Source organism: Schistocerca cancellata, unplaced genomic scaffold, assembly GCF_023864275.1.
Source record: "Schistocerca cancellata isolate TAMUIC-IGC-003103 unplaced genomic scaffold, iqSchCanc2.1 HiC_scaffold_823, whole genome shotgun sequence".
Lineage (NCBI taxonomy): Eukaryota > Metazoa > Arthropoda > Insecta > Orthoptera > Acrididae > Schistocerca > Schistocerca cancellata.
Window position 1 is genome coordinate 63 of NW_026046834.1, and position 288,358 is coordinate 288,420.

General features: G+C 39.8%; 1 protein-coding gene across 1 annotated transcript; it reads right to left on the reverse strand.

Annotated features, from left to right (window-relative positions):
• Window positions 1-4,985: 4,985 nt before the first annotated feature.
• Window positions 4,986-240,079, reverse strand: LOC126143531 (CLIP-associating protein 1-A-like; the record flags this gene model as incomplete). The annotated part of the gene is given in 28 exon segments (XM_049915437.1): window positions 4,986-5,163; window positions 8,270-8,435; window positions 17,096-17,147; window positions 28,067-28,253; window positions 35,750-35,907; window positions 41,147-41,459; window positions 41,975-42,138; window positions 47,845-48,012; window positions 54,155-54,304; window positions 61,810-61,927; window positions 92,646-92,850; window positions 102,977-103,075; window positions 115,261-115,341; window positions 129,192-129,385; window positions 153,229-153,482; window positions 155,622-155,748; window positions 159,788-159,897; window positions 159,978-160,135; window positions 180,316-180,384; window positions 181,854-181,923; window positions 189,641-189,687; window positions 209,614-209,690; window positions 209,973-210,149; window positions 221,865-222,036; window positions 228,068-228,173; window positions 230,301-230,511; window positions 235,839-235,901; window positions 239,713-240,079. Coding segments are annotated over 26 exon segments (3,786 nt in total), but the record flags the coding sequence as incomplete, so codon positions are not given.
• Between the last annotated feature and the right edge of the window lie 48,279 nt (window positions 240,080-288,358).

The window sequence follows — 288,358 nt, forward strand, 5'->3', positions numbered from 1 at the left end:
AGACACTGTAAGACAAACTCATAAAAAGTGACCTAAAATTTTTAACATAGCACACAAGACAAAACACCCCAGTGATTTTCTTCTTCAATTTTTTACTTTGCCACTAAATGTCTATGAAATGACTTTAAATTGATCACATTAATTACGAGTTGCCCCTGAGAGTTGTAATGAGGATTATTTTGGGTACCCTTCCATTACCTTTGTGTGTTATACAATGTGTTCTTCAGAGTACTTAATCAGCAAATTTCCCATAAACTGGATGGTAAATCAAAAAAGAAAACTTTAATTTATTTTCAAAATATTATGAAGTATAATTCTGCACTATCGTGGTATTAAAAATGTAATAAATTTCAAATAAAATGAAAGAGCTAATATATATTGGGTGGGTAGCGGGAGAAACAGGTGGAAAGTGGGTGGGGTTGGGCATGCGTATAGAGCTGCTTGGAGGAAGGCAGTAGATGTGCTGGATATGAATACAGATGATTGGCAGCTGCATGGGCTAGGCATGTGACACATGGGCGCCGGAGCTGGTTGGGCATTTTTTTCTTTTTTTATTTTTCCTCTTTTGTTGAACTCACATGAAAAGACCTCATAAAGCCAAATATCGAAAGACTATTATCTGACAATGAAACCTTTTAGAGGTGACAAAAATTAAATAGTAATTATAGGTTAAGTTTGTTCTTAATTACTGAAATAATTCACTCACTTTGATGAGACTTTCCATTATTTCCTTCAGATGTGGTTCTAAAATATCTTGCGTAGTGTGTTCAATGACACGAGTTAAAATTTTTATAGCTCCCAAATTCATTGGAAGATCTCCTGTTTTTATCAATGGACAAACTACATTAATGAGTTGTTCAGGAGGCAGTGATTTTCCAATAGCTGAAATGCAGTGCTCAGCTGCTTTCGGTGAAAAATATTCCACATAAATGCCTTTCCTTGTTAAAGAGAACATTTGCTAAATAAAATAAGCTGAAGTTGCCGAGCATGGTATGCAACGTGCAGAATAAATAGTTTTATAATAAAAAAGAAGACACACCCTGTATTTCCAGTCAAAACTGAAAATTATAGCTCCGCAATATACTGCTAATTCCAAAGAAAAACATTGATGCATTACGTTGATTTGATCAAAATCAGTCACACATTTTTGCTCTAGCACACACTCATGCCTATACTTTTAGTAATCAATTAGAACTGTGAAAACTAATGTTTCATGGTGAAATTGCACAGGATAAAATGTGGTGGAACAATATAGAAAGGCCAGACCTACATGGAATGCCAGTGTAAGACTTTTTGGTCCTACAACAGGCCTTGCATGCAGATCTTGGGTATAGTGGACCTGCCACACAGTACTCGAGGTCTAAGGAAGCAGGACAGCATTTTTATCAGACTTCTGACTGGTTTGATGCAGCCCACCATAAATTCCTCTCCTGAACTAACCTCTTCATCTCTGAGTAGCACTTGCAACCTACTTCCTCAATTATCTGCTGGATGTATTCCAATCTCTGTCTTCCTCTGCAGTTTTTGCCCTCTACAGCTCCCTCTAGTACCATGGAAGTGATTCCCTCATGTCTTAACAGATGTCCTATCATCGTGTCCCTTCTCCTGATAAGTGTTTTCCACATATTCCTTTCCTCTCCAATTCTGCGCAAAACCTCCTCATTCCTTAACTTATCAGTCCATCTAATTTTCAACATTTGTCTGTAGCACCACATCTAAAATGCTTTGATTCTCTTCTGTTCCCGTTTTTTCCCACAGTCCATGTTTCACTACCATACAATGTTGTACTCCAGACGTACAGTCTTAGAAATTTCCTCCTCAAATTAAGGCTGATATTTGATATTAGTAGACGTCTCTTGGCCAAGAATGCCTTTTATGCCATAGCTAATATGCTTTTGATGTCCTCCTTGCTCCATCCGTCATTGGTTATTTTACTGCCTAGGTAGTAGAATTCCTTAAAATCATCTACTTCATGATCATTAATCATGATGTTAAGTTTCTCACTGTTCTGATTTCTGCTACTTCTCATTACCTTCGCCTCTCTTTGATTCACTCTCAATCCATACTATGTACTCATTAGACTGTTCATTCCATTCAGCAGATCATGCAATTCTTCTTCACTTTGACTCAGGATAGCAATGTCATCAGTGAACTGCATCACTGATATCCTTTCACATTGGATTTTAATTCCACTCCTGGACCTTTCTTTTATTCCCATCATTGCTTTCTCGATGTACAGATTGAACAGTAGGGGTGAAAAGCTAATCCTTGTCTTACACCCTTTTTAATAAGAGCACTCTGTTCTTGGTCGTAAACTCTTATTATTCCCTCTTGGCTGTTGTACATATTGTATCTGACACGTCTCTCCCTATAGCTTACCCCAACTTTTCCAGAATTTCGAACATCTTGCACCATTTTACATTGTTGAACGCTTCTTCCAGGTCAACAAATCCTATGAATGTGTCTTGATTTTTCTTTAATCTTGCTTCCATTATTAACCGCAAAGTCAGAATTGCCTCTCTTGTGCCTTTACTTTTCCTAAAGCCAAACTGATCATTATCTAGCATATCCTCAATTTTCTTTCCAATTCTTATGTATATTATTCTTGTAAGCAACCTGGATGCATGAGCTGTTAAGCCAATTGTGAGATAATTCTCGCACTTGTCAGCTCTTGCTGTCTTCGGAATTGTGTGAATGACGCTTTTCCAAAAGTCAGATCGTATGTCGCCCGACTCATACATTCTACACACCAACGTGAACAGTTGTTTTGTTGCCACTTCTTCCAATGATTTTAGAAATTCTGACGGAATGTTATCTATCCCTTCTGCCTTATTTGACCTCAAATCCTTGGAAGCTCTTTTAAATTCTGATTCTAATACTGGATCCCCTATCTCTTCTAAATCGACTCCTGTTTCTGCTTCCATCACGTCAGACAAATCTTCCCCCTCGTAGAGGCTTTCAAGTGTATTCTTTCTACCTATCCGCTCTCTCCTCTGCATTTAATAGTGGAAGTCCTGTTGCACTCTTAACGTTACCACCCTTGCTTTTAATGTCACCGAAGGCTGTTTTGACTTTCCTGCATGCTGAGCCTGTCCTTCCGACAATCGTGCCTTTTTTGATGTCTTCACATTTTTCCAGCAGCCATTTCGTCTCAGGTTCCCTGCACTTCCTATTTCTGTATTCCTGAGTTTTCCAGAACATTTTTGTACTTCCTCCTTTCCTCAACCAACTGAAGTATTTCTTCTGTTACCCATGGTTTCTTCACAGTTACCTTCTTTGTACCTATGTTTTCCTCCCCAACTTCTGTGATGGCCCTTTTTAGAGATGTCCATTCCTCTTCAACTGCACTGCTACTGAGCTATTCCTTACTGCTGCATCTATAGCCTTAGAGAACTTCGAAACGTACCTCGTCATTCCTTAATACTTCCGTGTCCCACTTCTTTGTGTATTGATTCTTACTGACTAATGTCTTAAACTTCAGCCTACTCTTCATCACTACTATATTGTGATCTGAGTCTATATCTGCTCCTGGGTACGCCTTACAATCCAATATCTGGTTTCGGAATCTCTGTCTGTCTAAATGAAATCTTCCCGTATCACCTGGCCTTTTCCAAGTAAACCTCCTCCTATTTTGATTCTTGAACAAGGTATTCGCTATTACTAGCTGAAACTTGTTACAGAACTCAATTAGTCTTTCTCCTCTTTTGTTCCTTGCCCAAAGCCCATATTCTCCTGTAACCTTTTCTTCTACTCCTTCCCTTATAACTGCATTCCAGTCCCCCATGAGTATTAGATAGCACGGCAAACAATTTTATGGCAAAGTATTGCAACCACATGGTAGCTTCTACAGCACACATTTCCCATCAGACTGAGCATTGTTGGTTTATAGAGGCTGCAATGTATGCTTTACAGCTCATCAGAGGAATTAGTCTCACAAAAAATGGGTGCTGTTCACAGATGAGTTGAAGTATAGTCTAGAGAAGGATTCTCACCATTTGTTCATCTAGTAAGTCCCGCTGAAATGTTACAATATTGCGAGTAATTAGGAAAATAATTAATACACTGCCAGCTTTGTCAATTGGGTCGATATCACGTTAAGAGCATGTACACCACCACAATGAGTTTCTAGGGATATTGTGATACCTGCTGTCTATACAAACAACAACATGCAAAATTATGCACGCATTTTTAATTAAGTTTACAAAGCTGGGATACATCAGATCAATGAGTATGCCCCATTACACTGGACTGGCCTGGTGGTCATACGCCATCACCAGGTGAACATCATTCTTTTAGTGTGGCCACTTTGTCCAAGAAATTAAATTTGGTTGTATACACACGGTGTAGTATGCTATAGGCCACTGCTGACTTGTGTAAGGCACCTGTCCAGTAATGAGAGATGTTACCACCAGTCACACTGCATGCCCTGTTCTGCTGTAATGGAGTACTTGTGCATCCTGTGCTGTCACGTGAAGACACCACATGCAATATGGGAATTTAAAGTGATATGCACATCAAATTTGTTAATTTACAAATACCTGAGAAAGTGTGTTATGCATATAACTCTGTGTAAACATATACACTATTTAAAATGAAAACAAATGTGTGTCAAGTGCAGTTGTGAAGCTTCAATGGTATTTTAAAAAGTATGTTTTAATGTTTCCATTATTATGAATTATCTTATAAAGAAAGACTTAGCCACCATTTAAGTGACTGTATTATGGGCAACAACCATTGCAATTGGAGACTTTTTGCAGAGATTCTCATATTCTTTAAAAGAGGAACAATATACTTAATCCCATTATGAAACATCAGAGAACAATGAAAGTAGAAATTGGTTTGAAAGAAATCCTGTTTATCACTACCTTATTTTATACTTGATCTATAGTATTTTATCGCATGCCACAGAGACAGTAGCTACAATATAAATCGTGTACAAAAGAATGCACATATTTCAAATGCCAGTAAATAAATATTACACAAACCTCTTTGCACGGGTCACTGTAAGCTGTTAGCGTTCGCAGCACGATTAACTCTACGTACATATTAAAACAATGTCTCACAGTCGGGTCTTTGATCATATCGTGTAGCACATTTAAAATGTACGTCTTCACTGGAGAGTGAGGTAGTGCCAATTGTGACACCAGAATCCTTAATAGAACCCTATAAAAATAAAGTAATGGCATACATAAGTCAAAATCATACGTGCACTGTATCAGTAATATTAGGAATTTAGCTTTTGCCCTAGATGAGTACAATGTTCAGTGTCAATATTTAAAATGCCACCCACAGTCAAAGCATGTTTTTACATTATGTGAATCTGAATTAAATGCATGGAAGATTATTAATAACAAAAATAATTATGATAACAACAATGCTACTGCATAAGATGTTAATTACAATTTATTAGCAACAAGTATGGAATTAGAAAGGTGATGGCTATAGTCTATCATGACATGTGCACTGACATGGCAATCACTCTATGTGCATGTGCTAAAGGGAAAAATGAACTTCTATCTGATAGTTTCCAAACAATTAAAACTGTGAAATATTCATGCCACGAATATGGCCCATACATACGATAAGCACATTAAAACTATCTGTTCATGTTGATATCTCCCCCCTCCCTCCCCCAACCCTCTTCTCTCTCTCTATCTCTCTCTCTCTCTCTCTCTCACACACACACACACACACACACACACACACACACACACAAACGGTATGATAATCATCAAAACATGTTTAATTAAGAGATGTTATGTTACTCTGATACTGTGAATGACTAAAGGTTTTTGTCAAATAATTCGATTAACTCTGATCACTTAAGGGTTACTTTCAGTCACTATGCCAACAATAAAATTTGCAACTCACATGGGCAATCAGTAGAAAATACACACAAAATTTTTGAGTCACTTTCAACATCAACTTTCTGATTATATATGTTCCACATGGCCATCAGTCAGCCAATTTCATTTCCTGGATTAATAAACCATCTTACAGGGGGCACGTCTGTAACCTTTCGGGGATGTGAGCTTTCTCTAGCATTGGCAGAAGTCATTTTTAACAGAAGAAGCTGATCTGCTCTTTTGGCATTATGGTGACCTTGATCATACAGGAAGGATCGAAAGAAGGACAACTGGAGTTGAACACCCCATCAATCAGAAGGTAATTAGAAATGAGCCAAAACTCGAATCAGACAAGGATAACAAAGAAAATGGACCATGTCCATTTCCAAGGAAGCATCCCACCAGTGGCCATAAGTGATTTACATAAACCATGGAAAACATAGAGGCTGGGTAGGGATTTGAGCCCCAATCCTACTGAATTCAAGCCCAGTGCTGTATCTATTGTGCTAATTTGCATGCTCTACCTACTCAGCTAGGCCTGAAGTGACCCCTCTTCTAAATGCAACATTTTTCAAATGATTTCAACTGACATCATGATCTACTGATAGCTTTCATTAGAATTTTGTGTGTGCGGTTGGATGAAAAACAAAATCTAAATAATAAATGTAAGAGGCAACACGAATACCTCCATTATGAAGCTCACTATCTCCATGAAAGAACACTAACACTATCTCAACAGCTGCAGGTAATGTTGGAAAGACAGCTGCTTAGTGTCAATAGTATAGTGGTGGAAGTTTAAAATCACTGCCCAAATTGTTGCAGATTGTTTTATATGTAATTAATAATTTACAGAATTCAGACATGACCAACAGAAGAAAAGGTGACAGATATGGACCAAAACTCCTCACAACACAAATAGGATGATGCAAAAGAGTCAAAAAGTTGTACACTGGTGGACTAAGCAGGGGAACGGGTTAGAGAAAGCAACATTTGAATATTGCATCTTAAAAACTGACAGTGTGTACGGGTTCGGGGGGGGAGACAATACTACAATAAAAAGTCCATCTCTTAAAACACCAAAATAAAGCACTATACAATCATGGTCAACACTGAATGTCTTTTTGCCATCTGAATGACTTTATAGGAGAAGCTAGAGGTTTTGGATAATAGAATATTAAAAAACATTTACAGAGAGAATTTCAGAGGCTGTGAGGAGATGGAAGTCGCTGTTTCTGACAACTGCACAGAATGAATGGTAACAGATTAACCCCAAAAGCAAAGAACTATTAGCACATACTCATAGCACTTGAGCCTCCACACTGTTGGTGATCCAATAATGTATTCGACAGCTGCTATCTCATTGACAAAAGGCAACACTACTTCATCAGCTATGTACACAGATTTTAGTGTTGACACACCTTTATGATCTTTATTGGGAAGTGAGCAAGTTGAAAGAAATGAGGAACTAAAAACTGTACTCACTGAAAGAAAAAAAATGTGTAAAATGGTACCCATATATTAATATATTTAAAAGGTTGCTAATATTTCAGTAGATAACACATTTGTTGTTTATCAAGCTATTGAAAAGATAAAAGAAGCCAGAGACATAAATGTCAGGTTATTTAAGTGATCATATATGTTTCAAAGTAATAAAGGTGTGTTATTAAAATTTTCCAGATCTTTCATTAATTTTCAACAAACAATTTCTGTGCTACGGCCATTTAAATAAAATCCTGCAGTCCTGTAGCAGCCTTCCACACAAGTTTACTAAAGAGCACCAAACACACTAAAAGTCATCTTAATCACTTATTAAAATACTCTCACCCTTTTCTGTGTTTGTTCATATCATTATCAGTTACACTACTTTCTCTTGCTGACTATCTTATGATGCTAAGTGATTTTTTTAAACTGTCTATATGTCTCATTTTATCATTTGGCTTCTTAAAACTGTGTATTTCTTCTGTAGCATTTACCACATTCTCTCATTCCAGTTTTCCCACTTTACGTTACAGACAGACAAATTTGAATGTCTTGAGACCAGGCTCATTTTTACTTTGGCTTTTTCATGACTGTATCACAAGCTGCTTTATAACACATCACTGCCTATGGTTATAGACCTGTGCCTTACAATAAAAAGGCAAGTCAACAAACAATACAGAATAATACAATCTGTGTGTAGTGTGCCACGGTAATCATCTGAACACCTAAGACAGTTTTAGTTAAACAGGAAATGTGGAACCACTACCTATATTACATACAATACTGATCAGTTAAATAAATGAAAAGAAAATCAAGCTACTCAGTTACACATGAGTGATGTAGAAATAACAAAATTATATTTGGACAACACAAACAATGATGGTACTATACTGTCTTCTGAAACTATGCAACAGAAATTGCAGAACAAATTTTCTGAAACTTACTTGAAATTATAGACTATGATACCAATGGCTCCAGATTTTATTAGGTGTTTTAACTGAGAAAGTGCTTTCTTACAGTCTTGCTCAGATACTTTTGCATTTCCTTCATCATCAACTTTTAAAGTGTCAATCACATTCTGCACAATTTGACAGTTTTCTTCTACTAGAGCTGCAATTAAAATAAACAAACAAATAAAATAATTAATGCATTTTATAAATACACACTATCTGTAGGAAGATTGTACACTGAATTTGCAAGTTACAGGTTTCAATATGTTATTTACATATATTCATTTATGAGTGGCCAGGTGCTATGGTGGGGTAAACAGGTTGTTAGCTTTAGATGCAATCAAAGAGAAATATTTGTGACTGTAAACTACAATTGGGAACAAACAGACCTTCTGACTATAGGTACCACCAACCTTCCCAGGAAGTGAAGAGACTGGTAGGCAGCTGCTCGAAGCTGAATGATAAACTGTTGGCTGTTTATGATGCCAATGTTCACAACCTAATGTGACGAGTAGATACGTGAACACCTACTGCACAGCAATTCAGAGATCTTGAATAGGGATAAGGAATCTAGTCTCAGGAGTAGAAAAAGGGAAAAAGTAACTGACATACTTTTGGGTCCATCTAAAGACAGATGCCATGTGGGCACCATCCTTATCTGATCACATGTATAATAAGTTTGGGGTTCAAATGGGTCTTAAACAGACTATGGCCTATAGGAATCCTAGGAAAACAGACATAGGAGAGACTTAAACTAAAACTTATCTCAAGTCAAAACTTCGATAAGAAATCCAGTAGATCTGAACTCAAAACTTCGATAAGAAATCCGGTAGATCTTGAGGAAATGGCAGATGAAGTGATGTCTGCTATTATGACCTCATACTTAGAAAATTGTCCAGTCACCAAGACATGCACAAACAGGAACGTACCTGGATGGAATGATCATTTGGAACTGCAATGGAAGCAGGTAAGAAGAACGTTCAACTTTGCGAGAAGGAAAATACAACGGGCAAAATATTGGGATGCCCTTGCCAAATACAATCCTGCCATTAAGCAAGTGGAACTATCACCCTGGGAGATATTCTGTGAGGTGAAAGGTACAGCTACTAGAGCCAGACTTCATAAAATACCTACAAGAATACCAACCAACCCAGGAGACACTCTAAGGAAGGAGGATGGCGGGTATACAAGGATAGCACAAAAGATCCTGGATTTGCTCCCAAAACTCATTTCCCTCAATGCACTCTAGCTGGTAACACAGACCAGGTTTCAGTTCCTGGAAGGTAATGATTTGCAAGTAACCAAAAGGAGAACTGGGTATCTGTCAGACAATGTGTTGATTTCAAAAACATCGCATGGGTGGTCCGAATGTTTCAACCATTCAAGTCACCAAGCCGAGACAGAATCTTTCTGGCTCTACTGCAACAAACAACAGAGGGCTTAACCAGACTCGTGTGCAGACTACTAAGAGTCAGCCTGGTAGCAGGAGCCTAATGCTTGGAGGACAGTGAAGGTTGTTTTCATTCCAAACCAGGGAACACTGAACGTTCCAAGGCTGAGGAATTGAGACCAATCAGTCTATCCTCCTTTCTCCTAATGATATTATAAAATATGGTTAATGTGAATGTTGGGGAAAGGAAGTTAACTTAGGTTCCTCTACATGAAAACAAACATGCACATTAACTCAGCAAATCATGCAAAACAGCACATCATGAACTTGTTGGGAAGGTGGAAAAATTCTTTATACGTTCAGGAAACAGCTCCCTGCATCTTCCTAGATATTGAGGGAGCTTTTAGCAATACAATTTATGATTATAGAGTTTCAAGAAGAGCATAGCATTAAGATTACGATATGCCAGGTGGATTGAAGACCATGCTGAGTTGACAATAGGTAGAAGAACCATGAGGAATGAGAAAATGTTGATCCCTTTTGTCCCCACAGCTGTGGAACCTAGATGTGAATGAACTTGTCAAAGAGTTAAATACTGGAGGATACTTTGCCAAGAATACACAGAGGAATTAATCATGTCACATCAATGGCACAATTCACTCTGAACATTGTGCAACAATGCAGCAGGAAATAGAATCTAAGGTTCTGTCCCAGGAAAACATTGTAGGAGGAGGATGACGAGGAAGAGATTAATGTTTAATGTCCTGTCAACATGAAGGTCATTAGAGACAGAGCACAAGCTTGAATAAGGGATTGATGGGGAAGGAAACGGGCCACACCCTTTCAAAGGAAGCACGGCGACATTTGCTTGGACTGATTAAGGGAAATCATGGAAAAATGTGGATGGCCGGATGTGGGTTTGAACTGCTGTCATCCCGAATGCGAATCCAGTGTGCTAAACACAGCGAAAACTGTACTTTTAACGTTCATGAGGAAGCATATACAGCACACGTACCGAAATCATATGCTCTTCAAGGACATTCTACCATCCGAGTTGATAATGAAGTATCTATACATAACCCTTGATGGGAAACTATCTTTGACCTCTCACATTAAGAATATTTGTCCCAAAACAAAAGGTGCTATTATGGGTACTAAAAGGGCCTGTGGTAAAAACTGGTGTGTAAGTCCCAGGAGCATGTACTGGATAGACACTTCTGTAATAAAACCTATGATAATCTATGGGGCTACTGTACAGTAGAATAAAGTAGAACAGAAGGTGCTTGACACGGTGCAGAGACTGGTCTCCTTAGCTATAACAGGCGGAATTAGCAGCACACCAACTGCTGGGATGGAGAGTATACTGGACAATCCCCCATTACATCCCTGGGTTACAACAAAGGCAGCAGAAGGGCATACAGGTTAAAACTTGGAAACCTATAGGATATCCAGAATCCCACACCAATTTAGTAAATGTAGTAAGTATAGGAATGGTCAGGGAAATGCCAGCTAACTAGACAATAGCCTCCAGCTGCTTCAATAAACATTTCAAGACAACAAATGGCAGTCAGGGGCAGTGGAAGAATGAAGCACAATACCATTCATGAGAGACAGTCTGGCTTACTGGTGGATTGAAAACAGACAAAAGTGCTGGGGACAGGTTACAGCCTAGACATGAGAAAGCAATCTCTGTAGGGAAGCTGGCAACAATATTACTGAAGGAAGTCTTTGCTATTAGAGAGTGTGTGTGGAGGAGAATCTGCCTAGGTGCTACAAGGATTGTGGTAGTTGCATTCACTCAGACAACCGAGCAGCTCTGAAATCTTTACCAGCCCCTGAAACGAGATAAAAGATCATCACAGAATGCCATAAAGACCTTGTGAGGCTCAGGGATTGTCACAGGGTGAACCTGCTGTGGTCCCTGGCCACCCAGGAATTAACAGCAATGAACAACGCTGAACTGGCCATGACAGGAGTGACTACTTTATTTATTGATCTGAAAACTGTCATAATCATCACCAAGGTGATGGAAAAATCACAACCACATAGCTGCATTAGTAAGCAGAATGCAGAATATTGGACTAAGATCCAAAAATAAAAAAATTGCAAGCTAATGATGTCAAAGCCATTATTTAACATATGTCCTATAATTTGAATGATAGATGAAACTCATTTTAGGAACAATAAATGGCCATGGGAACTTCAACCAACACTTGCACAGAAAGGATATGGAGGGCAATTAAACTGCACCACATTCAATTTTCCAATGCAAATTGTTTGAGGCCAAAAGACGCAGTTTACTCAGGTCATTAATTCCTAAACAAATTGTGTATCATTGCAATTCACTCACCTCATAGCTTTGTTACCACATGTAAAGTCTTAAAAATTTTGTAGGTGAGCTCTGGCTGAATGTTCAGTGTTTCCATGCGATATTGTGTGTTCACTTGTGGTTTCAGTCTCCCATGGAACAGTGCACTGACCTGTGTTTGGTAGTGAGCAAAATGCAAGAGCAAAGGCCTGCACATAGTGCTACTCAGGTCGATGCGCATAAAGGGTGAAAAGACATTCGAAAACAATCTAAGATCATTATGTCAAATGTACTGAAATTTTTACTGATCAGGTCAACAATGAAAAAGCCATAAATTTTGTGTAACCTCATAAACTGACAGGAAAAGAGTGTGGTATTCCCAAATCTTCTATAGGCCGTCTTAGCTCAGCAGAATCTCTAGATGTGAAAAATTGTATCGATTCTCCTAGAAAGGGATAGCAATGAGAACAGAAATCTACAGAATTTGATGATTTCAACAAGGGGGTTGCATGTGGAACTGTTCTCGGTTATAACAACAGAGGAGGGTATCCAACAGTAAAACAATACAGAGTGATCCCCATGAAAAAATCAATTATTCTGGCTCACAGACCTCCTTCCTTTGTCTTCACTGCTCCCTTGGTTTCTGATTCAGAAAACGAAATGATAGGCAAACATTTTTGATAGGCTGCAAAGAAAATGAAACAGCAAGAGCGAAGTTTTTATGTACAAAGCATTTACTGCATGCTAAGGACAATAGACCTGTAGTGTACTTAGATAAAACTTGCGTTTGATAGAACTACACCAATAAGTGTATATGGCACGACTCCCAAGTTAACGGTGGTTTGAAAGTGCCTACTGGTAGAGGTGTCAGATTAATCATCACACATCGCAGTTCACTGATTGGAGGCTTCATGCCAGAAGCCAAATAATGAGGGAAGTCCCAAAAGTAAGGTCTCCTATTTTTTATAAGTACATAGACTTGTTTATTTCTACAATGGTTTACATCAGTTTACAGGTTGAACATTTAGCTAATTTTCAACATAATCACCATTTCTCTCAATGCATTTTTGTAGACACTGTGGCAGTTTTTGTATGCCCATGTCATACCAGCTTGCCGCCATGCTGTTCAGAAAGTTATGAACCTCTTCTTTCACCTTGTCTTCGGAGCTGAATTGCTTTCTGGCCAAATGTTCTTTTAACTTAGGGAACAGGTGATAGTCACTGTGTGCCAAGTCAGGACTATAGGGTGAGTGGGTGATTATGTTCCACTGAAACTGATGCAGGAGAGCAACGGTTTGCCGAGTGATGTGTGGGTTAGCGTTGTCATGGAGAATGTGTACACCCTTGCTTAACATTCATCTTCTCCGGTTCTGAATTGCCCATTTGAGTTTTTTCAGAGTCTCGCAGTACCTGTCAGCATTAACTGTGGTCCCAGTGGGCATAAAGTTGACAAACAATACCCCTTTCCAATCCCAAAAAAATGTTGTCATGACCAGCACACTGTGTTTGTTTGATTTTCCGCAGCTTTGGCAAAGAAGGATGCCGCCACTGGCACGATTGTTGCTTGGTCTCAGGTGTAAAGTGGTATGCCCAGGTTTCATAACCCGTGACAATTGAGTCCAGAATGTTGTCCTGTTCAGCTGCAAGGTGGTGAAGAAATGCACGAGAAGCTTCAACTCGTTGCCGCATGTGGTGCTCAGTCAGTATGCATGGTACCGTACCCATCTTGCGCACACATTCCGGTGTTCAATGTTTCCATTAGAATTCTGTGAGTGTTGCTTCAAGAAACCTCAGGGACCAACGTGCAGAGATCATCCAGGGTGATCCGCCGATCTTCACGCATGCTTTGCTCAACCTTCAACACTGTCTCCTCAGAAACTGACAGTTTCCCGCTTCTTTGTTCATCGTGAATTTCAGTCTGACCAGTTGCAAACTCTCTACACCACTTACAAACATTTTTTGACATCCATGCACTACTCACCATATACTTCTGTCAATTGGCATAGGATTTCAATCAGCGCAGTGCCCTTTGCGTTCAAAAACCGAATACCTGCGCACAATTCGCACTTGGTGGTAACATCGAACTTCCACTGGAAGAAGACTCAGATACAGTGATGGATAATGCCAGTTATCATTCTATTCAAACAGAAAAGCTGCCACATCCAAATAGGCGCAAGGCAGACATTATGGAGTGGTCGAAGAGAAAGAATGTTTCATTTCAATCAATGAAATGAAGGATGAACTCCTGGCTGTAAAAGAAATCCTAGGTCCAAAAAGACATCTGAATTTGATCAACTGGCAAATGGAATGGGACACCAAATGGTATGCTTGCCACTATCACGGCCAATATAACCCTATTGACCTGATATACTTCCAGGTTAAACAAGAACTGGTTGGACACACACACACACACACACACACACACACACACACACACACACACACACACACACACACACTACTGTCATACTTGCTGCTGTCAACCATCTAACACATGACGCTCTCTACAAAGTTACTCAGCATGACTGGGTGAGGTACAGAAAACATCCAGAAGCAGTGCAAGAAGCTGATTTTGTGAGCCATGGTTTAACAGTCAGCATAGGGGAACCTATGAAGATAAACACCTGGCAGAAACAAGTGACAGTGAATTTGAAGATACAGAATCAAAAGATGCTCCAATTTAGGTAACTGTAGGCTACATAAAGAGCTTACTTGATTTAAATTTTTTCCCCTATTAATTTTCGTTATAGCAGGTGATTGTGAATGAAATTTTCTCTTAGATATGCGATAAATCTGTAACAAGTGGTCACAATTAGCTTACTCGCCATTAAATGCCATTTAAAATAAGATTCTCAGTATTGCATTCATTAACAATGACAGTTTTTCACAAAACATGAATCGAATTTGTTCACATTGGTATTTCATCTTATTGCATTGTTCTCTCTCTTACACTTCAGAAATTTTCTTCCACTTTTTTGGTGTAGTCACTCATGTTTTATTGCTGAGTGTAATGCAGTAGCAAGGGGCTACACAGGTCAATGTGCGTGAAGGACAAGGTTGTCATATCAAACGTACTGAAGGTTTTTCATTGGGCTGGCCAATAGTGAAGTAGCCAGGAATAAAATAAATTTTGTGCAAGTTCATAAAATGGCAACAAAACCTTGTGATAATTCCAAATTGACAGTATCCCATATTAACAGTGTAGTGAAGATGGCAGAATCTCTAGATATGAGCATGTAAATGAAAATGGAAACTACACAATTTCACAATTTTGACAAAATGTTAAGTGCGTAGAACTGTACTTTAATACTACAACAGAGGAGAGAATCTGACAGCTAGAAAAATACAGAGTGATCTCCTTGAAAAAATTAAATCATTCTGTCTCAGAGACATCTGCTCTTTGTCACCTCCACTCACTCTGTTTTTGGCTCAGAAAGTACAATGATGGCCAAAAATTTTTAATTGAATGTAGAGACATTGCAGCAGCAAAAGCAAAATTTTGTGTAAAATACACTTACTGTCTGCTGAGGGTAATAGTCTTGTAGTATACTGCAGTAAAATTTGGGTCTCACAAAATCATACGCAAAAATATATTTTGCTCGTTTTAAATGGAAATATTGGCCTGAAAGTATCTACAATTATTTTTGTACAGCATATATCGGCAATTTAAGTGATGGGTGCAGTAAAGAAGAATTACAATCTGCAAATACAAATTTTTTGGGAGGTAGGGAATGTTCTCGGTTGTATTAAGATGACCTGTCGGAACTAAAATCCTGTTGACGGTGTACATGCACTTGCGTGCTGTCGCATATGGAGTGTCTCATAATAAAATGCATTCTTATGTGACACGATACAATAATAATGTCACAGATGTTACCAAAATTAATTTCACAGTTTTCTTAACAACTTTCTGACTGGAAGTTTCTACTAGGTCCAACAGAACACAAATTTATCACTGACGACATTTTTCGTTACATTGGCTGAACAGTTTCACACCTGTTACAGTTTTCTATTTTAATCTCTGAATACTTTCACGATAAAATATGTGCCACGTGCATCTGTAAAGTTTGAGAATGTTCAAACATTATTTTCTGTTCACACACGTCAGTGATTCTGTTTTCTTCCGCAGCTTGAAGGAAAGAAATACTTTTGTTCAAAACTTATTTTAACATCAGTTTTTATTTATTTTCTTTCGTAGCTGCTGGGAAGAATTTTATTTTGTGAAGAACTCCATTATATTCTAGACTAAAAACAGAGATGTCTAACTCTAAAAAAAAAAATTACTAAGGTTTTGAAATTATCACTAACTGGCAATGCTGTAGGATGGTGAGATGACCTTGAGATGTCTATTTTAGTGACAGCCGCTATAGTAACTGGTCTCCTACTGCATTTCGAGGGAATGGCAGGGAGAGAAACTGCACAATAAACTCATTTCTGGTGCAAAATGTAGTGAGCTGTTTTTCTGGTTCACTGTGCAAATCAAATCAATATAATCTCCAGTCTAAATGACAATTGTTTTGCAAATTATTTTGTGGCTAATTCTGGTTCCTTTCCATTGCAATGCATTTCTGAATTCCCTTACTTTCTTATACACATTTATAAAGCACACAAGAAACCTCACCTCCATTTGGGGTCAAAATGAAGACTGACTGATCTTCAAATCAAAGCATCTATGATGAAACTGTCAATCTTATCTCTAAATGCCTTAGAAACTTTACCTGGACACTTGTGCCACTTACAATTAGATCATTGCAGAGCATGAATAATAATACTTTTGTATGAAGTTCTAAAATGCCCAGTCTACATACCTGAGTGGGTTCCTTCTAAGATTCATGAATTTGTGATGTAAGCAGACTTTATAGGATCAGAGAATACAGTAACAGATGGGGATGAATTATCAGCATTACACCCAAGTAAACTCTCTCCAAACTGATTAAAAAAGTAAAAATATTGAAGTTGTGAATGAAGCCACATACACTGTTTTTAGCTTTACTCAGAATTCCCACGTAAAACAAATGCAATATCATTTGTTACAATAGAAATTCAAGATTTTACTATGTCTGTAAAATTACATTTTACTTAGCATGTAGTTTTATATGGAAATTATTTTAAAGTGACAAACCTGACGATGGCATATTCTTGTAATCTTGATCTGAATCTTGGCCATCCAAATTCTGCAACAGAAAATGGAAACAGCAATAATAAGTTAATGTTCAACTACTGTAAATGTGTTCTTTTACCAAAAAATTTGAAAAAGGTGTTGTAGATCGATATTAATAAATTACTCCTTATATGCAGCTACTCAAAACGGTTAAAAACTGCAGTACAGTCAATCGAATTTTCATCTACCTCTTGATAACATAATTTATGCTCAAATGAGTCTAATATTCCTATCTGATGTATCATTTTTGGTTAAGATACAATGTCCATTTTAAATTAAATGGGAATCACACAATTAATGAAAAATGATATCATCTGTTGCTTGGCTTATTTGAAATAGCATGTGTATGACACACATACAATTGATGAATATAATGAAAATCTCAAATGACAACAAAAGTAACCCCCAAAAATATCAGCAAACACAATTATGCATGACCGTATCGTTAACCACAACAGCAATCAGTTACTATGCTGCTCCAAGCATTGGCTAATTAAGAAATTTTTTGGTGTCTACCTGTCTACAGACATCATTAATTTGGAAAATGCGTCTTTCATGTCATTCTTGTGGAAACTGTTGAATACAATGATCTACACCACCACTTCTGAGCAGTCATTTTTCTGCACAAGAGTGAGCAGGATTCAAGGGGGGTACCACCATAAACCAAAAATCCTGCATCTCCATACTGATACTTTTCAGACTTGAATTAATAAGAAAGTGTTTTTGGCTCCCTCCACACAGTAGCATGTTGAGAATCACTGTGTAAATGCAAATCACACTCAAATGTGAAGTTACAACTTATTGGTTCAATTTCTATGTTCTATGGACCGCTGTAAACATTATTTTTAATAAAACAATGAATAAGGAATTTGAAAGTTAAGTATTATGGCCAACTCTTAAAAAAATCACTGAGAAACCAGTTAAATAAAGATGTAGTTTAATCAGTGACAATTCCAAACAGTTTGAAATTACAATTTCGTCACAAAAGAAAACTCAGTAGCTGGTAATACTTTACAGAAAGCTGGTCAAAGTTTTAACGACTTTATTAACATGAAAGAGAGAGAGAGAGAGAGAGAGAGAGAGAGAGAGAGAGAGAGAGAGAGAGAGAGAGAGAGACTGACTTTTTAAGTTTGTGCCAATTTTCCACATGTGTTAAGTCAGGGCATCAAAAATTTATTTTGGGCTATTTGCAAAGTTTTAGAGTTATTCAAAGACTCTGCACCCCACACAGTTAATTTTATAGCAAATTTAGCTCATCAAATACTGAAGTGAATCAGTCACTGATACATCAAATTAGGCTCGGTAGTACAGGAAACATATGGGCTTTTGGGGGCAGGTGGGGGAGAGGGGGGTGTATCTCATTTCTTTATAAAAGTTTTGTCCTATTTCATAATTTAACACAGCATACAGAAAAGCTTCAATAGAATGAAAGTTGTAAAGCATCAAATTTTATATTCAAGGACAATGGAAAGAGCTGCATTATTGTGTTAATTGCATGAATTATAGTGTATGAATTAAAAATCACATTGTTTAACAGAAAAGTTCCTGGCAGAAATACAGTAATGCAACACAACCAAAGAAAATAAACACCTACATTGCAGTTTCATATGAAGTGGGCACATTCTTTACTTCAGCATTATTTAGGTCTTTTTCATTCAGAAATTGTAAGCAGAAATACAGAACTAATAAGTAATAAGTTTGGACAAGCAATGGCATTATTACACACAGAGAGAGAAAATGGGAGCTATATTGTAATATAGACAGTCACAGCCCAGTTACAGAACACTATTACAGGCAAAACTGTAAATTACTTAAGAATATAATTGAACATGCTAAAATAATGTATTATATGAAGAGAACAGACAGGTCTCAGAATGAAATTAAAACTGTAAGACCCGTAGTTACAGAAGTAGCAGGGCAGAATGTAGTGTTGTGTAACCTATTTACTAATTATTTCCTGTCAATAGTTGGCAAGTTGAATCAAAATTTTATTGGAACAGACAAGTGCACAGGACTTTAGAAAGCAGGCATTCTCTGATGTTTATGTCACATATAATCAATTAGCAAGGAGTAAGTTGAATCAATTAATGAATTACTGAAGAGTAAAAACTCACAAATGTGTAACAAAATATCAGAGGATAAGACATTCACTCATTTTGAGTATGAGCACTTGTACCTGCTTATGCTCTTAATCATGAACAGACCAGTTCTGGTGTGGTGGGCATTGAGGGAAATGTGCACACATCATGTGGTAGTGACAACACAGGAGAAGCATGCGTGGTGAAATGGGGGAGGATGATTTCTGACAGCAGTACGTTCACAGCAGTATTGACAACGGTCATCATAGGCCATTGACAGAGATCGACCAATAACGTTGGCCGACTGCTTGGTTACAGTGCATCCAATCTTCTTCGTCAGTTTTTGACAGGATCAAGAAGGTTAGGTTAGATTAGAATCTATTCCATTTATGAAGTAGGTTATACTTTAACCTCTTAGGTTGGGATGGATACACCCCCACCTGTGTGCTTGGAGATAAGTGCTACCATGTGGCTTTAGCTATTAAAAGGATGCCAAAGGCATGTGAATGAGCTATACATGTATTAAAAAGAAAGTGGTGAGTACTTTACACTTCGTCCTCAGTTACTGGAATTACCAGTCAAGTTTTACGAATATTTGAGATGAAGGGAGAAACATTCTGGTACATATTCAACACGATCTGTGATGACTCTGAAAAGTGAGGTTACAAACACTGTTGGAAGTTGTGCAGACATACGTCAATTAACCTTCAATGACTATCATTAAGCACACATGTGAAAGACAAACAAAGTTTAGAATAAGATACTCTGAATACATAAATCAATGATGAATTTATAATCCCTTTGCAACATATGAATAAAGAAGCCTATAATTAGTGGATATTAGTGACAGTGAGGAGGAGTACATATCAAGTGGTAGGGAAACAGCTTTGCCTGAAAATACAATACAGTATCAATGTGGATTCAAAATGATGAAGATGTGTAAAATTCAGGCAGATTTGTAATAGAAGAGAAACATTTCAAAAAAAGGAACACAAACTGAAAGAATTATTAGTGTTGTTATGTCACAATGTGAATAAAGAAGCCAACTATTAGTGATAGCAAACTAGATACTAGGGAAAAAAGAGGAGGAATGTGTATTCAGTGCAGACGGAACATCTTTACATTAAGATATGTTTGCAAAGGTTACAGTAGCTCACGAAAAAAATTAGTAACACAAGTCAGTGTTGTAGAAGATTAAATTAAAAAGACTGCATGTGTTCAGCAGAGATAAAAAGCTGTTAAAGACGTAGAGGTTAGTAGGAGGAAGAAACCTTCTGATAAAGAACAAGCTGAAAAAGCAAGTCGGAATTTCCGGAATAATGTTACAGTACAGAAGCGCATGCTATGAGAAAATAATGGGAAGAGACATGTTGAGTACGTATTTTTTGTAAATGTGGGGAAACCTAAAAGCTTACTGTTTGATAATTGCTCCCAGCTCTCCTCAAAACTATACAGAAAAGAAATGGCTGAAATCCAAGTCAACAGTTACTACTTTAAATGCATGTATAACAACTGTACTGAAGGTAATGTAACTATGAAAAATTAAAATTTTTTGATGAAACTGTGTATAGAAAAATATCGATATTGTCATGACGGAAAAAACATTACTTTCTTTAGACCTACTTAAAAAAATGTTATTAATAAATATTAAATAGAAATTAGAATATGATACTATGTAAAAATGTAAATGACTGTAACACTCACACAGAACAGTATTTCGTTCATAGTCAATTTTCAAATATTCATCCTTGACCTTGAAGCAAGAAGTGGCGAGTGCAGTGTTGAAAGGGAAGCAGAAGGAAGGAAGCCAAGAGTGTGGAAGGGCTTTTCGATGGCCAGAAATAAAAAATTAAAAACACGCCTAACTGTGTGTCAAATCATTTATATAAAGTGATGTGTCTATTGGATAAACATTTCTGGACATATAGTATCCAAGTTTTGAGCCACTGCAGCAGTTGGAATAAAGTATCTGGGAAGGTGTCATGGTGAACCATACTAAATCGCATTGCCAGATTCACAAAGAAAATCTGCAGAATTGGTTGACACCGCTAATTACAATGGAACATTAACAACAAAGCAATAAGTCTATTGTACTTTTTAATTAGGCATGGAGTATGGGTCAGCTTAGTGCAAATGCTGAACATTGTTTTCTTGGAATAGTATAAATTTTGTATTCACAGTTGTACTAAATTTCCTTGTTTCCTACACCTGCACGACTCGTGCCTTCCTATGGAAATTGACATCAGGATGAAGAGACAGGGATTTCTGCTATGAAAAGTCCCTTCCAGACAGTGTGTGTGTGTGTGTGTGGGTGTGTGGGTGTGTGTGTGTGTGTGTGTGTGTGTGTGTGTGTGTGTGTGTGTGTGTGTGTGGTGGGGGGGGGGGGGGTGAGAGGAGGTTGCACTTCGTAACTTTCATTATATTGATTTTCTATTCAATGTCTATGTAATTAATAAAATAGCGTATATTCACTAATAGATTTTTTATGAACGAATGTAAGAAAATTAATTTTTTGCACTTATGTTGTTTGTGTTTTAATCATCAGTATGTAGACTAGTTCCGTGCAGCTCACCTCTCCTTCATGTTACCTTGAACATGAACCAGGATGTTTACTTCAATACTCTCGGTGGCCAAGTGTTACCCTGTCTTTGTGATGTCATGCTGTGAACACTTCCATCTTCCAAAATGACAACAACTGTGTTCCCAGGGTTGCTTGCAAACATTCCTGGTTCGATGAACACTCATGCATACTACTGCACCCCAACTAGTCTAATTGCAATCCAATAGAAATGTTGGGACTATTCTGAACAACAGGCAAAATGTAGCAATCAACATCTACACAATTCTGTATCTCCATGGCACCTCATCGTCAATGAGTTTGCTTTAGCAGACACATCTGAAGAAGTTCGTAGATCCTCTTCCTTGACAAACTAGTGCTTTGTCTTCCTTGATAAACTAAGGTTATTACGAGGTGCTATCCAAAATTTTGGGTCTGGTGCTGCCATCTGTTGAAAACCTTACCTTTGGAATAATGGTCACCACCACCCTCGAAGTAGTTTCCATCAGCACGTACACACCAGTCCCAGTGATTCTGCCACTGGTCAAACGTTTTCTGGAAGTTCTGTTCTTTGAGGGTGTTTATCACTGCCAGCGATGCTTCTTGAATCCTCTCTAGAGTGTCGAACCGACGGCCTTTCAACTTGAGTTTCAGTTTTGGGAATAGCGTGCAAAGTCATGCCAAATCAGGCAAGTACGGTGGATAGGGTAGTGCCGCCATGTTGTTTTTTGCCAAAAAGGTCCTGTTGAGCAAGGATGCATGACAGGGTGTGTTGTCATGATGCAGGAGTCAGTTCCCTTGACACCAACGTTCGGGCCACTATCGCCGCACATTTTCATGGAGCAATCGCAAAACGTCACAGTAGTACACGGAAATCACTGTTTGGTTGGGTTGGACGAATTCTTTGTGTTCAGTTCCCTTCGTATCAAAGAAAATGATGATCATGTTCTTCACTTTGCTCTTCATATGTCTTGCTTTTTTGGGTCTTGGAGAGCCCAGGCTCTTCCACTGGGGCAATTGTTGCTTTGTCTCTGGGTCGTAAATCCAGCTGTTGTCACTAGTGATAACCCGTGACAAAAAGGTTGGTTCAGCAGATGCGGTCTGACAAAGGTCTGTGCACACTTCAGCACACTGTGCCTTCTGATCAGCAGTCATAATCTTTGACACAAATTTTGTGGTGACACGATGTATGCCCAATTCATCAGTCAACATTCGTTTACATGTCCCATAACCAATACCCACTTCATTTACAAAGTCTTGAATGGTTCGACATCGATTCGCACGAACCAGTTGTTGAAGTTTGGCAACAATGTCTGGCATTGTGCGACTAATGGGCCTTCCAGTGTGAGCATCATCTTCGACGTCTGTACAGCTGGCCCTGAACTGAGCATGCCACTCAAACACATGTGTACGGCTCATGCTCTGTCCCCCAAACACTTGTTGAATCATTCTAAGGGTCTCCGAAGCACTTTTCCTGAGATTCGCATAGAATTTGATGCACGTGCGCTGTTCTGCTTGCGGATCCATTGTAAAATCATCACACACCCAACACAGACTATTACGGAAATCACTTGGACATGCAACACATCCTCCCAGCTGAATGCCACCCTGCACACTGACTCATCAGATATGCAGCTCTCACTACCTAGTGGGGCCAAGATCTACTCTTCTACTTTCCAGATGGTGACAATAGTCCCGAAAATTTTAGATTCCACCTCGTATGATTGTTAGAGACAGTGTTACATGGCATTAGTGTGATGTCTCCTGAGGATTACAAATTTTTTGACTGGTACTCCAAAAACTTGAAACACAAGGGTAGCTTGAAAAGTTCTTGGAATGGGATTGAAAGAAATGACTTGTCTCACTTTTTTATTTTTCAATAGAGTCTCTGTTTACACTACTGCACTAGACCCAGGAACAGTCAGTGCCTTGATCTCAGCTCTGCAAAATATCCATCAACTTCAACTGTCAGTCCTTTGTTTGAAGAAAATGTCTGTCCACTGAGGAAAGTTTTGAGCTTGAGGAAGAGAAGAAAGACTGATGGAGCCAAATCCAGCAAATAAGGTGGGTTTAGCAGCAATTTGTATTTTAGTATTTTAGTTTGTGTATTTTTGCCATTTCAATGGTGCTTGTGTTGATGAAAGATGATGTTCTTCCTTGCCAAACCTGGACTTCTGTCATGGATATTTTGCTGTAGTTGGTCCAGGTCAGCATAATACTGTTCCATAATTGTTTGACCAATTGGAAAATAAACTATCAGCAGAATCCCTTTTGGATCCTAGAAAACTGACAACATGACCGTACCACCCAACTGTATTGCTTTTGCTTTCTTCGGTGGTGGTGAATCAACAAGTCTCTACTGCTCTGATGGTTGTCTCGTGTCTGGGGTTTAGTAGTGCTATGAACAGGGTCAAACAATATTTAGACATTTTCATTCTAAGACATTTCTGAACCTGCATTACGAGCCAAGGCACTCGTCCAGCAGATCATTTTCATATATCCCAATTCCACTGTTAAAATGTGATGTGCCCATTCAGATAACATCCTTAAAGCTTCAGCAATTTCTTGCACTTTCAATCGATGATCCTCCATGAGCATTCTACGCACTATTGCTGTAATTTCTGAAATGGTGGCACATCTGAAACAGTGGATCATCATCTAAGCTGTCTTGACCAAACTTAAACTCATTTCTTCACTTGGCAATAGTTGAAAATTAAGATGCACAGTCTCCCTGTGTGTTCTGAAAATTGGCATGAATTTCCTTTGCTTTCATACCTCCCTTTATGAAGTACTTAATAACAAATCAAAATTTTTTTTTCTATCCTCACATTTTACTACATGGGAACAACAACAAAGAGACGCCACATCACAGATTTCTACCCAGAGTACAGACATCTCGTTGTGATTGTGTGAACTAACTACCCTTGTAAGGAAAAAATTAATGTTATTATGATACTCTAGCATAGGCAAATGTGGAAAATTGGTGTCAACTTCAAAACCTTCTACTTATAAGTAAACAAAGCAATCATTTGTAAATACAACAATTATTTCCAAACAAAGCGTTACTTTAGCCTAACTTTTGTTTCATGTGTCCCCATAACTGTCTATTTAATACCAATTACCATTTTCAAAGACTCAAGTAACTGAGGAGAATTTCCCTTAAGACCTCTTCCATATCATATAATGAATTTGTTTTTCTTAAATATTACGAAAAATATGAATGTTTTTACAGAACAGAAAAAGTATTTTTTAATATTCATATGTATCTAAGTACTGCATCTGATGTTGTAAATGATGGATATTTCAGAAGGAACTATAAATATTTGGGACAGTGTTAAAAGAAATAATTTAAAGTATAAAAGAACAATTATCTTGCACAAAAATGGTTTTGTGGCTATACGAAAATCTAAGTGGAGTACATCCACGATGGAAGTGTACCTAGTTGGTTATAACCTGACGTGTGTAGCCTCCTACCTATAACAATCCTTTGAGTATTGCAATGGAATTGGGGAAATATTTTGAGACTGATGTTTCTTGAAGATTAACATTTCATGTAATGATACAGATCAACTTTCATGTGACAACAAACATATTTGTTCAAAGATGCCAGTCAACTGTTGAAAGTCAGGAAAAAGGGTAATGTCAAGGAAGGTCATGCTGATAATTGGCAGCCAACAGTGATATAGAAGCTCATTTTCAAGGGATTAAGTTTAACTTATTACACTCACTGAAGCACAGCAGTAGATATCTTGTAGTCACTTGTTTAGGCAGTTACACCCATATCTACTGAAGGCACTGCATGACTGAGTAGACGCAACACACTGGATGCAGATAATTGGCAGTGATGGTGTTGGCAGATAGTAATGGTCCTTTCCATGTTGTTTGTGACAATGGAAAATTTGGGACATACATGAAAATATAAATGAGGAGGGGTATTGACTGGCATCTTAAAACACTGACATTAGTTGTCCATAAAACACCTGAATTGGATCACTGCATATAAAGGAACTTGCCTTTAGGAACCTGCACTCTCAGCAATCAATAGCACGCCACTGCAAGTGTACTCTTGATTTATGTAGTTGTATTTCATAGTGTTACATTAGGTCTACAAGCATTTTAGATTGATCTCTTTGAAAGGTGATTATTAATGACATTTTTATTCACATCAGTGGTCACACTGTCAAACCACAAAACATTGCTTTACCTATACACATGTTTAATGAAATAATTTCCTTCACTTAGCAGCATTAGAGAGCCAGAATCAGAGAAATGTTGCAAATACCACAGCTCATTTGTGGGCAGGAAAGAGGGAAAAATTCGTTAAAGCTCTTACTTTTTCTTCTGCATGTTAGAAATTGCTACATATTCTTTGCCTGCAGTCTGAAAACAAGTGTCAATGAAATTGATATGGACATTAATATGGTATTTCTAACCTGGCACTGTAAACAATATTCTTTGCCAAATATACAATGGTCCTACTCCCAATGAACTTACCAATAGAAAAACACCTTTTTTCCATAAAATGTGTGTCAAAACATTGTTTTTGAATACCATCAGGCCAGCAAAGGACGCGGCCACCATAACTGAGAGGTCGTTAGCATTCAATAATAATTCAGGCCTATTTCTCATGATATGTGGTATCAAACAGAAGGCATGGAAGTATCATACACATACATGCAAGTTTTTCTTATAAAAGTGGTTTGTGTGTGTGTGTGTGTGTGTGTGTGTGTGTGTGTGTGTGTGTGTAAGCAGCCGTGTACACACGCGCCTGATCATATACAAAAATGAACTATGACAACTGCATATTTCAAGCAGCTGTTCACCTGGACGGTGGCATGCTAGAATACAACCTTTGACCTGGTGTAACAAGAAATGTGATTCATTTAATCAGTTGACACACTTGCAATGATCTATGGTCCAAACTTGATGATCTCGTTGAGTCAACATGGGGTCATCAAAGGTGTGCTCCAAAACACACATATCTACAGAAGCATTGTACTCTGTAGTCAGATTTGCATGTATCACTGTCTACCCTGGTTTACAAAGTGGGCAAGCCTCCAACCTCTATGTTCGGAGATTCATTGTAGGATATGTTCCAAGTAGGAACCACAAAAAACTCTAATAAAGATGCACCACGAAGGAATTCAGTGAAATGATCTGTACTGACATATTCTCAACTACAACAACACCAACCACTACTCATGGTTTCACTATCCTTCAACCACCTTCCATACATACTCATGGTAGCAGCACATGAACAGCCAACGAACTTCACTGTGAAAGTTGTTAATGTTAGTGGATTTCCCAATTTGCAGATAATATTGTCACTAAAACGCTTCCCCTTTCACCTCTGCTCTCCACTGATATACTTTCCTTACTGTATCACATGCCTACACCACAAGCAGGTGTCATTCAGTCTCATGGTGGGCAGTGATCCTAATGTTTTGTGTCGTCAGTGTATACTGAGTATGTCTTAAGAGACATCAGATGCCTTTCCTCCATAGTTTTTAAAGATATTTTCAGTTCTGCCATTAAGATATGTAGGCTTCAGTAGTGTTTTTTAGTGCAGATCAAAATCCATATTAGGACTGGTTATACTAATCTAGTTTGACTGTTAATAGCTCATCACCCAGGGATTTAGGTTTTCAGATTCATTGTAGGATATGTTCCAAGTAGGAACCACAAAAAACTCTAATAAAGATGCACCACGAAGGAATTCAGTGAAATGATCTGTACTGACATATTCTCAACTACAACAACACCAACCACTACTGCTATGTTTGTATTCATAGTGTTTGGAGATAAACAAGCTTTGATGTTCTCATGCTAATTCGATGGGTTGTGAATCATTCATTTTGAGCTGCCACAGACTAAGACAAGCTGCAATGACAGTACTTCCAACTGCACACAGCTGTTACAAATGAACTGCTTTGCAGAGCAGGAAAATTGCACAGCTATAGCTGCCTCCCTGGGAGTTGCCACTGCTGTGCGCCTGCACTACCAGAAAGGATTCCACTGAGTTACTAACAGAAGTCCCATTTGATAGTAAAGTGACTACAACTGTGCAACTTAAGTCATTTCACACACTAAACTGGAACTGTATCTTAAAGTTTCCTGATAAGGTATGCTATTCCACACAATATGCTTCACAGACTGGGATATTTCTTGTTTCCATTGTGTATTGTGTGTCACTGGTTCTACTAATCTGGCTGAAGCAAATTTTCTATTTATCCATCCAGTCATCGAACAATATCTCTAATAAAGCTCAGAACTTTGAGTTAGTTATTAAATACTTACTGTAGGTTCTCTACTAATTGACAGAAGATGTTCCATTTGTTCTTCTAATTTCACCATACCGCACGACATCTGACTGATGCCAGAATCATGTGATGTAGTTTCTCGTTCCTTATCCAGCATTTTCACAGAACTGAGGCCACCATCAAAACTATAATTCTGTATTTCTGTGGTTGTTCTGTGGAGTGACCTGCAAAACAAAGATTCCTAATTAACAGAAAGTTAGAAAATAAATTTGAAAGGTAGAAACCCCGCAGTATATTGATTTAAAAAAAAATTAAATACCGACCTGCTATTTATGTAAATCGTTACTTGCAGACCACTCATGTAGGAGGGTTGGAGTTCAAGAGGGATACTAAACCAGCTAGAAGAGGATTAAAAGGAAAGTAACCATGGACTGTTTAAGGAACCATTCTGGCATTTATCTGCAATTATTTAAAAAAAAAAAAAACAATGAAAAATGCAAATCATCAAGTTTGTGGGATAGGAACACAAAGCCCACTCCTGAAGGTGAGGTGAACACCTCAACCACGGCATCACTTTCCTTTGTTTCTTACAGAGACCTAATACATGGCATACAGACCACCTTAGTCATTATTCTACACATTTTACTTGCCTTCTACATCTACCTCTACATATGCACTCAGCAAGCCACCAAACAGTGCTTGACAGAGGATGCCCTGTACCACTAATAGTCACTTCCTTTTCTGTTCCACTAGCAAACAGAGTGCTACAACAAGTATTTGTATGACTCTGCACGAGCCTTAATTTCTTGCATCTTCCCTACATGGTCCTTGCATGCAGTGTATGTTGGCGGCAGTTAACTCATTCTACAGTCTGCTTCCAACACCAGTTCTCCAGATTTTCTCAATGGTGTTCCTTGAAAAGAATGTTGTCTTCCCTGCATGTACCCACATTTGAGTTTCCAAAGTGTCTCCGTAACACTTGCGTGTTGTTCGAACCTACCGGTAACTAGCAGCTTGCCTTTGAATTGCATCAAAGTTTTCTTTTAATGCAACCTGATGCGGACCTCAAATACTCAAAGCAGTTCCATTTGTTCTTCTAATTTCTCCATACTGCATGACATCTGACTGATGCCAGAATCATGTGATGTAGTTTCTCGTTCTTTATCCAGCATTTTCACAGAACTGAGGCCATCAACAAAACTATAATTCTGTATTTCTGTGGTTGTTCTGTGGAGTCACACTTGTGTCCTATATGTGGTCTCTTCTACAGGTGAACCACACTTTCCTAAAATTCTCCCAATAAATTCAAGTCACTCACTCGCCTTTCCTACTACTGCCCTTTGCGCTCGTTACATTTTACATCACTTTGCACCGTTGCGCCTACACATTTAATCGATGTGACTGTGTCAAGTAGCACACTACTAATGCTACATTAGAACATTAAGGGTTTGTTTCTCCTACTCATCTGCTATAACTTAAATTTTTCTACATTTAGAGCAAACTGCTATTATCACACCAACTAGAAATTTTGTCTAAGCCAACTTGTATCCTTCCCATACGTCACAGTGTCATTAGCAAACAGCCCTAAATTTCCACTGACCATGTCCACAGATCATTTGTGTATATAGAAAATAAAAGCGGTCCAGCACAATTCCCTGGGGCACTCCTGGCAATAACTTTTTCTCTGATGAATACTCGCCATCGAGGACAACACACTGGCTTCTGTTATTTAAGAAGTGTTTGTGCCACCCACATATTTGGAAACCTATTCAGTATGCTCATACCTTCGTTAATAGTCTGTAGTGGTGCACTGCATCAAATGCTTTTCAGAAATCTGGGACTATGGAATCTGCTAGTTGCCCTTCATCCATAGTTTGCAGGATATCACATGAGAAAAGGGCAAGCTGAGCTCTCATGAGGGATGCTTCCTAAAACCATGCTAATTTGTGGACAAAATCTCTTCAGTCTGGAGGAAATTTATTATATTTGAAATAAGAATATGTTCAAGATTTCTGCAGCACACTGATGTTAAGGATATTGGTCTGTAAGTTTTTCAGTACGTTCTTTTACCCTTGTCATATACAGGAGTCACTTGCACAAATTCCAGCCACTTGGGACTTCGTGCAAACAAGAGATTCACTATAAATACACCAGACTTATCAATGAGTGCCTAGATAGAAGCCTTAGATATGCTACATGATTTTATGTAGGACCAGAATTGTTGGCGTTCTCGTCAAGATCTTTTGCTAAGGTATGGAGGTGGTAGACTTTGTATGCCACGCACATCAAACTTTTTATAGCTGCACAAATTTCTACTAACTTTTTCCTGTCATCATTTGCACAGTCTCTTTTGAATCAAGAGTGCAATAGCCTTTGCTCTCTCAGACTTTTCTGAATTTCGTTGCTAAATGAAGGTGGGTCTTTTGCTTGCTTAATCCATTTACTCGGCACACATTTCTCCACAGTGTAATTTACAATCCGTTTAAACTTTGCCCATAAATCCTCTACGTTCATCATACTGGAACTAAATGATGTCACCTCTGTCTAAAAAGGATGATATCGACTGCTTATCTGTTCTTCCTGGTTCTAATAACTGCCAGTATTAGTGTCCACCCTATAGCCATGAAAACTGCTTTCAGTCATGGTAGGAACACAACACATAGTACTTTACAAACCATTGTATTCCCAGTGTGTGCTGTTTCCAACTGATGCAAATGTGTGGAAACTAACCTACAGGGTCAATTAGGTAATACTATTGCCATCACCCACATCAGTGGTTTGTGAGTCAATGAAGAACACACAAATTTACACATGGACATGTACACTCCGGAACAGTGACACCTGTGCCAAACTGGTTCTCGTTTTAGTTAATCTATACAAAATGGTCAACACTTGCGAAACACTGCTAGTTTTAGCTCTTATCTTCCTGCATGTATGTAAGTACTACCTTCCAATTTCTATGGAAAATGTTCTATAGACATTGCATAACCATCTAGGGATTTCAAAAGCTACACTTAAAAGATTCTCTGGAAGAGCGGAAAAACACCCCAATGCATGTCAGTAAATAACTGTAACAAACATCCCACACAAAAGGTAAAGCATGTCTGCTTCGTAAGAAGACTGAAGACACAACAGAGGAAATGAAATTTCAATATATGGTTGTCAATATTCATACTAATGATTACACACGGTAAAAAATTGGATCTTTTGAATAGTGACAAAAAGAGAGGAGGAGGATATTAGTGTTTAACGTCCCGTCGACAACGAGGTCATTAGAGACGGAGCGCAAGCTCGGGTGAGGGAAGGATAGGGAAGGAAATTGGCCGTGCCCTGTCAAAGGAACCATCCCGGCATTTGCCTGTAGCGATTTAGGGAAATCACGGAAAACCTAAATCAGGATGGCCGGAGACGGGATTGAACCGTCGTCCTCCCGAACAAAAAGAGAGTAATAAACTTGTTTTCACTGATATGATCACAACAATCAGTTTGTGCAACACACATTAGTTAGTAGATATCACACATATAAATGTATCTGGGCAAAATACAGCTATTTCCAGCACTTATTTGACAAGCTCACCCAGTTGAAAACTCTGGAACTTGATATTAAATTGAGGTGACAAAAGTAGTGGGATACTTTCTAATATCGTATTGGGCCTTTTTTTTTTTTTTTATTTTATTTTTTTTTTTTTTTTGCCTGTTGTAGTGCAGCAACTCGACCTGCAGGTTGTTGGAAATCCCCTGCAGAAATACTGAGCCATGCTGCCTCTATAGCCATTTATAATTGCGAAAGTGTCGCCACTGCAGGATTCTGTGCATGAACTGATTTGCTGATTATGTTCCATAAATGCTCAATGGGATTCGTGTCAGGCTATCTGGTTGGCCGAATCATTCGCTCAAATTTTCCAGACTGTTCTTCAAACCAAGAACAAACAACTGTGGCCTGGCGTCATGGCGCACTGTCAACCATGAAAATTTCATTGTTGTTTCGGAACATCAAGCCCATGGGCGACTGCAAATAGTCTCGTAACACAACCATTCCCTGTCAATTATTGGTTCAGTTGGACTGGAGGACCCAGTCCATTCCATGTACGCATAGCCCACCTCATTACAAAGCAACCTTGTAGGGCCTTGTTGACAATACAGGTCCATAGCTTTGCTGGGTCTCTGTCACACTCAAACCCTACAATCGGCTTTCATCAGCTGAAATTGAGACTCATCTAATCAGGTCACTGTTTTCCAATAATCTAGGGCCCAACTGGAATGGTCACGAGTCCAGAAGACACGATGATTGTGATGACGTGCTGCTAGCAAAGGCACTCTAATCAGTTGTCTGCTGCCTTAGCCCATTAATGCCAAATTTTGTTGTGCTGTCTTAATGGACACGTTCATCGTATGTCCCACATTGATTTCTGTGGTTATTTCTTGCAGTGTTGCTTGCCTGTCAGCACTGACAACTCTACACAAACACTGCTGCTCAGCACCCTCTTGACACTGTGGATCTTTGAATAGTGAATTTGCTAATGATTTCCAAAATGGAATGCCCCAGGACATCTAACTCCAACTACCATTTGGCGCTCACAGTCTGTCAATTCCCATCATGAGGCCACAGTCACATTCAGAAACATTTCCACATAAATCATCTGGATGCAAAAGACACCTCTGTCAATACACAGCCCTTTCCTACCCAGTGGACCCGATACTACCGCCATACCTCCGTACCTCGTGGACCCAACACTACTGCCATGTGCATATATATATGTGCATATCGCTATCCCATGACTTCTGTCACCTCAGAGTACACCATTATAGTTTGATTTTCACTTTGGGCTGAAACATAGCTGCTGAATGCTTCATTTTTAAAATAATATTTTTCCTCTGCTCACAAAAATTTGCAAAATGTGCCTAATTCATCAACAGAACTGCTGAATGACAGTTCTGCTTCCCAATATCTTTTGGATGGATTGTATCAGTTCTATGTCTCAGGGACATTCATGCAATGCAGAATTACAATTCTTCTTTGGGTTGTCACAAAATGTATTTAAAAGATACTGTAATACTTTAAACAGAACTTTCATAATGACTAACTATTATATTTACCAACATTGGGATGACTGTAAGGGGATGGGGGGGTGGGGGGAGTCTGTTCTGAAAACAGACATGATCATCTGTAAGTTTGAATTTAGCTTCACAATAATTTGAAATTGTTCACACCAATTCATTCTGGTTACCTGTAAGAACCAATGTCAAAGTGAAAAGCTTGTAACACTGTTTATACTTGATCTCTGAACTCTAAAAATATTTGTATGTAACTCCAAGGACAAGTAACAGAGAAAGCCAAAAGGCAATAAATTTATTTTGAAATGTTCATAAACTGTGATTTTCAGCTCTGAAGACATTCAGATACAGATTCCTAGAAAAATAGGAAATGAAAAATTTGATTTTGTGAATCGTTTTGAATCTGTAGTCTTAAATGTATTTTACACTGACATGTGATACTGCACTGCATTTTAAATAGGGTTACAAAATTTCAAACCCCTCCAGGTGTGGGTGGGAAAGAGCAGGACCAATTAGGTTAAAATCCTCTGCCGCAAGAGATTTACAAGAAATCCAAATCAGAATAACCAAAAAGGAGTTTGAACTACATTCCACTCAAATGTTTTAAACTTGTGCTACATGTAACGGAAATTCCTTGGTGCAATATAAATACTGAAATGGGTAAAGCTAACATCTCACCGTATAGTTCTGGTGTCGAGTGATTGAAGGCACAAAAACAAGACTAACAATGTTGCTGAGCTTGGACGATGTCTGTCTACAAAGCTAACTAGTGCAGAATACACATATACATACACCTGCAGGTGTATACTGTACCGCCCAACTACATGTACTGGCACTGCAGCTCGACTTGGGCAAGGGGTTGTATCAGGTCTAGTAAGGAAAGGGAAAAAGAAGGTGGAGAGGGGGAAGGGTTGGTGGGGAAGAGGAGGAAGGGTTGGTGGTGAGGGTGGCTGACAGCTGGGAGGGAGGTGCAGTAACATGACAGGATAAGCCAAGAGGACTGAAGGATAGAAGGATGTATAAGGACATTGTCTGTCTATGCAGTACAGAGAAGCTGACATTGGGGGAGGAGGGACATGGATTGTTCAGCAGCCACTGACATCGAGCATGTTGTGCTCAGCAGTGTGTTCCACAACTGGGTGGTTAACTCTGCTCTTGGACACATTTTCACAGTGGCCATTCATTCGGGTAGATAACTGGTAGGTAATCATATCCACATAAAAGTTACAATGGAGCAGTAAATAACATGACTGCTTTCACAGGTGATAGGTCTTGAATATGATGTGCTGTGGTGCACTGGACATATTTAGAAATTTTGTCTTCCACAAGAGTATGACACATGTGGCCAGGGTTAAGAGTAGCTGTGTCATAAGAATGGGCCAGAGTATTTTGTACATTGGGTGAGTGGTGAATTATCACTTTGGGAATTACGAGAAGTACATGTTTTGCCTGCAACGATCTTACTGTTGCATGTACTTCAACTTTGGAGGACGTCTCCAGTTACCGTGCTATTTCACTCACACAGTATGTTACATCTGTTATTCGTAACGTAGCGCAACCGCGTCTGCAGGAAAACTGGGACCTGAATTCTGTTCTGACAATGTGCCACTCTTGTTTCGCAATGGTCTTAGTGTGGGATGACATGTTGAACAAACTTTACGAAGTTCTTACATAACAATGCAACATCTTGTGTAGTAGTGCTACATTATGTGAAATGTGGAAATGTATTTCTAGCCCAGAAAACAGTTTTAATTTACACAATGCTTCATCTCAATGGACACTCGCCACAGAGATTTGTTATTACTAGTATCATAAAAATACATTCTGAAGACTACAGGTAAAATTGAAAAATTTGCTTATTTCTGTTAAGCACTATGAATATCACAGAAGAAACAAAACCAGTGGTTATTATTCACACATTAAAAATGAAACTCAATGAAGAGGAGTAAAGACGAAGAGGGAGTACTGAAATGAATGAGAAAATAAAGGAATAAATCAAAAGCAAGTATTGTTGAAAGTTCTTGCCAAAAGTTTAGGGGTTTTTCAGTCATTTACTTTTCTGTAGATCTCTCATAGCACTTCTCAAAATCTTGTTCATTTCTAATTCAAAGCACACAAGCTGTTTACATGGTACTGGTCAATCAACACACAATGTTTTCAATCAAATTGCTCTGAGCACTATGCGACTTAACTTCTGAGGTCATCAGTCGCCTAGAACTTCAAACTAATTAAACCTAACTAACCTAAGGACAGCACACACATCCATGCCCGAGGCAGGATTCGAACCTGCGACCGTAGCGGTCGCTCGGTTCCAGACTGTAGCGCCTAGAACTGTAAGGTCACTCTGGCCAGCAATGTTTTCAATCAAAATTAGGCATTTATAGCTACGAATGGTGGGCTAGCCATGCACCATCTTTTTCCTTTTCTACCTTTTGCAATTACCACAGAACTTGGAGCATCTACTGGATTACCAACTGTGGCCTGCACCTTGCATGGAAGAAGATCTGTTTGAGAGTCTGAGTGAAACTAAAGAGCAGTTATTCTTTCATTTGTTTTTAATGGTAATAACCATGTATGGTTTTGTTTCTGATTTGAATAAATAAATAATAATTAAGGCTTCATAGACTCAGAACAAAGAAATGTCAACAAAAGAGGTTCTAGTTACCTGTACACTTCTTCTGGATTGAGACTTCCCTCATCCATCTCCAGAGAAGGCCTAGACTGTGGAGTTGCTGGAGACTGAACATGTGGTGATGGTGATGGGGGCGAACTTCCCGTGCTACTGCGCCTTACATGGCTATTTACAAGGCTTGCTGCTGTTTCCTGTACAATTAAATGCATTTGATTTTGCTATTGTCAAAGTGTACTTACATTAACATTTCTCACATGATTCAAATTTAATCTCTCTAGTTCTACAACTCTCTTTATCCTCCTCCAACTACAACCAGAACCACCACCACCACTACAACTAAAAGTTATACTACTACTACTGATAACAACAGTGATGATACTGTTAGTGACTGAGTTTTACTTCTATTACACATTTCATGTGATGGACTTGAATGAACTGTCTACTACTTCATAGCTCACTCACATGACAATTGATACACTAGCAAACCATTTAATTGCACACTGTATTCTAATCCAAACAAAGTTCAAAGACCACATTAAGGTGTGAGGCCAGAAACATGAGGATACAAAACTGACCAATTGTTGAAGCACATATTGGCCACTGTTTAATTTATATGTATTATATTTTCAAGCAGGAGTGTAGAACATAGGATTCAACGACAGTTAAGGACAGTTGATTACAAATTAGATTGAACATTTCAGCAATATTTCACTATTTAATGGGAAAAAATACAATTATTTGGTGGAGGGAGGGGGAAATGAAAAGAAACAAAAAAATGAGAGATGAGCAAAAAATGTTAAAGTTTTGCATAAAACACAACACTGTTCTTCTCAGGTATAAATTGTGTACATGTGTAATATCATTATGTAATAAATGGCATAATTTTGGTTTGATTTCTTAGGACTGCGTTTGATCAATAGTAATGAACTTAGAGATTACTGCCTTTAGTAAAGAACTTGTCTCCATCTTTCTGAACCTCTTTAACTATGGAACAAAATAATTTTGTGTAATGTGTTTTTCTAGAAAATTCTCGTAACATACTACTATAAACTGTGTTGATCATATTGCCCTGGTGTCTATCTCGATAGCTCTGGCTGCTATGTGGACAACTTGGGTTCAATTTCTGGTACTGCTGGGATTTTTCCTTAGTATGAGGACTGAAATGGGGAGCACTCAGCTTCATGATACCAACTGAGGAGCTACTGGAGTGAGAAGTAGTGGCTCCAAGGTCAGGAGAGCTGACAAAAAAGGCCGGGAGAGCAGAACACTGAGCTTTGACTTCGACATTGTCACTGGAGTCAGCAACAAACAATTACTGGAGGTAACAGACAAGTGGTGGGGGTCTCATTCTTCTCCCACATCATATTAAACTTGATTGTGAACAAGGTGGGGCAGGTGGAAGTGATACTAGTGATACTAGTGATAAGTAAAACCTGCCATGCATGATTTGTGGCTTGCCAAATATAAATGTAATGGTAAAAAAGATTTCTACATTGTTGCTTGAATCACTGCAGGAATCAAGATGTTTCATACAACACAAAATTACAGAAAGTACAATAACTGGCAATGTCCGCCCCCGGTAGCTGAGTGGTCAGTGCGACAGAATGTCAATCCAAAGGGTCCGGGTTCGATTCCCGGCTGGGTCGGAGGTTTTCTCCGCTCAGGGACCGGGTGTTGTGTTGTCCTAATCATCATCATTATTTCATCCACATCGACACGCAAGTCGCTGAAGTGGCATCAACTCGAAAGACTTGCACCAGGTGAACAGTCTACCCGACGGGAGGCCCTCGTCACATGACATTATTATACTGGCAATGTATTAACACAATGTTCACTGATGGTTTTCACAAAAATAGTCATCTCAGTCCCCCCCATGAACCATGGACCTTGCCGTTGGTGGGGAGGCTTGCGTGCCTCAGCGATACAGATAGCCGTACTGTAGGAACAACCACAACGGAGGGGTATCTGTTGAGAGGCCAGACAAACGTGTGGTTCCTGAAGAGGGGCAGCAGCCTTTTCAGTAGTTGCAAGGGCAACAGTCTGGATGATTGACTGATCTGGCCTTGTAACAATAACCAAAACGGCCTTGCTGTGCTGGTACTGCGAACGGCTGAAAGCAAGGGGAAACTACCGCCGTAAGTTTTCCCGAGGGCATGCAGCTTTACTGTATGATTAAATGATGATAGCGTCCTCTTGGGTAAAATATTCCGGAGGTAAAATAGTCCCCCATTCGGATCTCCGGGCGGGGACTACTCAGGAGGATGTCGTTATCAGGAGAAAGAAAACTGGCGTTCTACGGATCGGAGCGTGGAATGTCAGATCCCTTAATCGGGCAGGTAGGTTAGAAAATTTAAAAAGAGAAATGGATAGGTTGAAGTTAGATATAGTGGGAATTAGTGAAGTTCGGTGGCAGGAGGAACAAGACTTCTGGTCAGGTGACTACAAGGTTATAAACACAAAGTCAAATAGGGGTAATGCAGGAGTAGGTTTAATAATGAATAGGAAAATAGGAATGCGGGTACGCTACTACAAACAGCATAGTGAGCGCATTATTGTGGCCAAGAAAGATACGAAGCCCTCACCTACTACAGTAGTACAAGTTTATATGCCAACTAGCTCTGCAGATGACGAAGAAATTGAAGAAATGTATGATGAAATAAAAGAAATTATTCAGATAGTGAAGGGAGACGAAAATTTAATAGTCATGGGTGACTGGAATTCGAGTGTAGGAAAAGGGAGAGACGGAAACGTAGTAGGTGAATATGGATTGGGGCTAAGAAATGAAAGAGGAAGCCGCCTGGTAGAATTTTGCACAGAGCACAACTTAATCATAGCTAACACTTGGTTTAAGAATCATGATAGAAGGTTGTACACATGGAAGAACCCTGGAGATACTAAAAGGTATCAGATAGATTATATAATGGTAAGACAGAGATTTAGGAACCAGGTTTTAAATTGTAAGACATTTCCAGGGGTAGATGTGGACTCTGACCACAATCTATTGGTTATGACCTGTAGATTAAAACTGAAGAAACTGCAAAAAGGTGGGAATTTAAGGAGATGGGACCTGGATAAACTGAAAGAACCAGAGGTTGTACAGAGTTTCAGGGAGAGCATAAGGGAACAATTGACAGGGATGGGGGAAAGAAATACAGTAGAAGAGGAATGGGTAGCTTTGAGGGATGAAGTAGTGAAGGCAGCAGAGGATCAAGTAGGTAAAAAGACGAGGGCTAGTAGAAATCCTTGGGTAACAGAAGAAATATTGAATTTAATTGATGAAAGGAGAAAATATAAAAATGCAGTAAATGAAGGAGGCAAAAAGGAATACAAACGTCTCAAAAATGAGATCGACAGGAAGTGCAAAATGGCTAAGCAGGGATGGCTAGAGGACAAATGTAAGGATGTAGAGGCTTATCTCACTAGGGGTAAGATAGATACTGCCTACAGGAAAATTAAAGAGACCTTTGGAGATAAGAGAACCACTTGTATGAACATCAAGAGCTCAGATGGAAACCCAGTTCTAAGCAAAGAAGGGAAAGCAGAAAGGTGGAAGGAGTATATAGAGGGTCTATACAAGGGCGATGTACTTGAGGACAATATTATGGAAATGGAAGAGGATGTAGATGAAGATGAAATGGGAGATACGATACTGCGTGAAGAGTTTGACAGAGCACTGAAAGACCTGAGTCGAAACAAGGCCCCCAGAGTAGACAACATTCCATTGGAACTACTGACGGCCTTGGGAGAGCCAGTCCTGACAAAACTCTACCATCTGGTGAGCAAGATGTATGAAACAGGTGAAATACCCTCAGACTTCAAGAAGAATATAATAATTCCAATCCCAAAGAAAGCAGGTGTTGACAGATGTGAAAATTACCGAACAATCAGTTTAATAAGCGACAGCTGCAAAATACTAACACGAATTATTTACAGACGAATGGAAAAACTAGTAGAAGCCGACCTCGGGGAAGATCAGTTTGGATTCCGTAGAAATACTGGAACACGTGAGGCAATACTGACCTTACGACTTGTCTTAGAAGAAAGATTAAGGAAAGGCAAACCTACGTTTCTAGCATTTATAGACTTAGAGAAAGCTTTTGACAATGTTGACTGGAATACTCTCTTTCAAATTCTAAAGGTGACAGGGGTAAAATACAGGGAGTGAAAGGCTATTTACAATTTGTACAGAAACCAGATGGCAGTTATAAGAGTCGAGGGACATGAAAGGGAAGCAGTGGTTGGGAAGGGAGTAAGACAGGGTTGTAGCCTCTCCCCGATGTTATTCAATCTGTATATTGAGCAAGCAGTAAAGGAAACAAAAGAAAAATTCGGAGTAGGTATTAAAATCCATGGAGAAGAAATAAAAACTTTGAGGTTCGCCGATGACATTGTAATTCTGTCAGAGACAGCAAAGGACTTAGAAGAGCAGTTGAACGGAATGGATGGTATCTTGAAGGGAGGATATAAGATGAACATCAACAAAAGCAAAACGAGGATAATGGAATGTAGTCGAATTAAGTCGGGTGATGCTGAGGGAATTAGATTAGGAAATGAGACACTTAAAGTAGTAAAGGAGTTTTGCTATTTGGGGAGCAAAATAACTGATGATGGTCAAAGTAGAGAGGATATTAAATGTAGACTGGCAATGGCAAGGAAAGCGTTTCTGAAGAAGAGAAATTTGTTAACATCGAGTATAGATTTAAGTGTCAGGAAGTCATTTCTGAAAGTATTTGTATGGAGTGTAGCCATGTATGGAAGTGAAACATGGATGGTAAATAGTTTGGACAAGAAGAGAATAGAAGCTTTCGAAATGTGGTGCTACAGAAGAATGCTGAAGATTAGATGGGTAGATCACATAACTAATGAGGAAGTATTGAATAGGATTGGGGAGAAGAGAAGTTTGTGGCACAACTTGACCAGAAGAAGGGATCGGTTGGTAGGACATGTTCTGAGGCATCAAGGGATCACCAATTTAGTATTGGAGGGCAGCGTGGAGGGTAAAAATCGTAGGGGGAGACCAAGAGATGAATACACTAAGCAGATTCAGAAGGATGTAGGTTGCAGTAGGTACTGGGAGATGAAGAAGCTTGCACAGGATAGAGTAGCATGGAGAGCTGCATCAAACCAGTCTCAGGACTGAAGACAACAACAACAACAACAACAACAGTCATCTCAGTGGGAAAAAAAAGTCAAACAATGCTCACAGCATAGCAGAAATAGTGTGCATCAAGTATAAATGTTTGTCATAATGCTATACATACACAGGCAGAATTTGAACAGAATTGCAGTAATAATCAGCTCAACATCGAGTGTCCTAAATCTTAACATTATCACTATTAATTACCACACAAGCTAATCTACGTGAAGTTTCAAGCTACACATAATTAAACAATGTATAAGTGAAAGTGTTTCCTGATAATGTATGCTTACCTGGTAATCTGGAGACAGTGATGACAAAATCATTGTCACCTGAGGTGTATTCAGGTTGAATAATGCAATTAGAGCGTTCTGAGCGGCTTTTCTGATTTCAGCTGATTTCTGATCATTTGTCCAACTGATTACTTTTGCTAAAGCTGCAGCTGCTTCTCGGGCACCTGGGTTAAAGGATGAGGCATCCATATAGGATGCAAGCTGGGCCAAGTATTGAAGAACAGCTACTTTAAATTTAGAATTGGGTGTTTGAGTCTGATCAACCAGGAACCTTATAATTGCATTCATTTGGAGTTCCAGTGGAAATGATTCCCTACAGGATAAAGCAAGAAAATATAAAAACAATATTATTAGAAATATTAAGCAAACTTAGAAAACAGCAGCACACGCAGCCAAATGAGATTTAAAACTTTGACACCACTTTGGCAATTTGCATGTGCATCTTAAAAATATTATAATGGAAAATTTTCAAACTAAATATAGTTGTAGATGATTATGGAGGGAGGGAGGGAGAGAACGCGTGACTAAAAACACAGATAAAACATTTAATAAAACTGTGTACTGCTACAGTTGGGGGGGGGGGGGGGGGGCATCAATATAAAGCTCCCCTTCATAGTTCAAATGAGTAGTTGCACCTCTTTCTTGTTTTCTGCTGCTAAGATTCCCCAGCTGGCTCTGAATATGAAAGTGCAAAAATATGAAAGCTACTATTGTCTTACATCAACAGAATTTGTTAAGTTGTGTAGTAATGTAAAACTCAAATCCGAATACCTACTTCAACACAGAACAGATAACACATTTTGCAAATTTAAAATATATAACACTTACCTTACAATAGATAATGACTTGTGTATTTTATTTTGGATTGAACCCAGCAAATCTCCACCAAGTTTATTCATGAGACGTGTAAGCAGAATGTATATCCAATCATGTAAATCATCTTTATGTGCTAGAATTAGTTCATTTAGAGTATCCAGAAACATACTGAAGACCTGCAAAATTCAAAGCACAGTTTGAGAATATCAGTACAAAAGATTATACACAGAACAGAAACAAATAATTGATAAAATGAAAACTGTCAACAGAGTGATAAGAAATAGTCAATAAGCTAGTAAATAAATGACAAAGGAATGTGTGTGGTGATCATTTTGTGGTTGAATCTCTTTCTTTGTCTGCACTTGCTTCCTAATATATAATTAGAGAAATTTGGTTCTGCCTTCAGCAAACACAATTTTTCTTGTTTTACTACCACGTTTCAGTGAAGTTTGTCCATCTTCAGTTAGACATCCTGCAGAAGCACGAAAACACAAGATCTACAAAAAATGACATAATGGAAGCCAATAATTATAGCTGTACTACAAATACCAAAGAGACTTGTGAGTACAAATATGTAATAATAAGATAATAAATAAAACCAACTGAAGATAGGAAAACAACTCCGAAACACGCTTGGCTAGTAAGACAAGAGAAACTGTGTTTGTCCATGGTGGAACCACGTTTTCCTTATTGCATATTTGTTGTGGTAGGTAGTTGTGGGTACAAAAGAGGTGTGGAGCAGTGAGGGGGAGGGATAGCACGTTACGTATTGAGGAAGGTGTTAGTGCTGCCTGTGGCAGCATGTAGGGACAGGATAGTGGGCTACTAGGTGCCGCATCAGGAAATTGTGCTTGAGGAGGGAGAAAGGGGGAGGGGGGGGGGGGAGAAAAGTAGAGAAGGGGAAAGGTCTATACAGACGTTCTGCGAGGATGTAAGGTGTGTGCAGGGCTGGAGTGGGAGCTGGGAAAAGGACAGACAGATGCAGGGAAAGGGATTAGTGAAGGTCAACGGCACGACGGAGGATATGTTGCACGGAGAGTTCTCATGTGTGCAATTCATAAAAGCTGGTGTCGGTGGGAAGAATCCACAAGTCAGAGACTGCAAAGCAGTCGCTGAGATCAAGCACAATGTGTTGGACAGCATGCTCAGCAACTAGGTGGTCCAGCTGTCTCTAGACCACAGTTTGGCAGTGGCCATTCAATTAGACAGACAGCTAGTTGGTGATCATACCCACACAGAATGTGACACAGTGGTTCCAGCTAAGTTCATAGATTGTACAGCTGCTTCCAAAAGTGGCCATGCTGCTGATGGGGTAGGAGATGCCTGTGACAGGACTGGAATAGGTGGTGGGAGGAGGATGTAAGGAATAGGTTTTGGATGCAAGTTTATTGAAAGGATATGAGCCTGATAGAGAGGGATTGGGAGCAAGAGTGGAGTTGGGAAGAAAAGGATGTTGTGTCCATTGTGTGCATGTTGGAATATCAGACAGTGGGAGGGGTTATCACTTCAGAGTGTGACAAGAAGTATGCAAAATCTTGGTGGAGAACAGATTCATTAGCTCCAGTTCTGGGTGGAACCCAGTAGTAGGGAAGGGTGAGAGTGTTCATTTGTTTGTTTCTCTGTAATGATGAGCAGTCCCCCTCCATATACATCTACATCTACATCCATACTCCGCAAGCCACCTGACGGTGTGTGGCGGAGGGTACCTTCAGTACCTCTATCGGTTCTCCCTTCTATTCCAGTCTCGTATTGTTCGTGGAAAGAAGGATTGTCGGTATGCCTCTGTGTGGGCTCTAATCTCTCTGATTTTATCCTCATGGTCTCTTCGCGAGATATACGTAGGAGGGAGCAATATACTGCTTGACTCTTCGGTGAAGGTATGTTCTCGAAACTTTGACAAAAGCCCGTACCGAGCTACTGAGCGTCTCTCCTGCAGAGTCTTCCACTGGAGTTTATCTATCATCTCCGTAACGCTTTCGCGATTACTAAATGATCCTGTAACGAAGCGCGCTGCTCTCCGTTGGATCTTCTCTATGTCTTGTATCAACCCTATCTGGTACGGATCCCACACTGCTGAGCAGTATTCAAGCAGTGGGCGAACAAGCGTACTGTAACCTTGCATTTCCTTAGGATTCTTCCAATGAATCTCAGTCTGGCATCTGCTTTACCGACAATCAACATTATATGATCATTCCATTTTAAATCACTCCTAATGCGTACTCCCAGATAATTTATGGTATTAACTGCTTCCAGTTGCTGACCTGCTATTTTGTAGCTAAATGATAAAGGATCTATCTTTCTGTGTATTCGCAGCACATTACACTTGTCTACATTGAGATTCAGTTGCCATTCCCTGCACCATGCGTCAATTCGCTGCAGATCCTCCTGCATTTCGGTACAATTTTCCATTGTTACAACCTCTCGATACACCACAGCATCATCTGCAAAAAGCCTCAGTGAACTTCCGATGTCATCCACCAGGTCATTTATGTATATTGTGAATAGCAACGGTCCTATGACACTCCCCTGCGGCACACCTGAAATTACTCTTACTTCGGAAGACTTCTCTCCATTGAGAATAACATGCTGCGTCCTGTTATCTAGGAACTCCTCAATCCAATCACACAATTGGTCTGATAGTCCATATGCTCTTACTTTGTTCAATAAACGACTGTGGGGAACTGTATCGAACGCCTTGCGGAAGTCAAGAAACACGGCATCTACCTGTGAACCCGTGTCTATGGCCCTCTGAGTCTCGTGGACGAATAGCGCGAGCTGGGTTTCACATGACCGTCTTTTTCGAAACCCATGCTGATTCCTACAGAGTAGATTTCTAGTCTCCAGAAAAGTCATTATACTCGAACACAATACGTGTTCCAAAATTCTACAACTGATCGACGTTAGAGATATAGGTCTATAGTTCTGCACATCTGTTCGATGTCCCTTCTTGAAAACGGGGATGACCTGTGCCCTTTTCCAATCCTTTGGAACGCTACGCTCTTCTAGAGACCTACGGTACACCGCTGCAAGAAGGGGGGCAAGTTCCTTCGCGTACTCTGTGTAAAATTGAACTGGTATCCCATCAGGTCCAGAGGCCTTTCCTCTTTTGAGCGATTTTAATTGTTTCTCTATCCCTCTGTCGTCTATTTCGATATCTACCATTTTGTCATCTGTGCGACAACACTAATTCCTTCGTTCCCTGGACTCGGCCTTCATTAGTCCTTGTTGTCCACCTGACTAGCCCCTTCCTTATTCCCAATGAAGCCTTCTATCCACCAGTTCACCTACATAATCCTTTCTCCTTTTCTGCCCCCCCCCCCCCCCCTTCCCCCAGCGCAAACTTGCAACAGTGCAAATAGCAGCTCACTATTCTACACCACCATGTCCTCACATGCTCCCACACTGGCAGCAGCACTAGCATCTTCCCCACCACTAGACACTACCCTGCTCTCTCTCGCCTCCCTGCCTCATATCGCTTCTGTATCCTAACAACCAACCTCGCCAAAGATCGATGCTCATATCAGACCCAATTGCAATCATGCCTTAGAGCCTAGAGATGACAATGGTTGTGTGTGTATGAGTTTGAAAAGTAAGAATGTGTGTGTCATTTCTTTTCTTTTCTTCTCTCTCTCTCTCTCTCTCTCTCTCTCTCTCTCTCTCTCTCTCTCTCACACACACACACACACACACACACACACACACACACACCGCAAAATGACTGTGCCAGGAATGGCGGAGAAATGCAAACTCATACAGAGGCTTACCAATAATCATCCATTTGTGCATAATTTGCAAATGGAACATGAAAGTATGCAAATTATAGTGATACCAAAGTACTCTCCACCATAAATTGAGGTAAGACTGCTTGGGAACTGTAGAGGTATAATTGGGTCACTGAAAGAAAATCTGTGACAGCCAACGGCAATGTTGCCAATGCTACTATGCGGCTGTTTGTTGTTACACCATGTCAGTCGTCTGACTGAATATCACACCAGATAATTATAGGTTTGTTTCAATACCATACTAGTGAAGTGTGAAAGAAAAAATGCTAATAACCTCAGAGGATCAAAACATACTCTCTTTGTAGTTATAAAGAGAAAGTTTGGAAATATATGATGTGGAAAAGTAAAGATTACAATGTTTCAGTATTTGAATGCATATTTTAATGCATAGATTCATCTCTTACCTGCAGCTATGTAAAAGGGCACTCTCCACAGTCTTCAAAGAGTGTCATCATTATCCACATCTCCTATGTCATTGTCACCATCTTCACTGCTGCTGCTATCATCCCCTAATCTTATTATAACCTCTTCCACTATTTGTTACAGAGCACCTTCTTGTTGTCATGCCTCTTCCCAGATGTACCACGTATGTTAGACAGTATTGTTTCACTTTATGATCGTCATACTGCCCAATACTTCACACACAGAAAATCCAACATCTATTAATTTTAAGAGTTTTATTTCAGTCTGCAACATATGATTTCAACTGAGGTGACACGAGTTCTATTTGCATTGAAACGCCATTACTAAGGTGGAAGTTGGAACATATGACCATTGTATTCAGTAATTTTGTCAATTTCATAAACGGTATTATGTGATTTATGCTCTTTCAAGAATGGCAGCAGTTCTGACTTCTTCATTTCCCTATCAAATGAATCTTTGCAGTTCTTCCTAGCCCATCCATAATGTCACTCTTCCTGATGCTGCAGCATGTAGGGGCTCTACTTATCTGCACGAAGTGGTATGGTGCATTATATTACAGGGAGTTCTTATTTTTGGAAGAACCACTCTCTAAATTTTTTTTTACCGACATTTATATGCGATAGTCCCCCGATTTCTTTAATGTAAACAACTGTGGAGCATAAAAAAAGCATTTGGAACAAACCCACCAATTGCTCCAGCATGTAAAAGATTGAGCTGACTGCCTTTTCCAACTGGAGCTTTCATCGTTCCTCATGTGATGTCATAATTCCACAGTCAGTAGGGAACGACCAGCACTTACCAACATTTTGTCCAATCAAATGATTTTTTAATGTCTGCACTAGGCTATTTTCCTCAAAAATGGCCTCTCCACACAATGATATCCTTCGGTTCATGCAGAAAATGTTTCACGAAAAACTTAACTTTTTTAGTATCACTAAAAGGCTGAGTTTTTTCTCTGGAAAACAACTCAACTCTCTGCCTTGTAGTGAGAGAAGCAGCTTCTTCTGGGTGGGATATTCTTTCTGCATGTAATACTCTCACAGGTCCCTGAAGTGCACCCTCCTTAACATTATCCAGTTCTACTGTTTTAGCAGCATGCTCTACCATGGAGTCAAAATAGCAGCAGTTGGTTCCTCCAGATCTCCAGTACTCTCTCCCTCATTTTTATCCTTACAGAGGTCGCTTCAGTTTTCAGAGCAGCTGCTACTCATTCTATGACTTCCGAAGACAGTGTGAGTGGTCCATCATTATCCCTTTCTTCCTCGAAATAGCATTGTACATTAATGAGATTGGCTCCTCATTGTAGATGAGATTGGATCTTTATGGCAGTGCCCTATGGCAATATTTACAAACTCCTAGGCTCTGACTAGTGCTGAGTGTCCCCCCCCCCCCCCCCCCCCCCACACACACACACATAATGCACTCCAAGTGTGGGTAGTGTCAAGGGACATTATTCCTGTCACCTGACAATACACACAAGATGCAATCTAACTCAGTTCATAAATACAACTTAAATGAAAGCAGTTCGTATAAACAAAGTGTTTTGAATTGAACATGGATACAAAAAAAATACATTTGTTCAAAACATCAAATCTAAGTCTAAATAAAATAAAATTTAAATCAACCTTTATTGTTGAAAAGAAAGACAAAGTTAAATATTAATATGTCTAAACTTACTTTTGTATGGGAGTCCATGAACATTTTGGTAAAAATTTCAGTTACTCATTCGAGTTCAACGCGTCTCAGTCTGTTTTCATTTTGGAAATATGCTTGTAATGAGACCAGCCCATCCTTACACTCATTCCTGTGTGTGCTGGCACAGTTGTTAATGATGTCCGATATGTTCTACAGGGAAAAGAAACAAAAAAGCATACCAACTGTAACATGTTAAAACACATTATAATATTTTGTCTCCATGTCCCAGTGAGAAACACATTAAGTTCATGTTTATTTTGAGACAATTAATTACACAAGTATACTCAAAATGGGTCTTTTTTATTATTTTTGTCAAATTTTAAAATTGTGCCACTTAAAGTTGTGGCATCATCAATGGATTTAAAAAAACTGTGCGCCATGGAAGATGGTTCTACAAACATGTTCTCAGCATGTTACTTGTAAAACAATACATATGGTAATAATGTAAAAATATTAATGATGATGAGAGTTAAGGGAGACAAATTCTTGGACACTATTTATTGAGCTGCATGAAAATGGACCTGCAGGGTGAAATTCTCTACAGATACAAGTGAAATATGTGTATAAATACATGTAAATTACATTAAATATATGTTAAACATATTTAATATGTGCATATGTGGGCAATGCTACAGGTAAAAGGCTCATTCTAAACCCCTGGAACAATTTCAACCAAATTTGGTACACAAATTAATTACAATCTAGAAAGAGATACTGTGGGAGTAAAATCCACCAGCCTCCTATTAACAAGAGGGTGATACCATGGAGAGATATGAGGAGTGGAGGAGATGGACAGAGATAAGGGAATGTAAAAAATGGAAGGCAGGGCAAGGGGGGGGGGGGGGGGATGGACAGAGAAAGGAAAGACGAGGAGAGGGACAGAAACTGAGGGAGGAAGATATAGGTATAGAGAGAGGGGGGAAGAAGAAATGAACAGAAAGATGGCAGACAAGGAGATGAACAGGGAAAGGAAAGCGGAGGTGGTGGACAGATATTGAGTAGGAGATACGGGGGAGGGGAGGGGGGGACGCAGACAGACAAACACAGGGAGAAGAAGAAATGGAATGAAATGGGAGAGAAGCAGACAGGGGGGGGGGGGGGGCAGACCGACAGAGGGCGGGAGGAGCACACAGACAGAGGGGGGGGGAGCACACAGACAGAGGGGGGGAGGAGCACACAGACAGAGGGGGGGAGTGGCACACAGACAGAAGAAGGGGGGAGGAGATGGACAGAAGAGGGGGGGAGGAGACAGACAGAAGAGTGGGGGAGGAGACGGACAGAAGAGCGGGGGAGGAGACGGACAGAAGAGGGGGGAGGAGACGGACAGAAGAGGGGGGGAGGAGACGGACAGAAGAGGGGGGAGGAGACGGACAGAAGAGGGGGGAGGAGACGGACAGAAGAGGGGGGAGGAGACGGACAGAAGAGGGGGGAGGAGGCAGACAGAAGAGGGGGGGAGGAGGCGAACAGAAGTGGGGGGAGGAGGCGGAAAGAAGAGGGGGGAGGAGGCGGACAGAAGAGGGGGGAGGAGGCGGACAGAAGAGGGGGGAGGAGGCGGACAGAATAGGGAGGGAGGAGGCGGACAGAAGAGGGGGGAGGAAACGGACAGAAGAGGGGGGAGGAGACGGACAGAAGAGGGGGGAGGAGACGGACAGAAGAGGGGGGAGGAGACGGACAGAAGAGGGGGGAGGAGACGGACAGAAGAGGGGGGGAGGAGACGGATTGAAGAGGGGGGGAGGAGACAGACAGAAGAGGGGGGAGGAGACGGACAGAAGAGGGGTGAGGAGACGGACAGTAGAGGGGGGGAGGAGACGGACAGAAGAGGGGGGAGGAGACGGACAGAAGAGGGGGAGGAGACGGACACAAGAGGGGGGGAGATGGACACAAGAGGGGGGAGGAGACGGACACAAGAGGGGGGAGGAGATGGACACAAGAGGGGGGAGGAGACGGACACAAGAGGGGGGAGGAGACGGATGAAGAGAGGGGGAGGAGACGAACAGAAGGGGGGGAGGAGACGGACAGAAGAGGGGGGGAGATGGACAGAAGAGGGGGGCTGGCAGATGGACAGAGATAGGAGGAAGGAGTAGATGGGCAGAGAGGGGGGTAGGATTAGGTGGATAGAGAGATGGGGTATGCAGGCAATGCCAAGTACTCAGCTAGTTGAATTATAAAGACTGGTAAGGCAAGCATAGAAACATTAAAGGCAGAGGTGGCTTAGACACGAATTACTGATGAAATATAGGCAGTCATCAATGAAATAAGGAAATATATGAAATCAAAGGATGTGATTGCTAAACAACAGTACTAGATGCTTAATACGAAATCAAAATGAGAAATAAGCAAAATCAAAGTTAATGAGAAAGAACTTGTAGGGCAACAGAAAACACTTGTTCACAAGAAAAGAGTCACCATATATAAAAATTTCAAACATAATATTTGGGAAACCACTTACAAAGTACATTTGTGGGGACATGATTATGTGCAAATAATGAGCAAATATATGGCAGGAGAATATAAAAAGTCTTTATTACCTAGAAGAGCAGTTACACAGTGAGAAGAGGAGGGGACTGATGTGTAAGAAGAGAGATTTTACAGGCATAAACACCCATCAAAGGGAATGTCAGCTACTCACATGACAGCACATCAAATGTTTGGGACAACAGTTCCACAAGTACTATTCAAAAGTGTGATGATCAACAAATTTAAATTAATTCAATTGTGTTCAATGTTATAAATCTGATCATTACAAATACCTTCAAAACAGTAATGATTAATGGCAGTGACACTGCTGGTGGTGTAGTGGTAGTGTATTATGATGAAAGATACAACCCTGTTAAGTGTCTCGTGACACTGAGTACGAAAAGGTGATACTATAAACAAAAAATAATAAAAAAAAGTAGTGTCAAAATGATGATGAAACTACAATGTTAACAAACTGTTTATGGTGGTAAAAACTGGATCTATATCACACCTCGAAGCTCACCTCGACCCAATTACTCCAAAAACAAAAACAAATTAGATTTCTGTAGAGAGCACAATTAAACCCTACTGTCTACAGTTTTCTACTCATATATATACCTTGTATCATAAAAAGAACAGAAAAAAGTAAAAAAATCAATTTAATTATTGTAACCCTTACTTGACACACTTTTATGGAGCAACATGCTTGACACATTGGGGCATGGAGGTAGTGGGTGGGAGGATCGCACTCCAGTGACAAAAACTGTTATAACAAATAATCTACTGAACAACTTCACTTGAAAACTTTTATAGCTGCTCAAAAACTCACTTTCTGAAGTTATACGGGTTATATAATCAAAAAATAAGAAAAAAAATATTCAAAAAACATAAAATTGAAAACATTAAAGGTTCTTTTAAAAAAATCATATAAATGGCCAAAAATTTAACTGAATTTCCTGAAGTTAGAGATATACAGGGTGGTCCATTGACCATGACCGGGGCCAAATATATCACGAAATAAGTGTCAAATGAAAAAACTACAAAGAACAAAACTGAATGGGGAAACCAGATGGTTGGCCTGCTAGATGGCGCTGCCATAGGTCAAATGGATATCAAACTGCATTTTTTAAATAGGAAACCCCATTTCTTATTACATATTTGTGTAGTACGTAAGGAAATATGAATGTTTTAGTTGGACCACTTTTTTCGCTTTGTGATAGATGGTGCTGTAAGAGTCACAAACATATGGCTCACAATTTTAGACGAACAGTTGGTAACAGGTAGGTTTTTTAAATTAAAATACAGAACATAGGTACAATTGAACATTTTATTTCGGTTGTTCCAATGTGATACATGTACCTTTGTGAACTTATCATTTCTGAGAACGCATGCTGTTACAGCGTGATTACCTGTACATACCACATTAATGCAATAAATGTTCAAAATGATGTCCGTCAACCTCAATGCATTTGGCAATACGTGTAAAGACATTCCTCTCTACAGCGAGTAGTATGCCTTCCGTAATGTTCGCACATGCATTGACAATGTGCTGATGCATGTTGTCAGGCATTGTCGGTGGATCACGATAGCAAATATCCTTCAACTTCCCCCACAGAAAGAAATCTGGGGACATCAGATCTGGTGAACATGCGGGCCATGGTATGGTGCTTCGACGACCAATCCACCTGTCATGAAATATGCTATTCAGTACCACTTCAACCGCACATGAGCTATGTGCTGGACATCCATCATGTTGGAAGTACATAGCCAATCTGTCATGCAGTGAAACATCTTGTAGAAACATCGGTAGAACATTACGTAGGAAATAAGCATACATTGCACTATTTAGATTGCCATCGATAAAATGGGGGCCAATTATCCTTCCTCCAATAATACCGCACCATACACAAACCCGCCAAGATCGCTGATGTTCCACTTGTCATAGCCATCGTGGATTTTCTGTTGCTCAGTAGTGCATATTATGCCAGTTTACATTACCGCTGTTGGTGAATGACGCTTTGTCGCTAAATAGAACGCATGCAAAAAATCTGTCATCGTCCTGTAATTTCTCTTGTGGCCAGTGGAAGAACTGTACACGACGTTCAAAGTCATCACCATGCAATTCCTGGTGTATAGAAATATGGTATGGGTGCAATCAATGTTGATGTAGCATTCTCAACACCAATGTTTTTGAGATTCCCGATTCTCACACAATTTGTCTGCTACTGATGTATGGATTAGCCATGACAGCAGCTAAAACACCTATTTGGGCATCATCATTTGTTGCAGGTCGTGGTTGATGTTTCACATGTGGCTAAACACTTCCTGTTTCCTTAAATAACGTAACTATCCAGCGAACGGTCAGGACATTTCGATGATGTCGTCCAGGATACCGAGCAGCATACATAGCACACGCCCGTTGGGCATTTTGATCACAATAACCATACATCAACACAATATCGACGTTTTCCGCAATTGGTAAACAGTCCATTTTAACACGGGTAATGTATCATGAAGCAAATACCGTCCGCATTGGCGGAATGTTACATGGTACCAAGTACTTTTACGTTTGTGACTATTACAGCACCATCTATCACAAAGCTAAAAAAAGTGGTCCAACTAAAACATTCATATTTCTTTACGTTTACACGAATATGTAATAAAAAATGGGGGCTCCTATTTAAAAAAATGCAGTTGATATCCGTTTTACCTATGGCAGCACCATGCAGCGGGCCAACCATAGCGCCATCTGGTTTCCCCCTTCAAGCTAGACAAGTTTCGTTCTTTGTAGTTTTTTTCGTTTGATGCTTATTTCGTGAGATGTTTGGCCCAGTCACTATCAACTACCTAAAGAAGCATATTTATTCTGAAAAATGAAAGGTAGGCCTATAGTGAAAAGTGAAAAATCTGTTACCATCAAAATAAGCAAAATTTTTATTGTTTAAGAACAATATTCAAGTGATTTTGATTAGAAAATAGAAGAAACCTGTTCATTATAATGAAATGAAAGAATTTCAGTCAAATTTGCATAGCTTTAACATGCACACTCATCACAGATTAATGTAAGTCCCATAGTGCTTAGAGCCGTCACAGATTAATGATTTTTGTACACTTCAAGTAACCTATCACATATATGTTGAGTTTGCAAATTACACACCATTTCATTATTAGAACAGAACATCTATTGTAAAGAAAAAAAGGGGGGAAGACATGATAAAACAAAGTGTACATACTTGAAATAAAATACATTTAAATTTCACAGACTCAATCTAACTTGACACCCTTGGGTGTAGGCAACCCCAGTCAACTTAGGATGGTTGCCATAGACAAATGGCCACTTTCAGAGTGAAGCAACTGACTCTAGGGTAGTGGTACTATAAAAATGATAATAGATAGTGATATAAGCCCAAGTTTCTACGTTTTACATAGTTAAAGTACAGTCTCCTGCAGATGGGTGGTATACTTGCTTCTGCAATTCCTTCTAATTGGTCCCCAGAACCATTAAATTTTCAGCAAACAATTTTGTTATTATTCTCTCTCCTATCCCTATTGTCACTTGTGACATTACATATATTATCCAACATCACAATGAAAAGCAATGGAGATACTCCACTTCCTAGCTTTAGATCATTTTTCTGTGTTAGTCATCCTGTTCTCCCTTTTCCCACTCTCACTGAACTCTCATACAATAATTAAGTACAGAATATTTTGAATATATTTTATAAATACTGGTACTACTAAAAGGTTACTCTTCATAATTCTTTAAAGCTGACAATTGAAACAGACATTTTCCTTCAAATGCTACGAAAGACGAGCAGAAAAATATAAAACTTACATCACCAGACCTCCTGTAGCAATCAAGAGATCGCTCTGAACACACACTGGATGTCTCACTGTCATCTGAATGATTGTCAAATGATCTATATGCCTTGCGGCTGAGTGGTACTCGGCTGCCAACTTCATTTCCATCAACTGAGTCGAATGTCTGTTTGGAAGTAAGAAAGTTGCTGATGTAAGAATAGCCATATAAAGTATTTTAACACTTAAATGTACAACAATTAAAACAACAATTACAATGAATGTTCTGAGAAAGTAATGCAAATTACTGGTTCTCCAAAACCTTAACAGCAAACCATAAAGTCCTCTCCTTCACATACTGGTCCTTACTGGTCCTCTCAAAATCACAATATACCTTCCTAAGATATTAACCTAGACATTTTTATCCAAGCAAACACCATCACTTTTGAGAGGGTCAAAACCATGTCGGCTGAACATTTTGTTTACTTTTGTAAAGAGAAAGGAATCGCACAAGACTAGACAAGGGCTGTAAGATGACAACAGCTCATTTTAGGAGTGTCACAAAATATTTAGGTTTGGTTTCCCTGATGACAGACACACACGTTGTCTGACGTAGGTCTCTCTCTTTCCTCATTATGTGGATTCTTTCCAAAACCTCATTAGGTTGTTGCAGTAAATAAATTTACAGTCACCACTTTATCTTCTTCAATATATTTAAACCCACTTCTAGTTTTTCTTTGTGATGAGATCACGTGTGGCAGATAAGTTTGCTTCGAATATCAAGAGCCTAACATTTTAGGTACAAACCGAACGTGGTGTTAATGCCTTAACCACACTAACTATAACTGTTTATATCAGAATATGTAATTCATTGGTTGTAAACTACACTTTAAGCATTCTATAAACTTTGGTAGTAGCATCCTAACTTGAACACTCATAATTTCAGTTTACATCTATTTTAATTAAAGAACCTGTTTTGAGGAATTTTAGAAGTTTGAGTGAGGTGTACAACATATTTCATAGTATATCAATAGCTGCAAGCTACAGTTGTGCATTCTACAGATTTTATCGGAAGCATTTAGTTTCTTACTTGGAGTGTAGGTACTTATGTAATTTGAATATGTTTATACTTTTTTCTGCTACTATAAATATCAAATTGCATTCCATTCAGTTTTCCTCTCAATAACAGTACATACTGCCTGTAGCAGTCATAAAGGTCGGCTTTTTTCAAACCTTGTTATATGGGTTGATTAGTGAGCATAATTTTGACAAAACAGAAGTTTGAGACAGAAAGTTCCAACAGCTTGAAAGAATCAGAAAATTTGATTACAATTTCTTTATCATCATAAAACAAATCAAATACTGGCTGAAAACACTTCAGTTCTTAAACAGAACTTCTAATTTTTGAAGTGCAACAGATCCAAAAGTTAAAAGTGAAGCTGCACCCCTAATTTTAAGTAATTTATTTGCTAAACAGAAAAAAAATATTGCAAGAGAGACACTGCAGCCCCATAGTAAATGCTATTAACAGGCCCAGGCTCAGCCAGTTAATATTTCTAAACATATGGAAATTGTTCTAACTGCTGTCAATTGACTGGAAGCTGTTTTAAGGGGTTTTCTGGGTTGGCTTCTGACAGAGAGAGAGAAACATACAAGATTCACCAAAGTGCCTTATGCACTATCCTCTCCTAGGGACACTGTCTCCTTTCCAGGGAATACTGAATCTATCATTACTTGTCAATTCCAAGGTTGTACTTTGATTATTCTAGCGACCAGCAGATACAAGTGAGAAGACACATCCTGTTCATGGAACTGCAATGACTTTCACAATATGCAGTGCTGCCCTCAGAACTGATTGCTGCCATCTGATTCTTAGCTGAGTGCTAGGGTTGAACCAGAGATTTCAATGGTTATGCAACAAGTTAGGCTGAGACTTCCAACACTTGGGCCAGCAGATTGAGAACTGTAGAGTTTTACTAAATTGATAAGGGGTGTGCTACACATCAGAGGCTGCTACACAAGCTGCTGATTGGGTGCAGGGTGCACACAAGCTATTGTTTACTACTACTACAACAACTACTACTACTACTACTATTATTATTATTATTATTATTATTATTATTATTATTATTATTATTATTTCAATTTGATTACTGATCCAGTTTAAGATAATGATAGTTATAGGAGGCCTTGAAGTTTTAGTCTAAGATCTGAAGAAATGTCCCCCTCAGAAAAAGACAATTACAATCTTAGTGATCAGGTATTAATGCACAGCAGTACGAGTTTCAGGGTAAATCAAAGTGTATATCGAAAGGATAGGTTAGTGGTAAAATGAGGTGGTGTATTCATCACAGTAGACAAGAAATTTCACTGAGATAAAAACTGACGCTGCATTCAAGATGGTGTGGGCAAGAGTCAGATTCAAGGGTGAGTGTAAGCTTAGGAGTTGCTCTGTTGCCCATCAGAACCATCCCCTCACCTCTGTATTACATATATTTCCCAGTCACACAGTAATCATAGCAGGAGACTTTAATCATCCAGCAATCAGTTGGGAAAATTACAATTTTGTAAGGGGTTGACATGACAGAGAAACTTTGAAACAATACTAATTGCTTTCTCTGAAAATTATTTGGAACAAGTACTACAGAAGCCCGCTCAATGAGGGAAGTATATTACATCTCATGGCAACAAATAGTACAACAGCATGTGATGGAGGAGATCCTTCATGGTATACAATTTATGTAAACCTACAGAAACATATGCTACTTGGCACATAGATAGTCGTTTTTCCCTTGCTCTATTTGCGAGTGGAATGGAAAGTACATCATACAGTATCATGCAGATTATGTTCATAGATGTAGATCTATATTTGTTGAATAGCAGATGTAAAACAGAATGTTAGGCTACAGACAGACGGATGCTGAATAAAGCACATTTCCTTGTTTTCCTATGAGGGAAAACTTCCATGACTATCGCTACAGAATCTTGAAAAATCCAATGCAATTCTGATCATATGTAAAGGTTATAAGCAGCACCATAGTTAGTGTCCAGGAACTCATGGATGATACAGGAACTGAAATAGAGGGTAGTACACCAAAAGCAGAAATGTGGAACTCTTGTTTCCAAATGTTTCTTAACTATTGAATGAAGTTCCAGGACCCAATAGATTCCTTATAAAATTCTATGAAGAATTCTGTGGCTGAGTCAGTCCCTCTTTTAAGCATAATGTATCATGAATCTGCAGGAGGGGGGATGACGACTGTGCCCAGTGGCTGGAAGAAAACACACATCATGCACATCAACAAGATGAGCGGCAGAAGTGATGCACAAAACTACTGTTCAGTTTCATTGACATCCATCTGCTGTAGGACAGTCTGAGCTTAAACATAATGAGGTACTTCAAAGAGAATGACTTCATCTGCCAACCAGCGTACATTCTGAAAACCATTGGTCATGTAAAACTAACAAACATATTTTGCACATGACATACTGAAAGCGATGGACCAGAGTAGTTTGGTACACACAGTATTTATTGACTTTAACTGTATTGAGAATTTCTTAGAAGTATTGGTTAGGATGACAATGAGGCAGTCTTTGTGTTCTTGCAGCAGGTCAGACGAGCACATTCCATGTGTCCCTCGACTGGTCCACTACTGTTGATTGCTGTGTTATTGCCCACACTGAGGTTGACGCCTCACCAGTGGCTGAAGGGAGGTCATCCCAAGGTGTGACAGGCCATGAAACACTTTCTGAGATGGGAGGGGAGACTGATCAAAATACCTCTCTGCTTTGTCTGGCGAACAGGATCACGGCACTATCTACGGCTGATACACATCCTGAGCCACACTTAGTTGCTTCCCCTGTTCTAGAGGAAGCCTCTCAACCTGCAAGGTTGCAGAGGGTAGGATCAACAGCCACTGGAAGCTCTAATGTTAGGCATGTAATGGCACCCATTAGGGACATGGCTACCAAGGATGGGAAGAAATCCAGTGTGCACTCTGTGTGCATACTTGGCGGAGTCACCCAAGAGATGGCATGGGTCCTTCTGAATGCCACAAAAAGTACAGGATGTAGGTGGTGGCTCATGTACGTACCAACAATGTATGTTGCTTTGGATCAGAAGAGATTCTCTCTGGTTTCAGGTGGCTAGAAGAACTGGTACAGACTGCCGGTCTTGCTTGCAAGATGATGGCAGAGATCACCATTTGTAGTATCTACAGGGTTGACTGTGGACCTTCAATTATAGACCTTTGATACAGAGCTGAGTGAAGGGTCTGAATCAGAGGCTCCAACAGTTCTGTAACCGTGTAGACTGGAGGATCCTCGAGTTGCGCCACAGGGTGGTGGGCAGGTCAGAGATCCACTGAACACAGAAAGTGTTGAGTGGGGAGGAGGGGGGGTGCACGCATGTGGATGGGACTGGGTGATTTTTTAGGTTAGAGGGCCTCAGGGAAAGACAAAATAAGTTTCAATTTTGAAGAGTGATGGCCAGGCACAGAACAAGGGTTGACATAGGAACCGTAGGTATTATATTAGTAAATTGTCGTAGTTGTGTTGGGAAAGAACAAAAGAACCAGGGGCTAGAAAGCACTGAAGCACAATTCGTTCTAGGTAAACAACAGAAAAATTTAGCCAAAATTATTACAAAGGACCTGACGTTGTTCAGAGAGGATACATTTAAATACAGTTGGTGGTGGCATGTCGTTACTGTTAGAAGTAGTCTAACAAAGTTTGGACAAGAAGAGAATAGAAGCTTTCAAAATGTGGTGCTACAGAAGAATGCTGAAGATTAGATGGGTAGATCACATAACTAATGAGGAGGTACTGAATAGAATTGGGGAGAAGAGGAGTTTGTGGCACAACTTGACCAGAAGAAGGGATCGGCTGGTAGGACATGTTCTGAGGCATCAAGGGATCACCAATTTAGTAATGGGAGGGCAGCGTGGAGGGTAAAAATCGTAGAGGGAGACCAAGAGATGAATACACTAAGCAGATTCAGAAGGATGTAGGCTGCAGTAGGTACTGGGAGATGAAGAAGCTTGCACAGGATAAAGTAGCATGGAGAGCTGCATCAAACCAGGACTGAAGACCACAACAACAACAACGAAGTAGATAGTTCCTGTGAGTTAGTATATGTAGAGGTTATACTCAACAACTAGAATAAATTAATAATTGGTTCCTTTACTGACCTCCAAAGTCAGATGATACAGCTGCTGAACAGTTCAAAGCAGTCTTCTTTCGAACAGGTACCCCACTCATACAATTATACTTGTTGGTGACTTCTGTCTAGCCTCAATATGTTGGCAAAATAACATATTTGAAGTCAGTGGCAGATATAAAACATCGGCCGAAACTGTACTAAATTGTTTGTTCGAAAATTATTTTGAACAATTAGTTCAGGAGCCCACTAAAAGTGAGAATGGAGGTGAAAACACACTCGACATCTTAGCAACAAATAACCCTGATCAAACTGGGAGCATTGTGATGAATTCAGGGTACAGTGAATGCAAGGTCGTTGTAGCGAGACTGAATACCGCAACACCCAAACCTAACAAGAATAAACACAAAATATACCTATTTAAAAAAGCAGATAAAATTCGCCCCAACGCTTTCCTAAGGGACAGCCTCCATTCCCGATGAACTAACTATGAAAGTGTAGACCACATGTAGCTTATATTCGAAGGAATAGTATCAAAGCAACAGAGAGATTTACACCATACAAATTAATAGCAGATGGAAATAAATTCCAATAATACACAAAACAGGTCACAACACTGTTGCACAAGCAACAAAAAAGCATCCCAAATTTAAAAGAATGCAAAATCTCCAAGGTTGGTGATGTTTTACAGAAGCTTTAAATTTAGGGTGAGCTTCAATGCAAGGTGATTTTAATAGTTTTCACAACAAAACTCTGTTTTGACATGTGGTAGAAAATCCAGAGAGACTCTGGTCATACTGGAGGTACACCAGCGGCGAGACACTATTAACACCTTCAATGCATGATAGTGAAGGTCATGTTGTCAATGACAGTGCCAGTAAGATGGAGTTAAAATACAGTTTTCTGAAATTCCTTTACCAAAGAAGATAACATAAGTTTTCCAGAATTCGAATCAAGAGCTCCTGCCAACATGAGTAACTTAGATGTCGATATCATCAGTGTAGCAAAAAAAGCTAAATCACTTAATAAAGTCCTCCAGTCCAGACTATATACCAATTAGAGTATGCTGATATAATAGCCCCATGCTTAACAATCATATACAACCACTCACTTGCCAAAATATCCTAACCTACAGACTGGAAAGTTGCAAATATCACACCAATACTGGAGTAAGAGTATGAGTAATCCAGTGAATTACAGACCCATATCACTAATGTTGATTTGCAGTAGGATTTTGGAACACATACTACGTTTGAACCTTAAGATTCTTAAACCAAGTGTTAAGAATGATTAAATTATGCTCTGTCCAAAATTTTACCAGGTGCCTTACTCTTTCATTCCTTTTCCCAGTACATATTCATCTTTTTTTTTTCCCCCTTCTCTACTCTTTACTACTGTCAAATTCCAGTCCCCTTCAAAATTAGGTTTTCCTTTACCCTTAACTATCTGAACAACATTATATTTGTTATTTCCCATTTCAACTGCACAGCTCTCACCACATTTCTCTGACCTCCATTTTCCTGGACCCTGTCAAATCATTTAGTTTAGTCATCAACATGACATTCTCACTACATCGCTCTGGCCTCTATTCTTCTGGACCCTGTCAAATTATTTATATAATTTTAGTCTCATCAACATTACATTCTCAGAGTGTTTTCCAGTCACATTTATTTTAGAACTCCACACACACAAAAAAAATTCTCTCTTTTCTCCAGTTTAGTAATGTTCTCTAACTTCTCAGGTTCACCACTATGTTCACTGCTTTAGAGGACTAACTGTCAAACTTTGTATCTGCCAGCACCTCCTATATACATTTTTCCGTACTACTGCATGTCTCAATCTTTCACTTTTGACCTTCCTTCTCCCTGAAGATATGCAACATGACATATAACTGTCATAGTGTGTGATGAGTTAAGATATATGAGGGTTCTACTGTAACACTCTTAGAATGCATGAAAGACAATTAACGCTTCTACTATTTGGCGAGTTGTTACCTCTACATTTTCATTAGTTATTCTAGAAATTTGGTAAAACAATAATACTAAGTTACCTTACCTGCAAAATGTCAATTTCAAAAATAATTTTTTTGTAAATTTGTGACTTACAAGAATACGAACAGTAAGAGTGAAACCGAAGAGAATGAATTGCTTTTATTTCTGTGTATTTCATGCCAGTTTTCATAATGCTGAAAACTGTATGTTCAGTTTCCTTGTAGTTACATGTGTTGCCAAAAAAATATATGTAGCCTTAAGGCTTATAAAAAAATATTCATGCAAAATTATGCTTTGATTTTTACTCAGCATGTTTCAAAAAGGAAATTTTTATACCGACAAGTAAACATAGTATTCAGATCACAAGTAGTCATCTGAATGTTCTGGCCCTTCTCCATTTCTATAAATGTAATCTAAAGAAAGAGTTACATGTCTATGAACTACTGTCAGACTTAGCACATATATTTATGTTACACAGGTGTACACACAAAAAAAGAAAAAAATAGTGACACAATACACTCAAAATAACAATGGGACACTTACCAAGGCATCAGCTAGTGCAGACTCAGCTTCCCGACTCTGTTGTAATATTTTTTGGGCCATCACTGGTCAGGACTGTCCTTGGCGATCGCTCACATTGCCAATATGTCCAGACCTCCCTCTGTAGAAAATACAAATTCCAAGTTCAGAACAAATTCTATTACGAGTATAGTTTAAATAAATACTGAAAAATGCAACATCACAGATAAATCACATCACATATTTCAAGAATATTACGGTTAAATTTGTTTTTCCCATTCAAACATTCCCTTTTTTAAAGCTCTGTACTTCTTATTCCCGAAAACAATACTAAGTCTGGTTTGTTGTTACCAAAATTCAACTGTACTTTTCATATCACCAAGTACTGTTCGTAGAAAATGTAATAGGGAGACAATCTCTAATGAATCATAATGGATAGCAAAGCGCTGTAATATTCATTGGTTGGTTGTTTTGGGGAAGGAGACCAGACAGCGTGGTCATCGGTCTCACCAAATTAGGGAAGGATGGGGAAGGAAGTCGGCCGTGCCCTTTCAGAGAAACTATCCCGGCATTGGCCTGGAGTGATTTAGCGAAATCACGGAAAACCTAAATCAGGATGGCCGGACGCGGGATTGATCCGTCATCCTCCCGAATAGTAATATTCATACCAACCTTTGGGTTACCATTAGTTTTACTTTCAAAAAAACAGAACGAGTTACGGTAGACACAGGATATATTACACAAATTAAATAATAATGTCTGTAATAAAGAAAGAAAGTTAAACATACATTCACATGCTCAAATAATGTCTTAACTGGTACATCAATATGCTTTAACTATGGACCTGAAAAATTCACATTTGTGATAAATGCTAATATCTGTGCAAATTCCAGCTTAAAATGCAAACTACCTAATAAATGCTACTTTGTAAAAAAATGTATCTAAGTGAACAGGATGGGAGTAACTGAAAACTGATAAAAATTGTAACATGTTGACCAGTATGGCCTATCAATTTGCAGTTGCTACTGTTCAGCCATAAGACAACACAATTAAACGTATCAAATACATCATCAAATAAGTTGATTTCAAACTCAATTACACTCAACATTTCAGCTATCATTAATTCACCCTTTTGCCTTTGGTTTTGTAGAGATAGTGGCCTTAAACATAATGTTACTGGCGTTAAACATAATGTTATTTTTAGCGAGGCCTTAAACATAATGTTATTGTTAGCGACTAGCAAGCAATCACTACATGTCAACATCATTCGATTTCTATCGATTCACCTATTCCAGTCAGCTACCCAACCAGAAGTCTTCCTGGAATGCATGCATATAGTTCAGTTCTGCTTCTACTATCTTGTTGGTTCTATCTGCATTGTGTAGTGGTACCAAATATGCAAATATGGATGTACATCTACATACCTACTCCATATGGTGAGTAGCTACTGGTCATTTCCTTAGCTGTTCCACTATTAAATGTGATGAGGGAAAAACGACTATCTATAAGCCTCTGAACGAGCCCTAATTTCTCTTACCTGATCTTTATGGTCCTTATACAAAATGTGCGTCAGCGGCAGTAGAATCAATCTGCAGTCAGTTCCAAATGCTGATTCTCTACATTTTCTTGATAGTATTCTGTGAAAAGAAAATAGTCTTCCCACCAGGGACTCTCTGTGATATTCACATGCTGATCGAACCTACCAGTAACAAATCTAGCATCCTGGTCTGAATTGCTTTGATGCCTTCCTTTAATCTGACCTAATGGGCATCCCAAAGATTCAAGTAGTACCCAAGTATGGGTCATACTTCTGTTCTATATGCAGTCTTCTTTACAGATGAACCACACTTTCCTAAAATTCTTCTAATAAATCATAATCGACCATTGCCTTCTACTGCAGTCCTTATGTCCGCATTCCATCTCATATCACTTTGCAACATTACAGATAAATATTTAATTGAAGTGACCATGTTAGCAGCACAGTGCTAATGCTGTATCTGAACAATACGGGAGTGTTTCTCTTACTCATCTACATTAACTTACATTTTCCTACATTTGGAACTAGCTGCCATTCATCACACCAACTATAAATTTTCTCATCTTATATCCTCCTACAATTACTCAACAATGACACCTTCCCATACTCCACAGTGTCATCAGCAAACAGCAGACTGATGCTCACCTCGTCTGCCAAATCATTTATGCATATAGAAAATAAGAGCGGTCCTATCACACTTCCCTGTGGCACTACTGTCCCACCCCCAAACTAACCAACCAGTATGCCCAGCCTACGAAGTCTGACATCTGTAATGATGGGTGGCCGCCAAACCCTATGACGCCTGGACGTGTTTTCACCTTGGTTTTGCCACGTGTTTAAGAAACTTACCACAGCAGTCCTCGAACATTCAACAAGTCGTGCAGTTTTCAAAATGCTTGTACCAAGCCTCCAGGCCATCACAATCTGCCCTGGATATAACTTGGATAGATCGCGTGCATTCCCATTCTACACATAGACAGTACGATCACTGACAATATTTGTACCGTGCAAGTGTCTGACTAGCAGTCATTCTGCGCCAGGTGATGCTGCTATCGCCTGGATGAGTTTATATCAACAGTAGGTCGGCGGTCATAATGTTCTGGCTGATCAGTGTACATAGGTAAGATGATGCATACTGCTGAACATGGTTGATGAGAACACTAATAGAACACCACATTGCAGCAGCATAACAAGTCAGCAGTTGCAGAACATTGCCTATCGGAATCGTATGGAATGTATTATGATCATCATACTACACAGACTTCTAACTTATGGAACTGTGTCATTAAAGGATTATTGAGATTGGGTATGGGAACTGCTGACCAGTCTTTAGTAAGAGCTGAGAACCCACTGATTAAGAAGACGAAGGAGATATCTCACAATGAACTGATTTTGGTGGAAAGTGGAGCAACAGCAGAGATTCCACCAGGATGCATCCTTGGTCACGAACTGTGGCTAGAGCAATGTGTCAACACGATGTGGAAGAGCACCGCACCAGTCCCTAAGCAGTCAGTTCACTATCAGCACACCCAACGATGGCAATTAGGCTGATTGTCAAAATACTGTGCCCATTGCACATTCACATCTGGCTGTTCACCGGTGAACTATTTCACCATGAATTATGCTTGAAGAATCAGTTACCCATTGTTGAAAGCTTACATTGTGCTTAATGACAGAAACAATACAAACACAGTTTCAGGAAAAGTAATGTTCAAGTTTTTGCAAAAGCCAATATTTCATTAGATATGCTGCAAAATCACAAAATACCAATTCTCGAAAGAAGATGTACCATGCATGAGGACTTTATGTGAGAAATATTTACCAGGTAAGTTATTTATATTTCAGATTTGAGACTTTTGTCAATTTTGAAAATAAAAGGCAAAGCAGACCTCAGATTTAGTGCACTAATTTAGAGAATATGCGTTTTTTGTGCGCACACACAAAAGACTATGAGCTTATCTGCACTCATTTAGTGGTGAATAGAAGTGCTGTCTCAAGTCTGCTGTTCACTGTTGCTACTAAACCTTAAATGTCACATTGGAATTACCAAAGTCACACATGGACACATAGAAAATCCATTTTTTGTTATAAGGGTACCTTTTTTTTTTTTTTTTTTTTTTTTTTGTATTAAATAGCAGTAATTGATTTTCTGTGCATTGCCATGCCACATAATGAAAAATTTAGAAACCAACTGCATACAATCATAGTATATTGCATAAACAGGTAGTGTTTTCTATGTTGCTTTTCATATTTTTTATCCAGTACTTGTCACACACTGCAGCGCTATTCACCAGATTTATTTCATTTGTCATATGCACAATGTGTTTCGGTAAACAAATCCCATTGTAAAGTGGGTTATATTACATTTTAAGTGTGAAACTTGATGCATTGCATGTGAGTTGCTACGTTGCAGCGGTGACTTAACTGTAACATAAACACATTAAAACTGTTATGTATTTGTCTTTTATATGCTAGCAAACGGCAAAGTGATGCAGTTACAAAATTCTAAATGTTCTCTTATGAAGAAAATCATCTGCTACTCATCACTTACAAGTTCACTTCAAAGTTTCGTAAATATAATTACTTTCACACTTGGCACCAGGTAATATACGGGGTGTACATAAAGTCCGGGAACAATTTCAATTATTTACTGCATAAGAACCAAACATTGTACAGATGTCATACACGTCATTTTGAAGAGAAACTTTTATTTTTCTTTTCCTTCACGTATACCGCCACAGTGTAGTTTGGTAATTTGCTGATAGTCAGTGCTAGTCGCAAACATGGTGAGTTCAGGTGCAGAGCGAGCTTTCTGTGTACGCCTCCCCGATCACCAGATCTCACTTCGTGCGACCTTTTTTTTTCTGTGGGGACACATTAAAGATCTGTATGTACCGCCTCTACCACATGATGTAGCACAGCTCTGGGAGAGAATATGGGAAGCGACTGCCATTCGACAATGTCATGCTGAGATGGATATGGCAAGAATTCAATTACCAAATTGACATCTGCCGGGTCACTCATGGTTTGCATATCGAATGTTTCTAAAAAAACTTTCAGAGTTTCAGTTCAAAATGCAATATGTATGGCATCTGTACAATGTTTAGTACTTGTGCAATAAATAATTGAAAGTGTTCCCAGACTTTCTGGACACCCTGTACAATGGTAAAATGTGTGTGTGTGTGTGTGTGTGTGTGTGTGTGTGTGTGTGTGTGTGTGTGTGTGTGTGTGTGACCTGGGGGGGGGGGGGGGAGGCGGCACCATCCTACTATGGCTAAGAGCAAAGTGGAAGTGGACAACCCAGTGGCATGACATGCAGCTGAACAAAACATGTTTGATTTCAATGGCTGCTTCAAAACCGGGACCAAGTAGATTGTCTCCTCCACCACAAGCTTTTCTATCCCTCCCCCTTCCCCGCCCCACTCCAAATTATTGCTTTCATTCACTGTGACACGTGCATTCTGTCTGCAGCAGATGGAGATAGAGGTTATGTGTGCATGAGGTTTGTCTGCTTGTTTGAATGTGTGTGTGTGTGTGTGTGTGTGTGTGTGTTTATGTTTATGTTTTCTTTTCTGAAGAAGGCTTTGAGCAGAAGCTGAATGTGTAAAAGTCTTTTTGTTGTGCCTATCAGTACATCATCTGTATGGCCAACAGCAATCTATCGTTTTCATAATACTGTCGATATTCCAACCTGGACTCTCCATTAAGAAAATTTAATTCATCTATGAAAGAAATGGTTTATAAAACACTTGCAAGGACAATTCCTGAGCATTGCTCATCAACCTAGCGTCCTTACCAGGTTGGATTAGAAGAAGAGAGAGTGAAGAGCCAATGAAGTGTGCCACATTACATCACAAGATCACTTAGAAATCAGAAGATCATTACAGAGATGCTCAACAAGCTCCAGTGCCAGACAGTACAAGAGAGGCAATAACAGAGAGGTTTACAAATGAAATTAAAGGGCGTACATTTCAAGAAGGGTAGGGCAACATATCACTTCCTCTAACAGACGTCTCCTGAAATATTAGTGATGAGAAAACTGCAGAAGCAGAGCTCATACTGAGATTTATTATCAGTCGTTCTTCACATCATGACTCACAAATGGAACAAGGGCGGGAGAAAAATGATAGTGGAACCAGAAATATCCTCTGCCACACATAATAAGGCAGCTTGTGGAGTAGAGATGCCGAGGGAGGTCTATTGGTGTGTATGGCTACATGTTCATCATTCACAAATTACTAAATAGTACAATGCCTTGAATATTAAAAAATCAGCATATTAGCCTTCGGTACTACTCATGTTACTAATGATACACACTCATTATACTAACTGATAACATTTTAATACTTGTTTACAGTTCTTCACAACATCTGACAACCATAACCCTACTGGAGTCGCCGTTTAACATTTCAAATTCTGAAGGATTAAACACACATTAGAATTATTCTGTATCCAAATGTATCAACTGAGAAATCATACATTGAATGTTAATCATTTGTCCTGTCAAAAATCAATAATTCCTCACATTCAAAACAAAACCACCACCATGATTCACAGAATTTGCATGAAAACATACGTCTACTTACAGAAATTCTTATGTTACAAAAATTACCTCTATTTACCTCTAACACATCATCCTGACCTTTGAAAATAATGTAGGTGGGAGACTTGATTAACTCTGCAAGACTGCACGTCCACTTCTTACAAACAAGTTTAGGATAATTTGTTGCACGAGGTGCCATGGCCAGTAAACCAGGTTTATGAAAGAACAGAGCAGTGTTGAGGAAATGGTGGAGCAATGCTTCAGTGGTGTCAAAGTGTCTAGCCTTGCAATTCTTGGCATGTGCTGCACCACACACAGCTTTATGTGAGATAGGAAACAAACTAAGCTACACTTAACTTGTTGATTCAGAAGTTTGTTAGTCAAATGGCAACAACAGTGTGTATTATGCTGGGTAGTAAACTAGTTCGATATATAGCTAGAAAGAAGCAGACCAATCCAACAGGTCAGAAATGTAGATTATGAGAAATTTTGTTTTCGAAGAATAGAGTCAGTTAAGCAACAAGTTTGGCACCTTGGAAAATAATGTTATACAGTCATGGACAAAAGGGGGCAATGATTTAGCAAAGACATTTAAGCAATCAGTAACAGATGTCACACATACGGAGAACAGAAATGAAAAGAAAATTTCAATTAGAACAAAGCAGCTACTAACAAGAAACCAAGAATTTTAAGCAAATAATGAAAGAAGCATGATAAAACATACCGAATTAATGGTGTGGTGGTGTTTGAAGTTTACGGGCGCTAAACAGCGTGGTCATCAGCGCCCAAACGCATAAAAGCAGGAACACATGCAGTGAAGGGACTAAGACAAACAGCGAACAAGGAGAACGGCTAAAACACACAGACCTGACGCAGTTCCAAATCCTCACACACAGAGGCAAAACGAGAGGAGAAGGGACACACTCAAAAGGAAGGGAAACACAAGGAAAAGAGAACAGAAACAGAAGGGAAACAAGGAGGTAATCGTGACTGGCTGACCTCTTACCTAAAACCTGGGTGAGCCAGTCACCCAGCAGTACATTAAAACCCTCTCCCTAAAATCCGAGGCAACAAATTGGACAGGACACAAAACCGTAAGACCTTAACTACAGTCGTTGCGTCATCTTGTAAAATAGAGGGCAAATCCGGTGGCAAGGAAACCACTGCCCTCTGGTCAGAGAATAAAAGACAGTCAAGTAAAATGTGGCGGACAGTAATCTGGACGCCACAAGAACTGCAGATTGGGGGGTCCTCCCGCCGGAGTAAAAAACCATGCGTTAAGGGACTGTGCCCGATGCGGAGGCAAGTGAGGAGAACCTCATCCCACCTGCATGACTGGTAGGACGTACGCCATGGCCGCGTGGTAGCCTTGACCAGACGCAGCTTATTGTCACCGACTGCCAGCCACTCCTCTTCCCACTGACGCATAACACGAAAACGCAGGACGGAGGTAACAGCATGGAGGGGGACGGCACATTCAACAACGTGAGGGAGGGAACATGCATCTTTGGCAGCCACATCCGCTAGTTCGTTTCCCCTAATACCCACGTGCCCCGGCACCCAGCAGAAGGACACCTCCTTCCCCTGCCGTTGCAGGTGGAGGAGGGCATCATGGATGTTCTGGACGACCGTATCCGCTGGGTACAAGTGTTGCATGGTCTGAAGGGCACTCAGGGAGTCAGAACAGATGAGGAACTTAAGACTGGGAACACACCTCATCTGCTCCAATGCCCACAAGATCGCAAACAATTTGGCATCAAAGATGGTAAACGCCGCAGGAAGCCGTAACTTGACGACTCGATCAGGGAAAACAACAGCACAACCAACAGAGTCCCCCTGTGTAGAGCCATCCGTAAATACTGGTACATGGTCGGGATGCTGGTTTAAAATATCAGAAAATAAGGAGATAAAAACAAACGCAGGAGTGCAACTCCTCCGGTACTCCGACAAGTCTAAAAGGACGCTGGGCCTCTGGAGCAACCAGGGAGGCAGGCGAGTAAAACCTTGTCGTTGGGGGGCCACATGCTCCACACCAAGGGACTCAAGCAAATGCTTGGCACGAATCCCAAATGGTCTCATTGCCCTGGGACGACTGGAAAAGTGACGTTCCATAGGCGGTCGGGCAACTGTACAGTACGCAGGGGAGGTAGGACAGGCAAGGAATTGACACACCCGTCGCACCATGAGGAGTTGCCGCTGGATGGTGAGCGGCGGTTCCCCTGCCTCAGCACACAGGCTGGGGATGGGACTGGTACGGAAGGCACCAGTGGCCAGCCTCATGGTGTACTGCATCAAGAATCTTCAGATACGAAGGCCTTGCTGACCCATACACGGTGCAACCATAGTCAAGACGCGACCGGACGAAAGCCCTATAGAACTGCAGCAGACGCGCCCGGTCTGCTCCCCAGGACCGATGGCTCAGACACTTCAAAATATTCAGTGCCTTCAGGGCCCGCACCTTGAGGTCTTTAAGGTGAGGCAACCACGACAACTTGGAATCAAAAGTGAGGCCAGGAACTGCACAGTGTCCCTCAGACGCAATTCAGGGGAGGTAAAAAGATGTCGAGAACGATTAAAATGAACACACACACATTTTTTTTCTGCAGAAAAGGTAAAACCCGTCTTCGCAGTCCATGCCTCCAATCACTGTATCGTAAGCTGCAACTGCCGACTAACAGTGACAAGAGTGGAGGAAGAACAGAAAACAGCAAAATCGTCCACAAACAAGGAGCATTGGACAGGACTCCGGATAGTGGACGTGATACTGTTAATGGCGACGGCAAAGAGGGTGACACTTAAAACGCTTCCCTGAGGAACACCATTCTCCTGCACAAACAAATCAGATAGCACATTACCAACCCTATAACGAAAGAGGCGGTGGGAAAGAACCGAATGAAGATGGGGAGACGGCCACGAAAGCCCCACTCATGGAGTTGATTGAGGATATGGCGGCACCAAGTAGTGTCATACGCCTTATGAATGTCAAAGAAGACACCAAGACAATGCTGGTTACGTAGGAAGGCCTGCTGGATGGCCGCCTCAAGCAGGGTCAAGTTGTCGATAGTGGAATGACAACACCGAAAGCCACACTGAGAGGGGCTAAGGAGATGCCTGGTCTCGAGCAGCCAAACCAGGCGACAGTTGACCATGCGTTCCAACGTCTTCCCGACACAGCTCGTCAAAGCAATACTTCGATAACTGCTGGGATGCGTTCGGTCCTTCCCCGGTTTGAGGAGAGGAATCAAAACCGCCTCCCTCCACGAGTCAGGGTATGTGCCACTAACCATATCATATTAAAACAACTCAGGAGAACTTCCTTGGATGACAGCAACAAGTGCTGCAGCATGCTGTACCGGATTTGATCATGACCAGGCGCAGTATCATGAGCCACAGACAGCGCCGAATCCAGTTCCCACATTGTGAAGGGGCAGTTGTAAGGTTCAGAATTTGGAGACCGGAAGTCCAAGTGCCCCCTCTCGATGGCAGTTCGGTAGCGGCAGAATTCTGGATCACAGTTAATAGTGGCGGTAGATTCCGCAAAATGCATGGCCAGTGTCTGGGCAATGTCTCTCGGTGCCGTGAGGAGACATCCCTGATGCAGCAATGCCGTGACAGGTAGTTGGGTGCGTTTCCCGGAAATCCTCCTGATGGCTTCCCATACTTTCGTAGAATTAGTGGAGCGGGAGATGGAGTTCAAGAACAATTGCCATGACTGTCGTTTGCTCTCTTTAATCACGTGCCGTGCTTTGGTCCTTGCCACCTGAAAGGCCACAAGATTGTCAGCTGAGGGACGGCACTTGAAGCAGCGCAGAGCTGCACGGCGGGCTCGGATGGCGGAGCGGCACTCAGTGGTCCACCAAGGGACAGGGCGCCTCTTGGGATTACCGGATGACCGTGGAATGGACAATTCAGCAGCATGGGAGATCACGGCTGTAACATGGTCTACCCATTCGTGGACGCTGGCACGGTGTTCCAAAACAGCCAGTTGGCTGAAAAGTGTCCAGTCAGCTCTGCAGAGGTGCCACCGAGATGGCACTGATAATGCCACAGCCTCATCCAGGAGGCGAATCCAAAGGGGGAAGTGGTCACTAGAATGGAGGGCAGCAACAACCTCCCACAGAGCAGAATCCGTGTGTGCTGGAGAGCAAAAGGAAAGGTCAATAGCCGATGACGACCCGGAAGCAGTACAGAAATGAGTGGGAGCACCAGAGTTGAGGAGGCACAGTTCTTCAGACATCATGAGGCTTTCCAGAATGCGACCCCTGGGGCAAGTAGTCGGAGAGCCCCATAAGACATTATGAGCATTGAAGTCCCCCAGCAGAAGAAATGGGCGGGGGAGTTGGCTAATAAGGTGTGTGAGAGCCTCAGAGTCTATCACATCCTGAGGTGGTAAGTAGACTGAACAGACTGTGAGCCTCCGACCCACGAGAAGGTCAACTGCAACTGCTTGCAAGTCTGTAACGAGAGGGAGCTCAGATGAGGGGTGCATGTCACGGACAAAAACCGCAACACCACCCTTTGCCCTTTGCCCCGTCAGATAATCTTTCCGATATACGGTATAGCCCCATAAAGAAGGAGCATCAGTGGCCCGAAAATGTGTCTCTTGGAGACATAAGCACAAAGGGCACTCTCGTACAAGGAGTTGTAATTCGGCCACATGCGTCCTGAACCCATTCAGGTTCCACTGTAATATGGGAGCTAGTGATTAGGGTGGCTGAACTTTCACCCTTCCTCTGTGCTTTGGAGGAGAGCCTGTACCCGCCGGAGATTTATTCCTGGGGCGAGAAGATCGCCCCCGGTCGACATCAATGTCCATCAGCTCCGATGACGACCCACGGGAGATGTCAGACAGTACGATGGCCTCGTCATCGGACCGACCCTGACTAGTCTCCTCAGGTGGCAAAACCTTCACCTTCGGCGTCTTTGTCTTAGAATGCACAGCCTTGTCAACAGGTGGAGCTTTACTCGCCTGGGCAGAAGGCGCCATAGGGGGAGAGGCAGGAAGTACCCCAATGTCAGCAACCACAGCCTTGTCCGACGTTGCAGGGAGAGCCGCGGGTTGCAAAACAACCGCAGCAGCACAAGTGCATTGGCAAACGCAGGTATTAGTGCTAACACTAGCAACCTCCGTTTGCGTAGCAACAGTGGCCATTTGCACCGGTTTCTTCAGAGCAGAAGCGAAAGATGTTGTAAACACAGGAGGTTGCATGGCCTTAAAGAGCTTCTTGGCCTCACCATAGGGGATGCGCTTAGATGTTTTAATCTCCTGTACCTTCCGTCCTTCGAGATAGATGGGGCAGACCCGGCTCCAGACAGGGTGACTCCCAGAGCAATTCACGCACTTCACAGGCGATGAACAATCGGCTCCTTCATGGGCAGGCTGACCACATTTACCACAAGTGGCTATCCCATTGCAACCCAACGTAGTATGCCCAAAGCGCTGACATTTAAAACAGCGCATTGGGTTGGGGAAATATGGCCTTACTGGCAAACGTAAGAACCCCGCTTTAACATGCTCTGGGAGTCTCGGGCAACTGAATGTGAGAATAAACGAGTCGGATTTGACTAGGTTCCCATCGACTTGTTTCATAATATGCTGCACGTCAACAACACCGTCATCAGCCCATTAAAATTTTAACTCATCTGTGGGGATATCCACCAAGTCCCTACATGTCACAACACCCTTACTATAGTTCAGAGTGGAGTGGAGCTCGGTCTCGATAGCGTACTCTCCGAGACAGGTTGCCTTCCGAAGAGAAGCGACTTGACGGGAACTGGAAGTCTCAACTAACAGAGTCCCATTGCGAAGTCGCTTCACAGATTTAAGTGTTCCTGCAATCCCCTCAAGACCCTTGTGGATGTAAAAGGGAGAAACCCTCTCAAAGCTACCCTCCTTCTGTTTAATAATCAAAAAAAACATTCTGATTATCAGCATGTGCTCTGTTACGACAGTCTGACAAATTTCGATCAACACCAGGCGCTGGAGGACTCCCAGCACGAAGCCGCTTTTTCGATTGGGTGTGTTTTCCTACCAGTGGCCCACCCAATCCACTGGTAGGGGGAAACGTAGAGGTCGAAGGGTCCATTGTGGTCCCACGAGCAGCTAGGGAACTAAAGGTCCGCTCAGACAGAGCCCCACGTGCCTGAGTAAGCCTGAAACAATTGGGGTGCGGCAGGTGCCCCAGAGGTTGCCCGCTTGCGACTGTTCCACCCCAACAGCCATGCATCTCATAGGCGCGGAGCACACCGGAAGATTGAGGGGTTTTTATAGAGGTTGTCCTTCCTTGCAATCCAGGCGGTCAAGCCAAGATTACCATTCCCCGCAGCACACAACATTCCACCGCCGCGCCATACGGTGGTCGCTGAAGCATGTCCGGGGGTTACGGTGACAGGAGTCTGGCGGCGCTGACCACTCCCCAGCTCAGGACCCCGGGGTCGCCAAGCCCGTACTCAGCAAATGAAAGCTGAGCCCCTGGGGGCATACCGAATTTAACAAGAGGTAAAATATTTATATTCAAGAGTATGTGAGGTCACACAATGTATAATTTGTGTTGAACAATTGCAAACAATATAGGAATTTAGAAAACAAAGTAGGAATTATTATTTGGTAAGACACATTTCATCAGTTAAAGATGACAGATCATAAGTAAGTAACAGTGAAGATAAAAAGTACTCAAAGACTTTTAAAATTTTTGTATAGAGAGAGATCACACATGGTCTTCAGAGCCTGATCACACAGTGCACGTTTTTAATTTTTATTATGATTTTAGATTAATCAGAAACAAACAGTTGATAATGAAAATGTACAAAAAGACATTTAAACTATGATGAAAGCAAAGGTGTCTGGTGATTATGGTGCTTCAAAAGAAATTATTGAAGCTGGATAAAAACTAATATAAAATAAAAATTGCAGAGTGTTTGCAAAAGAAGACAATTCCTTCTAGCTGGAACAATGCTGCAACTGTTCTGCATTCACAAGCAAGAGGACAACCAAGACAAAAGAAAAAGATAACTGTAGACCTATCAGCCCATTTCTTTAATGTACAAGGTATTCATCAAAATTATCACCAATCACATAGGATAGAGGATAAAATTATAGATTTTAACCAAGTGAAGGAGCAAGATGCCTGGATATGGCGATGTAGACCATTTGTGAGTCGTAAACAAAATTACAGCGCAGGCAATGATTTTGAACTGCACAAATTTGTTTTAGATTCATGTATTATTAAAGTACCACTGCACACACTTCACAGATTTTGATGAAGTTTTAGACTCAGTTTCAGTCAAATCTGCACAAACAGCCTTTGAAAATCAGTGAACTGAATTATGGAAAGGGTTGTTGCTATTCACCATATAGCAGAGATAATGTGTCACAGACAGGAAAGAGAGAGAGAGAGAGAAAAAGAGGAAACTCAGATCTCATACACAACCACCATGGTCTTTGTCTGCTGATGCCAGGCTCAGTGAAAGGTGAAAATCAACTGAAATTGGCTCAAAGATTTAATGAGATTAAAGAGAGACTGTAGTGTGGCTTGCAGATCTGTGGGTGGATAAGTGTAAAGGAGGGATACGGAAGATGCCACTAGATTAGGTGAAGTTGGTACTGGAACAGAGAGGAGAAGGCAATGGGGGTGGGGAGGGGTTGGTAGGATAAGATACAAGTTCATGTGGCACAGGACGGTACAGGAAATAACATTCGAAAATGTGCAAAAGTGATGCAGAAAGAGAGATCAATTTGAAGGTATAGGATTAATGATATCAGTGGGAGTAATGTGGGACATGAGATGCTGCATCAACAATTGATGCAGTCTTGTAGCTGTCTGTTGTGCGCGGTGGAGATAGTTGACACAGTAGAGAGTCAGTGTGGTTGGTAAGGTGACAAGAGAAACACAAGAAAAGAAGAGAAAGGAGGACTGGCCTCAGCAGCCAGTGACTGTGGTCTTGTGTGTGTGTGTGTGTGTGTGTGTGTGTGTGTGTGTGTGCGCGCGCGCGCGTGTGGGTTTTTACATAACTGAGGAGGCCCAGTACCTGATAACCTCAGACAGATGAATACAGTGCAAGAGATGCAAGACAACACATATCCAAACATCACCCAAACTACTTCTGTAAATATTTGCGCTCAACAAAAGTAAAAATTTCTCTAAATGCATTGAGCTAAGCATGAAAAAATACGTAACTGGACCAGCGATTCATTATTTAAATAATAAATAACAGCTGTAGGCTTTCCAAAAATATTGATTATGACGTATGAAATTGAATCAAATGTTTCACCTTCCCAGACAGTTATTGGTTCAGGTTACATCAGCATTTTTATCGGATAGTAAATTTTTATTAGATAATAAAAAGTCCCTGAAAAGCATTTTGATGACTATTATATAGATATATATAAAGCGTGAAGATTCAAGAGGGGGTATCCTATATGTAACTTTTACAGCTTAAAAATTATTTCCCACATTTTACACTTTCCCGTATTTTACATAATTTTTTTGAAGTCCCTTGAAAAGTGGAAAAAGTGGGATTTCATTGTACTTCATACTAGGCCATTCTCTTCCTTGTCCCAGCCCCTTCCCTTCAAGAATATTAATTATGAAGATTTTGTGTCTGATGGCACATCCAATAAATTTTCTTTTTCTTTTCTACATTTTCTTTAGTAATCTTCCCTCTTCATTTGCTTCCTTTAAGACTTCCTGGTTGGTTTTCCTTTCTGTCCAATTGTTGTAGCCTTTTCTGCTATACCCTTAACATAGACAAATGTAATGTATTGCGAATACATAGAAAGAAGGATCCTTTATTGTATGATTATATGATAGCGGAACAAACACTGGTAGCAGTTACTTCTGTAAAATATCTGGGAGTATGCGTGTGGAACGATTTGAAGTGGAATGATCATATAAAATTAATTGTTGGTAAGGCGGGTACCAGGTTGAGATTCATTGGGAGAGTCCTTAGAAAATGTAGTCCATCAACAAAGGAGGTGGCTTACAAAACACTCGTTCGACCTATACTTGAGTATTGCTCATCAGTGTGGGATCCGTACCAGATCGGGTTGACGGAGGAGATAGAGAAGATCCAAAGAAGAGCGGCGCGTTTCGTCACAGGGTTATTTGGTAACCGTGATAGCGTTACGGAGATGTTTAACAAACTCAAGTGGCAGACTCTGCAAGAGAGGCGCTCTGCATCGCGGTGTAGCTTGCTCGCCAGGTTTCGAGAGGGTGCGTTTCTGGATGAGGTATCGAATATATTGCTTCCCCCTACTTATACCTCCCGAGGAGATCACGAATGTAAAATTAGAGAGATTAGAGCGCGCACAGAGGCTTTCAGACAGTCGTTCTTCCCGCGAACCATACGTGACTGGAACAGGAAAGGGAGATAATGACAGTGGCACGTAAAGTGCCCTCCGCCACACACCGTTGGGTGGCTTGCGGAGTATAAATGTAGATGTAGATGTAGATTTCAGCAGCTTCCTTTCCAGTTCATCCAGAGTCCAACTTTCACTTCCATAAAGCCGAGTACTCCCTAAAATAATTTTGCAATGGATTTTCTGCCATTTACATTCATATTTTTTTCTGGTTCAAATGTTTTTCTTAGTCATAAATGGCTGTTTTGCCAATGCAATCCTTCTCTTCACTGCCGTTAAACATCTATTGTCCTCTGCGATCATACTATGAAGACGACAAAATTGTTTCACCTAATCAATTTTGACGTCACCAATATTTACATCGGTTCTAGTTCCTCCTGTACTGTTTCTGCACTAGAATTACTTTTGTTTTAAATTGGTTCACTTTTAATTTCCACAGTTTAAGAGGGCCTGAGTGGACTTGCAGCATTCTATTCAAATTTTTTTTTCCAGAGTCTGCAGCTGTCATGATGTATTCAACAAATCTGATCCAATGTATCCTTTCACCTTTGTCTTCTCCTTCTTGATATGAATAACTTTTTCAACAAACATAATAAATAAATATGGGGATACGGGACATACTCGTCTAATTCTTTTTCTAATCCTGAACTCTTCTTCTACCTTCCTGATGTTTACTTTTTGTGCTTTGGTTCTGATGCAGTGATTATTCTTCTAGCATTCCAGTCAAGTTCTATTTTTGTCATAACTGTAAAGAGTGGCTTCTAGTTCACATTGTCAAAAGCATTTTCTAAGTAAATAAAAGTAAGGTAGTCTGGCCAGAATTGCCAAATGTGTGCATGAGGTGTACCTGGCTTGTGTGTAAATGTGTGTGTTTTCCTTTCTTTTCTAAAGAAGGCTTTGGCCAACCGCTAAGTGTGTAACAGTCTTTTTGTTGTGCCTGTTTGCAATTCAACATGTCACCTTCACAGTGAGTAGCAATCTATACTTTTCATAACACCATTGACATTCCAACCAGGACTTACCATTGTAAGGAATGTTATTCTATTCATACCCATCCTTCTCTCTAATAGCATGCACATGGCCAAAATTGCTTCCCTTGTACCTCTGCCTTCTCTAAATCCAAATTAGCCTTCTCCAAATACTGATCTCCTTTTCCTTTTATCGTGCTCTAACTACATTAATGAGTAATTTGGATGCATGATATCACACACATATTGTTCTATAATTGTTATATGCCAATGCTACAACTCCATTAAACTTTACCAGGATAATCAGAAATTCAAAATGAAAGGGAAGCTGGAAAAGCAGATTCCATGACACTAACATTATTCTCAGTAGCCCCATGCGAAAACAAAGATGTGAATACATGTTAATGGAATGTTATCTGGAAAACCTCCATTTAACTGATAACAACATACTGATTGATTTTTTAAAAATCTGCTTTAGTTGCACTGCTATAGCTGCACTTTTATTTTGTCAAATGAACATGTTTCAGTACCATCATTAGGCCATTCCCTAGTGCACAGTCATCAAAGTCACTTACCCCTATCAAAAATATGTCTGGAATTTGTAATGTACTGTTTACCTCTAGTGTGGATAAACTTCCACAGCAAGTAGGAAAATGTAATATAGTAATTTTGAAAGTAGGACTTAAAATCATCTATAACACTATTTCACAAGGGTTCTATTTTTGATATTAAAGTGTGTGCTTCTAAACCAGTTTACCATGGGAAATTCAAATATGTAAACAAAATATTGTTGTCAAAATATTGTTTTGCATCCAGTAGTAATGGAACGTGACAATTTCTTGTTCAACAGCAGGTGGGAAGAATAAGAAGTCAATGGGTTATCCCCCGCCACACCTATGCAATTAAGACCACCTGCAATAGCTCATTAATTTGAACGATGACAGACAGTTGCTGCCTCGGCAGTAAACTTTCACGCTTCCCAGAGGGAGTTGCATTGAGTTTACAACAATGGTGTGAGCCGTAATTTGTGTCAATCTTAATGAGTGAGTGTTTTGGGTGCCAAGTAACCATCTCTGTCATATTTCTGAGCGAAGTTGAACTTCCTGTGTTTAAATTGATGTAGCCTGGTGCTGAAGGTAGACTGACTGACTGTTTTTACATATCAGCATTTCTCTAGTTCTCTAGTATTAATGTATTACAGGTGTACTGCTGAAGAGGTATTTTTAAATTTTCAGAAATATGGATGTCGATATAAGCCAGATAACTTCTGCTATATCTGAGGGAAGTTCACTTTTGTCAGAAATAGGAAGAAATTTCAACAGTCATAAAGAAAGCATATACACATTACTTTAATAGAGGTAGGAGACCAAGATAAAGAATGGGCACCACATTTCAGTTGTGCTACATGTTATTGCAAACTAATTCAGTGGTGGAAGGGTAAAGAGAATTTGGCATTGTTCGCTGTGCCCACGGTGTGGAGAGAGCCAAGGACAGCGTTACTGATTGTTATTTCTGTCCAACAAAAATTCGGGGTTTTACAAAATAAAAATTGAAGGGGCACATTGTTTACCCAGATCTGCCTTCAGCAAGAATGCCAGTGTAGCACACTGACAGCCTTCCAGTACCTTCAAGAGCTTCAGGTCAAATTCGGAGTGACAGTGAAGTTAGTAGTACTGAAGAAATCACAGATGATCCTTTATATCACTGCACAAGTGAGTCATCACCACATTTTTTAACATAAGCAGATTTAAATGATTTAGTACGTGATCTAGGACTAAGTAAACAAAAGGCACAGCTGCTTGGGTCAAGATTAAAAGATTACAATCTACTCCTCCAAAGTACTAAAATCAGTGTGTTCAGGCACAGAGAACATGCCTTTATTTCCTATTTTGCAACTAACGGAGCACTGACATTTTGCAATGACATTGCTCGCCTAATGAAAGTGCTGAATTTCACCTATATTTCACAAGAGTGGAGACTTTTCACAGATGTGTTGAAACAAGTCTCGAAGGTGTTTTGCTCCATTACGGAAATAAAATACCTTCTCCACAAGTAGCTTACGCCAGCTTGACCAAAGAGAATTACGAATTCGTACAAAGGATGCTAAATTCATTACAATGCAATGAATACAAATGGCAAATATATGCAGATTTCAAAGTAATTGCTATGGTACTGGGAATGCAACAATGCTACACAAAGTATGCCTGTTTTCTTTGCGAGTGGGATAGTCGAGGCAGAAATTCTCACTATGTAAAAAAGAAATGGCCTAGGCGAAGATGGAAAGTGGGCGAATAGAATGTACAACATTAAAGTCTGGTAGCTCCTGAAGGGGGTAGTGGGTCTGCATATCTAGCTACCAGCATTTTTCAGCTGCAAAGGTGTATTTGCGGCCCCATAAATCAAGGAGCTGCAGAAAGATGCAAATTCTGAAGCACATTTAACTGACAGAGAATAGACAGCATGGGACTGTTTTGAGATGGTGTCAGAAAAATTCCTTGGAAGAAGAGCTACTAACTACAAAGCAATGGTAAACGACATGATCAAAACATATTAAGATCTGTGGTGCAATATGTCTATGAAGGTAGATATGATGGTCTCTCATCTGAACTGCTTCACAGAAAGTTGTTATCCAGAATGAGATTTTCGCTCTGCAGCGGAGTGTGCGCTGATATGAAAAGGCAAAGGTCCCAAGTTCGAGTCTCGGTTCTGCAAGGTTCGCAGGAGAGCTTCTGTGACGTTTGGAAGGTAGGAGACGACATATTGGCAGAAGTAAAGGTGTGAGGACGGGGCGTGAGTCGTGCTTGGGTAGCTCAGATGGTAGAGCACTTGCCCGCAAAAGGCAAGGGTCCTGAGTTCGAGTCTCGGTCCGGCACACAGTTTTAATCTGCCAGGAAGTTTCACATCAGCGCACACTCCACTGCAGAGTGAAAATCTCATTCTGGAAACATCCCCCAGGCTGTGGCTAAGAAATGTCACCGCAATATCCTTTCTTTCAGGAGTGCTAGTTCTGTAAGGTTTGCAGGAGAGCTTCTGTTAAGTTTGGAAGGTAGGAGATGAGGTACTGGCAGAAGTAAAGCCGTGAAAATGGGACGCGAGTCATGCTTGGGTCGCTCAGATGATAGAGCACTTGCTCACGAAAGGCAAAGGTCCAGAGTTCGAGTCTCGGTCCGGCACACTATTTAATCTGCCAGGAAGTTTCAGTTGTAGTTATGTATCAGATGAACATGGCAAAAGATTCCATGAAGACTTTTGTACTATAGAAAGGTGTTATGAAGGGAAGTGGGTACCATCTATGATAGGAGATTATTGCTAGAATATCATTCGAGAGAAGAAAGAATCACAATAAAAGAGAAAAAATTGATGTGCATTACAATACAATGGATTTTTTTTTTTTTGGTCAATTTTCTGTAATTTCTCACGTCAAATAAATGCTACAAAGCTTATACACAAAGATTACAGTGTTATATGTTAGATCTCACCCTCCATTAATGTGATGAGCTTATACCATCATAAAACATGAATTTGTTTATCAAATTTCTCCTCATGTTTGCTGCACTATATCAGAAACAGAAAAGAGAAATTGAAATTGTGAAACTATTCCTGACAGAAAAAACTAAAAAAAGTTTTGAATTCAACACTCAAAGTACAACTAGGATCACAATGTATTTTTTCAGAAATAGAAAAATAGTATTTTTTGTAGAACAGTGTAATGAGACTAAAATAATATACAAAGAACACACCAAAAAAGGAACTGTACAAATGAAGTTGAAAAATAGTTGGTAAGTTTTTAAGTTGAGGGCAGTTCAAGACAAGGACTGCATGAGCAGAAAACATCTGAGCAGAAGAGCAAAGACCATCTGGAGTGTTTTGTCTAACTATAACTTTCAAAGCAAAATATCTGGTGTCCAATGAAACAAAAATTAACTATTTGTCTGTATTAGTAGCTTCAACTTATACCAGCAAAACCGGATTTTTTTTTATTGACTAAACAACCCTAAAACTGAAGGGTGGACAGCAAGCAATTGGGAGGTGCTAGTTACAAATTATTAAACAAGAAAAGGTCTGAAAAATTATTAAACAAGCAAAGGTCTGTGTTCCCACCCACACAGGCCAATTGGGACTGACTGACTGACTGCCATACCATCCTCTGCCAATGGCATCATTCAGATGCGTGATGGAGGTGCATAGCATCAGCACTGCTCTCTGGCTGTTGTTAGTGTTCTTAAGTTGTGTGTTCACTGTCAAGTTAACTTAAATGCTAGTCTCTTGCAGAAGCTACTTTTGTCAACTTGCAGAGCTTCCACAAGTTAGTGGAAACACTTTATAGCAGATACTTGTCGAACTTGCCGGCTGCTGGAAGTTTTTCTCAAATGCTGGAAGTTTTTCACAACCTTGCAGAAGTTTTGTGTGTTGAATCCAGGTACAAAAATCATGGTGTCCAAAACAAGAATGGTGCAACCCCTAAACATAAATAACTGGCCACAGTCAGCCAAGGAAATGTGAAATGAATATACAAATTAATTTGTTTCACCGAAAGGGGAAGTAGAATGACAGTAGTGTCATCTTTAAATTCTACAGTAAACAAAAATGTTTGTAATAAATACTGCTTGCAAAAATCGAAGAGCAATTAATAGTGATCTCTCTGCAGTATTTTTGTATCTTGTTTTAGAATTTATTATTTTTGTAATAAAAGTAATAAATATTGTTTATAAAATTTGAAGATTAAGTAAAAGGTGATCTCTTGGTGATACAAGTTGTAGCATTCTTGTGTCCTGTTTTCGAATATGTTATTGTACAATAGACGAGATATTTTTTAAGCTTGCATACAAAATTCTCAAATAGTTTTTAATCTGAGTGAAGTTCTTTGATTCTTGTTTATTCAATAGTGTTTCTTGATAATTTAAATATGTACCCATCTGTATCCAAACTTTCTTCCCTTTTCTCTGCTTTTCGTTTTTCTTGATGGTTTTTCTGCAATAGCAATAATAATAATAATAATAATAATAATAATAATAATTCCCGTGGAGGCCCAGGAAAAGAACAGGCCTCTGGTATGTTCTGCCAGTCGTAAAAGGCGACGAAAAGAACAAACCACTAATAGGGCTAACCCCCCTTTTAGTGTGATTACTTGGTTCAGGACAGAACTAAAGAAGCCTCGGACAAGCACCGTCATGGGCGGGGACGACGCTTGAACCCTATGCCCGCCCACAATGGTAACGACACTGCTAGCCAACTGGAAAATGATTTAAATCCAAATAGAGGTGTTTTGCAGGATATGCTTCCTGCAACCACCCTAGAAGGAAAACAAAGACAGAGGATGAGATGGTCAGATGAAGTTAATCGACACCTCATGTTCTGTTATTACCAAGCAACAAACCTAGGAACCAACACAACTGGATACAGATCACAAGTATACACAACATTTATTACCAGATACCCGGAATTAAAATTTTTAACAGAACAGCGAGAGCACCACCAGCAGCGAGTAGTGTTTGTATAAAGCGTTTTTGTACTTATTTGCTGCGCTTAGCTTTTAAATAGTTTTTCTGGGAAAACCTAGCGTAGTTTTCGCGTCTCGTATTTCAGTGAGTGTTTCTTGATTATCAGAGTAGCTCATCAGAAGATTATCTTGGGAATTTGTCACCGTATAGGGTAGGGTAAACATAGTCATGTGTAGGGACTGTGGTTGTGAGCGGACGCAAGGAGAATTGGCCACTCTTCGGGGGCAGGTGGAGGCTTTGTCTGTTAGGCTCATCGAGCTCGAGGCGCAGGCGTCGGCTCGTAGTGGCGTTGGGGCAACTGTGGTGAGACCTATGCCTACTTCGGTGGCCTTGGAATCACATGGAACCCCTGATGTCGCTGCGTCTTCCGGCAGTGAGCATCTTACCGGTCAGCCATCACTCCAGGGTGAATGGCGGACAGTGGTGGGCTCGCGCGTGCCTGGCCGAAAGGCGAAGGTGGGATCTGGCCGCGTGGCAGCTGCCTTACCCCTTTCCAACAGGTACGGGGTGCTTCCTAGTGGTGATGACATTGTTTCCGAGCCACCACAGGATGCCTCGCCTATTGGGCCAGTGGCCGATTCTCCGGCAAGGTCCCGACAGTCACAGAGGGTGGGCCTATTAGTTATAGGGAGCTCCAACGTTAGGCGGGTTATGGAGCCCCTCAGGAAAATAGCGGGTAGGTCGGGGAAGAATGCCAGTGTGCACTCGGTGTGCTTGCCGGGGGGTCTCGTCCGTAATGTGGAGGAGGCCCTTCCGGCAGCTATTGAACGCACTGGGTGTGACCGGCTGCAGATAGTAGCACATGTCGGAACGAATGACGCCTGCCGCTTGGGTTCTGAGGCCATCCTTGGTTCCTTCCGGCGGCTGGCTGATTTGGTGAAGACAACCAGCATCGCACGCGGAGTGCAAGCTGAGCTTAATATCTGCAGCATAGTGCCCAGAGTCGATCGCGGTCCTCTGGTTTGGAGCCGTGTGGAGGGTCTAAACCAGAGGCTCAGACGACTCTGCGACTATAATGGTTGCAAATTCATCGACCTCCGTTATTGGGTGGAGAACTGTAAGGCCCCCCTAGACAGGTCAGGCGTGCACTACACACCGGAAGCAGCTACTAAGGTAGCAGAGTACGTGTGGCGTGCACACGGGGGTTTTTTAGGTTAGAGGGACCCCCCCTTGGGCGAAACGATAAAATACCTGACGGCTTACCAGAGAGGACATTATCATCGTTGATAAAGAACGTCCGTCCTCAGAGACCAAAAACAGGAAAAGTTAACGTAATATTGGTAAACTGCAGGAGTATCCAGGGCAAGGTTCCTGAATTAGTATCTCTTATTGAAGGAATTAGTGCGCATATAGTATTAGGAACGGAAAGTTGGTTAAAACCGGAAGTGAACAGTAACGAAATCCTAGACACAGAATGGAATATATACCACAAGGATAGGATAAATGCCAATGGTGGAGGAGTATTTATAGCAGTAAAGAATTCAATAATATCCAGTGAAGTTATTAGCGAATGCGAATGTGAAATAATCTGGGTTAAGCTAAGTATCAAAGGTGGGTCAGATATGATAGTCGGATGCTTCTATAGACCACCTGCATCAGCAACCGTAGTAGTTGAGCGCCTCAGAGAGAACCTGCAGAACGTCGTGAAGAAGTTTCGTGATCATACTATTGTAATAGGGGGAGACTTCAATCTACCAGGTATAGAATGGGATAGTCACACAATCAGAACTGGAGCCAGGGACAGAGACTCTTGTGACATTATCCTGACTGCCTTGTCCGAGAATTACTTCGAGCAGATAGTTAGAGAACCAACTCGTGAAGCTAACGTTTTAGACCTCATAGCAACAAATAGACCGGAACTTTTCGACTCCGTGAATGTAGAAGAGGGTATCAGTGATCATAAGTCAGTGGTTGCATCAATGACTACAAGTGTAATAAGAAATGCCAAGAAAGGAAGGAAAATATATTTGCTTAACAAGAGTGATAGGGCACAAATCGCAGAATATCTGAGTGACCACCATCAAACGTTCATTTCTGAGGAAGAGGATGTGGAACAAAAATGGAAAAAATTCAGAAACATCATCCAGTACGCCTTAGATAAGTTCGTACCGACTAAGGTCCAAAGCGAGGGGAAAGATCCACCGTGGTATAACAATCATGTATGAAAGGTACCACGGAAACAAAGAAAACTTCATCATAGGTTTAAGAGTAGTCGAATCACAGCTGATAAGGAAAAGCTGAACGAAGCGAAAAAGAGCGTAAAGAGAGCAATGAGAGAAGCATTCAACGAATTCGAACATAAAACATTGGCAAACAATCTAAACAAGAACCCTAAAAAGTTTTGGTCATATGTAAAATCGGTAAGCGGATCTAAATCCCCTATTCAGTCACTCGTTGACCACGATGGCACCGAAACAGAGGACGACCGAAGAAAGGCAGAAATACTGAATTCAGTGTTCCGAAACTGTTTCACTGCGGAAAATCGTAACACGGTCCCTGACTTCAGCCGTCGCACGGACGCCAAAATGGAAAATATTGAAATAAACGATATCGGAATTGAAAAACAACTGCTATCACTTAGTAGCGGAAAAGCATCCGGACCAGACGAGATACCCTTAAGATTCTACAGTGATTATGCTAAAGAACTTGCCCCCTTTCTATCAGCAATTTATCGTAGATCGCTGGAAGAACGTAAAGTACCTAGCGACTGGAAGAAAGTGCAGGTCGTTCCCATTTTCAAGAAGGGTCATAAATCAGATGCGAATAATTATAGGCCTATTTCGCTTACGTCAATCTGTTGTAGAATAATGGAACATGTTTTGTGTTCTCGTATTATGACGTTCTTAGATAATACAAATCTCCTTCATCATAACCAACATGGATTCCGCAAACAGAGATCATGTGAAACTCAGCTCGCCCTATTTGCCCAAGAAATTCACAGTGCCGTAGACACTGGCGAGCAGATTGATGCCGTATTCCTGGACTTCAGGAAGGCATTTGATACGGTTCCGCATTTACGTTTAGTGAAAAAAATACGAGCTTACGGAATATCGGACCAGGTTTGTGATTGGATTCAGGATTTCCTAGAAGAAAGAACACAACATGTCATTCTTAACGGTTCAAAATCTGCAGATGTAGAGGTAATTTCGGGAGTACCGCAAGGACCTTTATTGTTTACAATATACATAAATGACTTAGTTGACAACATCGGTAGCTCCGTGAGGCTATTTGCAGATGACACGGTTGTCTACAAGAAAGTAGCAACATCAGAAGACTCGTACGTACTCCAGGAAGACCTGCAGAGGATTAATGCATGGTGCGACAGCTGGCAGCTTTCCCTAAACGTAGATAAATGTAATATAATGCGCATACATAGGGGCAGAAATCCATTCCAGTACAATTATGCCATAGGTGGTAAATCATTGGAAGCGGTAGCGACCGTAAAATACTTAGGAGTTACTATCCGGAGCGATCTGAAGTGGAATGATCACATAAAACAAATAGTGGGAAAAGCAGGCGCCAGGTTGAGATTCATAGGAAGAATTCTAAGAAAATGTGACTCATCGACGAAAGAAGTAGCTTACAAAACGCTTGTTCGTCCGATTCTTGAGTATTGCTCATCAGTATGGGACCCTTACCAGGTTGGATTAATAGAAGAGATAGACATGATCCAGCAAAAAGCAGCGCGATTCGTCATGGGGACATTTAGTCAGCGCGAGAGCGTTACGGAGATGCTGAACAAGCTCCAGTGGCGGACACTTCAAGAAAGGCGTTACGCAATACGGAGAGGTTTATTATCGAAATTACGAGAGAGCACATTCCGGGAAGAGATGGGCAACATATTACTACCGCCCACATATATCTCGCGTAATGATCACAACGAAAAGATCCGAGAAATTAGAGCAAATACGGAGACTTACAAGCAGTCGTTCTTCCCACGCACAATTCGTGAATGGAACAGGGAAGGGGGGATCAGATAGTGGTACAATAAGTACCCTCCACCACACACCGTAAGGTGGCTCACGGAGTATAGATGTAGATGTAGATGTAGAACAACGACTAGCTGATCAGATCCATGTAATAATAAAAAATAACAGGATACACCAGTCAGAATTAGAAAACATCAAACAACAAGTACAACAAATACTAGAACAAAATAATGTGCAATCAGAAGAAGAAGAAAATACAGTAATGGACTCAAACATCCCAGAGCAAACAAACAAGGAACAACAAGCATCAATTAAACAATCAGAGGAAAACGAAATCTTAAGACAGCCAACAGAACAAGCACAAATAGAACACGAAGTGACACACATGTTAGATATAGAAGAAAAATTTCAGCTGACATATATAGAATACAAAGACATTAGACAGACATTAGACCATTCTTGCATAGACCACCAAATAACCCACAAGTTGAAACAACAATAACAACTATCAACACAATCATACACAACAAAATAAATGAAAATACAACTATGGAAGAGTTACAACTACTGGTTTACGTAGGAGCACTCACTACACTAAATATACACACTAGGCAGAGATCAGAACCAACCAACACACAGAAGAAACCCACAAAACCAGCATGGCAACACAGGCTACAGATCAGAATAGAAAAACTGAGAAAAGACATCGGACAGCTAACACAATTTATAAGAAATGAAATATCAGACAAAAAACGAAAAAGGTTAGGTAAAATCTCACAACAAGAAGCGATAGAGCAATTAGATGAAAAGAAGCAGAAATTACAAGCATTGGCCAAATGACTTAGAAGATATAAAAAAAGTGAAAATAGAAGGAAACAAAACCAAACATTCAACACAAACCAAAAGAGATTTTACCAAACAATAGATAACACACACATTAAAATAGACAATCCACCAAACATAACAGACATGGAACACTTCTGGAGCAACATATGGTCAAACCCGGTACAACATAACAGGCATGCACGGTGGATACAAGCAGAAACAGACTCATACAAGATGATACCACAAATGCCTGAAGTGATAATTTGGCAACATGAAGTCACCCGAGCAATTAATTCTATGCACAACTGGAACGCCCCTGGAAATGATAAAATAGCAAATTTCTGGCTAAAGAAGTTCACCTCAACACATTCACATCTAACTTAATTATTTAACATTGCAGACCCGTACACATTCCCTGATACACTTACACATGGAATAACCTATCTGAAACCTAAAGATCAAGCAGACACAGCAAACCCAGCTAAATATCGCCCCATAACATGCCTACCAACAATCTACAAAATATTAACTTCAGTCATTACACAGAAATTAATGACACATACAACACAGAACAAAATTATAAATGAAGGACAAAAAGGCTGCTGCAAAGGAGCACGAGGATGTAAAGAGCAACTGATAATAGATACAGAGGTGACATATCAAGCTAAAACTAAACAAAGGTCACTACACTATGCATACATTGATTACCAAAAAGCTTTTGATAGTGTACCCCACTCATGGTTACTACAGATATTGGAAATATACAAAGTAGATTCTAAATTGATACAGTTCCTAAACATAGTTATGAAAAACTGGAAAACCACACTTAATATCCAAACAAACTCTAATAATATCACATCACAGCCAATACAGATTAAGCGTGGAATATACCAAGGAGACTCATACGTCCTTTCTGGTTCTGTCTTGCTCTGAACCCACTATCCAACATGCTAAATAATACAAATTATGGATATAATATTACTGGAACATACCCACACAAAATCACACATTTGCTATACATGGATGATCTAAAACTACTGGCAGCAGCCAATCAAAAACTCAACCAATTACTAAAGATAACAGAAGTATTCAGCAATGATATAAATATGGCTTTTGGAACAGACAAATGTAAGAAAAATAGCATAGTCAAGGGAAAACACACTAAACAAGAAGATTACATATTGAATAACCACAGTGACTCCATAGAAGCGATGGAAAAAACAGATGCCTATAAATATCTAGGATACAGACAAAAAATAGGAATAGATAATACAAATATTAAAGAAGAACTAAAAGAAAAATATAGACAAAGACTAACAAAAATACTGAAAACAGAATTGACAGCAAGAAACAAGACAAAAGCTATAAATACTTATGCTATACCAATATTGACCTACTCATTTGGAGTAGTGAAATGGAGTAACACAGACCTAGAAGCACTCAATACACTTACACGTTCACAATGCCACAAATACAGAATACATCACATATATTCAGCAACAGAAAGATTCACATTAAGCAGAAAGGAAGGAGGAAGGGGATTCATTGACATAAAAAACCTACATTATGGACAGGTAGACAATTTAAGAAAATTCTTTCTAGAACGAGCAGAAACTAGCAAAATACACAAAGCAATCACTCATATAAATACATCGGCTACACCACTGCAATTTCATAACCACTTCTACAACCCTTTAGACCACATAACATCAACAGATACAAAGAAAGTAAATTGGAAAAAGAAAACACTACATGGCAAGCACGCGTATCATCTAACACAGCCACACAACGATCAAGACGCATCCAACACATGGCTAAGAAAAGGCAATATATACAGTGAGATGGAAGGATTCATGATTGCAATACAGGATCAAACAATAAACACCAAATATTACAGCAAGCATATTATTAAAGATCCCAATACATCAACAGATAAATGCAGACTTTGCAAACAACAAATAGAAACAGTAGATCACATCACAAGTGGATGTACAATACTAGCAAATACAGAATACCCCAGAAGACATGACAATGTAGCAAAATAATACATCAACAGCTTGCCTTACAACATAAACTTATAAAACAACATGTTTCCACATACAAGTATGCACCACAAAATGTACTGGAGAATGATGAATACAAATTATACTGGAACAGAACCATTATAACAGATAAAACAACACCACATAACAAACCTGACATCATACTCACCAATAAAAAGAAGAAATTAACACAACTAATCGAAATATCCATACCCAATACAACAAATATACAAAAGAAAACAGGAGAAAAAATTGAAAAATACATCCAACTGGCTGAGGAAGTCAAGGACATGTGGCATCAGGATAAAGTTGACATTATACCAATTATACTATCAACTACAGGAGTCATACCACACAATATCCACCAGTACATCAACGCAATACAGCTACATCCAAACTTATATATACAATTACAGAAATCTGTAATTATTGATACATGTTCAATTACCCGAAAGTTCCTAAATGCAATATAACATATACCGTACAGTTAAAAGGAAGTGACGCTTGATCAAGGTCCGCGTCACTTTCCATTTTTAACCAGACTTAACGTCTGAGAAAGTAAATAAATAATAATAATAACATTAATGCAACAATGACGGTGGCTGCGCTGGTTTTTAAACATGACACTGTAAATTCCCACTTGGCTATCTCATGATGAAACTCATGTGGAAACACTTCCGCAAGTACTTGCAGGAAGTTCCTGAAATAAACTTGCCCAAGTGACTTGCGAAAGCAAACTTGTGCCTGTTTTTGTTGTAATGTAAACACCTCAGCAAGTATTTGTGTAAGTTACTTGCTAATAGACACCCGCCTTTAACCTTGGAGCCACTGCTTCCCACTCAAGTAGCTCCTCAACTGGCATCATGAGGCTGAGTGCATTATGTTCTAGTTCCACAAATAAGGAAAAATCCCTGCGGTACTGGGAATTGACCACAGGTACTTCATATAGCAGCTGGAAGTGCTTATCATTGAGCTATGCAGGCAGACAGAATTATTAAAAGGGAGACAGGAAAACTAACAAAGGCATCAGGATATACACTGGAGTTCAATATGTAATTATGGCGATAATGTGGGAATGATATGGAAGTGGGTGTGACACTTAGTCAGGTGACTGAATAGTGGATGGTACAAGAAACTTCTTTGTAGCATTCAAAGAGAAATGAGGAGGAGGAGATTAGTGTTTTAACATGCCATCAACAATCAGTTCACTAGAGATGGGGCAAAGCTCCAATTAGGAAAAGATGAGAAAGGAAATCGGCCGTGCCCTTTGTCAGAGGAACCGGCATTTGCCTGAAGCGATTTAGTGAAATCACAGAAAACCTAATTCAGGATGGCCAGACTTTGGCATGACCGTCTAAGAGAGAAAAGAGCAAGACGATCACTGGAAGACAACATTAGAAACGTGGATGTATCGCTGAAGAACAATTTTCTTGGGAAAGGCTAGAACAGGCTTCCATACAAAAGTATAAGGTATTTCAACAAGTGTACTCAGTGATTTGTCATTACGAAACTGACACAACAATAACAATCACAGGCAAGAGAATAAAAGAAATGAACCTGCTGTACAGATTTAAATGAACTCACAGATTTTATTTTATTTTATTTTATTATGTTTCATTTGTCTCATGCAGTCAGCAGTATTTTCTTTCTCTGAAAACAATTAAGTTTCCCCCCACAACTGTCTCAAGCACAAAAAACTATGCCTTACTGTTGAAAATTAAGCAGACAGAGCATCACCGATTCACTGGCAGGAACATAAAATTTTCAGATTTAGGATATAGCTCAAATTAGATTGCTGAATTAAATCAGAGCTAGCCTGAGCTTCACATGAACCAATTTAGAGAAATCACAGAAAACTAAAATCTAGATGGCTGGACAAAGACAGTACAGTGTACTAACCATTGCATTATCTGACTTGGTTTTCGCAATATGGAGCTGTTTTTCTGTTCATATTGCTTGAAAGCCTGTCTCTATTAAGTGATGAGCAGCCGAGGTCACACAAATGCACAAAACATGTTGGTAACACAAATCAAGAGTTACTAAAAATCTATTTTGAGTAACGGCAAGTATGCTAATTATATAACTGCTTAACTTATAAACACACTGATAAGTACAGAAAAACAATATACATTTTTTATAACAGAAATTCAATGATACCTCAATTTTGAGCCAAATGAGCGATCAAGTAGATTTAAAGAGTAACGACTTGGCGATGTCTCTCTGCTAGCTTCACGACTAGGTCCTGTCGAGAGGGGGATGCTGGATGGTCAACGGTGTCTGCCATCATGTCCTGTTTCTCTGTTTGTATTTGAAAAGGTAGCATAACTTAGTCTGGAAGACGGAGACCCTGAGCGGCTTGTAGCTATGAACAAAATAACAACAATAATAAAGAAAAAGATCATCTTTCAATCATGTTACAAGTAATTTACAGAATAAAAGACATAAACTATATCAGTACATGGGGAAAAATATAAGCATCATCACAGAACTAAATAAAATGTGAAAGGTACATATGCACCAGAGTTTTATTTAACAAAACATCATTTTCATTTAAACAAATACATCCATTTGGCACTCACAACTGTGGTTTTTAATTATTTAAATGAAAAGCGTCATAAATTTCTAAAACCTTGCAATGTCTTGCATTCTAACAGCCTGATATCTCAATCACTAAATATCTAGGTTTCTTATGATTGTTACTGTAGAGTCTCATAAGAAAGAAGTCTACATGCAAGTGCACCAGACACTGCAACTCTTGATGCCTTGTAGTGTCCAACATACCATTCTGTAATGTTTACTTGTAAAATGTTATCCTCAACATCAACTAAATGACAATGTTTTGTACGGAAAATAAACTATATTTATCGATCAACGAATGTTGATGAAAGTCTATTTCACTTGGTTTAGGAAATATTAGATCAAATATATGTTTTCATGTTTGTAAAAATGATTTCACAATTATTCCCTAAATGAGAACTCACTCTGAAGGTGCTTTCTTGTATCTAACACGGCACGAAAATCGGTAATGTTATTGAGTAGACCATTTATCTTGGAAAACTGCACAACCACCTCATAACTTCATATACTGTTGCCTGCTTGTCATCCAATCAGAGATACGTCTTGTAAAGTGTGGGCTACAGTGATGACTACATAACAAGAACAATTTTACATTATCCTTTATCAGCTAGAGAAATGTGCCTGAACTAAAGTCTCAATGAATGTAAAACTTGCAAGAATCATTCACAGGCACACACTCAGCTGCCCCACCATCAAATATGCTGATGAAATGACTGCTGACAGACTAACCATAGCTTTTATATCCATGGCCCCTTCCACTTGTCTCCCATGGTTTTTATCATGCTGGTTACTGCACCATCCAAGGTTTACAGCCAGGAAAATTATCAATACATAATGTATTTCATTGAAACCCTGGCATCATAAGTCATTTTGTTGTTGTTGAACAGTAGCTCTTTACAGCATAGTGAGAGTTCCCAGACCTTGTTACAGTTGAAACCACAGTCACAATTAATTAATTTTTAGATTTTTGGGTTGAAAATGTCAAAAAGTTGACTTACTTTTCCTATTTTCATTCACTGATGTCTTACAGCAACAAACTTTGGCATGACTTATCATTGACTTACTTGTCACTTCTTCTTCCGTGTGTATTTGCTTTTAGGAAGCTTTAATTTTCGAGTGCTCTTAATAGTGTTCCATAGATTTCGTGTTTGTTTTGAATACAGTCAGAGAGAGTCCCTTTAGTCAGCCATAGTCAGTGTCAGTGTCGTCGTAACTGCCGCCTGCTTCACGTCTGCTGTGCAGCGAGCTACCTTAATTTAAGTATTAACTGTATTTTTCTTACTTGTCACTTCTTCTTCCGTGTGTATTTGCTTTTAGGAAGCTTTAATTTTCGAGTGCTCTTAATAGTGTTCCATAGATTTCGTGTTTGTTTTGAATACAGTAAGAGAGAGTCCCTGTAGTCAACCATAGTGCCAGTAGTGCTAGAGTTTGTTTTCAATACAGTCCAGAGACAGGTAGTGCTATTTTCATTGTTTTCTACAAGAAGTGGCTAGCAACCACAGTTTAGTGAATAAGCAGCCGCCTTTAGTGAATTAGCAGTCTAGTTAAAGGTTGATTAACTCTCTTCAGTAAATTGTTTCCTTAGGATGGATAGGATGTGTGACTGCTGTGTACGGACGCAGGAGGGGCTGGCCACTGTTCGCGAACAGCTGAGCGTGTTGATGGCCGCGGTCAGCCGTCTTCAGGCTGCTGCCTCAGAGTGTAGCGGCAGTGAGGAGTCTGGTGCGTCGCAAGGTACACCCCAGGTGTTACATGCTTCACCCACTGTCCCTGCTGTCGAGACATCTTCGCGGGTACCGGGCGCGGTTGGGCCACCCTCTCCCCAAGGGGAGTGGCGGGTTCAGCGGCGTTCGCGGCGAACGAGGCGGAAGGTCAATGTGGAGGCTGGCCGTGTGGCATCGCCCGCTCTGCCTGTGAGGGGACATGTGGCTGCTCCTTCAGCAAGGTCCGAGCAGGCACACGGGGGGAGGGGTTTATTAGTTATTGGGAGCTCCAACGTTAGGCGGGTGATGGAGCCCCTTAGGGAAATAGCGAGAAGGTCGGGGAAGAAGGCCAGTGTTCACTCTGTCTGCTTGCCGGGGGGTCTCATCCGAGAGGAGGCCCTACCGGCGGCGATAGAGAGCACTGGGTGCACCCGACTGCAAATTGTTGCTCATGTCGGCACCAATGACTCCTGCCGTCTGGGTTCAGAGGTCATCCTCAGTTCGTACAGGCGGTTGGCGGAATTGGTGAAGGAGGAAAGCCTCGCTCGCGGGGTGGAATCAGAGCTAACTATTTGTAGTATCGTTCCCAGAACCGATCGCGGTCCTCTGGTTTGGAGCCGAGTGGAAGGCTTAAACCAGAGGCTCAGACGATTCTGCGGAGATCTGGGGTGCAAATTTCTCGACCTCCGCTATCGGGTGGAGAAATGTAGGGTCCCCCTGAATAGGTCAGGCGTGCACTACACGCCGGAAGCGGCTACAAGGGTAGCGGAGTACATGTGGAGTGCACATGGGAGTTTTTTAGGTTAGAGAATCCCCTCCCTAGGCCCGACAAGATGCCTCCTGAGACGCGGCAAGATAGGAGTAGGCAAAATGCAACAGGGAATAACAATATTAATGTGCTAATAGTAAACTGCAGGAGCGTCTATAGAAAGGTCCCAGCACTGCTCTCATTAATAAACGATCACAATGCCCATATAGTACTAGGGACAGAAAGTTGGCTGAAACCAGACGTAAACAGTAATGAAATCCTAAACTCAGATTGGAATGTATACTGCAGAGACAGGCTGAACAGTGAAGGGGGAGGCGTGTTTATAGCGGTAAGAAGTGCAATAGTATCGAAGGAAATTGACGGAGATCCGAAATGTGAAATGATTTGGGTGAAGGTCGCGGTTAAAGCAGGCTCAGACATGGTAATTGGATGTCTCTATAGGCCCCCTGGCTCAGCAGCTGTTGTGGCTGAGCACCTGAAAGATAATTTGGAAAATATTTCGAGTAGATTTCCCCTCCATGTTATAGTTCTGGGTGGAGATTTTAATTTGCCGGATATAGACTGGGAGACTCAGACGTTCATAACGGGTGGCAGGGACAAAGAATCCAGTGAAATTTTTTTAAGTGCTTTATCTGAAAACTACCTTGAGCAGTTAAACAGAGAACCGACTCGTGGCGATAACATATTAGACCTTCTGGTGACAAACAGACCCAAACTATTTGAAAAAGTTAACGCAGAACAGGGAATCAGTGATCATAAAGCGGTTACGGCATCGATGATTTCAGCCGTAAATAGGAATATTAAAAAGGGTAGGAAGATTTTTCTGTTTAGAAAAAGTGACAAAAAGTAGATTTCAGAGTACCTGTTGGCTCAACACAAAAGTTTTGTCTCAAGTACTGATAGTGTTGAGGATCAGTGGACAAAGTTCAAAACCATCGTACAATATGCGTTAGATGAGTATGTGCCAAGCAAGATCGTAAGAGATGGAAAAGAGCCACTGTGGTTCAACAACCAAGTTAGAAAACTGCTGCGGAAGCAAAGGGAACTTCACAGCAAACATAAACATAGCCAAAACCTTGCAGACAAACAAAAATTACGCGAAGCGAAATGTAGTGTGAAGAGAGCTATGCGAGAGGCGTTCAATGAATTCGAAAGTAAAGTTCTATGTACTGACTTGGCAGAAAATCCTAAGAAATTTTGGTCTTATGTCAAAGCGGTAGGTGGATCAAAACAAAATGTTCAGACACTCTGTGACCAAAATGGTACTGAAACAGAGGATGACAGACTAAAGGCCGAAATACTAAATGTCTTTTTCCAAAGTTGTTTCACAGAGGAAGATTGCACTGTAGTTCCTTCTCTAGATTGTCGCACAGATGACAAAATGGTAGATATCGAAATAGACGACAGATGGATAGAGAAACAATTAAAATCGCTCAAAAGAGGAAAGGCCTCTGGACCTGATGGGATACCAGTTCAATTTTACACAGAGTACGCGAAGGAACTTGCCCCCCTTCTTGCAGCGGTGTACCGTAGGTCTCTAGAAGAGCGTAGCGTTCCAAAGGATTGGAAAAGGGCACAGGTCATCCCCGTTTTCAAGAAGGGACGTTGAACAGATGTGCAGAACTATAGACCTATATCTCTAACGTCGATCAGTTGTAGAATTTTGGAACACGTATTGTGTTCGAGTATAATGACTTTTCTGGAGACTAGAAATCTACTCTGTAGGAATCAGCATGGGTTTCGAAAAAGACGGTCATGTGAAACCCAGCTCGCGCTATTCGTCCACGAGACTCAGAGGGCCATAGACACGGGTTCACAGGTAGATGCCGTGTTTCTTGACTTCCGCAAGGCGTTCGATACAGTTCCCCACAGTCGCTTATTGAACAAAGTAAGAGCATATGGACTATCAGACCAATTGTGTGATTGGATTGAGGAGTTCCTAGATAACAGGACGCAGCATGTTATTCTCAATGGAGAGAAGTCTTCCGAAGTAAGAGTAATTTCAGGTGTGCCGCAGGGGAGTGTCATAGGACCGTTGCTATTCACAATATACATAAATGACCATGTGGATGACATTGGAAGTTCACTGAGGCTTTTTGCAGGTGATGCTGTGGTGTATTGAGAGGTTGTAACAACGGAAAATTGTACTGAAATGCAGGAGGATCTGCAGCGAATTGACGCATGGTGCAGGGAATGGCAACTGAATCTCAATGTAGACAAGTGTAATGTGCTGCGAATACACAGAAAGATAGATCCTTTATCATTTAGCTACAAAATAGCAGGTCAGCAACTGGAAGCAGTTAATTCCATAAATTATCTGGGAGTACGCATTAGGAGTGATTTAAAATGGAATGATCATATAATGTTGATTGTCGGTAAAGCAGATGCCAGACTGAGATTCATTGGAAGAATCCTAAGGAAACGCAATCTGAAAACAAAGGAAGTAGGTTACAGTACGCTTGTTCGCCCACTGCTGGAATACTGCTCAGCAGTGTGGGATCCGTACCAGATAGGGTTGATACAAGACATAGAGAAGATCCAACGGAGAGCAGCGCGCTTCATTACAGGATCATTTAGTAATCGCGAAAGCGTTACGGAGATGATAGATAAACTCCAGTGGAAGACTCTGCAGGAGAGACTCTCAGTAGCTCGGTACGGGCTTTCGTCAAAGTTTCGAGAACATACCTTCACCGAAGAGTCAAGCAGTATATTGCTCCCTCCTATGTATATCTCGCGAAGAGACCATGAGGATAAAATCAGAGAGATTAGAGCCCACACAGAGGCATACCGACAATCCTTCTTTCCACGAACAATACGAGACTGGAATAGAAGGGAGAACCGATAGAGGTACTGAAGGTACCCTCCGCCACACACCGTCAGGTGGCTTGCGGAGTATGGATGTAGATGTAGATGAAATAAGTATTTGTCGCTCGGAAGTGTGTAATTAGGGTCACACATAACTGTCGTGTCTTTATAGTCTGTAGAAAATGCTTAATTCGGTGTTTCTGCAAGACTCATTTGCTTTTTTCCAGATAATACACTATCATGTGGAAGACACACATTAGCTGTGGTCTTCTCAGGTTCTTCTAGTTCTACGGCATTATAAGTTGTAGGACAGAAGAATATGTATCTGTGTAACCACTCACAGAGTACACAGTCTTCAGCTGCTCAAAAATTTCTTTGTGAGACATTCCATGCCATAGAGGATGCAAGCACTACTAACAGGAATGAACTCTAAAGGGTAAGGTGGAAGAGTAATGAGATATGGGAAGTAGGGAAGGAAGATTAGGGTTGACAATTAGATACAAAGCACATGCTCAAATGGAGTATGGAGGGAAATGAAACTGGCCATGTCCTTTCGAAGGGACCATCCCAGCATTTGTCTTATGTGGTTTAGGACAATTGAAGAATGGAACTCAGCTCATTCTGCACACAGAAATGTATGTAAATGGGGGTAGGTCAATTTACATTACTTTTTTAGTCAATACCCATGTTTATATCTGAACTATTGTGACCACATATAAGAAATTATTCCATCCAGCATGGGCTGTAACTAATAAAAGTGTTTCTTCTGAGATATAGTCAAGTGTAACACTTATGCTTAACATAGAGTAATAAAAGTTTGTCACCACATCATTTATTTTACAATAAGTAAGTAATTAAAAATAAAAGGAGGAACTAATAATCCAAACAACACTTTACATTTCTTTTCCATTGTGTATTAAATTGTAATGGTTAATCAATATGTTCCACAAACTGTCAATAAATTATATTATTCAGTATTTAGCTATCATTCTCCTGAATGTAACAGTCTAGTTAATTTTATTAATAAAAGTTTATTTAACGAAATATGACCAAGTTACGATACATACAAAATATGTACTACCTAAAATTTCTGCACAGGTGAAAGTTATTCGTATTAGCCTTGACATACCTCAACTGAAAACACCTTTTCTCAATTTTTTTCCAAAAATAATGTCTTTGAATAGTTGCTGATAATAAAGACTTTCACGTTCCAGAATATTCTTTTGTAAAATTGAATAAGATTTTAATTGCCAATACTATATATTTGTAACCCTAATTCTAAGGTCTCACTTTGTCAAAATTAATATTGAAATTAAAAAATTTTCATTTCAAGAAAATTCTTGTGGGAAAGGTGGTGGTGGTAGTGGTGGTGGCGGTTGTCATCGTGGTGATCGTTTTGCAGGGCACTCAACTGTGCGGTCATCAGCCCCCATAAAAAATCAGAATTTTTACACAGTCCACTCTAGCCTGTCATGAATGATGAAGTGATGAGGACAACACAACCAACCAGCTCCCTGGCAGAGAAATGTGGGAAAGGTGAGACTACAAATACAGCTACTGCGCACCAATTCAGTGAGTAAGTGTGTTTCATGGGCCAGTTCAGCGAATCTTTGTTTCACTTTCAATCTGTAAAGGAACTTGGGTTCTTAACCATCCTACAACAAATAACATTTGTCAAAGTCACAGTTCAGATTTCTAACGCGTTCTGATATTGAGAAGCCTATCTACGCACACAGCAAGAATGTACTTAATTCATTAGACAATAAATTACAGGCTACTGGCATATTTTGTGATCAGTCAAAGGCATTTGACTCTGTAAATCACAACATTCTTTTCAGTAAATTAGAATATTATGGTCAAAAGGAAATGTTGCAAAATGGTTCAAATTCTACCAGGACAGGACAAAAAGGATGTCAGTAGGAAAGAGATTGTATTAAGCTATTAGGTATCATTCAACTGGGAACTAATTACACGTGCTGTTGCACCAAATTCCATCTTAGATCCCTTACTTTTCCTTGTGGATATCAATGACCTTTCATCAGTAACATTTCGAAATGGCAAGTCAGTATGCAGATGATAGTTAAAAGTTTAATTATGAAGAAAGTTCAGTTTAAGATGAGCCTCAAGGATCTATTGGCAGCCAACTTCTTCTACTCCACTGATGAATTTTTCAGTAGAACTCACTGACATGTATATGTTACTTAATAATCTCAAATAATGTTAAGTATTACATACAACCTGACTCCTGTATAAATTTAGTGACAAGTTTGTTATTGCATTTTAAATGAAAATATGTTCATGATTTTTTTGCTTATACCACATCCATGAGGACCATTTCACTTGGGATCTGTGAAAGGTACATTAGCATACCTGTTGTTATTTGTAATTATTTACTGCGTATTTTTGTTTTCTGACATGTTCTACATCCTTATGGATCTCCTCACTACAGCTCTATTGGAATGAAAAGTAAATCTAATCTAATTTAACCATACCAAACCCAAACTCAGAAAACAGGCACAAGCAAAAGAGAAAGATACACAAAACACAGTTTGTTTGTAATGTTTTCTCCCAATGATAATTAAGTAGTGCACGAATGGTGAACACTTACACCTACAATGCACTTACTTTGATCAATGATCAACGCTGCTGCATACTGACTTGGCTGGAATATTACAACATGAACACTGAGGTGGCTATAAAGTCATCACTGCACGATATCATAGATACTTAATACACTAATTTGAGTTGTAATTGCTGAGATCCACCTTCCCATTTTCTTAATGGGATCTGTGTGAATCTTACAATTGATATGAAATTTTATCAGCTGTTCTGATAACACTGAACAATGTTGATGCAAAAATGTTGCTTACAATGACTGCCCTAAAAATCTGCCACTTAAGGTACACAGAGAACTGTGCTACGTAGCCAGAACAGAAATCCCAGTTACAAGCCTTTGCTTTATTGGAAGGAAGTGACCCCTGCTCATATTACTCATATACTGGAGCAATATTTACATTATTTATTAACTACACTTTTACAGGGTATGTACTAAGAACAGGAATGGCAACATTACAGTTTCATATTTTCTCATACGAACTTGTAATTATCTAAGTTACCTTAAAATTCATTTGACCAACTGTCTACCATTTACAAGGCTATCTTTTCTCTGTTGTTTCATTTACTATACTTACAAACTTGAGCACAATCCTTATATACATTCTTGTTTCAGCTGAAGCTAAGTATTGGCAAATAATAAATTCTATAAATTACTTCCATCCCGGCTCCTCCATAAAAAATTGATCTATGATAAGCAACAACTTCAGAAAATAAAACCTTACTTGTTACAGAAATATATACCCACTACTTTACAGTTAACATCTATTAAAATTTATTTTATTATATGCCTTGACTTTTAATGAGATTTTGGGTCTCTTTCATACCAAGAATTGCATGATCATCATCATCATCATCATCATCATCAACAACAACAACAACAACAACAACAACACCACCACACACACACACACACACACACACACACACACACACACACACACACACACACACACACACAAAAATAAATGACAAATATATTAATAGTAATAAAATGAGAGAAACTGAAGGAAATTAATAGAAAGAACGAACTGAAGATACTTACGTTGGGACTGTGATACATTTGACATCCGACTCCTTGTTCTGCCCAATCTTTCTGGAGATGTTATGACACTTGTGGACATGCCAGATGAGTCTGCAGCTTGCTTTCCTGGCCGAGCTGCGAACAACAATTATTTTCCAGAATCTTCCTATCAGTGTTCATCTTAATAACAGTAAAAATGGAACTATTCAAAGCACACAGCAACTTGATACAGCAACTTGGGTAAATGAGCAAATTTTTCCATTCCGTACAAGATACCAGAGAGAACAGCAAAGGAGAAAGGCAAGGTGAGGACAACTCAAACAAGAACCATGTTGCTGAGAGTTGTTTTTATAAGTCTATGTTTAATGAGTTCCAAAAGCAGACACAATGATGCTAGACTGGGCAGTACACTTTTTCATATTTGGTGAGTATGTCCAAATATTTATTGCAGTATAAACAAAATTAGTGAATTTAAGTTATAAAATTCTCTTCTAATTAAAACTAGGGAAAATAATATAATAATATACTAAATTTCTGATACACAACCTTGGGCATCTTAGCTAAGATGAAATATTAATGATGCATGCAACAGTGTAATGTACATTGCCATGATCAGCTGGCCATTGATATATTTCATTATGGATTCATATGCCTAGTTGCAACAATGTCAGTGAACTAGCATAAAATTATATGAACGGATCAAATCATGAGGAAGGTAGTGAGAACAAATGGACCACAGCAGCAGACTCAGATTGTTCTACTGTATGTTTCTTACTGTGTGTGTGCATGTATGTGAAGAGGGCACTTGTATAACATTGCACGCCTTGGAAAATTTTTAATTAGCCAGGATTTTTATTAAACAGAAATATTCCCAAACATTTGTGTAGGCTTCATTTACACATCAGCATATGATATCGCATTATGACTGTAGTAACACAGATCTGTCACGAGTCTACTACTTTGCTAAAACAGAATTTACAATAAATATAAAACATACAAAACTTTTCAGCAAGAAGATGCCTCTGATTATGCAAATGTGGTTTAAAATCAAACATGAAGTCAAATAGTTTCTCAAAACCTTCCATCATAGCAAAAACTAAAAAAGAATTGAATTCAGCTAAAGTAACCAGCTTACTTACATTGCCTATGGTCATCTTATATCCAAGCAGCAAAAAAACAAACAGAAACACAGATTGATTATAATGACTAGTAGGCACATACGTAAGCAAGCGTTAATGATACCAGAGGAAAACAGAATCTCTCCTTTATTCAAACCCCACTTTCACCTTGATTCCAATTAAGAATAGTGGGGGCGAGGACAGAGAGGAAGAAAGAAAGAAACACACACACACACACACACACACACACACACATACACACACACACACACACACACACACACACACACACACACACACAGTGGCAGGGGGCTGAGATGGGTGTAGGGAAGAGGACAGAAGGGTGCGACAAACTAAAGGTGAGGTGAGGGTGGAGATATCATGTAGTGTATATGAGAGAGAGAGAGACAAATGTAACAGCAGAGCCCTTTTCTGTCCCCTCTAATGTCATAGAAGTACATGTAGAAAACTACTGGAAAAATTTCATGAACCCATTACTGATACTGATTTACTACAATCACAGAGTACGATAATGGCAAAGGTCATAGACAGCTTCAACTTTATAAAATCATTGCATATAGTACAAATCTAAAAACAACTACCAGATCATTTCAAAAATTGCAAAAATAATAGATACAAAAAATAATGGTAATGTGTAACAGTCACCCTCCCCAAAAACAGAGGGAGGGAGACAATTTGTACTACCAGTTCCTCAGTTTATTCCATTGTCAAAGAGGCTTTGTAAGCAGGTGCCTTGTCCTAAAGAATGTTGTTTTTATTTTTTTCATTTGGATCCATTTTCATTTATTCAGACACCTTTTCTTCCAAATTTTTCCAACAATTGTGAGATTTCTGTGGTATCCACCAGATTTTGTTTCACCCCTGGTAAGGTACTCAATAAGAAGAATGAATTTTGCAACCTAAACAACACTGGTCATAACTTCTGCTACAAGTTAAGTTAGATTTATCTTTTCTGTGCTGTCGCATATGAGGACAATGCACTGACTAAAAAGCAATGGCAGCAGCCAGACTGAACAATTTATGCTTGCAGAATACATAGCAAATTCCACCACAAGGGTGCCAGCTGGTTGGGGCCGAATTTAACATGTGACATCCCGTGAGACCATGCTGCTCTGTCCGGCTGGGCATGTGGACGTGGCCACAGCCACAAGGGCTAAAGGAGGCCACACATCATCCAGGAGAGTTTGTCAGTTGCGTACAATCATAACATATGGATCCCATGTTAAGTCAGGCCTCAGGTCTGGACTTAGAATACGCTCTGGTGCCGCTCCTCCATACTTAGCGTGTTGCTTCTTCTTGGGAAATGTACAAATTGTACAAAGGTCAGTACAGTAAACATTGTTCTCAAGTATTGCCTCCGTATGTTCATATTTCCTCGACAGAGTGCCATAATTTTCAAAATATTTGATTAGCCGAAGCTATAGACTGCTAATTGAACAGATCTACCTCCGCATAATGTCAATCAGCATAGAGACCATTCGCTGGACACAACATATATAGATTACTTTAAGGTGCAGGGTTTGGCACTGATTAGGAAGGATTGTTTGCTGTTTTCTTATTCGGCAACAGCATGCTAAATATTAATGGAATGGGTCGCCCTCCCTTTTGTAATTGAACCCACTCAGCCAAATGTCAAGCAAAAATATGAAACAGTTCTGAGGGGTCCCTTTCTTTACTTAAACAATCAGTATGCTGGCTAGTGGTATGGGCGGAAGAGCAACAGAGAAGAAAAAGAAGAAGAAGAAGAAGAAGAAGAAGAAGAAGAAGCTGGAACGAGACCACCAGACAGATGATGCCAAGAGGAGACAGAAGAAACTGGAACAAGCCGCTGCATACAGACGATGCCTGAAGTTAAAGCAGCCATCCCAGAAGGCAACCAGGAGCGGTGCAGCAGCAGCAGACGCTGGCGTGAGTACACACATAACACACAGTGTTGGTCTAGTAGAAGCAACAACAGCGAATAGTGGTACAAGGATTCAGACAACACTTCATAGTGGAATGTGCACAGCAGCAACACTTCACTCAGTGAGGGACACAGCTTAGTAACTATGTCACGTAACAACGATGTACATGCAATGATACTGACACGCAAGAGCCATCATATTCTAATTAGGTTTTTCGACAACTGCGATATAGCATTTAAGGGAGTTCGAACGTCCTATCCCGACAATGTTTAATTTACTGACTTGGCTTCCCCTGTATTTTAGAAACTACTGTAGCCATTGACATGAAACTTTTACAGGACATTAAACTGTATTTTCTGAGTCTACTAAACTACAATAATTGCATTTCAGCCACTGCTTTCAGAAATACAATTTTTTAATCATGCAGTTAAAATTTTGTATACTTTTTTGTACTTTATCCTAAATAATTTTAATTATGTTCTTCTATTAGTTCAGTAGACACAGGATGTGTATGTTATTACTTGTTGAAAATTTGAATGCTTACTCAAAGTGGTTTCCAAGATTTAGGAAAAAGGAAACAGAAAATGTGAATGTAAAGTTCCAAAAGACTGTAACTCATTTAATATATGCTTAATATTTTTATTTTTAGTCACTCAGAAACACCATGAACCACACTGTATATCATCATCTTGATCTTATTCCAAGTTTTTTCTTCTTTTCTTCCTTCTCGACTCCTTCGTGGCCAACTGTGCTGCATACTCTGCTTTATCAATGAGAATCTTGTCCATTCATTCAAGTTCTCTGATGCAGTTTGCTCCAGGATTAATTCTCATATGATGTAGCACTTTCACCCTACCAATGTTGCCATCATTAAAAACAATAACAGCATCACTGAACCCCCACTTTAGCGTCTTCATACAAAGAAAAACATTTTTTGGTAAGCGAGTCCATATAAGATTACTGAATGAATCATTGGGATTTTGAGTCTGACCCTCCAGACACTTCTCCAGTAATTCATGTTTGTCAGGTCTCTGTAAATAGATCTTATGATATCCATGACTGCTGCTGGGATGGAACGTTTATGGCTGCATGAACTATTTGAGTATTGCGCATTGCGGTAACTGCACCATGAATCAGGTCCAGGAGGGCAAAGACGGTGTACTGGTTTTTCATCAGTTGACAGTCTGTGGAAGAAGGTAGCCCATAGTGCCTACTTCATTTTCAACAAAGCCTCAGAATTATTTCTAATGGCCATCCCATAATACTGCTGTAGTTCATCAATCATTTTGTCTGTTAGCCTGCCTCTTATGGTTTTACCATAAGAAAATTTCTTGTCTGCAAACTTTGTTTCAACTTCCTCAACCTGGTCCTCTTCTACCACCACTTGTGCCTTCATAATTTCTGTCACAGACATGCCCTTCTTCATTCCCTGATTTACACTTATAACAATGTTTGGTTAAAATCTGGAAATCTATTACCTTTCTTTCCAGTATCCACACTGGTCACCGTAGCAACAGAATTCATAAAACTGTAGCCGCACTACTGCCAAGTGCCATCAAAAGCTACTGGTATGTCAGTCACACTATCATTTATTTCAACAGCTTTGTTTGCAGCACCCTTCATTGACTCACATGCAACAGATTCCACAGCAGCTCCAATAAATCCTGCATACTTGTTGATTTTATGAGGTGGGTTTGGCATATTCATCCCAAGGTATCATGAGAGTTCCCTCTCTGGGGACACCACCTCGTAGTTGAAATACTGATCATGCAGATAGAAAGGCTTCTGTGTATGCATGAAGCTGAGGGCTATGACAGCTGTAGTGTAGCTAATGGCAGAATCTCCTATGCTGGATGAACCAGATGAGCAGAGTGCCTCACAAAGCTCCACTACAATTCATGCTGAGGGGTGTGTGGCATGTAGCAAAATTCTCAGGGCTACTGGTCAACTGACCCAAGTAACCAGCCTTGCACCATGCTGAGCACCATGGTATCAACCTAATAAATGGCTAAATCTCATGGTACCAAAATGAAGAAACAAAAACTGTGGGATTTGATGAGACTTAAAATACCCAAGCATTGAGGTTCGAACTAATGGAAGCTGTTTCTGGAATTGGATCAGTTGATAGACCAATCCAAGAAGAGGAAATCATCACTGAGAAGTTGGACTGTATCGAGGTCAAATCATTGTCTGGGGCTGAGAGGAGAAAACTTCACAAACAACAAAATGAAAAGGAAGACAAGAGGTCCCAAACTTAAGACCTCTACAAAGGTGGTCTCAGAGTGAAGGGGAAAAACAGATCCCTTCTACTTCCAAGACAGGAACAAGAGACAAGTCAAGACAAGGAACAGGAGAGGAGTCTAATATTCCCTTTTATCACAATAACTGGATCCAGAAATAGCCGAGGTAAGAAATAAGCCCCTGTGATGGAAGTCAGTGAGGAATCCTTGAGGGCAATGGGAAGAAAGGGTTCTTGCAGGCTATCGTCAGAATAATCTCACACACTGGAAATGACCATGGTGTGGAGTTAGTGGCTGCAAGAGTTGCAGATAAATCTGCAACACAGTAAGGGGGCAACTGCCACCCTGAGTCGTCTTCTGGGAAGACAAGAGGTGGACGTTGTCCTGATCCGGGAACCCTATGTATATAAATTAGGCGTTTCAGGTCTTGGGAAAACTGGAGGATGATGCTGGAGGCAAAATGCCAGAGGTAACATACTAGAAATTTAAAGAACACCAGAATATGCATTTATGTTGAGTGCGGAATGTCATTCCTGCCCACGGCGGACTTTCATTTCAGGGACTTAGTGAATGAAGTTGAAAATTAATGTAGCATGTAGACAGGTGTTCATAGCTGAATGAACAGCTGTTGGTTGGTTGTGATGCCAATGCCCACAACCTGTTGAGGGGAAGCAGCAACACCAACAGCAGAAGAAAATTTAATTGAGAGTAGCCTGGAGATCCTGAATAGGGCATCAAATCGACCTTCAGGAACATAAGAAAGGAAGAAATAATGGACATAACTTTTGGGTTCACCTTCACGGGTAGCTACATCAAACAATGGCATGCGGTGTTGGAGCCATCCTTATCAGAACACACATATAACAAGTTTGAGGCTGAAATGAATGCTAAACAGACCATGACCTATAGGAATCCTAGAAACACAACATAAGAGTCTTATAGGAAAGACCTAAACTCATCCATATCTGAATTTGTAATTTTAGTAAGGACTCCAGTAGTACTCGAGGAAATGGCAGATGAAGTGACATCTGCCATTATGACCTGGTACTTAGAAAATAACAACAACCTTGAATTGCAAAGAAAGCCAGTAAGAAAACTGTTAAACAATGCAAGAAGTAAAGGAAAATGGGCAAAACAGCTGAAGGCATTTGCCAAACACTGCCTTGTCATTAAGCAAGCAAAACTATCTGAAGCCAGAGAGAGATGTACATCTACATTGATACCCTGCAAGCCACCGTAAGGTGCGTGGCAGAGAGCACCCTGTACCACTACTTGTCATTTCCCCTCATGTTCCACTCGCAAATAGAGTGAGGAAAAAACTACTGTCTAATCACCTTCGTATGAGCCCTAATTTCTCATGTCTTATCTTCGTAGTCCTTATGCACGATATGTTTGTGGCACACCCGATGTATGTTGGCGGCAGTAGAATCGTTCAGCAGTCAGTTTCAAATGCCAGTTTTCTAAATTTTATCAAAAGTGATTCCTGAAAAGAATGCCGCCTTCCCTCCAAGGTTTCCCCTTTGAGTTCCTGAAGCATCTCTGTAACACTTATGTGTTGTTTGAATCTACCAGTAACAAATCTAGCAGCCCTCCTCTGAATTGTTTTGATACCATCCTTCAATCTGACCTGGTACAGATCCCAAACAGTCAAGCAGTACTCAAGAATAAATCGTACCAGATCCTACATGCAGTTTCCTTTACAGGTGAACCACTCTTTTCTAAAATTCTCACAATAAACCAAAGTCAACCATTTGCCTTACTTACCACAGTTTTCACATGCCCATTCCACCTCATATCACTTTGCAGTGTTATGCCCAGATATTTAAATGACTTGATTGTGTCAAGCTGGACACTAGTGATACTGTATCTGAACATTACAAGTTTGTTCTTCCTACTGATCCACATTAACTTACATTTTTCCTCATTTTGGGCTAGCTGCCATTCATCACACCAACTGAAAATTTGGTCAAGTCGTCTTGTATCTTCCTAGTCACTCAACTTCGACACTTTACCATACACCACAGCATCATCAGCAAACAACCATAGACTGCTGCCCAACCTCCCCACCAAATCATTTATGTATATAGAGAACAACAGCAGTCCTGTCACATTTCCCTGGGGCACTCCTGGTGGTACCCTTGCCTCTGATAAATACCGCTTCTCTATGCCAGGTATGAGAATTTCTATGTCTTCCATACAGGAGTCTGTCCGATGGTCAAATGATGGAATGTTTGTATGTTTCTCCTGCATAAACAATTTCTTGAACATGAAATTTAAAACTTCGGTTTTTGTTTCACTATCTTCAACTGCGACATCAGACTGGTCAACAAGGGACTGAATTGAAGCATTAGAACCACTTAGCAATTTTACATATGACCGTAATTTTCACAGGTTCTCTGTCAGATCTTTTGCTAAGGTGTGATGGTAGTAGCTGTTGTATGCTTCACGCATCGATCTTTTCACAGACACACGAATCTCTACTAACCTTCACTTGCCATTGTTTCTGTGTCCCTTTTTGACCTAGAGTGCAACAGCCTCTGTTTCCTCAGCACCTTGCGAATTTCGTTATTAAACCTTGGTGGGTCTTGAGCATCCTTTATCCATTTACTAGGCACATAACTCTCTAGACCATGAATTACAATCTGCTTAAACTTTGCCCGTAATTCCTGTGTGTCCATCTTACTGGTACCAAGTGATGCCAATTCACTGTATAAGTGAACTCCTTATCTGATCTGTCTAGCAGGAACACACTCCTAGCCTTCTTGACTGATTTATTAACTCTCATAATCATGATTGCTATAATGATATCATGATCGCTAATCCCCACTTCTATACTGACATGTCGATAAGGTCTGAGTCACCTCCAACTACTATTGCATGATCTGAGTATTTAAGTGCTATTGACCATAGACTTCCTTTGAATGACTCTAGAACTGTCACAGCGCAATCGGATGGCCACATCCAACAATTAACATAGTTTCACCTACACCTGTTATACGTGACCAGACGACTTCACTGTCACACTCAATTTCAACATCAATAGAGACAATATTTTTGTCAACTGCAATGAACACTTCCCCTCCTATGGCCTGTAATCTGTCTTTCCAATACACATTCCATGACTCACTAAATATCTCAGAGATTTCCACTTTGGGTTTCAGCCAGCTTCTGGTCCCAAGAATAATTTGAGTGCAATAACTTTCCGGGAGGGCAGTAAATTCGGGAACTTTACTACAAATACTTACACAGTTTACTGATAAAATTGTGACAGTCAAAGTGTCTTGATTCTGAATGCTGTTTGCCTTTCTTTGCTGTGAATCGACTGGCGAATGTCCATTAGAGAACCTCAAACTACAGCCTAGCCTAAAAAACCCTCATGTGCACTCCACAAGTACTCTGCTACGCACCCCTGACCTATCGAGGGAAGTCGCCACCGGAAATGTAGCCTCCACATCTCAGATGAGGCTTCCTGACAGACATACCAGGTGCACATTGGCTTTCTTTCCAGCCCAGAATGCTATCTGCCTAGGGGCTCCATAATGTGCTAAACATTGGAGCTGCCAATAACAAGTAAACCCTTGCCCCCCACGTCGCTGCTTGGACCCTGGTGAAGCAGCAGCCACCTGTCCACTCATAGGGCGAATGGACGAGGCCACGCAGCCAGTTTCCACATTGGCCGTCCGCCTTGAGCAACGCGAACATGTTACCATCCAACAGTCAGCCTGCTGTGAGGGCAGATCCATCGTGTCATATGCGCTAAAAGGTGCCTCGGAAGCAGAGCCCGTGGGCAAAACAACTGACTCCCGAGGTGTCCCACGCAACGCGCCAGATTCTCCGGCACTGGTGTACCCTGAGGCTGCAACCTGAAGGTGACTGACCATAGCCAACAGCACATATAGCTGTTTGTGAACTCTGGTCAGCCCCTCCTGTTTCCACACACAGCATGCACACATCATACCCATCCTAGCAAGACTAACTGAAGAAGTAAATATAAAAGCACACAATTCTAGATATGCGACTTCTTACCCGCCTGATGTGTCACCAATGGACACTAATGCGTTAAAAGAGCTACGTAGGTGGCTGTTCAGTGACTCAACTACTATTAGCCTGTCCTACTTTTTCCTAAAGACATTAGTATAATTGGTTAATGTGTATGCTAAGGAAGGGAGGTTAACTAAAGTTACTCTACATGTGAACTAACAAGTATATCAACTATGCAAACCATGTGAAGCAGCACTTCACCAGTTTGTTGAGAAGTTGGAAAAAGCACTATGCTTTCAGGAAATTGCTACCTGCACCCTCCTGGACATTAAAGGGGGTTTTAGCAATACAACCATGGCATTAAGAGCACCATATACAAGTAGTTTAAGACTATAATGAGTAAATGAAAGGTAGAAGCCACAAAGTTGAATGAGAAAATGGTGAACACCACCACCGAGGGGTGTCTGCGAGGAGGGTTTCTGTCATCTACATGAGTAAGTATATATAAACCGTGTACTGGAATCTTAAGCTCATGGACAAAACTCTACTAGTAGAGGAGGCAATAAAGTAACTTTGGGTAATACTGAATGCAAAACTATATTTGACCCCACAGATAAACAATGTGCGTTCCAAGATGGAAGGTGCTCTTATGTGCATTAGAAGGGCCTGTGGTAAAAACTGGGGTCACGACCCGGAAGTATGTACTAGATATACACCAATATAATAAGGTCTATGATCAAGTTATAGGGCTACAGTATGGTGGAAGAAAGTACAACAGCAGATGGCTTCAAACGAGATTTGCAAGGTACAGAAATTGGCCTGCTTAGCAATAACACGTGGAATCAGCAGCATACTCACCACTGGGATGGAGACCATTCTGGACATGCCACCTTCACACCTTTGTGTTACAATGGAGGTAGCAGCAACAATAACATACAAGAAGTAAATGGAAATCCTTAAGAAATCCAGACTCCCATACCAACATAGTGAATATGGTAAATACAGGAAATGCTGGCTAACTATACAACTCTCAGGTACTTCAATAACCCTTTCAAGGTGACTTTGGGAACCACGGCTGACAATAACGTTAATGAATAATGAAAACTACCTCAGCTGTACTACTACACATTTATTGTGTTACAAGCAGTTTTGTTTGTAAAACATCTTCAGATTGCCTGCAGTTAAACAAAACAGGAAATGAGGCTAAAACAATGAATAAAATTACCAACTAACTCTGATGACAGCCTTACACTAAATTCTCACCGGGTTGTGCTAAAGTTATGACACAGACAACAACAATACCAACTGAGTCATGACTTCTGCACAACTTGGTGAGGATCTAGTGTAAGGCTGTTATCAATGTGAGTTGCCTATTTTATACGTTAAAATGCTGTAGCTTTAGCCTAATTTCCTGTTCTGTTTAACTGCTGGCAACCAGACAATATTCTACAAACGAAACCAGTCGTAGAACAATCAATGTGTAATAGTAGAGCTTAGGGGGTTTACATTAATCTTTAGCATCTGAAAGTAACAGTCAGAAGTAGGAAGCAATGGAAGAACAAACCTATCAGGAGATGCAGTGTGGTTTACTGAGAGATTGTAAACACATGAAGGTGCTGGGGCCGGGATATACAGGGTACAGCCCCAACTAAAGAAAGCAATCTCTCTAGGACAGCTAGCTACAGTATTCCAGGCAGAGATATGTGCTATGGAGAATCTGCATAGGTGCCACAAGGATTACAGCCTGTATATTCATCCAGACAGTCAAACAGCTCTGAAATTTTTACCAGCTCCTGCATAGAGACAAAAGATTGTTACAGAATGCCATGAAGTCCTTGTGACAATAAGGGAAAGTGACAGAGTAAACCTGCTGTGGGTCCCTGGTCACACAAGGGTCAGTGGCACTGAACAAGCTGACAGGCTGGCTACGGCAGGTGCAATGACTCCACTAGTTGGACCAGTACATCTTTTAACCATCTCTGAGGTGATACGAACAAAACAACAAGCTAGATTAGAAGACAGCTTGCAGAATACAAGATGTGTTCAAAAAGTAACAGGAATGCTAATTTTCTGGGAATAATTTTATTTATTCATCTATGTTAATGTTATCTCCTTCAAACAAGTCCCCATTAGATATTACACATTTATGAGATCACTTCTTCCAACCTCTGCAACACTTCTAGAATTCAATCTTTGGGAAAGCACTTAGTTCTCTCAGCGGTGCACTTTTAATCTCATCTATGCCTGTAAAACTCTTTAACATTATCTTTATTTCTGGAAACAGAGAAAAGGTACACAGGGCCATATCTGGTGAATATGGAGGCTAGGGTATCATCACAGTGTTGTTTTTTACCAAAAATACATGAAAAAGCAATGTAGTGTGAGCAGGTGCATTTGGCACAAATTTTGCTGTCACACAATTCATACCCAAAACACCCAAAAAGCTTTCACAGCATGAGTCAACTGATATGCCAAACAATCAGCAACTCCTCTGACTGTGATCTTGTGATCCTTCACAATAATTTATTTCACTTTTTCCACAGTTTCATCGGTTGTTGGTGTGGTGGGATGTCCAGAATGCTTGTTAGCTTCAACATCTTCACAGCCATCTTGGAAATACTTATACCCCTCGTAACCCCTTGTTTTACTCATAGCAGTCTCATCAAAAGCAATATTCAACATTTCTAAAACCTTGTTACATTTTATTCTGTTTTTATAGCAAAATTCTTTGAGGCCTTTTTAAACCAAACCTATAATAGCCACTCTTAAGGAAACACATGTAACCTCCTTGACAACTATACTTCTGACACTGCTACCAGTGTACAGATATGTTTCACACATGTTCACCAGCACAACAATGAAAAATCACACGAAATGGACTAATACAATATGCAAAATTACAAAATACCTGTTTTTTGAACACATCTTCTATTGGACTAATATCCAAAAACAGCACATGGCAAGCTAATGATACAAAACCCATATTTCAAGAGAAGTTCTGTAACCCTCGGCTCCAAGAGACAGATTTAACTCATGGTAGGACTGGTGACAAGTCATGGGAAATTTAAGAAAAACCAAAGCATGATGAATACAGAGAGATAAGTGCAGAATAAATGGTGAGAGGCATGAAACAGTGACACATTTAATCTTCCAATGTGAAGTGGTGGAGGCCAAAAGACATAGAATACTTCAGTCTTAACTCTTGAAGAAACTATTTACAATTGCTTGTCGTGTGATTCACAAAAAATCTTTTGTTTCAATGTATACAGCCCTTCTCAGTTACTTGTGGGATTACAGTGGAAAACATACTGCTGATACTGATTTGATTCATTTGACCACACAACTAAATCCACTGGACGACATCAGGGTGCATCTTTTTTCTTTCTATCATCCTGTCCTCCGCAACAGGAGTGTGACAGTACCATTTATGTGAATTCATCGATGCAGTGAATATAAGGTACTTAGTAATTTTACAAAGCATCAATGAGAGAGAAGAGGGGTGGAGGAAGAGTAAATGAAGGACAACAGAAGAGGAGGGGAGGAATATTCAGATTATATAACCTGTCGATGATGAGGGCATCAGAGATCGAACACACGAAGGGACCAATGAAGGAATGAGAATGTATTTGGCAGCATTCTTTTCAAATTTAGTGAGCTAGGAAACCCAAAATCGGAATGGTGAGATGAGAATTTTAATCCAAAATACAGTAGGACTAGGATGGTAAAAAGGAGGAGGAATATATCTCTGTGTGTGTGTGTGTGTGTGTGTGTGTGTGTGTGTGTGTGTGTGTGTGTGTGTGTGAGAGAGAGAGTGAGAGTGAGAGAGAGAGAGAGAGAGAGAGAGAGAGAGAGAGAGAGAGAGAGAGAGAGCATGCGTGCATAGCTCAAATAATTTAATTAAATCTATACAAACAATGTATACACTAAAATAAAACCAGCAACTATACTTACGAAGAGACGCCCCAGATCCTACTTTATGTCAAGCTAAAGTAGCATACTGTGCTCGTGCCTTAGCACGTTGGGCTGCCTGCAGATCAATAGCACTATTAGATCGGAGTGCTGAAGGGCCAGGAGCTGAACCTCGACGTGGTGATCCATCTGCATAAACCAAGATAAATTTGTAACATTTAATACGTTACGGATGAGAGACATTGTTTTGAATGCCATGCTGACTGCTACTCAACAGTGACTACGTCAAAAAGACATTCTTTCAATAGTGACATTTCCTAGAGTACATGTATCTTGAAACTTAAAGCTTTTCGAGATAAATGGAATGTTTCCTGGTTACCATCTGCAAGTATCACATTTAGTGAATCACTGCCAGTGATATACATGCAAGTTAATCATCAGAGAGAACAATCAAATACTTAAAAAATGTAGCTTCATCAGACTGTGTATACTGTTTGGTTAGGGCATTTATTTGTATGTAATACGTTGGTTTTAGCAACTTAAATGTATTTGATTTGTGCTGTGATGTCTCAAAGATTTTCAGTAATTTCTTTCCACAGCATATCTCTCCTTACACTATAGTTGATAGTTGTGTCTTTGCTGTGTGAACAAAACAAATACCTGTGCCTATAATGCTCAGCAATAAAGATTTGCAAAACATACTATATATAGAATATATGTAATTGCCAATGACACCCCCCCCCCCACACACACACACACACAGAGCAGAGAGAGAGAGAGAGAGAGAGAGAGAGAGAGAGAGAGAGAGAGAGAGAGAGAGAGAGAGAGAGAGAGAGATAGAGAGAGACAGCTAGGAAAGAATGGCAGCAATGGAACAAGATAGGAATGTGCCACCAGCGAATTCACCCTGAAGCAGAAAGGGGAAGTCCATATGGTACACATGATGAAATAGGAGGAGTTGGTTAAGGGGTAATGGGTGAGAGCCTAGAACAGAGAAAGATGGAAACAACAGAGAGTAATAAGTGGGAGCAGATTATGAGATAGAAGACTCTGACTAAATTCAAGTGTTGGAGAGAGACTGAGGAGGGTTTTGGGAGGGAAACCCAAGAGACAGAGTTGACGTGGTTATGAGGAATGTGTTATCTGATATAGAGACCTGAACTTTTTTGTGATCAAATATTACGTTCATCTACATATACATCTACATGGATACTCTGCAAATCACATTTAAGTGCCTGGCAGAGGGTTCATCGAACCACCTTCACAATTCTCTATTATTCCAATCTCATATAGCGTGCAGAAAGAATCTTTCATACAAGTTCTGATTTCCCTAATTTTATCGTGGTGATCGTGCCTCCTTATGTAGGTCGGTGTCAACAAAATATTTTCGCATTCGGAGGAGAAAGTTGGTGATTGGAATTTCGTGAGAAGATTCCGTCGCAAAGAAAAACGCCTTTCTTTTAATGACTTCCAGGCCAAATCCTGTATCATTTCTGTGACACTCTCTCCCATATTTTGTGATAATACAAAACATGTACTCCATCAGTCCTATCTGGTAAGGATCCCACACCGTGCAGCAGTATTCTAAAAGAGGATGGACAAGCGTAGTGTAGGCAGTCTCCTTAGTAGGTCTGTTACATTTTCTAAGTGTCCTGCCAATAAAATGCAGTCTTTGGGTAGCCTTCCCCACAACATTTTCTGTGTGTTCCTTCCAATTTAAGTTGTTTGTAATTGTAATATCTACGTATTTAGTTGAATTTATGGCTTTTAGATTAGCCTGATTTATCATGTAACCGAAGTTTAACGAGTTTCATTTAGCACTCTAGGGACACTTCCCACCCACATAATTCAGAGAAGCTGGTAGTGGGCTGAGTGGAGTGACACAGATGGTGCAGGATATGAAGCAGCCATGAAGCCAAATGTGTTTTGCTCATTATCATGCTGGCCACAATTTTGCAGTGTCATCCATTCAGGTGGGCAGCTGATGGGTTGTCAGTCCATCATAAAAGACTCTGCAGGCATGTGATGCAGTCCAGAAATAAAGCAGAGAAGACTGGTGTATCATTCTAGTGATAAAACAGGTTGTAAATGGGGAAATCCACTGGCATAGGCAACTTTGACAAAGGGCTGAATGTTATGGCATGGCACTGGGACCAAGCACCTCGAAAACAGTGAAGCTGATTAGCGGTTTGTGTGCTACTGTTATGACCATCACTGGAAACTGGTTGGAGGATGGGGAACCTATGAGAAGACAACAAAGTATTAGGGCTGGCTGGGCATACCTCATCACAAAATGTGGAGATCGGAGGCTTGGCCAGTCTGTAAGGCATAATAGTTCGTGTTCTGTGGCAGATCTGATTGCAGACAATAATACTGGTGCTGGTACAACTGTTTTGGAGCACACTGTTCAACACACACTTCTGAACATGGAACTTCACAGCAGAAAACCCCTACTCCTTCCCATGTTGCCCCAACAACAGAGTCAACAATAATTACATTGGACACAAAATCATTGAGATAGGACTCAGAATCAATGGAAGCACGTCACCTGACTGCCTTAATCATGTTTCTTGTTCCACAACGACTATATTAAGAGTCCACATACATCATCATCCTGTCCAATACCTGATCAACAGACGCACTGTGTTCAGGACCCAGGCCCATGGGGCAGTACAGTGATATGGGGGACATTCACCTGGGCTTCTATGGGACCTGTGGTAGTAATCGAAGGGACTATGAACACTGTGGACTACATGAACACTTGCATCTCTCCATGCTTGATGGATCCCCTGATGGTGTCTGAAGTTCCATGCCGCTTTTCACGGATGATGCTGTAGTATACAGAGAAGTTGCAGCATTAGAAAATTGCAGCGAAATGCAGGAAGATCTGCAGCCGATAGGCACTTGGTGCAGGGAGTGGCAACTGACCCTTAACATAGACAAATGTAATGTATTGCGAATACATAGAAAGAAGGATCCTTTATTGTATGATTATACGATAGCGAAACAAACACTGGTAGCAGTTACTTCTGTAAAATATCTGGGAGTATGCGTACGGAACGATTTAAAGTGGAATGATCATATAAAATTAATTGTTGGTAAGGGGGGTGCCAGGTTGAGATTCATTGGGAGAGTCCTTAGAAAATGCAGTCCATCAACAAAGCAGGTGGCTTACAAAACACTCGTTCGACCTATACTCGACTATTGCTCATCAGTGTGGGATCCGTATCAAGTCGGATTGACAGAGGAGATAGAGAAGATCCAAAGAAGAGCGGTGCGTTTCGTCACAGGGTTATTTGGCAAGTGTGATAGCATTATGGAGATGTTTAGCAAACTCCAGTGGCAGACTCTGCAAGAGAGGCGCTCTGCACCGCGGTGTAGCTTGCTGTCCAGGTTTCGAGAGGGTGCGTTTCTGGATGAGGTATCGAATATATTGCTTCCCCCTACTTATACCTCCTGAGGAGATCACGAATGTAAAATTAGAGAGATTAGAGCGCGCACGGAGGCTTTCAGACAGTCGTTCTTCCCGCAAACCATACGCGACTGGAACAGGAAAGGTAGGTAATGACAGTGGCACGTAAAGTGCCCTTTGCCACACACCGTTGGGTGGCTTGCAGAGTATAAATGTAGATGTAGATGTAGATGGTGCTGGCATCAGCAGGATAATGGTCCATGTCATAATGCCAAAAACGTGATACAGTGGTTTGAGGAGCATAATAGGGCTCCCATGTAGATGTCATGGCTACTAAATTGCTTGATCTAAATCCGACGGAACACATCTGTGATGTTATCAGGAATCAGCACTACACTCCCAAATAGCCAGCCTGTAATTATGGATATTGTGTGTGTTATTTGGTGCCCCACACCTCTGGAAACCTACTGATGACATCTCACATTCATGCCATGAGGAATTGCTGCTATGTTGTGTTTTACATGTGGACCAAGATGCTATTAAGCAAGTGGTCCTACAGCCTTGGTTCATTTGCGTAAATGGCATAACTGCTTTGAGCAGTTGCCCTGTCTCTGATGGGGTAAGTTATGCTCATGATAGGCCTGGGATAAGATATACTGAATGGGTGTATGGAACATATTCTGAACCTGAGCCTTTCACAGGTATATAACCCAAGTAGTGCATGTGCATGTGCATGTTACAGTCCACTGAGACAAAAGGTCAGCTCGTTTTGTATTATCACATAATATGGGAGAGAGTGTGGCAGATATGATACGTGAGTTGGGATGGAAGTCATTAAAGCAAAGACGTTTTTCGTTGCGGCGAGATCTATTTGCGAAATTTCAGTCACCAACTTTCTCTTCCGAATGCGAAAATATTTTGTTGAGCCCAACCTACATAGGTAGGAATGATCATCAAAATAAAATAAGAGAAATCAGAGCTCAAACAGAAAGGTTTAGGTGTTCGTTTCTCCCTCGCGCTGTTCGGGAGTGGAATAGTAGAGAGATAGTATGATTGTGGTTCGATGAACCCTCTGCCAAGCACTTAAATGTGAATTGCAGAGTAATCACGTAGATGTAGATGAAGTAGGAAACACATTGAAGCACTGCTACAAGGCAACTCTCTCACTCGGTTGATATCCTAAGAGGATTTCATCAATCAATTTCACCAAGAAAAGTTCCAATATTCCATACTGAATGTGGCCTCTGTCATTAAAACAAAAACTGAGTGAAGTACATTCTATCCCAGCTTTGTGTGCAGATTTGCCACATTAGCTAGCAGTTGAATGATGTTACATGGCAACATGGGTACCCGAAATGTAGACATTTGTAACAATAGGCTGCTACCTAATGGATATTTGTTTTGCCTCGAGTCACCCATGACATTAACATGTAGCACATGTTGAGTAACTGTTATTTTAAAATATATTTTAAACATATAAAAATATTTTAAAATAGAGTTCGATGATCTCAGTAGTTAAACTCACATTCTGTGAGAAATGACATTTTACTATCATGACACATGATGGCTCCTTATGACGTCTACAGCTTATAGTTTAAGAGGGCTGGCAGTGTTCAGTCCCAGTCTGGAAGATCCCAGATTCACCAAATCAGCACTCGGTAAAGACTGGCTGAGTTCCCTTAGGCACTTATCATTTGGCACAGCAATGAGGACTTGTAGATTATTGAATATTGTGGACACAGTGAGCCTTCACCTCATAAATGACACGATACCTGCTATAACCACGTACATGATATTTGGATACACAATGCAGCACCAGCTGCTGGTGCACTACACTTTGAATATTCCACCAACAGAACAGCATCTGCGTGGACCAGCCACCAGAGGCCGCTGCAGTGGCCATATGACTTGTGCACATGACACGACATCTGTCACGCCATCTACTGGAGCCCTCCTCTTTATATGCATGGTGCAGCAGACACTTGCTCTCCCACTGTGTTCTTACTTATTATTTGCAAGTGATTATATCAGTACTTGGATTGTTTCTATGTTTGTATTTATATTCTAACTGTTGTTCACTTGTATGCGGAAGAAGAATTAACTATGGTTCATTTTGGCCGTACTGTTGTTTGTTTCAACAATACAATACCTGTTATATTAGTTAAAGGAAAACTATTCACTAATTAAAGTCACTGTTTTGAAATTAAGTATCTGTTGTACTCCCCCCCCCTTTCCCCCCCCCCCCCACCACAACAAAAACAAAAAAATCCCACTTGAGAGAGCTAAAACAACACAAAATAATGATGATATAAGAGAATGAATGAAGCACTAAAAACATATGCTCACAGAACAATAATTCATGAGTGTACAGATTTTCAGTTACGCACAACAGAAATAAAGCAGCAGTCATATTAGGTACATTTTGAAAGGGAGAAAGATGGAAGATATGGGTTAAGCCCATAGGTGATGAAACTGCTGGAGACTGCCCTTGAGCTATGCATGGGAAAGAGTATGTCATGAAATTGGCTATGGTGTCTTCAAAGGTACCATCATGGTTTTCACTTGCATGATTTAGGAAAGCCACTGAAAATCTTATTATCTTATTTCTAACCAACAAGACAAGAGATTTGAAGCCCACTCCTCCTAAACGGAGTACAATGCCTTGACCACTCTGCAACCTCGGTGATGATTTTGGAACAAAAGAAATTTACAGTCAGACCTTTACCACAACAATGAGACTCCAACAAGGAAAAATACAATACCAGAGTGCACAGTACTGGAAACATACAGCTATCATTGTATGTTCAACTACAATAAACATTGTAAAACTTAAGGGTCACAAAGGTACACCAGTAAATACTAAAGAATTAAGAGAATGAAGTAAGCCACTGAGATCTCAAAAGACCTTATGTAACTAAGTGAGGTGAAAATTGAAAGGTGGCTCACGCTTTAGAACACTAAGAACTATCCCGAAAAGTCTTGATGATCCTGTGCATATTTGTTGTCTACTTTCCTCAAGGGGTTTGCATTTCAGCTTTATTCACTCACTGTTTACAAACTTTACTGGAGATTAGTTTTTTTTATTTTTTTAAAGGACCTTATGGTGTGCAAGGATTATTATAGTGTTACACATTGGAGAGCCAAAGAAACTGGTATACCTGCCTAATACCAGGTACTGCCCCCATGAGCATGCAGAAGTGCTCCAAGATGACGTGCCATGGACTCAACTAATGTCTGAAGTAGTGCTGGAGGGAACTGACACCATGAACCCTGCAGAGCAGTCAATAATTCCATTAAGAGTACGAAGGGGTGGAGAACAGCATGTTGCAACGCATCCCAGATATGCTCAATAATGTTCATGTCTGCAGAGTTTGTTGGCCAGCACAAGTGTTACAACTCAGAAGAATGATCCTGGAGCCACTCTGTAGCAGTTCTGGACGTGTTGGGTATTGCACTGTCCTGCTAGAATTGCCTATGTCAAACAGAATGCACAATGGACATGAATGGATGCAGACAAGATGCTTACGTACATGTCACCTGTCAGAGTCATATCTAGACATATCAGGGCCCCATATCACTCCAACTGCACATGCCCCACATCATTACAGAGCCTCCACCAGCTTGAACAGTCCCCTTGCTGACATGCAGGGACCATGGATTCATGATTATGTCTCCATACCTGCACATGTCCATCAGCTCAATACAACCTGAAACGAGACTCGTCAAACCAGGCAACATGTTTCCAATCATCAACAGTCCAATGTCAGTGTTGATGGGCCCATGTGAGGCGTAAGCCTTTGTGTCATGCAGTCATCAAGGGTACACAAGAGGGCCTTCGGTTCCGATGATGTCTTATTGAATGGTTTGCATGATGACACTTGTTGATGGCCCAGTATTGAAACCTGAAATTTGCAGAAGGGTTGCACTTCTGTCACTTTGAATGATTGTCTTCAGTAGTCATTGGTCCCGTTCTTGTGGGATCTTTTTCTGGTCACAGCGATGTTGCAGATTTGATGTTTTACCGGATTCCAGCTATTAATGGTACACTAGTGAAATGGTTGTACAAGAAAATCCCCACTTCATAACCACCTCTGAGATGATGTGTCCCATCACTCGTGTGCTAACTATAACATGAAAGTAACTAAATAACTCACTTAAATCTTGATAACCTGCCATTGTAGCAGCAGTAACCGATCTAGCAACTGTGCCAGACATTTGTTGTCTTATATAGTCAGTGTCGTATTCTGCCTGTTTATATATCTCTGTATTTGAATGAGTATGCCTATACCAGTTTCTTTAGCACTTCATTGTATATCACTGGATATTGTACAGAGTGATAAAGAAGGCCACTAACTTTTGAAATTGCACTATTCATGAAATAATGTAGTTAGAGAGAGGGCAAACTGAAATGATATGCGGTTTTACTGAAACAAAACACTAGTGCTGAAACTGGCCAAAAGATGGCGCTGGACAGCAATACATCAGTAACATCGCATGACAATCATGTATAAAATGAGCTGTAGTGAGAGAGAAAGCCAGATGCACCAGCAATCACGGTATGTTGGTTTTATCAGGAATGACACTATTCACAAAGCTTTGCTATCAGAATGGAGAATCCGCTACTGCATCTTTACGATCCTATCAGCATAAGAAGGGTGTTCGAAACAGTTAAAGGTCGTCTGACAAGTGTAGCTGTGAAGAAAATGATCACAAAGTTCATAACCAAATGCTATTTAGATGATCGGTCCGGTAGTGAATGATCAGACTCCAATTGCTACTTCTGCTCAGGTAGTTCAGGAAGAAATGGAGGTATCAGCAGGTTCATCTCTGCATGGTGAAGTCAGCGCTCATGAAGTCGCATGGCGCACTGGCATTCCACGCACTATTGATTAGAGAGTACAAAGGTGTAGCCTCCAATGCTATCCGTACAAAATCCCCAATTGTCAAGAAATATTAGCCACCGATTTTGTCACACGGAGAGCATTTGTGGTGTGGGCACTTCAAAGAATGGGGGACGATGACAACTGGTTGTCTAATGTGTTGTGGAGTGACAAGTCCACTTTACACTTTAAGGGTGTGTCAACACCAACAACAGCAAAATTTGGTTTACCAAAAATCCTGGAACTGTCATGGAAATCCAACTGCATGTCGAGAAAGTCATGGTGTGGCTTGGATGTGCCACATTAATTGTGACTGGACCCTTTTACTTTGAGGAAATGTGAGCTGCTGTTTTCAAACTGTCAGCATGACGGATTCAAGGTACGCCAATATGTTACAGAATCGCATCATCCTTAGCCTGGCTAATAAACACCTGCTGGAAGGTATGACTTTTATGCAGGTTGGCACTTCACCCCATATAAAAGATTTCTTGTTCACATTGTTTGGTGAGGATCGCGTGCTGAGCTGCCACTTCAGTCATGCTTGGCCTCCCAGGACACCAGACCTCAATCCATCTGATTATTGGTTGTGGGGTTACCTGAAGTTGCAAGTCTACCGCAATCATCTAATCTCATTAGTTGTGCCAAAAGACAACATCTGACGGCAATTTCTCACCAAACATACTGAGATATACAGCACTGTTCACGAGATTGACCCTGGACTGCAGGTATTGTTGATGAATGATAGCCGAGATGTCAAGCATTTATTAACATTGTCTTTGCTGAAAATAAATTGTTACGCTACTTATTGCTTTGTATCATATGAAGTGCCATCTGTTGGTCATTTTGTGCACCTTTTTTTGCTTTCAGTAGAACTCCATGTCATTTCAAGCATATATGTCAATTTTTACCTCACTACTCACATTAGTCCATGGAATGATGAATTATCGAATGTTAATGGATTTCTGGGTCATCCTGTATAAAGGCATTTAATAAGTGAACATGTGCTGAGTTTTTACAAATATGTCATGCATACAATTTAAAAAAAAATACTACTTCATTTTAATTATAATTTTATTGCATAAACCTAATCGGGTTTTCATTTGAACTGTTTTGAAAATTGGCATGTCTCACTGAAGTTCCTTATAACTTTTGGATGTTCACTGTCAATTTTTTGATTCTGAATTACATCCGGCTGTAGTTTTTGTATTCTGTAGCTTTCTAGCGTCTCCAGGATATTTAGTGTTATACCTTTTGGCTGTGTATGAAAAATGGTCAGCACTTTATTCATGTCTGGTATTTGGCAACATACCACACAGATGGGTTGTGACAACTGGCTTAACTAATTCTTTAGTTGAAGGGCTGCCATGTGTTCACAAAATCTAATGTCAAAGGCTTTCCCTGTCTTTTTCATATAGAAGTTTCTACAACTACATTATATTTTATACTCTCCATGTTTCCAAAATTTATCTTGTCTGTTTACTATATGTGGAAATGCTATTCCTTGCTTTTCTTGGTGTTGATTTTATGTTTCTCCAGGATTTCTGATTTCCAGTATAAGACAGTACCAATGAATGGTGTGTTATGGGGTAAGTGTTTTTTATGTTCTTTAGCTTTGTCACACACTTTGTTACTGGCTATGTTCTAATCATTCTGTTATGGTTTCAACTTTGTAACCATTTTTCAGCACTAAATTGCCAACTACTTTGCAATACAGATTTTGTTACAACTGCATCTTCTGACAGGCAGTGTTAGTCCCTATGGAACATACTCTTAAAATGAAAGCAAAGCTGCCGTAAAGAGTCATAAATAAAAACTTGAAGTTAAGTGATTGGTTACATTGTATTTTTACTGCAATTATACTCTTACACAATGATGCAGCATATCAGAGCCCAACATCATCTGGTAAACAGTAGAGCAACATTAATTAGCATTCAAGTATTCATCACTCTTAATGTCATCATTGTATGAAAACCTCTATTTGTGTGTGTGAAAGGAAGGAAAAATAATTACTTAAGCTGTTACACAATTTAACTCCCTCAAATGACACTCATATTTGCAGTACACACCAAGTATGGAAGATTTCGGAAGACTACTTGATTCTGAGAATTATCATTCAGATCAACTGCTAAATTTACAGCTTGTCTCTCATACATATCTGGTAATAAATATCATAATATTAATGACCAACAGAAAATGAAATGATTAAAATGCTGGAAAGTGGATCATCACTCATTTGATAGATGAAGTTGCAATAGGAGTGCAAAGTGGAATTATCCATACTTCAATTTCTTTAAACGGGAGTAGGCTATTTACTCAATGAATGAACTACACAGGACTAATTCAGTATCAATGTTATGTATGTGACAGCCAGTGTGAACAGTCTCATTAGGAAAGCATAATCATGTGGATCTTGAATACTCAATGATATTTCAAGAATGCAGCTGACTGATGTTTTCTACAACATACCATATCACATCTGAGTACTTATCAGACACTGTCAGATGAAATGCTGCTAGTTCACACAAAGATGTCTGAAAGGAGTCCACACGAAATACGTGTATCATGTGTGATAGAAAACAACTGGCTGCACTTATAAAACATAACTGGGAGCTGTAATGATTATATAGGCATGAGACAGCAACTAGAGATAGTCCACTAGAGATAGTCCAGAGACAGGATTTAATGGGGTTTGGGAATACCAGTGCTTATAAAATGAACAGTAGTTAACAATAATCAAACCTAAAATACACAAAATAAAGAAATACACACCAAAAATAAGGTTCGATAATGAAACTGAGATAAGGTGGAATAATTGTTTTAATCCAACAACAAAGAAATGAACACAATATACAGATAAATACTTAAAATCAAAGGGTGACAAACAACAACAAAGGTCTCTAAATTGATAGGAAATAGCACATGCCATTATCTTCAAAGGTAACAAAGATTACAGGTATGATACAAGTGCCAAGAGATTATTCATATCTCATATGCACATGAAGTGGCGCAAAAATTCTACAGCTTGGTTACATGCCATGAATGAGATACCTATTATCATTCTGTATAACACAGTATTGGCATACAACAACAAGGAGATAGAAAGGGTGGCCACTGTCTCTCCTCATCCTCACAATAGATGGGTTCATCACATTCTGATGATCTTTCTAAACTATGATTGCCCTCCACCCCCAATCCCTTGAGGTAGGTAGGTAGGTAGGTGGTGTGTGTGTGTGTATAGAGGGGAGGGGGGGGGGGATAGAGAGATTAAATGGTGCTGTCATATACGGTCCCACATAAAGTAATAATTGGATACAAAATTTTCCAATTCTTATGCAGAATTTGAAACCTGCAAGAAGATATGGATAGCAAATTTCTAACAAGACTCATGCACCTGACATCCATCATCAAGCAGACGACATGATGAAGTTCAGAAATCTTCCATTCACAACATACATAATACTTTCTCATTTGGTAACAAAAGAGTAAAAGTCAACTGGGGTACAGCCTAATACAGGATTACCATGATTGAAGTTCCAGTTTCAAAATGCTGTAGAAAGAAAACCACTGCTCAGAATGACATCAAATTTGAACAGCATATTAAAACGCCATTAGAAAACAAAAGAAGTTTGTTCATCAGTCTGTGTCTGAGACGCCCATCACTGTCTCCACAAAGGATTGCTCACTCCTGGAAAAGCTCCATCACAAGAATGGTGACTGCACCAGTAGCCCTGCAGAGAATCCAGACACTTGAGGGTATGAAAAACTGAGATCTGATGGAAAAACTGAAAAATTGTTGGAAACCAACAAAGAGTTCAATACAGTTTAGAGATAAATATTCAAAACCAAAGGGTGACAACTGACAAGAAAGGTCTCTAATTGAAAAGGAAATGGCACATGCCTTTACCTTCACAGGTAGCAGTGCATGAGTTCTGCTCAGGTTCTGGAGAAAATGGTTACACAATTCAAAAAGACAGATTCTTTTGAAGTTCAATGTGGCAGAGGGAGGAAAGAAGTTGATCCAATGTCTGTCAAAGACATAATTGCAACACAGCACAACAGATCAAGCAGTATTGTGCAAAAATGCTGCACGTGGGGGAACCTCCCCAAACATTGGACATGCTTTGAGCAGTGTGTAAAATTCTACAAAACACCCTGCATTGCTCTCCATACATCATCACCCATGTTAAAGAGTTGCTTCCTGCTAACCTGCCAGCAAGACAAACCTTCAACAGCATGGATGTGTTGGTAGGATCATTTTTATGCAAGATGGTACTCCTCTGCACATTGTAGTCAGTTAAGCAGCTGCTACAGAGGAATTTCAGAAATGCTAGAATTATCAGCCATCATTTCCCTACAGTCTGGCCATCCCAATCTTCTGATCTTAAACCGTGCAGTTTCTCTTTGTGGGATTATCTGAGAGGTGTTGTGTTCAGTGCTTGAATTCTGAATGTAGTTGAAATGAAGGCATGCACTGTGCAACATATTCTAAATGTCACCGAGACACTCCAATCTGTTGTGGAACATGCTGTTTCTCAATTTCAACTTGGGGCAGAAAACAGTAGACAGCATATTGAACATGGCTTGTTTTGGTCTCATAACAATTAGAAACCAACATCATTTTACTTTTGATACAGTTTTTGGCCGCATGACAGTTAAAAACTGATTTCTTCCATCCAATGTCGTATGACTTTCATACGGTGTTTTTTGTTGAGCGTCAAACTTATGCAGTCATGCACTTTGAACAGTATGGATGGTGTAACATGCAGCTCAAACCACAGCTGTCACACTGCAATTCCATCTGTCATTTGTAGAATTTTCATGAACTGTGTGTGTGTGTGTGTGTGTGTGTGTGTGTGTGTGTGTGTGTGTGTGTGTAATACACAGTTCAAACTTGATATCATTCTGACCAGGGGTTCTCTTCCTAGAGCATTTTGAAACTGAAACTTAAATTATGGACACACTGTAGATTACACTAAAAGTAACTCAACGAAGCTTTTTTCTGCAAATAAATACAGTGTGTTTCACAGTTATTATTACAGGCTTTTATAGGTTGCAAAAAGAGCTTAGCAGATAAAGTTCTGATAAGAAGTCAATGATCGGACTGTACCATTTGAATGTCAAATAAGATTAAAGATTGAATCACTTCCAAATCTCCCAATTAGTGTTATGCACACTGCAGAGACAATGAGTTCTGACCTATGTGCTCTATTAGAGCCCACTGCACCGGCAATGTTTCCAGTACTCATCATAATGTTCTTGTTTACGCGATGAAGGACGTGCTCTTCAAAGTCGAGAGTGCGACACGTCCACAGAGAACCATAATTGACCCTCCTAGCAGTGACATAATAGTTTCTCACAGCCATTGTTGTAGTCAGATGAAATGGTATGCGATGTCATAACTACAACAGGGACTGTCTTCTCAGTTTGTGTATGTGCGCGCCATGAAGAAGAAAATTTGAAAGCGATGTGATATTCAAACTTATTTTATATCCAAATATTACATTTCAGGACATGGGTTCCCAATCAAAATTTTATCCACCAACCACTAGAAGTTAGTAACAGAAACTGTGAAACATAGTGAATATGAAAATTATAAAATAAACATTGATCTATGTAACTATTCCATTCTGTGGACACCTGGTCCCATCAAGATTACAGCTAAACTCAGCCGATAAACACACAACCATAAATAAATATCTTCTGCATGCTATAAAAATATTAATGATAGTGTAGGTAGTTGATGGTACCTGCAACAGTTCGACCTCTTGGAAAGTCACTTCCAGCTGCCAGCCTACCTCCTCTTTCTGTTTCCTGGTCTACGAAGTTGTTTGAATTTAACATTCCCATTTCAAGATTAAGAGCTTTCTTATGTGTACTATCCAGTGAGTTTAATATCTGCTCAGCATTTTCATGAAAATGGCCCCGGAAATGCCAGAAAGCCCTACATACAAACAACAAAAGCAAACAATTATATACAAAGTACACAACACATGAAAAACATAAAAAGAAGACACAGAACATAGATGTGCACGTAACTTACATGTACAGATACAACACTCATTTCACAGTCTGCATCACAATCTTTATTATGCACTAATAAATGAAGTTTACGTTACTCTTTACAAAGGGAGAAAAGAAAGGAAAACAACAAAGAAAAACAGAAAATGCAGAAAGAAAGAATTAAAGCTGCCCAAAAAATAACAACAGAAACTGGGAATAATATTCTCTAATAATGAAAAACTGAAGCTGCAATTCGAGTGATATTCAGTAGAAAGTACTGAAAATCCTACAGATAAAGACAAAAGATATGTAACACTATGTGCAAATCAGCTGAACATATTTGGAGTGGCTCATAATTCATGTTACACACTTCTAAAGATTGTAGAGGAAGCTTAGTAGATCAAGTTTACATAGCAATCCACATCTGGAATCATCATCCAACGAAGCAACAGAGTATTTAAGTTATATGTGCCAGGGTCTTTAAATGTATGTATGTACACGGTGATTCCATGATGATGTTACAGGAGATGGATAAACACATCAATCTGAGGTAATGGTCCCTGTACCAAAAATGAATTAGTCGAAAGTTACAAATGAAAATTATTCTGATGCCTCTGACTGTGGTATACATGTACCAGTACTGTTGTTGCTAAGATTGTAGGGTAGCAACTTTCAGAGGTGGTAGTATAGACCAAGACAAGAAAAATTGTCTAGTCAACATGGACTCTAATATGCATAGCTGAGGATCTATGAGCACTTGTTCATCTTTGCTGTTGTGAAACACATCTCCTTCCCCAACATTGCAAAGGTAAAACAAATATGACAATTTGTTTCTCTCTTTCTTTATTTTTCCATCTATTTTATGTTTCCTGTGACAAAAATTTTATTGGAGAAAAACAGCCTTTTAAGAATGATGCAGAATGAAACCAGACTCAATCAAATGACTTACAAAGTAGGTGAGAGCATTATCCTCATTTATGTATTACCTCTTTTAGAAAAATATTCGAACCAATCTAGTATATTTAAAATAGTATACAATGAGTTACATGATGTTAGATGCATGCCAAATACAATCTGAGATTAATCATTAATACTCATCTTACTGTTATGACATATCTTAAGCATGATAACTTCGCCTAGTGTGTCATGAAATAACTAAATTACTGTTGTTGTGCACAGTTGCAGGATGAATAAATTAAGACAGTACAAATATAGTTCATCAGGAGAGTTTAACTATCATAGTAACTTCTGCAGTGGTTTGTTGCAGTTTAGCATTGACTAACCTTTTTCTGGATTGGTTTTGGCTGTGACATGCCATCCAAAGTGAGATATTGTTGAGTCAAGAGGCACACTAGTCAGTGCATAGCTACGGTTTCAACTGAACTGCCTAATGGCAAAATTATATTACACAATGTAATATCACAGTGATTTTAGTCAAAGGAATATTTCCCATTTTAGGCCTCACAACAAAACATTAACGGAAAGAGCATAAAAATCAGAAGAGAAATGTTAGTTCAGACATCCAGTGTAACTAGGAGGTTGCCCACTCTACACACAGTAGTAAGTATCTAGCAACTTTTCTGGGTGTCTTATAAACACATATCTGTTGGGTGGAACTAACTTACTAACAAGGGTGTGCTGGAAAGTAATGCCTCTAAATTTTTTATTCTGCTCTCAATACTAGATGAGGTATTACATGTCATGTATATTACTCAGTCGTTCCCGCTTCACTGACAAAAACTGCAACCGTATGTCGCTAGAGGGCTCTGAATTGTAGTGCATAAAAAAAGATTGTGTAATGTAACTGTGTATGTCAATACATGTGAAACGACGTGCTGTAATCAAGTTTCGAACTCGAAGAGTTTGTCCATACATGGAGCACCATCTCCTTCAGGATGACAATGCCAGACCACAGATGAGTGCTGAGACATCTGCAACAATTCGATACCTAGGGTTCACTATGATAAATCATCCTCCATGCACTCCTGACTTGCCTCATTCCATTTTCATGTGGTTCCAAAACATATTCGATAACTTCACTTTGATAGTGATGAAGCAGAGCAAGCAGAGGTGAGGTAGTGGCTCTGTCAACAAAGTCAAACATTCTCATGGTGATGTCAACAAGCTTGTCTTTCGTTGGGAGAAATGTGTTCATCACCAGGGTGGCTACGTTAAGACATAAATATATAGACATGAAGAATAAAGGTGTAGAATGTTAATCAAATTTGTTTTATTTAAAAACCTTTAAGAGTTAACACACAAAAAAAACAGAGACATTACTTTTCAGCACACCCTTGTAGTGATAATAATCAGAATACCACATAGATGTAGGCAACAATACATAGTATCTAAATGCTTAAATCAGTTATGTCCAAAATTATGCATTAACTTCAATTGTCATGAGGACTTTTTATAAGGAAATTGAACACAAAGATTTCTTAAGGGTTTCATTAATGCTTAGATGTTGCAATACGAGAGGAAAAATTTACAGCAAACAGCTTTACAGACTGACGGACTTATTTTTGAATACATAAATTATGTGTATAAAAATACAAGTTTCATTAGAGATGTATATCAAAAACTTCTCAATAATAGCATGCTGACTATCACAGAATACAACTCCAATGAAGCATTACTTGTATAATTCACTTTCACCTAAGGGAAATATAACAATAAACAAAGGATAAGGATAAGGACAAGTAACTATGAGATTTCACACTAAGAGATTGAGGGGGGGGGGGGGGGGATTGCACAACTGACATCACCCTTTATTAACACAATGCAGACAGAAAACTTTATGTTTAAATATATGGGGATAATAATGTCAATGTGAACATTTTTGTTGACAAAGTATATGAGGATAGGCTATTCTCACAAGATCAGGTTTCAGGTAAACTTAATCTTGATAGTATTTGACATGTTGACACTGTGTTCCTGACTGGGACTTATGTCCGCATCTCTGCCATTCACGGGCAGCATGTTTCCAATTGCGCTACCTGAGCACACATCACACACTGGCATAAAGCATTAATCTGCTACCATCTTCTCGGCATTCTCTTCCAAACTATGCATAGGTTCTCTCATGATCTCATAGGATTAACACATCCAGGAGGTATGCTCAGATAGCACAAATGACAGTTCACAAAACACAGGCACCTGTGTTTGAGCCCCATTACAGCACACTATTTAAATTTAGCACATTCAATTAGAAAATTCAGTCCCAGATACATAACTCCAGAGGTTAACAGGAAACAAAAATCAAAACAGTTAAACGAGTTGAAGCCTACTACCCATAAATATCAGTACTGTATCTTAATCACTGTATTACTTTGGTTTCATATTCATGGTTTGAGGGTTGTGATTTCTCTTCAGCTGCTCAATAAATACATGGCTGTGATGCAAAAATTTGATGAAAGTCTTTACAATCCTCACACCAACATGGGACATGGTGCATATGAGGCCTGAGAGTGAAGCATCAGCAGCATGTGGCAGCTGATCGAACCCGTTAAGGAAACTGTCTCAGTTTTCAGAAACAGTGAAAAGGTTCAACAGCACCCAGTTATTCCACTGACAAACCACATTGGCAACTTTCTGTTAGGCACTGTTTTCTTTGAAAGGTAGAGCCACATGGAAAAGCACTATATGGGAAAGAAGGAGCTCTGAACAATTCAATGTTTGGTGTAGATGAATACAGAAAATCTTAACATGTAACATTTATTTAAGTCTGTTAAACTTGGAAATGGCTGGAGAGTTATAACGTATGATCAGTGAGAGCATCTCCGTGAAGGGGCTCTTCAATCACATGATACTAACACTACATCTCCTCTTAAATAGAATGTACACTGCCACAGCAACCAAATGTGGAGAGTGCCTGTGTCATTAGCCATGTTTCCATAACAGACCTCTTTTAAGTGATTACAGTCTTGGCATGCATTGTAACAATGCACATTATCATGTATTCACTGCTAGTAAAGCCGCAGTTCAAAGTTGTGAAATACACCCCCCCACCCCACCCCCCCAAATCTCTCTGCCTCCAGGAGATTCAAATGGTTCAAATGGCTCTGAGCACTATGGGACTTAACATCTGTGGTCATCAGTCCCCTAGAACTTAGAACTACTTAAACCTAACTAACCTAAGGACATCACACACATCCATGCCCGAGGCAGGATTCGAACCTGCGACCGTAGCAGTCGCGCGGTTCCGGACTGAGCGCCTAGAACCGCTAGACCACCGCAGCTGGCAGGAGGTTTATAGTCTGCTGTAAAGTACAGTTTCCTGTTATGGACCTGGTAGTGTATCTGTGCACGGAGCAACTTGTCACACAGAGACCACAGCTACTGAGCGGCATTGCATGCCGGACCTTGGTGTGTACTTGGCCTGCAGGGACAGCAATAATGTATGACAGACAATCCTGAGTGCGAGGAAGTTTATAACTCAACAGGACATGGGGTTAGCAAATATTGGCAAACTAAGCATTACTCTACAAATTCTTTTAGAAGAAACTGTGTGTGTGTGTGTGTGTGTGTGTGTGTGTGTGTGTGTGTGTGTGTGTGTGTGTGTGTGTTGTTGTTGGGAAATAGGGGGGGGGAGGGGTGGGGGTATATAAGAGAAATATTAAATTGGTGAGTTAAACAACAGCTGGTAAGTCAAATGTAAGGCTATATTCAGGGTAAATTTTGCAGAATGCCATGACAGTGTTATATTTCTACTGGGGATACTGTGCTCCAATGCATGATTTGACTTTGCTGGAAGGTCACTCAAGACTACAGTTAAGTGTGTAAGCAGTGTCTATGAGTCAGAGCTATTGCCACTAATGTCTGGCCCAGTCGAACTATTGACTTCAAGTAATGTAACTCCCCTCCATCACAAATATTGGCATTTCATCTCATATATGTGTGAGTCTCCTGATGCCAACGCATCATCCATGCACTGTCTGGTGATGGAAAGTACAACAGTGCTACTGCAAAATCTGCCTTCCCATGTTCAGTTTGTTTCAAATTAATATAAAATTACTGTTTAATGAAGTATGAAAACAACAAATATTAAATGTGTGTACCACATCTCCAGGATGGTTGTTCCTGAAAAGGCCCACAATCAGATCTTCGGGTGGTCACTTACCCAAGAGAACTACACAATCAATCAAATCAAGATAGGACGATGAAAATGGGAAGCATTTTTATTGAGGATTGCTGCAGGTAATGTGAAAACAATGAATAAGAAAGTTGGACAACATGAAGAGAGAAATAGAGAGACATTTTGTAAGTCTTGTAGAGCTTAGTGAGGTTCAATGGGAAGGAGAATCTGAATGCAAAGAAGACAATTTATGAAGGATCGGAAAGGAAGGCAAATGGAGTTGGAGTTACATCAAAGAAACAGTTAAACATGAGCATAGTTAGGGGTATTCAAATTAGTGACAGAGTGTTAACAGAGAAACTAAACAGTAACTTTGTGAATACATTGATTATTAAAGTCTACATGCCAACAAGAAATGCAAACAAAGAGGAAGTGGAAAAAGTATGTGAGCAGACTGGGGAAGTCTGTGAAGAAAATTGGAAAGGACAATTAACAACTGTAATGATGGGAGATTGGAACAGTATAGTGGAAAGAGAAGGAGTAATATAGTTGGAGACAATGGACTGGAAAAGACCAATGAAAGGAGTGGAAACCTAATAGGTTTAAGTAACATCAACAGGTAGCACCTGAAGAAGGCAACGAGTTACGTGGCCGAAATATTGTGCCATAGCGACACAAACATCCGGCAGTAGACCCGATGATTCCACATGTCAAGATCTCGCCGGGAAAGCCTGAAGAGTTACATCAGAAGACTCTACGGGGAGGAGATGTACCTTAATATCAAGAAGCTGGATAAGCTTCGACAGAGGAAGGGGAGGATGCCGAGTTCTCTGTTTACTTCTGCGATGCCGAGAGGGGGATGTAGTTCCTGTCTTCGCCAGGTTGAAGCATCATGTCAACACCAGAACGGCGAACAGAATGGAACACCGTGCTAGCCTCGCACTGGTAAGAGAAAGAGTGCGTGACATGCACCACCGCCTAGATGTAATGTCCAGGGAGTTGCTGTATCTCCACCTTTCCATAGCAGCTACCCTGACCCGAGAAGACTGGGACCAGGTTGATGGTGCCTCTTGGTCCTTGGCTGAATGCACCATGAGGAAATCACCAGCATGTCAACAGGCCAAGTTTGAACGCCTTAACAAGAAGGAACAACATGATGGGTACGCACAGACAGTGGTCAACCTGAGCGACAAACAGCTCGATGAGGCCACCTCAAAAGGACTCAGCAAGGGCCTCAACTTTGCAGTGACTCCCAGAAGCATACCTGTTGCAGCCTTCATCAGTGCGGTTGAGCAGGTCGTCCACACACTACCTTCCAACGTGTTTGAAGAGATCCGCAGGGAGACCTGCAGGGCACTCACCAGGACGAAGCCCTCCAAATCCAACATCTCGAGCGAGGAGAGGGTGGCCCTCAGGCAGCTATGGAAGGATGATAGAGTTGTAGTTCTGCCAGCTGATAAGGGTAACTCCACGGTCATCTTAAACAAGTTGGCGTATGATAGGAAGGTGCAACAACTTCTGGAAGACACTGCTTACAAACCACTAGATGGCGACCCCACTGACAAGATGGACAAGACGACCCGGAAGTTGCTGAAGGAGACAGGTCTACCTGAACAGGTCATCAAGAAGCTTCATCCCAAAGCACCTGTACCACCCAGACTCTACGGACTTCCCAACGTCCACAAGGAGGGGGTCCCTCTTCGACCTATTGTCAGTAACATCGGTGCAGTGACATACCCCACTGCACAATACCTGCAGAAGATATTGGCACCATATGTGGGCAAATGTGCACACCACATTCGGAACTCAGAGGACTTCCTACAACCGCTAAGGCAGCTACACACCACGGACTCTGACATCATGGTCAGTTTCGATGTGGTGTCGCTCTTCACACGAGTGCCACTCACCGATTCACTCAAGATCATTGGAGAGAAGTTCGATGGTGCCCTGCTCTACCTGTTCAAGCATGTACTGACCTCAACATATTTTCTTTACGGGGGTCAATTTTATGAGCAAACGGAAGGAGTGGCAATGGGCAGCCCTTTATCACCAGTGGTAGTCAACCTTTTCATGGAAAGGTACGAAGAGGAGGCACTTGCATCAGCCACTTACCAACCCAAGTGCTTTCTTAGGTATGTCGATGACACTTTTGTCATTTGGCCCCATGGCAGGGAGAAGCTAGATGACTATTTGGAACATCTAAATTCATTCCACCCAAGTATAAAATTTACTATGTATCTAGAGAAGGATGGACAGCTCCCATTCTTGGATGTCCTGGTTAAGAGGAAGGCAGATGGCACTCTGGGGCACAGTGTGTATCGTAAGCCCACCGACACTGACTTATACCTTCAAGCCAATAGCTGCAACCACCCCGCACAGAAAAACGGAGTCTTGAAAACATTAGTTCACAGGGCTCGGGCTCTGTCAGATACGGAAAGTCTGGCCACAGAGATAGAACATCTACAGCTGGTGTTCAGCAGAAATGGATACTCCTCCACAGACATCCAAAGGGCACTTCGTGCTACCAGCCAACCACAGAGTACAGAAGAGGAGCCAGAGAAGGCGAAGAAGGTGGCATACCTGCCATATGCTGGACCTATTTCTGCGAATATCAGCAGAATTCTCTCAAAATACGATATAAAGAGTATCTTCTGTCCACCCTCCAAAATTGGGACAATGCTAGGGAGTGTGAAGGACGACCTGGGGCTACGTAAACCAGGCATTTACAACATCCCGTGCCAGTGTGGAAAATCATTCATTGGACAGACAACCAGGACAGTGGACGTCAGGTGCAAAGAACACCAGAGGCACACCAGACACGGGCAGGCAACCAAATCTGCCATAGCAGAGCACTGTCTGGAGCTCGGTCACTCGATGGACTATAACAACACCAAAATTGTGACACAGACTCCAAGATTTTGGGACAGTGTCATAAAGGAGGTCATCGAGATGAAGGTCACAGACAACCTAATAAACCGAGACAGCGGATACCAGCTCAGCTCGGCATGGAGTCCGGCTCTGGAGCTTATCAAGGACCAACAAAAGGAACCAAGAAACTCCTCAAGAAGTAGTAACACCACAGCAGGAGCAGCTCCAGGCACGTGCGGACCGCGAACGGAGCACCCGACAGGAGATGGGCCTCAGACAGCTACCACAACTGCAGATGGTGGATGAGGCAGGCCCGGACGTCTGTGGGAGCACCAGGGAAGTGCCAGCACCTCAGGAGCTGTGCCTAGCAGGCGCAGACCACGAACGGAACGCCAAACGTGGGTCTGGCCCCAGACAGCTGCCACGACCACAGATGGCGGACAAGCCGGGCGCAGACATCCGTGGGAGCACCAGGGAAGGGCCAAAACCTCAGGAGGAGCACCAGGCGGGCGCGGCCCGCAAACAGAACACCCGACACAGGACGGAACTCAGACAGCTGCCACAGATGGCGACCAAGTCGGGCGCGGACGTCCAAGGGAGCACCGGGGAAGAGACAACACATTACAGGCAGCACCAGGCGGGCGCGGATGGCAGAGAGAGCACCCAGCGCCCTCTGGGCATAAACACTGGACAAGATCCTCCAATACGGCAGTCTCAGGTAGCACCTGAAGAAGGCAACGAGTTACGTGGCCGAAATATTGTGCCAGAGCGACACAAACATCCAGCAGTAGACCGAATTATTCCACATGTCAACATCAACAAAGATTATACACATGAAACGCTCCAGGTGATACTGCTAAATATAAAATAAACTTTGTCATTATCACAGATTCAAAGACAAACACGGCAAAAACCTTTCCAGGTGCTGATGCTGATATGGAACATAATTTACTTGTAGCAGATATTATGACAAGATTAAAGCATATTAAAAAAGACTACAGATAAAGAAATGGGATGTTGAGAAACAAAAATGTTAACTTTTAAGAAAGAGTATACTGTACGTCAAAAATAAATAGGAACATGTAAGGAAACCTGCAGAAGTCACTGAAGAGTGAAACATCATTAGAAATACATATTGGAAGGAACAGAGATAGATACTGGAGAGGAGAAAAGAGCAAGAATTAAGAAAGAGTGGATAACAGTAAGTATGCTGCATATAATGGGTAAGTGCAAGAACTGTTAAGATGACAATTTAGAAAGGCAGCAGGCAGTACAGAAAACTGAACAATGAAGTAAGAAAGTGAACTGAGCAGGCTACAGAAGACTGGATGAGGAAACACTAGAGGAAATAGAAGAATAAGAAAGGAAAGGAAACTGGAAGGAATGTAGAAAACAGTAAAATTCTTATCAAGAAGATAAGTAAGGAAAAAAGGCAAACAAGGAATGTTAAATAAACATAGGAAGAAGACAGTATGCACAGAAGGGGATAAGGAAGTTTGGGTTAATTATGTGGCGGAGTTACATGGTGTGCAGGCTGATTACACAATACTGGTTTTGGAAGATGAATGGAAACAAAATGAAGGAGACCGTGGTCCTAAGATATTGAAACTGGAATTGGAGACAGAAATTCAGAACGTCTGAGAAAACGAAGAATTGGGCTGTGAATATTACCACCTGAGGAAATGAAGTCTTTGGTCCAACTTCAATAACCAGATAGACTGAGGTAGTAAACAGAATTTAGGAATTTGGCATCAAGACGTACTTATGATCGTTCTAGTACATTTATCTAAAAATGTGTAATGCAAAACAATGCAAGTAAGGACTATAGGACAACTAATTTTATCAGTCACGTTACAAAGCCTATAAAAAGAGTTATACTGAGGAGCACTGAAAACAAAATTGAGAAAAATATTGTGGAAGACCAGACTGGGTTCAGAAAGGATAAACAAAGAAGAGATGTTATAGGCTGTCTGAGAATGATTGGAGAACGAATAATGGAAATCAACCAGGAGGTGTGTATTTGGCTTGTCGAGTGGGAAGAGGCTTTAAATAGAGTAATTGGAGAATTATGCTGAGAGTTTTAAAAGATGTCCCTGGTAAGATAGAAAGTTAATAAAGGAGATGTATAGAAAGCAAAAAGTAACAGAGACAGAAGAGACAAGCACTGCAAGGATCCTCACTAACACCAATGCTATTCAACATACATATATGGAGAAAATTGATAGTTAAGTCCACAGAGGAGGCAAAAAGCATTGTAGTTGGAGGAGAAATGATAAATATTATAAAATACGTGTCTAATCAAGCAGTACTGGCAGAATCAGAAAAGAAGCTACAGAAGAAGTTGAAGAGTATTCCTAGAAGTGGCAAGGAAGATGAAATGAGGATAAATAAAGGAAAGACAAAGTGATGTCAATAAGCAAGAAGGGAGCTCCAGTTAACATATTCCTAGACAGAAAGAAGATAGAACAAGTAAAATCCTGGGAAGTTTAATGACATGCAATGGAAGCCGTACAGAAGAAATGAGGAGGAGGATACCTATGGGAAAGAGAACATCTAAAACATGAAACACTATCATCATCTAAAAGAATTCCAGTGTAGCTGAGGAAAAGATTTGCTAGATGTTATGTCTGTATTGCAGTGATATACAGCAGTGAATCACGTACAGTTAAAAAGAAACAGGAAAGATACTGAAAAAGTTTTGAAATGTTGCCACGGAGAAGAATGCTGAAAGTGAAGTGGACTGACGGACTTAAGAATGAAGAAGTAATGAAGAAAACATGGAAAGGAAGAAGATTATCAGAAGTGATCAAAAAAGAGAGAAAAGTCTTGGCTGGAGCATGTACTACTTAGGAATTGGGTGCAACAAAGACTTACAGAGGGAAAAAATGGAAGAATTGAGAGGAAGAGGTTGGAAGAGAATCAGCCTAATGTTTGACATCAGAAGAGGATGAACACACAAACAGTTGAAGGAAGATGCTCAGAACAGGACACGATGAAGAGTCTCCAGTTGATTGGTTGGTTTGTTAGGGGAAGCAGACCAGACAGCGAGGTCATTGGTCTCATCAGATTAGGGAAGGACGGGGAAGGAAGTCGGCCGTGCCCTTTCAAAGGAACCATCCCGGCATTTGCCTGGAGCGATTTAGGGAAATCACGGAAAACCTAAATCAGGATGGCCGGACGCGGGATTGAACCATCGTCCTCCCGAATGCGAGTCCAGTGTCTAACCACTGCACCACCTCCCTCGGTGTTTCTAGTTGAGAACTGCTGTGAGATTGATACAAAGAAGAAGAAGAAGACCATGTCCAAGCGCAGCTGAGCCGTATTAAGGGTGTTCTAGGTTAAGGTGGAATAGCCATGGGTGGAGAGTAGAAGTGGATGAAGATCATGCACTTTCCTCCATGAGTGGTCTGCAAACTGAAGAGTGAAAAGGTGTTTCCCCACTCCTCTACCCCACATCATCACAAGAAGCAATTGCAGGGTGTTTCAAAAAGTTATACCAATCCTCCACAGCACGCCTTATGAATCACTGGTGGTGCATTGTGCCAACAAGTCTGGTGATGCTCATGCCTAATTTGTCATAGCAAGGAGAAGAAGTGCAGCTTCAAGTCTCTTTGTACTAGGAGAATCTCCTATTTTCCAAAAAAGGGTAAGATGATGACATTGTTGAATGTGTGCATTTCAAAGAGGAAGTAGATGAAGGTGAAGCACCGAAACCCAATGCAACTAAATCAGATGTAGACACAGTGGACAAATTAGGCAGGACCTACATTACAACCTTTATGACAAGAAAATGAGCTATTGTAATTTTTTTTACACTATTTTGGACATTAGTGTCCTCAACAGTTTCATAATTTGGTTGTACTTAAATCACGATTGGGAGAAAGGAACGAACTACGAAAGAAGAATTTCTTCTCGGTCAGGGAACATCTCTAGTACAGAAAACAGAAGTTAGTGCAGTCTTCCTCCTTTTCCTTCAGTACAAGTGCAAACAGGGACAAAACATGGACAGTGCCCTCTATATGAATGTTCTGTCAACAGAGAACAGCCAGAAAAGGTCAGAAGATAGTTTTCCATTGCCTGTAAACAGGATACAGTGTTGCACTGTTTTAAAGGTAAGGATGTTTGAGATAAATGCCAAAGACAACATCTGAAGTGCTTACACACAGTTTTCCTTTTTTCAATTCAGTGATGCTTCTTTCATGCCTGTTCATTAAAATACATGAAATACTACCAATATACCCCATGTAAATTACTTGGGGTCAATATGACCAAGTGGTACTCAATGAAAAGTGAACAGTGCTTGTCGTGGGGATGTTGCCTTTCCCAGAAGAATGCTGCAGCTGCTGTACAAGATGACTAAGGATCAATGTCCCCTATACAAGTGCAAAACAGTGTGCACAGGATTATGTAGAGTCTGTACGTATGTTTTTCTTGCATTAGTATTGTTAGTAACTCTTATCTGCACTCCATGTAGTGATAACACTTCATAAACACCCCTGGACACTGCATCACCAGTGATTCACATACAGCGCACTGCCAAGGGTTGGTACAACTTGTTAAACACCCTGTAGTTGCTTCTTGGAAGGTAGTGGGGTAGATAAGACTGGGGAAACACCTGCTCACTCTTCAGTTTTCAGCCCTAGGACAGAGGAAAGTGCATGACCACAGTCCGCTGACTTAAGAGGAGTTAGAACAGAAAAACAAATTTTTTCCACATTTTTTGTTTTTTATCTCATTATAAAATTTGCAACTTTCCAAATAAAATGATGTATATATATGTATCAATTATAAACTCACATGGCAAGGTGTATTTTTTTTTTAAATATAATTTTCGCCGGTTGAAAATGTTAAAATTTTTATGTGCATTACCTCAAGATCTAACAAAATCAGTAATTTTTTATATACAAGGCTGTGGATTGCTGTGTTATAAAGGTTAAATTATGTGTTTGTATTGTTAGCACTGTCAAAAACAGTATCATATTATTTCATAATATAAACATGCATTGTATGTTGAAGTGCTAATGTTTTTCTGAGGAAAAGTGATGAATAGGTTAGTAAATCCCTCAAAAAAGTAAAGTATGATGCCAAAACGAAGTGTTTTTAAGAAATGTGGGTTTCAAGGTAATACATTTTCGAATAAAGGGAAACCACTGTGTTCAACATATGGCGTGTGAAGTTACAGACAATGAAATATGGGCAAACTCGTCAGTATCTAGACAAACACCCATTACTGCTTCGAAGATTAAAATAAAACTTTGTGATACGCAGTTTTCTCAAAACAAAAGTGATGTAAATGGTAGATTAGGTTATATTCTGACAGATTTACACAACCTAACAAGGGTGTTAGGTGAATGAGTGTGTTGTAAAATATGTTGAGGAGCAGTTAGTTTACATGAAGACAGTGAGGTAACAAATGGACTAGCCAGGAAACTTATCATTAATTGTGCCACTTGTAAATACACTCATTCATTTTGGAATTCTGATAAGCATAAAGATAATTATTTTGAAGTAAATGTTAGGTGGTTTTATGGACTGAGAGCTATTGGCAAAGGACACACTGCAGCAGAAACAATGTGTTCCGTAATGAATATGCCATGCCCACCTTGTAAAATCAACACGTATGTAGGATTTATTGGAGCTGCTGTGGAATATGTTGCATGTGAGTCAATGAAGGGTGCTGCAAACAAAGCTGTTGAAATAAATGATAGTATGACTGCCATATCAGTAGCTTTTTATGGCACTTGGCAGAAGCGCAGCTACGGTTCTACGAATTCTGTTGCTTACGATGACCACTGTGGATACTGGAAAGGTAATAGATTTCCAGATTTTAACCAAACATTGTTATAAGTGTAAATCAGGGAATACAGAAGGGCATATCTGTGACAGACATTATGAAGCACAAGTGGTGGTATGGAGGGCTCTACAGCTATTGAAATTTTTAGTTGATCTGTGAATGAAAGGGGATTGTGTTACACTAAGTTCTTAGGTGATGGAGACTCAAAAGCATATAACAGTGTAGTAGCCGCTCAGCCTTATGGTGAAAAGATTATCACAAAACTGAAATGTGTTGGTCATGTCCAGAAGAGAATGGGCACCAGGTTGAGGAAGTTGAAGCAAAGTTTGACAGACAAGAAACTTTCTGATGGTGAAACCATAAGACACAGGCTGACAGACCAAATGACTGATGAACTACAGCAGTATTATGGGATGCCCATTACAAATAATACTGAGGATTTGTTGAAAATGAAGTAGGCAGTATGGGCTACCTTCTTCCACAGACTGTCAACTGATGAAAAACCAGTACACCACCTTTGCCCTCTTGGATCTGATTCATGCTGCAATTACTACAATGCCCAATACTCAAACAGTTCATACAGCCACAAGCATTCCATCCCAGCGGCAGTCATGGATATCATAAGACCTATTTACAGACACCTGGCAAATCCTGACTAACTGAAGAAGTGTCTGGATGGTCAGATTCAAAATCCCAATGAGTCGTTCAATAATCTTATGTGGACTTGCTTACCAAAAAATGTTTTTCTTGGAATGAAGACACTAAAGTGGGGGGGGGGGGGGGTCAGTGATGCTGTTATTGCTTTTAACGATGGCAACATTGGTAGGGTGAAAGTGCTACAGCATATGAGAATTAATCCTGGAGCAAACTGCGTGAGAGAACTTGAACGAATGGACAAGATTCACATTGATAAAGCAGAATATGCAAGCACAGCTGGCCACTAAGGACTCCAGAAAGAGGAAAAGAAGAAGAAAACTTGGAATAAGATCAAGATGATGATATACAGTGTGGTGCATGGTGTTTCTGAGTGACTAAAAATAAAAAAAATTAAGCATATATTAAATGAGTTACAGTCTTTTGAAACTTCAGAAGCCATTCCTGAAAATTTACATTTTCTGTTGCATTTTCCCCTAAATCTCAGAAACCACTACGAGTAGAGTATTCAAATTTTCAGGGAGTAATAACATACATATGCTAAGTCTACCAAACTAAAAGAAGAACATAATGTTATGTATAAATAAAATTATTTAGGATAACGTAAAAAAACACACACAAAATTTTAACCGTATAATTAAAAAATTGTGTTTCCGAAAGCAGTGGCTGAATTGCAATTATTGTAGTTCAGTAGAATATACAGTTTAATGTCCTGTAAGAGTTTCATGTCAATGGTTACAGTGGTTCCTGAAATACAGGGAAGCCAAGTCACTAAATTTAACATTGTCAGGATAGGGTGTTCCAACTCCCTTTAAATACCTCCACCCTCAGCCCCTAAGCCTTCTTACACCCCCAGAACGCAATTTATCTCTTAATATGGTTCTAATGCACTTAGAAATGGTTCACATTTTAACATTTGTTCTTAATCCATTTCGTTTAACAGTAAACAGTATTTTTTTTTATATAACATTAATACACTATTTTTAGTAATCTGCAGTTTTTCCATCCCAGCCAAAGTAGTAACCATTAGCCCTAGAGACACAACTGTATAGGATCTTTTTTTTAATTTTGAACTGGAACACGTTTTTACTAGAAGCACCAGTTCTCAAGAAAAACGAAAACAAGTAACCTTTATTCCCCCCCCCCCACCCACCCGCCCAATCATACTCAACCAGTGAAGATTTTCAGTGCGCCCAATCATACTCCACCAGTGAAGATTTTCAGTGTGTGTTCATGTCACTCCCTCCAATCACTGTAAAAATATTTGCAACTATATCATTTTTGCCACTATTTGGTCTTCATTACTTGGGCTATAGTATAGGGAAGTGGGAAAGGAAACTGGCTGTATCTCTTTCAAACAGACCGCAATCCATAATTGATTTATGGAAACTATGGAAAATATGCACCTGTGATGCAAATTCCATGCCATAACCATTGTGCTCCAAATATTGACAGTTAATTTGTATGTCTTTTCCTTACTAGATTACACATACTCCATAAAAAGTAAATGAAACCTGTTACTGCAAAACCTGTTCAGATCACGGGGGAAAGATTCTAGTAACCATGTATGAAAAGAAAGAGTAGATGATGATTATGATGATGATGTAAGGCATTCAGGGTCTGCCTTTTTGTACCACTGTTTACTTTTTGGCCTTTATTTTCATGATCTGAGACCAAATACCACTAATTCAGCTGAACTACAAAGAAACTCTTTATAATGCTCACCATTGTTTCTTGTAAGAAGGTAGTCAATAATGTATGTTACACCTAATAAAAATAAATACATCTTCCCGAAACACATTTATTTTTCTCTTTGAAATGTTGGGGAAAAAAGAAAGAAGAGGAAGAAGAAGAATGAGGAGGAAAGGGGGGGGAGAGACCATACTCCATCCTTTCATTTTATAATTTTGTTTCATAACAATTCCATATTATGCCAGTCTCAGACCTATGTATCATGTGGAAACAGGAACACTGCTGAACGTTTTAATGTATTCAATACATTCCTTATTTTGGGGAGCTGTTGACTAAAAGACAAACAGATGCATGTCCTATTTTAGTCTAAGCTTTGGCTTTATTTCCTGATGACTGATTCGCCTGTTGACTTCAGATGGTTTCAAAGGCATTAAAATGAATGAATATAGTTCCATTTTTACTTTGTAATATGCCTCCCCCATCAAGAGTGGGAGAATTGTTAACACAACACAGGTGAAATATTTTCAAATATGAAAAGCACAATAGCTTTTAATTGCTTTTTATGTGTCCAAGTCCTCAGTAATCTTAATTTGTGGTACTTGACAACACTGATCAATTAATTTAAAAATAATGTTGCAGCTCATTAGCTATGTGTTTTCCAAAGTTAGTGTCTGGGCTCTTTGAGTACACAATTGTTGATCTGGCATGACTGGTATTATAGTAATGGGCATACGGCAATGCATCGGAGAACCTTTTGGAACACAGCATATAAAATGCATTAATGAAAAATTTTTAACACTGCTGTACAATTGGTATATGAGGCACAAATGAAAGTTTTACTATGAGAAGAATAGTCTGACATCTAACCTCTGACTGAGAAGTACTAAATGATATTTACCAGTGACTGAACATAATGCATGAACACTGCTCCTACATCACGGAGTTGTAGAAAGCAAAATGCTCTCCTTCCTGGTAAGTCTAACCAACCAATATCACAATAAAATTACCCCAGAGTATGTGTATCTATAATTAAATACAGTATTCACAATACTATAGAAATCCTAAATAGTTTTCCTTTGTAACATATTGTTTCTAATCCCAAATGGAAAAGGTTTCTATAGTTTTATTTAGCACATATTGTTATTGTTATCATCATCATCATCATCATCATCATAACAACAATATATTAACATTGTGACAATATCTTTGTGAGTAGGCTCCACCCGAAGGTCAGAAAGGGGAACTACAGAGTAATTATAATTAAAGTTAAACTTTCAAATGGCTGTAGAAATAACACCACTGGTCAGAATGATGTCAAATTGCAAACAGAATGTTATCAGAGTAGGGGGGAAACGTATGGCCGAAGAAAAATAAATAGTTACAAAATTTAGCAATAGATGGTGCTGTAAGTATCATAATTTAATAATGATCGACTAAAAACGACAAATGAATCATACAACAACGCCTAAGGCGTACGTTTGACATTGAACAAAGTGAACTGTTCAATGTGCACGGGTGCACAGGTGTGATACTGTTAGTTATGTAAGCCCATCCAACACAGCAAGGTCATATCACATTGGATGAGAAAAATCAGTTTTTAATTGTCCTGAGGCCAAAAACCACATAAAGCATTAATCAAAATCAAATTCGATTATTAATTTCCATGTGACTGGTGCAAAACATGTTCAGTATGTCCACTATTTTCTGCAACAAGTTGAAATTGAGAAACAGCATGTTCCACAACTGATCGAAGTGTTTCCGGGGTCACGTTCAGAATGTGTTGCGGAATGTGTGACTTCAATGCAGCTAAGACTTCAATGCAGCAATCAGAACACTAAACACAACATGTTTCAGATAGCCTCACAGCCAGGAGTCACATGGATTAAGATCAGGTGATCAGGACGACCGGGCTGTAGGGAAATGGTAGCTCATAATTCTAGCATTTCTGAAATGGTGCTTCAGCAACTGCTTAACTGGATTTGCAATGTGTGGAGGTGCGCCATCTTGCATAAAAATGATCCCATCCACACATCCACGCTGTTGGAGAGCTGGAATTATGTAGTTGCACAAAAGACACTCATAGAACTTACCAGTGATGGTACAGGTAACAGGACCGGAAGCACCTGTCTCTTCGAAAAAATATGGCCCTATGATAAATGATGCCGTAAACCTGCACCACACAGTGACCTTTCAGGATGAAGTGGTACTGGTTGATTTGCGTGTGTCTTTTCCGTTGCCCATATTCGACAGTTCTGTGTATTGACATGTCCTGTCAGATGGAAGTGGGCTTCGTCTGTCCACAAAATCTTCCACGACCAATCATTGTCCACTTCAATGCGAGCAAGAAATTCTAAAGCAAAGGTGTGCATGGGTGATTTTGAAAGGATAGCAAAGAAGGATTTTACACACAGTCCTCACAGGTATTTCCAATGTACGGGCAGTTCTCCGTGCATTACACGTTTGCACACCACCACTCGTCTCCTCCTGCATTGCTGTGGCCACTGCTTTCACTCATGTTGAACCAATTCGTTTCCTCCCTCTACCAGGGTGCACACCAAAAGAACCCAAATTTTGAATTCATTTTCTCCAGACCCACGGCAGTCATCGGACCAACGACTTTTTTCAAACCCTTCTGTGTCATTAACTTCTGCAGAGCAACGTGTGCACAGTCATCATTCTTGTAATACAGCTTTACAAGCAGAGCGTGATCCTGCATTGAGACAGTCATGGCGCATGTCGCAGATGCGCAAGGAGGAAAAGCCGTGTACCCTGCGTGTTTAGACCAACTTTAATGGGTCATGCGCATGACAGGTGTTTTCATTTATGTATTATGACACATACAGTGCCATCTATTGATCAATTTTCACACTCTTTTTTTTTTTTTTTTTTCCTTCTTCTGCCATTCGTTTTCCTCCTCCTCCGATAACATTCCGTTGCAATTTGATATGATTCTGACCAGAGGGTGTTATTTCTACAGTGTTTGGAAGTTTAATTTTAATTATAATTACCCTGTATTTTCCCTACAAGGATGTCATTTTCATTACACCAAACAGCGGAGCTGCATGCCCACAGGAAAAAGAGTTGCTGTAGTTTCCCCCTGCTTCCAGGCATTCACAGATCAACAGGAAAACTTCTGTGAAGTTTGGAAGGTAGGAGACACGAGATACTGGCTGAAGTATAGCTGTAAGGATGGGTTGTGAGTTGTGCTTGGATAGCTCAGTTAGAAGAGCACTTGCCCACAAAAGGCATAGGTCCCAAATTCGAGTCTTGGTCCAGCACACAGTTTTAATCCGCCAGAAAGTTTCGTATCAGTGCACACTTCTGCCAATATTTATGTCCCAACTATTCTTGTGGTTAGATCAGAACCTCTGTCTACTTTAAATGCAGCAATTAACACCTGTACTTCATCACATTTTCCAAACTAGCAAGCTGCCGTCTCCCCCCCCCCCCCTCCACCCCCATCCCAAATTATGCCTGCAGTTCTTGTCCGATATGGTGATTCTTGTCCAATATGGCGAAAGCCTTCCCAAATGTTACACTCGTAAAATGGATTTGCCCTATCTGCTATACAAACAATTCTCCTGTACCATGAACTGCCATTTCCCAGCTGTTTTCTACATCACTGTCAACAACCAAGAAAGATTTCTCCTCATTCTGTGCCATCTCATTGACTTTAATAGCTCAATCAATACTTCACTGGGATTTAGACTAATTCTTTGTCCTCTAAAGGGATCGGTATTCTGATACAAATCTTTCCTACAGGTTACAAAGTGTTATTCAGTCATCTACCCAATCTCAAATATTCATTCATCCTAAACTATACCTGATATGAGTATCATGCTCCATAAGTCATACCTCTCTGCCAATAAAACATGCAACCAATGCATACTTCTGTATCCATCTTGTGAATGTCAAGTATTACCTCACGATTAGTACAGGAACTTGCAAAACAGTCACCTGTCAGCACTGTGGTGAATACCCAGTTGCAAAGCACAGTGGTGTTGAGGTAACAGTTGTTTGCAGTAACTACTATATAACTCATACCATACAGTTGTAACAGCCCCATTGCTAAGCTGCCATGCATTTTTTTTGTCATTTTATATATGCAGTAATGTAAATGCAGTTCTGGAACACTGAGCACTACCCATCACTCAATTACCAACATGGCCAAAGACTTTTAGTTCTTCAAGTTTAACCTGGGAGATTTTCTGTACCATTTTGTATTGAACTTAAGTTAAATTGCATCAATCGTTATCCAAAACTGCAAGAGATGTTCTTGTTCTGCTATTATTTTGTGAACTTATGAACAATTAACTCTGTCACCTATGGTGTCAACTGCACAGTAAATACACCTGCTGCATGATTTTGCAAACTGTTTTCTGGCCCAGTGGCAGTATATAAAGCAGACAACAATCACTAGAGCTTTATACAAGATCACAGTTGACAGCTGTTGTCTCACTACTTCTAAAAGCCACCTGTGTACTACCTAAATATCAGGGCAAGTGAAATTTGGCAGCTCGACATGAGACAACATGTAGCTGAATCGGCCACAAATGGCAGCTCACTGCAGCTGTTGCCAAATAAAAAGGGAAACAGAGAGGGGGGGGGGGGGGGTGAAGATGGAGTACAAAGTAAGAATTTTCAGACAACTATTTATAACTACTAACATCCGCGTCATGCTAAGTATAGTCATGGTACCACCATACTACTGAAAGTCATAACTGCTCAAACTTTAATCAAAAGAACAACAACTACCTCATGGGAACTAGTTTTTAGGGAAAGAAGTAAACTTAATAGTACATTTTTGTGTTCAAGCTCCCTCCCCCCGCGAGTTTCTTATTTATATTGCAAATTTCCCAAAGATGTCCTCTACAGATTCCATGGGGAAAATTATAATTTCAGGGGAGACAAGGAGATTTGAGAAATCAAAGATAACCTAAATCTGGATATACACACAGGTATTTGGAACACTTTGCCGTGGAGAAGGAAATCAATAATAGAACTGTCTACACCAACCATTTCCTAAATACAAATACGTGGCTTGTGAAAGTAGACAAAGCCCAGAACAAGTCAGACTGTTAATAAACAGCAGCTTTGCTATTAAGATTGATTTTCTTCAGTATTTAGGAACTGCAATATGTGACATATCAAAAATATTCATACTTTATCAAGTGCAATGCCTTATTCAGTACACGAGATTACTTAATTTCTGAAAACAAGTGATTCCATTTCAATGAGACAACTGTTATGCTGTATCAACATAGACAGCATGTGTAACTCTCAAGAGTTTCACCTTCTTCCAGAATATCAAGAGATGTTAACACACAGATGTAGGGACTCATTGTTTAAGACAAATTTATTTTCTGGTTTCATTCAGACAACTAAAATTGAGAATTAACACGAAATGTTTATAAATAATGGACATGTTAGTATGCAACAGGTATAAATCAGTGCGGCTTGTTCTCAGATGCTGGGAAATCTATGATAGTCACTGATGGAATAATGTAAGATGAACGGAATGTGCCTTCAACTGAGGGATGTTCTTAATTCTGATTGCACACACAAACCTCTCATTAATTGCAGACGCTTGTCTGATACTGTACACCATATTTACTCAATTATGAGGGTTTCTCCCCCCCCCCCCCCCCCCCCACACCAAATTGTCAATTGAAAAATATGTGGCTGTCTTATATTCGCTGATTAAAATATTGCTGCAGTGTTCAATGTTTTTACATTGTTTAACAGATTAATATAGGGGCTGTCTTACATTTACAGATGAAGCTTTGGCTATTAATGTTTTGTACAAATTTATTTTGAAGAATTCCAACGGATGGGGCTTAGCACACAATGATTTCACTTGAATAGTCTCAAGATTTCCCAATACACCGAAACACTCCCCACACAGTATCGACATTGCTCGAACAATCACGTGACATTTGATGCGTGGCACTAGTGCAAGGGATATGAAAGAAACTATGAACTAGCCACTCCAACAATCTAATGTTCTGCTTAGAAAGTGACAATTTTGTGACACACAGGAGGAAATATCATTAAATTCTGTCAACTTGGAAACTTTTGGGATATCTGAACAGATCTGCAATAAAAGTTCTTGTACATATAGGGATACCATACACAAACATTTATGGTGCTTTTTAAGTAAAGGTTACATTCAAAGGCAAAAAGCTTGTCCTTCAAAACCCATTACTTGATTCTGAACCCAAATATAAATTCTGTTTGGTTATGGGAAACTGTTATGATTCACCAAGTGGGTTACAAATGAGAAATTTAGTTGCTGTTCACTTATTACAAAACTAGGTGAAAAATATCACCAATTTTTAATCAGCTTCAGAACACGATTGTGACATTAATATCAAAAGAGAATGAAAATTAAATGAGAATTAAAGGTCTAACAAATAAAATATATCACATTAAACTGACTGCAACTGTTATCATAAGAATAAATTACAGGGAAAAATAATCATTGTGGAGATGGCACCAACAGATGTCACTAGATAGCAGGAAGAGTAGAAGATCGAGAACTGGACTGAACCATGACTGCAATCTTTTATTCATATATATTAGTTGCTGTTGTTACATATGACCTGCACCCTGGAAGATATTGCTGTCCGTGTTTCACTTCTGCTCAAGTACAGCATTACAGAATGGTTGGAGGGGGAACAGTGACATCAGCTTGGCTGAGAACTACACTGAGTGCAAGGAGGAGTGGTGAGTGGGCAGCAAATTTTGTTCTGCTGCTAATCATGGTTATATGTTTCTGCAGAAGATCACAAAAGTCTAAATTGGGGCCAGTTGCACAGTAATGTATGCTCAACAGCAATGCTGTCAATGCCTACCGTGAGGTATGACGCGAACAACGGGGTGTGTCAGCTGCCAGTTCTACATAGCCAATGAGAGAGCAGTGGGCAGACGATATATTTGGAAGCAAGAGACATTGTAACATTCTCATATCAGTATAGAAGAGAAATCCGCTGTGTGTTCAGAGAAAAATAACTGTTTTCTCAAGTTCCGCCATAACGATGACCTCAGAAATTGCAACATATTCTTGGAGATATACCCAAATATTTGGGCCAACAAATATATAAGTTTCACAGATGTCTTGTTATGATTATAATGATGATGATTAAATATACAGATACCACACAACTGTCTTAAGTATTGTAAAAAAGGTAGTGAAAATATAAATTAATGTAAACAATTTCTTTTTGTTTATTTTATTTCTCCCTGTGTTATCAAAATGTTGACAATGAATAAATGGCGCAAGTGTAGAACAGATGAAATGTTACCTTTTTAGGTAGATACCTTATATCAATGAAAGTTTGGAATTTTGACCAACAGAATATGTTAAGAAATAAATTTTTCCTCAAAGAGCCACATAAAACAAAAAAAGTGGGAGGAAACTGGAGGGGGGGGGGGGGGGGGAGGGGGGTGTCATGTTCAGGTAAATACAGTACTGTATGTTCTAAACACCGTTTTGAAGACGACATGTTACTTCCATACATTAAGTAGTGCACAAGCTGGACGCAATGGACCAAAGTGTTGTATCTGTAGCCTATGTAATACGTATATACCCAGAACATACAACATGTAAAATGCCTCCATTACATACAAAAAAAATTTCTATTTTTAGTTAAGTTTAGTGAAACTGAATTATGTTTCACATAATGACCATAATTCCACTTACCTACGGGAACACTGCCGAGCTTCACTGTCTGCATCATACATTCCTTTCCTCAGAGCTTGTTGCAGGTTTGCAACCTGTTTTTCAAGTTTATGAGCAGGCCAAAGACGAAGAATTAATTCAAGAAACTCACAACATGCTCGTCGGATTTCCCTAGATTTTGATTGCATAATTGATATTATCACTGGTATCAGTCTGTGCGAGTGAGTGTACCTTATGAGAAAGCGTACTGTTACTAGGCCAGCAGTTGCTATTACCTGTGAATGAATAAATGAAATATAATTGTTAGGTGCTCGGAAAATAATAAAATGGATGCTTAGGAACACTCTAGTGAGAAGAAGACTTCTTTGTAAGTTCTACTGATGAGTACATGCTGTCTCCCCTTGCAATTTCATACTATCAGCACAGATTTAATTTTTAATACAGTATCCAGTCCCGCCATATTAATGTTATCCAACAGTATAGGCTGTTAATATCTTCTATCAAAATCTCAACCCTTACTAATGTGTACTTTTAATGCTATGATTTGTAGTAACTGTGCTAAAAAGATGAGTTACAAATGTCTTTTTTGGAAATAGCTCTTCCATAGTTACATTGTTTATTTTGACAGCAATAGTTTCAAGCCCACTAGCCATTATTTAGCACTCACACACATTGCCGCCAGACTAGCAGCCATCGTACTGTTCAGCGCATGCCCACGCGCCCGTGCATCCCCGCCCCACACACACACCCAACCACACCCACCCACACACACACAGCGAGAGAGAGAGAGGGAGGGGGGGGGGGGGGAGGAGGACTGATGAGTCTCCTAAGTAATATGATTAAAGCTTGTCTGGCTTCAATGAGCACGAACAATTAACAACAGGGTTGCAGCCTTCAAACTAGTAGTTACGAAATAACATCAATTCCAATAAGGCAGTAGCTTTGATAAACATTAAGATGAGTTTGGGAAAGATAGGTAACAAGGATGGGTCACAAAGAATCCAGTTTAAGAGAGACTATAAGGACCGTGCACTAACCAACTGCATCATTGGGACATGGACTGGCCAGTTTTTATCACCCCCCCCCCCCTTCCATATTTCTGTAAATCATTTGACTATTACTTCAACTCTCATCCTAAAAGAATGCTAAAACATAGTCTTTCCACAAAAGTATTGTGTGTATTTCTATTAATACGACTAGGTGCAGCATCTCTTGAAGATTACAACTGGTCGTAATTATTTCTGTAATTTATTTTTTAATATACTGGATTAAAAACGAAGCAACTTCTCTAAACCGCATATTCCAAAAACACACAACTGGAAACAACAACAACATCCATAATGTTATAAATTCTTACACAACACTACATTACTGCTACAAATATAGATGATACACACTAAACAAAGTTTCATTTACCGTCATTTAACATTGCCTCCAAATAAAAAAGGTGACAATACAACAAATATATTATGAAATCATAGTGATGTGACTGACAGCCTTCTCTTACTGATTTCTCCATTCGTAGTGAGAAATCTACTACTATATGGACAGAAGGCGAGCATGGTAAATCATTCTCCTTATGTGAATCACATGGAATGATTCATGTGATATCACATACTGATACCACCCAAGGGTGTCGCGAAGTTGGCAACACAATTGCAAATTTCCGTTAGACACCGACAGTGGTCACGCAAAATCTGGTGGACCCAATGGTGTGCACCCACTGAGATCATGCCGCCAGCAACTCTGCACCACTTGTGACCTCTGTTGCCACAAAATATGACAGGTGGCAGCAGCCACTGAACCCACTTGCTGTTGGAGCCTCATTGTTATGACACCATCAATCATTTTGAGTACAGTGAGCCTCATCCTAGTTGTTATTGTATGAGATGGACCTCTTAATTCTTGCTGCCTTATTTGTAATGAGTCTATGTACACTTGGAGAAATACAAGTTAAGTAAATCTTCTGATTACTGTGTTAACTTGTTTGCTAATCATTTATGTGTCTGTCCAGCTTTCCTATGATGACAGTTGCCGTAACGCACTGTAGTCCACATCTCCTTACTATTATGTATGAACTCGTGCACAACAATACAAAATCAGAAAAGGTATGGGGCATGGGTACTAATTGTCATCACTGATATTTAATTTGTAAACTGAAGCTGCTAGTAAGGAAACAAAGGACCATCTCGTCGTGGGGGAAAAATCAGCTCCTTTGGGTTTTCGGGACAGCTATAATATCCACACAAACAAAATCAAAACTACTTGGACATACTAGGTAGCTAAATGTTAAACACAGGAAATTCCAAAGAAGAAGTTGGTTTATGAAATTTCTACTTATATTACATCCTTTTCTTGTTATACTTGTCAAGAATCTTAATATTTAAATAGTTATCCACATGAGGTCAACATACCTTAGCTGAATTTGGAATCAGATTAATTAGATTGCCAAGAATAATTTCTGCAAAGTGGTCAAACTTTGAGCCTAGCTGTCGAGACATAAAAGCTATTGTGCAGCACGCTTCTCTCACAACCTGTGACCTGTAACATTCATAATGATGTTATAGTAAGATATCATTTCTAACACATAATTAAAGCATAGCTTGCACAGGATAGAGTAGCATGGAGAGCTGCATCAAACCAGTCTCAGAACTGAAGACCACAACAACAACAACAACAACAATTAAAGCATTTGCAGGATCTCAAACCTGTAGTAGCAATGTTTAAATATTGAAATGTGTGATATATTTCTACCGACATGTAATAACAGACTGTGTATTGTAGCAAAAACATATTGGTACAACAAACTAGGACTGCACAGTCTGTGACATAATTCCTAAATACATGTGAAGGATTGAGTTCCTCTTGACACAAATGGCGTCTTGTACACCAAAAAAATTTCTGAATCTATGCTGAACACAGACTGTACAGATACTTAACAGTTCCTATCTTGTTAATAAAAATTCATGAAATTTAGAAAACTGTAACTGCCGTTTTTTACTATGACCTCTTTCTCTGAGATTCCCTGAAGCAGGCCAAATACAATGTACAGGTTTCAAATAATACCAGTCCATATTATCATGCCAGTAATGCTACTGCACATTCGCACAAGTAGGAAAGCCATGTAATTAACACATTTACCTTAGCACTTATATTTCAAAATATTGAAGGAAGAGAATACTTAAATAAATCAATTATGTGCAATTTTTAATAATAATAATAATAATAATAACTGTCTTCATGTAACTCATTGAAGTCATTTCTATTTAAAATTAAATTACTAGAAAGAATGTGCTGAACACATGTTGATTAACTATAAATCGGTCATTTCTCACCTATCACCACCTGGATATAATCATGACATACAGGATATACAATTTGTCAATTTTACCGGGTATGCTATTTGTTAATTTTACCGGATCTAATTTGTCAATTTTGCATGCATAATACATCTACAATCCATTTCAGTGCATAAGGAACTATACATCTTAGATCCATTCTTCTAATTTCTAATAGTGTTCTTATTTCATCTCACTTGGTTTTCATGCAGTGCATAAACCAAGAGAGTGCACTCTAATTTGTCAACTACCAAGGCCTAGCTCTAATTTCTTCATTTTCTTGAAACAAATAGATGCTGACGTTCTTCAGAGATTTTAGTATGCTTTAACCAAAACACTTCCCTAGTACTTATTAGGAACATTGTCTCCAAAATGCCAATTTTTTTGACATTATTATTATTATTATTTTTTTTTTTTTTTTTTTTTTCATTCAGGCCCACACGGAGACATGTTGGATGGCACCTAAGAGCCGGCGCTCAGCAGATGCTACCAAGTGGCAGCTGCACCAGATGCAAAAATCGTCAACGTACAATGCCAAGCAGAGGCCCAACAGAGATTACAAGTGCATTGATGGCTATGAGGAAGAGTGTGACACTTAGCACAGAACCTTGTGGAATACCATTCTCCAGACTGTGAGGGGCACTGTGTAAAGTGCCAACTCGAACTCTGAAGAGCTGGTGCGAGAAAAATTCACAGATAAAAATCAGAAGGGGCCCACGGAAGCCACAGTCATGGAGGGTAACTAAAATGTGATGGCACCAAGCCATGCTGTATGCCTTATATAGGTCAAAGTAACCGCGACAAGGTGCTGGTGGTTAGTAAAAGCCTGTCGGATGGTTGTTTCCAATCTGAGTAAATGGTCAGTTGGAGATCGTCCTGCACGAAAGCCACACTGATATGGGAACAAAAGGCCCTGAGATTCGAGTACCCAATATAATCTGAAGCTAACTATCTTCTCAAGCCATTTACATTTGTCAGACGTTGGCTTCTTCCTGGGCTTAAGGACAGGGATAACAGTACAGTCTCATCATTGTGACAGAAAAACACCCGTGAGCCAAATGCAGTTGAAGATCTTCAGGAGATGTTGCCTCTGGGGAGCGTCCAAGTGTTGGATGATCTGGTTGTGGATGGAATCCGGCCCTGGGGCCATGTCTTGTGAAGAGGTAAGAGCCTGCAAGAATACCCATTCAGTGAAGGGTTCATTATAGGGCTCAGCGTAGTGCAGGATGGAACATAGGTGGGTCTGTTAAAACTCTAAATTTCTGCCGGAGAGAGGTAGCAGGATGGGAAGAGGACACCGGTGCCATCGCAAAGTGTGTCGCGAGCTGTTCTGCAAGGAACAATGGATCAGTGCACAGAACACCTTGGAGGTTAAGACCTTGGACAGCTGACAGTCGCTAGCCGCCCTGAAGGCTACGGAGCTTTGACCAAACCTGTGATGAAGAGGCATACATCCCCAAGGAGGAAACACAGCGCTCCCAGCATTCCTTTTCACTCTGCTTAATAAGGTAACGAGCCTTAGCATGGAGACACTTAAAAGTGAGAAGGTCGGTCTGTGAAAGGTGTCGTTTTAATTGCTGCAGCGCCTGTCGGTGGTCCTGGACAGCGACTGCGACACTTTTAGTCCACCACGGTACCGGTCGACAACGAGGGGGACCTGTGGATAGGGTGTCAGCAGTGCCAGTAGCACAAAGATAATGGCAGAGATGCCTTGCACGACTGCACCAATGGAATTCAAGAGGGAGGTGTCGAAGTGCACAGCAGACATATATAAAAGCCAATTGGCCCTGTAGAATGCCCAACATGGGGGCCTGTCTGCCTGACGGCAGCAGGGGAACAATAGAATCACCAGAAAAAGTGCCCGCAAAAGGCAAGGGTCCTGAGTTCGAGTCTCGGTCCGGCACACAGTTTTAACCTGCCAGGAAGTTTCATATCAGTGCACACTCCGCTGCAGAGTGAAAATCTCATTCTGGAAACATCACCCAAGCTGTGGCTAAGCCATGTCTCCACAATATTCTTTCTTCCAGGAGTGCTAGTTCTGCAAGGTTTGCAGGAGAGCTTCTGTGAAGTTTGGAAAGTAGGAGACGAGGTACTGGCAGAAGTAAAGCCGTGAGGATGGGGCGTGAGTCGTGCTTGGGTAACTCAGTTGGCAGAGCACTTGCCAGCGAAAGGCAAAGGACCCAAGTTCGAGTCTCGGTCCGGCACACAGTTTTAACCTGCCAGGAAGTTTCATATCAGCGCACACACTGCTGTAGAGTGAAAATCTCATTCTGGCATTCTTTATAGTCATTTTTTTTTTCTTTCTCACTGGACCACACAACATCCATGAAGACTCTTTCAGTGCCAAAGGCACACTTTATTTTTCTGCTTTCTTAACTGTTAATATTGAATGTATGTCTAGTTACTGCAATATTTACACTAGCAGTATTATCACTGTTACTGCGTATCATCACAAGCTTTTCTACGTTTTTATTTCATCATATACACTTTGTCTACTTTGTTTCCCAAAGATGATTAGGGTTCAACATCCCATCAGTGGCAAGGTTAGTAAAAATGGTGCACAACTTTGGATAGGGTTTAGACAGCAAAAGAAATCAGAAGTGTCCATTTCAAAATACCCAGTTCGGCATGTGCCTCCAGAAATTAGTAGTGCCCATATCAAAAGACCCATTCTGGCATTTGCATTAAGTGATTTTGGGAAATTTGCCATGGCTGTTTCAATAAAATTATTCCAGTACTCAAATGATTCAGGAACCAAGAACAACCTAAATCTGAATGGTTGGTTGGGGATTTGAATCCTGCTCTTTCCACATGCAAGTTCTATGCCTTAAGGACCGAGTCCCATGGCTCAGTGTGTTTCAATGTTTGTGCTTTACATTCCCCTATCTACTCTCCCTATTCAATAAACTCCAACATTTCATTAACAATCCAATACCTCTCAATAATTCATTCACATGTTCAGTAATATGGCCGAAAGGCCCAAATACACTAACAAAATTATCACAGCAATAAGGTAGCCATGAACAGCTTCATTCATGAAATGTGTGTGTCACACGATTTCTGATACACAATTTTGTTGAAGCACTGATTAACTGAGCAACCAAAAACTATTAATATCACTCTCACAATTCCACGCAGAATCATTAACAGTTCTCTTGTTTATCAAAAAAAGACATCTCAGAGCTTGAGAGAAACCTGCACTACAGAGAGAAATTTAAAAAGAACAAAGTTTAAGTACTAACCTCAGATCTTTCAAAACTCCTAAAAATGGTGTCTCCATTAAACGTAAGTGTTTGAAAAATTCCTCATGCTTAGCAGCTCGAGCCATTACAACAGATCGTAGTTTTTTCAACTGAAATACACAAAAGTTTTTACTTATTTTAAGAAATCAATTTTATTAACACTTATAATCCTAATCATCACATTACTAACCGCCTCAACACGTTTTGACCAATCATTATTTGGATCATTAATGATGTCAGTTATTTTGGTCAGCGCTTTTTCCAATTCTCGCACAGTGAAAATTTTGGCTGGTTGAACTTCCTCAAAAACTTTCACAAAATGCTCCTCGTCAAGGGCTCCTGCTGATGCTGTAATTGTGTAAAAAAGATTTAGTTAGTATCTCTAATCCATTTAAATTTTGAATAGGGCCTGTGCCACAGGTATACCCTCTGATAAATATCACTGCTGATTTCAAACACTGGAAAATCCAGGGTCGAATATTAACAATATAAGGAACAGATAGATTGCTACTCACTATAAACATGACATGTTGAGTAGTTACACACAGGCACGACAAACAGACCCTTACACTTTAGCTTTTGGCTAAAGCCTTCTTCAGATAAGGAACACACACATACACACTCAATAACCAGTACAGGCTGGTCTCTGCATGCCATAGATGGTGGCCATGTATGCATGAGGTGTGCTTGCTTGTGTGAATGAATGTGTGTGTATGTGTGTGTGTGTGTGTGTGTGTGTGTGTGTGTGTGTGTGTGTGTGTGTGTGTGTGTGTGTGTGTGTTTTTCCTATTCTGATGAAGGCTTTGGCCGAAAGCTAATGCGTAAGTGTCCTTTCATTGTGCCTGTCTATAACTCAATGCATCATCTTTACGGTCAGTAGCAATCTATCTTTTCCTTATACCACTGCTCATTTTTCTCTTTAACATAATTATTGTGAGCCATATCATTACAAAACATCATGAATATCTTCTCATTTGCTCTCTCTTCAGTAATGTATATAACTTCCATCATCAAACTACATGACTAAATTGGACTAAAAGCTTAAGTTTAATGCTATGTGATATGTGAACTCTGTGGAAGTAGCTTTCTTTTATAAGCTGCCAATTTTGTTATATCATGGATCCCTAAGCATGAAGAGTTAATTTGTCTTCAACTATGGCTGAACACTCCAGCCTCAGTACAACATGACAGCATTAACCCTCCATGCATTTCCATCTGCATGACTAAACATTATTTAGAGATGATATATTTTTGGCATTGTGTTTTATATATAAAAAGAAAGATGATGAGACTTACCAAACAAAAGCGCTGGCAGGTTGATAGACACACAAACAAACACAAACATACACACAAAATTCTAGCTTTCGCAACCAACGATTGCCTTGTCAGGAAAGAGGGAAGGAGAAGGAAAGACAAAAGGATATGGGTTTTAAGGGAGAGGGTAAGGAGCCATTCCAATCCCGGGAGCGGAAAGACTTACCTTAGGGGGAAAAAAGGACAGGTATACACTCGCACACACACACATATCCATCCACACATACACAGACACAAGCAGACAAATATATATATATATATATATATGTGTGTGTGTGTGTGTGTGTGTGTGTGTGTGTGTGTGTGTGTATGCTACTCTTGATGTTCACAAAAATCTGTGCTGGATAACTGTCTCTAATCAAAACTGGTCGCACCATCAAAAAATTGAAAATCAACTTGAAGTGTTACATGATGTCATTTTTACCACTGCTGTGGAACACAGTCAACATAAAATACCACAAATAACTGTTGTATTGTCCAATATTGACAGATACAGTATTCCCAAACTCTTGTGTTGTCATTGCTCAAGGTATGACCCAAGCCATGAGGGAGTCTCATAAAAAGTATTATAATAAATAAAGAGATACCTGTAAGACATATTACTGTAAAATATGAGCTAAATCACATACCTTTTTTACTGCCTTGAGTTCCTGATGAAGAAAATCGGGACATATCTCTTGAAGCATTTGTTAACATGCATTGCAGAACAAAAACTGTGTTAAGAATGTGAGTAATGGACACAACATACATGCAAAATTGTGAAAGGGATTAATTACGGTGCAGTCATTTTACAAATATTGAAGATACGTACAAAGCATTCATGAGACAAGCACACAAGCAAGTACACAGACATAGGAAGTGGATAATATATGCTCTATTATTTGGCAGGTCTATCCATATGTGGCAGTCAAATGAAAATGAGACAGATGGAAAGTAGTAAGTAATTTCTTTATTATTTCAAAAGTAATCACTGTAACATTTAATACTTTTATCCCACTGTCTGACAAGATGGTCAATGCTTTTGTGGAAAAATGTCTGCAGTTTCCCACAGAACAATTTTTGTACCCAGGCATTGCACTGTTACGTCTGAAGCAACTTGATAGCCACGAATGTCTTCTTCATGGTTTCAAAAGTATGGAAATTGGTTGGGGAGACGTTGGGACTGTATGGAGGATGTGTATGAACTTCCCAGTGAAATTTCTGCAGTATAGTCAAAACAAACTTGGCAAAACATTGGTGGACATTACCCTGCAACACATCCATGCCCTCCATCAACATTATTAGACATTTGGACTCGATAGCCTGATTCACGTTTTTGCAAAGTGTCCATTTACCACGGTAGGAGGGCATTCACATGTTTCCACTTTTGGTTCTGACACTCTCTAGCTCAAAATAATGACATGTTTCACCACCTCTGACAGTATGGGACAGGACACAATATTCTTCACTGTGATACTGTTCCAAGTGCTGCAGTGATATAGGCATTCTGTTCAACTTCTGCTACTCTGTTAGGCTGTGGGGAACCAGCTGCACACAGATTTTCCAGAACTTCAGATGCTCTGTCATGATGGTGTGAGCAGTACTGTGACTGATGCCCAAGACGAGGCAAATATCTAACACCCTCTGGCATTGGTTATTTGTGACGGAACACCCACTGCAGTAATGATATGATGAGCCAGTCCTGGAAGACTGCTATTTTTCAATGACACCCAACCTCCGCCAAAGTGTTTATTCAATGCAATCACACGTGCACATGACGTGCTGTGTTTGTCATATACAGCACTCATTCAGGCATGAACTTCCCTTCCTGACAATCCTTCTGCAGTAAAAAACTGCACCTTGCTGTTCCTCTCGCCCAGAATCCATAGTAAAGTCAAACACACATTCAATTCATTGGCCTCACGTCAACCATGTTTAACAGACAAATGGCACAGAGGTGAGAATCACCCTGTTCTTTCCTGACTGCCAATGGAGGGCACTTCCACGCACACAGCTACCTGCACTACCAATGTGCACACTATGTTCATTTTGATTTGACTTCCCCTTATATATGAAGCAATAATGAGTAATCAGCAATGTGAAACAGATGGATTGTTGGGTAGTCTTCAAGGGTATAATGTCTGTAGACTTAAAGGCAGGAAAGAATGGTTGATTGCATTAGAAGTAATAGCCCTTTAAATTGTTACTAGCCATTATTAATGTGTTCAAGATTTTTGCAGGGATCTATGGTTAAGCAAAGGATCTTCATACTTGTCAGCACCACCCACATTCCAATGCATAAGAGTGATTTCAGTAAAACCATACCATGATACTCAAAGAAATTAATAATTTTTGCCTACACGTCACGTTCTGCATGAATGCAGAAAAAATAATATGAACTGATGATTTATTTAACTAATATTTTATATTTTCAAGGGTAAGATTGCTTTTATAACTATAATATGCACAGGAATGCATTACAAACAAATACAGAAGCAGGCCACATTTAAATATGAGCATTAGTCTTCAGAAAGATGACAATGTTTGCAGGCTGTTTTTAATAAGCTAATTAATCACCCACTGAAGACTTAAAAAAAAAAACAACATCAGGGATCAAACTAAATAGCAAACATAAAATAGTTAAAGCAATATTCAGTATCTTGCATTCTGCAGTATAAACTGCCCTCAAGTACTTATTTTATCTGTATTGCCACAAAACAATATTTTTCCTCATCTGTTATTGGAACAGACACATACTCAAAACTAAAGGTATAAACATACCTTTTAAAAGGGCTAACAAACCAACATTTTTCAGTTAAGTTTACCAGAGCATGAGCAGAGTACACTTTTGGCTGCTGTTAATCAGTGGTAACAGATTACACTGATATTTATTGAACCTGTGACTGTTTCTAGAATAAATAACATAGTAAAGACAGCAACCAGTCAGTAGATAATGATCATTTCACTTTGAAAAACCAGTTTCAAATGCTTCACTTATCTTCAGTGGATTATACGGTTTATCTCACATTTGTAGCAACTTTGGAAAGCACTGAAATGGTCTGGGGAGACATGCCTCCAAGGTAAAGTACATAAAATTGAAGCACATGTTTAAGGCAAAATCTTGGCTCCACTAAATCTACATCTGTACTCTGCAAGCCATCATATGGTGCAGGGTGCATGGTGAAGCATACCTTATATCACTGCTAGGCATTTCCCTTTCTGTTCCACTCACAACAGAGCAAAAGAAAAACGGCTGTCTACATGCCTCCATATGAGCCCTATTTTCTCTATCTTCTATTTGTGGTCCCTATGTGAAATGTATGCTGTCAGCAGTACACTCATTCTGCTGTCAGCCACAAATGCCAGTTACCTGAATTTTGTCAACAGTGTCTCACAAAAAGAGTGTTGTTCTCCCTTTAATGTCTTTCTTTAATCCTACCTGGTAGCAGCTCCCTAACACCTGACTACTATTCCAGAAAGAACTGCACAAGTGTTCTGCATGCTCTCTCTTCCACAGATAAGCTACACTTTCCTAAATTCTCCAAATAAACTAAGCCATTCACCTTCTCTACAACTGACCTTACATGATACGTCCATTTCAAGACGCTTTGCAACATTACATCTACATATTTAAACAACATGACTGTGTCAAGCAACACACCATTAATACTGTATTCTAACATTACAGGATGTTTTTCTTACTCATCTGCACTCATTTACAGTCTTCCATGTGTCAAGCAAGCTACCACACATTACACTACACAGAAATTCTGTCTCTCGCTACAGCCACTCAATAATGATCCTTTCCCATATGCTACAATGTCATTAGCAGTCACAGATTGTTGCTCACCCTATCAATTGTAGTGTGTGTGTGTGTGTGTGTGTGTGTGTGTGTGTGTGTGTGTCCTTGGAGATCTTGAGGGAGAAGGGTTGAGAGCATTCTCACTGTCCCTGGCAGCATGATGTCAAAATGGACATAAAAATGACGCTGAAACTAATATAAAATATGATGAAACTGACATAAAACATGATGATGAAACTGCTGACACAAAAAGATTTCATATCATCAACATCTTGTACCCCACAACTTATTCAATTCTAAAAGGAAGAATAACACACAACATCGTTATGCACACCTTTGGACAGCGTATTATGGACAGATGAACAGTGAAGCACTGAGACATCTACTAGGCAGACCTCAAAACCCAACTTTTCAAGAGACATAAATTTTATAAATATGTTGCAATAGTTCATGTACTGTAATGTGTTAATATTAACAGGGGAATGATAAGGACGAAAGTTCAAGACAGGCAGCAGTTTAAGCAAGCTACGAGGGTGGTTTGAAATGTTCTCGGAACAGAATAGAAAAAAAGTACTTTTATCACTGAAACTTTTATTTTTATTTTTCAATGTAGTCTCCTTGTACATTAATGCACTTGGTCCAATGATGTTCCAGAGCCCTAATCCCATAACGAAAATTAGTTTCCTCCAGGCCTGTGAAATAGTTGTCAACTCCGGCTATCAATTCTTCGTTTGAAGTTAATCTACCAAAAAAAAATTTCAGTTTTGGGAAGAGATGGAAGTCTGATGGAGTGATATCAGGTGAATAAGGTAAGTGTGGCTCATATTCATACCTTAGTTCGTGTAATTCTGCCATGGTGACAACACGTGTACAGGCGCACATTGTCTTGATGGAAGATAACTCTCTTCCTTACTAAACCAGGTATTTTTTTGCATATATTTTGTTGCAATTTGTGCAGGAGGTTAACATAATATTCTCCAGTAATTGTTTGCCCAGTAAGGAGATAACCTACAAACAGAATCCCCTTAGCATCCCAGAACACTGACACTATGTTCTTTCCTGCTGAAGGAATTGTCCTTGCTTTCTTTGGTGGCGGAGGATCGGCATGTTTCCACTGCTTTGACTGTTGTTTTGTGTCTGGGGTATAGTAGTGCACCCAAGCTTCATCTGTGATCACAAACTGGCACAAAAATTCTTGTTTGTTTCTCCTAAAATGGGCCAAACATTGTTCCGATATGTCCATTCTCATGATTTTTTGATCCAGCGTCAAGAGTCATGACACCAATCTTCCAGATAATTTTTTTTTTCATTTCTAATTCTTCAGTTAAAATGTGATATACCCCTTCAGATGACATCTGGAAAGCATGAACAATATCATGTACTTTTAATCGACAATCCTCCATGACCATTTTATGCACTTTTGCAATAACTTGTGGAGTAGTGACACATCTCGCTGACCACTGCACAGATCATCATCTAAGCTCTCCCGACCAAATTTAAATTCATTTGTTCACATGGTAACAGTTGAATATGAAGGATCCGAGTCCCCCAATGTATTCTGGAAATCAGCATGAATGTCCTTTGCTTTCATGCCTTTCTTTACGAAGTACTTAATCACTGCTCGAATCTCGATCTTTTCCATCTTCGCAAATCACTACGCGGGAACAACAACAGAGCCACGTCACCACCACAGCGCTCTTCCAAGAGCACTGACGTGGCCTGTGTTTACAGGCAACAGACCAATGAATATCATGTGAACAACTCGTTGCGCTAACGCTGACCTCTCGTGGTGATTCTGAAAACTTTTCAAACCACCCTCGTGTATTATAACAACAAGTGACAATATTATAGCAACAAGTGACAAGGGTACTTCATCAAGCAAAGATATATCTGATTTGGTTAAGCTTACCATATTAATGTGTGATGTCAGTATAAAGCTAGTGTCTTAGTGACTGCTGGGTAAGAAGAATTTTTTTTTTTTTTTTTTTTTATATGTATAGCTGCATGCAGTTAAAAATAGTAAGAACTGTGGCTGTTGCACATGGAAGCTGATGGAACTGGACAGCACCTGGAAATGGTTGGAAACTGCATTGGTCACAGTCTGAAGACTTTTGGCTGCTGCCCTGAACTGCAGTAGCATTGAAGCATCAGCAGAGAAAGATGTGTTGCCTTTGGCGTCTCTAGCAACACCTGGGATCTTTGATGTTGTAATGCCTTCCAATACACCTGACCTGATTGGTTCACACTCACCTAAGTGTGAATGGCAAATAGTGGCAAGGCTGCGTATTCCTGGACAGAAGGCAAAAGTGGGTAGTAGCAATACGGTTGTCTCCTTATGCCTTTAAAAACAGATGTGAAGCCTCGCTCACTAGTGAGAGAACAATTGGGACTGAGTCTGATCTCTCTGAAGATTCTAGACAGGTACAGAGGATGAATTTGCCAGGTATTGGGGACTCAAACATTAAGCATGTGATGGAACCCCTCAAGCAAAAAGGAGGCAGGTTGAGAAGGGAGACCAGTGTTGATTGGGGGGGGGGGGGGGGGTTTCTTGTCCAAGATGTGAAGGAGGCCCAGCCAGCAGCTACTGAGAGAGGAACTCATTCACGTTACCAAAATGCACACAAGTATAGGCCTGTATCACAGATTTTAACCTGTTGTAGAATTTTGAAACAGGTTTTATTCTTGTATATTATGATCTTGCCAGAGACCAAAATATCCTTCAAGCCATGATTTCAAGAAACCCAGCTCACATCATTCATCTACAAGACTCAGAAACCTGTAAACTACTGGCACCCACATTGACAAAGTGTTTCTCGAGCTCCAGAAGGCATACATTACAGTTCTGTACTGTCAGTCAATAAACAGCATATGGAACAAGGATCATCTTTGTTATTGAACTGAAGAGTTCCTAGCAAATAAAACACAGCACAGTCACGCTACAGCAATATGAGAACACAAAAAGAAATCTGTAATATAACACATACAGAACATTCAATGAAAGAATGTCTACTATCAAGATAATACTAAGAAAGAATAATCAAAAACAATATGTTTCATGAAATATGTAACATGATGTACATAAGAACAATAAGTACAGATTACTCTTCAATTATGTTACATGCATGGTTTATCAGCCAAACAACTCTGCAGACATTATAGGGCGCCAGAAAGCCATAGGTTAAGTCATCTATTTCTGAATCTCCACTTCTACTTTATTTACTGCCTACTCATTTGACCACTATATGCTCATGCAGATTTCAGAGAGATCTGGTACCAATCCACCCACCCATTCGCCAAATGTATTTATTTCCTTACCCCCATTTTTCTTCTGGTTCTGCCTGGAAGTGACAGATTACTGAAGGACTGTAGCCCTCTTTTTTATGTGGTGAGCAATACCAATCATGTACCCTAAGGATACAGTTATAGGAGTTTGAACCCACTAATGTCATTAAATGGGCAGACACAAGCACTTCAATTGAATTTCACACATTGTAAAACCAAGCAACAAAATAAAATGCGAAAATACTCACCACCCTTGCATAATGGAATTGCACAGAAACTGTAATAATTTAAATCCATAGTTTACATTCTTTCATGCAGTCTGAATTTCATAAACTTAATGAGAATTAACATAATTACATAATACTGTACTGCGTTATGCAGCTGTAAGCAGCTTATATTCCTGACCTGCCAGGAAAATCTACAATAAGTTCTTCCTGGAGCAGTCAACACACGTCAAAACATGCAACACAACATTCTTATTGTTTAAGTATCAAATTTATGCTGCATAATTTTTAAGCTACTTTTTTTTTAAAGCCAAACTCATGTATTTCTTTTTAATCCAATAACTTGTCCCACTTCTGTAGCATTAATTTATTTTGACTGCTGTTTTCTTTGATACTCATGCACCAAACATTTTCCCTTCCCTCACTAACCTGGCTTGTGTATTTGTTGCAGTATAAAGTCTTAAGTCATAAACCTAACATCAGTATGAGCCATGTGACAACTACTTGGTGGACAATGATGTCTACTGGACTTTTGCATACACTACAGTCTTACGTAATATTCATGCTCATGCATGTTTTCTAACGATATTTGCACACCTTCCATTTGGTCATTGCCTCAGTCATTTTCTTACCACTTGTAAATCTTCAAATAGTTTTCTCGCTAAATATGTTTGCCTGAATACATGTCCCATCCAATCCCATTTCAATTTCATTACTGTCATTATCACATCTTTCACTTCCGTCTGCCCTCTGATAAATTTTGTTTTTCTCTCTCTTCCAGTAGTCCCCGAAAAGCATATCTCCATTATTTGTCAAGCAACCCTCAATTTTTGAATTTTTTTCATTTAAAGTGCTTGTCTCTCTACTGAAGTCACAACTGGTAATATTATATTATGAACTTTCAATATTGAATAAACCAGAAACTTTATTTTGAAAACTGTTTATTTACCAAAAACACTCACGGCCAGTTCTACTCTTCTGCTTTATTTCTACTGCTGTCCATCTTTAAGTGCTCTAATTACAACCATTCATCAACTGGTTCTGTGACTCCTCTGTTTGTGTGCACATTTTTCTTCTTGATTTGATGACTATACTTCATTATAGCCTTATAAAAACAGACCAAGTAGACTGACTTTTGGACTTGTTCTATTCACTGATGAATCTTATATGCACTAGAGGCAAATAGCATAAAGTCATCAGTGGAAAAAAAAGGAGGAGGAGGAGGAGGAGGAGGAGGAGGAGAAGGAGGAGGAGGAGGAGGAGGAGGTGGTGGTGGTGGTGGTGGTGGTTCATGGACCTTCCATTCACATGCAGTCCTTAACCTCAACTATATATATAACTAAAATAGTTAATATAGATAGTAGTTATTATCATAGAGGGAGGTGGAAGCAACTGCTGACAAATGAAAGTTGAGACAACAATGTGCAAATTACAGAAGAAGGGACATGATGCTGAATCAGGCAGGATTCAAGTATCTACCGCAAAGCAGAACAAATTAAATGCACCCAACAAATATTTAACTGGTGATATAGACCAGCACCAGCACCACCAAGAATTAGGCCTTTCAGCCTATTTTGTCTCAGAATTGTTCATGCCACCATTTGGGGACATTTAACGCTCCTCTTGCCAGTTGGGTTATACTGCATTGCAGCTTCAGTTAGCCTATCATTAAACATATGTTGGACATGGTCATTCCGTCTTCTTTCTTTCTTTTTTTCCCATGTGTTCAATGTTTAGTTCTTGTCTAATATCGGTATTTATTTTATGGTCCAACAATGAATATACCACTACAAAGTGAAGGACCTTCCTGTCTGATGATTCGTTTCGATGTAATTGATCAGATGTTAGGATCCAACATTCACTACCATACAGCAGCAAAGGCAACACTATTACTTTGTATGGTTTAATTAGTGTTTCTTTCTGTATGTTATGTTGTAATGTAGATTGTATAGTTCCAAAGAATTGTCTCAATCTGGCCAATTTTAGCTCTGCATCATATGGATACAACAACATGGTACAGATAAACATCAAGTGGTAATAAGTACAGCAATCAGTCACAAATAATGTTTATTGCAAATCCAGATTTTGATCACCGTGTGGCCATCTTCAGTGTTTAAACACATACAAAAAACCCATTACAATAAGGTGACATGCATCCTTTAGTATATGTTCAGTTGTATAAGTTTTACTTGTGAGTTAATAATAAAATACATAACAGCAGATATCACTTAAAACATTACAACCATTTATACATAAACACAGTCCCAACTGGACTATCAATGTCAAAGACTGAGTTCACACTGAGGCTGCTGGCTACCATGTATGTCATATCAGTTTACAGTGTCCTCTACATATGTGATGGATTGCCAAAATATATTAACTAAAAAAAGTCTCTGATGTTTTAAAGTTACACATACATGATAGTGACTGTGTGAGGTGACAGGTGGCATCAGTTAGTGCTGTACATTTTTAGTTACATATAGTTTAAAAATACAGTAAGTCCTATCCAAAATATCTATATTAATAAATTTATTTAAACAGTGTTAAATCCAAAGTGTTGATAACTTACCCATATAATTACATCAACAACATTTATAACAACATAGTGAACAAATGGCAAAAAAAAAATAGTTTCAATGTAGTGGACAACAGTAATAATAAGTGTATTTGTTTACCATACTATGATAAAATTAGCGACAGGATAACCTCGTTTTTAGAAAAAGAAAAGTAAATGTGGAATTTTGTACCACAAGTAAACTGGGTAGTATTTTAAAAACAGTATGGAAAAAAGAAATGTTTTCCATAGATCAGACACCTACAGAAGGGGATGTCCCAACTGCGATGTTTGCTATGTGGGACAAAATGATAAACGGCTTGAAGCCAGCTTTGGCAAACATGTCACATTTTTTTCAAAAGAGGTGGCAGAAAAAATCTAATCTCTCCGCAAGTTTGAAATTTTTAATATCAGGCACTATCTTGTGGGACACTGCTTAACCCTTTAACTGCTCTAGATGTGTTAACGCGCACGCCTTTGTACCTGTCCCTGTGTGCTCTGAACGTGTTTACACGCGCCACCAGTCCTTCTACCTGGCACACGTCCAGAGCACACAGGGACAGGTACAAAGGCGCGCACGTTAGAAGGACCAGTGCAGTTAAATGGTTAATTAGCAGGGGGCCACAAAACGTTTCCATTTTTTGAAATTATTTAAAAATCATTAGATTCAAATACTATGAGACTTCCAACAGACACATTGATCTGGCAGTAACGAACTATTTACGATTAAACTAATCCTAGATTGCACATGAGTACATAGTTTTGGTGGCAAATATATTACCCACAATTATACATGGTGTATCTGGAAGTTTATTAGTTTTAACACCAAACTGCATAAATAATAATGTATTTTTATGTGAAAACTGTGTGAAAGGACATTATAAAACAGAAAAATGTTGGGTCCGTTCGAAATAAAGCTGCTAGTCCAATAGCTTATAACACCATTTTTGTCTAATCTAATTCCTGTAGCTGCACTTAAAATTTGACAAATAAATTTATTAGTGTGTGTCTTCTGGATAAGATTTGCTGTAATTTTAAACTATAAGTAATTGTAAAAATGTACAATGATAACTGATGCCACTGGTTAGTACACACTGTCACCACCATATATGTATAACTGCAAAACATTATACACTGTCAGTACAAAAAAAACCACACAGTTGCAAATTTCACTTTTTTTATTCACTCAATGACTAGTTTAAGGCCGGGATCCATTTTCAAATCATCATAACATAGTCAAAAATGGTGTTTCCAAAAATGCAAAAACTATGTAAAAAATGTGCAAACACACTGCTCATTTGCATATTTTTGACATAGTTTTTGCATTTTCGGAAGTACTATTTTTGACTATGTTACGATGATTTGAAAGTGAGTTCTGGCCAGAAACTAGTTATCGAGTTATTAAAAAAATTGAGATTTGCAACTTTGGCTGGTTTTTTGTTGCACCAATTAACAGAAGTTCCTGGCCTACAATTATTACAGCATGCTGAAAGTTCGTAAATTGGACACTATTGTTAGTTACAACTGCCAGTTTGTTTTATGTATGTGCATGAGTTTTTAAAAAAGTATAAAATAAGAAATAAAATAACAAAACATGTGATTGTAAAATAAAGTCCATATAGTTTAGCAATGCCATGTAGTGGGCGCTGTAAACTGGTACGAAATAACAAGAAGCCAATGGCCTGTGTGAATTCAACCTTTGACATGGATGGACCAGTTGGGACTAATGTAAAATTTTAACTTGCATCTGCTAATACAAACTTTATTACTGACTCACACTTAACACTTACATAACTGTACACATAATAAGGTACGCATATTACCTTATTTTAACTGGTTCCTTATATGTTCTTTAGCATTGAAGATGGCCACACACTGAATAAAATCTGAATTTGCAATAAACATTATTTGTAACTGATTGCTGTACTTTTTACCAGCACTGCAGTCAGCAATCCATACAACAGCACTAGGTGTCCTCTGGCTACCCACAACAGCATAATGGAAACATAGACCATGCATGTATTTGTTTGTACTTATTTAAAATGGTTCAGTTAGCTGAAAAACCTGTCAGGTGGGAAATATATGCCATGATTCCTTTCCTGCCTTTGAAAGACAGGTAAGTTGCCAAAATGAATTAGTTTATTAATAATGTTTATGGAGGAAACTTACAGTGTGATTGGCTTGTAAGAAAAGAGGATAAATCATTCAAAGATGGCCATACTAATGGTCATGTTGAGGTGAAAAGTGGGTAACTACCTGTTGCTGCTGCTGTTATTAATTAAGGTAATATACTAATTTATGTAGGTTAGCAACTAACAGTAAGATTGGTAGGGGAAAGTTTGGTAAAGTGGACAGAACAGGAAAAGTGGCCATTGGATATTTACGCTCTGAACAGCACTGCTGCCTGCCAAGAACTGGTCACATTAGTTCAAAAATACACTGCCCTTGTTGTCAGTGAGATTGGCAGAGGAAGTGTGTTCCATTATTTCTGAGTAAAAACTTTTTCGTTTATGAGTTGCCTGAGGTAACATATTCATTTTATCATTCTTACTACCTCACTTGTATGGAGAGTAATAATTTTTAACACTATCAATGTTTAAACAACACCTTTTTGCCTGCAAACATAGTTCCTTGTTATTTATTTCAGTTTGATAAGTTTTCTACCCCAATAGGAGTTGGTTACTCCCAATAAAACACGCATAATACAAATGATAAAACCTGAATCCTTTTATATACAAAGCTCTCAGCCAACATGTCTGTTCTGTTGTATTTGGCCTAACACAAAAGTGCGACTGAAGACAGTCTGCTGCACCCAACTGGTTTTCTTTCGTACACTAGGGCATGAAGATGCCTACAATACGCACCAAGAAATCAGAAAAACAGACCTCGGACTCTGTTGCGATGGCACTGTCCACGATACCCGTTTAGGTATGGAAAACTGGCCATGTGTAATACATGTAGTTCCAACATATTATTTTCTTTTTCACTTGAAAATATTTGGTGCGATACCTTATAATACATAGAGTCAAAATGGGTAGATGGTTAGCTATTAATAAGTATGGTTTGGTGAAAATTGAAATTGTCTTTACATGGCCATTTTACCCCCTCCCCCATGCAGCCCAAGGTGTAGTCCTACGATGTCAATAATGGCTCTTAAGCAAAGCTATTTGATGCCTACTGATAGAGAGGATCTGATACTTTACCTGATAAGACATTTACAGGATAGGCAATTCTGCAAAAATACATCAACCAATGTTTCATATGTAGTGTTACTTCTGACACTATAAATGCTGAGTAACATCAAGACAAATGGCAACTATGGGAGCACTGTAGACTAAATCCACTCCACAGCTGGTTTGGCCAATGAGAGTGAGGGTAAAATGTCAGTACTTGAGTCAAATGTATAGTGTGATGCGAGGCCAAGTAACACACTCTAAAACAAAAACTACGCAGCGTGAAGCAATTATCCAAATTGGACAGAAATCGTTAGGTGTGATGCACATGTACAGACACAAACAATTACAATTTCAGAATAATTGGGCGAGTTATTCAAGATAAAGAGCTACACAAACTGAGAAAGTTGATAGCTTGTTGGTCCACTTCTGGCCCTTATGCAAGCTGTTATTCAGCTTGGCACTGATTGATAGAGTTGTTGGATGTCCTCCTGAGGAATATTGTGCCTAATTCTCTCCAATTGGCACATTAGATTGTCAAAACTGCAAGATGGTTGAAGAGCCATGTCCATAATGCTCCCAATGTTCTGAACTGAGAAGAGATCCAGTGACCTTGCTAGCCAAGGTAGGGTTAGCTAAGCATGAAGACAAGCAGTATAGAAACTCTCTTCAAGTGTGAGTGGGCATTATCTTGCTAAAATGTAAACCTGTCTTACCATGAAAGGCAAATAAACAGGGCATAGAATATAGCCAATGTACCACTGTGCTGTATGGGTGCCATGGATGACAACCGAAGGGGACCTGCTATGAAGAGAAATTGTACTCCAGGCCATCACTCCTGGTTGTCAGACTGCATTGTGGGTGACAGGTTAGTTTCCTACCACTTTCAGAGGTGTCTCCAAGACATGTCTTTGATGATCATCGGGGCTAATTCGAGGTAGGACTCATCACTGAAGACAATTCTACTCCAGTCACTGAAATTCCAGGTTGAAGATGTGTCTGGAGATGTCCCAGACAGCAGTGGGATACCTATCCAACTGCACATGGCCTGTCAACCACATTTTGTTGTCCTTCATACAAGCCATTCTGGGGTTACATTTCGGAGAGATAATGCCTGCCTGCAAACAGTGAGAGTTTCTATAGCTCATCTTCATGCTTAACACACCCTTCCTTGGCCAGCAAGCCCGCCGGATCTCTCCCAACTGAGAATCCTTGGAGCATTGTAGGCAGGACCCTCCAACCAGCTCAAGACTTTAGCACTCTAACGTGTCAATTGCAATGTATACAGTCCAGTCACATTAATGTGAGCACCGACTGAGTTCTACATCACAATGCCATAAACACTAACACACAACTGGTGACAGCACTGGAAGTGGACGGTACATAAAGTGTGTCTGGGGATGCAAAAAACAGCGCACTTTTTCTTGTAATGTGAAAACTGAGTGCTTTATTTGATGTGTGAAAGGGCATGATCATTGGCTTTCATGCCAGGGATGGAAGCATTTCCGAAATGGCTAATACTGTAAACTCTCTGTGTTCCACTGTCGTTAAAGTATACCATACGTGGTAAAATGGCACTATCCAAAACTGGAGTTGAGGCAACCAAAGGATATAGTTGACGGGCGTGAATGACACCTGCATAGATGTGTATGGGTGAACAGATGTGCAACTGATCACCCACCATCTGAAAGCAAACAACCTGCAACAAGGAGGAAGCATTACGGTCTGAGGAATGTTTTCGTGGTATTCCCTGGGTGATCTTGTCATACTGGGAGGCACAATGGGTCAACACAAGTATGCATCTATCTCTGGAAACCATGTCCACCCCTACATTCAGTTTGTTTTTTCTTGGCACGATAGCATTTACCAACAGGACAATGCAATGTGTGACACAGCTCTCAGAGACCATGCACGGTTCCAAGACCACCAGGATGAGGTTACCATCCCCACTCATGCTGTTCATGCCACAGATCCTCAGCCAAGAAACCTACCGCAACTGACCACAGCGCTGTAGAGTTCTCCGTATTCCTGTTGGTAGCTTCCACAATCTCATTGACTCTCTTCGTTCACATCTCGCAGCGGTATGCGCTACAAAAGGTGGTTATTCAGGCTTTTGACAGGTGGTCACATTAATGTGACTTGACAACACAGATCTCATATCAACACTTGTACGACTGTACTGCCTCACTGCACTTGGTTTGCACATTTGGCTATGCACTGGATGGACCAAAGGAGTCATTATTGGTTATAAGGGTACATGCTTACTGTGGGTCATTTGCTTGTGCTCCGTGATGGAACTAGAAATTCTGTATTATACTTTTGCTGGCCTAGTATATCTCAATAAAACTCAATAGTAAGTACACAAAATCCTTCCCCCTTAAACTGGTGCACAGTGGCAGAACTGGTACAAGTAGCAAAGGATTGTGAGTACCCTTAATATTGCCTCAAGGTGACAGTAGGGAAGTCCAGTACTCAGGAACAACGGGCATTGGGGCCAAACGTTTGGTGGCAATGGGTGGCAAGAGCTGATGCAACAACTGTTTGGGGAAATGATTGACCTCCACTGGTTCATCACTTATCGCTGCTGGTTGTGACCTCAACTAGGTGGATCTACAGCACAGGCACTGAGATAGTACGTATGACGAGCTAACGGATTAGTTGAGATACCTTGGCCAGGTTGGTATTGCATGTAACTATACTGTGGTAGTATAGACTTAGGCCAGCTGTAGTGCTGGTCTACTGTAGCTACTCGGTTGGGCCTGACATGGTTGTATCAGGGGTATGTAATCCCTTACTTGTCATAGCCCCAACTGATTTTAGTGTCGCACTAGTCGCTCCTGTCAGGCCACCACCTTGAACATAGGAAACCATTATAGCCAATAATGACTCCTTTGGTCCATCCAGTGTATAGCCAAATGTGCAAACCAAGTGCAGTGAGGTAGTACAATCATATAAGTGTGGATATGAGCTCTGTGTTTGCTGAGTAAGGTGTCTGACAGCTGTGCCAGGGTAAAATCTCAGCTGTGTGGTGAGGTGTAATGATGAGAAGCAGGTAAGCGTGTCATAGCTTCCTTGGAGGCTACTGTCATTGTCATCAATTTATTAGTGTGGGCTGTAAATATTCAGACCAGTCACTCCACCCTAGAGATAGACACTGATTGAAAAGTGATGATCTGAGGTGTATTGCTGTTACTTTAACAAAAGGGCATAATTTACCAGATGAACTGCAGGTCATTATCTGATACTACGCTGTGCGTCATCCTCTCAACAGTGAACATGGTTGGCAATGCCCCAATTGTAACTACGGCTTCCTTTGATTACATTCCAGGCAATGTATGGAAAATTAAAGAGCATGTCCCCAACAAATAATCACAAAACCAATTTGTACCTGCTCTCATGAATGATTTGGAGTAGAACTGGTGGGAGGAAATTGCCTTGCTGGTGCTGACCAGTTTTTTGTGCATAGTTTGCAGGGCCAGACTGCATGTTCAATATCAACATAAATGTCTGGTCAACATCAATCATGCTTTTCCATTGACTTCATCCTATATATCCCATGGTGCGCCTCATCTAGTATTAGGAGCTTGGTTTGAACCACAACCCAGAATGAGGGTTGTTTGTAATCCAGTGAGGGAAACAAAGTAGTCTGTTGTACAAGATTTGTAACTTTACAAAGGTGCTTCACCCAACTACGGTACACATCATTAGCTACTTCTCTTAGAAGTAGGTCCTGATCTGTCAAATTTGGCACTTGCTGGGCTATTGCCAGAAATTTTTCTAGTGGGTCTCAGATGTTTTCGATAAACTGAAAACAAAGTCATAATCGGGACTAGTGGAAAATGTAATAAGTTGTCAGTATTGGCATATAGAAAAGTACGCCTGTAGTGGACCTCACCGTAGTAACTGCTTAAACCAAGGCCTCCAACTAAGTTATTGTGCTGGTATGTCTGCATCTGGTCCTTACAGCAAAATTAATGTAATAAGGAGTAATTTGGTCCAGAAAAAAAGAAGCGTTAAGTTTTTTTTACATGAGAGCAGACTTCAAACACTTCTGTAATTTTGAAAAAGCTGCCAGGCTATTAGTATACTACATAAATTTAAGCCAATAGGAAGAGTACAAAATATGTGTGGCCCATGGAATGAATTTGCCGTAATCGTTTATTTTACCCAATACCAACCGGAGTTCTTCAAAATTTGGAGTAGAGAGATCATTAACTTAATCAACAAGGGCTGATATAGGTCAGAGACCGTCTCTGCTTAGTATGTAGCCATAATGGACACACCAGAAAAAAGTTACACTCTCTCTTTTTGCATCTGAATTTAATCTCTGTAAGTTCACAAAATAGGTGTAAATTTTTGAGATGTTACTTGCAAATAGCCCCTGTGTGGATGATGTAGTCAACATAATTCGCAGCTTGTGGCACCAACATATCATATCATAGCTGCTGCAAGTATCTCTGGAATATCACGGTAGCATTTGCAGATGCAAATGGAAACCTATTTAAGTGTATATTCAACATGGTCAAATCAATCCGAACACTTAATGATTCCACATAACTGTTTTTAGTAGATGTTTTGCAGGAAAAAGGTTAGTTAGAGAGCTCAAACCAAGAACTGCTGATAAATCAACAAATGAAACAGCTTGTTCCTTCGGAAATTCCACATTCAATTGTACAGTTAGGTACAAACTGTGACTTGGTCAACTTTGAATTTTGTCTAGCTGTAGAGAAAATATTAAATGAAGTGCCTTGTGAACATTAAAATGTCACATATCAGCATGTGAGATTTAACGTGACAGAATGAAAAGTTCCTAGGAGAGGATTTTGTGATGTCATTTTGGCCTGTACAGGAAAATTTGTCCTACGGCACTCGTAGGTGTGTGGAATCAGTGCATATAAGAAGGTGATCCTTTGTGTACTTGCATACAAATTGCACAGAAAAAGATTCCAGCAGGAACACATTCAGACACTTCTTCATTCCATGCCACAACATGCAGTGCACGCAGTTTCTGCAGCAAACTAGAATCTAAAACTCAAGAGATCATGAACAGTTACTTAATCCCAATCATTTTTCTATTTTCATAGCCATAATTTTTGGTAAACTAATTTCAGTATAATCATCCTTCACAGTGTTGGAATTTTCAGAAACATTATTATATATGTTAATAATGGTTAGTTTGATTTGTCTTTGTAGGTGGTTCAGTACTGTTCTGTCTAAAATTCATTTGTACTACAATGTTTGCAACATTTCACTAAAATGAAGACTGACACAACATACCAATGCTGAAATGGTTCACAGCTACAAAAAATGGCTGGGTCCATTCCTTTCCAGCTCAATCAAAATACATAATTCAGAAAACAAATAGTAAAGAAGTATATATACTTTCTCTGATAAAGTTGTCAACGGATGTAATAAGCCACAAAGTTTTAAGTCCACAACACTAATTTAGCTATAAGAATAATTTTCATAGATATTTCAGACCATAATTTAAAGTATGCCTATTTGTTGACTACAAATACAGATAACTCTGACCATTGACTTTTTAAATATTTATTTATTTCCTCAAACTACTTTTTGAGACTAATGAGGAATGCACAAGTTGTGTATTTATTTTCGTAGCATGATGCTGGATACTGGCTTGCGGCAGTATGGGCAGTGATGTACTTAATATCGACCTGGAAGTTTCCATTTTAATTACATACTGACCACACAATTAACTTTATACTGCAAACAGTGACTGCCATATAAATCTACCAGTATCGGTTGTACAACTACTATACGGAAATGAACATATATATATTAAAAGTGACTGGTCACAGTTACCTGTATTTATTTTAAAATAACACAGTAATATCTTCTAAAATGTCCATAAATGACAAACGTAATCTTAATATGCCTCATAAATGTTTCTACACTTGCAACTGGGTAAAATCACTGTCGTTTTAATATGAAATAACTTGTATGATTTCAAAACAATGGAAATGATGCACACTACTTTACATTTAATATCTTGTACAGTTATTCACATTTGTTACACCTTGCATACATCCACAGACAGTAAACAGTACATAGTACACAATAGTGATGAGAAATTTGAACAACATTAATTCTACACTAATCAAGCCTACTCACTTGAGACTACATGAACTATATACATTGTGGCAAAGGTGTTCACAATGGGGGGCAGGGGAAAATCATACCTGGTGCAGATGACGCAGTAACCAATTGACGTTGAAAGGAGGCAGAACGCCTGGTTTTAGATCCCGGCCCTTTCGTTAACATGCAAAGCAGAACAGACACCATATTAAGGAAGTGAGTATGGGTCACATCAACAATTGCAAGACAATAATTCAGAAGACGATACATTATACAGCTCAAAAAGGAAAGTTTATTCAGAATTGTGATTAGCCTACATATGAAGATAAGTAAAGCTACTGATGATGGTTAAGCAAGCAAACATGCAGACAGATATACAAGCAAGCAGCAATGTCACTGGATGATAGAGTGTAAAATATCCACATCAAGCCACACACAGCAGACTTTGAAATATCTGTGAGTTTCACATAAAAATATATTAGAAAGCATTTAGGATACAGAATCCATTTTGTAAATTATTGTGATACACCAGTAACAATACATTACCTGGAAACTTCACCACCATCCAATCTTAACCAGTTTAATGTTCTTTTTAATATTTAAATTGTATTAATGTGAACACATTAAGCTAGACTGTGTTACAAGGATAATCCCCCCAACCCACCCACCCACCACACACACACACACACACACACACACACACACACACACACACACACACACACACACACACACACTTCCACCTTTTAGACACCTGTATATTCAGTGAGCAGTACATACAGTGCACTCACATAAATGCATTTAAATTATCAGGACAACAGTACATTAGTTTTTACACATGGTAACAGAAAATATCTGCAATGACAACGGCATTTAATCATAAATGTCAGCTTTTTATAAAAAGTTCAAGTTCTTTCATCAATTTCACTAGCGTGAAAACTGTCTCTGAAGAAAGTATTCAGTACGGATCCTAAAAGCTCAGTGACATTAGTGTTGGAAAATAGTAGACACACCAAACCAAAATGTAATGTCATATCTGCAACAGAACAAAGAACTCAACTCCATTAAATGACGTCCATTTCTTCTCAATATTATCAATCCTGCAAATCTAAGGCAAAGCATTCATTCCATTCCCTCAAAGTATTTTCTTTTATATATATTATTTAAATGCAAGGACTGATTTCTTTCATTACTGTGAGCTTCACACTGTAAAGGAGAAATAGCATGCTGTCCTTGTAATCAACAAATTTAAAAAAATGCCCAAACTGAAAATTATGAGTGTGCCAAAATCTCAGCATCTATCTAATATAGAACCAGAAAAATCCAGTAAACATTAAATATAAATTACTCATGAAATAACATGCACCTGTTTGCTCATTCACAATACCTATTCAAGTAACATGTCATCCAGGTACAGCCTCGCAAAAGCTGAGTAATATAGGAACATAAATTTATTATTGATGACAAAAAAGGTAGTTGCGGCAAGATCCATTTCCTGCAGTGTAGTCTTTTTGTCTACAGACAAAACATATCAGTGCTCATATTACAGATCATCATATAAAATATAGTAGATAAAATATTTTTTCTCACACGAACGAAATGAACATACCAGCAATGAGTTAGTAACAAATTTGTTTCTCACCTGGTGAAATTGCTTTGCCTACTCCAGACCTCACTGAAAAACTTGCAGATCGCTGTCTTCCAGATTTCGGCTGAAAATCACACACATTACCAATGAAATGATTGCATTCAACTAAAACATGTATTATATAACAGTAACATCAATTTTCATTCATGTGTCAGATGAAATGTTCAAAATAACACCATTAACTGGAGGTCCGGAAATACAGTTCAAAAGTAGAGATAAAAATTTCTCAGCAATTTAAAACTGTTCTTCTCTTACTATCAGCAAAATGCTCATGAAATTTGTAAATTTTTCCCACAGTCAACAGCACTGGTGTGTTCTATGGGTTGCTTCCAAAAGTTGTGGATTCTACTGATGACAATGACAATTAATAACACTACATAAGTATAACAGAGAAAAAATAGCCACCCTCAAGTGATATTACACTTATACCGTGTAATGTGATGTCTAAACTCACAATGGTCTCAATTCAGCAATGAAGAAAGTCCACAGTTTCTTCAGGAATGTCATAACCAGCTGAAGCCACTCAATGATTAGATCCTGTAGAGAAACCAAATTCAAGGAGATGTTGATAGCTATGTCTGACATGATTTTCCAGATGGTTCCAGCATTTCATGGGTCAGCTGAGGTGCAAGAGGGCGCCTGAGTGAGTAATGCAAATTTGTGGGCTCAGGTCACTGTATGAGTAACACCAAAACATCACTGAACCATTTTCAGCCTGAACTACATCCTCAGCACACTGTGAGTTAAACATATCAATGGGCCATTGGTGTTCCCAATGTCCTGAATGATTTGAAGAGAGAAAAATCATGTCTCGTCAGACCACAGTACGTGCCACAGCCAGATACTACGCAGTTTCTGTGTTCTTTAGCCATCGGAAGAAGTGATGTTTCATGAGCTACTGTGAGCAATGGCCTTTTGTGAGATGTCTGACACCCAAGTGCCCACTGCATTTTATTCCTCTCTCAATGTTTGCTAGGAAATGGCTGACATTGACCTGCACTTAGTGACAGTAACAATACCAGGTGTTAAAAATCAATAAAAACAGTCTCGATCACATTTTCGGATTTTTTATTTGTTGGAAAGTGGTTTCGACCTTTTCCTCACACCATCTTCATGCTTACACCTCCTTTATGGCTGCTGGTGGCAGCGGTCACTGCAGTGACAACAATACTTCTATGGATCTTGCTCTGTCTGCTGCCACCAGCAGCCATAATGGCGGTGTAAGCCAGAAGATGGTCCAAGGAACGGGCCAAAACAGGTTGGCAACAAATAAAAAATAAGAAAATGTGATCAAGACTGTTTTTATCGATATTTAACATTTCATACTGATCACCGTGCTCCAATCAAGAATCATTTCTACAATTGTAAATGCCAGATGTGTATGAAACAGATTATTGTTGACAATGCATGACACTCATCTTCAGTCCTGTCCATTATGTCAGTGGTGGATGGTTGCACAACTGCCTGGCACCATTTCTACAACATTTACAGCACTCCAAAGAGCTCTAACATGCCATTTTAAGAGGGTGATTAACATTGAGTTTATTAACAATATTATTATTATTATTATTTTAATAACATGTTTTGGGTTATTACACGAGTTAAAAATCCATTATTCTACACAGTATTTCTGGACAAGTCTTTATCTCCAAGTGTTACAAATCAGTGCTTTTGTGTGTGCTCACTATTTGATCTTATAGACTGAGTTTTTGATAGTGACCGCCCCCCACCCCACCCCCCCCCCACCCCCCCAACCCACACACTTATAGCAGAATTTGACTCCTCAATGTCTGTCTACACTCTTTTACACCCATTTTTTTATCATATTACCTCCCACTACTGCATGAAATGTATATGTCCTACATGTCCTCTGGCTCTGATGAATGAGCGCTAAACCCCAAGCCTTGCGTGCACTGAAATCCCATTTGTGTTTTTCTATGTCCTTGTATCAGCAGACTCCTTACTTCCACTGTCCTGTAAACTTCAAGCTTGCTTCACGACGTTTGTCCTGCCCTATTTTGTTTCATTATGATACACTAGCAGCATTTAGTGATACCTTCATTACTTCCCAGTTTCAGTCAAGTATGTCAATGATTTTCTTGCAAACCACCTTAACTCTTTTGATTGTTTCAGATACGGCATCCCACATCAGTGTGGAATGATGCATACACCCAGTTTTCAGAGGCCTCAATTATATTTAACTTTACTAAGCAGTCATTTTATGTTCATTGGTTGGGACTGAATACAATGCATGCAGTGTTTCCAGAGAAGACAATAGAACCTTTTTTTGGGACAGCATCAAGTGGATAACAGATTCATTCTTTTTCTTCATATTTCTCAGTCTTTTTTCGTAGGTTCAGTTCATTTTGGCTGCAACATTCACTCAATTTGATCTAAATAACCATTACATTAGAACATTACTTGAAAGTGTTGTAGTGTTTTGACAAGGCTCTTTTCAGAATTAATTTTCACTCTGCAGTAGTGTGTATGCTGATTTGAAACTTCCTCACTGTGCCTGACCGGAACTTGAAACTGGGACCTTCGCCTTTCACAGGCAACTGCTCTACCAGTTGAGCACAACTCACAACCTGCCCTCACACCCTTACTTCTGCCAGTAGCTTATCACCTACCCTCAAAACTTCACTTAAGACTCTCCTTGTATAACTGTAAGCAAGTACCCTGGATGAGAGTGCACAGCAGGTGATTTCTTTGTGACGGGTCATTACAGTTCAAATTGTGGAGTAGGGGTTGGAGAGTGTGGATTTTCTATACACATTGCTAAATCTACCCTTTACACCACTTATCTGTTATGCATTCAAGGAAGTCAGCTCTTTAAGTACTCATATTCTGAAACATGTTATAGAAATTATACTCTCTACGATCCTGTAATATTATTTTAAATATTTCGCATTCTCCTAACATCAGATGGTTTGTACTACCGTACATTCTGGTAATTAGCTATGTTTACTATATTCCTAAAGATCTCAGAAAAACTGTCATATCTGCTTGTCAAAATGGCATGATAAGACAATGCATAACAATTCTGTGATCATCATTTGGTCTAGTAAAGTTGTTGTTCAATGGTTGTGTTATTTATGAAGAATTATTGAGACATTCGGAGACTTTTCAATGACTTTTCTCCTCATTAAAATCTGTTCTACTTTGGAAAAAGTTTCCTTCTAACTTATTACATTTTATCCAACACCATACTATCTTATCATAGTGTTCAAAAATTTTAAACTATTCAGGCATTCATCTTGTGGAAGAGTATCATTTTCTGCACCACATGGGGTATACTTTGCTCAATCTCTTAGAAAATTTATCTAATAAAGAACTGTAATATGGGCCTGTAATCAATTTTTCCCCTTTCCAAAAATAGTTCAAATGGCTCTGAGCACTATGGGACTCAACATCTGAGGTCATCAGTCCCCTAGAACTTAGAACTACTTAAACCTAACTAACCTAAGGACATCAGACACATCCATTCCCGAGGCAGGATTCGAACCTGCGACAGTAGCAGTCACACGGTTCCGGACTTAAGTGCCTAGAACAGCATGGCCACCGTGGCCGGCTTTCCCTTTCCAGAGAGCTGATAAATATGCTATGCAACTCTCAAAAAGGCATCATCATTACTTTTCACCTCATACAATAGAACTACCAACAGTAAGTGGGAATTCGCTACAGGAACTCTACTGCAATAACTGTTATTAGCACTCAAATTACAATTAAATTCCCTACATATCATCAACCAAAATGAAGGCTGAAGCTGTTCTCTATTTGACAGTTAGTTTCCTCATCACAGTGTTTAGTTATGAATAGTCCTATTGGAGTTGGTTGCCTTCTTCCAACCAGTGAAGTGACTTACCCAACTAGTTATAAAGAGACATGCAGTTTAAGTGGACTCCAAACCAGAGTGCAACTTAGTGTTTTGCACATACATAAAGCATTGATAAAGGTGAAATGTAACACTAAATTACTGTAATAGTATCAAAACCAACCAGGGATTGAATTCCTAAATTTTGGATTTGCAATGTTTCACTCACCCATCTATTCACATGTCAACCATTATACAACATCATAAAAATTCACAAAAATTAGCCTTGAGTTTATCTATACAGTGGCGATACATGGTCACACTTCTAATAAACTGTGAGCATCAACAGGCCCAACATATTGCCAGTTTTCTTATGCCCAATGGTTTGTTTTCCCCATGGACCATCTGCTGAAAGAATAAGAAAATAAAATATGATATTTGTGCAATATGTGTAAAAATGATGATGTAGATATCCACGTAATGTATGTGCTACACATGTCCTGCAGCACAGTGATTTAAAAAGAGCTTTGTGCAATCCACAGTTCACTGGTTCCTCCCCCCCTTGACCCCAACACATTTTGTATACCACTACTATCCTATCTATAGAACATTTAATGTATTTTCATTCTGTTTTACCTAACTTGCCTTGGAATCAAAATAAGTCATTGTCAATTAATTTCAATAAAGAGCCCTGACTTGAGAAAAAATTAACAACAACCTATAATACAGCATAGTGCCATCTTCAACATCCAAGGAAAGGATGGATCCTATTTGAGATTCATTCAAATAAATCTAAAATTGGTGGCCGATGGGATTTTATACAAATCATTGTGACATGCCAGAGGAGGTGCTATTGGGTCCCTAACTACTTCGAGTACAGCCATATCTTGCATTTGTGGGGAGGGAAAACGTGTTATTTTACCCCCAAGCTAATCTGGCTAATTTGAACATATTCAGCAGTGTAAGTGGTATCTTTTTGGAAGGTATAATTCCCTTCTGGAAATCATTTCTGTGCCTCTAAATGAACAAAGTCACCACAGAATTTATGAGACACCTTTTCCGAAAGTGAAGCACTGAAACAATATTTTGTGGCTAATTCAATGTTACTCAGAGTGTGGTCCATGTCTAACCCACTTCAAGCTGTTCAAAGATTCTGCCCTGAAAAACAAGAGTCCAAATGGTGTCTTTGTGACATTACATACCTGACACAAAAGATTATACTCTTCTCACAATGAATAGCAAGTGCAACTGAGATAATACAAATCTAACGCACTGTTTCTCATTATCCCTGAATGGTGTAGCTATTCAGAATTGCCAGTACTCTGTTACTACATAGGTAATACAACTGTTGTTTGTCGGGAAACCTTCAGTCATTTACAGTAGTTGCTACAAAATTCTCTGTTCATTGTCTTCTTTTCCCGAAATATATTTAAGTTTTGGACACTAGTGTAATACAAAGAAAGTGTTCTTCTTCACACACACCATACTTCATCACATGCATGCAGTATACACTGAGGTGAGAAAAGTCCTGGGACAGTTATAAGCACACACACACAGACGGTGGTAGCATTGCATATACAACATGTAAAAGGGTAGTGCACTGGTGGGGCTGTCATTTGTACTCAGGTGATTCATGTGAAAAGGTTTCGGATGTGATTATGGCCACACGGAGGGAATTAACAAACATGGAACACGTAATGGTAGTTGAAGCTCGATGCATGAGGCGTTCAGTCTCAGAAATGGTTAGGGAGTTCAATATTCCAAGACCTACAATGTCAAGAGTGTAACGAGAATATCAAATTTCAGGCATTACCTCTCACCATAGACAATGTAGTGGCTGCCGGCATTCACTTAATGACCGAGAGCAGCTGCGTCTGCATACAGTTGTCAGTGCTAACAAACAAGCAACACTGTGTGAAATAACCATGGAAATCCATGTGGGATGTATGATGAACGTATCTGTTAGAACAGTGTGGCAAGATGTGGCATTAATGGGCTATGTCAGCAGATGACTGACATGTGTGCCTTTGCTAGCAGCACATCAAGCTGCAGCACTTTTCCTGGGCTTGTGACCTATCAGTTGGACCCCAGACGACTTGAAAACCATGGCCTGGTCAGATGAGTCCCAATTTCAGTTGGTAAGAGTTGATGGTAGCGTCTGAGTGTGGTTCAGAGTCTGTGAAGCCATGGACCCATGTTGTCAACAAGGCACTGTGCAAGCTTCTGGTGGCTCCATAACGGTGTGGGCTGTGTTTACAGGTAACAGACTGGGCCCTCTGGTCCTACTGAACCAATCATTCACTGGAAATGCTATGTTCAGCTACTTGGAGACTATATGCAGCCATTCATGGATTTCTTGTTCCGAAACAGCAATGCACAATGTCACCGGGCCATTATTGTTCGCAAATGATTTGAAGAACATTCTGGACAATTCAAATGAATAATTTGGCCACACAGATTACCCATCATGAATTCCATCAAACATTTACAGGCCAACATCAAAAGGTTGGTACACAAAATTCTATACTGGCAACATTTTCGCAGTTATGGACAGCTATGGGGGGCAGCGTGGCTCAATATTTCTGCAGGGGCTTCCAGTGCTTTGTTGAGTCCGTGTCATGTCAAGTTTCTGCACTACACCAGGCAAAAGCAGGTCTGCCATGATATTAGGAGATATCCCATGACTTTTGTCACCTCAGTATATCACCAACAACTGAGGTAGTGTGCTGACAGATTAATCAGTGTTACCAAAGGAAAGGATTATTGGTCAGGAGAGTTGTGTAAATTGTTAAATCAATGATCACTGAAGACTGTGCACACTGAGAATGGCACAATAAAACACAATACTACAATTAAAGGCAGTGTAGGCACGTATGTCACATAGGTAGCACAAACCACCTGAGAACACTGAAGTGTGTCAGAACAACTGATACAGTTACAGGCACTGCTTGGTGTCCTTTTCTGCAAAGAGACTGGTCTGTTCGCCACCTAATTTTTCCAGCTTCCTTTGTCCTAGATAGTAAAGTTCTAATTCAAATTGTTAAACCATAAAAGACACATATTTATTCAAAGCTTTGTGGTTGGCAACTCCAATAGATGTGCGTTCAGCACAGTTTGTTGTCCATTTACAATGCTGCATTCTATTCCATTTCATCATTACAGAGCCTTTGTACTGACAATGGTAGTGTCCCTCCTCCTAGAGTGCTCTGGTACTTTGTTCCAGCAGAATAATGACTGATATCATGTCACTCCAACTGTCTAAGACAGACTTTTTGATCAGCAGATGCTGCTCCTTCCGTATTGATGACATTCACTTGATAGATGTCCCCCATATGACAGAATCAGTCTCCACACATGACCTATGGAATCACATCATAGCAACTTGGAAGTCACAGGACAACAAGGGAACATACATATTTTAAAATCCCATGATACCCTATGAAAAACTTCTTGTTGCTACAACAGGTTCAATAACAACCAGTTCTCTTGGTAAAAATTTGTGAAGTAGAAATGAAAATAAATGTCTTGTCATTAACAATCTGTATATTAAATGAGTTTTTACTGGTTACAATATTTTAAAGCAACACTTTTCTTTAACAGCTGTGGAATTTATAAGTGAACTAGTTATCCAGCACAGGTTGGGGTGCAGGGTACCCAAGTAATGAAAATTTAGAATGAGATAATTTTTCCCACGGGATTTGCAGTTCAACCGGCAATTGAATAGTTTTGCATACAAATGAACACAGACTTTAAAACATGGCCAAATAAAGTTATCAGCAGGCAGATAGAAACATCAGGTTAAATCCACTCAATCCTTCACTGAGCAACTTCAGTGTAAATCACCGACAAAAAAGCACATGAGTTGGAACATTTCAGGAGCGAGGAAAAATACCTTGTTAACATTATTAGATCACTAAATGTTGGAAACTGGTAGTGAAACTTTTTGTAAAAAATTTGTTATACTTACGATAGCACCAGCATCTCCATCAGGTTCATCAAAGGACCTTGCAGAATCTGAAAAATGAATTTATTATCAGTCTAACAGTTACAAAATTGTCAGCAGACTATCCCCCAATTTCTTTATTGTTAATAGAATTGTTTCTTATCACAAGCACGTGCTAAGGATCTAAGATACAGTCAAGTCCTCATTCAGCCTGTATCTGAATCTACAACAGCAAATATTGTAAAATGCAATCCTCTAATCAGCAGCATAACAAGTTCAGTTGCAAACAAGCACCAATAAGAATCCCCCACCTAGAACAGAAAGCCTAACATTAGCAAGTCAGAGCATCTTCTTTGCAGCAGTACATACAATATAAGCACACTGTGAATTTCATCTGATGCTACTTTATCTTTCACAAAGAGTCACATCCTCCTCCTATTGGCAATATTTTTTTTTCCAGATCAACAATGAGCTAATCATATTTAACACAGACACCATACTGTGTCCACAAAACATTTCAGCATTCACACATGGCCCAATAGGCATCGCAATGAAATCATTTGCTTATCGTTTTGTGAATGGAGACTCCTCATAATACTCTGGACCATTTTATTTCCAGGGAACAACTGATGAATGGTCACTCACAACACTAATGGAATCAATAGAGAAATTCCACCACTAGTAATTCAATACACCCCAGAGTCCCCAGGATTATATTATGTTCTGCACTGGACATAGTAAGCTTCTTTTCAATATGATCAGTGCTTTCATTTTAAAGTGCTCATATACACACATAAAAAAAAAGTTTTTAATGGGCTCGGTTCTGAGAGTTCCAGAACCTGTACAGAAAATTGGAATACAGATCAACAGAAACATCATTTCCGCCATTTTTAGTGCTCATGAGAACCACACGTTGCATGTTGTACCACCATACAGGAAGACCTTCAGAGGAGATGGTCCAGACAGGTGTCTGTGTATATGCGGATGGATATGTGTGAGTGTGTGAGTGTATACCTGTCCTTTTTTCCCCCTAAGGTAAGTCTTTCCGCTCCCGGGATTGGAATGACTCCTTACCCTCTCCCTTAAAACCCAAATCCTTTTGTCTTTCCCTCTCCTTCCCTCTTTCCTGACGAGGCAACCGTTGGTTGCGAAAGCTAGAATTTTGTGTGTATGTTTGTGTTTGTTTGTGTGTCTATTGACCTGCCAGCGCTTTTGTTTGGTAAGTCACAGCATCTTTCTTTTTAGATATATTTTTCCCACATGGAATGTTTCCATCTATTATATTCATATCATAAATATGGAATATGATTGTCTTTCATACCCACTCTACAGACTACACTTTTTCTTCAGAGATTTTCATATTGCCATATTACTGAAAGAGGCTCTGAAATTATTTCCAATTCAATGAAGAGTTGAAAAAGCAGTGCTTGAATGGATCCCATTCAATTCAGTGAAGAGTTGGAAAAGCAGTGCTTGAGTGGATCCCACCACAATGAAAATACTTCTTTACTTTCTTTTAAAATCTTTTCACTTGCAAATCAATGTACTGATGCAATGCTACACAATAAGGGGACCACACCAAGGAGTGAATTACATAATGTCTACATGCAATAAAGTTTCAAACAGAATATAACTTAAGTATTAAATGTAGCAACTGAAGTATATAACTCATGTAAAAGTAAGGCTTTTGTTGCCTTTTTCTGTATACCAGATGCAAGAAGAAACTGAAGCATTAGCAGGATTGATCTGCTGATTGTGTTTTGAGAAACATAGCTGCCAAAATAGGATATGCCGATTCTACATACATTGCCAACTGGATGGCAGTGACCTGTTCATTAGCAGCTTTGCACATTGACCTTACTTATTCAGCCACATTTGTACCTCAGTCTGCATACAAGAGAATAAAACAGGAAAAACTACTACTGTTACATTGGAGGTTTTGCTTGTTGCTTCTTCTGGAAGTGGCTTCTTCCTCACTTTTCATGACACCCTACATGCTCACACGCTGTTTTTATTAGGGGCTTCATACAACATATTACATACACTTCAGGTTTTTGTAATATAGTGCATAATACATCATAGATTCCAACATTTATAAGGTACTTTCATATCTTAAATGGCACAAATTGATTGAAAGCACACCGGTGGGGAAAACTTAAGGGTGAAAGTAACTTTTGCATGATGTGTCACTGTCAAGTAATATAGATCCATGAAACTTGGACCATACATAGCATGTACTGCTACAGTAGAGAAGGTAGCTGAAATAAACATGAAATGAGATGAGCAGAAATAACACTAATTCCAAGACAATAATTACACTGAATTCACCACAACTCGTGACAGTCCCCTGAGCATTCTAAAGGTGGGACATGGTTCTTAATACGGTGTGTGACCATCACGGATAGCGATGCTTGCTCTGCAGCATGCTCCGATGTTGGCCACAAAGTTCGTAAGGACTTCTTGCAGTAGAGTGTTCCATTCCTCCACTAGCACAGCTGACAATTGCTGAATGGTTGTTGGTGCATATGGAAGTGCTGAAATACATCTCTCCAACACATCCAACACTGCTCAGTGGGGAAGGGGGAGGCCAGTCCATTCACCAAATATCCTCTTGTTCCATGCCCATCTCCAGAACGCATAGCCTGTTTGGCCAGCCTGTCTGCAAGTTCATTGCCTGGGATGCCGACGTGTCCTGGGGTCCAGACAAACACCAAGGAACGACTGGACCATTCCAGGGTATAGATGGGCTCCTGGATGGTAACTACCAAAGGATGGCGATGGCAAGGGTAGCACTGGTCGATAGGTTGTAAGCTCCTCAGGGAGTTAGTACAGAGGAGAAACAACTCACCAGAGCATGAACGGATGTGCTCAAGTGCACGAGATAGGACCACCAGCTGTGCAGTGAATACACTACAGCCATTGGGTAAGGAATGCTGTTCAATATGGCTACTGTGAATGTAGACGAAGGCAACATGACCATCAGCCATCGAGCCATTGGTGAAACACCACTTCACAGCCCCAGAACACTTCAAGAATCGATAGGAAGTGACAGCAGAGAGCCACAGGGTTAACGGAGTCCTTATGGTCACACGAAAGGTCCAGGCGAAGCTTCAGCCTAGGGCTACACCATTGAGGTGTACATGAATGGACCTCGAGGAGAGGTGGTAAAGGCAAGAGCTCCAGTTCAGTGAGAAGCGATCGCACAAGAACCGCCATCGTTAGCCCTGATCTGGACCGCCTATGCAGGAGGTGAACCGTCGTGGTGGTGAAAATAGGACAGTAACTAGGATGTTCAGGAGAGCTATGAATGTGTGCAACGTAACTGGTGAGCAGTTGTGCAAATCGAATCTTCAATGGAGGGACTCCAGCTTCCACCAGTACGCTGATCACCAGACTCGCCCTAAAAGCTCCTGTCACTAGGAAAACTCCGCAATGGTGTAAAGGGTCGAGCAACCGCAATTCTGATGGCGTCACCGAACCATAAATCACACTCCCATAGTCAAGGCGGGATTGAACATGGACTCTGTAGAACTGCAGCAGCATGGAGCGATCTGCACCCCAGTAGGTGTTGCTCAGGCAGCGTAGGGCCTGCTGGCTGCCAACACTTCCATTTAAGCTGACGAAAATGAGGAAACCAAGTCAAACGAGTGTCAAAAACCAGACCTAAGAATCGATACTCTCGATGACTGTTAGTGGATCGTCATTAAGGGAAAGTTTTGGTTCTGGATGAATGGTACGATGCTGACAGAAATGCATGACACACGTCTTCATGACTGAAAACTGGAAGCCATGGGCTAGATCCCAGGACTGCGCCCTGTGGATGCCTCCCTGTAAGTACCACTCAGCAACACCTGTACTGGTGGAGCAGTACGAAATGCAGAAGTCGTCTGCATACAGAGAATGTGAGACAGATGGCCCTACAGCTGCTGCTAGACCGTTAATGGCCACTAAAAATAGACACACACTCAATACAGAGCCCTGCGGGACTCCATTCTCCTGGATATGGGGGGAACTATGAGAGGCACCAAGTTGGACACGGAAAGTACGGAGCGACAGTAAATTTTGGATAAAAATCGGGAGCGGGCCTTGGAGACCCCACTCCTATAATCTGGCAAGGATATGATGTTGCCAGGTGGTGTCTTACACATTTCGTAAATCAAAAGAGACGGCACTCCGGTGTTGGCATCTGGAAAAGCCTGTTCAGATGGCAGACTCGAGGGACACAAGATTATCAGTGGTAGAAAGACCCTGGCGGAAGCCGCTCTGACATGGAGCCAGTAGGCCACGTGACTAACCGCCGACACACCATACGTTCCAGCAGCATGGAAAGAACATTGGTGAGACTGTTGGGCTAATAGCTATCCACATCAAGCGGATTTTTACTGGGTTTGAGCACTGGAATGATGGTGCTCTCCCGCCATTGCAATGAAAAGATGCCATCGCACCAGATCCGGTTGAAGATGATGAGGAGATGTCGCTTGTAGTCAGATGAGAGATGTTAAATCATCTGACTGTGGATCCGATCTGGCCCAGGAGCTGTGTTGGGGCAATGTGCAAGGGCACTGACGAGCTCCCACTCTGTAAATGGGGCGTTATAAGATTCACTGTGGCATGTAGTGAAAGAGAGGACTTTCCCTTCCAGCCGCTGCTTAAGAGTGCGAAAGTCTGGGGGGTAATTCTCCAATGCAGAGGCTCAAGCATGGTGCTCAGCAAAGTGCTCAGCAATCACGTTTGCGTCAGTAGAGAACATGTCATTTATGTTAACACCGGGAACACCTGCTGGGGGTGTGATACCCGGAAACACGTTTTATCTTTGCCCAGACTTGGGAAGGTGACATATGGCACCCAATGGTCGAGACGTATCTCTCCCAATACTCGTGCTTCTGTCATCCGACAGGTTGGCAAACGCGGGCATGGAGCTGTTTAAAGGCTATGAGATGCTCCTGGGAAGGGTGACCCACTGTAGAGCTCGCCAACGCTCCTGAATAGCTTCAGCGACTTTTGGTGACCACGAAGGGACTGCCTTTCCCGGGGGCACCCTAAAGAGCGAGGTATCACGCTTTCCGCCGCAGAAACAATTGTTGTAGTCACCTGCTCAACCATCACATCAACGTTACCACATTGGGGAGATTCAACAGTGGCAGCAGATGCGAAAGTTTCCCAGTCCGCCTTGTTTAATGCCCATCTGGGCATGCGTCCGTGGGCCTGACACCGGGGCAGTGACAGGAAGCGGTCACTACCACACAGGTTGTCATGTGCTCTCCAGTGGACAAATGGGAGAAGTCCTGGGCTTCAAATTGATAAATCAATGGCCGAATAACTGCCATGAGCCACACTTAAGTGTGTGGCGGCCCCAGTGTTTAAGAGGCAGAAGTCGAACTGAGACAGTAAAGTTTCGACATCTCTGCCTCAGCCAGTAAGCATGGCGCCACCCAACAAGGGGTTATGAGAGTTAAAATCACCCAAAAGTAGGAAGGTTTAGGGAGTTGAGCAATCAATGCAGCCAATGTGTTCTGGGGTACTGCACCATCTGGAGGAAGATATACATTGCAGACAGTTATTCCCCACATTGTCCTTATCCTAACAGCGACAACTTCAAGAGGGGTTAGAAGGGGCACCGTTTCACTACCAAGTTTAGGACATAAACGCAAACTCCATCTGACACTCGATTATAGTCACTACGGTTCCTGTAATATCCCTTATAGCCATGGAGGGCAGGTGTCCGCATTTCTGGGAACCAGGTTTCCTGGAGGGCAATGCACAAAGCAGGTGTAAAGCTTAACAGCTGCCGTAGCTCAGCCAGGCAGTGGAAAAATTCGCCACAATTCCACTGGAGGACGACGTTATCATGAGACGTGGAACATTCAATGAGGCAGTTTATGCCTCAGAGTCACCTTCTGCCACCGACGTTTTGCCTGAGTAGTCTATATCCATTGTGTCTGAAGGTCCGGCGAGATCTAAGTCCTCAGCAGATGCCAGAATCTCCACCTCATCCTCAGACGCAGAACTTGTAGGGATTCTTTGATTCAGTCTCCGGGACTGAGGAGGACCATGAAGCCCTATGACCAGCTACCTGTGGCTGCTTCAGCCACTAGCAGGTGTCCACTTTGCCACTGGTAGGAACCTGGGAAGGTAGTGACCCAAGGGAGCCCTTCCTAGAGAGAGGAGCCGAAGAAGACTTATGCTTCTCTGGCTCAGAAGTGGGGACTGATGTCCCCAACGGTTGGGCGGGTGGGTGGGGGGGGATGTGCTGCTCCCGAAGTAGGTGGTGTGGGAGCAACCGCGAGGGAAATGCCCCCCACCATCAAGGGGGCAGATGTAGTCTTATGGCTCTGAGAGCTGACTGGAATTGATGCAACAGATGGGGCTTTAACAGTAGTTATAGGAGCGGCGTAAAATGTTGTTACACACACGGAATGGAGCCTTTCAAATTTCCTTTTAGCCTTAGTGTAGGTCAGTCAGTCCAGGGTCTTGTATTCCATTATTTTCCTTTCCTTCTCTAGGATCCTACAGCCCGGCGAGCAAGGGGAATGGTGCTCTCCGTAGTTGACACAGATGAAAGATGGGGCACATCGAATATCGGGATGGGATGAACGACCACAATCTCGACATATAAGGCTGGTGAAGTACAGTGGGAAGACCTATGGCCAAATGTCCAGCACTTATAGCACTGCATCGGGGGAGGGATATATGGCTTGACATCACAATGGTAGACCATCACCTTCACCTTCTCAGGTAATGTGTCACCCTCGAAAGCCAAGATGAAGACACCGGTGGTAACCTGATTATCCCTTGGACCCGGTGGACGTGCCGGACGAAATGGACACCTCGTCGCTCTAAGTTGGCACACAGCTCATCATCGGACCATAAAAGAAGATCCCTGGACCATATTTAAGCTCTTATGGGGTATGACAGTAACAGAAACATTCCCCAGTTTGTCACAAGCGAGTAATCCCCGTAACTTGGCAGAGGATGCTGTTTTTATCAAGACTGACCCAGACCACATTTTGGACAAGCCCTCCACCTCCCCAAACTTGTCCTCTAAATGCTCTACAAAGAACTGAGGGTTCATGGACACACAGGATTCCACATCAGCTCACGTACATACTAGGTACCAGAGAGAATAAGATTCGCTACCATCCTTAGCCTGGCATTCCTCCCATGGTGTGGCCTGGGAGGGGAATGATTTTGGGTCGTACTTCTGTGCATTGAATTGAGCCTGTGAACCCTTAGAGACTGCTGGTGTTTGACCACCAGCAAAAGATGATGTACTACGTTTCATCGCGTGTCATCCGCCCTGATGCCACCCACTCTGACAAGGGGCCCTCCCCACAGGTTCCACCCAGCTGCAGCGAAAACCACCTGGCAGGATGGCCTTTGCCGGGTGTCCCAATGCCCCAGGGAGATGGGCATCTATCCTTTGACATACGTGGTGATTTAAGGGCGCAGGCATCAGCAGAGCGATCCCTGTGTGGTCAGGGGGCTACAACCAACAGGGTACATGGCGGCCCCACCACAACGGACTAGCTACCGTTCTGGATATGAGGTGCAAGGAAGTCCATGGTCATTGTCAGCGCAGAAAGCGACAGTGCATAGTGCATGGTGGAAAATGCACCCAGGAAGGTGTCCTCGCCCCGGAGATGGAGAACGAGGGGGACTGCAATGTGACAATGAGAAAGTGGGCTAAAGATCTCAATGCAAGGTGGACACGATGCACCATGTAAGGCGCCCTTCCCCCAATGGGCTCACTCTTTGGGAAAATTTAGAAGATGGAGGTCAAACCCTATTGGGTAGCATCACATAAAGACCGAAACGTGAGACTCCTTTTAGTTACCTCTTACGACAGGCAGGAATACCTCTGGCCTATTCTAACCACCGGACCCGCAGGGGGATTTCTCATTTGAGTTCCCAAAGCATCTACTTAACACTAGCATGTTGTTCGAACCTATGCGTAACACAGCAGTCCATCCCTGAACTACTTTGATGTCTTCCTTTTGTTTTCAACTCTTCCAGTGTTTCTCTATACCACAGATGCTTGTTACTACCAAATCAGTGCATGCATTGAGACCACACTAGGTGCAACGCCATGCTGATATGTGGGCTCTTACTGCCAAATTCTTTGTAAATTCGAGTCCAATTTGTAATCTGTAATTGCCACAATAAGATCACATAATCTCCCAACCTGGGAAGTCTTGTATCTTTTCCTTCTCTCCTTCTAGGTGCTTCACCTTTTTTTGTCAGGCAGTGTATTTTCACTGCAGATAGAGGTTCAAACCATCTGTTCCAGATAATTTTTTAAGAAAGATGTTGTAAAACATTGTATGTTATTTTACTTCACCTGTCACTTATGATTTTTTTTTTATCTCATTGTCTTTTCTGGTGAGAAGTTCTCAACTCCAGTTAGGTGGAAGCTCATTTCAGTGCCTGTCACTTCCATCATCTTTTGGCAGTCAAGGTGACTTCTGTGTCATCCTTACATAGTTGGTACTAGGGATTGGCGTATCTGCTACCAGTGCCTTGGTGCAGCTGAGATGAAAAAGAGGGTAGGATCTGTAACTGAGCATGCTGGAAATGACATCAGTCTTCCACGTATACCCTTGCAACAGTACTAGGAGGGAACGGAGAGCACCCAAGCACAAAGTACACAGAGACAAAACAGTGCCATCTCCATACAAGAAGATGATGCAAGTGGTGTTCTTGTAAACAGCACACTTTTTTTGAGATATCATCAAGCTGCAGACCTGAGAACTTTGTATTACAGGTTTATAAATCTCCCTAAAACTTTTATGGAGTGGCTAAAATTTTCTTCAATTATTATGGCACACCTTGGGTACGGTGTGTTAACTGTAAGATGGCAGAGTTGCGAGGGGAGTGCGGGGAGAGAAGGAGACAAGCATTGACTGGCGAGGGGAGAGGAGCCGTTAGGGAGGGGACAAGGTGCGTCTAACAGTTGCAGTGCTGGCACTACAAATTGCGCGTCATGCCTACACAAAAGCAGATGAAAGGCTTGGAAGTAAAACTCACTTTAAATGTTGTTTGTAAACGAAACTGAAATCGTCATGTACATTAAAATATATAATGTGTGTATGTTTGTCTACTATGCGCTCCCCCATGTAGTGACACCAACGACACACTCTTCACGTAAGTCACCCTTCCTCTGCCAACATTTATTAAACGTTATATTATTATCGATCCACGATTCATCAAGATAAAATATTTTCTGCCTGCTTCCCTGAAGTTCTTCATGTCAACAATGAAACAAGATCGCCGGTGCACAATGTCTGGACGTTCTAACAACACATTCCTCTTATTTTCCACCTTACGCCATATGAATCCCATAGACAAAAGTACTTTTCTCAGCGAGACAATGCTCCACTTCCAGCCTATTTTGTCGTGCAAAACTGGAAGCAGTGTCCACAGGCTCGGCACAATCTTCCGCACTGAATAAAATTCTGCTATCGTGTCATGAATGACACGCTGGTTGAAATCATCGATCATTACTTCGATTACTTCTTTTCCTAAGTTAAAAGAGAGAGAAAGATTTATAAGAAAATGCCTTCTGCACTGCAGGTATTTTTTTGAATTTTGGAAATGTACTGTAATATGAATGTGTTTCGAAATAATACAGTAACCAGTGGTGTTTCCATACAAAGAAATACAGTAGCAAGGAAAAATGAAATATAAGGTAATTCGGACGAATTAGGGAGCTCCTTCAAAGTGATCGTGAACAAAAGATCTGAAATGGAAACTCACCTTTTCTTGCCAGGCATTTGTGGTGATACGCCAGGAGGATTCTTGGAAAACTGTTTGAATCTTCCAATGCTACGCATGCTTTGTCCTGTGTATGTAGCAGCTCTCACTGAAGATTTGTAAATGGGGTGAAGCAATTTTTTCTGCTCCCTTTCGCAGCATTCAATCAAACGCAATATAATTTTGCGAGCATCGCTACGTAATACTGGTTTACTTCTAACTGTAGGCCTACCGGTAGGGGTTGTTGGCGACTCCCAAGATGGGCCAGCAACTGCCTCTTCACTCATTTTGATAATGTTTAGCACAACTGCACAATAAAAACATGCAGAACAGTACAGCACAAAGCAATAATGAAGCAGACGACAATGGCTACCTTGTACAACACAGTCAGCTACGTAATGTTGGCAGCAGTCGAAGCTGCGTGCCTACCGAAGCCTCCCGACGTTTACCGACTTCTACCGATTCAGGACTAGAGAGAGGTCTGCCATCTAAAAGTTTACACTCTGTACATATGTGCCAGTGAACTGAAGTTCTATTTGAAGTTCTTAGTTCTGCCAATGAGTCCAAATGGAAACTACAACTTGTATCCTGCTTCACATGCTGACTCAATTCCTAGCTCAATTAACTTACGATTCTTGTCTGGTGCTATAAATATACCACCTCCCAATTCATGGAGATTTTCGGCACTGTAGACAGAATATTCATTAGGAAATCACACTTCAAGGACACAAAAGCACCTGGCAGAGGCCCTTGCTTTGATCAGTAAATGTATACAAGTGAAGAAAAGCAACTGTGCATAAGAACTTCAACCCTTTCAGACCTGATTTTTTATTTACTTGTAAAAAAAGGTCTGACACCATTTTTACATTCCGGTGAGTCTCCTGACAATATTTTTCTAAGAAAAAATTTCGTATGATCTCTACTTTTCTAAATATTTAATGTACACAAATGTGTTCATCAGGTCTCGAGCTTCATGTCATACATTAAGGAGGTTAACAGTACGGATCAATTATGCCACTCTTTATTTCACATTAAAACAGAGGAAACAATAAAAATAATTACATATTACATTCTTGTTTAAACAACAATGGTCAACACCTGATTTTAAGGTTTAGTATGAAACTGCAAAAAACAATTTCTGTCCTTTTGGAGACACAAATGTACTGAATTCTTCAACGCCCTGTACATTTTGGAAATTTGCACCGACTTGGACCTCCTACATCATGCAAAGGCAAATGGTCAATGGAATCAAAATGCATCTCTGTAGCTGGCCGTAATTCTCCTCTTTTTCTTGGTATGACTCTCATGTCTGAAGCCAGTCCTTCATAATACAGACGCCCCCTCTTCGTTCCAGTCACATTCTTTTGGCACAGTATCAATCCATCTGCTACTCTGATATGAAAGAAAAGAAGGTCCATTTGCTGCTTCTTTGCGATAGACAGGTTGTATGCATCTCGTCTGTATTCCAACCAACTTTGCACGATGGCAAAGTCAACAGCGTGAAAAATCATACACAAAGGCCATTTTCTAGATCTGATGAAAACTCTGTAGTAGCTTATCAATTGATCAAATAGATCCACATCACCCATTGCATGATTATATCTTCTCACTATTTCAGGTCTTTCTGCTTTCACATATTTATGGTGCTTTTTGTCCCAACGCTCGACTTCATCCACTGAGCCTTTACCAACAAAGCTTGAACACAATACAACTGGCCTATTGTCTAACCACTTACACATGGTAATGTCATCAGCGCTAGTGATTTATTCACAGTAACCTCTGGTTTGTTTCATTATTGTTTTATCATCTGAGAAAGGCAAGTGCTTTCCAAATCTGTTTTGATGGACAGTACCTGCTGCATTGATGCCTTGAGATTTCAGAACTTGAAACAGATGATAAGATGAAAAGAAGTTGTCAAAGTATAATTTATGACCTTTACCTTTTGAGAGTGGAACAGAAAATCCTAAAACAACAGCAGGACCTAATCAAAATTTTTTACAGCATGTGGTATTTAGTTCAGTTGTAGTACCTTGATACAAAAGGAAATCATGCACTATTCCACTCTTTCCACACAACATGAAGACTTTGATTCCCCATGGACTTGGTTTCTCCTTGACATACTGCTTTGCAGAAAACTTCCCAGTGAAAGGAATAATTCCTTTGTACACACAAACATTCTCTTCTATAGGAAGTTCACTGCTGCGTTTTCGAATGGCTGTGTAAACTGGCCTGACTTTGTAAAATTTATCTTTATTTTCAGGCGGCTTCTCCAGATTGTTCACCAAGTGTAAAGTTGTTTGTAATTCTAAAAATCTGTCTTGTGACATGTTTTCCCAAAACACATTTACCTTCAGGCTTATATCCGAATACATTCGTAACCTGGGAAATTTCAAAGCACCAGTCAGTATATGCAAACCAAATAGCACCTCTAGTTCTTGAGTTGTTGTCTGCTTGAATGAGGATTTGCCTTGATGTAATGCATAAATATTAGTATGTGCTGTCATGCTAGTGAACAAATCATCAGGTATATATCTTTTGAAGTATTGTATTGGAGAACACAAGACAGATTCTTCAAAATTTGGAGCTTTGTATGTTTCTGCCATGGTACTTAGAGGCTTGTGTTTCCATTTTATGGATTCTTTAGGTGTCATCATTATGTTGTCACACAGGTTATTCAATTCTGGGTTGTTTTCATTGCATAAAAAGTTCATTTCATCATCCACCACGTCTCTGTCACCTTCATCTTCAGGTATGGTGTTTCTACACACATAATTCACGCCCACTTTATCTGCTCCAACACGTTTCACTATTTGTGGAGCTTGCCTTTCAATAAGTGGTACACTGTCATCCTCATCTCCACTCAAACTAATGTCAGAAACTTCACCATTTTCAATTATGTCACTAATCAAGTCCCAATCTTTCTCCACAGAAAGATATTCCTTATCCATATTTGTAAATTAAAAGCCAGAAATATAAAATAAAATCATGTGTAGTGGTCAGTTATTCTCCTCCTTGCTGCTGGTACTGAAATTACTGAAAAAAATTACCACACATAGCTACCATCGCCATGCAAATACATCTGAGGCAAATTTTAGGTTACGTTTCCTATTTTACACCATTAAGGACCTGTTGTGCACAAATGTGTACAGTAAATTTACCTGATACATAACACAAATATGAACTGAATGAAACTGCTGAAAATTCCACTGAAAGAAAGTCTAATGTTTCCAAAAGAAGGAAACCACACAAAAAATTCATTAACAAAATCCACAATGTGACTATTACAGTAATAAAGTCAACGAGTAATGGCTTGACACAGAGAGACAACACCAGAGAGTATATTTTACTATGTACTTCACTGACTGCTCACAAGAGAGCAGCAGCTGCTGGAGCATGGCTAAAATAAACCAACATAAATGTGCACAGTGAGTTTTGATGCACCTGACATTTCTTGTCAGCGAAATATTAGTGAACAAACTTTATGTACACAATTGTGACCACCAGGTCTGAAAGGGTTAATAATCTGGCTTTAAAAGTAACTTCCTTTAGTCTGTCCAAATATAAAGGATATGGTCATCTTTAGTAGATACGGAACTGATCTGATCCACTCTTGGGTGCAACACTACTTTCTGCCACATATAGTTTGGCATGACTGATATTTGCTCAGATCCATAATGGTTTTGATGCCTATGAACAGCTAGGCAAGTATGCTGGTTGGTAATGGTCAACAATGACAATGACTGTGGAATACAAAGAACTTCTACAAATATTAAACCAGAAAAAAAGTGTTACCTAACTTAAAAGTGGTGACTCACCAAAACCACAGTCAAGGTGAAATCTGGCAAATGATATAGACAACAAAAGCATGCTATGTTTGTTGTTCTTTCTGTGTCTCAGCCTAGTCACATTTATAGACACATTAATCTGTTGAAAATATAAAAATCAGTGTTCTCCATCCACTTCTTTCGACATCCTACCAACTGTTTCAATGATTGGCTTAGAAAATCCATTTATGGAGCTATTCAAGAATGTCATGGTCTTACATCTTCGTTCTAAAGACTGCAAAAGACAACTATCAGATGATGCATACCTGGAATAGAGGAATCTCCAATAGCATGAGGTTATCATGCAAGGAGTCCTATCATCTGGACTCACATTGGAAGCAACTGAGAAAATACCTTAATTATTATCCACATCATGCGATAATTCATCATATGGACTTCTTAATATGACCACTGACAACAATTCTTTAGCAATTCACGCAGTAAAGCTGAGTCAAAGTGTGAAAGCCTCTGCAGTGTAGCTGAACACACATAACGTGACACATCCAGTCATGCACATTGTTCAAAAAGTCATTTTCCTGTACATAGGCCAATTCACCCTATTGGGTGCCTATTTTAGAGCAACCCTTTCAGCAAATCTGTCTCATATCTGAATTATTCTGATGTAGTGGTTAATCAAGTGAAGTTTATCTCCTACTTCATATTAAACAGTGTCCATAATGCAGAACAACAAACACATCCGCTCAGTGTTTCAGAAGGAAAGGCCAATATTATGGTAGAATGGCCATTTGAAGCACAGACGTTCATGCAGACATTTGTTAAATTTTGAATTCTTCTCACTAGATATTTTGATTGAATGAACAACGAGAAACAATTGCTCACTTAACCACCCAATACATTTCTGTTGAGTAATTTACTCAAGAGCACTGTTTTAACATTTAAAGTTTACAAACTTTTTATTATTTATATTTTAAACTGTCAGTCTTGGAAACAGCCTGTCAAATGTGTGTATGCTTAAAGTTTACAATCAACTTTAAATAATTCACAATAAAAGAACAAAAAGCAACTATCACCTTCAGTGTACTTTTCTACTCTCAGTACATGTCACAAAACTCGTCTCGCTGCTTCACTATGCACCTTTATGAGGGTAGTAGTTATAATGATGCAACCTAACACTTTATCTCGCACAAAGCATCTCACTGATAAACAGAAAGTATCTGATATGAAATAGTAATAAACATAAGAAAATTGTTTGATGATGATGATAAAAATTTTCAAGCATTTACCTCAGGAACCATTAAATATACAGCACATGTTTATAAAAACATTTTTGCTGCAAAGGACTATTTATGTTATCTCCTTGAAAATTTATCTTCTCTCCTGATAAATGTGCCATCTACTGTATTCATAAGATTTAATTATACCTTCTATCTATATAGTGGTGATGCCGCCTTTCTCGACAATAGTGCACCACATGTCCCGGACATCCACAGTGGAAACATACTGGTTGGTTATCCTGGATCCTCTGGATGTCAGTCTTCCTTGGTGCCCAAACAGGTTTCTCATGTGGAATTGTAGGAATGTAACTCCACCTGGATCTAGACTTTTTCATCGTTTTAAAGGGAAATAAAGGACAAGAAATTGGGTTCAATGTCTGTTCCACTTCCTCCCTTATGACCTCTTGAAGCGTCTCTGTTTTTTGCTCGCCATGCAATGCAAGTGCCTTCTGAACTTCCTCTCTCACTATCTGGCGAAGAACACTTGTGAAATCAGTTGCTTCCTCCATCACAGACATTGATACGACATTTGGAAGCCGTTCAAACTTTTTGTGTGTAATTCTTTTTGGATGCATTGTCTTGATATACTGGGACCATTTTATGAAGTCGTCTGCTGTCGAAATCTCCTTCAGGATTACAGCTTGATACATGTCCTCAGCAACACCCTTTATGAAATGTGCAACCTTATCTTCCTCCTTTATTCTAGGATCCACCATTTTACACAGCTCCAAGACGTCTTGAATGCAGGATGCTGTAGTTTCTCCTGAACGCTGTGACCTGCACTTTAATTTATCTTCAGCCTTCCACTTCTGTCATTGAGTATTGCCGAAATAATTGCGCAGTTCCACCTGGAATACTTCCCAGCTTGTGAACTACTCCTCGTTGTTTTCATGCCATTGCTTGGCAGTGCCCTCCAAGTAGAAAAATACCTTAGCCAAACACACGGTGTCATCCCATTTGTTAAATATGACTATATGCTCATAAACCTTCAGCCACTTGTTTGGATCTTGGCCATCATCACCAGAGAACCCGGAAGGATGTCTCATGTGGTGGCACACAGTTGCTGTCATCATAACGTCTTCTTCTTCTGTCTCCAATACATTGCGGTCTGTTGAATATGGCTCCAACTCAGGTTTCTCGCCACAAACGGTGGCTCTGTCGTGACCTGATGGGAGCCACTGTGTTGTCGATGATGTGCACTATGACAAGTTCCAATACCCAGAGTCTCCACCAGAATAATGTCATGTAGAAGAAGGTGTAATTAGATGAATGACGAAGACTAACTTCACTTAACGAAGGTATATTCAGCACTTGCACATACAAGAGTGCGGAGCGAACTGCCTTCGGCCAGAACACATAGAGTATATACACAGCTACAGAACAATCCAGTACAACGATTCTTGACATTTGAAGATACTTCTAGAATATACTCGAACCGCATATAGAAATTAAAATTGTACAGTGCAGGTGATTTTTGAACTCACGACCCTCCGTGCAACAGTTTAGTATCATAACCACTACACCACGGGGCTTCTCAGCTTCTTCTCCGACAATATGATCACCATAGTGATACACTACAGACAAGCTACAGAGAATGTTATTGAAATAAGTGTAACAACTAGGTTGGATACTACAGCCATAGGAATTTGAGAAAGAATGAATATTCAGGTAAAACAAAACAAATTACTGTAATGCAATTGTGGATAGCACACGAGCAGGTCTCAGGCAACAACAGCTGGTCAGACAGTTGGTGCCAGTCTGTGTCAAGCTGAGCATAGAAACTGATAGCTCACATTCCATTCCATTTCATTCCCTTTGTCAGCAACTACTTTTAAAAAAGTAGTGTCTGCAACATCGTATAGCCTAAAAGAAAATTTTTAGTTTTATTATAGATGTGGAATATGCTACAAATTGTTTGTATGAAAGGTAAATGAAGAAGCACAGTATTTTGACCCATCACCTTCACTGGGGTTACTGCTTAAAACACCCAAAACAACATGTGAAAGACAAGACCAGTGTGGGCGTGTGTTTTCACCTGACTTACACACCAATGGATTGTTTCTCATTGTCTATGCCTGAGAATAAAAATTAAAAGCAACAGACTAATCAATACAGTGGGCCAATAATAGTCAAGGAAGATAACGCAAGTTGAGAGTGAACAGTGTATGGGGTAAAGTGGATGACAAAAAATTGAGATTATTTACTCATTTTTCGTGGTAACTAATTCACATGTACCTTGTGAAAAAGCCAACAATAAGTAACTACTGGTCAAAACATCTGCACTGCATAATCCCTTTCCTGCAATGATGATAAGCTATGTTAGTTCAAAGCAATTTTGCTGATCTTGCTGCTCAATAACAATGACAAATTATTTCTCATAATCATTTTAAAATTTGCTCATTTTTTTGTCATTTGAATTCTTATGTCATCCTCTTCATTTACTCCCTATGGATATTTGACAGTTAATGAAAGTATGTGTGGTTTGAAATGACAAACTGATTTTTCAGTGTAAATGACTAGCACACAACAGAGAAGTACAGCATAAAAATGCTTAGTGCTTGTGATCTTTTGACTGGGTATGTACTTACAATGGAGGCATCCGCAGGGAAAAGGGCAGAGGAGCCAGCTGTATGGCACTTTTTAATACATTATTAGAGTAGTACCATGACAGACACTAAGTCACATAAATGTACTGCTATTATATTTCACCTGCTGTATTTGATTATCTATGTGCATATACGATAAAATCAGTAGGCACTTGCATGACTAACAGGAAAGATCTTCCACAATTTACAGTTGTCAAGCTCAGACTCTAAAAAGGACCATTTCTGAGAGAAGGGAGTATCTCCTCTGCCTGGAATGAAAGGACACAAGTGATGTTCTGATATTCTCAAAATGCCACCTTGCTTCAACAACAGAAGTAAATGTGTGCTCACAAGGATACTTAGTGACATAAAGAAGCAGACAATGTTTTGAACATAAAATTCATAAAATTCACACAGTGGATCCAATCACATCTAATGATTGTTTTCTATCCTTTAAAGAGCAATCAATCCAAATGGTGGAAGAATTCTCCTTTCAGTTATTTGTTGGGTATCATTCAGAGCATATAAGAGAACAAGAAAACAGGCACTAAGTCACTGGCAGATTTTTGCCAAGAAAATACCACATAGCAGGAACAAATTGCATCTGACACTTCTGTAAAATATGTGTCAGCCTCATTAAGAGCCAGGCGGAGGAGTGTATCGAAAAGAAATGTTTTTTTCTGTGTATGTACCAATGTTTCAAAACATTTCACACTGAGAAAAATTTAATGCAGTTGGTACAAGTTTTCTTTCTGAATAAAGTCTTAATAGTAAAATGAGTCTTAAGTCTGCTATCTATAAAATATTACAATAATATCCCCAGGAGTAACGAGACCATTTCTGAACGTTTCACCTGACACTTTGTACAAAAATATAGCATTCACTATTACAGAACTATGATTTTTGAAAAATTTGCTTACAATCAGCTGTCCAGCTACCTTTGTCCAGGGTGCTTGAGAAGATTGAGGTAGTTCAACATTCGGTGTCAAAATGCTGGACTTTCATCCCTCTTACCACCAGCCTCCTCCAGAGCAGGTGTGCTCCAAGCAAAATATTAATGTGAATCTCTGCAGTCCCTGCTTCTGCTAAGATAGTAATTTGGAAAGTGCAATAATGCCTTGGAGAAATGTCAGTATGTAGTCTGAGCACCTGGATGTGATTGAGAAGGGTCACATCATGAGCCTGCACAAAGCTGGTTAGTCCCTTAGGTGTTGGAGTAGGAAATGAGATAATGCCCCCCCCCCCCCCCCATTCATAGTGAGTGAATGATTGTGTGTGTGTGTGTGTGTGTGTGTGTGTGTGTGTGTGTGTGTGTGTGTGCCACAACACCCAGAGATGACAGGACAGGGGATTGTGCTAAGTATTACACTGTTCACACTACTCTCCACATTGACTCTTCCAAACTATCAACCATCTCAGAATACACTGGAATGGTGCTGTTACATAATCATGCACAGATACACATTGGCAACATGATGTATTCACCAATAAATTATACACCTAGGCAACATTGACTAGCAAATCCTTATACTATAGTACCCATGTTAACACTAAACAACACCATTTATTGTCGTTCCTCACATCACTTTTAAGAGCTGGTTTTATAACATGGGGTGCAACTGCCTACAGTGCGTGTACCCATACTACTTTTAATACCTCACCTAGACACCAAAATGGGCACAGAAGAGGTTGGAAGAGCACCAAGAACTCCAGCGCACAACAAAATCACTGGTGCTCACAGAGTGGTGTATTAAAGAGCCACATGCTAAGCAGCACTGCCAGTACTGTGCTTCAACTTCTATTTGGTGTTGCTTGGCAATGTTTAAGGTTAGCTTGACAATGAACTTCAACAATGGATGTGGTCAGCTTGGTTCTACCCTTAACATTAATGAACAAGAATTTTGGTTTACCAACAAATTCCTGTTTTCAATTAGCGTTATTCTGCAACCAGTCAAGGGCTGTTCTTGTATAATTACAAAATAAAGTGTGGACCACCACAGAGGCAAATGTATTTATTTCAAGTTCCCATGCCACAACTTGGAATGCTACAACTAATCAAGAGACTGTCCAAGAACTTTAATTACCGCTCTATGCCTTGCAGCACCAGTTATCTTTCCCCATAAGAGTATTAAGGGTATGGACAAATCATTTGATATCTTGGAAATATGTAAGGCTATTCAAACAATTCATGATAGATTAACACAGTATGCCTTGAGACCCAACAAGCTATTTGCAAAGTAGGAGTTAATAAAATGGTTCAAATGGCTCTGAGCACTATGGGACTTAACATCTGATGTCATCAGTCCCCTAGACTTAGAACTACTTAAACCTAACTAACCAAAGGACATCACACACATCCATGCCAGAGGCAGGATTTGAACCTGCGACCGTTGCAGCAGCGCAGTTCCACACTGAAGCGCCTAGAACCGCTCGGCCACAGCAGTCGGCGTTAGGAGTTAATACATCTACTTAAAACAAGACCAATTCACTGCACCAAAAACAACAAGACTATTCTCTCCCCCTCCACCACCAACCCCGGAAGAGTTTAAATTCTGGACAAAGTAAGTGTGAGACATACTTAAAATTAAGTATTATGATCTTACCTTCTGCTCCACAGGCCGAGGCAAGCAATCCACCTTCATTTTTTATTTCGTCAAACTTCGAAAAAAGGGTTGCAATCCTAAAAAAAAAAAAAAAAAAAAAAAAAAAATAGAGAGAGAGTACACGTAGTAGTGTTAATAGATAGACAACAATTCTGCATGTATTTTTTAACTACACCAAAAAAACTCAAATTGATGTGATTCACAATAATAATACATTCGTTGACTACAACACAATTTAAACCTTTTCAGAAATATAATTTATTATCCTGGACTTCACACGTACAGAATATTCAACGTCTAATCAGCTGTATTTAGGAACTGAAAACAATGTACACATAGTCAACAGAATAAAAACTTACTTTCTATCTTTTGCACTACAGCGATGTTGGATATCTTGTCGAAATTTTTCCCCTACATGTCGATATATTTCAGTCGATGTATTAAAAGCTGCATCTCTCACGGATGGAAGTGGATCATGCAGAAGTTTCAAAATGCTTGGAACATGTTTCGACAAGCCAAGGTTTGAAGGTCCATGCCTTGGAAACAAGAAGCAACAATCACCCAAAAGAATTATATATTGTACAACATATTTATTTCACACAAACTGTAAATAACCTCCACTTCAACATAAATTCTTCTTGGAAACAAGAAGCAACAATCACCCAAAAGAATTATATATTGTACAACATTTTTATTTCACACAAACTGTAAATAACCTCACTTCAACATAAATTCTTCAAAAATGGAAATTAGTTACACTTTGCAGTTAAGATGGCTAACTGTAATTTGGATATTGGAAATTAAAAAAATTACATACATGGATGTGATTTTCTATTAACATTCAGCATCTGAAAACAATCAAATTCAGTTTACATCAGTTGTTGACAGCACCTATAATTAGTTGCTTCACTCACAGCTTGGTATCATCCGTGAAATTTGTTAACTGATTTCATCTACCTGTAGGTTTCACACATTTCTGTCCAGTTTATGAACAAGTTTAAATTTTGAGAAATCAGTTGCTAGATCGCAAATTACTTCAACATTTTGATCTTCTTAAGCTACATAATTTCTATTCTTAAGAAAATAACAATTGCAGTCACCACAAATGAAGCGAGTCCCAATCGACCATAGATATCTAGTTTTTAGTATCCATTGGCACAGATAGTGAACAGTTTTGCCTCTACGATTTTGCAGTGCCAGTGTTATTTCGATGATGATGCACTGCAACGACGACAGCCGTTACTAAACACATCAGACAAATTCATAATTGTGAATAATGACCACCATCAGCTGTAGAATGGAATTATGACAATAAAAATTTGTGCAGCACTGGGACTCGAACCCGGATTTCCCGCTTATCATGAGTGGTCACCTTACAATTTGGCTATCCATACATTACTCACAGCCAGACTCAAACTTCCACAAGTCATCAACCATACGTCTACGATCTGCACTCGCACATCCAGGTTGAGTCTGGTTGCGAGTCGTGTATGGATAGCCAAATGGTAAGGCGACTGCTCGCAATAAGTGGGAAATCTGGGTTCGAGTCCTGGTCCTGCACAAATTTTCATTGTTATCATTCCATTCTACAGATGATTGTGGTCATTATTCACAACTGCGAATTCATCTGATAAGTTTGACTCTAGTTTTAGTTCCAACAGCAAGTCTAACCTGTTACACCAAATGTGGTGTCTTCTTTCCTTCCATATTATATCCTACACATTAGAAATGTCAGTGTCAATTAATCCAGTTGACACTACAGCCCACAACCATGACAAATGGTAATTAAATCAAACATTCACTTCATAGGGAAATTGCTGATTATGATTTTATACACCAGACGGATGAATTTCTTCACATGATACAGCTATCACGCAAAGTGATTATTTCAGTCTTGTATTGGCATAATAATACATATTTGGTCCCAATAAATCAAATTATTGCAATAAGATTATGCTAAAAGTTACAAATGAATCACTGCAATGGACTGATTGATGTGAAACTCATATTTGGTAGTAAAGTTTCAAATAACTGTAACTTAATGGAAAGAAACTTGTGCACTGATGCAATTTTTCCAAAACAAAAAATCTGCCCATTAGACTAAAGAAACTGCTTCAATATTTTTCTGAGAGCTGCTTAATAGCTCAAACTTTCCCTAGACAAATAGTTTAGTCTTCACAAAGGAAGCAGCTACTCAGGTGCACATGGAGGTTTTTTAGGCTAGGCAGAAGGCGAGGTTCTCTGATTAACACTCACCAGACAACTCGGATAGCTAAATCAGACTGTGTTCAAAGTGAAGACACTTCCACTATCAAAATTTTATTAGTGAATTCTCAAAGCATTTGTAACAAAGTTTCCAAATTTACTACCCTCCAGGAAACTAGTCACGCTCAAATTATTCTCTGCACTGAGAGATGACTGAAACCCCAAGTATGAATGTCTGAGATAGTTAGTGATTCTTGGAACGTATGAGGGCTATCCACAAAGTACATTACGTTTTGGAATTAAAAATAAATAAAGTACTGGAATTTTTTTTATTATATACAGATGAAAGCCACACTTAAATACTACTTTTCTACATAGTTGCCATTTAAATTAAGGCACTTATCGTAGCGTCGTAAAATTCGGCCGCCTGCGCCTTCAACCACGTGGTTACCTCTTTTGGGGCAGAAAAGGTGTGATTTTTGCGGATTTCCTGGAAAGAGGCAATACAATAAACTCTCAAAGGTATTGCCAAACTCTGCAAACCTCAGAAGACCAATACAAAACAAGCGCAGGGGAAAGATGGGCTCAAAGATCTTGCTGATTCACAACAACGCCCGGGCCCACACGGCAAATGCCACTCGTGAAGTTCTCGAATCTTTTAAGTGGGAGTTGTTTCCTCATCCGCCGTACAGTCCTGACCTGGCACCGAGCGACTTCCACTTATTCCCAGCAATGAAGAAGTGGTTGGCTATGCAGCGTTTTGATGCCAACACACAGTTTCAAGAAGAGGTAACCACGTGGTTGAAGGCGCAGGCGGCCGAATTTTACAACGAAGGAATTTCCAAGCTCGTCCATCGCTACGATAAGTGCCTTAATTTAAATGGCAACTATGTAGAAAAGTAGTATTTAAGTGTGGCTTTCATCTGTATATAATAAAAAAATTTCCAATACTTTATTTACTTTTAATTCCAAAACGAAATGTACTTTGTGGATAGCCCTCGTATATCAAAAAGATAGATTAGATGCTACAGGAGGGGGTGTGTTCATTGCAATTGACTAAAACATTGTCTCAGTGTGGCATTGAAGTTCCGTGGTCGTATATAACAAGGCTAGGTGAAATCAAGTTAATTTTTGGATGTTTTTACAGGCCATCCAATTCCACTGTGATGGTTTTAGAGTCAATGGCAGAAAGTCTATGATCAGTAGTGAGGAAATACATACAATTAATACTAGTTGGAGGCAACTTTAACCTACGAAGTGTAGACTGGGATGTCTATGGATTCATTACAAGGGAGTACAGTCAGTCAGTCTTGTAAAGCCTTTTGGACGTGTTTCCTTAAAACTGTCTTGAGCAGTTTTTTCAACAACCAACAAACAATGGAATTATTTTAGACCTTGTTGCTACACACAGGTCTAGGTGAAATAAAGTTTATTGTTGGATGTTTTTACCGGCCACCCGATTCCGCTGTGATGGTTTTAGAGCCAATAACAGAAAGTCTACGGTCAGTAGTGAGGATATACACATATCATGTAATATTAGTTGGAGGCGACTTTAACCTACCAAGTCTATGGTTTGATTACAGGGGGTACAGACAGACAGGCCTGTGAAGTTCTTTTGAACATGTTTTCTGAAAACATATCTTGAGCAGCTTTTTCAAGAGCCCACATGCAATGGAAATATTTTTGGATCTCGTAGCTACAAACAGGCCTATCCTAATTGACAGTACAGAGGCAGGGAATAGTGAAAACATCATTATGGAGACTTGGGTTACTAAAGTTAATAGCTCCATAAAGAAGACTTGCTAGAAAGAGCAGATAAGACAGTTGTTAGCATCCTACTTAGACAATGAATTGACATAATTTTGTTCCAGTACGATGGACATAGAGAAATTATGGGTGAAGTTTAAACGGATCGAAAAGTATACTCTGAAGAAGTATGTGCTGAGTAAGTGGACGAAAAAGACTGACCACAGTTTAACAATGAAATTCAAAAAATGCTGAGGAAGCAAATGCTGTTGCACTCTCGGTTCGCAAGAAAATGCACAAATGACAAGAGGCAAAAGTTGAAAGAAATTAATGCGCCTATAAAAAGATTTACGCGTGAAGCTGACAGCAACTACACCATCACACCTTAGCAATAGATCCTGCAAGAACTCAAGAAAACTCTGGCCCAATGTAAAATTGCTAAGTGGGTCTAAGGCTTCTATCGAGTCACTCGTTGGCCAGTTTGGTGTGATGGTAGATGATAGTAAAAGTAAAGCCAAATTTTGAATTTCTCATTTAAGAAATTGTTCACATACGAGGATCGTACAACCATACCATTGTTTGACGAACATACAGAGTCCCATATGGAGGACAAAGAAACCAGCATCACTCGTGTATAGAAACACATGAGAATTGAAAGCAAATAAGTCGCTAGGGCTTGATGGGGGATCCCAATTTTGGTGTTACAAAGAGTACCCTAAAGCAATGGCCCCTTACCTAGCTTCCATTTATCGTGAATCTCTCACCCAGCGCTAAGTCCCAAGCTTCTGTATACAAGAAGGGTAAAAGAACAGACCTGCAAAATTATGGATCATTATCCCTAACTTTGGTTTGCTGAAGACTCCCTGAACATATTCTCAGTTTGAATATAGGGAAAAGTTTCTGTTCACAGATCAGCACGGTTTTAAAAAGCATCACTCATACAAAATTCAGCTTGCCCTTTTCTCACATGAGATCCAGTGAACCATGGATGAAGGGCAACAGGCAGACCTCATATTCCTAGATTTCTGGAAAGCATTTGACACGGTGCCACAATGCCGACAGTTACCAACAGTACAAGCATATGGAACACGTTCCCAGGTATGTGAGTGGATCAACGACTTCTTGAGTAACAGAACCCAGTATGTTATCCTCAATGGTGAGTGTTCGTCAGAGATGGGTATTGTCAGAAGTGCCCCGGGAAGTGTTATTTTCTATATACATAAATGATCCTATGGACAGGGTAAGCAGCAGTTTGTGGCTGTTTGCTGATAATGCTGTGGTGTATGGGAAGGTGGTGTCATTGAGAGACAATAGCAGGATACAAGATGACTTAGACAAAATTTGTAGCTGGTGTGATGAATGATAGATAGCTCTAAATGTAGAAAAATGAAAATTAATGCAGATTAGTATAATACAGTAATAGTAGCGTGCTGCTCGACACAGTCATGTACATTAAATATCTATGTGTAACGTTGCAAAGCAGTATGAAATGGAATGAACATGTAAGGACTGCATTAGGGAAGGCAAATGGTAGACTTCGATTTATCGGGAGAATTTTACGATAGTGTGGTTCACCTGTAAAGAAGACAGCATACACGGCACTAGTATGACCCATTCTTTAGTACTATTTTGAGTGTTTGGGGTCCAGGGCAGGTCAGATTAAAGGAAGTCATCAAAGCAACTCAGAGATGGGTTGCTAGAATTGTTACCAGGATGTTAGAACAACATGCATGTGTTAACAGAGATCCTTCAGGAACTGAAATGGAAATCCTTGGAGAGAAGTAGACATTCTTTTCAAGGAACGCTACTGAAAAAATTTAGAAAACTGGCATTTGAGGCTGACAGGAGAGCAATTCTATTGCCACAAACGTACATGTCACCTAAAGACCATGAAGATAAGATTAGAATGATTGGGGCTCATATGAAGGCATACAGACAGTCATTTTGCTCTCGCTCTATTTGCGAGTGAAGCAGAAAAAGAAAATAACTAGAAGTGGTACAGGGTACCCTCTGTGATGCACCTTAAGGTGGTTTGTGGAGTATATATGTAGGTGTAGATGATATAGATACAGAACTCTTCCCATTAAGGGAATATGGTAATTACGGAACATCTAATGCCTGATGTATGTATAGATAACTTAAAGAGTCAAACTGTAATATACTTGAAAATCATTTGAAGCCTGCAATCAGATCGAAATGTCACAGTTTGCAGCGTATTTGTGTACTGTTGTTACAGCAACAACACAGGGCCATTCACATTCTAATTAACAATGCAAGCAACTAGTGGTCTCTTGTTTCAAATGTCTACTACATTCTGTACATTAACCTGATCAAGCTTCAAGTAGCAAGTGTAGGTGTGATACCTCAAAGGAAGAAATAGGTGTCACACATTTGATGATGATGTGTAAGAGCTAGTACATATGAGCTTATGGAATGCCTGAAGCTTCCTTTTCCCACATCATGCGGACAACCAACACAACGAAAAAAAAACTGGCACATTTGCACTGATTTCAATGCATACTATCTCAAAAAGCATGCATGTTCCATAAATAATAAAAATGATTACATTAATTTCTACATTGCCTCCGCAGCCGAATGATTAAGGCTGCCACCTTCAGTGCTTAAGGGCCTGCGTTCAATTCCCGGTACCACCTGAGATTTCAATTCTATCTCTCTCTCTCTCTCTCTCTCTCTCTCTCTCTCTCTCTCTCTCTCTCTCTCTCTCTCTTTTTCCCCTCCAGAGGCAGAGACATCTGGAATGGGGTCCACTCATGAGGATGAGGAGGAGGAGGAGGAGAAGATGAGTGTTTAACGTCCCGTCGACAATGAGGTCATTAGACATGGAGCACAAGTTCGGATTAGGGAAGGATGGGGAAGGAGAGCGGCTGTGCCATTTTGAAGGAATCATCCCAGCATTTTCCTCAACCAATTTAGGAAAATCACACTGCCCGGACACAGATTTGTACTGTCATCCTCACGAATTCAAATCCAGTGTTCAGTGTGCTAACCACTGCACTACCCTACTCAGTGGGTCCACTCAGCAGCATAAAGACAAACGAGGAGCTGCTTGGATAAAGTAACGGCATCATCAGGATTCAGCTACTGGCAATAACAGCTGGGAGAATTGGCAACAGTGTGGTCACATGTCCAGCAATTATATATTGTTCCTCCTCCTAACATGGAGCAGCAGTCAGAACAGACTCTAGGACTTAATCCCTTTGTGGCGTTCACATTTATTAATCACCAACTCTGATTCTTATGAAGCAAGTGGTGTACAGCTGCTTACAACTCAATAGTCCAGCATGCATCTTCATGTTTTCCTTGCACATTTACTAACACACAAGATTTTTGGTAAGCAGCCATAGGAATTCATTTCTTACTATAATACTTCAGAATGCCTTTCAGCCATCTTCAGCGTAAGCCAACAAGTCAGCTCACTCAGAAGTTGGCCAGAAGACTTAAAGGCAAAATATCAGTGAAAGAAATGTAATTACTGTAGCAGCAGGGTCAAAATCTAATGGATCAATCATCCAGTACTATTCCTTGCTTCTTCTCGTTGTCTCATAAAATAGTTTATGATATAACCTACATCTTTGGAGCATAATTTTCTGCCAAGGCAGAATTTTCCTGCTCTGTTGGGAAAAGCTCCCTGGCTACAATTATTTTCATTATTTGGATCTCAATGAGATAACCTTCGGTCACTGAACTATGTCGTCATATTTTAACCACATTTGCCAAATGTACAAGGGTTGTTCAATTAGTAATGCCCCACATTTTCTTTCTTTTCTCAGAACATATTAATTGTTAAGAGTCAGAATTTGGTGACAATATACATCAACATGCCTTATACATGTCCTATTTCTCTACGTTGTCTCCATCACGTTCTATGGCCGTACGCCAACTTTGGGGAAGAGCACGTATCCCCTGCTGGTAAAAGCTCTTGTCCTATAAGCGTAGCCATGTTTTCACTGCATGACTTCTTCAAAGTACGATCCCTGTAAAGAATATTTAAGCGGCCCAAAGAGATGGTAGTCCGAGGATACCATGTCTGGACTGTAGTGCGGATGAGGCAATGAGGTCCAACCCAATTTGGCGATGTGTTCCCAGGTTCTCAGACTTGTGTGTGGCCATGCATTATTGTGTTGGAGCAAGATTTTGGCTGGATTCTTGTTGAATCGAACATGTCAGACACTGTTCTTGACTTTATTCAGTCTTCACATATGCCTCTGAATTCATGGTTGACCCTCTTGGCATCACATCCACGAGAATGACGCCATCACAATCCCAGAAGACTGTCGCCATGACTTTTCCTGTAGAGGCTGTTGTCTTGAATTTCTTATTTTGTGGTGAATGAGGATGATGCCACTCCATGGGCTGTCTTTCTGTTTCTGACACAAAGTGGTGCATCCAGCTTTCGTCCCCTGTAATGATCCGTGGCAGAAAGGCTTCTCCATTGGTCTCAAAACGCTCCAACAATTCAAATTAAATGACTGTTCTTTGAATTTTGTGGTCCACTGTTAGCATTCATGGAACCCACTGTGAGCACCTCTTTGAATATCCAAGAGTCTCGATCATTGCAGATGCACTTCCAATCTTGACCGACAAATGTAGAGCCAACTATCGAGTTGTGATGCACCTGTCAGCACGAATGATGACATCCAGACATGCATGTGTGGAGCAGTGGCTGTTACAGGACGCCCAGAGTGTGGCTTATCATGGAGCTCTGTTTCTGCATTTCCTAACGCTGTAACTTTCTTTACCCATTGTCTAACTGTACTCCTTTCAACTCCACCACCACCATACACTGCACACATACGTTTATGGATGTTCATCACAGTTTCTTTTTCTGCACACAAGAATTCAATAACAGCACACAGCTTGTAATGTGAGTCGTATGTAGATGGCATTTTGACACTGTACTATGGCTCTGCCATCTGCCAGAATGGTTTGAAACTTTACCAGCAGATAGAACAAACATCAGATGTGGAGCACCAACAAGGATATTTGTCTATGTACCGTATTTACTCGAATCTAAGCTGCATTTTTTTTCCAGTTTTTCTAATTTAAAAAACCGCCTGCAACTTAGAATCGAGCAAAAATTAAGCAAAAGTTCTGAAAAAGGTTGGTAGGTGCCACCACAACAAACTTCTGCTGTCGAATATATTTAGCACTACACAGGCATGCTTTGCACGCACAAAGATAAATACTGGTGCCAAAACCTTTGCCTCTGCCTCAGTAAATAAATTTAAAAAAGGTATAATATGAGCTTTTTTTCTCCACCCCGAGTTTCGACCACTGCATTTTCGTACATTATCCAATCAAGTAAATAGAAATTCCATATTGTTCATCTTCGAATGGTCCGCCCCCGGTAGCTGAGTGGTCAGCGTGACAGAATGTCAATCCTAAGGGCCCGGGTTAGATTCCTGGCTGGGTCGGAGATTTTCTCCGCTCAGGGACTGGGTGTTGTGTTGTCCTTATCATCATCATCATCATCATCATCATCATCATCATCTCATCCCCATCGACGCGCAAGTCGCCGAAGTGGCGTCCAATCGAAAGACTTGCACCAGGCAAACTGTCTACCTGGCGGGAGGCCCAAGTCACATGACACTTTTTTTTTTTTATCTTCGAATGTAGCAGCCTTTCAAATATTTCTTTTGCAGAAGAAAGTTCTAATCGTGCTGCAGGTCTGTGACTGATGAGAGCAACATGAGGTGATGCCAGCAGGAAAGCATTTAGTGGGCCAATGTGTGGCCAATATAATGCACTAGAAGTGATTTTAAATGAATTTGAGGAACAGTGTCAGAAATTCCTGCCTGTGAATGCTGAAATTTTAAAAATTAAGGCACATGAAATTGCTAGAGAGCAAAACATTGAAAATTTTAAGGCTAGTCACAGCTGGATTGATCTGTTTATGAAGCGCTGGGGTTTTTCACTTCGGAGGCGAACTTCAGTCGCACAGAAGCTGCCGAAAAATTATGAAGAAAAACTTTTGGAATATCAGCACTTCGTAATTAGGCGGCACACAGAAAAGCAATACCTTCTTGGCCAGATAGGAATTTTGACATGCCGTCAAATTATACGTTTGACGCCAAAGGAAAGAAAGACATAAGTGTTCTTACATCAAGGGGTGAAAAAACAGCAGACGTCCGTCATGCTAGCTTGCACAGCAGATGGACATAAATTACCCCCATTCACAGTTTTCAAGCAAAAGACTTTCTGAAATCAGAAGTGTTTCCAAAAACTGTAATTGTACGAGCAAACGAAACTGGGTGGTTTTCGGAGGACATGGTACTGGAATGGATTAGGCATGTGTGGAATCATCTTCCTGGCGCAATGCTTGGTCTACGCAGTCTGTTGACAGTAGATGCGTACGCAGGCCATAGAACACCTGCAGTAAAACGAAAATTAGAGGAAAGCAAAATGGACTTGGCAGTAATTCCAGGCAGGATGACGTCAAATCTGGAACAACCCCTGTTTGAATAAACCATTTAAGGACAAGCTTAAATGCATGTACACAGACTGGCTTTTGAAAACCGATAGACGACTGACACCAACAGGACGTGTAAAACGCGCAAGTTTGTCTCAAGTGTGCCAATGGATTTCTGATGCATGGAAGTGTGTACCAAATCAGACTGTGCAACAAGCATTTAAAAAATGTTCGATATCCAATGCACTAGATGGTATAGAGGATGATGCTCTGTATGAAGAAATGAGCAACAAAGAATTGAGAGAGTGTGCTTCAGAGTCATGACTGTTATTTTAAACATTTTGTATAAGATGTATTACAAACATAATAAAATTTTGTTTTAAATTTCAGCATTTAATTTCTAAGTTATTTTCATTCTTATTTTATAAGTGTTGCTACTCTGCATTGCACAGGACAGAAAAACGTGGAGAGCTGCACCAAACCAGTCTGTGGACTGAAGACAACAATAACACACACTGCATTTGAAGTCATCACTGAAAACGTACTATGGAAATCCGACTGGCAAGACTGTTTGGGATGTATGTAAATATGGTCAACTCTACGTTCTGAATTTTTTCCTACCTGTGACAAGAGATGGTTGATAATAGGAACTTTTATGAATCGTGAATCACATGCAGTATTCTCTTCACAATAAGAATAATATGAATATAAACATTATGCCTTGTATTATTTTGTGTTTGCTGCTATCTCATTTAAATCCTGTCTGTCTAATAAACTACGAAACTAGAGTGAGACAACAGCAAACGCGGAAGGATATACATATCATGTCACGTTTATATTCGTATTATTCTTATGCTGAATAGTGATACAGTCAGAAATGAAGCACGGCAACTTACTAGATTTTTAAATCTAAGATGACTCTAATTTCTGTGCAGAATATAATGTAATAAAGAGGCGTCTGCAAAGATTTTCAAACAGAGAAAAATTTTCCCTAAACTCTCGTTCAGAACATCGTCTATCATACACAGTCTATTATTTGGTTCTTGTTGATCATTATCAAAGAAAGCACCAGTAACAAATAGAATTCTCTTGCCATTGTTTCACTAATGAGACAATTACTCTCTTTTTTTTAATTGTAAGTGGCGGTAGTGCGCACAGAAGCAAGCTATCCCGCGAGCGGCGACAGGTCGTAAACACTCATTATCTGAATGCGACAAACAATGCATGACACAGTACAATAACACATTTTCAGCTTAGAGTGACATAAACACCTATAACAAAGAAAACGGCACTTATCAGATCAAAGCAAAATAAGCAATCAATTCAAACCAGACGAAGCACATGAAAGAGGAGGGTACCCATATAAATACGGACAGAGAGCCTAACGCATAGCAATGGCTACCTGGTAAAGCTTAAATGCAAAGCTTACAACTCGAATCAAACTACTGTAGCTGTATCTTCATCCATTCGACCTAAATTGTGTCTCATGTTACAATGGACCAGCTTTGTTTCGATTTGTAGGTGCGGTCTAAAACTTTGCTCTCCCCTTGAATTTTGAGTCTCAAATTTCGGGTGTGGCTTAGATTCGGGAAATTTTTTTTTTCCTTGATTTCCAGTCTCATTTTTCAGGTGCAGCTTCGATTCAAGTAAGTACGGTATATTAAAGGATTAAGAAGGGGGGGTGGAGGAGGGGAGGCATTACTTACTGAATGCCCATCATACATTTTCTTTCAAAAAAGTATGGATTTGTACTCTTTTAGGGTTTTACTACAAGTATTGTTACTTCTCATAATTACATGTGTACTTGTAAAGGAACTAAGGGCACTTACTATATTCAAATTATGAAACTTTTTAAAAAATTTCCACTTACTCCCTCAGTGCGGACTGAAAACAGATTAACACTTCTTCTCGGATTTTAGCATTTTTGTGAGAAAATGCTGATGTCAACTTCTCAAACAAGTAATACGGTGAAGTAATTTCCCTCTCCAAAAGTTTCAGAAGGAAAAGCTGAGCTTTCTCTCTCACAACTTCTTTGTTGTCTCCTGAAATACAAGCATACTAGATATTATTATTAATTCCTTACATATCTACTAATCTGAAACTAATGCCATGACCATTTTTTCTAGCTCTGATACTTTTTCAATACACATATTCTTACCAAAAATTAATTATGGTAACTGTTACAATTATATTGGAATAATTATTGTGAAGTCACTTAGACTTACAACGTCCACACCACATACACTTTTCTATACATATCATAAGCTCAAAAGTCATTCCCAACCACACACAATTAAAAACTTGTATTAAAGCATTGACATCTCAAATGCTAGATACGTCATTATTTCACAGCATACTACATTTTTTGGTAAACTCTACGTACTATAGCTGCATAACACTTAATGTAAGCTGCAGCTTGTAGGCTTTTTGCAGGGCCAGCCAAAATACACTCCTGGAAATGGAAAAAAGAACACATTGACACCGGTGTGTCAGACCCACCATACTTGCTCCGGACACTGCGAGAGGGCTGTACAAGCAATGATCACACGCACGGCACAGCGGACACACCAGGAGCCGCGGTGTTGGCCGTCGAATGGCGCTAGCTGCGCAGCATTTGTGCACCGCCGCCGTCAGTGTCAGCCAGTTTGCCATGGCATACGGAGCTCCATCGCAGTCTTTAACACTGGTAGCATGCCGCGACAGCGTGGACGTGAACCATATGTGCAGTTGACGGACTTTGAGCGAGGGCGTATAGTGGGCATGCGGGAGGTCGGGTGGACGTACCGCCGAATTGCTCAACACGTGGGGCATGAGGTCTCCACAGTACATCGATGTTGTCGCCAGTGGTCGGCGGAAGGTGCACGTGCCCGTCGACCTGGGACCGGACCGCAGCGACGCACGGATGCACGCCAAGACTGTAGGATCCTACGCAGTGCCGTAGGGGACCGCACCGCCACTTCCCAGCAAATTAGGGACACTGTTGCTCCTGGGGTATCGGCGAGGACCATTCGCAACCATCTCCATGAAGCTGGGCTACGGTCCCGCACACCGTTAGGCCGTCTTCCACTCACGCCCCAACATCGTGCAGCCTGCCTCCAGTGGTGTCGCGACAGGCGTGAATAGAGGGACGAATGGAGACGTGTCGTCTTCAGCGATGAGAGTCGCTTCTGCCTTGGTGCCAATGATGGCCGTATGCATGTTTGGCGCCGTGCAGGTGAGCGCCACAATCAGGACTGCATACGACCGAGGCACACAGGGCCAACACCCGGCATCATGGTGTGGGGAGCGATCTCCTACACTGGCCGTACACCACTGGTGATCGTCGAGGGGACACTGAATAGTGCACGGTACATCCAAACCGTCATCGAACCCATCGTTCTACCATTCCTAGACCGGCAAGGGAACTTGCTGTTCCAACAGGACAATGCACGTCCGCATGTATCCCGTGCCACCCAACGTGCTCTAGAAGGTGTAAGTCAACTACCCTGGCCAGCAAGATCTCCGGATCTGTCCCCCATTGAGCATGTTTGGGACTGGATGAAGCGTCGTCTCACACAGTCTGCACGTCCAGCACGAACGCTGGTCCAACTGAGGCACCAGGTGGAAATGGCATGGCAAGCCGTTCCACAGGACTACATCCAGCATCTCTACGATCGTCTCCATGGGAGAATAGCAGCCTGCATTGCTGCAAAAGGTGGATATACACTGTACTAGTGCCGACATTGTGCATGCTCTGTTGCCTGTGTCTATGTGCCTGTGGTTCTGTCAGTGTGATCATGTGATGTATCTGACCCCAGGAATGTGTCAATAGAGTCCCTTTCCTGGGACAATGAATTCACGGTGTTCTTATTTCAATTTCCAGGAGTGTATATAAAATATGTGTCTCAATAATAGATTACATAATTTAAATTCTCAGGACACATTTCAAATATTTTCCACACAAATTTACTTAATGACAGACAACACTTTTGGAACTGTTGGATATAAAGTGATGTTTTTCAAACTGGTAATAGCTAATCTTAAGACTGTCCCTTCAAATGCCTGTTAGCCCCATGTATTAGAGGTTTAGGGTCTTTGCTTCTGTGGATTACAGTTCTTACAGAGGTACTGAATGTTCTGTCCAGTCAGCCTAAGGGTGACCTACCAACGTGGACACGATTTTCACATTTTGCTACTTACAAGTGAATCAACGAAGTGGTTGAACTTTTTCCATCAAATTTCTGTCTCTGTATACCTCTATTACACTTTGACATGTCAATGAATATTTAATATTTATGTTTTGGTGGTGGTGATCACAATTTTTTGTTTCTAGCACTGGCATTGGAAATTCTAAGTGCCATAGGAAAGGCATGCTAAGTTTGTAAATATCTCACTAGAGTGCATAAGAATACAGTAACCTAAGTGGCGCCACTAGAGCGAGTTTCATGAGTGATTAAAAGTAATAAGCATACAAAACATGTTGCAAAGAATTTTCTTGCTTACATCATTTACGGGATAAAGCTCTCTATTTCTTGCTTCAACATTATTTGCCTACCCACAAGGAATCTAAAGCTTAATGCACAACACTGGACAAAGCACATATATTCCCTGTAGTAAGAGACATTAGCATGTTCTTTCCCTGCACGCATAATCTAAAACAGGTTATATAACATGGACTATTCATATCATCACACTGGTCAATCAACAGTATGAAATAACACAGAATCCTACATGTCATGGCATACATAGTTCATTTCTGGAAAAAATGGACAAAACATGTTCTTTTCCTGTACTCTTCCTTTTGATTGTACACAGCATTCTACTGAATTGATTTGAAGAATGTTACACAAATATCTTTGACATGCTTTTCAGACACCCATCTCTTAAATTAGAAGCATCACTTCCTTGTAGTTTTGTCTCTTCCTGAGGCACACCTCTAGAGCCTGATGGCTTCTCAAGATCAACTGTCCCCTCTTCCTCAACACCAAGGAACATGTTATTTGCTGGAGTACACAAATTTTGTCAAGGAACTTGAATGTCACATCTTGTATCATGGTCCTTTCCAAAATAAAATTAAGATGAAATGGATGCAGCCTTATCACTCTGTTCAGACAAATTGGATCTACTTTCCGCACCACTCACTTCTTGTACTGGTTCAGTGTTGTGGTCACTAGTAGTCATATGTGATCAATTTCACCTCGTCCTCCTCCTCAAGTCACTACATAATACAATTCCTATACTTTGTCGTCTCTGTCTTCTTGCATTTTGACATTTTACTTGTTATACACACACTGATCAGCCAGAACATTACGACTACCAACCTACTATCGATATAAACTGGTCAAGGTGACAGCAGCATCACCTGGTGAGGAATGACTGCTAGTCAGACACACACACGGTGCATGTAGTATCAGTGAGCATGCTGTCCATATGCAGAATGGGGAAGACGTGTGATCTATTGGAGTTTGCTGAAGAGCAGACTGAGATGGCCCGGAACCTTGGCATGAGCATTTCGGAAACTGCATAACTTGTCGGGTGTTCAATGAATGCTTTGGTGAGTGTCTCCAACATGTGGTGAAATAAAGGTGAAACCATGTCCAGACATTGTGGGGTTAGGTGGCCACCCCTCATTACAGATGTTGAGCCTTGTAGGCTGGGCAACTGGTAAACCAGGACAAACCACAAACTGTGGTGGAACTACCACCAGACTTTAATGCTGGGCAGATTCCAAGTGTGTCTGAACACACAGTGCACCAAACACTATCAATGATTGGTCTCTGCAGCCAATGACCCATGCATGTGCAAATGTTCATCCCACAACATAGCCAAGCGCTACTGAAATGGACACATGACCATTGGCAGAGGCAGAGCATTGCATTGTCTGATGAATCCTGATACCTTCTCCTTCATGCTGTTGAGAGGGCATGAATCTGTCATCATCCACGGAAACAACTCTTTGACATCATCCATGGAAACAACTCCTTGACACCTGTACTGCCGAACTGAGACAAGCTGGCGGCAGCTCCATTACACTCTGGGGAACATTCAAGTGGGCATCCATGGGTCCAATGGAGCTCATGCACAGAATCATAATGGCCAAGGAGAATCGTACAATGGTTGTAGTCCATGTACATCCCTTCATGACGATCATGTTTCCAGATGGCACTGGCATTTTTCAACAAAATAATGTGCAAAATGACAAGTTCAGGAGTGTGATGGAGTGGTTTAAGGAACACAGTTGCAAGTTCTAATCAATATGCTGCCCCCCCCCCCCCCTCAACTTGCCAGACCTGAACCTGATTGAACACATCTAGGATGTGTTGAATGTGGCGGCAGCACTCATCTGCCCCCCCCCCCCCCCCCCAAATTTATGAGAATTAGCTGATTTTTGTGTGCAGATGTGATACCAAATCCCTCCAGCAACCTACCAACACCTCACTGCTTCTGTGTCATGATGTGTCGCCGCTGTTATCCGTATTCAGGGTGGACAAACCGGATGTTAGGTATGTAGTCATAATGTTCTGGCTGATCAGTGTACAGGAATGTAGATGACAAATGCCACCCAAGCACACTACTCCAAAGAGAAATTATTTCTTATAACTGTAGACAGGAACAGCAGTGTGCTAGTGCTGTCACAACAGGCATCAACAATAAATATTCAGCTTCTAAATGGTGCTGGTGCGAGTCCAAAAATCAACACGCAGTGTCACAAACTCACAAAAAATGTCACAAGGGGGGGGGGGGGGGGGGGGGGGGGGAACCTCTTACCCGCATGGTTAATCTAGGGTTTACTAAAACATTCAATACTGCTTTGCCAATGCACAACCAAACTGTCTTTTTTCATCTAAGATTTTGTATTCGTGTGAGCAATCGACTGTACTAGCAACACTGCGGAAGGTACAGGAAAAGAAATAATGTGTACATGAAGACAGTAGCTCTCACAAAATACGTAAATAAGGCTGCCTCATTTTGGCTTCAAATATAATTCAAACCATTAGCTGTAAAACAATGTGCTGCACTGTATTGTGCAGTGCAGTGCAAGCACTTTTAGCACTGTCTTTAAAAGTGATTTTATGCTTCACTCTCACATGAATGAAATTTTTGTCTGTCGCTCTCTCACTAGTATGACTGGACACAGTTTGAAATAAGAACTGTGCCTGTAAAAATGTGCTCTTTTGTAATATTGATATATACAGCTATTGTCTGATGTGGTATTACTCCGAAAAAGCATTTGTAGGACACTCTCTTGTCCTGTTCGTATAGTATAATGTGCAGCATGCTAGCTTCTAAGGCAGGGAGTTGAGCCACACCCAGATTGAATCTGCCTGAGTGTCGTTTTTAGGTGGTTTCTCGTGCTTATTTAGGCAAATGCAGGCATAGTTCCCAAATTCTGCCTTAGTGAACACGAGACACAAACAGTTAAAATACGATAACACAAAAAACAAAGTCTAGAGAATTCAAATACAAATGGCGCACATGAACTCCATGTCTTAGTTTAAACTGACAAGTGGGGCAACAGGAAGTGCATTGGCAATGAGGTTACATAATAAAATACAATTGGTGAAATTCTGCACAAGTGTACCCTTTACTAGAGGGGATAATTGATATGGAAAAGTAATGGCCCACTCTTCATACCTCTAAACACCCATCTCCCCATCTTTTAGTTGTTCCTGCTGAACTTTCTCTTACCAAATTGTGACTCATCAATTTCCTCTACAATACCATATCAATTAAATTTTTCATTCTGCTAGAGACCAACTGCAGCATAAATCTCTCAGCAGAAATACCTACACTCAACAGTTTTGTTTCAGTACAACTACCTAACTACATATGATGCCATTTCTGAGCACATGCCTCCCCCCACATACACAACCACTGAGCAGCAAACAGCTCAGAAGGCTCAATTTAAGAGAACTGATATCTATAACACACTGAAGAACTGGAAACTACACAAAGAACTACCACCACACCACAAACAATTTGCAAATAATATCCAATAGTTCCAATTTTGGTGCTCAAAATGCAGCATCCCTTTCACACCTACAACACTAAGTAACATTTTCACTGAACCAAATTTAAAATCTGATGACTTACCTAGTCTGTCAACCACAGGAGATATTACCATATGCAAATATGGTTTGAAATCTGTACCCATTCGATCAGCAAAGTTAGTCAAAACATCAATTGAGTTCTGTGACACCTGTAAAATATAAAATGAAAATTAATGGGAGGAACAAAAGGTAATCACATAGCTGAAGTGTTGATAGGCACGTAAACAAGGGTGAAAATGCTGTTGACCACACGATGTAAAATCTTATAAAGTGCATACCGTGATTGCGCAGGCTTGCCAAGTGTGATAATTCTTGGTAGTCTCCTTGGGATACAAAAATCAACATGACTCAATATTTCAGGAAGCCATCTGTCTGCTGTGTTCAGGAGGGATGTGCTGCCTTTTAACTAAATGTATTCTATTTATCACTTTCATCTCATTGACCAAATTATTATACAATTTAGTCCCTGATAAAAATGCTGTTTTCAGTTTCTTGGTAAACAAATCAAACAATGGAAAATCCAAGATGAAATGTACAATTGCCTGAGACTGAAGTTTTGTGTGTGTGTGGGGGGGAGGCACATTTGCGTGAGTGTGTGTTTATCATCTAATTTTGACGAAGGCCTTACTGGCCAAAAGCTGTATTTGTGACTGTCTTTTTGTTGTGCCTATCTACAACTCAGAATTTCTGCTATATGGTGAGATATACTAATGTTTTTCCTTAAATGTGCACCAGACTGTTCGATGAAATCACTCGGTGCAGTGGAGATGCCTTTTTTTAAAAAAAATATTTCCTCAGAATGAGCTTATTAGTAACTAATTACTATTTTTGGGCCTTTTCTTATTGTTTGACAGAATTACGTCAATTTTTTGTGTATTTCATTCCCAGAAAACACTGAATTGTGTGTACATAAGAATAAAAAATCGCCAAAAGGTACTGACTGTTACCAAAAGCGTATAACATGACAGTGGCATTCTCTGTGCCAGTATCTCCATTTGTTAACTCTAAACCAACTGACAGTCAATATTCATCTTTAACAACTTTGTGTTTGCTACACAAGCTATAGATTTATTGTTAACACTTAATGGGACAGTTGGTTCCCTCCTCAAGCTTAAATTCATGTTACCTTTTCCCTTTACATTCAATGTTAAGTTAATAATACTGTCAAACTGTATGTCTCTTTGCAGTTTCACTGGCCTTCACAACAAGAAGTGCCAGTGCCTTTATCAGTGACTTCAATGTTACAGTTATCAACAAAGAAACATTTTCCTCCATGCCTTATCCTGTTTGGAAAGTCAGTTAAAAGGTGTCCACACTGCCACTAGGTGAGCAGTACCCACACAAAATGATTATTTCTCATGGAGTCAAGCTTGGTCAGTTCAATGGCTCACATTTCAAAATGGTTGAATGAAAGCATTACTATTTATTGTGAGCAGTCGAATTGCTGGATAGAACTAATCTATAATCAGGCACAGCATCAACTGGTAATAACTGTTCAAAGCAATCACAACGCCATACTGGCTAACATGGCATCACCTATTATTGGCCATCTAACAAAAAAAGTTATGCTTTCATTAGTTTACCAGGGATGCACGTGCAGAATGCCACACAGAATGCCTTTTTTAACAGCTACAGCACAGAATGCAGCATCTTCACTGCTCTCATGCAATCACCCATTGAACCACAGTGGTTCCAAGCATTAGTTCAGTTGAGCAATTAAGGTACCATTTTTTTGCAACAATGTTGGAGGGATTCAGATATGAGGCAACACAATACATGGATCCTGGCCTATTTTTAGGTTGGCAGCAGTCACATGTGCAAGGCATTGTCTTGCATCTTCAATGGTTTCTACTGATTTTCATTGGAAAAAAAAAAAAACAGTTTATGATGGTTTCTGCCAAAAATTACTTTGAAACCATAATGGAACAGGATAAAGTACAAATTTGGATTGTAAGGGATGTACCAATTCTACGATAAATATTCTAAAGAATTTTAAACAACAAGCTACATTTTCATCCAATAAGTATCCAAATATGTCTGAGAACTACTGTCAGTCTCTGTTGACAAACTCCAGTCTATGGACAACTATGAAAACAAATTGGTTCAATATTAGCCCATCTTTTGGCACCATGTTGAGTTGAAACATTAACTAGCTGAATGTTTTATCTAGAGAAGATAATGTACAATTTTATGTATCTAACTCATCACTTTTGTAACAACAGTATAAATGCTTAGTGAATATTTATTACTACCTCTTGTAAAAATATTTAACTTACCTTACTATTGCCTGACTGCATCCAGGGTACCATTGCATCCATGAAAAGGCAGATGTCTTCACATTCTAAACTGTTTTCTGGGTTTGATAAGTAGGCTAGTAAGTTATTTGTAACAGTTAGTTTTACTTTTGTATCTGAGGTATCTAACAGTTTATTAAAGTCATCTAAGGATTTTGGAGCAGCCATTTTCTTGGATTTCTTTCTTTGGAACCTGCAACAAAATTAGTAATGTGTCATCTATTTCAATTCTGGAAGAAACATATGATTTACCAAATTCAACTTTTAATATGAAAAAAATAAGCTGCAAAAAAGATGTACAGTTAAGAAGAAAATCAACAACTTCCAAACATAAAACTTCTGTTCACAATTCAATCAATGTAAGTAAACTCACTACATACATTGTATTTTAATTTCAGATCTCTCTAGTCTGGTATTTTTAGGCTTGCTTGGTCACTGATTGGACAAACTATACAACGTCCCATTTACAATACAACAAAAGATTTTAATATGAAAATAACAGAACTTGCACACCCTACTGTATTTTCATGCCCTGTTGGATCCTTTTTCTTCTTTTTCTGATTGGAGTAGGGAGCTGCATTCTGCAATTAAGATGGGGGCAAGTGTAGCAAACAATATTCATTATTTCATAAAAAAAGAGCTAATACTACACATCTTAATGTTTGAAGAGAAACTAATTGGTCTAGTTTAAACCTACTGTATTCCAACAATTAATTCCTGTTACATAACACACACTTAACATGAAGTTTGGGAGACATTAATCAGAAATTTGAAGTGGTCATTACCAGAGATTAAGAAGCTGTATAGAAACAGAAAGGGTTTTGCTGGTTACCTGCAGTACTGCAAAATCAATACATCAGTACCACAGCATAGTGACACTGAGTGTGTGAGAATTCCCCCCCCCCCCCCCCCCCCCCCCCCACACACACACACACATCAGATGAGCCAAAACATTATGACCACCTGCTTAATAGCATGTTTGTCCATTTCTAAAATGAAATGCATCTTTGATTCTGCGTATCAGGGACCCCAACAGTTTGTTGTTAGGCTAGTGGAAGTATGTGGCATTCGATGTCTACATGCAGATCATGTAAATAACAGGACGCTGATTTGTCTATGCAGTGATGCTACCTGATGACCCAGATGGGTTCCGTAGCATTACGCTAGGCGAATGTGGTCACCAAGACATCAATGTGAGTTCACCATAATTCCGCAATTTCCTCAAACCGCTGTAGCACAGTTCTGGCTCCGAGACATGGATAAGTATACTGCTGAAAGATGACATCACCATTGGGGAAGGCATCCTGCATGAAGGGATGCAGGTGGTCACAACTGTCACTGTGTCTTCAATTCCTACCACAGATCCAATGCAAGAGCAGGAGAAAGTCTCCCATAACATAATACTGCTCCCACCAGCCTGCACCCGTGTTACACTATACATTTCAAGCCACTGTTCACCTCAATGAAGGCATTTGTGGAGACAATCAGTTAGCTAGTGCAGCAAAAATGTGATTCACCTGAAGAGCTGATATGTTTCCATTGATCAACAGTCCAATCCCTGTGTCTTGGCCCACTGCAAACGTAATTGATGATGTCATCGGGTCAACATGTGAACACATAGGGGTGGTCTGCTGCGGAGCTCCATGTCCAACAATGTACGATGAATGGTGTGCTCCAAAACAATTGTGTGTACACCAACATTGAGCTCTTTTGGTAGGGATGCCTCAGATCACAATCTATCCTACTTTATAGAACAGACAAGTCTCTGAATCGCACATTCTGTGAAGAATCATTGACATCCAACCATTTAGCATCTAGTGGTAGTTTGACTGTCCTTCTCCCTCTTTCCATAGATGCTCACGACAGTAGCACATGAACATTCAACCAGTTTCTCCATTTTGGAGATACTCATTCACAGGCTCTGCATAATAATAATAATAATAATTTGCCCTTTTTTAAAGCTGCTTACCTCAATGGATTTCCTCATTTGCAGCTCACATCTTCACTACGGTGATCCCCAGACTGTGTCTGCTCTCCTTACATACTTTTGTTACCGTGCCATGTGCCTTCAACGGCACCAAGCGGTATCCAACATCACAGTGGGCAGAGATCATAATGTTGTGGCTTATCAGTGTGTGTATGTGTGGGGGGGATGATCTCAGATCAATACCGAATAGCTACAGAATTATTTGCAAACCAAAATTAGATAAGCTTGTTAGACGAGGTTATGTGGATATAAAATAATGAAGCTACAGCCACAAACTGCTTGCAGTTCATTCCTAAATTTAAGAGCAATGTGGGCAAGTTGTCTGATAGCTTTCTGTTGTGTCAGTTTGCCTTTTTCCTGAGATACCTAAATGCTGAGGCTTGCATATCTTGCTGTCACACTGCTCAACATATTCCTTGCACTGTGGCAAAAAAAATTTTCCATACCATCTGCAGCAACCCAGCTTACCATACACAACTTCTCAATTACGTTCAGTGGTGAACTGTCAACAGCAGCCAACAATTAAGCAGTGTTATTTACAAAAGTGATTCACAGAATTGAATCGTATGTGCTTGGTTGGTTGAACTTGATGGAAGAGGGTGTGTGGTATAAAAATAATCAAGCTTCAGATAAAAAAAAAAAAAAAAAAAAAAAAAAAAAACTTCTTTCAGTTCATTCAAAAATTTTCTCCATGTGTGATTTTAATTGTCATACCAGATGCAGAAGTACTGATACAGGCCACATTATTTAATGATAGAAATGGCTGATAATATAGAAATTATTTCTCCTGCTTTCTGCATTTCAGAAACTAAAAGATTCAAAGTCTCAAGTTTTAACATGTCTAGCTATAACCCATACGACAACTGAAGATTCTCTGTAGTTTAAATGGGCTTTGAATGGTCGCTTTGCAAGTCTGCAAATGTAAAATGATTTTGTTTATGTTTTTATGGCAATGTCTCTGTGCTGGCACAGTCAAAGTTGGAGCAGCCATTTGCAATTTGGGGCTGACAGATGGAAACAGCATTGGTAGCTATTGGAGATCTTGTCTGGAGCATAGAGCATAGAGCTGTACTTTGAAGACTGAATTCCTCCCTCCAGTTAATGTTCTTCTCACAAAAGATGTGATGGCATGACTTAAAAAAAAAAACCTCAAATCTGCATTATAAAATGCATAAACAAGTTCACTTTCAAAAGTTAAATTTCCCACAATTCACATCATTACCTTCTGCATGCCTGTACCAAGTAACTTGTCCATTTTTGCTTTTAACAGTTCTTAACAGTATATAATTAACTTTCCCACTAATCTAGGCATACATACTATGTATAAACAAGTGTAATTTTTGTGGTTACTACCCCATAAGGTAACGGAGGTACACAATCATACAATTAATCAACATGCTAAATTACATTGACACTGCTGGAGTTGGTATTTGAGCTTAACTACATATCTATAAGATGTTATAAATAACGTTCTTCCCTAAGCAGTTTTCATAATGTGTGAGCAATTATACCAGTAAGTCTCCACAGTATCCCAGTACCACACTTTTCATGCCATGAATCTGTCATGCTAGAAGAGTACACTGTCACAGTGGAAAATCCAGGATAGAATAATGACAGATAATAAATGATAGACTGCTACTCACCATATAGCGGAGATGTCAAGTCTGAGACAGCCACAACAAAAAAAAAAAAAAAAAAAAAAAAAAAACTACTGAACACTTAAGTTTTCGGCCAGAAGGCCTTCTTCTGAAATAAGTAAAACACACACACACACACACTCTCTCTCTCTCTCTCTACTATCTCTGGCTGCTGAGGCCGGACTCATTATATATTTAGTTTCTACTGCAACAATTAGTAGTGCAGTATGGACACTATCCAGATTTTTTACAGGATGCATATTTTCATGGTTTAAAAACAGCTCTCTGTTCATGTTCATGAGCACAAAGTAAATCCAAGAGACCATCACAAACATTTTATGACAATTTAAATATAATCAGTACTTGACATTTCCCTGAATTCTTGAAAACTCCACTACTTCTATCAGAAAGTAAGGAAGGTTAGGATTTATTATACCACCATGATAAGGTTATTAGAGATTAGAGTTAAGTTCTGATAGCACAAAAACAGGGTTGGAATTTGTTCTGTCCTTAAAGCATACCATCCCAGTACTGCCTTAATAAAATCAGGGAAATCAAACAAACCTATATGTTGATGGACATACAAGAATTTGAACCAGGCCACTCCTGAATGTGAGACCAATACCTTAACCTTGTTTGGTCCCTCAGACAGATCTGATTGTGTGCTTTTATTTATGAAGGAATAAGTGGCTGGGTAGGTCAGTTCAAAGATCAGAGCAAGGCAAGGGAATACCAAGTCTAGTGATACCATAGCTATTAAAACATTGTGGTGTTCAAACTGATGTTTGGATTTAGGACAGGTGTATCTTAAAGAAGTGATTCATCAATTCCTATTTTGCCTTCATAACCCGTAGCTAACAACACGATCCAAACTGTGTTTAAATACAATATATTAAATCATGTTAATGTTCTAAGAATAATCAATAACTTCTCAAACATATATGTCGGTGCAGTAATGTCGAACAGCCAGTAAGTGTGATGTCCAGCATACTGAAATCTTCTAGGTACCCAAGGGTTTACAGTGATGTAAAATGACTTGCAAGCATTTTTGGCGCATTTAAATGATCCACACAAACAATATGAACTATGCAGTACATAACTGTTAGTACTTTATCCTGGGTTTCTTTTTTATATTTAAAAAAACAATCAACTACATAACTCTTCCCAGCAGATTTTATGACTCAAGTTCAGTAGCCACTAAAATATATTTTACTTATAAATTTGATGGTGATGTTTATTTCAACAACTATGCCACCCTTTTTATAGCCACAAATCTGTTTAAAAGTAAAAGTTAATTTCACTGAGTGAAATGATTTGAAAACCTACATCGAAATTGCACTATTTCAATTGCAGTGGAGAAAAATTAGTTGACTGAATGATGGCAAATGCTTCACTATTCTGTGAAAAGAATAGCACTTCAAAAACAAGAAATTATTTAATGAACTAATGTTAATTTTGTATTAGGTCACCAAATTACTAATGTGAACAAACACTTTTGATGGTATATCATCTTACCTATATAATAAACACAAATGGAACACTTCCATCCAACAAGATTGCTGAAAGGAATGAGCTCACAAGCAGACATTACTTTATTCTATACAAGTGTTTCACCTATGATTTGAATGCTTCTGCAATGTACATCTCAGGTACCATGACTACCCAGCACAAGTAAATTTTGTAGTGGCTTTAGCTTAAGAAATTACAGTGAGAGATATATTAAATGAAATAGAACCACTCTGCTCTCTTGTTCTTGTATAACTTTTTACTACTGGTGATAGCACATTAACACACTCACGTAAACAGAAAAAAAGCATCTGCAAATATTAACTATTTCCTTCTTTCAAAAAGTAGTAAATAAATATTTTAATCGCAATGTAATTTCAACTTACTTACCTGTATCAAGTAATTTATTGCACCAGAAATGCAGCTAACCGTGAACTGGATAGATAGCAAGCCCTGAAAATCATATATACAAGTTAAAGTTTCACTACATCAAGAAGGGTATTATTATTATTATTATTATTATTATTATTATTATTATTATGAGAAAGTGATTTATGGTACAATACTGACTCATTTTTCACAGCAAACCTGAATCTCAGATTTACTTACATACACAACAACATAAGTAAGAACAAATATAGATGTGAAATATCGCGACAAACTAAATTATGTTTAGAGCATACATTTGGTTGCAGATGACAAGCTACCTTTAATAAATAACACACAAGTGGTCCTGAAACACCATGCAAACAAAGTGTGAAGGTATTAACAAAAAGAAACAAATTGTTTGTTTGAAATAAATATCCACATAATTTTGTAATCATTTAGTAAAAATGTTCACATTACAGATTAAATAAAACAGAAACCCACTGACAATGGCACAGAGGTGCTGAAACATGTTTGGGAACTTGGAAAAAAAGGTGTTTTGCATCCAGCAATACTGCACACACTTCTTCAAAGATACTGGAATGCCTATACTCTTTCCAATACACATTCTCTTTAACCATATCATATTCAAGTAACAGTTCAGGCAAATACACATCCATCTCATTGCAACTGCATTTGTATTAAAACTTCCATAAAACAGCAATGCTTATAGTACTATCAAAATTTTCTGCTATATCAAAAACAACATACAAAGGATATGCCAAATGCTTCACCAGTCTCCATCCACAATATCATTAAAGGCATACAGCTGATAAAACTATGAGGAAAAACAAAAGAAGAAGAAAAAAAATGGACTTCATTCAGCCAACTACGGAATATTCATTATACCTTATCAACTTTTTATCCACTTTCAGATCTTTACTTAAACTGCAGGAACATTCACCACAAGACACAAAATGATGCAAGCCACACATCAACGTAAGAACACCCTTACTTCTATGCCACAAAAAAATAAATCCAATAGCATGACAATTTACAAACATGCAGCTAAAATAACAATACAACTAAATGGTAACAATTACACAGTGGGGGAGGGGGGCTTCTATTTTTCATGGTTTGTTTTCATAGCAAAAAGTGGGTTAAATATGGCATAAACATAGACATTGGGTTATGCTATAGCTCAATCTGTTACCACAAACTGTATTTGGCATTCATACTTTTTGGCTTCGTCAACTCAAAACTAAATTCTTACCTCCTAACCCAGACCCCAAGCTAAGCCATAGTCAATCTGTCACCACAACCAAAATTGGGTCGACAGAAGCGTCCGATCCCACGCGTCGGCTTTGACCCGTGACGTAAGGGTGTTGTCGTGTGTGATGTCATGTCGGCGCGGAGTTTGGTTTGAGTGTGGCTGTCTCCAGTTCTGTTTTATCTTATTTTATTTACTTTTCTGATCTGTTCGTTCTATCTCGTGAGATTTTTTTTTTTAATTTAAAAACACTTATTACTTATTTTAATTATCTGTTTCCTCCAATTTCTGTTTTAGTTTATTATATTTATCTTTCTGAGCTGTTCGTTCTATCCTGTGAGATTTTTTTTTTTTTTAAAAAAAGACAAAAAACACTAATCAGCTACTGAAGCATCTTTATCTTCTATGGGTTGCAGGGGTTACGACCCCTAGGGAGGTGGGCGGGTATTCATGCATGGCTGTCTTCACTTACACGTTGTAGCTACACAAGGTGTCTAAATTTGTTTATATTTAGTTTGCTCCCCACCCAAAACACCCCATTTCCCGTGCTTGTCCCGTTAGTGTCATTAGGCTTCATGTGGAAAGTGTGTGTCTTTGTTTTTGTTTCCGCCATATTTGTGACGTCATGGGTCAAAGCAGACGGGCAGGATCGGACACTTCCGTATTTCCCCAAAATTTCAGAGAAGGGAGGGGGCACCAAAAGCACACTCTAGCCTACACTAGTGGAATGAGGTCATGAAAAAGAGACATACAAAGTACTCTACAAACATCAGAACCTTAACCACCATACAAATGGAACAAATTCTTATGTTTGTTTAATACTGTAACTGAAAACCCGATACATTAAATTACATGTTTCTATGATTATTGTGCATATTTTGTGAGCATACAACAATCAAAGAACATGTGTAATGATTATTCACCACTGAACCTCTGACAAAAGAAGCAAATTTGCTATGAGATATAAATAGCATATAAATGATTATCATGTACACACTGGCATGCCACAGCAAACATAAACTCTCCACAACTAAGTAACTACAATGACAATTTCAGGATGTCTGCAGGAATTTTCTATCCATAGGCTACTGTTAACAAAACTGGGAGGAATCAATTTCATTGTAAAGTAAGCAGCAGTAGTTCATATCAGAACAAGGATTACTGTTTTCACTTTTTATTCATGGCACTGTCTATACCATAAATCTTACGCAAACATAACAATGAGGCTGTTAAGAACTCCTTTGAATTAGAGAATTACATTCAAAGTTATGAGGCCCCAAAATCTGATATACATTCTCCCTTAAACTTTGGCACATGCAAACACCTACACGACTATTAGCAGTGTGCCTGTCTGCTTACAATGACAAAGGTATGTAAACAGACTACTACTTGAAAACTGAATTCATTAAATATGTTCCATTATTTTTCTGCATCGCAGAATATCAGTTCATGAACGTCTGCACTACAATGCCATCACACTAGCACTCATCTGTGGCAATTAACAAGCAGATTTAAACAAGCAATGAAATCACAGAAGCAGACAAATGAATCATGAATAAAGGCCAGGCATATTTGATTACTGCCACCACTAATAAAGGAACTACCAGGAGTACTATTATATGACTTTTAGGAGTCCCATACTTTTCTATATCAACTGCTGAACAGACAACCCTACTACAAATAATAGTTTACCATGGTTGTGGGCCATCACTTACCTTACAGAGAAAAGTGAGACTGAGTGATGGCCCGTTTCTTTTTCCTGCATTTCACACTTTTGCTATTATTTCCATTAGTAGTTATTATAACTTTTTGAACAGTAAATTAATTCTTTTGTGTACAGATGCACTTAAAACATTTATTGGAGAGTTTAGTCAATGACAACTTATACAGAGGTCATACACACAAACTGTATCAACCTGAAAGTTAGCACAGAATTGTTGACAACTTTATCAATCATACTGGGGCAGGGGTGGATTAGCGGTTGGTCTGTTTTTGTTTTTATTTCTCTGATGACAAAGGTAACTGATTTGTTCATAATGCACTGTCCACAATAAACAACGGGAGAGCAATTTCTACCACAACGATACAAATACATACAAGGCAGAATCGCTTTATTGATAGCGCGTGAGAGAACAAGAAAAATTCTGTGACATAGCAATCCTAAAAAAACACTTACAGTTTTCGCACCCTGCTTAATCACATGGCTCTTTCGCTTTGTGACGGGCCTCAACTTGGAGCTGTTTTATTAATCGGCACTTAACTAAACCAACATTCATTGGTTTGTTCGCATCCCAGCATTTTGCAGAAACGATACACTTAAAGCACAGGTGAATCAGCAGTTGTCATTATTTTTTTTTTGTAAAGAATGCCATGCTTCTGCTACTGTTCTAAATGATAGTCTACCATTAGTATCGGTTTCCTTATGTTGTTAAGAAATGATGGTACCGGAACTTTGCGCGTCTCTACTAAAGCAGCCTTGCCGAACAAATGTACACAACTATTCCAAAAGCAATAATAAAACACTGAAGCTTGTGAAGTTACTTTGTGAAATCATCTACACAAAGCTATAAAACTGTTCCACATAGGTAGTGCGGTGGCGTAATAAGTAAACAAACTGCTAGCATCTACCTTCACCTTCGTGGGTGTGTTCCAAAGGAAGAAGTTTTTCGTTTCATAAATATCACAGTGACACTGAAAAAACATACACTGACGCTGTTCCTGTACAGTTCATCTTCTATATTATGTCCTATTCTGTGACTTAGCGACAATCAATAACAGAAACTAGATATGACAGTTTATATATCGTGCAGTGATAACTTTAGTTATTCGCATCAATTATTGTTTACTTAAATAACCACAAAAACAAAAACAAAATCAAATGATTCATCGTTGCACAAAAAGGCAAATTACTGCACTTGAGAAACAACTCATTAACACCACTTCCAAAAACCATAACTCCCACTCTATCATAATGTCACAGCATTAACTCAGTACACTAATGTAATCAAAGATACTAAATACAGATACACCCAGATCCAGAGCCTCACAGGTTATAGAGCAAAGGCAGTGATCACTGAGCAAGGAGAAAATAAATAAAATCTTTGACCGAGCTCTTGGGTTCGTGCAAAGGCTTTTCCGCACGCAACGATCTACCTGCACAGTACTCACACATCAAATCTGCGCAGAGAAATTGTAGCGGGTGGACAGGAAATGTACAGTAAATGAGATGCGTGTGAAATTGGAATCTTGAGCAAAATTACTGAAATGTGTGGGCATAAATCACGTCTGCGCCGATAAATTGTATCCTGTGAACTGAAAATCGCCGCAAAACGCGTGCGAAACGTTAAGATTCAATATTCCTACATCCGGATACGAATCTTTGCGTGTCAAAAACATATAAATAAAGTTGTTTCGTGTTTTGAGGGATGTCCAGTGACAGAAATCTAGAGGGAAGAAGAGAATTTATCTGTTAAAGATACTACGCCTAATTTCAAAGCATGCTCTAGAAAAATGCACAAATGAGATAACAGAAAACTCTGCAGAATACATCACTAAACATGAAGATAAGAAAAAATATAAATACATATTACAATGCTATTGTGCTTTCTTACTGTAAGGACAACGATTATAAGGGACAGTCAAATAAAAACGAGACATTGCAAAGTAGTAAGTAAACTGTTTATTATCTAAAAAGAAATCACCGAACATACACATATACCAATGTGAAACAAGACCGTCAGCGCCTTCAACAAAAAATGTTTGCAGCTGCTTACGGAGCCATGATTACACATCTTTGTCCGAAGCAAATGGACGGCCACAAATGCCACGCGCCAGGGTTCCAAAATGTGGAATTCACATGGGACGAGATAGAGATTGTATGGAAGGTGACCAGGGCTTCCCGGTGAAACGTATGCAGAGTCAAATCAACCTTGGCAACAAATGGCCCTGCTGATCACTCAAGATAATTGTTCTTGATCACTGGTAACTTCTTGGTGCACAAAAATATTTTTCATGACTGCGAACTAAATATCTGGTAGGTCAGGTATAAATGGTGGCGACCAGAGCTGCAAAAACAATACGGAAGAACCGACTGAGCCAACGGACGGACAGTTTGTTCGTTGTTTCTGAGTGCAGTCACGAATCTAAAGTAATCACTGCATCTCTGTCACGCTTTTATTTGAATATTGAATAAGTGGATCGTTGTCTCACAGCTATCATTTGGATATCAAGTCCGTGAAGCCAGCAACAGAGAAAGATTACTAGATACCTTATATTACATATGTTACATTTGACTAAGAGATTGATATTGCATGGATTACTTTGATGAATTTTACAACAGAGTTATCACTCTGTATTTGTTTTAATCACTTAATGAGAAAATATCACAGGCATCAGCTTTCAGGGCAAAGTGCATACCTGTATTTAATTAATTATATATGACAAGTTATAACTCTGTGCCAAATCAGGCATTTCACATGTGATACATTACCAATTATGTCATCAAGAAAGCCTCACAGATAGACCTAAAACTTCAAACCGTCATTGTCACCTCCCCCTAGATGGTTAACAGTGCCTCAGTAAACAATCGACTGATATCAAATACAAAAGAGATGCCAACTGTGTCTAAATCTTGATGCGTGTAATGAAGAATACTATTATAATAACACTGGAAAACACTTTTATTCAGTAGCATTGTTAGTGATTGCTTGGGTCTTATTCGGTATAATATGTTTGAAGAATGGAGAGTTGGAGTTAAATGTTCTGTTTCTACTGAGGCCATTATCAATGGAAAACTAGCTCAGTAGGATGAGGAAGTGGAAGGGGAAGGAAATCAGTCATAATGAAGAAACAATGCCAGCATTCACCTAGGTAAATTAGCTGCACAGGTGTTAAGAGTGGTGTCTTGGATGTTTACTAGGAAAGTGGATGTCCAAAGGAGGAGTGAGGAACAGAGTCTGAAACTATTAGGATGGATGGAAAGGAAAGATGTCACACTTCACTGGAAGCAACTGAGAGCATCTGTCTGTTGACCAACATTCCAGCCACAACTAATACATTATTCTCCTCCTGACCTCCTCACTGGTCTACATCTAGATCTATATCGACATACATACTCTGAAACCCACTGTATGGTGTGTGGTGGAGTGAACCTTGCACCACTGCAAGTGATTTCTTTTCCTGTTACACCTGCAAATAGAGCGAGGGGAAAATGACTAATGATATGCCTCTCTTTGAGCCCTAATTTCTTGTATCTTATCTTCATGGTTCTCGCATGAAATGCATGTTGGCGGCAATAGATTTGTTCTGCAATCGGCTTCTAATGCCAGTTCTCTAAATTTTCTCAATAGTCTTTTGTGAAAGGAATGTTGTCCTCCATGCAGGGATTCTCATTTTAGTTCCCGAAGCATCTCCATAGTACTTGTGTGGTGGTCGAGCCCACTAGTAAAAAATGTAGCAGCCTGCTTCTGAATTGCTTCAATGTCTTCCTTTAATCTGACCTGATGGGACCCCGACATTGAAGCAGTACTCAAGAATGGGTTGCATTAGTATTCTATACATAACCTCTTTTGCAGAATAACCATACTTCCCTAGATTTCTTCCAATAAACCAAAGTTGGCCATTTGACTTCACTACTACTGTCCTTACGTGCTTCTTCCATTTCATGTCGCTTTGCAACATTATGCCCAGGTATTTAATTGATGAGACTGTCAAGCAGTACACTAATAATACTATATTACAACATTACAGAATTGTTTTTCCTACTCATTGGCATAAACTTTATTTTTTCTACATTTAGAGAAAGCTTCCATTCATTGCACCGACTAGAAATTTTGTCAAAATCATCTTACATCCTTTTATAGACACTCAATGTTGAAACCATGTTGCACACCACAGCGCCACAAGTAAACAGCTGCAGATTGCTACTCACCCTGTCTGTCAGATCATTTATTTGTATAGAGCATAAGAGTGGTGCTGTACCACACTTCCTTGGTGCACTCCTGATGATACCTGTGTCTTTGATGAACATTCACCATTGATGACTGTGTACCATTACTTAAAATGTCTTTGAGTCACTCACATATCTGAGAACTGAAGCCATACACTCATACCTTCGTTAGTGCTTTGCAGTTGGGCACCATATCAAATGCTTTCCGGAAATCTTGGAATATAGAATCCGCCTGCTGCCCTTCATCCATGGTTCACAGGATATCATGTGAGAAAAGGGCAAGCTGAGTTCTGCATGAACGATGCTTTTTAAATCTCTGGTGATTGTGGATCGAAACTCTTCTGCCTAAGGACATTTATTATATTCAAACTGATAATTCTGGAGAAAACTGATGTAAAGGATTTGTGTCTGTAGGTTTGCGGGTCTGTTCTTTTACCCATCGTATATACAGGAGTCGTCTGTGCTTTTTTCCAGTTGTTTGGGACTTAGTGCTGGGTGAGAGACTCGTGATAATTGCAAGCTAAGTGAGAGGCAAATGTGGCAGAGTACTCTATGTTAAACTGAATTGGGATTCTGGCAACTTATTTCTTTTCAATTATTTCAGTTGCTTTTCTGTGCCAAATATGCCTATTACTGCGTCCTCCATACAGGAGTCTGTACAACAGTCAGACAGTGCTATGTTTGTGTCTTCCTCTCACATGAATGATTTCTTAAATGTGAGATTTAAAACTTTGGATTTCCTTCTGCTGTCTTCTATTGTAACACCAGACTGGCCAATGAGTGACTGGATAGAAGCCTTCAACCTGCTTAATGATTTTACACAGAACAAGAAATTTCTCAGGATCTTGGCAAGGTCTTTTGGTAAGATACATCAGTGGTCGTTGTTTGCTTCGCACATCAATCTTTTTACAGATGCCTGAATGTCTATTAACTTTTGCGAGTCACTATTTGTGCAATCTTTTTTGAACCGATAGTGCAACCATTTCTGCTTCTTCAGCAGATTCCAAATTTTTTTTATTAAACCATGGTGGGTCCTTTCCATCCTTGATCCGCTAGTCAGTACATACTTCACTAGGGCATGATTTGCAGAGAGTTTAAACTTTGCCCATAATTCCTTTATGCCAATCATACTGGAACTAAATGATGTCCATTCATTTTCTAAGTGGGATGTTAACAGCTGCTTATCAGCTCTTTCTAGCAAAAATACTCTCTTGGCCTTCTTAATGGATTTATTAACTTCAGTAATCATCATGATGTCATCACGATGACATCATGATGACATCACGATTACTGATCCCTGTCTCTATACCTACAGTGTCAATAAAGTCAAGCCTGTCTAAAGCTACAAAGTCTAAAATATTTTCACTGTATGTGAACTGTTAAACTAGCTGCTCAAGACAGTTTTCAGAAAATGTGTTCATAAGTACTTTACAAGACTTCCTGACTGTGCCACCTGCAATAATCCATAGATGCCTCAGTCTATACTTGGTAGGTTAAAGTCAGTTCCAACTAATATTGCATGATCTGGTTATTTCTGCCATACTGTACACATATTTTCTTTAAATAACTCTAAAACTGACACAACGAATTGGGTGGTTGGTAAAAATATCTTATATTTAACTTCGAGTTCACCTAGACCTGTAACAAGCGTCCATATAATGTCATAGTCAGACTCACAATAGCCATATTGATGTAGATGCGTCAATGTAGAAGCTAAGTAAGGGGCAAATGCAGTAGAGTAGTCTCTGTAAAACTGAATTGAGATTCTGACAACTTATATGTTTTCAACTCTTTCAGTTGCTTCTCTATGCCAAATATTCCTTTTACTATGTCCTCCATACAGGAGCCTGTACAACAATCAAACAGCGGTATTTTTGTAGTCCTCTCATATGAATGATTTCTTAAATGCAATATTTAAAACTTTGGCATTCCTTCTGCTCTCTTCTATTGCAACACCAGAGTGGTCATTTCCGGGCACAAAAACGTGCAGTAAGAATTATATGTGGTGTGAACTCAAGAACATCCTGCAGAAGCCTGTTTAGGGAACTAGGGATACTAACTACAGCTTCCCAATATATTTATTCCTTAATGAAATTTGTCATTAAAAATATATCACTTTTTCAAACCAACAGCTCAATTCATGGAATCAATACTAGAAATAAGAATAATCTTCACAAGGATTTAAAGTCACTTAGTCTTGTACAAAAAGGTGTGCATTATTCAGGAACACACATTTTCAATAACTTGCCAGCAGCCATAAAAAGATTAACAACCAATGAAATTCAGTTTAAGAGAAGCCTAAAGGATTTATTGGTGGCCAACTCCTTCTACTCCATTGATGAATTTCTTAGTAAAACCAACTGATTTGTATATAAGTACAACATAACTTCTGCACAATTTCAGTGCAGTAATGTGTTCACTGAAAATTTGTGTGTGTGTGTGTGTGTGTGTGTGTGTGTGTGTGTGTGTGTGTGTGTGTAAGTATAATCTAACTTCTGCACCATTTCAGTGCAGTAATGTGTTCATTGTAAATTAAGTATTACAGTAGTTGTATTACATGTTTATTACCTTATAAATAAATAAAAAACTTTTTTATTTTAAATTCAGTGCATTAGTATTTGTAAAATGACTCTTAGTGTTCATTAAAAAATGACGATCATTCCACTTGGGACCTGTGGAATGGTACATTAGCTTATTTGTTTTAGTTGTAAATATTTGACATGTATTGTTGTTTTTCTGACATGTTCCACATCCTGGAGGACCTCCTCACTACGGATCAATTGGAATGAAAGTAAATCTAATCTAGTCAACGAGTGACTTGATAAAAGCCTTCAACCTGCTTAGTTATCTTACACAAGACCAGAATTTTCTTCTGTTCTTAGCAAGGCCTTTTGCTAAGATATGTTGGTTGTAGTTGTTGTATGCTTCACTCATCAATCCTTTTACAGACACTCAAGTTTCTCCTAACTTTTGCCTGTCATCATTTGTGCACTCTTTTTTGAACTGAGAGTGCTACAGTTCCTGCTTCCTCGTCCTTTCCATCCTTAATCCACTTAATTGGCACATACTTCTCCAGGGCATAATTTACAATCAGTTTCAACTTTGTCCATAATTCCTCTATGCCAATCATACTGGAACTAAATGATCTCCATTCATTTTCTAAGTGGGATGCTTACGGCTGTTTATCAGCTCTTTCTAGCAAAAATACTCTCTTGGCCTTCTTCATGGATTTATTAACTTTAGTAATCATCAACGCTATGATGAAATCATGATTACTAATCCCTGTCGCTAAACCGACATTGTCAATAAAGTCAAGCCTCCATGAACCTACAAAGTCTAAAATATTTTCACTGTGTCTGGGCTGTTGAACTAGCTGCTCAAGACAGTTTTCAAAAAATGTGTACATAAGTAGTTTACAAGACTTCCAATCTGTACTGTCTGCAATGAATCCACAGATGTCCCAGTCTACCAGTCTATACTTGGTAGGTTAAAGTCATTTCCAGCTAATATAGCATGATCTAGTTATGTGTGCACTACTGTGCATAGACTTTTTTGAATGATTCTAAAACTGTCACAGCAGAATTCTGTGGCCAGTAAAAATATCCAATAATTAACTTAAATTCACCCAGACCTGTTACATGTGTCCAGATAACATCACATCAGACCGAATTTCGACCTCAATGCACACAATATTTTTGTTAACTGGGACGAACACTCCCCTCCTGTAGCATCTATCAGTCTTGTCGATATATGTTCCATACCTCTACACCGGGTTTCAGCCAGCTCTCAGTTCTAAGAATAATTTGAGTGTGACAGCTTTCTAAGGGGGAGTAAATTCAGGAAATTTGTTACAAATACTTCAACAGTCTATTGGTAAAATTTTGACAGTTGAAGTGTTGGTACTTCATAAATGGTCTGACGTCACTCTCTGCATATTGACATGAATATTTATCAGAGGACCTCAAACTACCACCTAGCCTAAGAAACCACAATGTGCACTTTGTTAAGTATTCTGCTGCCAGAGTAGCTGCTTCCTTTGTCTAGAACACCCCTGACCTATCAAAAGAAGTCCTAAGTCCTACAATTTTTCAGCCCATAACCCAGATCACAAATCTGCAGCTAAAGCCATCACAGAATCGACGGAGCCTTTGGCTGGAACCTCCCATTCGGCCCCAAACCAACGGACCCTAATCAATTCTGGCAATGATGCTGCAAATTGTGAGCACTGCTTGTACTCAGTGTGCAAGGCAAGCAGTCTTCACCACTCCTGCCAGCCACCTGTATGAACTGAGGTTGGCCTCAAAACCCAAGCGACAGATGGCAATACAGGCCCTCATTCACATCTCGAATGAGCCCCCCCCCCCAGCAGACATACTGAGCACATGTTGGATTTCTTTCCACACTGAGTGACGCAAAATGTGGTACCACCCGCCACTCACCCCGCTGTGAAGGCAGATCCCCCACATCAGGTGCACTGCAAAGAGCCTCAGTAGCAGAGCCCATAGGCAAAACAAGTGACATCTGAGGTGTCCCATATGATGCAACAGATTCTCTGCCACCACAACACCCGGAGGCAGCAGCCAGAAAATGGCTGTCAGTAGTCAAAAGTATCCCAAGCTGTTCATGATTTGTGGCCAGCTCCACCTGTATCTGCACATCCTATCCCTCTACTAACTTAGGACTGAACTATAAAAACACACACATCAAACTATGTATGTAGCTTGCTACCTTCTTGATGTGTCAGCAATGGAGGCTGATGCCTTACTGAGCTGTCTAGCTTGTCATTCAAAAGGAGTAACAACTGTGCTACATACTGCACAAATCTGCACTTAACAGTTACTAAAACTCGAGATTAAACCTCTAAAATAAAAAAAATTAATAAAAATGAAAAAAAGCGCATGGAATTTGAGAATTAAAAGTGTGATGTGGGGAGACTTTGACTACCAGCATTTTACCAGAACAGACAACTTTATGCTGAGGTGGTTGTACAATCCAGCACTTGCTCTGTAAGACTCGTACAACTTATATCAGACTGGAGTATTCAGGAGATGTTACATGATAGTGGGATGTTGGATTCAAAGGGCTTTTAAGTTACAAGCGTCTTTAGGCATAGTTCTAGTAACTTACAAACAGTAATTTTTTACACACTAGTTATTTAGATTGCAATAATATAGTCATTTAAACCCACAGAAATGGATACAATACACGACTGACATGATGCAATAATATAACACTACTATAAAATAAAAGAGATATTGGCAATCTGGTAATGTCTTTCATGCATAATTAAAACTTCTTAATAGCAGAGTATGCACTTTATTACAAACAGTGCAGATAAATCCTACTGCACTTGTACGCATATGCAACAAGGAGACTGAATGAGTACCATTGGACAGCTTCAGACAATTGTTAAAGACAAAGAACTACACCCTTTACTCTCAGTATATTCTCCCTCTCCAAAAACTACAACTACAATTACAGTCATTATAAGGTATCTTTGAGTTGTGCACACTAACAACATTTGATAATTGTTGCATCAATAAGGTAATATTAATCAGAGAAATATTACTGGAACGTATATGCCAAAACTCTTCTAAACATGAGTAGCTTTCTAACAGCTATGAGAAAATGACATAAGAATCTTGAACGATTCGTGTTCCCTATAAACAGCATTTAACTTGGAATTATGGCAATACCAAAACCAAAATGGTGTAAAAAACGTGCCCATGAAATAGTGTAAGTTTCATGAATAGGAGTAAACATACCTATGAATTTATACTACGAAGTCTTAACTAATTAATTCACAGAATAAATTAAGTTAACTAAATTAAACTAAAGTAATTGTAATAACTACATACTAGTGAATTGAAGAAACTGTGCAAACTATTAACAATGCTGTCCACTGACAGATTCTGAACCATAAAAACTAAGTTAATTCATGTTTTACTTGTATCTAACCCATTAACAAAGTTTCATCGATGATCAGTATAATATTCACATCACGAATCACTGTTCTCTACAGAAAATGAGTTTACTTTCTCTCACAATAATCATGCTCCCTGCTAATTATGACAGACCATATTAACATTACTTACAGCTATTTCACAAAAATGCTCAGGCCTCACTTATCACCCAGGAAAACTGTGAAACAGCAACAGTAGTAGATCACTCGACTTGCAAATTGAAACTGGTAACATTATGTAAATTACTTTCATATAGTGTGGACTCTAGAAATCAAAGTTGCCTTCTGGCAAACTTCTGTTTACAGCGTACTCTAGAAAGACTCCTTTCACATCATCACTCTTTATTACAGTATGAATCACCATTCACATGGAGCTGATACAATGGCAGTTGTGATCCTTACAAGAATAATGACAAACATTCACCATAGCTTTACTGAAATGCTATGACACAAGGGCAGAAATGTAGTAATAAAACACATAAAATAACAGCACTGCAGTGTCACTCTTAAGGAGGGGATTGTTTGTATTCTCTGATAGTTGACATGAGATGCAGAAAAGATGCAGCAAGCCTGAGCAGATGTGGTCGGCCCAGTGTCATTTAAAAACATGTCAACAGTAGGCAATGGGGGCCTTATGATGTCACAGAGCAGTGATGGCTGCCCAGCCTAAAGTATAGGTGGGGAGAGGAGGGGTAGTGTCCTTGCAGGGACATGGTAAACATGGCATGGGAACACATGACTACTCTTGGAAGGTTGGAGGGGGGGGGGGGTTAAGGAGGAGGCAGGAGTGGGTGCCATACACTCCCGATGTGAGGAGACAGGTGATGATAGCACCGCAAAATGCACTGCTGCACCCAGATGCAGCTGCCAAGAAGACTTATCCCATCTTGTTCATCACAGTGCACGGCAAGCTATGTGGCACTAACAAAAACATAACTGATTATGTAGTGGATGAGAGTTTGCTATACAAGGAATAAATGCACACTAGGGATGGGGCTTTTAGGACTGAGTTTGAAAGGATGGGACCACCAGTTTATCTCACAATGACTTTTTGGAAACCAGAAACACTGTGCACCTGTTTTAGATTTCCATGTCTCACTGAGAGTTGAGATCAGGAATACACAGAGATGGGAAATGTAATTCAGGTGTTGGGAATGGTAGTAAGGACACTGGTATCTTCAGTTCCATGATTCAAACCAATATTTGTGATGGCTGAACTGAGAAATGGTCATAAAGCAGCTTGTGGTATATCCACAATGCACTAAAGGATCATGTAGAAAGAGAAGGATAATTTTATAGAAACTAGAGACTTCATGAAGCAGGACATACAGCACTAAGGTTATGGATTGGCATAGGTTCAATGCTAAGGTTAGTGTCACATTCACCAATGAAAGAGCACAAAAATTTCAGCAATAACTATTGGGGGAATTGAAATGAGTCCCTTGACTCCAGCGCACATGGGTGTTCTGAATGTAAACACACGTCGGTGGGTCACTGGAAGTAGGAGTCTTTTCCATCTTTTAACATCCTGGAAGGTGTTTGTTTTGTGGCTGATACACAGTAATTATGGCTGGTGTTAGTGTCAGATGACTATCATAGTGCCTTTAGAGTGTCAAAATGTACAACTGTAGTATGATCTGTTAATCATATCTCAGTGTTCACAGGCGACAGGAGCTGCAAAATTTGGTATGGGCCTTCATAAGATGACAAAAATTTCATTTCTCCATTTTGGATTGCAGAATTCCACAGTAAAACCCAAGCACCCTGTCAGTATGTCGGTAATTTGTCACCTTTATTGCTTGTTTTTACTTGTCTAGTGATTGCTCCTGAATTATGTTGTTGCACTTTTTTCCAAAGAGCTTTAAGTCCCCTGGTTAGCCACTTAACTTCTCCTAAATCTATAGCTTCTGGCCACTTTTCTAATTCAAAATGGGTACTCATCTTTCATTCATACATGATTTCATAAGGAGTGAGCCCAGTTGATTCATGAACGTAATTGTTGTAGGTAGACAAAATGTACAATAATCATTTATCCCAATCATTGTGAGTTTTGATAATGTAATAAGGAAGCATCTTTGTGATTCTCTTGTCAAAACCCCCAACAATCTCATTTTCCTTGGGAGGAAATGGTGTTATATATTTGTCCAAATAATGAACACAACACTTGTCATTTATATAGGAGGACAACACCATTATATATATGTGCAGCAGTTTCCAGATTTGTCCAAATAAGGAACACAAAATTTGCCTATATATCACTTGATCTGTGAGAATCACATCAGGGCTTTTGAAAAGCAGATTCACATGGTTGACAAAGGCTTTTGCCATTGTTTTCACTGTCGTATGAGGAATTGGAACCAAAGTTAGATAATGTGAAAAATGATCAAAAATTGACAAAATGTACTTGTGTTTTCATGTTGCTTACTGGAATGTTCATAGAATATCAAGTGCTGTCTCAAAAGGCCTAGAGGCCTCAGGTAGGGTTTGCAGCAGAATTCAAATCTAATCTGTTGTGCTCTTTGTGCACAAGGAATGCAAGTGTAAATGTAATCTTCAACAATGTGTCGTCAACCCTTCCCCAACATCTTGTCACTATTCATGTGCTGGTTGCCTGCTTTTCACTATGACAAGCATGAATGTTGTCAAAATATTGTGCAATAATATGGTGTTGGAGTGCTTTTGGTATTACCAGCTGGTTTCCTTGTGGAGTTCTCTGATATAAAATGCCACCTTCTGGTACAAATTCAGGAAGAGTAGAAAACTGCTGACATTCTGCATCTTGCTCCAGTGTCTGCTGCAATCAAGTAATAAGTACCTCATTCACTTGAATCACATGAACTTCACTGCTTTGAGCATTTACACTTTGGTGAACTTTACAAGGCTTGCAACGAACCTCATAGTCATATTTAGTCAGTTTTAAAGCCCATCTTGTCAGTCAACTACTTGGTTCCTTTAAATTTAAGAGCCACAATAAGGCAACAAGATCAGTGACTACTGTGAAATGTCTACCATAAAGATAGCACTTGAAGTAGTTTATGCAGAATACCAGAGCCAACAACTGTTTCTTAGCTGTATATTTGCTTTGTTAAGCTGACAGGATGCATAGCCAACTGGTTCATCTACACCATCTTGCTCCTGACTTAAAATACAACTCATGGAATGATCACTAGCATCATAGGGCAAGATAAAAAGTTTATCAAAGTCTGGATGAATGAAGCTTTCGTTTCATCATCATTTCACATTTGGTGGTCCAGTTCAAAAGTGCCCCTTTTTCCAGGAATTTTCTTAATGGCTTCATGACAGTGGCATAATCTTGCACAAATGTATCATAATAATTTGTGAGACCAAGAAATAATTGCAGTTCTTTCACATTTTTTGGTGCAGGGAAATGGTCAACTGCCTCGGTGAGGCATGAGTCTGATTTTATGCCAGCAGAACCTGTAATTTGGCCCAGGTATTGCACCTCAGACTCCGCAAAAGAACACTTCTCCAATTTTAAACTTAAATTGGCAGCTTGTAAATGTGATAGTACACTTCTTAGCCAGTCAGAATGTTCCTCCATCAACCACAATTAGGCAAATGGTGGGTTTCAACACACACAGTAGTAAATCTGTACACCACTGGAAAGTAGAAGGTGGGTGCATTTCTCAAACCAAAAGGCATTCCATGAAACTTATATAATCCAGAAGGCAGGAGAAATGCCATCTTTGGCCTGCCTTGAGATGAAACTGGAATTTGATGACAGCTTGATTTCATACCCAAGGTAGTAAAATATTTGCAATTTCCTAACTGATCCAGTGTTTCATCAATACAAGGCACCTGATATGTAGTATCAGGAGTAGTTACTCGATTCACTGCTCATATTTTGACACAAAGGTGGTAAGTTTTTTCGCCAGCAATGCTTATTATGGGCACAATAATCATAGGCGATGCCCAAGGGCTAAAGGAAGGCTGAATTATTCCAGCATTGAACTGCTATTGGATTCTTTCTCCACAACTGATTGTAAATGACAGGGAATGTAAATGATACCGAGTGTAGTAAGACTTATGAGCTATCGCCAATGTAATCCTTGTTGGACTTTTCATGCTGTGTTATAACCGTGGCTGGAAAATAGCCATGTGAATTTCTCCAATATCTGTTCAGATAAATACATTAATTCCTCTTTTAAATGGATTCTAAGGGATGGGATGGGATTATTGCATACACTTCTTGAACTGACAATGAAGTTTCTTTATTTCTTTTGTCCTACACCGTTCAGTGTCTGGTATTGTTGTGACTTGTATATTGGCCAATATTGTTCCACGTGTAACTTCAACATCTCGTGTGCCAAAATTATCTAAACAAATGGGAACACACATTTTGCTATTTGTGTTTTGGATGGGATTCCCTAAGCTGTTAAGTAATCAGTCTGCATGCCCACTCACAAGCAATACCAACACCGCAAAAGAATGTCAGCTCCAATAGGTGAGTAGTTGAAATATTCACAAAAAACAGTAATATTAGTTCCACCCTAGCTACAGCAATTGTGAATACATCACTGTTTTACCACCAATGTGGGAGCAATATTAGCTATGTGTGGCCTGAGCTCCCAGTTGGTGCACATTGACAGCGCAGAAAGATACGTATATAGCTTCTTTTCTGTGTTTACTTCGTAGATTTTTACTTAAATTGCATGTGACTTTTAGTTACTGTAATCGTAAATTCAGGCAGATTATAGCGCAGTCGTTAGGCATTTGTTTTGTTTTGGTACATCAGTGGCACTTGTCTGTCAAGTAGGCTCTCAGAGATCAGTGTGGCCTGAGCTCCCAGTTGGTGCACATCGACAGTGCAGAAAGATACGTATATAGCTTCTTTTCTGTGTTTACTTCATAGATTCTTACTTAAATTGCATGTGAGTTTCATTTAGGAGGTGTAATTTCGTGTTTTAGTTACTGTAATTGTAAATTCAGGCAGATTGTAGCGCAGTCATTAGGCATTTGTACAGGTTAGTTCATACATTCTTTGCGTGTTTCCCTTGTGTTATCTAGGCATGGACTCGTGTTTCAGTAACTGTTGTTCAGCATCGATTAGAATGGACAGGCACTGTGATTGCTGTGTTCGGATGAGGGTTGAGTTGGCATCCCTTCACTCACAGCTGCAGGCGCCGCTGACTTCAGTCGCGCAGCTTGAGGCTGTTGCCAACGGGCACCACTGTGGGGAGCCGGACTTGGGTGTCATGGGGATGTCAACCTCGTCCCGTCTGTCCCTGTGGTTGCCCCAGTTGCTGCCCGCAGTGGGGCTGAGCCCTCGCCTGTGGTTGGTTGGGAGGTCATTCCAAGGCGTGGCAGGCAGCGAAAGATGTCCCCGGAGGCTGATCAGAAAGCCTCCCCAGTGTGTCTGACAAACAGGTTTCAGGTACTGTCTCTGCCTGAGCCAGATGCAGCTGCCTGCCCTGTTTCAGAGGATGATTCTCACCCTTCAAGGTCCGGGCAATCGCAGAGGGTGGGCTTATTGGTAGTTGGGAACTCCAATGTTAGGCGCGTAATGGGGCCCCTTAGGGATATGGCGGCTAAGGAGAGGAAGAAATCCAGTGTGCACTCTGTGTGCATTCCTGGTGGAGTCATTCCTGATGTGGAAAGAGTCCTTCCGGATGCCATGAAGAGCACAGGGTGCAGCCAGCTGCAGGTGGTGGCACATGTCGGCACTAATGACGTGTGTTGCTTTGGATCTGAGGAAATTCTCTCTGGATTCCAGCGGCTATCTGATTTGGTGAAGGCTGCCAGTCTTGCATATGAGATGAAGGCAGAGCTCACCATCAGCAGCACCATTGACAGAACCAACTGCGGACCTTTGGTGCAGAGCCGGGTGGAGGATCTGAATCAGAGGCTCAGACGGTTTTGGGACTGTGTTGGCTGCAGATTCCTTGACTTGCGCCATAGGGTGGTGGGGTTTCAGGTTCCGCTGAATAGGTCAGGAGTTCACTATACTCAGCTGGTGGCTACATGGGTAGCGGAGGCTGTGTGGCATGGATTGGACGGTTTTTTAGGTTAGAAGGCCTCAGGAAAGCACGGGGTGGGCTGCAATGTCAAAGGGTGCATGGCAAATACAGGATGTGCTTGGATCAAGGAACAGTTGGAATTGTAGTTGTAAATTGTTGTAGTTGTGCTGGGAAAGTCCCTGAGCTTCAAGCGCTAATAGAAAGCACAGGAGCTGAAATCATTATAGGTACAGGAAGCTGGCTAAAGCCTGAAATAAGTTCTGCAGAAATTTTTACGAAGTCTCAGACGGTGTTCAGGAAAGATAGATTAGGCAGAATTGATGGTGGAGTGTTTGTGTGTGTCAGTAGTGGTTTATTTTGTAGTGAAGTCGAAGTAGATACTCCGTGTGAATTGGTATGGGTGGAGGTTATACTTAACAGCCGAACTAAGTTAATAATTGGCTCCTTCTACCGACCCCCAGACTCCGATGATATAATTGCTGAACAGTTCAGAGAAAATTTGAGTCTCGCAACAAATAAATAACCCACTCATACGGTTATAGTTGGTGGAGAATTCAACCTTCCCTCGATATGTTGGCAAAAATACTTGTTCAAAACTGGTGGTAGGCAGAAAACATCTTCCGAGATCGTCCTAAATGCTTTCTCCAAAAATTATTTCGAGCAGTTAGTCCACGAACCCACGCAAATTGTAAATGGTTGCGAAAAAAAACTTGACCTCTTAGCCACAAACAATCCACAGCTAATAGAGAGCATCCTGACTGATACAGGGATTAGTGATCACAATGTCGTTGTATCTATGCTCAATACCGTTTCTTCCAAATCAACCAAAAACAAACGCAAAATAATTTTATTTAAAAAAGCAGATAAAGTGTCACTAGAAGCCTTCCTAAGAGACAATCTCCATTCCTTCCGAACTGACTATGCAAATGTAGACGAGATGTGGCTCAAGTTCAAAAGATATAGTAGCAACAGCAATTGAGAGATTCATACTTCATAAATTGGTCTGATCCCCCATGGTACACAAAACAGGTCCGAACGCTGTTGCAGAGGCAACAGAAAAAGCATGTGAAGTTCAGAAGAACGCGAAATCCCAAAGACTGGCTAAAATTTACAGACGCGCGAAATTTGGCACGGACTTCAATGCGAGATGCCTTTAATAGGTTCCACAACAAAACATTGTCTCAAAATTTGGTAGAAAATCCGAAGAAATTCTGGTTGTATGTAAAGTACACAAGCGGCAAGACACAGTCAACACCTTCGCTGCGCAGTGCCGATGGTACTGTTACCGACGACTGTGCCGCTAAAGCAGAGTTATTGAACGCAGTTTTCTGAAATTCCTTCACCAGGGAAGACGAATGGAATATTCCATAATTTGAAACACGAACAGCTGCTAGCATGAGTTTCTTAGAAGTAGATGCCTTAGGGGTTGCGAAGCAACTCAAATCGCTTGATACGGGCAAGTCTTCAGGTCCAGATTGTATACTGATTAGGTTCCTTTCAGATTACGCTGATACAATAGCTCCCTACTTAGCAATCATATACAACCGCTCGCTCACCGATAGATCTGTACCTACAGATTGGAAAATTGCTCAGGTCGCACCAGTGTTTAAGAAGGGTAGTAGGAGTAATCCAGCGAACTACAGACCTATATCATTGACGTCGGTTTGCAGTAGGGTTTTGGAGCATATATTGTATTCAAACATTATGAATCACCTTGAAGGGAATGATCTATTGATACGTAATCAGCATGGTTTCAGAAAACATCGTTCTTGTGCAACGCAGCTAGCTCTTTATTTGCACGAAGTAATGGCCGCTATCGACAGGGGATCTCAAGTTGATTCTGTATTTCTAGATTTCCTTACAACTGACTTCTAGTCAAGCTGCGGGCCTATGGGGTATCATCTCAGGTGTTCCCCAGGGAAGCGTCCTGGGACCTCTGCTGTTCCTGATCTATATAAATGACCTGGGTGACAATCTGAGCAGTTCTCTTAGGTTGTTTGCAGATGATGCTGTAATTTACCGTCTAGTAAGGTCATCCGAAGACCAGTATCAGCTGCAAAGCGATTTAGAAAAGATTGCTGTATGGTGTGGCAGGTGGCAGTTGACGCTAAATAACGAAAAGTGTGAGGTGATCCACATGAGTTCCAAAAGAAATCCGTTGAAATTCGATTAGTCGATAAATAGTACAATTCTCAAGGCTGTCAATTCAACTAAGTACCTGGGTGTTAAAATTTCGAACAACTTCAGTTGGAAAGACCATATAGATAATATTGTGGGGAAGGCGAGCCAAAGGTTGCGTTTCATTGGCAGGACACTTAGAAGATGCAACAAGTCCACTAAAGAGACAGCTTACACTACACTCGTTCGTCCTCTGTTAGAATATTGCTGCGTGGTGTGGGATCCTTACCAGGTGGGATTGACGGAGGACATCGAAAGGGTGCAAAAAAGGGCAGCTCGTTTTGTTTTATCACGTAATAGGGGAGAGAGTGTGGCAGATATAATACACGACGCGAGTTTGGATGGAAGTCATTAAAGCAAAGACGTTTTTCACCGCAGCGAGATCTATTTACGAAATTTCAGTCACCAACTTTCTCTTCCGAATGCGAAAATATTTTGTTGAGCCCAACCTACATAGGTAAGAATGATCATCAAAATAAAATAAGAGAAATCAGAGCTCATACAGAAAGGTTTAGGTGTTCATTTTTCCCGTGCGCTGTTCGGGAGTGGAATGGGAGAGAGATAGTATGATTGTGGTTAGATGAACCCTCTGCCAAGCACTTAAATGTGAATTGCAGAGTAATCATGTAGATGTAGATGTATGTTATTAATATTCTTATGCAAAAATTGTTTATAGTAAAAGTATTTACAGTCGCACATAATTTCATAAATAAATGATGTGCCATCTAAAGGAGGATGAATATAGCTAAAGAATGGCTGTATGTGACATGCTATTAAGCAAAAGAGGAGTTTGTTGTAAATAAAATTCCCTATTTCTGTTAAGCACTGCCAGAAATGATATTCTCCACAATTACATTAAAAGGCTAGTCTGCGAATGAACTATTGATATGATTATACTTTCATTTAAGTGAATGAGTAAGACAATTTAGAAATAAAGCCTGTAAGATCACTAGCTGCCTGGAGTAGTATTATGGAGTTATGGAGAAGAAAGTTGTGGATTTAACTAGGTTCTCATAGTTTAGATTTGTAGTGTAAAATAGTTAATAATCACAACTATACATAAATTGGATCTGTGCATTAATGGAATGTAAATGAATTATCAAATTGTATAGTGTATATTTAATACAAAATATGTTTAGATCTTGTAAATAATCACAGTGATGGTTTAGAAGCTAAGAACTGACATGACTACAGGAGTAGTCACATGACATAGTTGAGAACGGAGAGAGAAGAGTACATTTATGGGTCTTTCATTTGCTTTCCTACTAGTGGGTAAGATTTTGTGTGGCTTACGAGTCGCTTATGATAATGTGGTGTGCAGAAAGTTGGACATAGTTATTTCAGTGGAACAGTTTGTGATTCTGGAAATGTCTCTCAGGGTGTGATAGTATGAACAGTTGTATTAGGAATCAATTATTTATCAAAGTTCAGTGAACTGGTTAGATTGAGGATTTGTTTAGATTAACAGATGGGTGCACTGGATAATGCCACTGGCACAAACTACACATTGTCTGTGTATGCTCTGCTCGTCTAACTGCAATACTATTTCGTATCATATTTAAGTATCATCTGTTTGATCATGATTATAAGACCACAATTTTAGGTACTTGTTTCTTTTGATTTTAATAAATTCAAAATTGAACATAGTTCATGTATCAGAGGAGAACAATCTGCTTACAACATCATTCAGCATGGAAGAATTAGGTAAGGCTTAAAAAAAAAAAGCAAGAATGGAAAATAAGCTGGCTTAGATGATGTACAAAGAGAGGAAATTAAGCACTTTGGCATAACAACAAAGAAATTGATTCTGCAGCTCTTAATAATTTTTTGAGCAGATGTCAAATCCAAAACATATGGCAGAAGAGCTAAGTGATTGCTATGCTGAAACCTGATTAACAAGGGAACAATCCAAAGAATTTTAGACCAGTTTCATTACTCTGTCATCTATACAAACTGCTGGACAGAATGATCTTAAATCACCTCCTACCTGCAGTTGACCCTCTGCTAATACCTCAACAAGCTGCATTTTGTCCTGGTAAAAGCTGCATAAGACAACTGCTGAATCTTACACAGTTCGTAGAAGATGGGTTTGAAGCTTGTAAGGTGACAGAGGTGGTATTTATGACTTATCAGCAACCTATGATACTGTCAACCACCAGCTACTAATACTCAAGGTATACAATATGACCAAGGACTTTAGCAATTCTGCAAAACTGCAGGTTCTTCGTTGACTTTCGATGGCAGTGCAGCCTAACACCAGAAGTTTCTTGTATGCAGATGACCTTGCTCTTGCTACTCAGATCTCAGACTTTGAATCAGTCGAGAACACCCTCACGAATGCCCTTGAGGATCTATCAAGATACTATAGCACAAATCAGCTTAAACCAAACCCCTCCAAGACTCAAGTGTGTGCTTTTTGAGAAACAGGGAAGCTACTCGTAAACTGATGATAGAATGGCCAGGAGTTTAGTTAAAACATAGCTACACTCCAAAATACCTAAAAGTGACACTGGACAGATCTCTTACTTTCAAGAAATACTGAATGAATTACAAGTTGAAAGTTTCGACCAGGAACAATCTGTTAAGAAAATTGATCGGATCACAGTGGAGCAGTCAACCTGAACCTGAAACCATCCACATGTCCCGTTTGGTATAATTCATCACATGCCAAACAGGTAGACATAGCTCTCGATGACACCTGCAGAATTATAACATGTCTGAAATGTACTCCTGTTGAATGCATTTACCACCTTGCAGGAATAACACCATTTGCCATTCGAAAGAAATTGCAGTGAATAAGGAACAAAAGAAAATGGAACAAGAACAAACCCATCCTCTGTATGGGCATAATCCACATTCGCAGCAATTGAAGTCAAGGAAGAGTTTCCTTAGAACATCAAAGGTGCTTCCTGCCACTGCTGAAAAAGCCAGGGTGCAACTTTTGTGGGATAAAACTTGTGTTCCCTCTGGTTGGAAAAGAGTTTCTGAAACTCTGCCTCCAGGACATGGTGGGGAATGGATGACCTGGAAATCTTTGAATAGGCTGAGATCAGGATTGGATAGATCAAGGTTTAATCTGACAGGTGGGGCTACAGTATAGAAAATGACATCAAGTGTGATTGTGGAGTAATCCAGATTGTCCAGCAAATGCTTCAGTGTTGACTGTGTCCAGCCTCCTGTGTTGCAGAAGACCTTCATCAAGCAACAGAAAATGGACTGGAAATGGCCAAATTTTAGTCAAAGACTATATGACATGTTAACTGTGAACCTATGTATGTTTCTGACCCCCCCCCCCACACACACACACTGTTACCTAGGCTGGCTCACTACTATTAAACCATTTCTTAAGGGCACAATTCAACAGCACCCTATGTTGGCAGATGAGCCACTAAATTCATGAAATGGTTGTGTGCTTGACCACCAGTTGGTAAATAGCAGCAAATTAAGTCAGCCAATAATTAAGTTCATTTTGATATCGTAACTCAACTGGTACATTGCAAATGATTAGCTTTCATTAGAAGATAAAGCACTAGTTGTCCACGTGAAGCTGCAGTGCATCATCCAGAAAGATAGTTTCAGTAGGCTCTTGGATGCTGGTTGCTGTTCAGAGAACTTGCTCTTCTCCACCAGACATGGTTTCATGTGTGCTTCCAACACTAAGATATGCAGATTAGTGTAGCCTCATGCAACAGAGCTTTTTCTATGAGACACTCATATTTTTTTAGCAGTGTAGCTGCTCAAAAACTTTCCCGCACCTCAGTTCTGTCTACTTTATTATTGTTTGCAACCATTAGAAGTGGCCAATCTCTCAGCAACAAGTATGACAAAAAGTATAACTTGTACTGGCAGTGTGACCTGACCACTTTCAAGGCCTACAATTCCAGTTGGAACACATGGTGGGAATTATTGCCATGAGAAAAAATAAGATGAAACAACCAGCCTCATCTCTCAGCAGTGAAAGACTAACAGAGTCTTGCAGAGATATTGGAGATGCCACCTTCATCTCTCCCCCAGTCTGTGGTTTTATGCCCTAGTAAATACATCTACTACTCAAGCCTCTGCTTTCTCATCCAACACATCATTTTCTGCTTAGTATTACCCCAGAGAATAAGTGTAGCATGAAACTGTGCCTATTTGGATGAGAAAAGCTTCAATATCCTCTCCTGTCGGCTGTCAAAAGATGAAAGTCTTGTCCCTATAGAAAGTTACCCCCTCCTTGCCTCAATATCAGACCACTAATCCCTTAGTCAACACTTAAAACCTGCCATCATACTTCGTAGATTCAATCACAGGCTTCATCGATTCTGTGATGGTCTCAGGTGCATTGAGATCGAAATTCAGTCTGATGTGATGTTATCTGGACACGTGTTAACAGGTCTAGGTGAATTTAAGTTAATTATTGGATATTTTTACCAGCCACGGAATTCCACTGTAACAGTTTTCGAATCATTCAAAGAAAGTCTATGCCCAGTAGTGTGGACATAACCAGATCATTCTGTATTAGCTGGAAGTGACTTTAACCTACCGAGTATAGACTGGGACATCTATGGATTTGTTGCAGGTGGTACAGACAGGAAGTCTTGTAAAATACTTTTGAACACATTTTCCGAAAACTGTCTTGAGCAGCTAATTCAACAGCCCACACATAGTGGAAATATTTTAGACTTTGTAGCTACAGGCAGGCTTGACTTTATCGACAGTGTCTGTATAGAGACAGGGATTAGTAATCATGATGTCATCATAGCATTGATGATTACTAAAGTTGATAAATCCATTAAGAAGGCCAAGAGAGTGTTTTTACTACAAAGAGCTGATAAGCAGCAGTTAGCATCCCACTTGGAAAATGAATGGACATCATTTAGTTCCAGTATGATTGGCACAGAGGAATTATGGACAAAGTTGAAACTAGAATGAGATTTTCACTCTGCAGGGGAGTCTGCGCTGATGTGAAACATTCTGGCAAATTAAAACTGTGTACCAGACTGAGACTCAAACTCAGGACCTTTGCCTTTTGCAGGCAAGTGAGCTACCCAAGTACGACTCACGCCCCATCCTCACAGCTTTGCTTCTGCCAGTACCTCGTCTCCTACTTTCTTAATTTTACAGCTCTCCTGCGAACCTTGCAGAACTAGCACTCCTGAAAGAAAGGTTTGCAGGAGAGCTTCTGTAAAGTTTGGAAAGTAGGATACAAGGTACTGGCAGAAGTAAAGCTGTGAGGACGGGGCGTGAGTCATGCTTGGGTAGCTCAGATGGTAGAGCACTTGCCCGCAAAAGGCAAAGGTCCCGAGTTCGAGTCTCGGTCTGGCACACTGTTTTAATCTGCCAGGAAGTTTCAAAGTTGAAACTGATTGTAAATTATGCCCTGGAGAAGTATGTGCCAACTAAGTGGATTAAGGATGGAAAGGACACACCATACTTTAATAAAAAAAATACGGAAATTGCTGAGGAAGCAGGAACTGTAGCACTCTCAGTTCAAACAGAATGCACAAATGATGACAGGCAAAAGTTAGTAGAAATTCGAGCATCTGTGAAAGGATCAACGAGCGGAGCATACAACTACCACTGACGTATCTTAGCAAAAGGTCTTGCCAAGAACAGAAGAAAATTCTTGTCCTGTGTAAAATCACTAAGCAGGTTGAAGGCTTCTATCCATTCCCTCATTGAACAGTCTGGTGTTGCAACAGAAGACAGCAGGAGGACAGCTGACGTTTTAAATATTGCATTTCAGAAGTCATTCATGTGAGAGGAGCATACAAACATACCACTGTTTGACTGGTGTACAGACTTCTGTATGGTTGACATACTTAGAGGCATACTTGGCATAGAGAAGCAACTGAAAGGGTTGAAAAAAAATAAGTTGTCAGACTCACAATGCAGTTTTACAGTTTCTTCTGCATTTATCCCTTACTAAGCTTCTACATCTACTACTCTCAGAATTACATTTAAGTGCCTGGCAGAGAGTTCAAAAAAGCACTGTTCTCTGTTCTTCCACTCTTGAATAGCCAGCAGTAAAAACAAACACCTATATCTTTCCGTGCAAACTGTGACTTTCCTTGTTTTATTATGATAATCATTTCTCCCTATGTAGATTGGCATCAACAAAATATTTTTGCATTTGTAGGAGGAAGTTGGTGACTGAAATTTCATGAGAAGATCCTGCTGCAATGAGAAACACCATTGTTTTGATGATGTCCACCCCAAATCCTGTATCATGTCTGTGACACTCCCTCCCCTATTTCTCAATAATACAAAACATGCAGCCCTTCTTTGAACTTTCTTGGTGTGCTCCAGTAACTCTATCTGGTAAGGATCCCACACTGTGCAGCAGTACTCCAAAAGAAGACGGACAAGCATAGTGTAGGCAATCTTTTTAGTAGAGCTATTGCATCTTCTAATTATCCTACCAATAAAAAGCAGTCTTTGGATCACCTTCCCCACAACATTTGCTATGTATTCTTTCCAATTTAAATTGTTCATAATTGTAATTCCTAAGTATTTAGTTGAATTTATGGCCTTTAGATTTGATGGATTTATCATATAACCAAAGTTTAACAGATGCCTTTTAGCACTTGTGTGGATGACTTCACACTTTCCTTTATTTAGGGTCAATTTCAAATTTTCACACCCTGCAGATATCTTATCTTAATCATTTGGCAATTGGTTTTAATCTTCTGATGACTTTACTTGATGATAAATGACAGCATCATCTGAAAACAACCTAAGATGGCTACTCGGATTTTCTCCCAAATCATTTATATAGATAAGAAAAAGACAGAGGGCCTACAACACTACCTTGGGGAACACCATAAATCACCTGTGCTTTACTTGATGACTTTCCATCAATTGCTGTGAACTGTGACCTCTCTGACAGGAAATCATGAATCCACTCGCATAACTCAGATGATATTCTACAAGCACACAATTTGGTTACAAGCCACCTTTGAGATATGGTGTCAAAAGCCTTCTGGAAATCGAGAAATACAGAATCAATTTGAAATTCTTTGACAATAATGCTCAACGCTTCGTGTGAGTAAAGAGCTAGTCGTGTCTCACAAAAAGATCGTTTTCTAAATCCATGTTGATTGTGTGTCAATAGACCATTCTCTTTGAGGTAATTCATAATGTTCAAACACAATATACAGTCTAACATCCTGCACTGTGCCTTCATTAATGATATGTGCCTGTAATTTAGTGGATTACTCCTACTGCCATTCTTGAATATTAGTGTGACCTGTCCAACTTTTCAGTCTTTGGGTACAGATCTTTTGTATAGCATGCTGTTGTATATGATTGTTAAGTCTGGAGCTATTGCATCAGCATACTCTGAAAGAAACCTAACTGGTATACTATGTGTACCACAAGAATTGCTTTTTTATAAGTGATTTAAGTTGATTCTCTGCTTCAAGGATATCTACTTTTGAGTTACTCATGTTGACAGTTGTTGATTGGTTGGTTGGGGGAAGAGACCAAACTGCGAGGTCATCAGTCTCATTGGATTAGAGAAGGACAGGGAAGGAAGTCGGCCATGCCCTTTCAAAGGAACCAACCTGGCATTTGCTGGAGCGATTTAGGGAAATCACGGTAAACCTAAATCAGGCTGGCCAGACATGGGATTGAACCGTCGTCCTCCCGAATGCGAGTCCAGTGTGCTAACCACTGCGCCACCTCGCTCGGTGACAGTTGTTATTGATTCTAATTCTGGAATATTTACTTTATCTTCTTTGGTGAAGGAATTTCAGAATACCATATTTAGAAACTCTGCTTTAGTGGCACTCTCATCGATAACATTTCCACTGCTATTGTGCAGAGAAGGCACTGATTGTGTATTGCTGCTAGCATACTTTTTGTTTATAGACAAAGTTTTGTTGTGGAAACTACTACAATCATCTCACATTGAAGCCCATACTACATTTCAAGCTTCTGAAAAAGATCGTCAATCTTCAGGGTTTTGCATTCATTAAAATTTGGCATGCTTTTTTTTGTTGTTTCTACAACAGTGTTCTGACCTGTTTTGGGTACCATTAGGACTGCTTCTGTCATTTGTTAATTTCTTTGGTATAAATCTCTCAACTGTTGTTGATACCACTTCTCTGAATTCAAGCCACATCTGTTCTACACTTAAATTGTTGATTTGGAAGGAGTGTAGATTGTTTCTCAGGAAGGTGTCAAGGGAATTTTTATCTGCTTTTTGAATACATATATTTTTTGTTTATTTTTGGTTGATTTGGGAGTTACAGTATTCGGTCTTGCTATGACAACACTTGTGTTCTCTAATCTCTGTATTCATTTTGATTCTTGTTATTAGCTCAGGATTATTTGTTGCTAAAAAGTCAAGTGTGTTTCCACAACTGTTTACTATTCGAGTGGGCTCATGAACTAACTGCTCACAATAATTTTCAGAGAATGCTTTCAGCACAATTTTGGATGATGTTTTATGTGTACCTCTGGATTTAAACATGAATTTTTGCCAATATATTGAGGGTAAATTGAAGTAACCACCAACTATAATTGCATGAGGCAGGTACATATTTGAAATTAGACGCAAGTTTTCTTTGAACCTGTCAGCAATTTTATCATCTGAGTTGATGGCAATATGTTGGTTTGGGTGCATGACATTAAGGTCTTTCGTGTCCATATGAAAATGTTATGAGATGTGTGTGGTTTAAGTGTGCAAAATGATTAAAATTGTAACTTCATCCACATTGCCTGCCATGTTGTAGTTAGGTAAAACGTTTTCATCAGTCTACACATGATTACGGCTTATTTAATTATTTTTTAATTATTTAGGCTATGATCCTTTTGTCATTTACTGTAAATGTGTCTGAAGCTGAGAATAATTGGGTCATCAATACATCATTACAAGATGCTTGCATAACCAGGATAATTCCTTCCTTTTGCACATTATGTATTTTACATTCTCTCCTATGGTTTTGTTCCTACAGATGTTACCAGAAAATTAAATGCTCTAAGTTATTTTGAGTTGTCTGTATATTAACTGTGTATATCCAGCAGTAAAAATTGACAACCATTTGAATCATTATTCCTGAAATTTGTCACTGTCACTCGTATGCATATCTCTGTTGCAAATAGACCAAAAGTAGTATTCAGAAGTAGAGGAAATGTTCCTCAAAATGCAATATTTAATGTCTTGTTGAGAGAAATACATTGTCATATTTGCAGTGTGTGTCTGTATGAGATGAGTGGTACCATAAATGTCTCAGATATTCATGCCCTCTTTTTAAAACATGGCTTCAGTAGTTAACTTTCATAAATGAGAGGAAACATCAGCTGCAGTGTTGTGATACAGCTGCTTTGCCTGGCAAGGCTAAATTACTGTAAAGATGCCAGCCAGGACAAACAAAAGAAGCACAGTGAAAGGAAGTCAGATAGGGGCTGGCAAAGTGGTCTTACTATGCTGATGCTGCAAGTACTGCTGTGCTGGCTTGAGGTAGTTGTCACATGTTCAGGTCCTGATGGCAAAGTCAGAGCCATAATATCATTGACACATCAGAAATACAGAAGCCACTGTGGTGTTGGTTACCTGCTTGCCACATGGACTTGCACCATGACTCTGTTCTGGCTTATGTGTTGAGAAATAATGCCTTGGCAAAACGTGATGAGCCCAGACATATAAATACTGTCCAGTTTACGTTGTCAGTATCAGTCACTGCTCATAACCAACTACTAGCTACTAGGGAAGACTATGTCAGTCATCATCCTGAAATGGGTTGTCTAGCTGCCAGTGGCAGGCACTGTCTTCACTAAGCTGCAGGTCTGATCCCACTGAGAAAAGAACTGGTGCCCAAGCCAGAGGGTCACCTGCTGGCTGACTTCCACCAGCTGTTGGTCCCAAACAGAGGGGTGACTGATTTGTGCATGAGCCTGCCTAGCTGCCTTTTGCAGACAAACTCCACTGCTGTCAATTCACTTCACATGGGCACACTTTGCCCTGCCAGCTGCTTCACCACCTATGCTGGGGTCCCCTTGTCACTCTTCAGGGCCAATGCCTGATTCTAGCCACCAGCAGCAACAAGAGAAATGCTGCAAATTGTTGAATAAACTACTGAAATTGCTACCTACTTGATTTATCAGAAATCTAATAGCAACCTATGACATTGTTTGAAAAAGTGTTGTATTCGAAAATTTCATTTGTTTCATCATACCACAAAACACCAGTTAAACTGAACTGAGTGCTACAATCAAAGAATCAACAAAAAACTGGACAAGCTGGAGTAGGACACACACACTGAGGGTTCACTACAAACTTAATTATCTGTGTAGAGAATTTATCAATAAATTCTGATCAGTGAGTTTGTGAGTATCAAAATATGTATCATAAATGGGTATATCTTTTCATTGCATTGACTGGAAAGCTTAAATGTTTTATAACACCAAGGGACTGTAGACCTTAGTACTACAAGTAGTTTCAGTTACAAATTGTTATTTAATCATGTCTGACTTTTATGGTGTAGATTGAAGGATGATTAGAGTTTCGTGTCTCATCGTTGATGAGGTGATTAGAGTCTCTAATGGCAAAGTGGCCTTATTATGCTGATGCTGCAAGTACTGCCATCCAGACCTTGTGGTAGTTGCCACACATTCAGGCCTCAACGGCAAAGCCAGATCCGTAATATCATTGACACAGCGGAAAGACACAAGCCTCTGTGGTGTTGGTGACATGGCCTCACACCATGTCTCTTTTATGGCTTATGTGTTGAGAAATGATGCCTTGGCAAAACAGTGATCAGACCACCATGAGGAATAATGCAGAAAAAAAAATCACAGATGTCCTTTTCAATGAAACTGCCCAAGCATTTGGCTTAAGCAGTTTTAGTGAAACTATGCAAAACCTAAATCTGCATGACCAGACAGGGGATTGCACTTCAGTCCACTTGAAATAAGTCCAGTGTCTTAACAACTGTGCCACCTCACTCAATTTCACATTGTAACACATGTACCGAGAAATGACACTGAACATGTGTGTTAACATTTTCATGTGGATTTTTGTTGAATTAGTTAAAAGCCACTCTAGTTGCTGTTGAGAACTTTACTGAGTCCACTGACAGCCTTGGCCTTTATATGAAGAATTTTCAAGTGATTCTAATTAAAATGCTCTGAATTATATTTGAACTAAAAGTTACTTAAATATTGTCACAGTACCCTATGAAAACATGTAAGCAATTCTGGAGAATAAACTGGTGCTGGGTGTGAACTTAATAGCGATAAGCCTCAAATGTTTTGTAAGGCTACCAAAAATGTTAAGTATGGAAGTTACTTGTTACAAATCCAGCTTCATGGTGAAAGTGTACAAAGCCCTTGAACATTGCCTCTTTCGACAACTCCCTGGAAGCCTCCCAACATCCTTGTTCAGTGACATGCTAGCCAATCTTGTCCTTAGCCATAACTTTTGATTTGATTTGATTTTTTATTTGTCCAGTTTTATTATACAGCACAAATTGTACAATTGATATTGGACAGGTCAAAGATAAGTTACAATAATATGTAGTATTAGCAAAATAGTAGGCAAATTAAAAATAGGTACCTATTACAATTAATTTTGTTACATATTCAGAAATTCTCTGACAGAATAGAAATGGTGCTTTATTAGAAAGGCCTTTAGTTTAGCTTTAAATATTGGATGAGTAGCATTTTTTATTTCCTCTGGTATCTTATTGTGTAGTATTACACCAATGTTAATTACACTCCTCTGATAGGTGGTTGTTATGTGATATTTTTTATGTATATTTGGTTTCCCTCTGGTATTATAGTTGTGTACATTTTTGTTCTGTAGCAGTTTGCCTGTTTTCAGGAGGTAGTCCCTAGTGAAAAAGATAGATTCATAAATGAATAAACTTGGAACATTTAGAACACCAAGCTCAGTAAAATGGGATTTACAGGACTCCATCTTTTTAAGGCTACAAATTATTCTTAGAGCTCTTTTTTGCATTCTAAAAACCTTTACACTGTGAGTTGAGTATCCCCAGAAAATGATCCCATATCGGACTAGTGAGTGGAACAGTGCATATTATGCCTGAGTGCCAAACAGATCAGGGGAATAGCTGACACAGTCTTTACTAAGCAGTGGGTCTGCCTGCTGCCGCTGGATGCCACTGGGAGATGAACTGTTGCCTTCCTACCAGACCATTTGCCAGCTGACTTCCACCAGCTGTGAGTCCTGAAACTGGGGGTCCCTGGTTCATGCCTGTACCTGCCTAGCTGTCTTGTGCAGAGAAACTTTACTGCAGGTAATTAGTCCTGCATGGGCACATATTACCCTGCCAGATGCTGTCACCGCCTATGCTGGGGTCCACAGTTTGCCTCTGCATGCTCTAGTGCATTAGCTGCTCCTCTTGAGACTGTCTGCTGTGTGTCACCCTGCTAGAGGTCCTGATGGCAGTATGCTGTAGCCTGTATGCTTTCTCAGGGAGACAACAATGCCCTCAAAGACTGGGCATTCAAATCTGGACTATCAGAGGAACAGCTCTGCCACCCACTGTAGAGGAGAATTCATCCACTTCCTCCAACAGCTTAACTCCTTTTCCATATATATTCATCTAGACCTCAGTGCAGGATGCACCAAAGCATGCAGAATCAAACCATGGACCCCAGCATAGGTGGTGATAGCAGCTGGAGGGCAAAGGGTGCCCACATGGGGTTAATTGACAGCAGTAGAGTTTGTCTCCACAGGGCAGCTAGGCAGGCTCAGACACAAACCAGTGATCCCCACGTCTGGGACCAACAGCTGGTGGAAGTCAGCCAGCAGGTGGCCATCTGGCTGGGGCACCAGTCCTTCTCCTAGTGGCATCCAGACAGATGCACCAGGCAGACCTGCAGCTTAGTGAGACAGTGCCTGCCACTGTCAGCTAGCTGACACATTTCAGGACGATGACTGATATAGTGTTTCCGTAGTAGCTAGTAGCTGGCTACAGGCAGTGACTGATACTGACAATGTAAAATGTACAGTATTCATACAGCTGGGCGCATCACTGTTTTGCCAAGGCATATTTCTCAACACATAAGCAAGAATGGGACATGGTGTGAGGTCATATGCCTCATAGTACTTAACAGTGTATTGTCATTGATGTCTTAACCTCTCTGACGCCTTTCCCCTCATCTTTAGCTTCCCTACCTCCACCAAACAGTCTGAATTGTGAGTGCCCAGCCCCCCTCCCTTCCCCCCCTCTTGACCAACTCCCCAACCAATTCCTCTTACCTTCCTAAAGAAGGAATACATTTCTCCAAAAATTACAAGTGCTCTATTCTATTTTAAGAGTTTGTGTCTGCAATTATGGGAGTTGATACTTCTGCAGATAATTGTGGGCAAATCTTTCTGTCAGGTCATGATTTTAACAACTATTTGGATTTGAATTGTTCCTTTTCTACAAACTGCATGGCTCATTTTAATTTCTCTAGTTTCATTCTATGTCCATAAACTGTTTGATTTTTAACAGCGTCTTTCGGTATGAAGACAAATGGTCACATAAAATCAATAAAATGGGGTTGTAACTGGCGACTGAAGATACAGTTCATTCCTTTTTATAGTAGTATCTCCATCTTTAGCTGTAATACTGTATATACTGCATCATTAGAAAGTCATTTGACACATTAATGATTTTACAGTTTCCTGTTTGCAAGTTAAAAAAGACTGAGGTTAATGTTTTCCATTTCTTTCTTCTTTCATTACACATTGTGTTCCATAAATTCCATAATGAATGAGAGCCTGAGGGACATGAAATGAGGCAAGTTATATATTAACAGCCAGAAGCAGTCACTGCAGGCTACTTCTGTAAGGTATATTAACATTAAAGTTTTACCATCCATAATTTACTCACACTGAGATTTATGATAATTACTTCTACACATCACATATTCTCACAGGGGATAGTAATGGTCAAAATTAGAAAAAAACAGCCCTATAAACATATGTCCAGAAACAAATGTTAAATGCAATTACCACTCAGTCTTACAGATCCTTCACCTCCCATTCTCTAAGAACTACAGGCTTATGCAATCACATCTGGCTGCCCTTGGATTTGGTGACAAGCTTCAAACACACATTGCTGCAAAATGTGGAAGTTGCAGATGGGTTCGAATAAATCAATAACTTTAAATTTCTCCATAACCAAAAATTTAAGGAATTATTACTTGCTGAACAGGAATACCATTCTACTGGGATTCCTTGAGCAATTCATTGCTCGTTACATGTTTGTGTTAGTTTCTGTTATACGTGGCATAGAAATTGGAGTGGTGCCCCATTGTGCATAAACCATATCCATTGTCTTTCTTGCAGAGTAGCTCATTAACTGGTACCACAGGTAATCTGTTACACAGAAATGGCAATGAACTGCACCTCTTAATTTGTCCAGTAAAGTGCACGGTCATATGAGTCCGTCACCCACAATTCCTACCCACACATTGATATTGAAATGAATCTGATGCCTAGAAGCCTAGCTGCCACAATTGCTTAAAGATTTGTATCTGCCACCATGTGGTTATTGTGGCAGTTCATTATCCCACTCTGGGAAAACAGCACCTCATTCATTAATAAAATGCAAGCTGTAAACTGTGGATTTTCAGCACTCTGGTATAACTGTAATCTGGTGTGGTGGTCTTGTGGTGAGATACCTTGCACACACTGCAAGTGATATGGATAAAGTAACTACCTGTGCAGAACTGTCCTTGCAAAGAGCTTGGTTCATGCCTATAGAGGCTCCAGTTACTAAGACACGTGCTTCAAGATCATTTACCACATCTCATAACACCTGCTCCTCCATATCCTCTTGTTAACTGTGTGAAGTCTACCATGATGCTTTGTCATTGTCCCAAATGATACCACATCTGTAAATTGTTGGGAAAACTTGCTGAACACTTGTTTTCAGATTAAATGTTGCATGGGAGGTGTTTTTTGGCATACATGACATTTTCCTGTGTTTGTGCCATTTGCCACATGGAAAAGTAAGACAAACACAATGAATAAGAAATGACCAATGAACATCAATACAAGGACAGTGTGTGCCTCTGAGTACTGACTGTTGTCAACAAAAGTAAAGAGACCCATACCTCAAGAAGTGTTTGTTTCCAGACACATGTTTACAGGACTTTTTTCTAGTGTTCATCAGCACTATCTCCTGTAATAACATGGGACATTAAAAACACCCTGTACATGTAATTATATGTATACATTAAGAAAAGAAGAGTTACTATCAAAAAAACTGCTTGTCCTCTTACACTATTGAATGCTTTTTTTTTTATCTACTACATTATGCACTATTTGCATAACTTTACACTGAATGCTTAAGGCTGTCTCCATACTGGCAAAATCAAAACATGCTTAATGCAAACATGAGAGTACACAGAAATTACAACCTATAAATATCCATAGCAGGCAATGTTATGTAACAATTGTGGCTAGTGAGAAGACACCAGATAACAGCCTAATAAAATCACTTTTCAGTGATCAAACATTTGGTTTCTTGAGACAGTAGTGCTTAATACAGCAAACAGTAATACTGAAATCAGCTACTCAAGTTTCTGAAGTGGCAGTAGTTCAGAAAACCTGTACATTGTAACAGAAGAACATTTATATGGTTGTCATCAGTATTATCAAATAATTAACAGCTTATCCCAATCCAACATTGCTCACTGTGATGAAGATTGCTTTTTACGTATGATATAATTTTATGGGTAGAAAGGGAGACTAATACCTATTCTAAGAGAATATGATAAAATTGCTCTAGAAACTTGGCCAAGTAAATCCAGGCCAAATTTTATAATGTAGTGACTGTTTTTCTTAGTATGACAGTGATATCATTTTTGTGGAATGAAGAAGCTGTTTCTTCACATTGGAGCCAAAGTACAGGTGAAAACAAGCACCAGTAACCGTAAATCATTGTAACTGGGATATTTACTAGTATGAGTTTGCAACGTGATGTTCCTTCACTGTTGGTCCAGATTGTCCCACTCCTCAATGACGATTCGGCATAGATCACTCCAAGTGGTTGGTGGGTCATGTCATCCATGAACAGCCCTTTCCAATCCATCCCAGGCATGTTCGATAAGGTTCATGCCTGGAAAACATGCTGGCCACTTCAGTTGAGCGATGTCATTATCGTGAAGGAAGTAATTCACAAGATGTACATGATGGGGGCATGAAATGCTGTCAATGAAGATGAATATCTCGCCAATATGCTGCTGATATGGTTGCACTACCGGTCGGAGGATGGCATTCACGTATCATACAGCTATTATGGTGCCTTCCATGACCACCAGCCGCACACAGAGGCCCTACATAATGCCACCCATAAACAGCAGGGAACCTCCACCTTCTGCACTCGCTGGACAGTGTGTCTAAGGCGTTCAGCTTGACTGGGTTGCCTCCATACACGTCTCCGACGATTGTGTGGTTGAAGGCATACGCAACACTCATTGGCAAAGAGAACATGATGCCAATCCCGAGCGGTCCATTCGGCATGTTGTTGGACCCATCTATACCACGCTGCTTGGTGTCGTGGTTGCAAAGATGGACCTTGCTATGGACGGCGGGAGTGAAGTTTCGCGTCATGCAGCCTATTCCGCACAGTTTGAGTCATAACATGACAACCTGTGGGTGCACAAAAAGCATTATTCACCATGGTGGTGTTGTTGTCAGGGTTCTTCCGAGCCATAATCCATAAGTAGTGGCCATCCACTGGAGTAGCGGCCCGTGGGCGGCCTGAGTGAGGCCTGTCATCGACAGTTCCTGTCTCCCTGTATCTCCTCCATGTCAGAACAACATCACTTTGTTTCACTCCGAGACGCCTGGACACTTCCCTTGTTGAGGGCCCTTCTTGGCACAATCGAACTGTGGTATTGATCATCTAGGCATGGTTGAACTACAGACAACACGAGCCACGTACCTCCTTCCTGGTGGACTGACTGGAACTGATCGGCTGTTGGACCCCCCCTGTCTAATAGGCAGTGCTCGTGCATGGTTGTTTACATCTTTGGGCCAGTTTAGTTAGATCTCTGAACAGTCAAATGGACTTTGTCTGTGATACAATACCCACAGTCAGTGTCTATCTTCAGGAGTTCTGGGAACTAGGGTGACGCAAAACTTTTTTTTGATGTGTGTATATGTTTTTCCTAAATGATATTGAGAAGACATCAAGACAATTCTGTCAATTATGCCATCAGCTATTCCTTTCTCATCTCTGACAGAATTAAGCGTGTATTACAACTCTGATGATCTTTCTGTTGACAAGGCAATAAACTCTAACAAAAAGAAAGTAAGTCAATCTGGATCATATTACAAACAATTAATGAGATACTGTGAGTATCGTAAAACTTATTAAAAATGAAGAAATATTTGACTGTCTCAAACAGCAATGCAAACAAAAGAGTGATATAAATTAAAAGAAGTCCTTAAAAATCCACTGCCCTCTTCAGTGAATTTATTTTAGAAAATGACACATAGTTTGATGAGTGTCAGCCTCTCATTTCTTATTTTGCCTAACATAAGGACAACACATACCTCTCGTAAACTAGATTATAAATCAGCCAGTACTGTTCCTGTGATCAGCCTCAATCTTCAGCCAAGGAACAAAGGGTGTCCATACTAACAAGTTGTGTATTAAGCTATCAGTCATCATCCGACAGGGAACTAATTACATATGATGTTCTACAAGATTCCGTCTTGGGGCTTTCTTTTTCTTCATGTAATAACAACATTACCAAATGCCAAGTTTATTTGTTCAGAATTTCTACAATAGCCATTGACATACATGCAGCAATCAGTACTACAAGCTATTGTTATACCTTTGCATAAAATAGGGTATAGATCTGATGTCCAATCTCCCTTCTACCGTCCAATCTCCCTTCTAACAGCTTTATCCAAAATTTTTGAGAAAGTAATGTATTCAAGAGTAGCTTCACATATCTGTAAAAATGAAGTACTAACAAAATGTCAGTTTGGTTTCCAGAAAGGTTTTTCAACAGAAAATGCCATATATGCTTTCATCAATCAAATTTTGAATGATCTGAACAACCGAACACCACCCATTGGGATTTTTTGTGATCTCTCAAAGGCTTTTGATTGTGTAAATCATGAAATTCTGCTAGACAAGCTCAAGTATTGTGGCATGAGTGGGACAGTGCACAGATGGTTTAATTTGTACCTAACTGGAAGAGTGCAGAAAGTTGAAATAAGCAGTTCTCATAATATGCAAAGATCAGCACATTCCTCAAACTGGGGAACTATCAAGAATGGGGTTCCACAAGGGTTGGTCTTGGGTCCTTTGTTGTTCTTAATATATATTAATGACTTGCCATTCTATATTCATGAAGATGCAAAGTTAGTTCTCTTTGCTGATGATACAAGTATAGTAATCACACCTGACAAACAAGAATTAACTGATGAAATTGTCAATAATGTCTTTCAGAAAATTACTAAGTGGTTCCTTGTAAACGGACTCTCACTGAATTTTGATAAGACACAGTACATACAGTTCCGTACAGTAAATGGTATGATGCCATTAACAAATATAGACCTTAATCAGAAGCATATAGCTAAGGTAGAACATTCAAAATTTTTCGGTGTGTCCATTGATGAGAGATTAAATTGGAAGAAACACATCGATGATCTGCTGAAACGTTTTGAGTTCAGCTACTTATGCAATAAGGGTCATTGCAAATTTTGGTGATAAACATCTTAGTAAATTAGCTTCCTATGCCTATTTTCACTCATTGCTTGCATATGGCATCATATTTTGGGGTAATTCATCACTGAGGAATAAAGTATTTATTGCACAAAAGCGTGTAATCAGAATAATAGCTGGAGTCCACCCAAGATCATCCTGCAGACATTTATTTAAGGAACTAGGGATATTCACAGTAGCATATACTCTCTTATGAAATTTGTTATTAACAACCAAACCCAATTCAAAAGTAATAGCAGTGTGCATAACTACAATACTAGGAGAAAGGATGAGCTTCACTATTCAAGATTAAATCTAACTTTGGCACAGAAAGGGGTGAATTATACTGCCACTAAAGTCTTTGGTCACTTACCAAATAGTATCAAAAGTCTGACAGATAACCAACAAGTATTTAAGAAGAAATTAAAAGAATTTCTGAATGACAACTCCTTCTACTCCATAGAGGAATTTTTAGATATAAATTAAGAAAAAAAGAAAAAACAAAAAATTATAAAAAAAAAACAAAAAAATAAAAAAGTTGTTGTTGTTGTTGTTGTGGTCTTCAGTCCTGAGACTGGTTTGATGCAGCTCTCCATGCTACTCTATCCTGTGCAAGCTTCTTCATCTCCCAGTATCTACTGCAACCTACATCCTTCTGAATCTGCTTAGTGTATTCATCTCTTGGTCTCCCTCTACGATTTTTACCCTCCACACTGCCCTCCAATGCTAAATTTGTGATCCCTTGATGCCTCAAAACATGTCCTACCAACCGATCCCTTCTTCTAGTCAAGTTGTGCCACAAACTTCTCTTCTCCCCAATTCTATTCAATACCTCCTCTTTAGTTACGTGATCTACCCACCTTATCTTCAGCATTCTTCTGAAGCACCACATTTCGAAAGCTTCTATTCTCTTCTTGTCCAAACTAGTTATCGTCCATGTTTCACTTCCATACATGGCTACACTCCATGCAAATACTTTCACAAACGACTTTCTGACACTTAAATCTATACTCGATGTTAACAAATTCCTCTTCTTGAGAAACGCTTTCCTTGCCATTGCCAGTCTACATTTTATATCCTCTCTACTTCGACCATCATCGGTTATTTTACTCCCTAAATAGCAAAACTCCTTTACTACTTTAAGTGTCTCATTTCCTAATCTAATTCCCTCAGCATCACCTGACTTAATTCGACTACATTCCATTATTCTCGTTTTGCTTTTGTTGATGTTCATCTTATATCCTCCTTTCAAGACACTGTCCATTCCGTTCAACTGCTCTTCCAAGTCCTTTGCTGTCTCTGACAGAATTACAATGTCATCGGCGAACCTCAAAGTTTTTACTACTTCTCCATGAATTTTAATACCTACTCCGAATTTTTCTTTTGTTTCCTTTACTGCTTGCTCAATATACAGATTGAATAACATCGTGGAGAGGCTACAACCCTGTCTTACACCTTTCCCAACCACTGCTTCCCTTTCATGCCCCTCGACTCTTATAACTGCCATCTGGTTTCTGTACAAACTGTAAATAGCCTTTCGCTCCCTGTATTTTACCCCTGCCACCTTCAGAATTTGAAAGAGAGTATTCCAGTTAACATTGTCAAAAGCTTTCTCTAAGTCTACAAATGCTAGAAACGTAGGTTTGCCTTTTCTTAATCTTTCTTCTAAGATAAGTCGTAAGGTCAGTATTGCCTCACGTGTTCCAACATTTCTACGGAATCCAAACTGATCTTCCCCGAGGTCGGCTTCTACCAGTTTTTCCATTCGTCTGTAAAGAATTCGCGTTAGTATTTTGCAGCTGTGACTTATTAAACTGATAGTTCGGTAATTTTCACATCTGTCAACACCTGCTTTCTTTGGGATTGGAATTATTATATTCTTCTTGAAGTCTGAGGGTATTTCGCCTGGCTCATACATCGTGCTCACCAGATGGTAGAGTTTTTTCATGACTGGCTCTCCCGAGGCCATCAGTAGTTCAAATGGAATGTTGTCTACTCCCGGGGCCTTGTTTCGACTCAGGTCTTTCAGTGCTCTGTCAAACTCTTCACGCAGTATCTTATCTCCCATTTCGTCTTCATCTACATCCTCTTCCATTTCCACAATATTGTCCTCAAGTACCTCGCCCTTGTATAAACCCTCTATATACTCCTTCCACCTTTCTGCCTTCCCTTCTTTGCTTAGAACTGGGTTGCCATCTGAGCTCTTGATATTCATACAAGTGGTTCTCTTCTCTCCAAAGGTCTGTTTAATTTTCCTGTAGGCAGTATCTATCTTACCCCTAGTGAGACAAGCCTCTACATCCTTACATTTGTCCTCTAGCCATCCCTGCTTAGCCATTTTGCACTTCCTGTCGATATCATTTTTGAGACGTTTGTATTCCTTTTTGCCTGCTTCATTTACTGCATTTTTATATTTTCTCCTTTCATCAATTAAATTCAATAGTTGTTATATTAACTTAATTATGTTGTTAAATTAACTTAATTATGTTATTAAATTAACTTAATTATGTTGTTAAATTAACTTAATTAAGTCATGTATTCGAAAATTTGACTCGATCCACATCATTACGTAATATCGTATTCATGATCCATGGAACTAGTATTAATCTAATCTAATCTAATCTTTTAGTCAGCTCAAGATCACTCCAGCTCCTTCTAGTGAAATCTGAAAAACTGTTAACTCCCTTAAAAGCAAAAATTCCATGAGGATGATAACATTTGAAGCACAATACTAAAAGCATAGTCTTATGATATGGGTACTGTAGTCAGCCATACATTCATGCATCACTTTTATAACAGGGTCCGCGCCTCTTGCAGGAACACAGGACTTGTTGGTAGCAAGTAGGTGAATGAACAGTAGACGTTACTACTGCGTGACAAATTGAGAATTTGAGATGGACAGGAAGCATGTCTGGGTGGCTGAGGCAGTTAAGGCAACCACCCACATTAAGCAGGGAGCAGGAGAATAAGATCTGGTCCAGCAAAAAGTTTTGACTTTCACCACTGAACTATTCCAGTGCCTGATTATGGCTGGTGCTGATCTTTTCCTCAAAATTAGTAGCTTACTTGGCATTCATCTATTCTTTGACGTCATATAGCATAGCTCTCTTGGGCAATTACGCACATAGACACAAAGTATTAATTGCACAGGCATACCAGTAAATAAAGGCAAGGCCTCTGGTCCAGATTGTATACCAGTTAGGTTCCTTTCAGGGTATACTGATACAATAGCTCCATACTTGCAGCAAGAATTTGGAATATATACTTTGTTTGAACATTAGAAATTACCGCAAAGAAAATGATTTATTGACAAATAGCCAACATATATTCAGAAAACATCTTTCTCGGGGAACATAACTAGCTCTTTATTCTCATAAAGTAATGAATGTGGTTGTCAGAGGATGTAAAATTGATTCCATATTTTTTGATTCCCAGCAAGTTTTTAACACCATTCTTTTCAAGTGACTTTTAATAAGGTTGCATGTCTATGGAGTACCACCTCTGGTGTGTGAGTGCATTCATGATTTCCTGCCAGAAAGATCACAGTTCATAGTAATTGATGGAAAGTTATCAAGTAAATCTGAACTAATATCTGGCATTCCCTTAGGTGGTGTTATAGGGCCTCTGATATTCCTGGTCCATATCAACAATTTAGAAGACAAGCTGAGCAGCCCACTTAGACTGTTTGTAGATGATGCTGCCATTTCCCATATTTTAAAGTCATTATATGATCAAAACTAACTGCAAAATGATTTAGGCAAGATATCTGTAAGGTGCAAAAAGTGGCAACTGACTCTAAATAATGAGAAGTGTGAAGTCAGCTACATGAGAACTAAAAGGAATCTTCTAAACTTTGATTACATGTTAATCACACAAATCTAAAGGCTGTGAATTCAACTAAGTACTTAAGGATTATAATTAAGAATAACTGGAATGATCATGTAGATAATGTTGTGGGAAAATTGAACCAAAGACCGTGATTTATTCTCAGAACACTTAGAAAATGCAATAGGTCTACTAAAAAGACTGCCTACACTATACTTGTATGTCCTCTTCTATAGTAATGCAGCATAGAGTGGGATACACATCAGATAGGATTGATGGGGTGCACTGAAAAAGTTCAAAGGAGCAGACAACCTTGTAAGTAGGGCAACCACAGTTATAAGTAATCATCTTGGGTACCAATAAACTGCTTCAGCTGTACTTAGTAAGACACAGCATGTGGCCATGTCCTCCTGTTCGTGACTGTGTGTAGACTGGAGGAGTGTATCCATCCACCATACTAGATTGGAAATTTAGCCGTTTTATTCAATGACATACCACCTTTTAGTGGTGTTTTGTTCTGATAGACTATGAATTTTGGGCACGAAAGTTTCAAGCTTTTTAGATCTAATGTTTTAGTTACATTTTCACATGAAGAAGCGACTTTTAGTGCCATGAAACGAGTAGTGATCTAAAAAATGGAGAACTAAATACACCTGAAGCAGTTCGTTAGTACCCAAGATGAGTTCAAAGAAGGGAAGCTCATATTGCATTATCATGAAACAGGGGAGAGATTGTCAAAGATATTATGTATGATTTGGGGTGGCAATCATTAAACCAAAGTTGTTTTTCATGTGAAACCAAAGTTGTTTCAAGAGATCTCATGAAATTTCAATCACCAACCTTCTCCTTTGAATGTGAAAATATTGAATTTGCACCCACCTACATAGGGAGAAATGACCATCATAATAAAATAAAAGAAATAAGAGCTTGCACAAAGATTTTTGAGAATTTGTTTTTCCTCTATGCTATTTGAGAGTAGAACGGTAAAGAAATAGCCTGAAGGTGGTTTGATAAATGCTCTGCCAGGCACTTAATTGTGAACTGCACAGTAATCATGTAGATGTAGACGTGTTCTCCAATGATACAATCTGGTGTCCATTATTGAACTTTATGTTGACAGCTGTTCAAAAATAATTGCCTACAGACAACAGCTCACATTACAAAAACTCTCGTATGTAGTTTGTCGCAAATAGTCAGGCACAGTTTACAAATAAATATAACACTCATAAATACAGCACAATGAACAAAAATAGCCTCCACTATGCACAACCTATCCTCACTCTTCCACAGAAAGGAGCAAAGTATGCTGCCATAAAAGTATTTGACCATCTCTTTTGTGTATTAAAGGTGCTGGCAGAGGATGAAAGTCTGAAAAATAAATTGAAATAATTTCTGCTTGACAACTCCTTCAATCCAATAGATGAGTTTATGAGCAGGTAGTATATATGTGGATTGATTACTTTTATCAAATTTTGTTGCACATTAAGGTTAAAGCAGAAAATCCAGTTTTGTAAATGGCCGACACATTACCAGGTTTTCACAAAGAAAATGCATCTTATTTGTGAACATACTGCCCAGATACTACATCATAGTGAGTTGTAAATATGATCCATGAAACAAGTATAAAAACTAAAAAAGCTAGCTAACTAAACTAATGATTATTTTATGTGCTACAGTTTATATACATTTATAAGTTATTTTAACTTATTCCAGTATCCATGAGAATCATTTCACTTAAGATCTGTGCAAGGAACATTAGTGTAACATCGTCTACATCCTTGACATTCTTCTCACTATGGATCTATGGAACAAAAATCTCAAATCTAAACATAAACCAAAGGACAAGTCGTCAAGTGATGGTGGAGGCCAGGCTATAAAATTTCCACAACCAATTTACCAGGTAGAAAAGTGTTGTCAAGTTAGTTAATCCTCCTCTTATAATGCACCACTTCTCCACAACATGCATTAATGCCGTTTCACTATTTTTCTCTAGCTTTACTGATAATTTGCTGCAGTTAGTATTCAGCAAAATATTAACTTTTTGGTTGCTAGCATCTTATAGACTGAATATTTTGTGAAGATAAAGGTACTAAATTATCCTCAAAATGGATACATCATCATTGTAAGGGGTGATGATGGAGGCAATCATCAAAAGTTTGAGGATCTATTTGAATTTGATGCAGCAAGTTAACTAAGAACTTTTTATCTAAGATTTCTGATTGCCTCATTCTCTTCCATTATATGCAGAATGTATATGGCGTTACACCTACCTACTTTGTAGGTTGTGCTGAATTGCTAATCATTTGCATATCCAAACATGTAGTAAACTTCATGGCAATTTGATGTTTGTTGTATGCTGACTCCATGGTGCTGCAATTTTAATAGCCAGCTGTGTGTTCAGGATGTTAGAATAGATACTGATTCTTGTAACTTAATGAGCATGAAGATCATATATTTAGCTCATTGTTTTCACTATGAGAGTTATGGTCACAACTCCCTCCAGCAAATCAGGTTGCACAGGACAGCATACTTGCCAAACTGGGGGAGTCCACTAGAAACTCAAGCAGCCCCCTACAGAGGTCAGCAGCACAACAGGAACTATGTTGCACATCAGCAATCATGTGGAACAAATAGTGTGCAGCTTCATATTGCAGAAAAAGACAAGAAATAAGCCATGGTCCATGTTCCAATGGGCACTTACAGTTGTAGCTCCAGTTCATTGCAGCTCATGTGCAGAGGAGCATTGATCTGTTCACCAAACAAACTTCCATGCTCACCAGTGATGAGTACAAGATGGGATCACCAGCGTTTTGACAATGAAAGACATTGCCACAGAGCACACGGGGAAGAATATAGCAATGTTCAATGGTTGGGAACTAATCTCTGAATGGGACTGGCACAAACTAAGACTGTTTGTACAATGATCAAATGAGAGTTGAGTACTTGTGTTACTGAACAAATCAGCGTTTGGGAATAGACATTTGTATTTATTCGGTAGTTGCAATTTATGTGTATGCACATGTGATAGTGTTTGTTGAGAGTAGCACCTCTGTTCATGCAGACATATCAGCGACACCTCGTGAGCTGTTGTTAATGTAAAGTTGTCACAGTAGCCACATTGATTGGCACTGAAATGAAGTTACAACAGTTACACTTCCCGGAGATGACATTGTATGGACAAATACAATTGACTTAGCATGATTAGAAAAGCCTGTGAAAAGAATTCAAAGTCTCAGTGGTTTAGAACACCGCAGCATTGAGAAAATTCAGCACAGTAGAAAATTTTCAATCAGTGAGTTATACATAATTTTCACAATTTATATCTAGCCTGGTAGAAAAGTATGCTGTCTAACCAATTTTTTCCAGGCAGTAACTCACAGCAAAGGCTGCTGAAACAGATGAGCAAAAAATAACGTGGACAAGAGGAAGTAAGGAGAATGACACCGGAATTCTATCCATCTGACCAAAGAAGGAAAAATTAGTAAATTACATCAACCAGATGGAGACAGGACAGGGCATCAGGTGAAGTAAAGCAAAGAGCCAATTTGCTACCTAGTACTGGAGCAGAAATTTATAGTACACTTCAACAACTGTTTCCAGACAGGGATCTGGGTGAATTATATAAACATTAAAGAAAAACTATCAGCATTATTCAAAAGTAAAATCCTCATAGCAACAGCATGCCACAGCTTTACAAAGCATACAAGAAATGTTATCAGTCTTTTAAGGGGTTGATTGCTATGCTCCGGGGTGTAGCTACAGATTGTAAATTTAAATGTGAATATCCTGAATGTAATTTTACATATGTGGGTAAGGCAGTAATGGACATGTTAATAGTACATGCACCTGTTGCCAGTTTGAGAAATGAACTAATTAGGTTAAATGAACCAACATTATGAGAGTGTTTAAGTGTTATCCAGTTTTTGAGCAGACAAAATGAACAGAAAGGATGCTGCATAATATGGGAAATGAAGTTTTCAAAACAGAATTTCATGGCTGCAGAAAAGTAGGCAGGAGTACAAGTATACCCCTAAAAAGCTATAAATATGTGATCAGTTAGAAACACAAATAATAGAAAATGAAGTAAAGTGGTGTGCCAAGTGTTTCATTACACGTGGTAGGGAAGTATGCTATTACAAAGAAACAAAATGTTTAAACTGTAGTAATAAAGGGCATAAGGCAGAAGTAGGCCTACAAGAATAAAGTAAGAAAATTAGGTATATACATAAAATGAAGTAAGTGAAGGAGCAGGCAAAGATTTCAGAAATAAAGTAAACTAAATAATATTGAGTAGTGCTAAACCAGTAATAGTAGGTGTGGAAATAAATGAGAATAAAGTACAGTTCAAAGTAGATACAGAATTTTCCGAAACTATAGCAAAATTGTGCAACTCTAATTTACCAGATCATGTAAGTTAAGCAAATTTAATGATATGTTTTCAAGCCACAGTGACCAACCTACTAAAATAAAAGAATAGTGTGCTGTAAATGCTCAATATAAGAGTACAGTAGTACTAGCAATACTTCAAGTGACACAGTGTCCAGCAGCTACATACATTTTGGGATTCTACCTCATTGGAAAAGTCAGGTTTACAGTCAATGATTCAGCAGATCAGATAGAAGTAATGGCTAAAAAAAGGAATGTGCAAAGCCCTGTACGAGGGTTAGCACTTTAATAGTGGCACCTATTTATTTACAACTTATACAACAGAGATAAATGTTTCAAAGTTTTAATGTCCTTCAAAGTTGTCACCAACATTTCATATAGCCCACTGCTAGCAATGTCGAATTCTTAGAATACCCTCAGTAGCACCAGTTGTGTTGATGGTTTGAGTGGAGCCACCTATTGCTCAATGAATCTCTGTAACAGTTCTGAAGCGACTGACGTGAAATGCTTCCTTCAATTTAGGAATCAAGTTGAAGTCACAAGGGCTTAAGGCTGAGAAGTTTGTTTGGTCGTACAGCACTTTCCAGCCTCATCAATTGAACAAATCAGTTGCAACTTGCACCAGATGCACCTGAGCATTGTCCTGCAAAATTATGGGTGGGTCCTGAAGAGAGTGTTGCCACTTCTTTCTCTAAGCTGGTCACAAGCTGTGTTCCAAAACTGAACCGCTTAGAGAAAGAAGCAGTGACTGGTTTGTTCGAATGATGGGGCCAGGAAGTGCTGCACCATCCATCACACTCCCCAGACTTATGCCCTTGTGATTTCAACTTGATTTCTAAACTGAAGGAAGAACTTCATGACATTAGCTTCAGAACTGTTACAGATATTTGTTGGGCAGTAGACCAGTACACTCGAATTATCTGCTAATGGTATCCTGTAACTTTCACATCACTGGCAATGAATTATACACAATGTTGGTGACACCTCTGAAGGACTGTAAAACTTTGAAACATGTATTTATTTTGTTGTACAAGTTGTAAATAAGTATTTGCCACTATTGAGGATCCAACTCTTGCACAAAGTACAATGGAATTTTTGGTGAAATGTCAGGAAGTGCACAAGGTTACAAGGTGCATACACCGATGAGACGAAACATTATGACCACAGTCCACCATGAGGTTTTATGGTGCCTGGTGGTGCTGAGGTAACATGACGCAGTAAGAGAATTGTATGAGAAGAGCAGAAATGAATGGAAAATCATTGTAGCAACAATAAGAGGCACAAATGCGGAAATCCACTGACTTAAGCAACTCTGATAAATGTTACATTGTTGTGGCCCAGTGCCTGGGAAAGAGCACCTCAGAAATGGTGAAGCTGGTCACCTGTTCTCATGCTACTGTTATGAGCATCTATGCTGAAAGATGCTAAAATCACGGATAGGTGACAAGAAGTTGGATCTCCACACCTCATCACAGAACATAGGGATCAGAGGCTTACCCACTCTCTAAAGCAGGATGGGTGGAGATCTAATGACATAGTACAGTGCTGATGCAAGCATAAATGCTTTGGTGCACATCATTCAGGACACATTGTTGAACATGGTGTTCCACAGCAGAGGACTCATACGTGTCCCCATGTTCATCTAACAACATCATCAATTATGATTACAGTGGTCCCAGTGTCATCAAGATTGGACAGTGGATTTATGGAATTGTGTCCCCAGGTCGGATGAATCCCATTTATTGTTAAAACAGGTCAATTGTCATGTCCAGACAAGCTGGCATCCAGGCAAACAGCTACTTGAAACGTGCATTGTCTCGAAAGGTGCAGGCCGGTGGCAGCAGTATTGTGTTATGGAGTCTATCATCTGGGCTCGCATGGAACCTGTGATAGTAATCAAAGGACCTATGACACTTATGCTTGATGTCTTCCCCAAAAGCAATGGCATCTTCCAGCAGGATAACTGTCCATGCCACAAGGCCAGAATCATGTTTAAATGGTTTGAGAAGGACGATAGTGAGCTCATGTCAATGTCTTGGCTATCAAATTCGACTTATCTGAATTCAATGAAACCCAACTGGGACACTATTGGTCACCAGCTCCGCACCCACAACAAACCGCCCATAAATTATGGGAAGTGCGTGATCTGTGCTTTGGCATCTGGTACCACAATCCTCTGGAAACCAATCAAGTACTTGTCAAAGCCATGGTATGCATAATCACTGCTGAACTGCATTCCTGAAGTGGACAAACATGCTATTAAGTAGGTGGTCATAATGTTTTGGCTCACTCATCAGTGTATATAATCTTGAAACCTAATGCAAACCCAAAGTTTTGCAAGGTTAGACTAATAGCATACACATGCGTGAAAAGGTCAAACATGAATTACACTGCCTTGGAAAATAAAAAAAATAAAAATAAATTAAAGTAAAATCTTTCCAGAAGGTGGGGAGGAAATGAAATTAAACTCCACTGATTGAGAGGGTATTTGAAGATATTTTAGAGATTGCAAAATTGAGTCACATATACAAAGAACTTGGCAGTACGACCACACTTATCACTGTGACGTTACACCCCCTCTGCACAAGATGCATGTACTGATTCAGAGGGGAAGGGTGTCAAAAATCCATTGTATCCTCTCCTGAGGCTATGTGGCTCACAACTGTTGTAACTGGTCCCAGATATCATGGATGCTGGCACTGGTACAGAGTTAATGTCTGAGCTGGTTCCACACATGTACTGTTGGGGGAAGATCTGGGGATCTTGTTGGCCATGGGAGCACCTCAACAGCATGCAGACAGTTCATAGAGACACGTAAAATGTGTGGATGAGAATTGTCCTGTTGCAAAATGGCACAACGATACTGGCTCATTAAAGGTAACACATGAGGATGCAAGACAGCTATGACATACCATTGTGCCATCAGAGTTCCCTCAATCACTACGAGTCATGACCTGAAGTCATGCCTGTATCATGCTGGCAAGAGTAACACCACTGTGCCTCTTCACAACACTGGGAGAAGAAGATCTTTCCAGGTTGGCACCATTCTTGGCAATAATGGTCATCTGGGGTAATGCAGAACATGATATGATGTCATTCATCAGGTTGACAGAAGCAGATGTGAAAGGATTATGATGTACTTGGCGCACAGTTTGCCAATTCTCCCTTGTAGACATGGTCAACCAGAACCTTGACTATGAGTATGCCTACCCTCACATTCCCATGCAGTCCAGCATTGTGCCACTATTACATCCAAATGCCCTACAAATCAGGATATTGCATGATTTGAGCAGCCAGACAAATGGAAACCCACAATGACACATCTTTCAAACTCTGCCAGATGCCCATAATGCTCTCTCACATGAGCACCTAGCATCTCCATATCTTTCACAGTGATCACTCAATTATGTGATGCTGTTCAAGCTCCTTGCATACCCTACCAGGTTAGGTAACAACACTAAACATGAACAACACTAATGCAGTCTGGTGGCTGTTCAGTCTGTCACAGAGAATACCAACTAAATCGTGTACATACCCACTGGTGATATGTGCACAAAGTTACACTGACATCTGATTGTGTCTTCTGAGTGCTTCATCTTATTTTTTTGTTTTTTGTAAGGCTCTATAGATTGTTTAGAAGGAATGGCATAACTGAACCTATTATGAACAGTCCATGGGTCACACTGTTTCTATAAGTAGAAAAAACAAATGGAGAGATATGGCTGTGCAATGACTTCAGATCAACCGTGGATGCACAGTCCCTAATTTATAGGTACTCAACTTCAAGAGGGGAAGACATAATGGCAAAATTAGAGAAAAGAAAACAGTATTCATACATTGATTTGAGAGAATGTTACACTATGTGATCAAAAGTATCCGGACACCTGACTGAAAATGACTTACAAGTTCGTGGCACCCTTCATCGGTAATGCTGGAACTATACAGCGCTAGCCAACCCTTAGCCTTGATGATACTCTCATAGGCATACATTCAATCAGGTGCTGGAAGGTTTCTTGGGGAATGGCAGCCCATTTTTCATGGAGTGCTGCTCTGAGGAGAGGTATCTATGTTGGTCGATGAGCCCTGACATGAAGTCAGTGTTCCAAAACATCCTGAACTTGTTCTATAGGATTTAGATCAGGACTCTGTGCAGGCCAGTCCATTACAGGAATGTAACCACTCCGCCACAGGCTGTACATTATGAAAGGGTGTCGATCATGTTGAAAGATGCAATTGCCATCCCCGAATTGCTCTTCAACATAGGAAGCAAGAACGTGCTTAAAACATCAGTGTAGGCCTGTGCTGTGATAGTGCCACACAAAACAAC